Here is a 259,108-nt window from a genome sequence, read left to right on the forward strand (position 1 = left end):
GTATAGTATATCTTTACAATGAATTAATGTTATTTTTGCTCAGTTTAAGGCTGGATTATTCTATATTTTGTCTTATTTTACACATTTTTCATAATTTTTGACTGAACTTGCGGTCATGTGCAATTGCAAAACTAGTAAACAAAAAAATTGACATTTAATAATATATTTCGTAAAATATTAATAATATTCAATGCGAGTAAAATTATCTGTCAGCACAAGAAATTTTACATTTTTTAAAAATTGCTTATTAGTTTTCTTAATAGTTATTCCCTGGGTTTTGGCAGTGTACTGATGCTTGGAATCCAGGAAGATGCTTGAATATCTCATCTCATTAGCCGTACCGCTTATCCTCATTAGGGTCGCGGGGGGGCTGGAGCCCATCCCAGGCATCTTCGGGCAGTGGGCAGGGGACACCTTGAACTGGTTGCCAGCCAATCGCAGGGCACACGGGGACAGACTGCTTGAATATGAATGTTGTTATCAAGGATTAAAAAAAAGTGCTAGAATTTTGGTAGAAGTGGTTGTAAATGCTTGAAATTGTTTCCATGTTACTCGACAAGTCTGCTTAAAAATGACACAGACACTCTTCTCTGGTGGCTTGGCTTTGCCATTGCATTTTTTTCCTTGTGATAAACTGCAGCTTGCATTAATTTGTACGGCATTGTTCTATGTAGTGGGCAGCACGGCGGGGCAGTGGTTAGCGCGTGTGCGGCTCAGTTCTGAGGTCGTGAGATCAAACCCCCTGTGTGCAGTTTGTATGTTCTCGCCGTGCTTGCGTGGGTTTCCTCCGGGCACTCCGGTTTCCTCCCACATTCCAAAAACATGCTTGTCAGGTTAGATAGATAGATAGATAGATAGATGGAGTGAATGAGTGAATAAGTTGTCTGTCCCTGCCCTGTGATTGGCTGGCAACCAGTTCAGGGTGTCCCCTGCCCACTGCCCGAAGATAGCTGGGATGGGCTCCAACACCCCCGCGACCCTACTGAGGATAAGCGGTGCAGATAATGGATGGATGGATGGATGTTCTATGAAGCGTCATCGCCCCCTCCGGGCAGGGTTGGGCAGGGTTACTTTAACTTGATTACTTTCAATTACTTTTGGATTACTCCAATACCAAATATGCTAATGAAAGACACTAAATATGAATAAATTGATGACTCACAACACGTGGTAAGCATTCTCTCCTGGCTTTGATCTCTCTGATCTCCGGCAAAACTAACATAAAATGCGACAGAAACAAAATGAAAATAAATCCAAACAGCTTGCCAACATCATTTTTGCCGTTCCATGTATTCCGTTACTCCCCAAGCCTGCACAAAATGTAGTCATTTTATTCATATTTAGTTTCTTTTGTCTTTTATTAGCATATTTAGTATTGGAGTAATCCAAAAGTAATTGAAAGTAATCAAGTTAAAGTAACCCTACCCTACCCTGCCTACGGGACAGGTATATGGTTCACCTAAACAGGGCACTTTATAACTGTATTAGTGCAAGGAGTATGTAATAATTATAAATGTTTATTGTGTGCCATTCAAAATGATAATGCTAGCATTTTTTAAGGTAAATTGTAATGGGAAGAACTTCCAGCAACTGAAACTTTGATGGGGTGAGATTTGTCTCAAATTTGAATATATTTGCGATTTACCTAAAAAACATATGTCTAGATAAATGCATATATCCATCCATCCATTATCTTCACCACTTATCCTCAGTAGGGTCGCGGGGGTGCTGGAGCCCATCCCAGCACACAGAGACCATTAATTGGCCCATTCACTCCAAGGGACACCTTGATCCCATATGTACATCGCAGATATATTTGTGGCTCTGCAAAATACAAGATTCAAACATGTTTTTTTTTTATGGGTACTTCAGAAAATGGTAAATTGACTTCCTGAGAAAGTGCTTGAATTTGGCCATGAAAAGGGTATACGAATCCTGTACAAAGCCAATCAACGAGATTAAAACCTTTTCTTGTACATTTACAAAATTCATTTTGGGGAGATAAAGGTTTTATCAGGTAGATATTTTTCTAACCCCCCCAAAAAAAACAGAAAGAATTGGTAGCACTTTTAATGCAAAGAGTGAATGTGAGTATGTGTGTGTAAATATATACATATTTTAGATCTTAAATTACTCACAAAATAAAAAACACATGAATTTTTTTTTTAATAATATCATTTTCTTGATGTACATTTTCTTGTCTTTGTGTTCGGGCATCTTTCTGGTTATTCGTATTTTAACGCTCTTCTTCCATTTCGAGGCTGCAAAACAAAGACAGTGGGAAAAAAATTTTTTTTCAGAATTATTTGTATTTTTTATCAAGTATGTCATCATACCCGGTATAGGAAGTAGCCTCTGCTTTGGATCCCACCGGGTCCTTCCACTTCAGCCTGTGGTGACACAACAGCAAGTCAACTTTTGTGAGTACTTCTCATGTTCTTGCTTTTTTCTTTAGCATCACTGCAAACCTTCGACCCGTAGCAAATAAATTAGGTACCGATACAGTATTTTATCACTCTAACCTACAAATTCTTAACTAATCACGTGATTTCTAAACCGAATGATGGGGAAAAAAATGCACTTTGGAAGGAACGTCAGCCGATAAACATTTGGGATCTTCCTCATTAGCTCAGGAGGTAAAGTGCTCATCTTGGGATCAATAGATTGCAGGTTCGATTCCCGGCTCTTCTGTGTTATATGTTGAAGTGTCCTTGAAAATGGCAAGTGAAGAAAAATGTACAGTTCCCCGCTATTCGAATGTTGGGGAGACTAGGAACAAAACTGCCACCAAATCAGCTCGCTTTTTATGATTGGTACTTTTTTGTAGCTATTTTTATACATATTACAATATTTTTAACATTTTCGTTTGGTGTGCCGGACAGGGTTGCTTTAACTGGATTACTTTCAATTACTTTTGGATTACTCCAATACCAAATGTGCTAATAAAAGACAAAATAAACTAAATATGAATAAAATGACTCAATTTTGTGCAGGCTTGGGGAGTAACGGAATACATGGAACGGCAAAAATAATGTTGGCAAGCTGTTTGGATTTATTTTCATTTTGCTTCTGTCGCATTTTATGTTAGTTTTGCCGGAGATCAAAGAGATCAAAGCCAGGACAGAAAGCTTACCACGTGTTGTGAGTCATAATTTTATTCATATTCAGTTTCTTTTGTCTTTTATTAGCATTTTTGGTATTGGAGTAATCCAAAAGTAATTGAAAGTAATCCAGTTAAAGTAACCCTACCCAACCCTGGTGCCGGATGAGAAAGCCTGATGGACATGAGTCCTACAGGCAGTGGTTCTCCCACCCCTAATATATAGCGTTTCTCAATGTCTATAAGCTTCAATCTAAGCTAACTTAATGAAAGCATGACACAGACACGTATTTGAAGACACCTCAGAAAGGTGTTTTAAACTTCACACACACACAAAAAAGTGTAATATTTCTGCATTATTCAGAGATTCTTACTTGCAGTGAGAGTCCTCTCTGTCGCAGGATGTGCTGGCGGGACATAGAGTGCATTATGGGCTGTATGGGTATCGTGAGAAAAAAACAATTTTAAGATTTTTATTTTTTGTGATATAAATGCTAGGAATCACTTAATAGTGTCAGTTTTTTGGCTTCTAGCGCAATCCCACTTCTCACACAAATTCATACCTGTCAAGCTCCACGGCTCCATGCCCTTACACACTGTCCCTTACAAAATACAAAAACATCTTACACCATTTGTTTTCAAAACTTGTTAATTTATGTAGTTTAACATGTTATATTATACATGTGTTTCGTTATATCATATATACTGTTAATTAACATTTTGTTGTGAGATACTGAGTTGCTTGACATGTATGAGGTTTATTATTAAAAAAGGTTCAAAAATTAAGTAGCTTGGATGTTCACTGAAGAAGGAAAAAATACATGCAAATATAATTAAGTACAACAATACATTTTCTTATTCAAATTAGGAATTCATTTTCTGCATTAAATTATTGTTGGTAATATAGTGATTAAAGGGATCACCACAAACCTGTCTCTTTTCATTTTTTCATTTTATACTTCCGTTTTTTCTTAACTTCTTTACACAACATTAATCATTCGTAATATAATGCATCAAAGCAAATGATGCGTGAGTTTAATGAATTTAGCCGAAAAAGCCGGTTCTCTAAAAAGAGATGGACTACCTTTCACTACATAACTACCACATTAAATCCGAGGCGGCAGATGCATGCGCACAGTAGCATCAAACCGCTCACTTTGTTTGCAACGGAAAAAAACCATACCGAGATAGAAGCTTCCGCGGCGAACTTGTTTGACTTGATTGATTTGCCGTTTCGTGATAGTCGGTGTATACCGTATTGTACCCATAATTGACAAATTTGCGCTTTTCCGTACAGATTTTCTCGTACGTCGTACACGTCTTTAAATGCATATTAAACATACTTCGCACGGCAAAACCGTACAGGTTGACAGGTATGATAGTGTCAGTTTTGTGGCTTCTGGCACCATCCCACTTCTCACGCTAATTACAATGCCAACAAAACAATCTTAACTAAGGAAAATTTCCCTACCTTGGACTTCTGGACCATCATCAAGAAGCAAATTTCCCCCAGAATATCCGATGCCTAAAAAAATGTTGTTTATTTGCCGTGAGTGTGTTAAAAACATTAGGCTATATTCTCTTCGTATATGCAAACGTATTGTGGCGTACATACTTGTCCTTATTTCAGCTTTGGCTCCTCTGCCCATTCTCAAAAAAGTTTTTTTTTATTTTATTTTTTTTATATTTTAGACTCGACTGAGGTCATTAAAGAGACACTGTGTATAATTGACCGATAGATGTCCCTGTATCGTGCAACCGAAAACTAGTGCTACAATTCAAAAGGAAGAATACAAACTACAGACCAAAAAACATGGGGTTTTTTCCCATTTTTTTGCCAATCAGATAACTTTATATTGTTTTTCATATTGGACACCTGCAAAGGAGAATTACATAGGATAACAGTTCAGTATTTTGACTGTTATGCGCACTGCCGTTTGTTGTTTTTACTATTATGAACTGTTTCCATTATTGTCACTACCGGCCAATCGTGTTCTTTGATGTTACACTCTTTGGGGTGGGTCTACATTTGTAATTTATGAAAAAGAAAGGACTTCGTGGAAAGCCGTTAGAACAGGGGTGTCAAACTCATTTTAACTCGGTGGCCACACGATATAACAAACATTCTTTCGAGGGCCTAGTAGATTAGGGGAAAGAAAACAAAAAGAGAGAGAGAGAAGGTGAGAAAAGTAGAAAGGTTCGGACAAAGAAAGAGATAAAGGGAGAGAGAGAGAGAGATAGTCAGAGAGGGGGGGTAAGAGAGAGAAAGAAAGAAACCCAGAGAGAAATAGAAACAGAGAAAGAGTAAAGTAGCAAGCAAGAGAGAGAGAGGAGAGAAAAGGAAGAGAGTAAAACAGGGTAAAAAGACACAGAGAGAAAGAGACAAAGAGGAACCAAGAGAGAGAAAAAAGAGAGAGAGAGAGATAGAAGGGGAGGAAGAGGGAGAGAGTGAGAAAAAATGGAAGAAAGAGAAAGGGAGAGAGAGAGAGATAGAGAGAGAAAGAGAAAGAGCATGAGAGAGCGAGAGAGAAAGAAATCCAAGTACAGCGTTTGTGAGAGGCACCTGGCTTTGGCAACATCAAGTGGACATATTTCAACTTGCAGCTTGTTTTTCTCTTGCGTTTCTCTGAGCGTTGTCTTGTGGGCCAGATTCAATCTCTTCACGGGCCTGATCCGGCCTGCGGACCGCCTGTTTGACACCCCTGCTTTAGAACATGTTGGACTGTTGTGGTCTGGGCTTTCCATTCTGTTCTCCTTGCAAGTTCAAAATGCATTGATATATTCTCTCCTTATTTTGAGGTCCTTCTAAACTTTAAACTTAACACCAGCTTTTCACAAGGATTTTGGTTTTGGGGGTACTCGTTGCAGCACCATGGCAGACAATGATGTCAGCTCCCTCAAGGTGAGGCTCATGTTGTGTAAAAATAATTGTCTTTAAAAAATCATGTTTATATAATATTTAATGTATCAATAGGTTTTGTCATGTCCAGCATGGTCGCCGTGGCGACCGGCTGGCCCCGCCCCCTTGGCACCGGCTGTAGCAGATTTTCTCATTTGCGTGTGTGCTTCTTAAGGGCGGGTTTTGGAGATTGCCGGTTGCGGGTTCATTGCATTACTTTGCATTATTCTGTTCTGTATGACTTGAGGAAACCTGTACTTCCTGTACCCGTTCTGAGTAAAAGCCTGTTTTGTGAGTATTCCTAGTCTGAGTTCCTGTTTGCCTGTAAGCCTGTTTTTTTTTGTCCCTGAGTGTTGGACGACTTTTATTTCCCTAATAAAAGTAACTGATCGTTAACGCGAATGAGTTCACCCTTCCTGCCTCCTGCCTCCGATCTGGTGACAGGTTTTTTAAATTTGATTTAACTTGAGCTAGGAGGTTTTGAATAATATGCAATGCCCCTTTAATGATTTAAAGGGGTCTATGGGAAAAAAAAATTCATGATGGAGATTTTATGTTCCACTTTAAAGCGAGTATGTTTACAATTTAAATGGCCGTGATTAATGTTAGCCATCCCCACAGCACTGCCGTTTGCAAATCATCTGGCTGGCATGTTTGTGAAATGATCAGCAATAAATTCAACATGCCAACTTTACTTCAGAGAATTTGAATGAATGCACCAGGCATTAAAAAAGAGCCCAGTCTTGTTCAAAGGTATGTGTGTAATAAATCAGCACCTGAAAGTCTGCTGAGAAGGAGGAGGAACAGGCTGCACTAATCTGTGGAGGTTAAAAAGATAAAATATTACCAGGATAACAACGAGAACCAACCATGATTGTTGTTTTACTCACCTGGCTAAGGAGCTGCCTCTGGTCGACTGTGGCTTGCTGAGGTTCTGCCGGCGCACCTTTCAGCATGAGCAAAGCGGAGGGAATTAGCACGATGGAAACAAAAATCTTGAAGCTAAACAGGCTCCCATTAAGGGATATCGGAAAACTTCCCCGGTATGGTTCGTAGATTGTCATCAGTATGATTGCAGGCGTCAGCCATTAGCTGTGTAAAAGCTTTTCTTTGGAACGCATGCACTTAATTGTGCTGACATCGGATGAGTGTACCCTCCGTGGACAGAAACTGTCCATAGGTTAGAAGAAAAAACATTTCGGTGAATTAAATGATAGGTTGGTGGTTTTGCTTGTAACATTTCTCACTGTGTGAATATAACTTGTTTTTATATTCCTAAATATAAAAACAATCTTTCACACACACACACACACACACATGAGGTAACGTTTCAATAATCAGTCTAATTGCATCTTTTGTACGTTTATCAGTCTTGTACTCTTTTATTTTGAAGTCGTATTTCAGGGTTATTTTTCTGTTTCCTGTGTGAATAAAGTTAACTGCACACACGGGAGCGGACAGTGCTGCCGGGGCACTCGCCCGGGGTGGGCCACAGGAAAGTGCACTCCCGCTTGGGAAATGTATTTACCTTAATGCTTGTTTTTATTTGAGTAATTCTGCCAACATAGAGTTTATATAAGTTTTAACTTTATCATTAATCCTGATCCCATGGGCCACAGCTGGGGAAGACTGAAGTCTGATGTGGATAGAATAAATGGACAACAGTAACAAACTGATTTGTTTTCAGAGGGATGGAAAGTCAGATTCTGGGATGGATGGGTGGATAAAATGGACAATCGTAGTGGATAATAATTTTTTGAGATGAATGAATGAATGAAATATTGGTTGGATGCGTGAATGCATGAAATTGACATTGGTAGTGGATAGTCACTTTTTGGGATGGATGGGGTTCATGGATGCATGATAGACAGGGTTGGGTAGGGTTACTTTAACCACTAAATATAATAAAATGACTAAATTTTGTGCAGGCTTGGGGAGTAACAGAATACATGGAACGGCAAAAATGATGTTGGCAAGCTGTTTGGATTTATTTTCATTTTGTTTCTGTCGCATTTTATGTTAGTTTTGCCGGAGATCAAAGAGATCAAAGCCAGGAGAGAAAGCTTACTACGTGTTGTGAGTCATAATTTCATTCATATTTAGTTTCTTTTGTCTTTTATTAGCATATTTGTTATTGAAGTAATCCAAAAGTAATTGAAAGTAATCCAGTTAAAGTAACCCTACCCAACCCTGAAAATATCATCCACTGGATGATTGGATGGGTGGATGAACTATGGTTGTGGATAGTATTTTTGGGAGGGATAGAAAGTTATATTTTGGGATGGATGGATAAAATTGGACAATGGGAGTGGATAATCATACTTTGGGATAATAGATGTATGGAAGATTGGATGAAATGATGGATGAATGGATGGATGGATGCATAAAATGCACAATTTTTGTGGTCATTTTTCAGGATGGATGGATGTTAAATTGGTGATGGCCACAAATGACTCTACATTAACAATAAAAACAAATACGACGACAATGGTAATGGATAAATAATGTCGATCTATCTATGGATGGATAAATCAGACATTGGTAGTCGATAATCACTTTTCTGGATGGGTGGGTGGATGAAAGTGTAAAATAGGCAATGGTAGTGTACTGGATGTATTGATTGATGGATGGATGGATGATTGGATGGTTATATAAAATGGACAATGATCATGGATAGTCATTTCTTCAGGATGGGTGGATGATGGATTGCTGTCCGATGGATGAATGAGAAAAAATGATTGTACAGTAAGAAAAAAAATGAATACAATGGTCATAGACAAATCATCTTTTCGCTTGGATGGATGAACGGATGAACAATGGTAGTGGATAGTCATATTTTCGGAGAGAGGGGTTTGATGATGACCAAGGTGGTTAAATGATCTATGAAGAAGAATGCAATGAATAGATAAATGATGTCATCCATTTGATGAGTGGATGGATGGAAAGATGGATGGAAGGATGAACAATGGTAGTGGATAGTATTTTTGGAGGGATAGGAAGACATTTTGGGGGATGGATAGAGGGATGATTGGATGGAATAATGGTTTCATAAAATGGACACTGATAGCGTATAGTTGTTTTTCATGATGGAATGATGGTAAATTAGTGATGGATGGATGGCTGAATGGCCAAAATTGACTACAATAACAATACAAATTAATACAATGATAATATAAATTTGATGTTGATGGATGGATGAATGGACGGGCGGGCGGAATGATGGATAGATGGATGGATAAAACAGACATTGGTAGTTGATCATCACTTTTTTGGCTGGATGGATGCATGGATGGGTAAAATGGGCAATGGTTGTGGACCGGATGGATGGACTGATGACTGGATGGATGAGTTGATGGATGGATGGACGGCTGGATAAAACAGACAATGATCATGTATAGTCATTTTTTAGGATTGGTGGATTATTGATTGGTGTCGAATGGATGAATGATGAAAAAATAATACTATGGTAATAGACAAAAAATTATATTGGATGGATGGAAGGATAGTGGTGGATAATCATATTTTGTGAGAGAGTGGTTTATGGATGGATGGATGATCAACTGGTGATGGACGGCTAAATAGCTCAAATTGTCTGTACAAGAGCAATGATAACCCAGGTGGTTAAAGGATCTGCAAACGGGGAACACGAACACAATGAAAATGGGAATAGATAAATGATGCCATCAATTGGATGAATGAATAATTGTAGTGGATAGTCATATTTTGGAAGAGAGGGAGGGATTGATGGATAAAATGGATGTAATGGACAATGAGAGTGAGTAGTCATGTTTCAGATTGGATGGAGGATTTGGTGACGGACAAAATTGACTAAACAATAACAATGAAAATGAATACAATGTCAATAGTATTAGATAAGTAATCAAACCTATTGGATGGACGGATGGATGAAAAAATATGATTGGAGGTATGTATGAATAATTTTACATTTTGGATGAATGTAGAGCTGGATGATCAATTAACAGACAAATAGGAATAGATGGATGTATGGTGAACTGATTTCATAAACAAATACTAATAAGCAGAAGGAAACCTAGTCACAATAAACATTAAAAGTGGGTGCATGAATAATGTGATTATGTTATTAAAACATCAATAGAGCAAATAGAGAATTTGTAAATGTAATTGGAGCTTAACGTTTGGAATTTATATCCCATCAAATCAAATGAGACTGATTCTACTAAAACAACAAATTAAATGTACCATGAACTTTCTGTATGGCACTAGATCAATTAAAAAAATTGAGTAGCCCAAAAACTATGAAAGTCTCTATCCTTACAATGCACGAGTGGAGCGTTGGCGAGGATGAGGAGGACAACGATGCTGACAGCGATGCTGGCGGCGGCGTCCGCGGCTTTTCCCCCTCTCAGCTGCGTCCGGCGGGTTTTTTTCTCTTCCCTTTGCATGTTCTTTCCTTTGCACTCGCAAGTGACGTTGGAAAGGGGGGCCAGGAGTTTATGAAGGTGGGCGCCACCATGCACGTCATTTGTATGGAGAGGAAGCTGCCATTGGACAACGCAACATTAAGTACGTCGGGGGAATCTCTGAATGAGGTTCTCAAAGTTTTCAAGGGGCTTGACTTGGATTTGTTTGGATTTGGTGTTTTTATGTTCTGTAGCACCAATGCTGTTCAACAGAGGGAAGAAAAGCTCCTAGACCAGGTTTGAGGAGTGGTAAACATTAAAAGAGGAAACATGAAAGTCAAAACTCAAATAAAAGCTGGCAATTTAATGAACAATGGACAAAACATACATTATGGTAAAAGAACACACTTATTTGTTTTAAGGCAGGGATTGGAAACCTATGACTCTTTTCACGAATGCATATGGCTCAGAGATAAAATAGAACTTGAGCAATAATTTAACGGACCCAATCTTGTCCGTAAATCGCTAAATAATCCTGTGTATCGAAGCTCACTAAGGATTCTGTGTTCATTGTTTAGACCAGGGGTGTCAAACTCAATTTAACCCGGGGGCCACACGAGAGAACAAACATTCTCTCGGGGGCCGGAATAGTAGATTAGAGAGAACGAAAAAGGAGAAAAAGAAATAAGAGAAAGAGAGGGAGAGAATAGTAGAAAGGGTGGGACAAAGAAGGAGAGAAAGGGAGAAAGAGAGAGAAAAGAGAGACCGAGCGTGAGAAACAAAATAGATAAAAAGAGAAATAGTGAGAGAGGGGTAAGAAAGAGAGAGAGAGAACAAAATCTAAAGAGAAATAGAAAGAGACAAGGAGAGAAAAGAGAAGGAGAGAAAGAGAGAAGAGGAAAGCAAGAGAGAGATAGATAGAGAGAAAAGGAAGTTAGAGTGAAATAAGGTAAAAATACAGAGACAAAGAGGAACAAAGAAAGAGAAAAAGAGAGACGGGGCTAGTGAAAGAGAGAGAGATAAAGAGTGGAAGGAAGATTGAGAGAGAGAGAGAAAGAGAGATACAAGTACAGCGTTTGTGAGAGGCACCTGGCTTTGGCAACATTAAGTGGATATATTTCAACCTGCAGCTAATTTTTCTCTTGCACTTCTCCGAGCGTTGACTCGCGGGCCTGATCCGGCCCGCGGGCCGCCCGTTTGACACCCCTGGTTTAGACACTTTATAATGAAAAGCTACACAACCAACTTTAAATAACTAGAAGCTCTAGCAAAGCACCTAAGGCAATTCGATTGGGTAAGTGGTAGGAATAGGTGGAGCTATGCACAGGACACCATTGCTATCTGTTTCATGTAGGGGAGCGAACCCCTACCCCCCCAAAAAAACCCTGGAGAGGAATGGGTGCCACCAGGCTATACTTGCCCAAGATACACTACAGGAAGTAGTGCAGCCGATGACACTGAGGGTTAAGAGTTACGTGAACCATTCTTCAGAATAGTTTCCATTAATGAGTGTTTCAATAGCTGTGTTTGGGGCATTATCAGTTGAAGCTGCTTCGTGATGGTCTCGAGATTTATCTTCTCTTCAGAATGAAGACACGTACAAGTCTTGAGAACATTTTCTATCTGATATACAGTGGAACCTCGCTAGTTCGCGGTTCCACTTTTGCGGGTCTAAAAAATATACCTTACCTTCTCAATAAAAGCATTAATTGACTTGATGCGATTGAGCGCGAGCTTATGTCAACTGAGGACACAGTGTGGACACTCTTATTGTGAAGGGGAGGGGGAGGCCCTGACACAATGCTTAGTCATGGTGAGTTACCACTTCGCTACCCCCCCTCCTTCAACTCCTCCCACCTCACCCCCTTCTTATGTGGCGCTCAGTTTATCATTTAGGAACTCGGCGACGCGACGTAAGTATATTCTCTTCTGTCACATTTCATCTCAAGTTTGACTTTATTATACCAAAAGCGAGCGGTTGTTTGTACTACCTAAACACGGCTAATTGTGTGTGCTTTCGTGTATTTGTTGTAAAAGCCGTTCGATGCCGCTAGCTAAAGTATGTTGTTATTGTCAGAAGGTAGCTCTTTCACTTTCATTAAAATGAACACAGAGCGTTTTTTTAACTGTTGTTTCCCAAAATGCTTCACAAACACTCATCAAATATCACATTTTCACTGTTTTTATTTTCAATATGTAACCGGTAGTGTGAACAAGCGAAATAAACTGCGATGGCTGCATGTGGTTGAGAGCGGTCAATACAATCATACTGAATGGTTCATAGTGGTTTCGCCGCCGTCCTATTCCGTGTACCGTAAATTCCGGACTATAAGCCGCTACTTTTTTCCCAAATGTTCAGCCCTGCGGCTTATTCAGTGAAGCAGCCTATTTATGAAATTTTTCTAATGGCCACCAGTGGCACTCGAGTACGAAAGGTAAGATTTAGACCGGTAGTTTGCGTGCGAATTGTACGTATGACAAAGATTCTTTCCTATAGTAAGAAAGACGCGAGTTAGGAGTAGCGTGGTGGTACCTTTCACAGGCACGGTTTGGGATGAAAGTTATGTTATTATTATTAAAACTTTGAAAACTGTCTCGGTGTACCGTCTTTCTTTGTAAATATTTGTAATGTATAATATGTCTTTGCAACTGTATATTTCTGTAATGTATTTATTTTAGAGACTTATTGTGATCAAAAAGAAGAGGCGGAGCAAACGCGGGCTGACGGGAAATGGGGTGAAGCTGAGTTAAATCTGTTTGTTTTTGCAGCGGACAATAGTGGATACTTATTTTTCCCACCCTTAACTTTGGAAATATCCATTTTTTTCATTGGATTAATTTTAACGGGACCCAGACTTTAAAGGTCTGCATTAAATTGTAAGTACCGGTATCATTTTCTGTTCATGTCGCTGACTGCGATAATTGCATTGTGTACCGTATCTGCAGTCACAATCGCGGCAGCTATAGTTAGATTCGAGGCAAACTTGTGTCTGTGCCACATGGTTTAACGTGGGCTCATGCGGCCTATATACAGTTGCGGCTTGTATAAAGACAAAATCTGTAAAATCCGGAAAATATGGTGCGGCTTGTATAATCAGGTGCGCTCAATAGTCCGGAATGTACGGTAAATTATGTAAGACATGGCTACACTTGTGGGTCATGTTTTGGTTAATTCAGTTCCAGTGTGAAGAGTATTGGATGAGTCACCCAATTACTCCTTGCCATCATGCCAGCGATCACTTCGGTTTAATGGCGTGTATTGTATATTGTATACCTGTATATATTTTTTTAAGCATTTTAGACTTCGCTGATTTTCAGTTTTCGCGGGTGGTCTCGGTCCCCATTAACCGTGATAACCGAGGGATTACTGTACTGTGATAACATGCTGGGTTATATTCCAGGGCGGCTTTGCGATTTCCGGCACACATCAAATCCCCAAACTTGCGATTAATCGGCGGAGCAATTGCGAGGAGCCGTTGCCGTCCCCACCCATGCCCGTACTCCCACGCCGCATCGTCCCTCTTCCTGCCGACGAGCGATCTCAGGGCCAATTTGATTCAGTGCAAACTAAGAGCGGCGCTCCCTGGTGCGGTTCCATCTTTTTCCATGGTGTTGTGGAAATGTCAAGACCTTTGGAATTAATTTGTTTTAATTATGACTGGGACTCCCCAAGAAAGGTTTGTTTGCATTGAAGTTCTCCGAGGACGACAGCAATGGCACAACACAAACAGTCACATATGGCGGCCACCTATTTCGGAACCGCATACATTTAACTGTTGTCGGAATACATTCGAAAATTCCCAAAAGTTTCTGGCTTTCATTTCACAGCATTTTTGCATTAATACAATCCAATTCTTTTTTATTTTCTGTTGAAAAATATAATAGAAGCTACATGATTTATATAGCAGATATTTTACCTCATTTTTTTGACCAATATGAAAGGAATAACACACAAAAAGTATGTTTTGACATTCATATCATAGATATTATTCTTATTTTAAAAAAGTAAGACTATATCCATATTTAAAAAAAAAAAACTAAAATACAGAAATACTTTAAAACTATGAAACCTTAGTCTGATATGTGATGAAGAAACTATATGAGACATATTTGTGACGGTTGCCCATTGCCCTCACTTGGGCCCACCAGTTTGGCTCCAGCTGCGGCTCGTTGATTGGCTTCCCTCCTATTTAAACTCAGTGCTCTTATTCGCTCCTTGTTAGCCCATCAACGAACCTCTGCACTTGCAAGACGTGTATTTTGACTCCGTCCGGTATCCTGTTCGTGTATCCCGTATCCGGTATCGATCCCGCCTGTCTCTTCCTGCCTGGTATCTTGCTTCAGTCTCCAGTATCCGGTATCGATCCCATCTGTCTCCTCCTGTCCGGTATCTTGCTCCATTCTCCAGTAATGGGTATTGATCGCGTCTGTCATATCCTGTCGAGTATCTTGCTCCAGTCTCCAGTATCCGGTATCAATCCTGTCTGTCTCGTCCTGTCCGGTACCTTTTTCCAGTATCCCATATTGATCCCGTCTGTCCCGTCCTATCCGGTATCTTACCCCAGTATCTGGTATCGATTCTGTCTGTCCTGCCCTGTCCGGTATCTTTCTCGTGTATCGATCCCGTCTGTCCCATCCTGTACTGTATCTTGCTCCAGTATCCGGTATTGATCCCCTCTGTCCCGCCCTGTCCGGTATCTGCTAGTGTATCCTGTATTGATCCCGTCTGTCCTGTCCTGTTCTCTTCCGCTCAGCAATAACGGAATCGCTGGCGTTTGTGTTCCAGCGCATGACTGCCCCGTTCCCGTAAAATAAAGCTTGTGTGAAAACGTTACGCGTCTGGGTCCACCGTCTGCTCGAGTTCTGACAATCTTTGAATTTTTTCATGAAAGAATATGTATGGATGACACAAATAAATTGTGAACAACTGTTAAAAGGACAGTGACTATTATTTAGCATCTCCTTCTATTAAAAAGGAAAGACTTTAATCATTAAAAAAACAGTACTGATTTTAAAAATATATACATGAAAACGATATCAACGTGCATTTTATTTTAACTATTCACAAGCCAAACATTTGTTTGATTAACATCAGCCTCACCTAGAGGGAGCTGACTTTGTCCGCCATCCTGCTGCTACTCGTGCCCAAAAAAAAAAAAAAAACTCGTCAGTGTTGGCAAAAAAGAAATATAGTACTGTTTGAGCACGCCAAATTTTGTGTTGTCTGTCATGTCCTGCACGGTTGTCATGGCGCCCAGCTGGCCCCGCCACTTGACACCGGCTGACCTGCATTTCCTGATTGCTCCTATGGGTACTTAAACGCGCCTTTTGGAACTGCCCTTTGCCAGATCGTTGTTCACCCTTGTTGAAAACCTGTTCATGCCTGTTTGATACCTGTTTATTCTTGTTATGCTTGTTGGTCTTTGTTGCACTTTGGTGTAACATTCTGAGAGATTCCTGCAAGTTGTGTTTAATCCCGTTAAATGCCTAGTATGTAGTTTTGCCTGCATTTGAGCCTGCTTTGTTTTGTTTTTGGTCCGTTTGTGTGTTGGACAACTTTTCTTTCTCAATTAAAGTGACAGATCGTCTACGCAAATGAGTTCCAACTTCCTGCTTCCCGACCCATTTCGTGACAGTGTCACCTTATCCCGAGGTCTACTGTATACGTTTTTTAGGCAGGAAATTGGTCCATTTGAGCTGGTTGCCGAATGGCAGCTAGCACCCCGATGAAAAACGTGCTTCTCAGGCAGTGAAATAATATCGCAAACACGGAGCATGTAAAATGAATCTAAGTGAGTTATGTGGCCAATTAGTATATTTGATCACGACAGAGATTCCAATGTCACGGTGGAGGGCCAATCTGAACGTAATTGCAATAACGTTAGACACACATGCATAATTTGAGTCCCGTCTCAGCAGAAAATCATAGATGATTAAAATGAAATGAAGCAGGGAAGTCGGGATGTGGCGACTTCCACTTACAGTCTGCAGCGGAAACAACATGTAGGGTTTTGTTTGGGAGCGCACAACAGCTTGATTTTTGAAATGTGGATTTTAATAATACAATGTTTGAAGGGACAGTATTTTTCTTACCTTTATTATTATCTTTATTACACTGTATTATGTCATGCAACTGAAAAGCACAAAGAAGAATACGAACTATGGAGACTTAAAGTGACCAAAGAGCACCAATTATTCTTCTAATTTTTTTGCCAAGAATTTGAGGTTTTTGAGTACCCTACCTGCAAGATGGCGGATGAAAGTTCTCTTTAAGTGAGGCTCACGTAATGTAAACTAAATACAAATGTCTTGACCTACAAGTATTTTACCACTAGGAGGTGCAAATTAATACACAATGTCACTTTAAGGTGGGAAATAGATCTTTCTACCCACTTTTTACAGCATTTTCCCCACTTTAGATACAGACAGACAGACAGACAGACAGACAGACAGACAGACAGACAGACAGACAGACAGACAGACAGATAGATAGATAGATAGATAGATAGATAGATAGATACTTTATTCATCCCCGTAGGGAAATTCACACTTCCAGCAGTATCCTTGTGTTGAAAATAAAATCATAATAAAATAAAAGGAATAGAACATTAACAACACATTTGTGCGTGCCCAAAAGCTCCCTCACACAATACCTTCCCCTACTTTTATCAGTTGAGAATATCATGTGCTTCGTAAAAAAATTGTGAGTTAATGCGATAAATCGCTGTAGTTTTTTGTGCATTTTTCATTGACTATGGGTTCCAAGGTTATGATACTGAAAGGAGAAGCAAAGCCATGATAACCATGGAAAGGAAGCTTGCAATTATCAAGAAATACGAAGGAGGCACATAAATGGCTACGCTCGCTTAATTTAAATTTGACTTTGAAAATGTTTAGCATAACTTTTGTTTTTATAGATACAGGAGATGATAATAGATCTCCGTAGAGATTTATTGTTCTATATACCAGCTCAGTAGCCTAGATGGTAAGGCGCCCGCTTTGAGACTGGGAGGTCGGTGGTTCGCGCCCCGGCCGAGTCATTCCTAAGACTTAAAAAGTGGTCGGCGGCGCCCTCTGTTGGCTGCGGCTGCATCGGCTCGCTACAACGGGTCAGGTGCAATCGACATTTCGTTCTGTGTACATTGTTACACAGAATGACAATACAAGGAAATTATTATTATTATTATTATTATATTCTTTATCAATTATCCATTGGCCAAATCATAACACACTACAACGCCAAGAGGCCGAGACACTTGCTCCCAGCCAAGAGGCTGAGTCAAGGTCCTACCCACAGGGCCAAGCAGTGATCATCCTACCCTCATGGAGTAAACAGTTCAAAAGCTACAATTGACGAAGTACCCAGTCCAAAAACAACAGCCAGCAGATTGAACGCAAAATGATACCGGTACTTAAGATATGACGCAGACCTGCAGAGTCCGGGTCCTGTTGAAAATAATCCAAGGAAAAAAAATGTATATTTCCAAAGGTAAGGGTGGGAAAAATATATATCCACTATTGTCCGCTGCGTCCACAAACACGTCTCACCTTTACTCCACTTCCCATCAGCCCCCGTTGTATTCGCCCCTTCTTTTTGATTCGCCCGTGGAAAACATATCAGAATAAGTCTCTAAAATAAATACATTACAAAAATATACAGTTGCAAATACATATTATACATGGTTACACATATTTACAAAGAAAGAGGGTAGACCGAGAGAGTTTTCAAAGCTTTAATAATAATATTATAACTTTCATCCCAAACAGTGTCTGTGAAGGGTAGCAAAACGCTACTAGAAAAACGCTCGCAACACAAGTAAACGGGTCTGTTAAAAAAAATACGGTATTTGTAAAAATCATGGTAAACCGTGCTCATCTTCCTCCTTATAACTGATGTCAAAAGTCTCTTCCCCAGTATGGGAAAGAGACTTTGTCATATAGACGTCGTCCTACGTTCCGTAATTCAAAAACACGCTAGCAACACACTAGCATATTTTCCACCGGTCTAAATCTTACCTTTTGTACTCGAGCGCCGCTGGCGGCTGTTAGAAAAAAGAAATTATTTGGCCGCATCACTGAATAAGCCGCAGAGTTGAACGTTTGGGGAAAAAGTAGCGGCTTATAGTCCGGAATTTACGGTACTCTATTCTTTTACATCTATTATATTATCATTTTTGAAATTCCGCGTGTCAAATGATTTCCTGTATATATCATGTTTATGGTTTATACTAGCTGAATACAAATAAAAGCAAAGCAAAACAAAGCATGATTGTTTTATAAGATCAGCTGTGTAACAATAAAAACCACTTAACTACACTGAAATAACAACACACATTAAGAAGAGGACACAAAAAATTGCATGTAAAAGCATTAGGTTTTATTTGGATAATAGCAGTATACAGTAAAAAAGAAAAAAAAAAATCTCTCATCACTGCGTCATATTTTCTCTTGTGCTAACTGATTTTCCCTCTCGAACATCCACGACAACAATCTAGCTCGTATTGCGTTCTGGTACGCAGCCGAGGCGGAGGCGCTCTTTGCGAGGTCACACGCTTGCAAATTACATGATTGCTTTAAAACCAAACTACGCGCATGATCGAAACCCGTGACCCCCCCAGCCCCCAACCTCTCCAAACCCCAATAAGCAAAGAGCGTAATAGGCTCTTTCATGCTACTCTGACGCGCAATTTGGCTGAGCTGCTGAGCGGTTGCCTGGCCTTACCTCCGGGTTACCAAAGAAGGCCTTTGCCTCTGATGACTTCCCAGCAATCTTGGGTCAGCTTTTTGCTTTTGGCGTACTTTAATTTACCACGTAAATTGTGAACCACTCTGCTTGGGTAAATATCTAAACCAATGCACAGAGTGTAGAATAACACAACATTGTCCGTGTTTGTGTTTTTGGGTAGGACCTGCATACCTGTCAACCTGTACGTTTTTGCCGTACAAAGTACGTTTATTATGCATTTTAAGACGTGTACGGCGTGCAAGAAAATCTGTACGGAAAAACTCAAATTTGGCAATTATGGTTACCATCCGGTATACACCGACTATCAAGAAACGGCAAATCAATCAAGTCAAACGAGTTTGAGTTGTGTAGTGAAAGGAAGTCCATCTCTTTTTAGAGAAGCTGCTTTTTCGGCTCAACTCATTAAAGAGAGCCGGCTCTCAAACGGCTCACTTGCTTTGATGCATTATATTACGAATTATTATGTTGTATAAAGAAGTGTAAAAAAAAAGGAACTATAAAAGGAGAAAATGAAAAAAGAAAGGCTTGTGGTTATCCCTTTAATCAGTATATTACCAACAATAATTTAATCCAGAAAATGAATTAATAATTTGAATTAAAAAATGTATTATTCTACTTAATTATATTTGCATGTATTTTTTCCTTCGACAGTTAACGTCCAAACTACTTCATTTTTGAACTTTTTTTATTATAAACATCATTCATGTCGAGCAACTCAGTATCTCACAACAAAATTTAATTAAAAATATATGTGATATAATGAAACACATGTACAATATAACATGTTAAACTACATAAATAAACACGTTTGAAAAAATATATGGTTTAAGATTATTTTGTATTTTGTAAGGGAAATTACGACAGTTTGTAAGGGCATGAAGCCCTGGAGGTTGACATGTATGGACCTGAAAGGTTTCGCCTGAACCTCAGCCCAGTTCTTCTACCTTTGATGCTTCCTATAATAGAAATAAGAACCAGGAGACTGCAAATTCTCCTTTAACTTTTTACTAGATGCCAGAAAGATCGAATACACAGTTGTGGAGCCTCCTTCAGCATGACGTGAAAGAAGTCTTTCTAGTCAAAGGTAGGGCCTAGCCTTAAACTGTCTTGCCCGCCCACCCATGCATGGGGGTGGCGACATGGCTTTCAATACGGCCCAAACCCGATCTTTCTTGCTAATTTAATTTTTTGATTGTCCACTTGTTATGTGTTCTGTGTTTTTTTTTCTTCATGGAGTATCTGCACAACATGCACATTACTGTGACGACCTCGGAAGGGTGATTTTTGCCGACTCTGACAAGCCATTCCTTATCGGAAACGGGAAATATCTACGGGGTTTACGGGGTAGTCAGGGTTCGGAAGACCTAGACAACTCTGTAAGATGGAGCACACGCGCTAACCACTGCGCCGCCGTGCTGCCCACAGTCACATCTATTGATCAAATATTCCACACCATCCCTTTAAAAAAAATACACAAACTGGTAGAGGGTGACACGGCGGTTGAGTGGTTAGCACGTCCGCGGCACAGTCCTAAAGCCATGGGATCAAATCCAGCTACCAGCCTTCCTGTGCAGTGTTTGCATGTTCTCCTGGTGCTTGTGTAGGTTTCATCCGGCACTCTGGTTTCCTTCCACATTATAAAAACATGCATATGAGGTTAATTGGTCCGTCCAAATTGTCCCTATGTGGAAATGAGCCAGTGAGTTGTCTCTCCCTGTGTGCCCTTGCTGGCTACCAATTCAGGGTGTCCCCTGCCCACTGCCCAAAGACAGCTGTGATGGGTTCCGGCACCCCTGTGACCCTACTGAGAATAAGCGGTGAAGATAATGGACAAACTGGTAGACAGATAAACACAACTAACACACAAAACTACACAAACACATAAACAGACAGACGGATGGACAGGCGGACAGACAGAAAAAAAAACTTGAATGAGTCCAACATAAATGTGTGTGTGTGGGGGGGGGGTGTGTGTATGTGATAAATCAATGCACATTGTGCCAATGATCGCCTATTTTTTGTGAATTGCAAATTGATAGAATGTGATCAAACTTTACCTCACTCTCTGCCGTTCTTAATATGACGTAATGCGCGCAAGGGCTCTCCTTCTCACAACCCCTTAACATTTTGAGGGATGTTTCCCCTTTTTATAAGCATTGTTAGATTGACTGAAGTAAATTGACTCAATCCCTCTCTACCTGGGTGACACGTTGACGGCAATGTTCCCTGTAATTTTCCTTACGGGTCTGAGCGTTCACACAAAGTCGGTGAGCAACGCTTGACACAACAGTGAGCAACCATAATCCCAAGTGTGGCAAGATAATTAATTATCAAACATGTCCAAAACTTGACATCAAGTTACATTTTGCTGAGTTTCCGGCAATGCAAAATTATTTTTCTCTTTTGAATGAATTGACTCATGTACTATTGCAAAGGTTGTAGGACCTACAAATGTCGTTTGTTCTTACAATTCTTTCACAAGATTTCCATTTCTTTTTATTTCCTGATATATTTTGTCGCATAATATTAACATTTTTGGGGGCTTATTTAGTTGGTTGTAAGATACAGAACTGTACTTAATCACATTTTTAGTGGAAGTACAATGTTGGCAACAAGATTCACTTGATGTAATTGGAAATTATTTGAATGCAACACAAATGTTTTCTTCTTTTTTCTGTGTTTTTTTTCTACTTTTTTTAAATTCCTTTAAAAAATATTGTTCTCCATTTACTTTTTTCCTACATTTCTTTCTTTTCTTTTTTTTCTGGCTTTTTTTTTCAATTTTTCCTTCTTTTTTTCTCTTCATTTTGTTTCTTTTTTTCTCAGCTATTCACTACATTTTCATTTTGGTATTTTTTCTTTTTTGTTCTATTCCCCCCTTCCTTTAAGTCATTTTGTGCATAATTTTACATAATATTTGGTCATGTTGATTTTAAAGAAGCAAAAACAACCCGAAGAGTCGTTTAGAACCCGAAAGAGCCGGTTCCTTTTAGTGAGCCGAGCTGAAGAAGCCGGTTCTCGACAAACTCTACTAACTTTACTTTTCAACTTCGTTCGACATTGACTTCAAAATACTGCATTTAGGACACAACGTCAGGGGAACCCGTGTATTTTTACCTTCATGCACTGTAACTTTGACTTAAGTCGCTTCTTAATTGATAATTTTGAGCCCTCATTTTTGTGCGCTGGCTAGATTTTCTTGTGCGCTGAGAATGTGCGAGCAGTGCGCAATTGCGCACGCGTGCAGCTTAGAGGGAACACTGGTTGACGGTCACCTGCTGAAACGCGTGTGGCATCACTACGCTTTGATTTTTTTCATCAAATAAGGCACGGATTGGAACAACCTATCGAGAAAATTGTTGCGCGGGAGTGTGTCATCTACTGAGCGTCTACTCGTGTTTCGAGCGTGACGTCACTAGATTGTTTAGAAACAATCTCCAGTTTCAATGATTTGTCCCTTGATAGTCTAACACAGATGATCAGTAGGGCCAAACAAACTTTATGCCTGCTTGATCTGTTTCCAGCTTCACTGGTGAAGGATCTGTTTGGGATCTTAGGACCATCAGTTTTAAATATTATTAATATATCGCTATCCTCAAGTATTGTTCCTGTAGCTTTCAAGTCTGCCGTCATTAAACCCACGCTTAAGCGACCTAACCTTGACCCAGAAAGCCTAGGTAATTATAGGCCAGTGTCAAATCTGCCATTTTTTGCAAAATTACTTGAAAAGGTCGTTGCACAGCAGCATGTCAACGATTGCAGCTGGCAGAGATGGGAAGCTGCGTCGTGGCCGTCATAGACCTACTGGACTAGTTCACAGGTTAAGGGCATCGTTGCTGTCATGCACTTTCCGGACAAATTTTCAACATGTTACCTGGTGTTTACTATGTTTATGTACTGTAATGCTAAATCTATTTTACCCTGGTCATCCTGGAAGGGGGATTACCACTTGTGAGGCCCCTTCTCAAGGTTTCTTTTTTCCTCACGCTGAGGTTTTGAGTTGTTCCTTGCCCGCATGTTGGTTTAAGATCAGGTAATTGTGTAATTGTAATCCTGTGCAGTCCTTTGAGACATTTTTGTGATTAAGGGCTATATAAATAAATGTGACTTGACTTGACTTGACTAGATGTGTCACTGAATCCAGCGAGACTTTGAGACTTCAACACTTTTGCAGCGAGCATTCGACCCTTGTCTCAAGTGTCTGCTTGGAGCGTAACATCACTAGTTTGGACACTTTGTCACTTTGTGAACCCATCTTTGTTTGTCACGTTCTACCGAGTAGATAATAATAGATACGCACAAATACACGAGTCAAGTCAAGTCAAGTCAAGTCAAGTCAAGTCAAATTTATTTATACAGCCCTTAATCACAAAAATGTCTCAAAGGACTGCACAGGATTACAGTTACAAAATTACACAATTACCTGATCTTAAACCAGCATGCGGGCAAGGAAAAACTCAAAAACCTCAGTGTGAGGAGAAAAGAGAAACCTTGAGAAAGGACCTCACATGTGGTAATCCCCCTTCCAGGATTGACCAGGGTGAATTACAATTAGCATTACTGTACACATAATAGTAAACATAAGGTAAGATGTTGAAAATGTCCGGAAAGTCAAGTCAAGTCAAGTCATTTTTATTTGTATAGCCCTAAATCACGAAGAGTCTCAAAGGGCTTCACAGATTGTTACACTATATTACACAAACTATTTTCAACCGACAAGAGGAGTAGGTTATTCGTATGCAATGGAGTAGAAGTGAGTTTTAAGTTTAGATTTAAACATTTCCACTGAGGTTGCAGATCGAATCTCAGGGGGAAGAGCATTCCACAGCACCGGTGCCCGGATGGAGAACGCTCTCGAACCAGCAGAAGACTTCTTTGCTCTCGTGATCATCAGAAGACCAGCACTCTCAGATCGTAGGCTTCGGCCCGGGACATAGTGGCAGATCAGATCTGAAAGATAAGAGGGAGCAAGTCCATGTATGATTTTGTACAATACTAAGAGAACTTTGAAGTCACATCTTTGGCTAACTGGGAGCCAATGCAGGTTAGCCAAAATCGGTGTTATGTGATCGTACTTTTTTGTCCTGGTTAAGAGCCTCGCTGCGGCATTTTGTACTAGCTGAAGAGACTTGATTCTGGACTTCGGGAGACCGGAGAGTAGTGCATTGCAGTAATCGAGACGGGAGGTAACAAATGCATGAATTAATGTTTCCGCATCAGACTGAGACAGTATTGAACGGATTTTAGCAATGTTGCGAAGATGGAAGAAGGCAGTTCTAGTAATTTGTTTTACATGCATCTCAAAGGATAGTTCAGGGTCAAATATGACACCTAAATTTTTAACTGAGTCACTCTGTGTGATGTGACATTTGTCAATGTTCACAGCAGTTTTTGAGAATAAGTCCCGGCATTTAGAAGGACCAATGACTAACATTTCAGTCTTTTCAGAGTTAAGACGCAAGAAGTTGAGTGACATCCACTCTTTTATCTCAGTGAGACAGGCCTCCAAATTTCCACAGTTTAGTGTGGAAGATTCCTCCAACGGAAGATATAGTTGAGTGTCGTCTGCATAGCAATGGAAGCTGATATTGTACTTGCGAATAATATCACCTAACGGAAGCATGTAAATGTTGAAAAGTAGGGGGCCGAGCACTGAACCCTGCGGAACACCGCAGGTAACATTAAAGGGCTCAGATGTCGTTTCACCATATTTAACACAGTGTGTCCTATCTGAGAGGTAGGATTTGAACCACGAGAGGACAGCTCCTGAGAGACCAATCCATTTTTCCAACCGTTCTAGTAGGATATTGTGGCGCACTGTGTCAAAAGCAGCACTAAGATCCAGCAGCAGCAAAAGTGATGAAGCGCCAGAATCCATTGACATTAGGAGATCATTTGTTACCTTGATCAGAGCTGTCTCAGTAGAGTGGTTAGCCCTGAATCCTGATTGCATGGATTCAAAAAGGTTATTCTCCGATATGAAAGCATTCAGCTGCTGTGCCACTACTCTTTCGAGTACTTTAGAGAGGAAAGGTAGGTTTGACACAGGTCTGTAATTACTTAATATTTCTGGATCAAGGTTGGGTCGTTTCAGTGTGGGTTTAATAACGGCGGACTTAAAAGCTGCTGGAACTACACCTGAGGAGAGTGATGTATTTATAATATTTAGAACTGAAGGCCCAAGGACGCTAAAAAGACTTTTAATAAGTGAACCTGGGAGCGGGTCGAACTGGCAAGTTGTCGGTTTGGCCGCATTCACCACTTGTTTGAGATCATCAAGTGACAGTTCACTAAAACCGGCCATTTTCCCAGGGCAGCCACCCTGTCGTGCATCTGTAAATTTCAGTCCTTTAATACGTGTGGTACTAACAATATCTTTTGCAATTTCTTCCTGTATGCATTGAATCTTCTTAGTGAAGAAGACCATTAAGTCCTGAGCAGAGTGTGTCGAACTGTCTGCGATAGGCTGTTGCCTTGTAAGCGATGCTACAGTGTCAAAAAGGGCTTTGGGGTTGTTCTTTTGAGACACAATCACCTTCGAAAGGTAGGCCGATTTTGCAGAGGCAAGGGCCGCTTTATACTTTAACAAGCTGTCACACCAGGTTTGATGGAAAACCTCAAGCTTGGTAGCGCGCCATTTTCTCTCCCATTTCCTGCATTCTTTTTTAAGGGTTCTAGTTTCCTCAGTAAACCAAGGTGTGCGTCTTTTAGGACGTGATTTTAGTTTTATGGGCGCTATTGAATCCAGCACACTAGTCAGGGTGGTATTGAACTCATTCATGAGTGAGTCAATCGAGCCATTGTATTTAGGAAAGGACGCAACTGCTCCAGGAAGGAGTTCAAAGAGCTCAGAAACTGTGCCAGTGCTTATATTGCGTCCGCTAGATCCCTCAGCTTTATTAACTTTACATTTAGTTAGCACCTCAAATGTCACTAAATAATGATCAGAGATAACAGTAGTACACGGTAGCACCATAATGTTTGAGGTTAAAACTCCTCGAGTCAGAATCAAGTCTAGCGTGTTCCCATTTTTATGGGTTGGCAAGTCAACCAGTTGAGTAAAACCAAATGCATCAATTAGAGAACTAAACGCAATAGTAAGTGAACTGTGTGGGGAGTTCATATGAATGTTAAAGTCTCCCATAATTATTATTTTGTCTGCATAGGTTACTAGTTCAGACAAAAGTTCAGCAAATTCGTCTAAGAAAGTTGTGTATGGCCCAGGTGCACGATAGATAGTTATTACATCAATTGACAATTGAGGGGACCGCATCACAAGAGCCTCAAACGTTTTGTAATTATTAGAGGTACGTGTATTAAATTTGAGCGATTTTTCAGAGATTAGCGCAACACCACCACCTCTTTTCAGCGTGCGTGCTATATGACTACTCTCGTAGTCTGGGGGAGAGGCATAATTTAGCGCTAAGTGCTCATCCGGGCGTAACCACGTTTCACAAAGACCCATACAGTTAAGTTTATAATCACGAATAATGTTATCAACAAGTAAAGCTTTTGGAGCAAGCGATCTAATATTTAACAGACCAAATTTCAGCTTTGCTGAATCATTTGACTTAGCTGAACTCTTTGTAGTCTTTGTCGAGATCTTCAAAAGCTCCCGGCGTTGTGGCCGCTCGTGAGCGCTGAGTTCAAAGCGTCGGTTGTCCGGCGAGGAATGAATGGTGGAATTAGTTACATCCTCGCGTCCATCTTGCTGCTTGGACTTCACACGCTTCACACATCTACCTGCACGGCAACCACGTTTCTGTTTTCTTTCTTTACGGGGCCGCCGCCGCCGTTTTTTAAGAGGAATAGCTGTCCACAAGGATGCCGGGTCTCTTTGAAGTTCGCTCGGTATATCATGGGCGGTATAAAAAGTGCCCGAATAATCGAAATTTAGACGCCCACCCAACCGAATAAGTTCGTCCCTACTGTAAGTGTTTTTGGCCACACATGTGTCCAAAAGTGAAAGCAAAAAAGACAAGAGAACGGCAATAAATAGAAGATTAGCTGGAGAGCTCGCCGCAAGCATGTATCCATGCGCAGTCGCCATCTTGAAATCTGAGTGCATGACATCAACGACGCCCCCAGCCTGCAAACCAGTCCAGAAAGTCTATGACGGCCACGACGCTGCCTCCCGTCTCTGCCAGCTGGTAAATGCAGGGGTTGACATGCTTCAGGTCAGACGCTGGTCCACTGACCCATCCCAAATCATCCTTCTCCTTCGTATCAGCCAGGCAGGCGTCGGAAAAAGACAGGACAAAACAGAATATGAGGTGGGCATCAATCATACGCTTTGGAATAGAAGTGTGTCTTAAGCCTCGATTTAAAAACTTCCGTTGAGGTTGCAGATCTTATCTCCAGAGGCAGGGCGTTCCATATCACCGGGGCCCGGATGGAGAACGCTCTCGAGCCCGCAGACTTCTTGGCTCTCGGAGTCACAAGTAGACCGGCATTTTCCGAGCGCAGACTCCGTGCAGGAACATAGGGGGAAATCAAATCGGAGAGATAAGAGGGTGCAATACACCTTTACATTATTAGCACTATTGTGCGAGGAGCCCTGAAATCGCAGACGTGAATCTGAGACCGGACACTTTAGCCCTGCCTGAGAGTGGGGGTACATCTGCATGTAATATAATCCGTGGTACATACCTGTCAACCTGTACAAAGTGCGTTTTTTTTGCATTTTAAGACGAGTACCATGTACAAGGAAATCTGTACGGAAAAACCCAAATTTGTCAATGATGGGTACCATTCGGTATACACCGACTATCAAGTCAAAGGAGTTCGCCGCGGAAGCCTCTGTCTCGGTATCGTTTTTTTCGTTGCAAACGAAGCGAACGGTTTGATGCTACTGTGCGCATGCGTCTGTCGCCTGGTGATTTCCCATCATGCATCATTCCGAAAAAAATAAATATGGTGTACGATTATTTTGTATTTTGTATGGGAAAATACAACAGTTTGTACGGGCATGTAGCTGTGGACGTTGACAGGTATGGTGGTAAAGAAAGCCGTGGGCTTTTTACTTTCTTCCCGTTGCTCTGTTTTACCCCCTTCATGGTTTGGGTCCTGTATCTGTTCTGGTTCTGACACTCCTGGCTCAGGGGCTTAAGCCCTCCTTGTCTGTGCCCTGTGTTCCACTCGTGTGATGTTCTCTAAATAAATCTTCATTCCAATTTAACAATAAAAAGTCTTTATTGCCTCAGTTAACATGTTTGAAACAGTTCCTGCCCACTCGAAAAAACACACTTCATTACCTCCTTTCATGATTAAATACAATCCCTCTTTTCGAGCACCCCTGCCTCCAGTTCCTGCTTCCCTCACATGGGTCCATCAGCCTCCAAAAACTTAACACCACCTCTGGAAACATCACAAACTGCCCATCATCCCAGCGTTTATTTTGATAACCCAACTTCTTGCTACCCTAAAATATACAAACAAGTAGCATGAGAAAAAGTCGGTTTACAACAGTAAAAAAAAAAAAGAACAAAGTTATACCTGTTTTCATCCATTCGAGGCGGCGGCCATCCTTCTACTTTTTATATACACTAACGTCATCTTCACTCGACGCAGGAGTCAAAGGGCTAAAGACGGATTAAAACAAACGTATTTATGCTTTGGGGAGATTCATTTTCTCTGCCCTCAATGGAATAGGGAGCTCTCCAAAGTATGCAAAAAAAGCCTAATGATTCATTATTTATGTGCATATCTGTGTGGTTGACGATGCAATCGGCAGGCCCCTAAAAGGCCTGATCCAAATGCCATGCTGATAGAAATTCCAAACCAGCCGTGATAAGAAAAGCTACCTGCCGCTCATCGGCGCCGTGAATGTCAAATGTAGGTCGCAGACGTGGCAGGAGTAGTCTCCTTTTTTGCCTGGGATTGAGCCTTCAATCTTTTAGTGGGGCTCCCCAGTCCTGTTAAAGAGGAGCCCCCATTCTTCGCTCCGGAAGAGCACACACTACGCAACACTAATCTTGCGCAATAACGCCAATTCAGAACTTTTATTTTATTGTGTGTGGCCCACATCAACACTGGCCTTTTGACATCGAGTGAAGGCAAGTGTCAGAAGTGCATATTGGGCTGAATGAGTCACGATTGCGTAAAAACAATTAGCTCGTAGAGCAAACAGAGGAAACAAAAATGGCCACTTGCTGAATTATTTTGGTGTCATGATGACCTGAACACATCATCCCTATCTCTCAGATGAAAGTAACTATGAAGCGGATTCTTGCCCCACAGGAGCCCCCGGCAGTGAGATTTTTATTGTCTTGAATGGTAAATAAATTATAATATGAATAATGTATCCTACAATAAAACAGTTCTACATTTTAAGCATAAAAAGGCAGTATAGATTCCCAACTTTTGAGTCATCACCAAAGGTCCTCTTAAATAAAATGTCCACACAAAGAAAGCATCGACAGATGGTTTTATACATGCTTAATTTTGTATTCTATGTTTGCATAAGTGCCAACGTTTTGCCATCAAAAAGTAATAAATGTTATCGCACACTCTATTTTTATGTGACAAAGACAATCCGTCTCCAGAGTAGGCTATAAAAAAACAAAACGCTTATTTAAAACCAGAAGTGATCTGCATTTGAAATGATCTGCATTTATATAGCGTTTTTCAAGTCAATGACTTCCCAAAGCGCTTTACAGTGTGCTCCACATTTCCCAATAGCGGTCTTGTAGCCATGTAAGGCCATAACCTGCTTATTGGGGGTATTAGGGGTTCAGTGTCTTACCCAAGGACACTTCGACATGTAAGACGGACGAGCCGGGATTCAAGCTGGGATCCCTTGATCCCAAGACGAGCGCTCTACCTCTTGAGCTACTGCCGCCCCTCACAAGTCACAACTTTTACCAAAACAGAAATCTAATGTGATCGGTGGAGCAGTTTAGTCACGCACAAAGACCTAGTCTTTCTTTAAAATAAAGCAGTTCATGATGATTGACTTTGAAAAAGCGGTCGATTTTTCTTGAAAAAAAAATCTGTGGTAAGGGAAGAAACACATAAAACGATAGTGTTGGTAGGTGTGTGTTCATTGTAAATCACATTTTACTTCTTTTGCGTGTTTGTTTGATCCTGGTAGAGAGTGGTAGTTTGTTTAAATTAAAAGCTGAGTGATGAGTAGTTATATTAAAGAACATTCCGGGCACAAATGAGCTACAGGCAATATAAGTAAAAATCCCCTTTTGAAAAGACTGAGGTGGTTTACCATAGTTCTAATACTAAAAGCACGGACCAAAAACTGATTGTAAATCTATTACAAGGTAAAATGTTAAACATAAATGGTTCTCACAGTTGAATAGAGCACTGTTCTACTGACGAGAGCCTCACCATCATAGGGAAAATATTGCTCAAGCCGCTCAGCCTTTGACTGAAGAAATCAATTGTATTTTGTTTAACAGGGATGAGTTGGACTTTGCTTTGTGTCAATTGTCCACGCTGGCATTCTTGAGCTGATTGCATCTCCTCATGAGCTGAAATCGATGTATCCTGCCTTTGATTGTGTAATCCACTCAAAGACCTGAGGTGATACACCTCAACAACGATGCATAAGGCTACTTCTGACTACAAAACAAAGCACAAGCGAAATAAGATGCTTACAACTAAATGAACTATAAAATAGTACAATCGAGACTAAATAAGGACAGTGGCATATTTCAATAGAACAAAATGTTTGAATTGATAGTGAAGGATATTATACATTTTAAAGGATTTTATAATACAAGTTACATTTATCGAGTGCAATGAAGATTTTCACGGAGTGGGCTTCAGGTCGCGCCGTTCCAAGTGCTGAGTGTTTTGGCTGGGGAATTATGATAACAGGGCGCTGACGAAGGACGTCAGGCATTGTTTTGATAAACGCTTGGTGTTGTTTTGAGTTTCTTCAGACATTGAGGAGCCGTGGAGCCCACGTGGGGGGCTTTTTCCTGACGCGCTCATGGGAGAAGCCGACACGCCAGCTTGGGAGAAAGGCAGAGGAAGAACTTCAGAAGATGGAGAAAAGAAGATCGATCGAGGGAGAAGAACGAGAAAGGAGGCTCGACGAAGAGCGACACTAATTCGGCTAATTCGATGGAGTTCACTTAAAAAGTTAAAAACTTTAAGAAATTAAATCTCCCCCCGTGTAGAAATGCAGCTCTTTTGTCCATCTTTTCACAAAAATAAACGAGCATGCATTGTTAGGTGAATAAAAAAGGTTATGTTTGGTTAATGGAGTCAGATAACTAATTTGAACAATTTGGTGAACGACACATTTTTAATATATTAAATTCTAACAATAGTTTCTTACCCAAAAGCAGAGACAAAATGGCGACTGGTATTGGTCTCTCATACAAATATGATTCATTTGAATAATATCCACTCTGTAGTAATTTGATTTAGATTAGATTAGATTTCATTCATTGGTTCCTTTAGGAAAATTCATTTCCACTGACTGTCCCGGGAGAAAACAACAGACTTTACATTACACCAAAAAAAAACCCTGGCAGAATGGCAAAAATGCATGACGCTGGGACAAAAAAGGCAGACTGATTCAATGGGTCAGTGATCCTGTAGTTTAAAAAGGTAATGGCAGAGGGGATTAGGCTTTTCCAGAGGCAGGCTTTCTTACATTTTATTGTTCTGTATCTGCGCCCTGACAGTTGCAGGATGAAGTATTGTTGTAGTGGGAGAGTGATATCCCGGACTTTTGTTAGCCAGTTGGATGAGGGACCTGCTATTTAAGGCTGAGACGTTGGGAGTGGTAGTCCGATAATTTAGCTGCTGTGTATGTGATACCTGTAAGTTTGGTCTGGTTCATTATAGACAGCATCGTGAAATAAACATGTGGAGCAGGAAAATGGGTTGAACAATGCTATGGTACAGTAATAACCAGGGTTGGGTAGGGTTACTTTAACTTGATTACTTTCAATTACTTTTGGATTACTCAAATACCAAATATGCTAATAAAAGACAAAAGGAACTAAATATTAATAAAATTACTAAATTTTGTACAGGCTTGGGGAGTAACGGAATACATGGAACGGCAAAAATGATGTCGGCAAGCTGTTTGGATTTATTTTCATTTTGTTTCTGTCGCATTTGATGTTAGTTTTGCCGGAGATCAAAGAGATCAAAGCCAGGAGAGAAAGCTTACCACGTGTTGTGAGTCATAATTTCATTCATATTTAGTTTATTTTGTCTTTTATTAGCATATTTGGTATTGGAGTAATCCAAAAATAATTGAGAGTAATCAAGTTAAAGTAACCCTACCCAACCCTGGTAATAACATCTCATATGAGGCTTGTCTTACCTCATGCCTTGTCAAAAATCTAGTGATACTGTTTATTAGTATTGGTGTTGGGACTTCTCAAATGTTGAGTAATAAGTACCAGTGTTCAATACCACTTTTTTTCAGATTTATACTGATACTGACACCTAACTCTTGACGAATACCAATACTGAAAACACCAGTGCAAAAATAAATTAATAAAACCAGAGGGAAATAGTTTTAAACCCTACCAATTTTCTTTCTTTAAAATCACATTGTGTTCCTCTAATTTCGCTCTATGTTTCTGTTGGGGACTATCACGGGCTTGGAACCAATACCGAAAATGATACCTGGTACCCTATATCATTTTAATGTGGTCTCCCTCTTTTTTGATAATGGTATTGCTGTTAAAACAGTGAATCTCAATATCAATCATGAATATTGATGCCAACTTTCTTTGTATTTTTATTTAAGAATGACTGTCAGAGGTTTTTATTTGTTCATCATTTTACTGCAAGCTATCCTGGGCATTATGTCAACACAACTCCACAACTAAGACAGATTTTCATCTGTATGCCTGTGCAAACTATTGAGTGTATTTTATCACAAAATGTCATCTTATCGCAGTACACGCCACCCATGGGCATACAAATGGTGACAAAGACGTGAGGTTAGACAGGTCACTTTTGCAGTGCGGAGAGCATAGAATTGTCTTTTCACAATCAAAACAAGGTAGGAAATTATACCACCAGGTAATCTGAGTAAACATTATTTCATCTTTGTCTCATTAGCATGAGAGATAGTGCCAATCTCCTCTGTGCATCAATTACTTTTTTCTGAATAATTATCAAATACTATTGAATTCAACCAATGCTATCAGCTTGAAGCAATTATAAAAAGTCAGAGCTTCTAAGTTGCATCACTGACCTGGATAGATATGTTTTAAAGCCACGGTATGTAATATTTGACCACTAGATGGCACTGTATTGTTTAATGTGAGGGAAACCAGTGCCACAGAGCACAGTGTAGCAGTAAGTTGCCGGACGAACATGCTGCGACCTTAAGTAGAGATTCCACTATGTAAAAGCAATACAATTTTCTCGACCTATGATTTTATTCTCAATAAAAATAAAAATGGGTATGATAGTTAAGGTAATTTTGCCTAATATTCAAAACATTAGGCAGCACGGCGGCGCAGTGGTTAGCGCGTGTGCGGCACAGTTCTAAGGTCTTGGGAGACTCCTGTGTGGGTTCAAATCCAGCTACCGGACTTCCTGTGCGGAGTTTGTATGTTCTCCCCGTGCTTGCGTGGGTTTCCTCTGGGCACTCCGGTTTCCTCCCACATTTCAAAGACATGTATTTTCAGGTGAATTGTCTGGTCCAAATTGTTCCTAGGCGTGAATGAGCGAGCGAGTTGTCTGTCCCTGTGTGCCCTGCGATTGGCTGGCAACCAGTTCAGGGTGTCCCCTGCCCACTGCCCGATGATTGCTGTGATGGGCTCCAGCACCCCCGCGACCCTACTGAGGATAAGCGGTGCAGCTGATTAGATGTGATGTGATGAGATGAGATGAGATGAGATGAGAGTTAAGGTAATTTTGCCTTATATTCAAATAAGTGTTTTTTTTTTGCTAAATGAACGTATTTTGTACAACTAGGACACTAAAAATTACACATTGTCCCTTCAAATATGAGTTATGTAAAAAAAATAAGACAGTGCTCTCTGACTAATTTTTGTTTTCTTTTGTTTATTTTACATAAATCAAATATAAAAAGTACAGTACTATTTTTTATTTGTAAGTGACAGTAAAGGCATAAAATAAAAAACAATCTTAAATCGTTTAATAAATCGAGCGCATGCGTAGCAGTTGAACAGAATAATCACGTGACGCAATACGGAAGTGAAGTGGGCTAGGGTGGAGTTTACAGCGGACGCCGTTGGTGGAGAAAATTCCAACAAGGTAATTTGATGTCCCTTATTTACATTTTCCCTATTCCCATTTAATGTGATATTCTAGATGGCATCATAAATATTAAACAAGTGTTCGCTGGTTACTTTCTATTGTATGTGAATTTCAAACGTAAGGGTGGATGTTGTTAGCGTGTTTACCTAGCTTTAGCTGGAGTCAGGAAGGATGTTGTCATTATTAGCATAACCTCACTGCTGACAATCACTTAACGAAATAGACAACCTGATTGTTCTATACACTTAGTGTTTGAATAAATACAATATTAGATAGTTTGAGCGATTTCTGTAGACGTGTGCTGTTGTTATAGTGTGTTTTGTTTACAATGCTTCTACTCAGGCACAATGTTTTGCGTGTATTCTATGATGTTTTCTAATCCGGTGCAACTTTTTAAAATGCATGTAAGACCATGTAGCACCGTGATGAATTTAGTTTTTATGTTGTTTTAAAACTGTTTGCAAAGATCGTTTTTTACTCATCCTTTCAAATTCCCCTTCTGGCTTGTAACTTGTATTCATTCATAACACAGCATCCACCATGACCGCCATCAAGCACGCTCTCCAAAGAGACATCTTCACGCCTAATGACGAGCGTCTTCTGGGTATCGTCAATGTCTGCAAGGCGGGAAAGAAGAAGAAAAACTGCTTTTTGTGCGCCACAGGTATATGACACATTGTTTCTAGTTTCATCTTTTTTTCGCACTCCAATTCACTCAATAAATAGGAAAAATGACCAAAGTTGGTTACGATCTATTGTTATTGTGTTTTCAGTTACCACAGAGAGGCCTGTGCAGGTCAAAGTGGTCAAGGTGAAGAAATCCGACAAAGGAGACTTCTACAAACGCCAGCTAACTTGGGAACTCCGGGATCTGACTGAAGTGGATGCCAAAGATGCGAGCAAGGTCTGATAATGTTGCTTCAAATGAAAAATATACTTTAAGGAGTATTTCTTAAAACTCTCTTTTTTGAAAAAAAAAATCTTTATCTGCAGGAAAACCCAGAGTTTGACCTGCACTTTGAAAAGGTCTACCGCTGGGTTGCCAGCAGCACTGCGGAGAAAAACTCGTTCATTTCGTGCATTTGGAAGCTTAACCAGCGCTACCTGAGGAAGAAGGTGGAGTTTGTCAATGTCAGTTCTCAGCTACTAGAAGGTGCGCTATCTTGTGTCTTTACCTCTATTTTACTCTCACATGTGCTTACTGTTTGAATTTTGACTTGTCTCTTTTGTGCTGCTGTTTTTTAAGCATGTTTGTTGAGTAACTTCTCAACCCTTCTTCTCTGTGTTTTCTGCTTTTGGTGTGGCTTTCTGTTTTAAAATTCTTCTTTCTCTCTTACACTTTTTCTGGCCAGAACTTCCTAAAGCGGAAGGTTGGTAGGACTTTACTTCCCACACCACACAATCGCTTCTCTACTCCTCTAATTCCTTTCCATGACTCCTAATGCTGTCACCAACCGCCATTATTAAAATGCAATTAATTTCCATGACCGTGCTACCAATTTAAAGTGATTGTGTGTTTACTTGTCACTTGTAAATTTCACATATTTTATATGTATGTGTTTGTTTATGATTTATTTTGGTTTATTGTTTTCTTCTACCAATCAAAATCTTAGTGGACGATTACGAATGGAAAGAGGTCTCCTTTTAATTGTGGCGAGACTTGTTCTAAAAAACTTCTCAATCTTTGGATATTTATTTTAACCATCTACGGTGGTTAAAATATAACTTTTTATAGAGACAAAACGGCTTTATACTGACCAGCAACTAACAGGTGGTGAATGCCTGTTTTTATAATGTCACCATTGTGATACTGAAACTTTCACGAGTCTTCTCCCTGTCACTGAATGTTTTCACCTCTCACCACATTTATAATCAGAGCCTCATATTTGCTAATGTCTGCCTCTTCATGTTTTTTCCCTGTATTATAATAGAGTCTGTTCCCAGTGGCGAGAGCCAGAGTGTCGCCGGTGGCGACGAGGATGCTCTCGATGAGTACCAGGAGCTAAGTACTCGTGAGGAGCAGGACATTGAGGGCATGATGGAGGGTTGTGAGTATGCCATCTCCAACGCTGAAGCCTTTGCTGAGAAACTTTCCAGGGAGCTACAGGTGTTGGATGGGGTGAGTTCCACAATAAAGTCAAATGTTTCCTAAATTAGACTGTCATTGCCAAGTTTTTAAATGAACGTGGAAAACTGTCCTCAAAACTCAATTCTTCCGAAAAAAGACCCTTTGAGCTTTGAAAAAACATTTTGACTCCTGTGCCGTATTCATGCCTACTTTCAAGGACAACATCCAGTCCATCATGGCGTCAGAGAAGCAGGTTAACATCCTGATGCAGCTACTGGACAAGGCGTTGGGCGAGGTGGACACCATCGAATGCAAGTTGAGCAGCTACGAGGAGATGCTGCAGAGCGTCAAAGACCAAATGGACCAGATCTCGCAGAGCAACCGCCTCATCCAAATAAGCAACACCAACAACGGGAAGCTGCTAGACGAGATCCAATTCCTAGTGGTGAGGCAAAATCAAACTGATAGGGAATAAAATATTACAATTTCATTCAGCAAACATTAGGATTTCTCTTTTAAATTTAGGTCACAGCTTATTTGTTTTTGGGAAAAAAGAAAATGCATCGATTGTTAGACTTTATAGAATTGTCTTTGCCCATTAAGCACAACATGGACCTGTCTAAAGGCCACATCAGAGCCCTGCAAGACGGCGACCTGACCTCCCCCAAAGGCATTGAAGCGTGCATTAATGCCGCCGAAGCTCTTTTGCAGTGCATGAATGTTGCCCTCCTACCAGGTATTTATTTTTGCACTTCATCGCAAAATTGTGTTTTATGCTGAGTTAAATCCATTTTATGCCTGCATAGGCCACGACAAGCTGATGGCTGTGAAGCAACAACAGAATCTTTTCACTGATCTAAGGGACACTTTTGCTCGCCGCCTTACCAATCATCTCAACAATGTATTTGTGCATCAGGTAATGCCTTTTATTGATGTTTAGGGCTCAAAAGCAATTCTTGATTTCAAACAATTTCCTTAGTTAAAAAAATGTTTTTAGCGAAAGGAAGAGAGGTGTACTGGGAATTCATGGATTATATAGAAAGCATGACAGGATAAATTGGGAGGCATTGCGGCAAGTGTTGAGGATGTATAGCAACGCTTGAATGAGGGTAGAGAGCTTGTGTGAAAGTTGGGATTGGAGTGAACGAGTGGTCTCCGTCAGGAATGGGTTTAAGGCAAGGGTGTGTCACGTCACCTTGGTTGTTCAAATTGTATATGGGTGGAGTGGTGCCTGAGGTGCATGGTAGAGCAGGTATAGTATGTTAGGGTGGGTTGCAGAGGTGGGTAGTAGCGAACCTCACATTAACAGTAAAGTACATTTACTCTGTTACTTACTTGAGTGCATTTTGGAAATTCTGTACTTTTAGGAGTATTTTTACATCCCTATACTTTTACCTTTACTTGAAACAAATCGAAAATGTCGCTAAGCAATACCGACTATAAAAAGACAGAAGAGGAATATCACCCCTGGCCTTACAGCAAAAGCATGTTCCCCTTAAAAAGGGTGCCAAACTCCAGCTACAATATGCAATGTCTCCTTTGTTTGCCTAAACAAACAGAGATTTCTGCATTTAAGAATTCAACATCAAACATGAGAAAACATGTAGCGGTAAGTTTGCTCAATTGTAATTGTAACTTTACTTTGGTATTTATGACTTTCTTGTTTTCTTCTTGTTTTATTGTTGTTTGATATTCTGTGTACAGCGAACTTGGGTGTCCTGAAAGGTCATTTGAAGTAAAATGTATCATTTATTATCCTCAACCATCCAGCATCTTTGATTCAACCTTTCCGTTTTAGAAAATACTTTTACATAAATTACGTATATAGGAAGGCTTTTTTTTAGTGTGTTGTATGCGCAGGTCATATAAATTTAGCCTCACATATATATATATATATATATATATATATATATATATATATATATAATGTGTGTGGGTGCTACATGTGCTTAATTTATTTATTTGATTTATACTATTTTTATTGTTTATTAAAGCACTTGAATTTACGTTGATTGTTTTAGACTATTTTTTAATTAAATGTATGTTGGGGTTTATTAGATGACCCGTGATAATTTAATGATCTGATTGGTTGCTTTAAATAAATCAATAAATACTATGTTGCTACGGTTACTCAGTACATGAGTAATTTTTTTCACCAAGTACTTTTTTACTTTTACTCAAGTAAGTATTTGGATGAATACATTTACTTCTACTTGAGTAATATAATTCTGAAAGAACAGTACTTTTACTTGAGTAAAATGTTTGGCTACTCTACTCACCTCTGCATGTAAGCCAGTTGTTGTTTGCGGATGACACTGCTCGGTGCCTGACTCTGCAGCAGGACTGAGTGCTTTGTTTGTAAATGCAGACAAGAAGAAGGTAATGAGGTGATCGAGAGGTGGTGAGGTAGGTGGATTAGAGATTTTGTTGAATGGTGTTAAGTTGCAGGAGGTAGTATTTGGGTTGATTTGTGGCAGCAGTTGGAGGTTTGGTGGAGGATGTGAAGAAGAAGGTGGGTGAAGGGTGCAAGGCAATGGGTGTGCTAAACGGATTGTTAAAATGTAGAGATCTGCAAATTGATGCAAAGCGAAGATTGTATGAAGGTGTGGTGGTACCATCATCGGTGTTTGCGTAATAGGTTAAAGGTCTTTAAAATGAGATGTTTGCGTAGTGTGGAGTGACACTCCTGGATAAGTTAAGGAATGATGAAGGAAGGAGAAGAACTGGTATGGTGATAGACCTTGCTGAGAGGGTTGATGAAATTGTTCTGAGATGGTTTGGACATATGGAAAGAATGGATGAAGGCCGTTTGACTAAAAGAGGATGAAGTGCAGAAGTGGGGGAAAATATATTGAGAGAAAGGCCCAAATATGGTTGGTAGGATGGGATGAAATATGCTCTGAATGTGAAGTCTGTTAATCTAGTGGATGCAAGATTGTGTCCTTGGGATTGATGTGAATGGCGAAGGATAGTCAAGAATGACAATCACGGATATTATGCGGAGGGGGTAAACTAGTGTATGCTGCCAGGCCTCTCTGTTGATAAAGACTTTTGTGTTACAGCAACTTACCCTTTGCTGTGCTGTGGGCATAATGTTAATTGTCAGGTTGGGAAGAGCTAAGGGGAATAAAGGTTTGGTGAATGTATGTTCTTGACTCCGGGACCTCCTGTTTGGCTCTTCTTTCTAGAGTTCCTGGATCTGCTAATTTCCTTCCTGCATCCCCACTTCCTCCCCCTTTTTATTCTTTGTGTCCCCTTTTAAGTCACCCTACACTGCTCTTTCTGTTTCTGTCAGTTCAACCACTTCAGTCACTTCAAAATGACCATCCCTCACTTCTATAGGTCTTCATGTTTGTCACTTCCAGTGAGTAGCTTCAACCCACAACACCTTCAACTACCCCCCTATGAGCTGTGCATGAAATGTCTGTCTAACAACCTAACCGGCCCCTTGACCATAGAGTGAAGAGGTCCCCTTTGAGTGTATTGCTGCTAACAGGATGTTATTTTTGTCACTGATGGACTCACATTCTTTACAAGTGTGCCTGTGTTGCAATACAACCAATACACATAACACTGGAAAATTGCAAATATTACGAGTAATGTTTTTGATGGAAATAAACACAAAGTATGTTTGAGCGGTTTCATGGGTCAATAGGTCATAAGTTGGTCATGCTCCAGTTGTTCCCTTTTTTTGCGATCTAGGGCCACGACCAGAGTTCCACTCTATCCCAGCACACTGTGGAGCTGACCTTGCCTAAGCACAGCCTTCTCCACCGGGACCTTCTGCGCTACGCCAAGCTCATGGAGTGGCTGAAGATCACCCATCGGGAGAAGTACGAGGGCCTATCAAGGGTCAGTGTCCTTACTGTGAAGTGACAGCTCACCTCTCATTCTTCTGAGAGCCTCTCTTAGGCTTTTTGTTGCCGTCATTACGCTGTGTTGTTTGTACACAACATAAATATGGTCATTTGTTTTCCAAGTAAAAGATGCAGTTATTTTTTCCTGCAGACTTACGTGGACTACATGAGTCGACTTTATGAACGTGAAATCAAAGACTTTTTTGAGATTGCCAAGATCAAGATGGCAGGGACGAGCAAGGAGGCAAAGGCCAAGTTTGGTAAGGTGAAGCACTTTTCAAACTATGAGTAATTTTAATAGAAATGAGAGGTTTTCTGTAGCATCAACCAAAAGTATTGTTAAAAAAGGCAAGACACATCTTTTTGTTAATCCATACAGTGTTATTTAGTCTTATAGACTCCTGAGGCACTAAACCTAAACGCTTACCAATGTTGTCAAAAAACTGTTTTTCATTTTTGGCAGGAACAATACATTGCTACCTACTTAACATTTTAGACAGTTCTGCTCTCTGCATTCTTTGTTATCTTTCCTGTTAAGACCAGCCCAGGGATGTGTTGCCTGTCCACTGCAGTGCGTCTCAGCATACGTCAACTGGCTTGTTTTAACACCTGTGCTGCATGTACTAAAGCCTAACCTCTCTGTCTTCAATGCCTGCCCTTTTCTAACTGGCTGCAGCTACGCTTCCGCGGAAGGAGACCGCACTCAAAGCGGAGACTGAAAGTAAGTCGATATAATGAGAGAGCTTCACTATCCTGCTTTTTTACTACAGTGGCCCTTTTACATATGAGATAATTTAGTTACAAGAGATACGAGATGCCTTTCGGCCCAGATCTTACCTGACATACCAGTGAAAATCCAAGTTACGACAACTTCCCCAATAATACCTTTAGAGGGCAGTGGGCTCAAAACCCCACACTGTCTGCATCAGCTTGTCCCAGTTAGCATGTGCATTTCCTGCCATACAAACATGATCCTGTGCCTTGTGTTGTTTTTATTGCATTGCACCTCTTTTTTGTGGCATTTAAACTTGCTATAACTTGAATTTTAAGTGTACAGTGAATGCTTGCATATCATCAACCCTCGTGTACCTTCACTCTTCCTGACCTCTCTCCCTCACTCCTCTACCACCACACACACATCTATGTTGGCAACTGCAGACTCTCCATGGTTAAGTCATAAGAAACTCATTTATTTCGTTAATATCATCCCTTTTCTTATCACTGGTATTTTTTGTTCAATTACTGTTTGAATTTGTTTTTAGTGATCAGGTAGATGTGTCCATGTTTAGCATTAACTTGGGAACGGATTAATTGTTTTTTGGTTATTTCTCTTGCGAAAAATGTGTTCTAAATTCAAGAAATTCTAGATACAAGCTTGATCTGGGAACGGATTAATCTCATATGTAGAGTGGCTACTGCCCTTTGCTTTCTCATATAACTGAACTGAAAAACAGCTCAATCCTTGTGTTTGCATTACACCTACGTATCCTCATTTCTTTCATCCATTTACCTATTTGAACAAATTGAATTTAGGCCTTCACGGGAGCTCCGGCAAGCTGACAGGCTCCACGTCCAGCCTCAACAAATTGAGCGTGCAGGGCTCCAACAGCCGACGCTCACAGTCGTCCTCACTGCTTGACATGGGCAACATGTCAGCCTCTGACTTGGACGTGGCCGACCGCACAAAGTTTGACAAGGTAGAGAAGGTCGCACGAGGTTATTGGAAGTTAGAGCAATTGAACTGCGGACTGTCGGTTTGCAGATATTTGAGCAGGTTCTCAGCGAGCTGGAGCCTCTGTGCCTCGCGGAGCAGGACTTTATCAGCAAGTTTTTCAAGCTGCAACATCACCCGACTGTCTTGCCTCCTCTTGCACAGGTGAATTTCTGTTCCGATTAGCCCCTTGCAGCAAATGGTATTCACCACATAACAATTAGAATATTTCTAATATGGCGGGTTTCATTATTTGAGCATTTTAAAGATTTTGCATGGATTTACTATGTCAACAATAAAAAATGCTGTTCAATAATATACTGCAATGCGAAACTCAAAATGTATTGCAGAACTAAACTTTATTGCTTTTTTCTGTTTGTTGTTTTCCTCAGATGAGAATAATTTAGACTTTCAATAAACCAGGTTATCATTTTCAAAGCACTAGATGGCATCTCTTAATGATGCACTTGCTTTCTTTCTTTGCTCCCAAAAGCATAGGTTTGCGAGACAATAATAGACACTGGCATGTTTTCATCCTTCATAAACGTTTGACAAGAGTTGTGAGGTTTTATTTTCTCTGCTCAGCCTGAAGTCGAGGATTCGGATGGCAGCGCACCATCAAGGATACCTCCCCAGGCGGAACACAGACATTCCTTGTCATCAGAGTGAGTACTTGCATAAAATTTAATGGCGTCTGCTATCCAAACATATTGGCTCATTTTTTCTTTCCATTTTATTCACCTTACACAGCAAAGACATGGTGCGGCTGATGATGAACAAAGTCTTCCAGAGCATCGAGACAGAACTGAACAGCCTCATCGCTCTGGGCGACAAGATTGACAGCTTCCACTCGCTGTACATGCTGGTGAAAATGAGCCACCACGTGTGGACGGCAGAAAACGTGGACCCTGCATCCTTTCTCAGCACCACGCTTGGAAATGTTTTGGTCACTGTCAAGAGAAACTTTGACAAATGCATTGTGAGTTGTGTGTACAATTCTTATCAAGCACACCTCAATCTTTGTTTTATTTTGTTTTGTTTTTTTAAAAACAAAATTCCAAGTAGCATTCTTTAAAGTTAAGAAATCGACTCAAATTTTTTTAGGTAAGCAGACTCTTGAATAAAAGAGAAAAAACATCAATGATCTTTGAACTTGCATGAGAGAACGAGCACAAGAAAACCTACGACATGCAAAAGTTCCAATACGTTCTAAGGTCAGAAAAAGCAGATCCACCCTGAAGGGTGTGGTGATCAGAAACACGACTGGATACTAGTGACAATGATGTTAACAGTGCATCACGATCAACTTTAGCTTCCTATGCAATTTCATTTGCATAGTAATATTAATAACAGAACTACATTAGAGATAAGCAGAGTAAACTTAACAATTAATTAAAATATTTTTAATAGTGAATAATTTTATTTTTACACACATATATATATATATATATATATATATATATGATTTCCCTGTTATTGATAGCTATGAACATCAGATTTTTTTATAGTGCCGGTAGGAAAAGTGTTAGTCGTTCACCATAGACTGATCATGAAACCTGGAAATTTGAACAAGGAGTGTGTATGCTAAAATCTGATGTATCCAGCTATGCTTTCCTCTTCACAGTCTGGCCAGATCAGACAGATGGAAGAAGTAAAAATTTCCAAGAAGAGCAAAGTCGGCATCCTGCCTTTTGTCTCTGGCTTCGAAGAGTTTGCAGAGTTGGCCGAGACAATCTTCCGAAACGCAGAACGTCGTGGCGATCTTGACAAAGCTTACGTCAAGCTCATAAGGGCGGTCTTCATGAACGGCAAGTGCCAACTCTTGTGTGTATCCATGCAGAAGGCAAGATCTGACGATGGTCTTATTTTAGTTGAAAAAGTGGCCAGCGAGAGCCAGAAGACGCCACGAGATGTGGTGATGATGGAGAACTTCCACCACATCTTCTCCACGCTGTCCCGGCTGAAAATTTCCTGCCTGGATGCAGAAAGACGTGAGGCCAAGCACAAGTACACTGATCACCTGCAGTCCTACGTCATTAACTCCCTAGGCCAGCCTCTGGAAAAGCTCAACGTAAGTCTGATGACCTCTGATTCACACAGCAAGATTGCCCTCATCATCGCTCTTTTGCAGCATTTCTTCGAAGGCGTGGAAGCCAGAGTGGCTCAAGGAATCCGCGAGGAAGAGGTAAGCTATCAGTTGGCCTTCAACAAGCAGGAACTTCGCAAGGTCATCAAAGAATACCCAGGTAAAGAGGTCAAAAAGGGATTGGACAACCTCTACAAGAAGGTGGACAAGCACTTGTGTGAAGAGGAAAGCTTGCTACAGGTGAGATGTGATTATTTGACTATAATTCTGATCTGTGAGTCCCTCTCGTATGCGTTCCTTGTAGGTGGTGTGGCACTCTATGCAGGATGAATTCATCCGGCAGTACAAACACTTTGAAGACCTGATCGGAAGATGTTACCCTGGCTCTGGAATCACCATGGAGTTCACCATTAAGGACATGCTGGAGTACTTCTCTAGCATAGCGCAATCCCATTAGGCCGACGAAATCCAGCAGCTCACTACTGACACTCTGGACAAAACGTGCAAAAATCTATATTGTCATCCTTCCATCTATTTTTGATGTCTCTGGAAGGGTTGTAACTGCTTCGAATGATTCTCCACAGGACAGATTTAAGGACACTTTAGAATCATCACGAAATCTAACATTTGTCAGAGTACCCAGCGCAACCAATGCAAATGTCCAAACTGAGGGAGTTGGAGTTGGGATTACTTCCATCTACTTCAGAACTGTCACATTAATTTACTGCACTTGTTTGCCTTTTTTTGCTTTGTTTTTTAAATAAATGATAAGTGTTAAATTATTATGATTTGTTGCCTTTTTATTTTTGCAAACCCAACTTAAGCCACTTATTTACATTTAATTTCAAATAAAAATAACTCTTACTTTGCTAGTATTTGATGCTGAATTTATCCAGCCATCATGTTTTGCTTATCCAGGGCAGTAGCCTCAGCAGTGAGGCCCAGACCGCCCTATCCCAAGCCACTCTATCCAAGTTATCCGAACGGATCTCGCAGCGTTCCAAGGCCAGCTTAGAGACGTAGTATGTCCAGCGTGTGCGGGGCCTCCCGAGAGAGGCGTCCGGGAGAGATCCATATCAGATGCCCGATCCACCTCAACTGGCTCCATTCAATGCAGAAGAGCACCGACTCGACACGGAGTCCCTTCCGGATGGCCGAGCTTTTCACTTTATCCCTCATGGAGAGCCCAGCTACCTTTAGCCGCTTGTATCAGGGATCTTGTCCTTTCAGTCATGACCAGAAGTTCATGACCATAGGTGAGGGTAAGAACGTAGATCGACCGGTAAATTTCAGCTCGGCTCCTTCACCAGTACAGACTGATACAGGGTCCGCATGACAGTAGACGCTGCACCGAATCCAGAATGAATGATTCCACAAATAAATTTGATTTAATTCATTTAATCGCAGCATAGTGGTTCAAATCTGGACCCCCAAAGCTTCTTGTAATATTTGAATGTTGTGTAACTTCAAAATATTCTACTTGCTGACACTGTTTTAGCTGCAAACATCAATTTTTTCCAATTGTTTTTATTTTGTTGGTTTGGGTGTGCATTTGGACTGTATTTGATACAGTACTTTTTTTACTTTCACCATTTTCATCCTAAAACTTAAGAAAACCTTGACCATGTGCATAAAATCTCTGCCCCGCTACCACCCCACCCCTACCTCTTTCTCTCCATCTGAATGCGCTCCGTGACCAGAACACTGATGATAAAAAAAAATAGCAGTAGATGGGCACCGTGAATTTTTGGTTTTTAATAGTAAGAAGAATAAATGCTCTTTGAACACAATTGGGCATTGTTAACACACAGGTGTACTTAATAGAGAAAATATTTGAATAAACTTTGTAAGGACACCTCAAAAGGGCACTGATCAAAAGCACCAAACAAATAAACAGATAAGACACAGCAGACGCTGCACTTCCTGAGAGTGCTCAGGAAGGAGCAACTCAACATCAACCTGCTGGACCAGCAGTGCTGGTGACTTTTTATCGGTCAGCTATTGAGCCTGCTGACCAATGCTGTGTCTGCGGACAGGAAGTGACTGCATTGGGTGACCACACAGCAAAGAGGATCATCGGCTGCCCCTACCACTCCTGTCCACCATCCATAACTCCCGGGGCCTGGGAAGGGCAAAACACATCATCAGAGACTACACACATCCTGGCTTCCATTTGTTTAACCTGCTACCCTCTGGTAGGCACTACAGGGCCATACTAGCCAAAACAAATAGACTCAGAGACAGCTTCTTGCCAAAAGCTGTCACCATTCTAACTCCAGTTTGCACTTAAAAACTGAACTGAAATCAATCATCATTTTGCACTGCCATATAACAGCATGTTTCCACCTGCCATTACCTCTTCAGACACTTTATATATAGCTGACAGTAGCTCAATGCTGGTTTAGTTGCTCACATTTTTTTTACCTTTTTTATTCTTTTTTATTGTACACATTTTCTTATTCCTATTTATGTGTGCACTTGTGAAGTTCAAATTTTGTTATACTTGTATAATGACAATTCCATACCTGTCAACCTGTATGTTTTTGCCGTACAAAGTATGTTTATTATGCATTTTAAGACGTGTACGACGTCCAAGAAAATCTGTACGGAAAAAACGCAAATTTGTCAATTATGGGTACCATCCAGTATACACCGACTATCACGAAACGGCAAATCAATCAAGTCAAACGAGTTCCCCACGGTAGCCTCTATCTCGGTATCGTTTTTTTTTCTGTTGCAAACGAAGCGAGCGGTTTGATGCTACTGTGCTCATGCGTCTGCAGCCTTGGATTTCATGTGGTAGTTATGTAGTGAAAGGAAGTCCGTCTCTTTTTAGAAAACCAGCTTTTTCGGCTCAACTCATTGAAGAGAGCCGGCTCTCAAACGGCTCACTTGCTTTGATGCATTGTATTACAAATTATTATGTTGTATGAAGAAGTTTAAAAAAAAAAGTATAAAAGGAGAAAATGAAAAAAAGACAGGTTTGTGGTTATCCCTTTAATAATTTAATCCAGAAAATGAATTAATAACTTGAGTAAAAAATGTATTATTCTACTTAATAATATTTGCATGCATTTTTTTCCTTCTACAGTTAACGTCCAAACTACTTAATTTTTTAACTTTTTTTTTTATAATAAACCTCATTCATCTCGAGCAACTCAGTATCTCACAACATAATAATAATTAACAATATACATGATATAACGAAAAACACATGTACAATATAACATGTTAAACTACATAAATAAAAACGCATGGAGCCGTGGAGGTTGACAGGTATGGTATTCAAACTACGCACCCCACCTCTAATATCCATTTATTTATATTGTTTAAAATACTACACCAATAAAATTTAACTTCAAATACTGCAGCACAAAATTAGGTACTGTATGAAAACATGAAAATCAAATAAACCGAGAAGAAAAACAATTTCTAACTTTTTCGACACCGCTCCTCCAAGATTGACTGCACGGGCGACGCCGGGTATTGTTACACGCACACCCTTTATTTTCTTCCATCCATGGTGACGAACGCAAACTTGAGGTCATCGGCGCTCTTTTCAAAATTTTGCGACAGACTATTTTATTTTTAATTTTTATCAAAGCTACTGCAAAATCAATTAGGAATGTATATTTATCTCGTATAATGGCTTCGTTGTTACGAAAGCGCTAGTTTTTGTGATGCTAATCTGCTGCATCTCTCCAACTAAAGTTCTTCCTCCAGACTAAGGAGATTTTTTTTGCACAACTTGACTATTCCTTTAGTTTATTGTTTTGATTATGAATTAATGATCCTTATATAATGAACGAGAAAGTGGAAATCGGAACCCAAAACATCAACAACTTTTGGCTAATAATGCTAGCTAGCTAATATGTTGTTTACAAACAGGCTCATTTTCTGTATTTTGTATTAGGGAACAGTTTAACACTATCTGTCCGATTAGTGAGACATTTTTTTTAAATAGTAACGCTTTATTGAAAGTCATGGAAAGCGTCGCAGAAAGGAAATACTTCAATTTAAGAAGACGTCTGGACCAGCTGGGCTACAAACATCCCCTGGGGATTGAAAACCTGCCACTCGTCGAGAGGCTTTTCAGGTAAAATGCCGTCAAAACTGGCTTGATTCAAAATGTCCTTATTCAAGATCCGTTCCAAGTTAATTGTTAAACGAGATGTGAGTTTTAAGTAATACACAGGTAATAATATAAACTCCATGAAATAATTAGTAATACACAGTGTATCTACACTAGTATACATATATACCACAGCCATATCCCCCTAGTGGGAGGTGGCTAGAGTCATTTCTGACTCTTTTTGGGAGATTGATTCAGAGGAGGGGATTCCCAGCCCCCTCGCTCAGTATCTACACTATAGTTGTGTGAAAAAAAATATGTGAAGTTGTGAATCTTTTTGTATTTCTAACATTTCTGCATAAAATCCCATCAATTGTGAGATGATGTTTGACTATGTCGGTTCAAGGTTTACGGATCCATGGGTCCGTCAGGGTACCAATGAGGTCGCAACTCTGGACATCCTTCTCCACTGTTGGCAGTCTCTGGCCTGTTCATGGGTCATGGCGAAATTCGCACCACCCCATTCTGTAATGTTGTTGGCCTAGTTATTTTTCGGTCTTCCTCTCCTCCTGCCCCCTTGGACTGTGCTCTGGAGAATTATCTTGGCCAGTCCTGATCTTGTGACGCGACCATACCACTAACGTATGTCTGCACATAGTCTGCAACAGTTCTTTGAAGGGTCCAATGTGTCCTCTGATGGTCTTGCGAACAGTTCAGTTTGTCACATAAGCTGATGTCTCGAAGTTTCTTGGAGCATCACATCTCCATGGCCTGGATTTTCTCTTCCACTTTTGCTGTGAGAGTCCGTGTCTCACAAGCGTCGAGAAAGAGGAATGAAAATAATCAGCGCTTGCATAAGTCTGATTTTTAAATTCACTGCTATGTTCTTGTCCCTCCAGATGGATTTAAGTCTGGCAAGCGCGGCTGTGGTTTAAATGATCCTGGCCACTATTTTGGTTCAGACCCCTCTTCTGATATGACAGCTCCACAATATTTAAATTTTGTGACAAGTTCTAGCTCTCTGTGGTTGATGGTGATGTTTGTGGTGATACTATGGGGATCTTTGGTCATTATTTTTTTTTCTGTGCTGATTTCCATCCCATATTGTTTTAATGCTTTGTCCAAGTGATTGACCAGATCTCTGAGTCCCTGTTAGTCTCCTGTCAATCAGGCAATATCACAAATTTGATGTGTGCTTTAACCAAAACCATCCCAACATTTAGGTTATAAGAGTAATTTTTACCCTGCATGTTCTTTATTATATACAGGTTATGAGACAAGAGGTCGGTCAAAATAAGAGCTGGAGATAAGTGGTTCCTTCAAAGGTTTTATTTACAAAGTATTCTGGGCTTAAATCATGTACACTAAATGGCTGTAGGAACTGACAAATGCAGAGGCTGAGGTTATTTATCATCCTTTTTATACAAAAGGGGACTCTATAAACTGATTGTAAATCTATTACAGTTAAACATGAAAAGGATCCTACGGTTGAATAGAGCACTACTAATTAACTCCTCTAAAGGAAACACATATTTGCTTTATGTTTAGTCTTATCATTGTTTTTTAAACTATAACACCTGTTCCCTAGTTCGCAAATAAAAAAATGCCCTTTTTAATATTGAACATAATTTTAAGTACATTCTCGAAAAACTTTGCAAATGGCTATTAGAATAATGTTCTCAAAACTGAATACAAGCAAGACTTTGCACACAGTGCATAGTAAATTTTTATATGTAGATGATTAAAAATATTTTCTAATATAAAAATGTAAGCAAAAAAGGGGAAAAAAGCAAAATAACTGATCTTATTACAGTGATCTGGTCCACACAACCGAGAGCCTGCGCAATGCAAAACTCTCTGCAAAGTCTGAAAAACAAAGCCAAAACTGCGACATGCTCCTGGAACCTTACAGAGCAGATAATGCCAGGCTGGTTAGAGAGAACAACCAGCTTCACGTGGATCTTCTAAAGGCAAAGGAGGAGATGGAGCACATAACCAGAGGTAAGATGACATGGGTTGGTGTGGGTATTGTTTTTCCACAGATTTTGGTATGGGTATGTAAAAAGACATTACAAAAGATGTTAAATACAGTTAATCATCCCTTTTTACTCTTTATGTACTTAATTCTTCTCAACATGGGTATTGATAATCATTAGCAAACCAAAAAGTGAAATTACTTATGACAACTTTACCATTATTCCTGCTCGACTGCCTTGTTTTCAGAGTTAAAAAACCACATAAGAAAACTGGACCATGACATGTGTGACCTCAAGTTCTTGAACAATCAGTGCACGCACAAGATCCGCTGCCTGGAGAAGGACGGAAAAGCCAAATCTGATCGAATATTGCAGCTGCAGGAGAAGAATCTGCAGGCTGTTGTGCAGACGCCAGGTAATCGCTGTAACTGGGGCTGTGACCAATTTGTTTATACATTTATTTGTTATTCCATACATCCACCAATCTATTTATTTATTTTAATAACTTTATGCTGTGAATGAAAAGTTGTCATGTAATTTCACCAGGCGGGAAAAAGCGCAACATTGCTTTCCGTCGCCAGAGAATGCAGACGGATGAGTTCATCCCTCCACCCGTGACATCCGGTTATCCTGTGGCGCAGCCCGACGACCCGTATATCGCAGATCTCCTTCAACTGGCTGATAAGAAGTAGCTATTTTAGTTGTAATCAATTGTACACACATTGCTGGGTGTCCGGCTTATGTAATATTCCCAATAAGTATAAAATATCTTACTGTCTTCCAAAATTTGGTTTTTAGGATTGTTGAGCTGCATGACGAAGTCACAAAAGTCAAATCAGAGCTTGATGAATCCCATGAATGTATCAAACTTTTAAATATTCAAGTAGGTGAACAATTTTTCATTGATATTTTTTAAAGGAATTCATTTAAAATTTTTTAATTTTTCTTATTTTTTTAGGTCATAGAAAGGGACCAAGAAATTGATCGTTTGAACCACGTGCTTCATGGAGGCCGACCTCACGACGTGATCTCTTTGGAGGCTCAGAACGTCAGCAACGAGAAAATGATCGCCCACCTCAACCTTCAGGTGAGCCCGTCGATAAATCCAAAAATATCGTCCGCTTCTTCAAGGAGTTCAAAAGTCACCTTTTTGTTGAGCAGGTTGAGTTGCTGCAAGAAAGCAACAAGACTTTAGAGCAGAAGGTGGACGGACTTCAGCACAAGTCCTCCAGCAAAGTCGCTGACCTCTCCTTAAAGAACTTTGAATTGTGTCAGGAGTTGACGCACATCGATGTCCTGGCCAAGCGCATGGAAATGGATAAGGAGCAAGCGCTGGAAATGGCTGACGTGGAGCTGCGGAATAATAAAGTGAACCTGCAAAATTAAAATCTTAAAAGCCAAAAACAATCGATTTTAAGCTTTCTTGCTGCTGCATCAATGCTTTAAAAGAAGGCCAGCCAAATACAAATATGATACTCAGTGCCACACTCTTTGAGGCACATCACAGTAAAAAGTGTGTACGATATTTAGGTTTAATTATACTTTTTCTGATGTGGGTTGATGATCTTGGCATGTTCAAGGGGAAAATTTATTTGACAGGAATAAATGGTTGCATTGTAACACCTAATGCAATACCAAGCTAATTATAAAATTAATTATTTTGATCATTTGATTTTAGCTTTTGAGGTCATTTTTTCAATCATTGCTCTTTAAGCATCCCAAAACAAATAGTTTCAAATTTATGCGCTCTTTTACAAAAGTAGATTAAATTTCTATGCGTCAACAGGATATTTTTTAATTTCTGCTTTTATTAAGGAAAACAACATTTATTTTTGGTCAGAATTTAGATTTAATTGCCAAATCCAGTTGCTGAATTTTCAGAAGAAGGGTGTTAATACATTTTCTCCATTTAATTTGAAACAATGGCCCTTTTTGGAGTGTTTTTTAATTATCTATTGATGAATTGGCAATCGGCAATCATTTGGAAAAAAAACGCTTTCTCATACTTACCCAAATTAAATGCTACAAGATAAATAGAATTGGCTGTACTTGGTTGTTGCGCGAAATCGAAGGCATGCTGTGTATTTTTATTTTATGTTTCCAGTATGAATTGGCCAAAAGCAAAATGACAATGTTTTGATGCTTTTCTTTACACAGGGAGTCATTCAAAAACAAAAAGAAGTAATTGACAATTTAGAAGAGAAGCTTAAACAAAATAGAGAGGTGAGTATTAGGCTCACTTATTGCAAAATAGAAATTTTTACGCACCTTGTTTAAATACTTACTAGAAGATTTTTGTTTTTCTTTCAGGTCCTTTCCGAGTGTGACCTTGTTAAAGTCTCCCTTGAAGAGAAACTGCTGGAGAATCAAAGACAAAATGATGCGTTACAAAGAAGCCTGGAATTCCTGGAGGCTGAGAAAATCAGGCTAGAAGACAAAGTGGAGAAGATGTTGTCAGCTGGTAAGTTAACAGAAGAATTTGCCTCTCTTATTTAGCTGCACATACAAATTTGGATTGTTTTTGTTTACCCTTTCAAGTGTGACTAAACAAACCAATCGTGAAACAATGATCAACATTCGCTATTTTGTTTTCTCCTGTCACATTCTAGACAAAGAGATGGTTCTTGAGCTGGAGGCATTGCGAGTCAAACACGGTATTTGCGGAAGGGAACGCTCGCCCTCGCGCTTAGATGCCTTCGTCAAGAGTCTGGAAGAGGAGCGCGACCACTACCGGAAGGAAGCCGAACGCTGCAGACTAACACGAGGATCCGGTAGCCCCGTTCGTAGTCCTGTTCGGAGCAGGAGTCCAACGGGAAAGTCATTCAAGGTAAAAGTTGTCTGTTAGTGATTTAGAACAGTTTGACCTGAAAGCTTGATAGGTGTATTGAGAATATTTTCCAAATACCTCTAAATGATAACATTAAATTGATGATTATTTACAAAAAGCGTACAATTGTTAAGAAGTCTGTGATGTAGAAAAAACCGTCCCACGGGTAGATAATTTTGCGAACGTTATGCATGTTTTTTGTAGATTTTGAATAAGTACAAATATTTTTTTTAGATTTATATACATATTAGCAACCTTTTTTCAAGTTGTTTTCTTGTTAAACAATTAATATGATACTTTAAATTAGCAAAAGTATCTGCCAGTAAAGTATATTTATTTATTTTCAAAGTATGGTGAAGCTTCATCTTTTAAATTAGTTGGCAAAATTATTTATCCATTCTTACGCCCTCATGAACAATGATCACCGCAAATAATGGTTTCTACTGGGTAAACTTGATGAGAGCAACATTATCTTGTGAACTTGGGCTATACTGTAATCTGTCTTGACAATTTAAACATGCAAAATAACTGAAGGCGAGAATTTGATTATTTACCTGTTAAATATTCCCCGTGCAATGCATCTTGAATTTTTAGGTGAAAAAAATGTGCTTAGTTTTATTTTATATTTTGTTCTTCTTTGTCTTAAATTTATAATTGTTTGAGTGCATTTTCTTCTTTTTGAGGGATTTTGTATATGAGTATATCAGTACCTAAATGTTTACATGAATGTGAACAACTCCTCCTAATGACCTAATGACTTGAGAAACACAGATTCGGAAATAGCCCACTGTATTGCCTGTAGCCAGTTTAATGGACAAGGTGATTGTGTTAGTTAGATCCTAATCTTGTTGATATTGTCCAATTTTGTTGTCACAATATGTTCAACCCATTTTGTAACAATGATAATTAAGGTTTATTTTATTCAATTGTTTAGAGAGCTGCTGCTGAATCAGGCTTGGTCAATCAGTGGAAGGAGCGAGATACACTCAAGACTGCTATGCAGGAGGTAGAAGAGCGCATGGAGGAAATCCAGACCAACGTGAAAGTGCTCACTGCTGAGAGAGACCACTTCAAGAATATGTTTTACCAGGTAGAGACTCCCTCGTTAAATATTTGCATGCACACTTGAGTTGAGCCTCTAAAGCAGGGGTCGGGAACCTATGGCTCGCGAGCCATATATGGCTCTTTCTATAAGTACCTGTGGCTCGGAGACAAATTTGATTGCATGCAAATTTTCTCCATCTCGTCCAAAACGTAGGCTACTAATCCTGTTCAGATACACACAAAGCCAAACCAAAGCTGACATCGAGACAGTGCTTGGCAGAATATATAGGGCACGTTTTCACTACAATTTACAGTCAAGGTGTCACACGAAAAAAAAAAAAAAAAAAAAAAAAAAAACTCGTTCTGGCTGTACATCGCTAAAGAATCCGTTATATAAAACCTCACTATATGATCTCTCTTTAGTGTTCAGATACCTTATGATGAATCCACAGAACACACTGTAAATACGCCAAAACACCGGAAGAGAACTTAAAGTTTTTTGATTGGGTGAGTGGGAGGGATGGGTGGAGCTATGCAAAAAGTGCAAGCACTCCCTCCCATCTCTCGCCCTACGCATAAGCACATCAGGCTCCCTGTTTGCAGAATGTTGTGACGTTTTTACAAAATAACAGCTTACATCTGGTTTTGAAACCAATATGTATGAAAAAAAGGGTCAAAATGAGTTTAACCGATCTTGAGTAATTGCAAGAAAGACACAAGTTTAAAATGGTATGTTTGTTGATTTTGGGACACGGGCTCTGGCATTATTCTCTTTTCATAATTTTTATCAAATCATCAAAAATAAATGTGCTGAAGACTAAGCTTTTGTCTGGGGCGCGGGTTTAGCAATTGAGTAAATTTGTCTCATAATATATGGTGTGGCTCTTTCCCAAAATAAAATTAATATATTTTGCTTTTATGGCTCTTTGAGTCAAAAAGGTTCCCGACCCCTGCTCTAAAGGCTTTTTTTTAAGGTTCAAGAACAGCTGCATGACACTCGTCAAAGCTCAAGCACGTCTGATGATGTCTTGAAACTGAAAGAGGAACTCAGGATGGCAGAAAGTAAAATCCTGCAGGTTAAGGCGGAAAGAGACTTACTGATGGAGGAATTTAAGGTTGGAATGTTTATTCTGAGAAATATATTTATCCCACATAACACCACATTCACCTCGATTTTTATTAGACCCCTGCTCCCCTAAACGGATACGGGCAAGACACAAGGGTTCTGGACATGCAAAATGGCGTTCACATGGTAAGCCTGATGATTATTTGACATTTCAAGTCTCAGATTCTAACTTTTAAATTGTTCAGCTGGAACAAGAGAACTTGGAGCTACGGTCACAGCTCTTTGCCCTGAAGGACAGCAAGCGGGACGTGGAGCAAAAGCTGGATGTTCAGTCCAGTGCGCTGCTTCAGAGTACTGAGGAGATGGCTCAGCACAAGAAAACATCGTCAGCTTTAAGGTTTGTACTGAAAATACATAAAGGAAGGGTTTTTTTTTGCGCAAAGGAGGCTTCTGTGTGTCGTTTTGAAATTGATTCAGAAATCCACAATAGTGTCATTTTTGTTAAATACCTCGTGATACTTAACAGATGCTTTTTTTTCAATGTAAGGCTGCAGTTGGAACAAACACAATATTCACTCTCTGACCTCCAACATAAGCTGTCTGTGAAAACTTCTGAATTGCACGCTGCTCAAGAAAAGGTGGAAATTCAAGGGGAGACCATAGGTGCATATTTTTGTTGTTAAGACTTAAATTTTCTTTTACAAATAAGCTAATTTTTAGCTATGCTTCGCAGGGATGTTGCGTCAACAAGTGTCCAAGCACAAACAGGATGTGGAACGTATTCAACTCTCCTTCACTTCTCTGGATAAGGAGAAGGATGGCCTGCAAGATGAGGTGGACGAAAAAGCAGAAAAGCTGGTTGTTCTTCAGGAGGAGCTCCGAAACAAGGTAGCTCTTTTGAATCTATTTGAGTCTGATGTTTATAGGAGCAGCCCAATAGAAGACCCAGTTAGTTCTGCATCTCAAAGTTGATAGCAAATGCAGTGTCTTTTTATTGTTTTAGTCAAAGACACTTGAAGATGTCAGGCTCACAATCACAGCAATGGACAAATCTTTAGCGTGAGTAAGATTTATTTTTTTAAGGTGCCATCACGTACACATTTGACTTAATCTTCTGCATTTTTGTCAGTCAATTGCAAGGGGCGTTAAACAGCCGCGAGAGAGAGCTATCCAGTTTGAGGAAACAGCTGGACGAAGCCCAGACAGAGGTAGCAGCACTAAAGAAAACCAAGGACATCACAGTCAGAGAAAATAGGAGTCTTCAGGACGACCTGGCCACCATGACCAGAGAGAACCAAGCTAGGATCATTTAATTGTGAAGATCTTTCATCATATTTGAAAAGCAAACTTTAAACCCTGGTTTCTACTTCTGCTGTGTTGTCCAGGCGGTCCACACAGAGATGGAAGAGGCCTTACGTGAGCGTGATGAGCTAAAACTGAGAGTTCACTCCTACATAGTCAATGTGGCCAGAGTTGAAAATCTGCTGAAGACAAAGGCAGGATACATTTTCTACTAACACCGTCACGCGTCAGCTGACTAATTTGTTGGCCCTGCAGGATCAGGAGAACATTGACTTGCTGGAGCGTTACCGCACCGCTCATCTAAACATAGAAGAGCGGGAACATCGCCTGCAACAGATTGAAGAGATCAAAAACTCGATCCGCCTGGAGCTCCTCTCGTCTGACGCAGAACGCCGGCAATTGCGCGAAACCGTCAGCCACAAGGAGCTCGAGATCCAGCAGGTAAGGCGAGATCCAGCAGATAAGACCTGAAATCTTTAGTCGCAAAATAATCTATATTTTTTGTTTCATCCTAGCATATGCAAGCCCTGCAGGCATACGAAACCAAAGTGTCCACGCTCGCTCGAACCATGGCCCGACTAGAGGAGCAGCTCCGGAAAGCCCAGGAGGAAAAAGCATCTCTCACTTCTGACCTGGCCTCCATGAGGGAGCTCTGCGTCAAGCTAGACTCAGCCAAAGATCTCACAGCACGACACGTCACCTCCAAGAGCATGGACCTGGAGAGGGTGAGACAAGCTATTAGGAGGCAGCAACATAGATGAATGATGTGCATGCTTATCACACTTTCAAAGACACGATTGCTTTGTCTACTTTTGTCCCATCCAGGTGCAAGGAGAGCTGGAAGACGTGCGCTCAGAAGCAGAGCTGCTGAAAAAGCAGCTGGCCACTGAACGACTAGCGGTGAAAAATCTGGAGAAGCTGTTGTCCAGCAATCGTGACAAAGAGTTTCAGACTCACCTGACTGCCAGCGAGAAGGAGTCTGAGCTCAAGGTCCTGCGTGAGAGGCTTACCCAAGCTGACAAGAAGAAGTAAGTGCTTTACATCTATGACCTACGTGTGTAAAACTTAAAGGAACTTATTATTGGAAAACAAAGCTGCATTTGAAACATTAAGTAAGCAAGTTTTTTAATGACAGCGCTGAGCATGCGAGGGACGTGTCCAACCTTCGTTCTAAAGTCTCTCAGCTCCAGGCAGAGATGGACATCCTCAACAGGCAGCTGACATCCGAACGATTTGAACGGTGAGTTAATGAATTTATTGATATCCATGAATATCCAAAAAGGATTCCACTTTTGATTATTGATTAGTATTTTTCAGTATCTGTAACTTGTAAACCGTCCAAATAGAAGAATTTAATTTTATTGATTTATTTCTGTTGCTATTTTTTTCAACTTGTTAACTAACTTATTATTCAAAATAACCTCCATATTTTGGGGGGAGGGGGGCCATTTCAGTAAGTAATTTGCTGAAACCTTTCATTCAGCCATTGGTCTGCTTGGTACCAAACACAGATGCATGGATTTGAGTTTTTCCAAAGGTTGAAAATGCCTGATTAGGATTCAACATGTTGTTAAAGCCTTTTAAGAATTTAACATAAATATCATAGGTCTAGTCATTAATACTGCTGGCTGAAATCAGGATGGAAGAAGGTGTCAACTAATTATTGCACTGTTTAAAGGTCGGCGTGATGTTTGAGGTCTCCTTAAAACGTTGCAAGTAGAATATTTTCTCTGTTAAATAAGAGTTAATAATGTCAAACTGAGTTCAAAGCGCCAACTGCTTTTATCTTACTTCTACCAACACTGTTCGGAGACGCACAATACAGTAGCTTGGACGAAAGGGGGAGGTCATAACGTAACTTTTTGCTTGTTTTTACAATTTTTAGTTTGTGTTGCATAAATGGTAAAAGAAAGGGCCTGTTTCAAGTAGGGTCAAAACGCCAAACCAAACCTCCAAAAAGATTTTTTAAAAAGTTTATTTTAGAATGTCTAAGATATGCACAAACAAATGATCTAAGGCTGCGAACGTGACTAAGCTAGCAGATGGCGGAAGAGAGTAACACATTTTCAAAAAAAAAACTTTTGATAAATTATTCTGTTTTATTTCTAAATGGGAACAATGTTGAAAATTTTACATACTTAAAGGTTTTGCATAGCACAGTTAAAAACGCAGGTCTTCACAGTGTGGTTGTCTGTGTGCTGCCAGCGAGAGGGCCATGCAGGAAATGCGCCGGCAAGGCTTGTCTATCTCGTCGCTGAGGAGCTCATCGTCTCTTAACGCCTCAACGGGATCGCAGCGCACGTCCACCATCAACAGCTCTACTGATAAGTCTGACAGTTAATGATAAATGTCTTTAGTTTTCTCCGCTTGGTACAGTGGTGCCTCGACTTAATAGTGTTTATTTGTGTTACTAGGTATCAGTGTGTAGGCTGGTACTGTTGTATTCAAAATAAATGAACTATAAGAAACATATGTTTGGGCAAGGAGAGCGACAGTTGTTAATGCAATTTGAGATGTTTTATTTAAAGGTAATAACAGTCATACACAAAATAAGCAATGTACCACATCTGTATCTCAAGATTTATAGTGTTAACTTTCTCTTGAGATGCTCATGAACCACAAAAGTTTGTATATATAGTATTTATGTTCGTATTTGTTTGAACATCTTTCATAAGATAGGAATTGTCTACCAGCATTTGCCAACTAGTATCTATCGAGCCATAGACTTATACTTGAATTGTAACATTGTAATTTGCTTCCTGTACAATGTAACTAGATTTTTTTACATACCATGATATAAGTTGGATACATGTATTCATATTTTCCTTTGTTCAATAAAAATGATATTGTGTTTTTATGGTTTTCTCCAACTGTGACCTATCAACTGAATGTGAGATCCAGTAGTTGTGCCTTTGCTGACGTATGCTCAAAAGAGGAAGGACGTGTAGCAGATTAATTTATCCTTTGTGAATTTTTGCCCTCTTTGGCATTGATTGTGTTGTGTTGATGGTTCTTTTTCACTGCTTGATCACGGAGTTACTTGATGTCAGGATGTTTATGATGAAGTTTTCAGGTGCCACCTGACAAGCGGGGCGGGTAGTCGACGGGTGAAGAGGCCCTTAAGGGCCTGAAGGACGTATTCGAGGAAGAATCTTGAAGGGCATCTCTTTTGAGAGAAATGACAGCTAAGTTTCTAAATAATGAAATGGTAAGAATTAAGGCTCACCGCTCGAGAGCTTTGCTGCTCAAAATATCCATCTGTGTCTGCAGCTGATTCACTTTCTCCCTTAGAATGGTCACTTCCCTCGCGTGCGCGATGCTGCAAAACAAAAACATCAAGTACCATATTATCGTAAGTCAAATTCCTACAATCAAACATACACTGCAAGCCGTACATCTTGGTGTCGGCAACGTTGAGCTTTTGGCGTAAGGCTTTGAGCTCTGCCTCCTTCTCGTTGGCCGCGTTGTGCGCTTGGAACATTTCTTGCCGACTGGCCGACAGCATGGCCTCCATGTTGCGGACCGCCAGCTTCTCGCTGGCCAGGTGCTCTTTGAGGAGGGCTGCTTCCGTTAAAGCGTCCTCCTGTCTTGTTGTAGCCTAGGCAACACGTAGTTGGCGGTGGGAAGGAAGTACAAAAACTGCATTTGAAATTGGAGTTGAAGAATGACATCATATTGAGTTGATTTTGGATCACAGAGGGAAATGAGGCGTTTCTTTAGCTTAACATTTTTGTATGGAGGAAATCGAAACTCGTTTTGCAATCCAGTGTCGTGTCGGAGTGTTAGTTTTAGTCTACTAACGACACACTTTCAAAAGCATGTCATTGTTATTTTCACAGCAAAATCTCCAGTGTTAGATTAACTAGAAATTTATGTACTGTATATTCTGACTCATGACTGTAGATTTGACATTTTTCACTTACGTTATAGCAGACCCCGTGATACGGCACCCCACTATCACTTTATGGTGTGTCGTGAGATGTTTTCGGCCCCGCTTTACGGCATTTACCCCCACTATACCACAAAAACAAATTATTTTGCAGACTTCAAAACATAAAATTCAAACTCTTTACTGTTTGTGCGTATGACTAGTTACGTCTCTAAAACTAACCCTATTGGTCGATAAATGACAGTCTGCTATGGTTTTGCATCACAGCATAATGAAAATGCCAATATGCTTTTGGCACAACTGTTTCTCACAATGCTTTTCTCTCTTCATTCAGTTCAGAACCTCTTTTGCTCCATAAATACTTTTGTTAGTCGACGATAAAATGCTGTATTTTTTCTGTATGGTCAAAAGCTTGCTAAGATATTAAAGGGATAAGCAAAAAAATGATAACCATGGAAATTAAGCTTGTGATTATCAAAAAATACGTGGAATACACACAAATTTCCATATTGCATCGCTGTAACCAATTGACAATTTGAACTATTATTAAATATCAAGTGATTACAGCAAACCATCTTCTGAAATCATTTTTAACGGTCTGTCAATGTCTTCCGCCCCCTCTGCATTCACCCACTACTCCACTCCACCAGCGCAAAGCACGTCACACTACAAAGGTAAATAAAATGTGGTTGTTTTTTTATTTAATCACATGCACGCATATTTTACATAATTACTACGATACACGATGGATTTTTAAATGTTTTGAATTTTGATTTAAAAAGGCATTTTTTAATTACCATACGTTTCTATCCCTCGCTATTACGGCAATTTCAAATTAGGATCCACAACTCAGAATGGATTCGTATTGTATCTTGGGGGTCTACTGGATTAATTTGACTCTTTGCAATAGTATTTCAACTTGTATTGCCTCACCCTTTCCAGTTCCATGCTCTTTTGCAATAGTTGACGAGCTGCAATTTCCTTATCCGAATCCATTTTGACGCAGAGCTCTCTGACTGCTGCCAATTCAGCCAAGAGTGACACCTTCTCCTGCTGGTGTACGCGAAGCTCATCTTCCATTTGAGACAACCCTTGGGCGAGTGTTGTCGCTTGTGACTTGTACATCAACAAGTCTTCCATGTTCTGGGAGAGAAGAAGTTTACTTTTATGTCGTTTGGCTAGCAATCGGTCTAGGACATACACTAATTATTGTTTTTTTTTTCCCCTCATCTCACCTGATGTATGTCTCGCTCCCTGTGCCCGAGAGCTTCGTGCAAGCGTTGGCGTTCTGTCTCAGACGAGATGAGCTCCAGACGGATGGAGCCGAGAAATTCCTCCACCTGTTGCAGATGTTGCTCCCGCTCTTGCACATCTGAGCAAGCTGAGCGTAAGAGCTCTGCCAGCTTTAGGTTTTCCTGATCCTACAAGGGAAGACTTTCCCGTCAGACTTTTTTCATACTGAGCAGACCAGGGAGATAAGTGGCTATAAATTGTATAACGATACTCTTAATTTCGTTTTTTTTTTCTTGCCTTAGTCTTCAAGATGTTTTCAATCCTGGATACCGTATTGATGTAAGTATTGACTCTCTGTTTGAATTCGTCCCGCTCACGTAATGCATCATCCATCTTTCCATGTACAGCCTATACCAGATGAGATTGTTTTAATCGAAAGAGATTTTACACCCAAGTAGCATTTTTGTTTACTGACTTCCTTCTCCTGCGTCAGGGAGGCCAGGTTGTCCTGCATCGTCCTGTATTCCCCGATGATCAATTCGTTGTCTCTTGTGAGTCGCAACAGGGCTTCCTGTTGAATCTCCAGCATCCTTTGAGTGGCAGTTTCTTTCTGCCGTCTTTTCTGTTCCTCTTCGAACTGCCTGGGATTAAAAAACAGGACGTTAAAAGAGCAGTGTCAACTTTGGCGTCCTCTTGGGTATGGAGATACTCACATGATAGAGGTGCAACTCATTATTGTTTACCCGTTTTCCCCTGGAAAAAAAGTGTGCCATTAGAGCACCATGTGTATAGGTAGCACTACAAAAAAGAATGCATCAACATGGAAGCAACCTTTTTGCTGAGCTGCTCCTGGAGAATCGCCAGCCTTTTGGTCTTTGTAGTTACGTCCTCCTCCAGCACATCCTTTTTTATGCACAACGCCGAGTAAGAAACACGGAGGGCCTCGAATTCTTGCTTGTGCCGGCAAACCTGCTGACTCAGCGACTCTGAAAAAACAAATTAGTTGAAGTCAAGCCAAAATGACACAAAAGATTAAATATGAAATACTGTATATCCATACCGATGATGTCCTTCATTTTTTCCATCTGGGAGTGAGCAGCATTCAACTCGTCATTTTTTATTGACAGCATCTGTTGGAGGTCTAAAAGTGCTTCTTGAATCTGCTCTTGTTGACGCCTTGGAGACAAAATAAAGTGCCATCAATGGAAATAATTGAGGTACCGCAAACTATTATTTTGGTAGACATGAGCCATTCCTTTGTTTTAATCTTGATTTCAGTTTCAAGCAAAAATGTGCCCATTTCACAAAACACATGCTCTTAATGAAGCACATGTATTTCCTTGGCTTTTTTTTTCAATAATATTGTTTGTATAATTAAGAACAAATATACGCATTTTGCAAAAGCATACATATTGGTACTTATGAATTTAAATCAAATATAAAAAAAACTGACTTGTGTCAATCAAACAAACTTAAGGCTGTTTGTTGGCTACTTGCCTCTGCCGTGCCGCCTCATCTGCATTCTGAGCCAGCGCAGCAGAACGCGAGGCAAGTTCACGGTCCAGTAAAGCAAAATTTTGTGAACGCAGCTCCAGCTTTTCTTGCTCCAGCTTTCATCCGGCAAAAACAAACCCCAAGTCAACAGATTGACAACAAAAGTGAGAGATCAAACACATTTTTTTTACTTTCAGGGTGGTGAGGGAACACAACAAGTAAGAGAGTCTTGAGAACTTTACGGAAAGAGCGTAAAGACTCGAAACACTTTTGAACTAATGTGAGATATTATGAAGACAGTTATCTCTAACCATCTTCAAATTAATGCTATATCTATTCATTTTCAAAATCTGCATTTCTAATATTTCATTTTTGTCCAAATCTAGAGACATCATCTGATTCAACCTTTTTACAGGTGATTCGATTGTTACGACTCAAATCGGTGGGTATGTTTACATGAAGGCAATAATCCAATTGAAAATTAAAAACAATATTGGATTTCAGGAGCAATCACAATGAATCATTTGCATGCGTAAAGAAAAACTAATAACCTTGTATACATGGCAAAGCGGGAGCAAAATCATTACATTACTAGATGACGTTTCAGCATTTAACTAAGGAGGATTTCATTCATGACACTCACCAAATTCAACTAAGTACCATGCTTGTTTCCTCCTCGCTCCATTGCTGTGTTCCTGATGTTTACAAGAATGTGCTTGCCAAAAGAATAGACCTACACTATGTATTGATGGTTACAAATGTTGCATCTAGTATGTACGAATGTCTACAACTGCAGCATTTTCACTGTAGGGCCAGAAAATAAAACTGAAATGTACTGGAAAAATCAACAAACACACATTAGGCTTTTTTTAACAACTGCACCAGAGTTTGCATGTATCATTTGTCTCTGTAATACGAAGTTCCAAAATGCTTTGGACCGTAAAAGTATTTTGGATGAGGCACGAACAATCGGATTACTCAAATGCGTGCAGATGCACAAGCAATCGGAAAATGAAAGGACTAACCCAACCATTGAAGTCAGAATACTCGCAGTCTGACTAAGATGTTAACATGGATTTACGTACAGTAATCGAAATAGTGGCAGTACTCTATTTCTAATTGGATTATTGCTTTCATGTAAACATATCAAATGTGCCACATAATTAAAGTTGATGGACGTCACACTAGACTTACACTGTGGATGACATTCTGCAGGTCGAGAATCCTGTTCTCCTGTTCACTGTCATACGTCAGTGGGGTATTCAGGCTGTTCTGATAGAGTCGTAACTTTTTAGTGCAAGCTTTGCAAAAAATCATTGAACAGGGTAGATAATGAAAACATAATTCAGTTCTTCTGTTTACCTTCCATTCTTCCCTCATGGAGTCGTTTTCTGCATTCAATCGACGATTTTTTTCTTCAGCCAGTTTAAGCCTGTCTTTCAATATATTTACCTTATCTTTGTGTTCACTCGAGTTGACACTCTCCTGGTTTAGATGTAAGTTTAACAGATTATCTCCATGTATGCACATTTGTTGCTGATGATGCTTGTTAGTCTGCTTCACTTACCCTTAATTCCTCCTTTAAAGAGTCTTTTTCCGTTGTTAGACGGTGATTTTTTTCCTCTGCCAGTCTGAGTTTATCTTTCAAGTCAGAGAGTTCTTCTAATGTATTTGAACCAGTCTTTTGCTAGAATTTGGAAACACATTTATACATATATACATATGTGTGTGTATGTATTCAGACTGAAAGAAAATATAATTTTGTAAACCTTCAGTTCTTCCATCAGTGAATCTTTTTCAGCAGTTATGTCTTGGATTCTTTTTTGAGCAGTTCTGAGCTTCTCTTTCAGGTTGGGTATTTCTTCAGATGTATTGGAACCTGTCTTTTGCTATGAATCCGATAATGAAATGTGTTGATTTCATATCGACATAATTGAAGGGAAGTCTGTTGGTACAAACACTCAGTTCTTCCATCAAGGATTCTTTCTCGGCCGTCATTTTCTTGATTTGTTCTTCCGCCAATCTGAGCTTCTTTTGGTTGGACAATTCTTCAGATGTTTTGGTACTTGTCTTTTGCTGTGAATCAGAAAATGCAGCGCGTTGTGTGTATACATATTCACACGATTGAAAGAAAGTTTGTTACTAACACTCAGTTCTTCCATCAAGGCGTCTTTTTCAGCTGTCAATTTCTTAATTTTTTCTTCCGCCAATCTGAGCTTCTTCTGGTTGGAGATTTCTTCCGATGTACTCGTGCTAGCCTTTTCCTGAAGTTTAGGAAAGGTTGTGCTGATGAATTTAGACCTGATAAGAGCATTTAAAATCTTCTGGTTGCAACCTCAAGTTCGTCCACCAGTAGATCTTTTTCAGCTGTCAGATTCCGGATACTTTCTTGAGCTGATCTGAGCTTCTCCTTCAGGTTGGTGATTTCTTCTGATGACCGACTCCTTTGCTATGGGATAGGATTTTTTCTTTGTACATCTGTTTTTTACATCTATGAACCTTCAACTCCTCATTTAGTGACTTTCTACCAAATGTCACCTGCTAGTTCATCCCCATCCCACCCCCTTCTCTTTTATAGGTTTCTCTTTCGGTTTAAAAGTTTAGCAGCTGTATTATTGCTTGGGTCAATATGTTGCAATTTAACAATATAAATTGTCGTCCTAAATGAATTAAAAATGACCTTTTTTTTCTTCCTTACCTCAGTTTCCTGCTGTTCTTTTTCTTTGGTCAACTGATGGACCTTTGCTTCTGCCAGTCTGAGCTTCTCTGTTAGCTTTGAGATATTATCAGAGCTGTCTGGCCTGTTGTTTTGCTAGGGAGAAGGACAAATACTGTTGTTAATTTAATCTGTGAAATTAGTCAAGTCAAGTCATTTTTATTTGTATAGCCCTTAATCACAAAGAGTTTCAAAGGGCTGCACAGGTTATTGCACAGACTATTATTACAAACTATTATTACACCATCCCCTATTCTGAAACAAATGAAAAAACTGTCTCGACTTTTTCATGAAATCATCCACACTGTGCTTTTTGTACCTTAAATTCCTCAAACTGTAAGTCTTGCTCTTCCCTTGCCCGCTGGAATTCTTTTTCTGCCTGTCTGAGAGCCTCTTTCAGCCTTGACATTTCAGCAGAAGTGCTTGCGGTGAGGCGCTCATTCTGTTGCTGCAAATCCTGGAAAGTGGCGGCCATTTTGGTTTCATTAAGTAATGTAGTTATGGAATACAACACAAGTCTACAAGCATCAACCTTCACTTCTTCCATCAGCGAGTCTTTCTCAGCTGTCAAGTTTTTAATTTTTTCTTCTGCTTCTCTAAACTTTTCTTTTAGTTGGACAACTTTGGTGGAACTTTGGTCGGCGTTCTGTTGCAGCTGCTTTTGTTGAGGATATCATAATAGGAATCATGTGCAATCAACAAAAAAATCACCATGCTCTTGATGCTTACCTTCAATTCCTCTCTCAGTGAATCTTTTTCAGCTTTCACTTGGAGGATTTCTTCTTCCGCCAGACTGAGCTTTTCTTTTAGTTTGACAATTTCTGCTAAGGTTTTTGTGTGCTGCTCGTCGTGCTTCTCCTGAATTTCCTGAAAAAAAAAAAAAAAAAATGTAGTGTGTGTGTGTTTATTTATGTGGATGAACAATAACAAAGTTGTTTTCAAATTGTTACCTTCAATTGTATCTCTGTGTCTTTTTCCATTTTCACTAGCTGGAGTTTCTCTTCTGCTTCTTTGATCTTCTTTTTCAGTTGCAGCATCTCAGTAGATGTTTCTGCATCATGCCTCTCATACTGCAGCTGCTTTTCCTACGAAAAATACGGAATTGAGAGCTAATTTTCAGGTGCAAAGAGTATAAAGAAGTTGTTTTGTCCTGACCTTAAACTCCTTCATCTGTGCGTCTTTTTCAGATTTCACTTGCTGGACTTTGTCTGCTTCCTCCTTGAGCTTCTCTTTCAATTTTAACATCTCGGTAGATGTGTTTGTATCATGCTTCTTGGTGTGGGTCTGCTCTTGCTTTAAAAATGTCAGTGTTGAGCAATTCACTGACAATTATGACAGGGAAAAAAAAGAAAACTTCTGTTACCGACCTTCTGCTTTTCCATCAATGAGTTTTTTTCAGAAGTCAACTTCTGAAGCGTATTTCCTGCCTGCTTGAGCTCCTCTCTGAGTTTTGAAATTTCAGCAGAAGCCTTTGACATTTGGCTTTCATGTTGTTTCTGCATTTGCTATACGTTGGGAATTGTGTACATATTATCAAGAGACACCACAATGCTAACGATACAAAGTAAATTATTTAAAAATACCTACATTGAGTTCCTCCATCATTGGATCTTTGGAACTCAACAAATGTGAGGTTTTCTGCTTTTCCTGGCGCAGCTCGTCTTTCAGGTTTGTGATATCAGCAGATGATGCTTCGTGCTGCTGCTGCTGGATGGAAAATTATGTCATGATTATACAACGGAAGAGTGATATCTGCTACCTACCTTTAGTTGGTCAATTTCATCTTTTTCATCAGTCAGCTGTTGAATTTTGCCTTCTGCCACTTTGAGTCTCTCCTGAAGCTTTGAGATTTCCATGGTGTACTGCTTACACTGTAGCTCCTTTTTCTAAAAATGTAACCATTTCTAAAGACTGGCTAGTAAATGTCCAAATGAATACACGCCTTTCCACGAACCTGTAACTCTTCTTTGAGTGAGTCTTTCTCACCAATCAGCTTAAGGTTTTTTTCTTTTGCCAGTGTAAGATCCTCTTTGATATCCAGGTTTTCAGCAAACGTACTTGAGGGTCCCTGTTTGAACAGCTTTCGTTACAGATTGGGGAGATGTATTTTGTAAGAAGGTTACAGTGGTAGTTCTAGAATCTGGCTTCTTGTTGTACAACGCTGAAATCGATAGTGTGTTATAATTCACCACTAGTTTATTAAAGCTCTTATTCGAGATTAAATCTATGTATTCAAAAAAGACAGATTATCAAGGCCCAAAAATATACCACATTACAAAATTCACCTGCAGTGAGCCGTGGCCTGTAGCTTAAGAGCTAACTCTAGTTGGCTAGAGAAGGAAACTAGGGAAAAGGAAGATAGAAGTGCCAGGTGCCTGGGACAAAAGAATTGGAACCCAGCACATGCAAGCCTCTGCTGTGGATGGTAAGTAGCTGTTAAGTGCTAAAAGCAACACAGGGACAAGCTACCTTAGTAAAATGGTCATTCGGGCTTGGGTATTAGTAAGATGGCAGCCAAGCATGCCTGCTTCTTCAAAGGGCATCCCAAGTTGTGTAACATAGTTAAAAATTATCTTAACCTACCAGTCTTAAAAAATATTGTTTTTCGTCTATTGTTTGAATCGATAGTGTTTTATTTGAATTAATGGAGTATTTTAACTAAGAAATACACATTGTCACTTTCATAAAAATATGAAATACACATCTGAGACATAAGAAAGGTGCAGGAAGATAATACACTACAGCTAATTGTCTCAAACCAGAAGGTATAAGTTCTTGTTCATATGTGCGTGTAGAGAATTATAATGTGTGGAAGTACAGGAGCTACTGGAATAACCTTGGATTTCTCCCCCAGTTTGTTATCTTTTGGCTGTTGGCCTTTTTCTTCGGAAAGGTTGTTCTCTCTCGAAGTATCTTCTGATATGTTCGTTTTTTTCCCCTCTTGTTGTATTTTCTGTAGTTTATAAAGTGATGATAAAGCAGGGCTTAATTTAGTGGTGTTTTTTTTACATTTCCAAGATGCATCAGTCAAATCCATAATATCAATGTGGGGCTCACCTTTAATTCTTCTTTTAGAGAGACGTTTTGTTTTGTCACCTGCTGAAGTTTTTCTTTGACCCTTCGGAGTTCCTCCCTTAGCTTCCGAAGCTCGTCAGGTGAGTTTGCATTTTGGGAGTCAGGCTGCTGTTGTATTTTTAACAAAAAAATAAGCCGCCTGAACACCAAAAGGACTAAAAATCCCTCGAATCATTACAAACTTCACTTACCTGACTGTGACTGGAGACTTGCAGGTTTTTATAGTGTTCAACCTCCTGACGATAGTGATCCCTTTCCTCTTCTAAACTCTTAATGAAGGCGTCCAAACGCGACGGCGAGGGATCGATTCTGCAAATTCCGTATTTGGCCCGCCAACCCTCACACTCCAACACCAAGACTTTTTCTGGTGGGAATTCCTTTTGTAATCACTCAAATAGTTTGTTAGAGAAGCCCATCAAGTACTGCAGCTTACCAACAGACATCAGCTTCTGCACTTTCTCATTTAGTCTACTTTTCTCTCTGGAGAGGAAATCCACCATTGCCTCATTTTTCTCATTTTGTTGTTTTAGCTCCCCCAGCTGAGCTGCCAGTTTGGATTTCTCCTGATTGGAAGATTCCTGAGATTTAGGTCGACACCTAAATAAAAAAACGTTTCGCTGAGGCTTACATTTTGAAGGTCATTTTGATGGTCTTCAGTCCTTGAATCTTGAAGAGCTGAGGTCTGTGATCCAAAATCAGGGGTTAAAAGGTGACATAACAGTATTACTCAGCGTGTACTAGATATGCCGGCCTCACTGTTTGGTTTTTACTCAGCTGATCTTCCAAATCTTTAATAACTCCCTGTTGTTTCCGGATGACAACCTGTTGGAAAAAGAAACAAACTTTCGCTCTTTGATCCCTTCTCAAAATTGAGCTTAGTGATCGTAACCCATTCACACTTTCAGATCCTGGAATTTGATTTCAGCCGTTTGCATCTTTTGCTTCTTGTCCACCTCCATCTTCTTAGCAAGGTTGCGGATATCCGTAATCTCCTGACATAGTTCGTGATTCTTTGAGGTGAGCTCAACCACTTTGCTGCAGGACTTGTCCACAACTCCCTTGAGCTTTTGCTCCAGTGAGATGTTGGTCTCTTGCAGTTCATCGATCTGCATACCATAAACCATATCAATCTAATAACAGTAATCCATATTTTTTTGTGGTTTATGGTCCGAAAATAACCTGTATTAGGTGAAATGCAAAGAAATAACTTTTTCATTAACATACTCAACAGGGGTCATAAACGTAGTGCCCATGGGCATCGGGTGGCCCCCAAGAACACTTAAGTAGTAGCAGACCTCTCACCAGAATCGGGTCATTGCTATGTTCGAGGAAATATTTGGGCCATTTTACAAGGCAGATGTTTAAGTGGTTGACTGAGCTTATTTTTATCCGACATTTAAAATGTAAAACCTGGTAATAACATAAAAATAAAATAAAATAGCGTTAACATACGTATTAGAAATGCATATGAAATAAGGGAGCCCCATCCTGTTATAGAGTAGCAAAAAGGTTGGTGTTCCGCGCTCTACATTGTACCAAAATCAAAGAACAGAACCTTTTTATAGACAGAAGTATTTGTTTAACAGATAAAAGTACTGTATACTATAAATAAAAAGGATTTATATATTGTTTTTATTTTTTTTGTAAATAACTACTCTCTCAGGGCAGCACGGCGGCGCAGTGGTTAGCGCTTGTGCGGCACAGTTCATGTCATGGGAACCTGTCGTGGGTTCAAATCCAGCTCCAGACTTTCTGTGCGGAGTTTGTATGTTCTCCCCGTGCTTGCGTGGGTTTCCTCCGGGCACTCCGGTTTCCTCCCACATTCCAAAGACATGCATTTCAGGTGAATTGGCCGGTCCAAATTGTCCCTAGGTGTGAATGAGCGAATGAGTTGTCTGTCCTTGTGTGCCCTGCGATTGGCTGGCAACCAGTTCAGGGTGTACCCTGCCCACTGCCCGTTGATTGCTGGGATGGGCTCCAGCCCCCCGCGACCCTACTGAGGATAAGCGGTACGGCTAATGAGATGAGATGAGACTACTCTCTCATAGACTGTTAGACCAAACAGAATGTAAATCACATTGCACAATGCAAATCTGTGAAACTGAGACCATAAAAGGTGAACAGCCTTAAAGTATCCTGTTAATTCATCATTTTAAAAGCCAACAATTTGAACAATTGCCATATTGACAAAAAGGAGGTAAGAGTTTCATAGTTAAATTTAAAATACCCAAAACAAGCACTGATTATCAGTCAATAGTACTGAATTTTGGCGGTGGATTAAGAGCTTTCTGAGTTAACATCTTGTGCAAATTTTTTTTAATTCAATAAACTTTGAAAATAAGTGGGTGGGTGAAGTTTATGGTTTGAAATACATTAAAATAATGAAAAGTGAGTTTTTACTTTGTTTCTATGTTGCACAGCCCTCTTGTGTTTTAAAGGGACAGTGTGTATTACTTGACCACTACATGTCACCGTTTTCTGTCATGCAACTGAAAACGAGTGCTAAAGAGCACAAGGAAGAAAACAAACTACAAATACTTAGTGACAAAACAGCACCATTATACCTCTCATTGTTTTACCCATCCTTTCCCTTGTTTTTGGGTACCCGCATCAGCAAGATGGCGAACAGTTATGTCAGCTCGAGTTGAGCCTCATGATATGTAAATAAATGCAAACTACGCAACTTATTAGCATTTTAAACTTGCCTTTTTATATGATAGGTAATGTATTTTGCTCATAATTTAAATAAATATTTACATATTCTAAAGTGCTAAATAATACATACTCCCCCCTACAAAGTAAATGTTCTAAAGTGATACTTGCGCCTTCTGATTGGCTTACCTGGCAAGTCAAGTGTTGTATGTGCCCCTGAGAGTCTTTCAGCTGTGTTTTTGATTTTTTCAATTCCCGCAGGAAGTGATCGGCATCGTCCGTATCAACGAGACCATCTAAGGAAAGACACATATTGGATTTTGTATTTGTTTTCATTCTGTAAAATAGACAATGGAGTCAGTCATTTGTGTTTCATCCATTCCGCATTTGTCATATTAAGTCACTGTAATCTCTTTTAAAGTTGTCTTTAGTTCACTTTACCTTCATCGGGCAAATCTGCGTTTGCATTTTTCTCACGCATTTTCTGAATAACCTTGGCCTTTTTCTTGCAGTCCTTCTCCAGGCTGTGGATCTCTCGCAAATACTGATCGTTGAGAGACTTTAGAAAAGCGATGTCTTCATCCAGCTTCAAGGTGTGAAGATTGAATTCTAGAGCGAGAAACAAGAGGTTTGAACGAGGTTACGGTGACACAGTAATGAGATTCTTACCTTTGGTTGCTAGTGCCCTCTCCCCCCTCAACATCATGATCTCATGTTGGAGCTCCTGGTTTTCCCGGGCAAGGCGGGTATCACAATTATGGCTTTCTTTCACCGACTTTCCTGTTGATTGTTGCGATTCGCGTAGACTTTCGGTGGTGCGCACCAGATCACTGAATCAACAAAAACGTATTAATGATTTGACTTTGAAAATAAATGTTTGGAGAGAAAAGCGCATCCGTCACTGTGTAACCCGGGGGTGACCTACCCATTTAAAGTTGCTGATTGCATTGAGTTAAAAGATTTGACAGAGCCGCCGGGCCAGAAAGACAAAAATGATTGTATCCACACCCAAACAGAGTCTTGATATAATACCAAAGTAGTTTGACAGAAAGAGTGCCGGTTACCTGAAAAGCTGCTCAACAAGCGGTGCAGATTCTTCTCCTAGTTTTTGATCATAGCCCAACCTGTGCAGGCGGCTACACAGCTTGGACCATTTCTTATCTTTGTGGATATCCATGATACTTGTCTGCCCTTAAAGAATCAATAAACATTGAATAAATTAGACGACTATGAAAACGAATAACACAGATACAAAGATTTGATCATGACTTCCACCAGGATTTCCTAACATAATTTCGCAATGTGAATGAAACCTCTTCAAATTTCTGTTTTCAATTAAAGTGGCAGGCAATAATTGAGGTATAATATGAACCAGTGATGGGCCGTCAGGGCCTAAAAGACCTTCTCTGATGGCTAGAAAATATCTGGATCATGGGCAATGTACCCTCTAATTTTTCACGGGTCTGAGCGTTCACACAAAGTCGGTGAGCAACGCTTGAAACATCAGTGAGCAACAGCAATCCCAAGTGTGGCTTCTAAGTCATTATCAAACATGTCCAAAACTTGACATCAAGTTACATTTTGCTGAGTTTCCGGCAATGCAAGAAAAAAAAATCACCTTTGAATGAATTGACTAATGTTTTTTTTTTTAATCATTATTTTTTTTGTTATTGTATGTGTTTGTCTTGCTGTCGGTCACCCCTCTTGAGGGATATGGCCAAGATAGATAGATAGATAGATAGATAGATAGATAGAATTATTGCAAAGGTTGTACGGCCTACAAACGTCATTTGTTTTTACAACAATTCTTTGACAAGATTTTTTTTTTCCTTGTATCTTTTGTCGCATAATACTAACATTTTGGGGGGCTTATTTAGTCGGTTGCACGATACACAACTGTATTTAATCACCTTTTTTAGTGGAAGTATAATTTTGGCAACAAGATTGACTTGGTATAATTGGAAATCAATTGAATGCAACATAAACCTTTTCTTCTCTTTCCCTGTTTTTTTTGTATTTTTTTAATCCCTTTTAAACAAATCTCTTTGTGTTTATTTTAATCCAAGCTGTTACTTTTTTCTTTTTGTTGTCTGTTTCCTTTTTTTCCTTTGTTTATTTATTTTCTTTTTTTCTGGCTTTTTTTCTGAAATTTTCCTTCTTTTTTCTCTTCCTTTTGTTTCTTTTTTTTCTCAGCTTTTCACTACTTACATAATATTTGGTTATAAAGGGATGAAAGAAGCAAAAACAACCTGAAGAGTCATTTAGGACCCGAAAGAGCTGGTTCCTTTTAGTGACCCGAGCCAAAGAAGCCGGTTCTCGAAAAACTCTAAAAACTCACACACGCAGCTCAGAGGGAACATTGCGCTGGCTAGATTTTCTTGTGCGCTGAGAATGTACGGGTAATGCGCGAATGCACACGCGCGCAGCTTAGTGGGAACACTGATCATGGGATGTATTTATATTTTGTCCATGAATACTTATTAAACTATTCCAAATTGTCGGTCAGCTTCCTTGCTTTCCCTCTTGTAGCACGGCTACCAGATGTTTACACTCAAATTTAAGCATTTAACCAATCACATTTCAGCTGTTACTTGTTGCCAGGCTTGGAAATCTGCCCGTAGGCCTTCACAAACAAATCTGAAGGCCCAGTAGCATTAACATAGATGAGGATAATGCATTTGATTTAGCCAATAAGATTTTGAGTTGGCTAAGTGAGTGCCTTACGGAAAACTTCAGGAAATGTCAGTTAGGGGGTGGTAATTCTCCAAAGTTTAAAATATATTGGTCTATTAAATTAATAATAGCATTTGTATTTTTTAAAATTATGTAATTTTTTAATTTATACTGAGCAACTTTATTGTAAAGCAACTCAGAATCTCTGGAGCCACACAACAAAATGTTGGTTAAAAATATATATTTTCATTGCAACAATAAATGAAGTATGAAATACAAGAATACACTTCATTTGTAGGGTAAAACACATTATTCCTGATTAACACAGGAAACATGATATAAAAAAATAGTAAGATATACAAAAAAAAGATAAAATAAAGAATTTTAAACCTGTTTTTAATGATGATGTCTGTGTTTTGTCTGTGCAGCCCTTTGAGACTTCTTGTGAATAAGGGCTATACAAACAAACATGACTTTATACTCAACAAATTCGAAGTCAACAACACAGAATCTCTGAAAATACTAATGCATATTGATCAATCACAAGAGAAAAATAGTGTGCCGAAAGAAACGATCCCTTTACAGGCTTGGAGCCGGCTCCCGCCGTTTACTTCCAAGAGCCTGCTCATTGGGCCCGTTCGTTCATTCATGACACATCACTGAAGGCATATGTGTGTAATGGACAGCCCGCCAAAGATATGATTACAAAAGGAATGGCTTATTACTAGCACGGCGGCGCAGTGGTTAGCACATGTGCGGCGCAGTTGGTGTCTTGGGAACTTCCTGCGTGGGTTCAAATCCAGCTCCAGACTTCCTGTGCGGAGTTTGTATGTTCTCCCCGTGCTTGCGTGGGTTTCCTCCGGGCACTCCAGTTTCCTCCAACATTCCAAAAACATGCATTTCAGGTGAATTGGCCGGTCCAAATTGTCCCTAGGTGTGAATAAGCGAGTGAGTTGTCTGTCCCCGTGTGCCCTGTGATTGGCTGGCAACCAGTTCAGGGTGTCCCCTGCCCACTGCCCGATGATTGCTGGGATGGGCTCCAGCAACCCCGCGACCCTACTGAGGATAAGCGGTGTGGCTAATGAGATGAGATGGCTTATTACTTGAATTTTATTTTGCTAGAATTGGCACACTCAGTGCTTAAGTCAATGAGAAGATTGAAAAGGGAGAATTAACAAACCTGATGATGGTTGTCTGAATCCAAGTCTGTCCGATCAAAAGTGGCTCCGATTTCTTGAAAGCGTCTTCTGTCCAACTTTTATCACATTTTTTCTTATTTGTGCTTTTAAATTAAAAGAACAATTTAAAAAGCTCGACATAGCTTAATGATAAGTTTTGTCATCTTTTTATTAGGGTCAATAAAACATACTCGGAACGTTAGTTAGCCTTACTGTTGAGTATTTCGTGTTAAAATTAAATACACAGCAAAAAAAGCAATGACGTCAGGCCTTTATGACGCGAGACAATACGGATACAAAGACTTGATCATGACTTCCGCCGTGACTTTTGAATATAAATCCGCAATAATGATAAACAAATGGGAATCTCCTTTCCCTCAAAATAGAAACACACCGGAAGTGTCTTCACTAAACATTAACGCTTGCTTGTTATGATTATTTGAAATGTAGCCAACTTAAGATAATGACGCTAATTAGCTTAATTAGTTAGCAGATAACGTCAACTTTTATCATTATCGTCTAGATAACATCCTATAAGATCGTTTTGTTTCAAGAATCTTGTATTTCCATTTAATTATATTTTAACGGGCTGTTTATTGACATCCTTGTCCAGGGGCGCTACTGTTAAAAAAAGTGGCGGGGTCGGGGGGCTGCAAGGCTCTCAACTCGTCCGCTTTGGAGTTGAGTTGGGAATCGTGAACGACGGAAAAAAGGCAGGAATGTGCCTGGCGAGCCTCCAAACGGGACGGGGGAGGCTCAACCGGCCGCCGAGGAGAATCATGTAAGGAGGCAACGCAACCATCTCACCTGAGGTAAAGTCAAAAATGGACTCCTGTGACACCGTTTTTTATTTAGGAGGCGGGTTCAGATCATCATTTAATGGTTACTCTTCAACATTCATTCTATGCATCACTTTCTACATATCTTTCTAACATTAACTGTTTCTCTATCAATCTATCCAGCTGTTAATATCCACCTATTTATGTCTTTCTATCTATCTACCATAAAATGTGGTAACTTAGTCATGGAATTTGAGTTTTATGTTGGAATGGGAAGAAAGCCTTTTTTTGAAGAATGTTTTGGTGAAGAGGTACAGTTGAAATATAAATCAGCTTAATATTAAATCTATTCTATGTATCTACAATCTACCTTGGTCATATCCCTCAAGAGGGGTGACCGACAGCAAGACACACACATACAATAACAAAGAAAATAAAAGGAAAATCTCATCTCATCTCATCAGCCGTACCGCTTATCCTCATTAGGGTCGCGGGGGGGCTGGAGCCCATCCCAGCCATCTCCGGGCAGTGGGCAGGGGACACCCTGAATTGGTTGCCAGCCAATCGCAGGGCACACAGGGACAGACAACTCATTCGCTCATTCACACCTAGGGACAATTTGGACCGGCCAATTCACCTGAAATGCATGTTTTTGGAACGTGGGAGGAAACCGGAGTGCCCGGAGGAAACCCACGCAAGCACGGGGAGAACATACAAACTCCGCACAGGAAGTCTGGAGCTGGATTTGAACCCACGACAGGTTCCCATGACATGAACTGTGCCGCACAAGCGCTTACCACTGCGCCGCCGTGCTGCCCTTAAAAGGAAAATAAATAACCAAAAAAAAAAACAGACAAATTTTTTTGGACCATGGCCAACCCAATTGCCCAAACACCCAAACAAGTTAGGCACCTCGGCACCCAAGTTGGTCATGCTTTCGTCCCTCCAGATGAAACCGGACACCAGAAAGCGGCCATGTCACTCGGGTCAGGGTGACACAACACACTCTTTTGTTCAACAGCAGGGCCCGACAGCTTTCACTGGTTTTCACTGGTTTACCCCTGCCGCATCATACGGGTGCCCAGCCCATCCTTATTAAATATTAAATCTACTTCAATAAAACAACTGTATTATAATGCCTTTATACCAGAAATATGTCTCAATCTTATTTTCGTGATTTGAATATTTCTACTCCCTCTATCACGTTTTTGTTGATTTCAAGGAGGTGTTTGACAGAGTATGGCAAGCCGGTTTATGGGCCACCATGCGGGAGTACAATATGGGCCAGAAACTAGTTCAGACCATTGAACAACTGTATGTAAATGGGAACAGTGCGGTACTTAGCAGTAGTACAATTAGAGTGTAGTTTCATACCACAGTCGGTGCGAGACAAGGCTGCATTCTCTCTCTAACTTTATTCAACATCTTCCTGGAGAGGATCATGTCCAAAGCTCTGGAGAACCATGAAGGTACAGTCACAACATCAGTAACCTCTGTTTTGCTGATGTTATTGTCGGATTGGAAGGAAACAAACAGGAACTCAAGACCTGGTCAATCGCTAGGACAAAGCATCAACCCAGTTTGGGATAGAATTCAGCGTTTGAAAAACAAAAGTAATGACGAACATTCCTCAAGTTATCACAACAAACATCCCCATCAACCACAGAGAGCTAGGTCATATCAGAAGAGGGGTCAGAAACAAAATTATGGCCAGGATAGCTCAAACCACAGCCACACTTGCCTGACTTAAACCCATCTGGAGGTACAAGAACATAGCAGTGAAATTAAAGATCAGACTCATGCAAGCGCTGGTTACTTCCATCTTCCTCTACGCTTGCGAGACATGGACTCTCACAGCAAAACTGCAAAAGAAAATCCAGGTCTTGGAGATGTGATGCGACAAATAACTTCTAGCCATAAGCTACTTATCCCATGTGACAAACAAAACAATGCACAACACCATCAGAGGGCACATTGGACCCTTCAAAGAACTGTTGTCAACTGTGTGCAGACGGAAACTTCAACGGTATGGTCACGTCACAAGATCATCAGGACTGACCAAGATAATTCTCCAGGGCACAGTCCAAGGGGGCAGGAGGAGAAGACCCCAAAAGACCTGGGCGGACAACATTAAGGAATGGACGAGTGCCAACTTTGCCATGACCCAAGAAGAGACCAGGGACTGTCACCAGTGGTGAAGGCTGTCCAGAGTTGTGTCCTCATTGGTGCTCTGACAACAAATGAGATTAAGGCATCTTTTAACTGTGAACCAAACTCCTAACCAGAGCAAAGGATTTTGTCTTTGGCATATTGGGAATAAAAAGTATATCCTGATAATATTGGAGAAAAAAAAATGTGGTAGATTTTATTAAAGCTAAACTTGTATTGTGGCTTCCCCATAACTGTCTTAAATAACATGAACTAATATTATTAGAGGCGGCACAGCAGCTGAGTGGTTAGCCAGTCCACGTACAGCTCTGAGGTCATGGGTTCAAATCTAGCTACCAGCCTTCCTGTGCAGAGTTTGCATGTTCTCCTCGTGCTAGCCTTTTTTTTCTGGGCACAAAGGTTTCCTCCCACATTCCAAAAAAAAACAGAGTCAGGTTTTAATTGGCCGGTCCAAATTGTCCCTACGTGTGCGAGTGAGTTGTCTGTCTCTGTGTGCCCTGCGACTGGCTGGAATCCAGTTAAGGATGTCCCGTGCTCACTGCCTGATGATAGCTGGGATGACCATCATTTTTGTCTGATAATATTGCCCCTTTTCAAAAGTTTTTTTTTTTTCATAATTTTGCATTTATCTATTTGAGTAAATATATAATACTTAAAATATCTTCCTTCATTTACTATGCTTTGTTTCTGTATTTACTAAGAAAGAGTATAAAACAATAGAGCTAAACTAGTTCAAAACATTGTAGAAAACCAGAAAAAAAGTTTCAATTAAAAAAACAAAACAGAAAAACATGTGTGCAAAAGGTTTTGCTAACATAGGTCAACAAAAAAAAAATAATTCTTAAATACGTTTTTATTTCTATGTATTTTTTTATATACAAAACAAAAACACAATAAACTGTACACATAAAACACATCCTCCGTAGGGTTAATAGTAAATCTCTTTTCTCAAAAACAGTGCAGTACTTACATGTTTCTCAAAATAATTACATAAATAATTATGACTTTTAAATATTTAAACATAAATACTGCCTTTTAAATGCATTTAACTCTGATGAAGAACATAACTAGATGCATGAAACCCCCATTACATTTATACGGCATGTGCTGAGCATCTTAGTAATCCTTTCAGATGCCATAGAGAATGCAGACCCATGAAGTCATCCCACTCCCTAGTCAACGTCCACCCAAATCGCCTGATCATGCTTATGGAGATGACCGAAAGCTGCACGCAGAAGCGAGGTTCAATCCTAAAATAATGTTCCTTCCCTCGGATGTGACCCTCGGTTTGAACACTCCTTGGTTTCATTTTTGCAGGTCGCAGGAAGATGTCTCCAAAGTTAAAACTGACCTGGAGAATGCCTACGGATGTATAAAACTCTTACTTACTCAGGTAAGATAGAGGCTATGGGCCATCTGGTTCACATTTTAACAGATTTACCGCCTATTACTTGTCAAAGGTTGCTGAAAGGGACAAGGAGATCAATAATCTGAATAATGCTCTTCACGGACCTCGAGAAGTTGTCTCTTTGGAGGCGCAGAACAACACCAATAAGAAACTGATCGCCTATCTCACCCTTCAGGTAAGATCTGTTATAACATGAGAGGCCTAAAGTCTTCCATGGCACGCCAACATAAACAACCCAAAATGTCATGTCAGTACACGGCGTAATGACGATTTTGCAGATCGAGTATCTACAAGAGAGCAACAAGACTCTGGAGCAGAAGCTGCAGGGGCTGCACCGAAAGACATCAGTCGAAGTGGCCGACCTCTCCATGAAGAACATGCAACTGTCTCATGAGCTGACGCAAAGAGTCAACCTCACGAAGCAGGCCAAGATAGACAAGAAGCGAGTACTGGAAATGGCTTACCGCAAGTTGTCGGCTTCCAAAGTGAGAATTGGATGGAGAAGGAATCCTGTAGATTGCAAATCAATTCACTTTTATGTCTTGTCTGTCTCCACAGGAAGTGATTTTAAGTCAACAAGAAGTCATTAAAGATTTAGAGGAAAGCATTGTAAAAATAAGAGCAGTAAGTTGTTCTAACTTTCAAGAAAACTAAAGTAAGAAAGCCCTTTGAGTAAAGTAGACCCCCTGGACACAGCGCCCCCTCACAAAGCTAGATTTACACCAACCATTGTTTATCTCCAAGTCATCATTGCTTTTGAGAACTATTCTAATTTTTAACAGCCATGTGAGTACTTACACTGTTACAGAAGCAGTTTTTCTTTTCTTTCTTTTATTTGCTTTTCTTTTTTTTCTAGCCATAAGACTTGTCAGTGAAAACAAAGCAAGTGAATATCAGAAATACAGACAGGCCTTATTCCATATTAAAATTTTCACTTTAATGCTGTGAAATTAGATGTTTTTTCGTCACTCTTTACAGCATTCCTCCAGGACACAAAATCACCAACAAATAAGTTCGCCTACCCAACAAATAATTTCACCTACATACGAAGAGTTATGTCTCCAAAATGCTTGTCTGCTATTGGTCGACGTCATATAAAATGAAGGTCTGCTATTGGTTTGCATCACGGTAGCATATAAATATGGTATGCTATTGGCTGAAATATCTCCCACTATGCCTTTCTGTCTCCATTTAGTTCAGACCTTTGTATGTTTTTTAAAGCCCCAAGGCTTGCAGTGATGCTAAAGGAATAAGCAACAACGTAATAACCGTGGAAACAAATCTTGTGATTATCAAGGAATAGAAAGAGGGCACACAAATTGTTACCCTGGCTAAGTTGTATTGCAGTAACCAATTCACGATTGGGACTATTCTTAAAACTAAACAGGAAATTAAAGCCAGGAAATATTTTAATGGGATGACAATCCTCACAACTTGAGGTTTTGAAATCATTTTACATTTTAATCCGCCGTATCCTTCACCACCTCTGTACTCCACTCAACCAACTCACATCACACTAATGGTAAATAAAATTTCATTTTTCCTTTACATAAATATTTATAGTGTAATTTCAGCATGTGTATGTACAATATACATAGTCAGTACTTACTATTAACTATTTTGATATTTTAATGTTTTTATCTGGACTAGTGGTGGTTTGTAGGGAATTAGCTTAGGATTCCATCCCCTGTTACACGGAAATTCCTCTTTGTGATCCTTACCTCAGAACAGATTAATATATCCCGGCTGTGTGCATATTGTGGTTTTAAGTTTAGGAGAAATAATAATTTGTCACCTATCTTAGGAAAACAGCTGTTATTTTTCCTTTTTATTATTGCATATGTTTTGGTTAAAATTCTCAGGAGCTTCCAGAGACGAGTTCAAATAGTTCTGTTGGATTGGATCGGATTGTTGACCTGGAAAATGCGGTCCAGAACGTGAGTCGGATTTTTTTCTTCACACAGTTAAATGGTTCATAAGCTTACACCTTGATTTTTTTGCCAATGAAGCTGGAGCGGGAGAGGCTGGAGCTGCGTTTGCAGATCTCAATGCTAAAAAATAGTAATGTGGAGCGGCGTTGGGACTTTCAGCCGGCTGAGCGACTTCAAGATGAAGACAATAGATCGCCGGCAGCAGTGGCGCCAACAGCGGCAACACCGCAAAGGAAACCAGCTTGCTCTCCAAGGTTTGTTAGTTTAATCCTTTTACGTGTATTAGGCAAGGGGCTTTTTTTTCTTCAATAGATTATTTACTTCAATATTCAATCAAGAGCAGCATTTTTTTCAATTTATATGCAGTTTTAATCTTCACATTGTGCATAAGGTTGCTGTGGCATTGAATTATAGCAAATGTAATTTTTAAGGTCTAAGATTTAGCTGCACAGACCACAGATTATTGCAAACCACAGACTATTATTACACCATGCCCTGATCTAGAACCTACATGAGGGCAAGGAAAAACTCAAAAACCTCAACATGGGCAAAATGAAGAAACCTTGAGAAGGGACCGTGAGGTTATCATCTTCCAGGATGAAGCGGCTGCAATGGATGTTGCAATGATAAATAATACAGAGATATTGTCAACATGAAATACTGGTCATTCATAGGCTATAGAATAGAAGTGTGTTTTAAGCCTAGATTTAAACCGGTCCACTGAGGTTGGAGATCGAATCTCAGGGGGAAGATCATTCCACAGGACCGGGGCCCGAATGGAGATCGCTGTCAAACCTGCGGCTCTCTTCTGGGCTCTTGGGATCACTCGTAGACCAGAGTTTTTAGAGCGATGGCTCCGGACCGAAACATAGTGGGAAATTAAATCTGAAAGATGTGAGGGAGCAAGTCCATGCATGATTTTGTATAATACCAACAGAACTTTAAAATCACATCTTAAGCTAACACGAAGCCAAGGCACGTTAGCTAAAATCGGGGTATTGTGATCAAACTTTCTTGTCTTAGTTAAAAGCCTCGCTGCAGCATTTTGTACCAGCTGAAGGCTCTTGATTTTGGACATCAGGGGACCGGTGAGTAGTGTATTACAGTTATCGAGACGGAAGGGAACAAACGCATGAATTATAATCTCCGCATCGGACTGAGACACCGTAGGGCGAATTTTAGCAATGTTGCGAAGATGGAAAAAACCTGTTCTAATAATATTCTTAACGTGTATTTGAAAGGACAGATTGGGGTCAAATGTGACACCTAAATTTTTGACTGAGTCACCGTAGCTGATATTACCTTTGTCAATGTTCAGAGCAGTTTTTGAGAACAAGTCACGGCATTTAGATGGACCAATAACTAACATTTCGGTCTTTTCAGAGATAAGGCGAAAGAAGTTGTGTTACATCCATTCTTTTATTTCAGTGAGGCAAGCCTCCAAATTTCCACAGTTTAGCGGGGCAGATTCGTCCATCGGAAGATATAGTTATGTCATCTGCGTAGCATTGGAAACTGATCTAATACTTGCAAATAATATCATCTAATGAAAGCATGATAATGCTGAAAAGAAGGGGGTCAACCACTGAACCCTGAGGAACACCACTGGTAACACTAAAGGGCTCAGATGTCAGTTTACCATATTTAACACAGTGCAACCTATCTGAGAAGTAGGATCTGAACCATAAGAGGACGATTCCTGGTTTATTCCTGGACGCTGGCTATTTCAGCTGAAAATGAAAATCTCCATTCTGATCCCTGTGAATTGGAACTCTATTAATTTTCCAAGTATACAGTAAAATAACACAAAATACATAGATGACTAAAATGCAGTGCTGAAACGGCAGCCCCAAATTTGATTTGAGATGCAAAGTTCTCTTTTTATTTCACAACAATTGTCTTCTCTCTATGCGTGGCATTTCAAATTCAAAATATTTTAGGGTAGTTTCCATTTTGACCTCTGTGGAGATGATTTCAGTTTCCCTTTATGGTGATTTTGTGTCTCAGTCAACCACAAGTGGCGCCAAACACCCAGGAGCAGGATGTGGCCAGCCTGCCAAAACCACTCAACCAATCCCAAGAAAGCATTGTTAGAGAGAACATGAAGTTGCATGATGACCTCACCGCTGTGACCAGAGAGAAGCAAGTAATGGTTAAATGTGTGAATGAGTTTATATTTTGTTGTTTGTTTCGCTGTGACAAATTGCATATTTGTATAGGCTATGGACGCTGGGATGGAGTTGATTCTGCGTGAGCGGGATGAACTCAAGATGAGCGTGCACTCTTATGTCAATGCAATGTACAGGGTCGAAGACATGCTAAGAACAAAGGTAAGGAAGTTGACCTTTATTCCTGACGTATTACCAGCACCTGGCTGTAAGCTTCGTGCAGCTACGTCAAAACATAAGATATTTTCAAAAAAGAAGGTACACAGAAAGAGTTTTCAAAGTTTTGATAACAAGCACACATGGGGAAAAGGCAACGAGACACAGCAACACAAAAACAACAGAAAACACATTAGCAACACATGTAACACACTGGTAAAAGCTTTTTTTTGACATTTCTTCAAATTCTTTCCGCTGCTGTTTCCAGCATCTCACTATCGATTCATCAATGCTTGGTTTGCACGCAAAAGCTTTGTTTTTCCTTATCAGCCAGCTGGAATGCTCTTGATATAAAACTGCTTTTTTTGTGTTTTCCATGTTAAGGATCACTTTATGCTAATTTCAGTCATTTTCAAAGCTCGTTATTGCACGTTAAACTTCAGTTTATGGTGTTTAAAGGCGGTTTATACTTCTTTAACACACATCTGCTCTAGGGCCCCATTTAAAAAAATGCACACATTAACCGGATCACTGCATACGCCGCAGGGTTGAAATTATGTGACAAATGTTGCGCCTTATATTCTGGAAATTACGGTAATTCATGACATCCCTCAGAATTTGTATTTTGCAACAATATCCAAAGGACCAGGAGAATTGTGAGCTGGTGAAGCGACTTCAGGTGGTCCAGTCGGAGCTGCAAGAACGCGAGCTGAGGCTTCAGGAGCTCGAGGACCTAGTGGGCACCATCAGTGAGGAGCTGAGCAAAGCCCAGGAAGAGCCAGCCGCTCTCCTGTCTGACCTGGCCCGTGTCCGCGAGCTTTTCGCCAGACTGGACACGGACAAGGAGCTGGCTGAGTGCGAGTTAACCTCCAAATGCATTGAGCTTGAATTGGTGAGCAACTGAACAATTAGGAAAATAATCATAATAATGGGAGCTTTTTTTTTTTAACAATGAATAAACATGATTTTCCTCGGAACTCAAACTCTCTACAGTGGCCCCTCAACATATGATCTACTCTAATTATGAGAATTTCGAGATAGATGGTGTCTTTCCAGCAAACATTGCCAGGCAGTCAAGAGAAAATGCAAATTGTAGCAATTTCCAGGCGATACCACTAGAGGGCCGAGTGCTCGATACCGCCCACAGTCACCGGCAGCATCAGTTTGTCACAGTTAGCTCCTACATTGCCCGCCATCAAGATCTGATCCCGCACGCTTGTGTTGTGTGCTCCCTCACTCCTACCACACTGCTCTCCCTTTACTCCTCTACCACCTCTCATACACTTGCTTTAGCATCCACATAATAAACTCGCATTTTATTTCGTCAAAATGTTATTTATCTTATTGTAATCTATTTATTTGTATTCAGCCAGTATAAACCATAAACCTAATACATACAAGAAATCATTTGACACGCGAACTCTCAATAATTATAATACAATAGATGAAAAAGAGTAGAGTAATAAAAATACTGTAGTGTATAATGCAAAGCAATTATATAGAATAGTTTAAACAGAAAGAATATGTAAATAACAAGGCTAGAGTAGAATAGCTCCGAGGAACGTCGTTGGCATAATAATACTACATAATAACCTAATCAACAACATTGGTACCCATTGGGGTCTAGTTAGGTATTGTTCAGTTAACATACTCCTGTCCCTTACCGGAATTTTTTTCTCCTGCAGGTTAAAAAGCAACTGGAAAGCGAGAAGGGGACCGTTCGTAACCTGGAGACAATCCTGGCTGTCACTCTTCAGAAGGTCAGCAACAGAGATGCCAAGCTGAGGGCGCTTCGGGACCGGGTAGCCCCAGATCCCAATATTACGTAAGGCAAACTCTGTTGCCCTTGCACGTGAGTCTGGTTTACAGAGGAAAGTCTTTAGAGGTGTATTAACTTCCATCCATCCATCCATTATCTGTACCGCTTATCCTCAGTAGGGTCGCGGGGGTGCTGGAGCCCATCCCAGCCATCTTCGGGCAATGGGCAGGGGACACCCTGAACTGGTTGCCAGCCAGTCGCAGGGCACACTAATGTTAAGTTTAAACTTTAAGAGACAATCAAAAAAGAGTGATAATACATCAATGGATACCACTTGCAAGGAGGACCAGGAGAGGTGCTTCAAGAAAAGAGAATTGTGTCTCTTCCTAAATTTTTTTCTCCGAGCCCCCTCTTTTTATTAAATTTTCATGGTTACAATTAAACAGATCAACTCGAAAGGGTGTGGAATTCAAAGAACAGCAACATGAATGGCTGATAGCGACAATAGATAATTAATCATCAAATTAATCAACAATTTATAACTATTTTTTATAATTAAATGATTAATTCATTTGAAAAAAAAAATCCTCACAATTTTAGCTGTTTTGTACTGAAATTGTTTTATTATTGTATGATTTTACTGTTTATTTATATCTAGAAAACCAATAATGTTTGTGTTTAATCAAAATCATAATTTTCAATGATGATGTTAACACATTTCTTTATCAATTTAAAATTATTCGAGACTGGTCAGCCTACTTGGGTGTTACTTTTACAAACTTTGCTTTTATAGGGTCACTTTAGTCACTTTAAAATGCTTTATTTTGGAGGTCTATTAAGATGGATTCCAGGCCATAAAGTAATTTCATCTCGCCATATTGCAGTTCGACTTTAAGGGTACCATTTCCTGTGGTGTATCTTGGGCAAGTACAGCTTGGTGGCACACATCCGTCTCCCAGACCAACATGTGTTTCTACCCGCTCTCGAACCAGGGACCTTTAGTGTGCCAGGCGATTGTGCTAACCACTGCACTACAGACCATGGATAAATGTGTATGTCACAGAATTACTGCGTCACATAACAATGCCTTTGCACGCAAACCAATCAGAAGATGAAAGTTTTCTGAGCGCTATTTGGAGGAACCCAAATTGTTTGTATGTCTAGTGAAAAACAAATAACCACTCATAAATGCTGTTTGCAAACAATCGATCAGGGGAGCAAGCATGAGCGACGTTTATTTATAGACTTTATTTCCACATTTAACTTTAGACATGGAATGAAGGATGATTTCATTCATGTCAATCATCAAAGAAAGAAAGTAGCATCCTTGCCTCAAAAGTGTGCCCCACTGCTCCGTTTACATTCAGTGTTTGTATGTGGCTTGTCAGAAGCATAGATTTAGACTATACATGGATGGGTTCATCTATACACGGATGGGTTCATCTGTGACAGCCACTATACATGGTTAGGTACAACTGGCATTTCAAGTCCCACGGTACTTTGCGGCATAACGATTTTCGTATGGAGGAAAAGGCGCGCATGCAGTAATGCGCACAAGTAAACAGTTTAATTGTATTTTATAATCTTTTGATTCCTGTTTCTGCCAAAATCAAAAGAATACCCTATCACTAATGTTTTGAACTGGTTTTCCTTTATAGCATATGTTAAATGAAATGCAAACGACAATCATTTGTTGCAGCCCGACATTTATTTGAAAATGGCCGCTGACCTTCTGCTATTTCCTAGCGGCGACTGCAACCCTGCAAGAGACGTGACCAATCCTCAAGGAACTCAACGACCAACAGAGACGACCACCCGACCCTACATGAGGCAGAGTGCCGAGCAGTGAGTTAGTCTCAACCTCAGAATTTAGTACCACAAGATATATTCTCACTTGTGCCGGCAGAACTTCATCTGCAAGCTTCTTAGGGAAAGCTGTGTATGTGGCGATTTCAGGGGACATGAGTCAAAACAGAATATATTTTTTATCAGTATAACTTCTTCTGCATACTAGCTGGGGTTATTTTGACAACCATCCTGTAAATATTAATAATTTGTGTACCTTGTCATCTTTTCAGACATGTGAGCTTCAGGAATTAATTTGCAGCCAATGACTAAAATGGCTTCCATGAGTGGTGCTTTTCAGACACTGAGCAGAGCATGCAAGGCCTATCTGGACTTAATGTGGTTCTCTCTTTTTGGACATGGAACTCAGGCAGGAGGATGTACACAGCAATGGTAACTGTTATCTCTCAGGCCATTTAACCCAGGGATCATTCTATAAATGCATGTATTATTTATTTTCAGGTTCTCATCCTATATGAATTCTTGTTTTTGTATGTTTATACGTTGTGCCGGATTGAAACTGTTCAGTTTAGTGATAATAAATTTGAGTGAGTGAAATTGTTTAATCCGGTAACGGGAGTGTTGCTGGTATGTATTACAGACGCATGTCAGGTCAGTGAGTGTAAAGTGAAACCGTTTTTTTTTTCTGGGGTGAAATATATGTTTGATGGCTTGTCACTCCTATTGAATTATGATGGGCATATTTTGAAGAGGTGTGTGCCCCTGTCTTTCGACAAATTTGTGTTCACACCCACAACGGCATAATGTCCCTGTTTTTACTGCAAATACCAAAACCTTGTCTTGTCAGCCGCTGAGCAGATTTACTTTAAATATTGCGCTAAACCTGAACTGGCTGTGATCCAATTGTAGATATTTAACGCTAATCTTGCTCAGTACTGTAAAATGCACATTTTTATAGCTTTTGTAGTATGTTTGCCTCTGATTTTTACCTATAAACCACCAGATTTTTTTCGGTTGCAAGGTCTCTCAATTTGGCGTTTTGTGCGATTTAGTCAGCCAAACAGAATTCCAGAGACGTGTCGGGTAAAAAATAAATGAGAACAGTTTTTATAGAAAAGTAGAAAAATGGTCAAATAGTATTTTGACAAACCCAGACTTGCCAAAAATTCTCCAGTATAAAGACAATAATATAATTCAGTATGATACTCTTTGTTTGGCGCCATCTTTTGGCATACAAAGGCTGGTTTGACATTTTGGGCGGAGTTATCTTTTCTATTTTGGCAGTGTCGGGACAGTTTAGCACGCCGGCCTCACAGTTCTGTGATCCCGGGTTCAATTTCAACTAAAAGCTTTGTATGTTCTCCCTGCGCCTGCGTGGGTTTTCCCCTGGCACTCCGGTTTCCTTCAACATTCCAAAAACATGTGTGCCTGGTTGATTGGTGACTTCAGATTGTACGTATAAATAATGTACTGTCAAACGGTAATAAGCGGGGAATCTGTTTAGCCAATCAGAATGAAAAACACAATGCACGATGCAAATCCTTGATGTAGCAAAACCACATTATAGCAAGTAATGACTGTACTCCATAGGTTGCAGAAATATGGTCTGTAGGCCACAAATTGCTTCGGGCCATAGATTGGACACCCTGAAAACATTGTTTTATTTTTTCAATTATATCTCAAGGCATTATGCAATTCCTTTTGCATAGGCTCAAAAATCAAAACATGGATAGTTTTAGTCACCCAAATGAACTGCACCATTGGTACCCCAACTTTTGAGGATTACGCCATGTTATGGCTTCCTATCTTTTATGTTCACCCTGTCTTTTTTGCACACTTAATCCCCTCCCCGTGTCTGGCAAAAATTAGTCTTTGAAAAATAACCAACCCCCCAAAATACCTTTAATATGGAAATAGTACATTTGCAATTTTGGATGCTCAAGGAAAAAATGAAAAGCTGTACAACACAATTTTTGTTGTGTATACTCCATAGAAATACTGTCTGCGGGCCACAGATAAGGCAAAAATTTGGACATCCCTGATTTAAAGAAATGGGCTGTTTACTTAAAAGGCTTCTGGTTGGTTGGTTAGTTGGATCGGGTCTCTTAACCACTAGGGTCGTAGGGGCATCGTTACCTGTGGTGTGTCTTGGGCAAGTATACACCGATGATGCCCATCCTTCTCCTGGCCAACATATGTTTCCACCAGGTCTTTTTTATGTAAAACAACCTTGTTATTTAATTGTAGCTCAAAGCAATACAGAGAGTCTCAGAAATGAACCTTTACCATTTGTACCTCTTTTTGTGAGGATTTGACAAACATTCCATGTTTTTTTTGGTTTGCTATCTATTGTCTTCACAATTGTCCACCCCTGTACAAATTACTCTTTAAAAAAACACGAATAACCCCGAGAAAATAACTACTTTAATTTAAAACTAGTACATTTGCACCTTTTGGATGCTTCAGAAAAAATGAAAGCTGTGTTGTTTTTATGTCAAAGGCCGCTGAAATATGCTCTTCGAGCCGCATATTTGTTTCGGGCAATGGTTTGGAAATTCCTGATTTACCCCTGACCTGAAAAACTACTTTTTCGGGTATACCTTAAAGTAGGGTTTCGATTTTATTTTATTTATTTTTTGAGGAAGCACATTTTATTTCACTGTGTGACTATGTATGATTTGATAAGATTTATGAAATAAGAATAATGCCAGAGCCTTTGCACCATATCAACAACTACTGTATACCACTTTAAACTTGTCTCCATCCCGCAGTTATGATGGTTGTGGCTCATTTTGACTTTCTTTTTTTTCACAATTAATTATTTCAAAACAAGATGCAAGTAAAGTTATTTTGTAAAAATAACAAAATACTGCAAAAGAGGATACCAATGTATTTACCTTTAGTGCAGAAACTGTGTGCCTAGCTCCTGCGATCCCCGCGACACATTCAATCTAATTGTTCGGTGTGCTCGATTGTTTTGGGGTCTTTATAGTTATTTCTTTGGGTTTTCATTGTAAAGTGTCTCAGCAGATAAAATAGATTGTTTAATGAGCCTGCATTTAAAGGCGTCCTTATTGACGTAAAAACAAAATGGGTTCTCTTGGTGTGACACCTTGACTCTAAACTGTAATTGGGACTGTGCCCTTAATATACTGGACCAAACTTAAGGCATTACAATTCCTTTTCCAAATACCTTGTCACCAAAATAAATTGTACCATAAATCACTACCTCTTCTTTTTTACCTCTGCTTAGGCTTTGACAATCATGTCATGTTTTCCTAGTTTGCTGTCTATTGCGGTCGCAATTGCATACCTGTCAACCTGTACGTTTTTGCCGTACAAAGTACGTTTTATCATGCATTTTAAGACGTGTACGAAGTAAAAGAAAATCTGTACGGAAAAACGCAAATTTGTCAATTATGGGTACCATCCGGTATACACCGACTATCACGAAACGGCAAATCAATCAAGTCAAACGAGTTCTCCGCTATCTCTGTATTGTTTTTTTTTGGTTGCAAACGAAGTGAGCTGTTTGTGCGCATACGTCTGCCGCCTCAGATTTCATGTGGTAGTTATGAAGTGAAAGGAAGTCTGTCTCTTTTTAGAAAACCGGCTTTTTCGGCTCAGCTCCTTAAAGAGAACCGGCTCTCAAATGGCTCACTTGATCTGATGTATTATATTACGAATTATTATGTTGTTTGAAGAAGTTAAGAAAAAAAGGAAGTATAAAAGGAGAAAATGAAAAAAGACAGGTTTGTTGTTATCCCTTTAATCAGTATATTACCAACAATAATTTAATGCAGAAAATGAATTGGAAAATGTATTATTCTACTTAATTATATTTGCATGTATTTTTTTTCTTCTACGGTGAACGTCCAAGCTACTTAATTTTTTAACCTTTTTTATAATAAACTTCATTCATGTCGAGCAACTCAGTATCTCACAACAAAAATTTAATTAACAATATATTTGATATAACGAAACACATGTACAATAAAACATGTTAAACTACATAAATAAACACGTTTGGGAAAAAAATATGGTGTAAGATTATTTTGTATTTTGTAAGGGAAAATACATTATTTTGTCAGGTAGGTTGACAGGTATACAATTGTCGTGTCGTATTATGTCATGTGCAGGGTTGGGTAGGGTTACTTTAACTTGATTACTTTCAATTACTTTTGGATTAGTCCAATACCAAATATGCTAATAAAAGACAAAATAAACTAAATATGAATAAAATTACTTAATTTTGTGCAGGCTTGGGGAGTAACTGAATACATGGAATGGCAAAAATGATGTTGGCAAGCTGTTTGGATTTATTTTCATTTTGTTTCTGTCGCATTTTATGTTAGTTTTGCCAGAGATCAAAGCTAGGAGAGAAAGCTTACCACGTGTTTTGAGTCATAATTGTATATATATTTAGTTTCTTTTGTCTTTTATTAGCATATTTGGTAATGGAGTAATCCAAACGTAATCAAGTTAATGTAACTCTACCCAACCCTGGTAATGTGCAAATTAGTCTTTTAAAAAACAAATCCAGTCGGTTTTTTTTTTAATGCCGGCAGTGCTCATCCGTCGTGTTGGGGAGAGAGTACGCGAAGAGTGAGAAGTCTAAAATGTACTTAGGCAGGAGTTCCCTTAAGAGCTTCTGTGGGAGGCCGCACAAGTAGTAGTGTAGAGTTTCTGCTGTGACGGGTTTGTACCAAGCCTGCCTTGCCGGAAAACTGACGTGTGCCGGCGCCCCCACGCTCCGTAGCACAAACTCGGCATCGTGTTCCAAGTGTTCGTAAGACCCTATGAAGTTGTAACGCATAGCGCACGGTTGGCACAAATTGTACATGGGCATCCAGTGCTCGTTCATGCGCTCGGCATCCTCGTCCAGGAGGTAGCGGATGAATTCGGCAAAGGTGACGTCGTCGCCGGCCACGTGCGAGTTCTTGCCGGCGCGGTTCTTGCGGTATCGCCTGATGATCTCGGCACCGTACTTGCGCTGATACGACTGGATCTCCCCAAACTTGTTCCTGTAGGCGGAGAGCAGGCGTTCGGTGGGCTCGCGCACAAACATAAACTTGAAGTAGTGGCGCAGCCGTAATCGGATGCCTTCCGGTTTGAAAGACGACAAGAAGGTCAGGTCGTTGCGGTGGTCCATCTTGACGTTGACGTCCACGCTCTCTAAGGAGCCGCCCAGAACCTTCAGCACGCGTTTCCAGTTGGAGCAGGCCACTTTGGGCACATAGCAGTACAAGAAGCGGTACTCGTCGTTCACCAGCACGTGCTGAAGCACCGTCTTGCGCTGCTGCGGCGTTAGCGACCACAGGCTGCGCGGCATGTTCTTTTGGTTGCACATGGAGTTCAGGGTTCGGTTTCTGATGTCCTGGAGGACCTAGACGGGACAGAGAAATGAAATGAAATGATCTGCATTTATATAGCGCTTTTCAAGTCAATTACTTCCCAAAGCGCTTTACAGTGTTCTTCACACTAGCGGCCTTGTATTGCATGTAAAACGCTAACCTGCTTTTTGGGGGTATTAGAGGTTCAGTGTCTTACCAAAGGACACTTTAACAAGCCGGGATTCGAACTGGGATCCCTTGATCCCAAGACGAGCGCTTTACCTCCTGAGCTACTGCCGCCCCGAGAGTTTATAGTTTAGTAAACAATCCAAATAAGAATCAATGAATTTTCAGCTCGCAAAGAAGACAGAAGAAGACTGTACAAAAAGCCTTCAAGATGCAAAACTTCCAACCCATTCTAAAGGTCCTGTGATTATAGAATAGAACACGGGTCAAACAGGCGGCCCGCGGGCCAAATTAGGCCCGCGAGACAACACTCAGAGAAGCGCAAGAGAAAAACAAGCTGCAGGTTGAAATGTGTCCACTTGATGTTGCCAAAGCCAGGTGCCTCTCGCAAAGACACTGTATTTGTATTTATTTCTCTCTCTCTCTGTCTCTGTCAATCTCTCTCTCTCTCTTCCACACCTTTTCTGCCACTCTCTGTCTCTTTCACTCTCTGTGTCTCTCTTTTTTTCTTCCTTTGTTGCTCTTTGTATCTTTCGCTCTCTGTGTCTTTTTAACTTCTTTTGCTCTAACTTCATTTTTTCCTTTTCTCTCTTTTCTCTTTCTCTCTTCCTACCCTTTGCGCTTTCTTTTCTCTTTTCTTTCCTTATGTCTTTCTATTCCTCTTTGGATTTCTTTCTTCCTCTCCCTTTCTTTTTGTTCTTTCTATTTAATCTTCCATGTTAACAAATGCAGATTACCCCCAAAGGGTGTGGAAATCAAATAACAGCAAAATGATTGGCTGATAGCAACAGCATTGTATAGTAATAGTCAAAATGATGAAGGACCCTAGCACCTTAAGCAATTTCCTTTCCAGGTGTCGAATTGTAAAAACAGAACTACATTATTTTTGGGGAGCAAGCAGAAAAAAAACCATTAAATTATCTACTTATCACATACATTAGGACTTTTTAATCAGTATTTTCCTGATCCAATCATATTTCAATCAATTAATGTTTCCTCTTTGATTGGCGCGAAACATGTTTACCCACACGTTCACTGGATAAAATAAATTTGATTAAAATAGCAAATGAAATAAAAAGGAAAGAAAATTATTTGCTATTGAGATTAATGCATTGTGTACGAGAAGTACAAGGATTTATCTAATCTGACCCCTACTGTTCATAGGACTATAATAAATCAATTATTCATATAACAAACATGAACATACATCAAATATAATATGCCACTAAAATTAGTAAATATAAACAAACAGCTTAGCATAATATTTCAGTTCATAGAATTTCTTTGTTTATACTGTACATAATAAAAATACACGGAGCTTATTTCAAAACCGGATTAATACATTTTTGTTCAACAGCATTTTTTAAATGAGCTATAATAACATGTTTAGATAGTGGTTTTGTTTCCTCTTGGGGTTTTACTTTTTATTTTCTTAAAGCAAGTGTGGTTTGAAAAAATATATAATACCTGAAGCCCTTTTTTTAAAAACAAAACCAGGTCCAAGAATGAGCTCCTTTCTTAAACAAGGTGCGGTTGAAAACATTCTATGTTGTTCTACGACGGTAAATGGGTTATGTGTTGAAATAAGGTGACGTACTGTATCATTTTCAATCAGTAATGTTTCTTTTTTTTTTAATCCTCTGAAATTTTGTTCCTGTATGAAAAGATAATTATATGGCACTACTATTGTTTATAAGGTAGTTATCAAAAGGTATGTATTTTTATTTGAACAAAAATTGAGCCCACTTACAAAACATGTTTGTAAATTGTTAGTATTTGACATTGTTTTCTACAATTAGCACATTGACTAGTTGTCATGATTGCCGATTGAGCGCAGCTGCGGCAGCTTAATTGGCGCCAACAGCCCGGACAGCTGATTGGCTGTCATTCTTTTTAAACCCCCGGCTTCCTCTTGGAAGCCGTCAGATCGTTATGCGAACTGTTGCCTTCAGCTCAGTAAGCCTTTTCGTCCGACTCCGTTTCTGCCCTGCTTTTTTCTGCCTGATCTTTGTTGCCAACCTGTTTCCGGACCTCACTACGCCCCGTTCTGCCTGCCCGTTACCTGCCTGCCTCCTGCTGCCGACCTCGCTTACGAACTCGACACCAACTTTGATCTCCAGTCCCGGCCAACGACTTGCTATTCCTGCCTGTCTCCGATCCTCCTCGCCAGAGACGGAAGTGCCCCTTCTGCACCGCTCGCTCCTTTTGTCCGTCAGCCATCGAATCGTGGAAGCAAGCCTTACTCTCCCTCTTTTTTCGATAAAAACTGAGAAAACGAGCGCTATTGGGTCCTGTGTCCGTTTCTGATCTGTGACACTAGTTTTTGTCTAATATTAGAAAAATACACAAAATGAGACAATGTATCTGCCATATTGAACAATTAACCTTTAGTCATTTTCTTATTTTACTAGCAAAATATATTTATATAAAAAAAGAAACAAGATCTACCATCCTCAATAATAAATCACCTGACTAGGGAAACAATAAAAAATGTGCAATAAAAGATGATATCAGAATGAGCATAATTTTCTGTAATGGGTTAAGAGTTTATAATCTCAGGTCCAGTACATGAGAATCATTTAGTGTCCTTTAAACAAGGCAGATGTTTTGGGTTCAAGTCTAATAGAGCGAAGTAATAACCTAGTAATAACATACGGTGCATGGTTTTCAATAAATGCAAATCCAATGGGTAGCCCTCCATGCCAATCAGGAACAGAAAATTAGCTCTCATCTTAAAAAAATGTGAGTAGGGTAGGAGCCTGATGGGCGGCATATGACCCGCAGGCTGTAGTTTGCCCACCCCTTACAATGTAAGCTGTTTGTGCGGGCGTTGTTGAGTGATTCTAAATCATTTTAAGTGAAATGATTTTATTTTAACCAGCCAGACTCTGGAATCTCAGTGCCCTCCAAAGCTCTGAACCTAAAAACGCCCTTGTATCAGTCTGCAAAAAAAGTAATAGTAACATACCTGTCAACCTGTACGTTTTTGCCGTACAAAGTACGTTTTATCATGCATTTTAAGACGTGTACGACGTAAAAGAAAATCTGTACGGAAAAACGCAAATTTGTCAATTATGGGTACCATCCGGTATACACCGACTATCACGAAACGGTAAATCAATCAAGTCAAACGAGTTCTCCGCTATCTCTGTATCGTTTTTTTTTTGGGTTGCAAACGAAGTGAGCTGTTTGTGCGCATACGTCTGCCGCCTCAGATTTCATGTGGTAGTTATGAAGTGAAAGGAAGTCTATCTCTTTTTAGAAAACCGGCTTTTTCGGCTCAACTCCTTAAAGAGAACCGGCTCTCAAACTGCTCACTTGCTTTGATGCATTATATTACGAATCATTATTGTTGTATAAAGAAGTTAAGAAAAAAAAGGAAATATAATATCAGAAAATGAAAAAAGACAGGTTTGTGGTGATCCCTTTAATCAGTATATTACCAAAAAATAATTGAATGCAGAAAGTGAATTCATAATTTGAATAAGAAAATTCTACTTAATTATATTTGCATGTATTTTTTCCTTCTACAATGAACGTCCAAGCTACTTAATTTTTAAACTTTTTTTATTATAAACCTCATTCATGTTGAGTAACTCAGTTGCTCACAACAAATTGTATCTTATATATATATTTAGGGCAGCACGGCGGCGCAGTGGTTAGCGCGTGTGCGGCACAGTTCTGAGGTCATGAGATCGAACCTCCTGTGTGGAGTTTGCATGTTCTCCCCGTGCTTGCGTGGGTTTCCTCCCACATTCCCAAAAAACATGCATGTCAGGTTAATTGGCTGGTCCAAAATGTCCCAAGGTGTGAATGAGCGAGCGAATTGTCTGGCGACTGGCTGGCAACCAGTTCAGGGTGTCCCCTGCCCACTGCCTGAGGATGACTGGGATGGGCTCCAGCACCCCTGCGACCCTACTGAGAATAAGCGGTGCAGATAATGAATGGATGGATGGATATATATATATATATATATATATATATATATATATATGTTACAATATGTATGCTATAACTAAACACATGTACAATATAACATGTTAAACTACATAAACACGTTTGAAGAAAAAAAATATGGTGTAAGATTATTTTGTAAGGGAAAATACGACAGTTTGTAAGGGCATAGAGCCATGGAGGTTGACAGTTATGTATTAACAATCTAATAAGAGTGTGTTTCATTAAAAAATCTGATCATTGATCCCTTCGTACTTCAGACTTGGCAAACGGAATCCGCAAATCCAAGTATGTCGCGTTTACCTGCGCCTCCACGTCTTCCGTCGCCCCCTCCAGTCGGCTCGCGGCCGCCAACTTTCTACTCCCCCGGGGCGGAGGTGTTTCTACGCCGTTAAGCATTCCTTTCTCGATCATGAGCAGCAGGCCTCCGGATGCAACGATCACCAGGAACGTCAGCACGGACGGCAGCACCGCGCCGGACTGGCGGCGCGTCGCCGACCCCGAGCTCCGAGAGTCGGGGTCGGCCCTGCCGCCGCTTCTCTTCGCCGCATCTGGCCTTTGAGGCGCCATCGCCGGCTGGGAGGTGTGTAAGGATCCGCCCGATCCTCTACAGATGTTGTGTTTGCAAAGATACCCGCTCTGCAAACACTAAACTCCGGAGTAGTAGATGCGTTATCTACCACGTACTCATAGTAAACTTTTTATCCAAATGACGTACACGCGCAGCGTTTCCGGTCTATCTTTCAAAACAAGAATAGAAGCGCTTTGTGGAAAACTTTATAAGGGAAGGTATGTACTCCAAAAGTGATGAAAGAAACATCCGGTTGGAATTTCACGATAAAACACAGTTGAAGCGTAAGTGATACTGTACTGCAAATGCCACACCTGTCAACCCCCACGGCTCCATTCCCTTACAAACTTTCATATTTTCCCTTACAAAATAAGCTTACACCATATTTTTTTTTCAAACGTGTTTATTTATGTATTTTAACATGTTATATTGTACACGTGTTTCGTTATATCATATATATTGTTAATGAACATTTTGTTGAGAGATACTGAGTTGCTCGACATGAATGAGGTTTATTATAAAAAAAGTTTAAAAATGAAGTAGCTTGGACGTTCACCGTAAAAGGAAAAAAAAGTATAATACATTTTCCAATTCATTTTCTGCATTAAATTATTGTTGGTAATATACTGATTAAAAGGATAACCACAAACCTGTCTTTTTTTCATTTTCTCATCTTATACTTCCCTTTTTTCTTAACTTCTCTATACAACATAATAATTCGTAATATAATGCATCAAAGCAAGTGAGCCGTTTGAGAGCCGGCTCTCTTTAATGAGTTGAGGCGAAAAAAACGGTTCTCTAAAAAGAGACGGACTTCCTTTCACTACACAACTACCACGGAATGATGCATGATGGGAAATCCCCAAGCTGCAGACACATGCGCACAGTAGCATCAAACCGCTCGCTCCATTTGCAACGGAAAAAAAAAAGATACCGAAATAGAGGCTACCGCGGCGAACTCGTTTGACTTGATTGATTTGCCATTTCGTGATAGTCGGTGTGTACCGAATGGTACCCATCATTGAAAAATTTGCATTTTTCCGTACAGATTTTCTTGTACGTCATACACGTCTTAAAATGCATAATAAACATACTTTGTACGGCAAAACGTACAGGTTGACAGGTATGCATCATTTCCTTTTCTCTCATATTTTAAATGTTTTTTGGCCATTTCAAGTTGTGTATGCCATATAAAAGAATCATTTTGTGGGAATTTTTAAAAACTATTTTTTTGTTAGATTTGCAGCTCTAACCCGGATCATCTCTGCCAATAGTAGCAGAAAAACATGGTCATTGTAAATTGTTAATATTGTCGCAGTCTTTCTCGCTGTGAGTAAATAAATGCCACCTTGTGTCTGTATTATTGCTTAATAAGGGGAATTTAAATCATTTATGAGGGGAGCAATTGCCTGAGGTTGTCAGGTATGAAATATGAAGCTTTGTAACTTCATTTACACTCGCTTTGTCGAGCAAAGCTGTTGATCTCAACCATTTTTATACCAATGCACACTTTTTTTATTTGAAAAATCTCTGAGCACATCAGCCGCCAAACTTTTTTTTAATAAATTGCTCGCGCCAGGTTTTCAACAAGGGTAAACAACGATCTGGCCAAGGGCAGTTCCAAAAGGCGCGTTTAAGTACCCATAGGAGTAATGAAGAAATGCCGGTCAGCCGGTGTCAAGGGGTGGGGTCAGCTGGGCGCCATGACAACCATGCAGGACATGACAGTTTCATGTTTTTTTTAACCCTAGAGGAGCTGTACGGAATTGTGAACTTTTTTACTCACCACCGTTTTCCCCTGGCTTGTGTCATCATCGCAGGATCTGTCAAGTTCCTGATGTTGCGTGTGCAAGTACGTGTATTTCCTAACCAGTGGAATAAACTCTTCTTTTTTCATCTTTTTGGGGGTGTGAGTTCTGCTTGGACTCTACCTTTTCTTAATTCCACCATTTTCATGCTACACTAAAACAAAACCTGCAGGGACGAGCAAAACTTCACTCTTTGGCACAACGCTCGTCCCCACCGCCATCCTACTTAAGTGTCAGCCCCGAACAACATTGCCCAAATTAAGATAAAATCAGATAGGCACAGTGATGGATCCCATCCCAGCCATCTCTGGGCAGTGGGCAGGGGACACCCTGAACTGGTTGCCAGCCAATCGCAGAGCACACGGGGACAGACAACTCACTCGCTCATTCACACCTAGGGACAATTTGGACCGGCCAATTCACCTGAAATGCATGTTTATGGAATGTGGGAGGAAACCGGAGTGCCCGGAGAAAACCCACGCAAGCACGGGGAGAACATACAAACTCCGCACAGGAAGTCTGGAGCTGGATTTGAACCCACGCAGGAGGTTCCCATGACATGAACTGTGCCGCACAAGCGCTAACCACTGCGCCGCCGTGCTGCGTAAGAATGTTGTATTTTTCCTAATTGTATTCGTTCTCGTAGTTTTAAAAAGGGTTTGAAAATCAAACATGTTTCAACAAAGGGTGTTTTGATTTCATAATGCCATTTAAGAAGAATGATCACTGTAGCATCCCTACTTGAACAATGGTCAGCCTTTCTTCTAACATGACTGATATATTGCATAATCAAGTCAAGTCACATTTATTTATATAGCCCTTAATGACAAAAATGTCTCAAAGGACTGCATAGGATTACAATTACACAATTGCAAAATTACCTAAACTTAAACCAGCATGCGGGCAAGGAATAACTCAAAACCTCAATGTGAGGAAAAAAGAGAAACCTTGAAAAAGGACCTCACATGTGGTAATCCCCCTTCCAGGATTGACCAGGGTGAAACACAATTAGCATTACTGTACACAGAATAGTAAACGCTAGGTAAGATGTTGAAGATGTCCGGAAAGTGCAGGACAGCAACGACGCCCCCAGCCTGTAAACTCGTCCAGAAAGTCTATGACGGCCATGACGCAGCTTCCCATCTCTGCCAGCTGGTCCATGCAGGCGTTCACATGCTTCAGGTCAAACGCTGGTCCGCTGACTCATCTCAAATCATCCTTCATCTTCGTATCACCACCAGGCAGGCAGTCGGAAAAAGACAGTACAATACAGAATATGAGGTGGGCATCAATCATAAGCTTTGTAATAGAAGTGTGTCTTAAGCCTCGATTTAAACAATTCCGTTGAGGTTGCAGATCTTATCTCCGGAGGCAGGGCATTCCATAACACCGGGGCCCGGATGGAAAACGCTCTCGAACCTGCAGACTTCTTGGCTCTCGGAGTCACAAGTAGACCGGCATTTTACGAGCGCAGACTCCGTGCAGGAACATAGGGGGGAATCAAATGAGAGAGATAAGAGGGTGCAAGCCCATGCAAACATTTATAAGTTAATAAGAGAACCTTAAAGTCACATCTTAAGTGGACTGGGAGCCAGTGCAAGTTGGTCAATACAGGAGTAATATGCTCAAACTTTTTGGTCTTAGTCAAAAGTCTAGCTGCCGCATTCTGAACCAGCTGCAAACTTTTAATGCTGGACATCGGGAGACCAGAAAGCAATACATTACAGTAATCAAGCCGAGAAGTAATAAACGCATGAATTAAAACCTCTGCATCTGATTGGGACAGCATCGAACAAATCTTCGCAATATTACGGAGGTGGTAGAAAGCTATTCTAGTAATATTTTACACGTGTGATTGAAACAACAGATTAGGATAAATAATAGCCTGTTATTTAGCAAAATGTTATTTCAAAAGGCTTTTTTTTATTTAATTGCAGTGCTTTTCTATAGATAGGGGTCATCTGCTAAGAATGAGTAAATAGTTTATATATTTTTATACAGTAATTATGTATTCCGTATGAGAAAAACTAAATAAAAAAAAAAAAAACCTGACTTACGATCACGGTATACCAATTTTCTTTTAAATGTAGGTATTCCGGCTATGTTGAACTGTGATTTCAACCACTCTCTGAAAGCCTCTTAGCGACGATTTCAGTAAAGAACATTCTGATAAATAATCCTTGTTACCCAGCTGAAGCAATTGTAGCGAGTTAAAAAAATAATTATTTTAATTACATATACTGTACAATTTATTCTATAAAACAGCATATAGTGATAAAGTTTAATATTTTCTGTAATGTACTAATACACACAACTGAAGTAATTCAAGCCTTTAATTGTTTTAATATTGATGATTTGGGCAAAAATGGTAAGGAAAAAGGGTAGCACGGCGGTGCAGTGGTTAGAGCGTGTGCGGCACAGTTCTGAGGTCATGAGATCAAACCTCCAGTGTGGAGTTTGCATGTTCTCCCCGTGTTATTCTTCAATATCTATTTACCCAAGATCTAATTTATTGTAGTGTTTATCAACTGTACACCTGTAAACCGAAATAAGGCAAAACAACCATTGAATTATTTTCCACTTCAGGTAATTTAACTTGGGGAAATTGGCAAAAATACAGATGCTAATTTTTATGATTTAAATGTATTTCTAAGTTGTTGTTTTTTTTCCTGTAAAAATGTTTACCTGAATATCGGAATGTCACTGTTAGATTTCATATATATTATAGAAAAGAGCTTAAGCTTCTTTAAGATTCTGTAAAAGATACTCGGGTGTTATTTGAAAAAAAAATTGTATTGACTTTAATTAAATTAGCATTGGGTTGGGGTTCCTCGACGTGCTTTAGTTGATTACTGATAGTCAGCAAATACAAGCGACAGTGAATGCTTTGCGAGTGGCGCCCTCCAGTGCACATGTTTAAAAAAGCAAGCATTTGTGTGACGCAGTGCAGCTCATTTTTCTCTTGAGCTTCTCTTTGTATTGTTTCGTGGGCCACAAAATATGCGGTGGGCCACGTTTGATATATTGATGCTCGTGTTTTGTAAAATAAATGCTGATATTTCAAAGACAGGTATTTTTTTTAAATGTGCACCTTATGATAATAGTATTTTTGCTACCGTATTTTCCGCACTATAAGGCGCACCTAAAAGTCTTAATTTTTTTCAAAAGCTGACCATGCGCCTTATAATACAGTGCACCTTATATATGGATCAATATTAAGTCGCAAAGTCTTGCAAGTAATGCATAGCAGCCGCCGACTAGATTTTCCCCCGGACGCGAAGTTGTCCGGGGTGTATGCTGGGGTTTATATACCGGCGTTTCATTGGCTAACCAATGTGTCAATCATCATTTGTTTTACTACACTCACGGATATAAGAGGACCATGGTTGCACATTATTATTGAACACAACGACTTCGGTGAGCTACTCTGGCTATATATTTTCCCAGTATTTTGTTTCAGAGTGATATCGATGTTTCTGTGATGGGTCTTTTTTTAAATTAAACTCAATTCCAAGTGTTTATTGTCATATGCACAGTAAAGTTGCGAGCGAAAAAGAAAATAGAAACTAAGGAATGGTTGGCATTTCTTGAATCCCAAGACTTTAACCTTCCGAATGATATTTGGAACGATGCATTTGAGTGACATCGTACGGACACCGCATCCGCACGTGTCTACGACACGTATTTGCTTCTTTGCAAGCTTTCGGAATGTTAAGGGGGTAATAAGTTAGACTGAACTATCTGACTGTTTTGTCCACTTTCCCATTGTAGCGCCTTATAATCCGGTGCGCCTTATGTATGGAAGATATAGGACCAAAAACTATTTTTGGGGGGCGCGCCCTATAACCCGGTGCGCCCTATAGTGCAGAAAATACAGTAATTATTTACATTGATATTGTTTTTATTTTATTAAAGACAGGTTCTCTTGCACTGGCAGGTGTTAAATAATATACACTGTCCTTTAAATTATTTCTTCCCTAACAACCTATATTTCCGTGTTTCTACTCACTGAACTACTTCCTCATCCAGTCAAAATTCTATTTTTCTGCTATTCTCAAATCTCATTCGAGCAGTTTTGTTTTCACATGCAGCTCAAATTCAAATGACATTTGATAATATTTTCCCTCGCGATTTCCTTTTGTTCGAAGAGCTCCCCTTTCCTCCTCCCTCATCCTTCTCCTCTTCCTCCTTCGAGCGCGTGCGGCTGTGCGTGCACGTGCGCGTGCTTTTCCTGTCTGTTACGCGCAGCAGCATCATCATCAACCTCGGCGGCAACAAAAGCGTCGAAAGGCAGAAGAGGAAAAGAAGCACCGCGGCATCGCGGTGAGCCTCCTCGCTTTTCTTGTATCTGCATCCCTGCAGCTCCATCCTCCATTCTCCTTCCCTCCATTCATCCTCCCTTGCGGAAACGGGGGCGCGCAACGTGCGTCAAAAGTGTGCAATTTGCACGCGCGAACGCCCTTGGTCGCAGGCATAATTGCCATTTTTGTGCTATCATGTGGGGGTGTGTCAATGCAAAGAATCTGGATTGACGAGAAACAAAAAAGGCATACGTGTTTTCTGTTGTGCAATACACGCAGGGCACGTCGCCAATAATCTGTAGCGTTAATTGATTGTCGCTTTTCCTGATGGCCTGCATGTTTGTTTTGGAGACAATGCATACATTTTGGAGATGTTTGGAAGGCCGATGGTTGCAATACAACCCCCTATATCCCCTCTTTATTTCCTACACTCACCCTGCTGAAAATAGAATCACGCATTTTAAGGGTGTTGTATTATTTATTATGCAGCTTGCTGTCATATAGCGACAGACTGGCATGCTTTTTGCTAATTTTATGGAACATTCGTTTAGAAGCAATAGTTTGTTCGTGCGTTTTTGTGTTGCAACCGTCTGCGCGATGCAGATTGATGGCGTTTTGCAGGTACAGATGCCTGGGCATGGCGGGGTGGGTGGTTAGGGGGGAGGGTAGGCATGCTATCTTGGCATTTTAAACAAACTGAAGCAGCCTGGATTGTAAACCCTTCTCCTTTGGTGTTTGTGTAGAATGCTTCAAAATAAAAAAAGGTATACATTGTTGTTGTTGTGCGGTGTAACAGAGTTGAAATTTGATTGTTTTGAATGTTTTTTGGAATTCTCACAAAATCTGTGTTTTTGTTGTATTACTCCAGTACCTCATTCAATTTTTAAGTCATGGGCGTCTGCGACTGTCTTTTTCGTTTGGCACTTTATGGGCTTCAGCGCTTGCCGTAGCTTCAGCCAATTTGCACCGCGCTGAAGGTAAGATGTGCCCAATATCAGTTGGATAAAAAAATGCATATTTTGCTAGATATAGGAGCTGCTTTCACAAATTATTTTTTGGATATAAAGATATGTAAGTTGTGCTAAATGATGTATATTAAAAAAGCACTAAATAAGAAGTAAAGCGATACAGCTTGAAATGATGATGCAACGTGTTTTGATGCCAACACGCCACGAGGTGCGGCCTGTTGAATGATGACCCGTTTTTTGTATATTTAATGTTTTAGATAATTGCAGTCGTGAACAGATGTCTTGACTTTTGTATTGTTTTGTTTACTGAATGCAGGCAATAAACCGAGTGACTGTGAAACCTTGTGTCGTGCATGAAAGAGGGTCGTTACACCTGCATTGGAACAACGTAAATTAAGTTTAATGTTTGTGATAAGGTTTAGGGGGCCCAATGTATAATATTTGACCACTAGATGGCAGTGGGTTGTCTGGTACAAGCGAGGGCCAGTGATACACGGCACAGCGAGGGGCCATCCTGCAGGACAGACATTCCGTCGATCTAAGTGAGGATTCCACGGCTTAAAAGGAAAACAAATTTCTTGACCTATGATTTTTTACAAAATTTAATATTGGTATAATATTTCATGTATTTTTGCCTAGTATTCAAATCAATGTTTTTATTTTACTGGATGAAAGGTTTTTTTGTACCAAGTCAATTCAAGTCAAATGTATTTATATAGCCCTTAATGACAAAAATGTCTCAAAGGACTGCGCAGGATTACAATGACACAATTACCTGATCTTCAACCAACATGCAGGCAAGGAACAACTCAAAACCTCAGCGTGAGGAAAAAGAGAAACCTTGAGAAGGGACCTCACAAGTGGTATCCCCTTTTCAGGATGACCAGGGTGAATTACATTTAGCATTACAGTACACAAACATCGTAAACGCTAGGTAACATGTTGAAAATTTGTCCGGAAAGTGCATGACAGCAGCCACGCCCCCAGCCTGTAAACTAGTCCAGAAAGTCTATGACGGCCACGACGCAGCTTCCCATCTCTGCCAGCTGGTCCATGCAGGCGTTCACATGCTTCAGGTCAAACGCTGGTCCGCTGACTCATCTCAAATCATCCTTCATCTTTGTATCACCACCAGGCAGGCAGTCGGAAAAAGACAGGACGATACAGAATATGATGTGGGCATCAATCATAAGCTTTGGAATAGAAGTGTGTTCCACTAGGAGGCACTACATATTAAACACTGTCTCTTTAAAGCAGTGCTTCTCAATAGTTTTTTTCATGGGGTCTCTTGAGGGGTTAGGACTATGGTTAAGCGTTAGGGTTTAGGGGTTAAGAGTGAGGATTATAGGTTTAGGATAGGGGATATGAATTAGTGCTAGGGTTTTGCGGAACATAGGACAATACTGATTTAAATAATAATCAAAAGTACATTAACTACGTGCATTTTCAAAATACTCTTAGGTCAAGAGATTACATTTATAAGAACTTGAGCTAACTAACATAATGGTCCGCCATGTTTTTGCTTTCGGTATTCCCAAAAACCTTGCAAAAGTATGTGCTAAAAAGTTAGAAGAATAATGGTGTCATTTGGTCAATTTCTGTCTCCATAGTTTGTATTCTTCTTTGATCTTTTCAGCCCTTTTCTTCGGTTGCACTACACATTACAGCGACATTTAGTGGTCAAATAATACACGCTGTCCCTTTAATAGTGTTGACGACAGAGTCGGGGTTGTGAATGTTGCCCATTTGGAAGTATGCAAGACAAAATGGCCAACTTCCACTTTATTTGTGGGCTATGGGCTTTGGGCCCTACTTTAATTTTTATGTGATTAACCATGACCATTTTGTTTCTTTTAAAAATTATAAACCTGGGATCTGTTGCACATCCAATGGAATCAAGTGAATCATTTTTTCTCTTTAGCTAGGGTGAATTTGTCCTTTTGTTTGAGAACCTTTTTTAAACTGAGAGCAGTGCTCTCGTTTGCCCGCATCCCTGCCTCCTAGACGCATCATTTTTGCTGGGGACGCATTGTGTCAAATCAACGTGCGTCCCCGGGACGCAACTTTTTTGACTCCAAATTTTCATTATTACCCGGTTACTTTTTTTTTTCAACAAAGATTTACCGCACTCAAAACTTTTCGTCAACAGATCCGCCATTGTTGTTTTGGTCTCGCGCCGATCTCGGCAAACGAGATCTCAATGCTTCGAGATGACGTCATTGTTGTGGCGGTTGTCGAGTGAAAGAGAAGTATGCCTCCGTAAAAAACAGTTGGTATTAGGTGCAAATCAACAAAAAATTGGTAATTTCTTCAGTGTCGGTAATAAGTCGAAACATAATACAGAAAGTGGTAACAACGGCAATAATTCCGGCACGAAAAAACGGCGGAGAAATTCTTCAGAAGACCGCCAAGGCAAGGAAAACGTGTGTTTTGAAGGGAACGATTCAACGAAAGATAAACAAAAGAATACTCCTAGCAAGAAAAGGACTTTTCTGCCAAAATGGACTCAATTATATTCCTGGTTACGCTATGAGGAGGATGATAATGGAGGCTACATGTTCTGTGATGCGTGTACCCAGCTGACAAAAAAACTGGATTGCATAAATCATTTCGCAATAAGAACTTTCAGAAAAGCACATTGGATCGCCACAACGACAATGAAAACCACAAATTAGCTATGGAAATTCCGTTGCTGCAATTGGACCTTGAGAAGGCATTACAACTGTGGCGGGACAGCAAACCACAAAGAATATATGAACTGAAAAATCTGTAGTGATTAAAACTGCATGAATATATAGACTAATATTTCAGCAATATTATTTTGTATAATGTACAATATTTTTGTGAACTGAAAAATCTGAAGTGATAACTGCTTTGTATTACCAATTAAGTGTGATGATTGAAACTGAATGAATATATAGATTTATATATTCATTTATATATTTGTCGCCGATTTACAATTTCAACCTCGATAACACGAAATTTTGGGGACCCATAGATCTCTGTTGGGACCCATAGATTTTTGAGCATGCGAGTCCCCGGGACCCATCACTTTTCAGAGGTAAAATGAACAGTGCTTTTTTGTAACTGATTAAGTGAGAAAGGACTATCAGTTTGATAAGCCAAGTCAAGTCAGGTCATTTCTAAAATAGCAACATATCATCTCACTACTATGTTATCATGTTTATTACCAGGAAATAATGATAAGGAAGGAGTTGGGTTAAAAAAGGGTCAGTTCAAAAATAAAACATCCTAGCAAAAAAAAAAAATTTCCTTGGTGATTTTGATGAGCTGTTTTCAAAACCAGTCCGTGGGCTACTCAGGTGTACCTGGAGGGCTACCTGGTGCCCGCGGGTCCCACGTTGGTGACCCCTGCTTTAGACAGCTACTGGAAGTTAGAATCTTCACGGCTCATCGATCTCTTAACCACCTGGATCAAGGGTGGGCAAACTACAGGCTTTTTCATACGGCCTGCCAAAAAAATGTCAAAATATAATGACAATATATGTAATAATAAATGAAGTACTACTAATAAAATAAAGGTTTTTGTGGTTCTAACGTACCCATCATTGTTTTGTGTGTTTATTTAAATAATACTAAGAAAGTAAACAGCAAATGTCATGCTTAAAAACAGGGACCTTACATATTATTTTGCTTTTTCATTCTGAAAAGATAAAAATAGTACAGAAATTTTATAAAATACTACTGCAGTAATATTATGATACAAAAATACTACTAATGAAATATTACACCAGAAAAAAAAACTACACAAATACATCAACAGTAAATACTAAAGGAATACTACAAAAATACTACTATGGAAATACAGTACAGTACTACAAAACCTCTACAAAAATGCGACTAAAATACTACTTTGAATACTTTAAAAATCCTTCTACATAGATAGTACCAAAATACCACTACAGTCATACTATAGTACAAAACATCACTAGAGAAATATCACAACAGAAATATTACAATAATACTAAAACAAAAGTATTACAACAGATATATTGCAAATATACAACTACAGTAATACTACAAAAATTCTACTATGGAAATCCCAGAAAAATAAAACTACAGTAATACAGCAAAAATATTACAGAAATACTACAGACATACAACAAAAATCTACTGTGGAAATACTACAAAAATACTTATGAAATAGTACAAAAATACAACTACAGTATCATTAAAAACAGAAATAAATACAGAAATAAAACTACTGTAATACTACAAAAATACTACAGATATTCAACAAAATTTTCAACGATGGAAATATAACAAACATAGCAAATTACAAATATATGACAGAAATACTAAAAAATTGCTTCTATGAAAATTCAACAAAAATCTGACTACAAATACAGTATCACTGCCAAACTCAATAACAAATGAAGTGCTTAAAACGGAGACCCAATATATTATTTTGCTTTAATTGTGAGCGTTTCAAAACTGATAAGATGTATCTTATTAAAAATAAATATAACGTCTATATTTATTCATAAATGAAAAATGGTCTAGGTCTACAGGATAAGCCCATTGGCCAAATTCTTTGAACCCATTGTGGCCCCCGACTCCAAATACTTGCCCACCCTATCCTGTGGTGTGTCTTGGGCAAGTAAAGCCTGGCAACACCCAGTCCTTTCCTGGCCATTTTTTTGGGTTCGGGTTTGCTCCCCCACACAAAACAGAGACTGGTTTCCATGGTTACCAGTAGCCAAAGTCTCCTGATATGACTCAGATACAGCACTTTCAGCATGTGGTCGCCGCTGTTTTTGGGTGTTAAGGATCATCCCGCTCTTCAGAAATGAGCTAGACCTCGGCATTGATGGCCTGATACCAGATCCTAAATCACGAGTGGATAACTACTTAGTTCCAAAAATGTGATTAATATATCAATCAGGGTTGGGTAGGGTTACTTTAACTTGATTACTTTCAATTACTTTTGGATTACTCCAATACCAAATATGCTAATAAAAGACAAAATGAACAAAATATGAATAAAATGATGACTCACAACACGTGATAAGCTTTCTCTCCTGGCTTTGATCTCAAAACTAACATAAAATGCGACAGAAACAAAATGAAAATAAATCCAAACAGCTTGCCAACATCATTTTTGCCGTTCCATGTATTCTGTTACTCCCCAAGCCTGCACAAAATTTAGTAATCAATCAAGTCAAACGAGTTCGCAGCGGTAGCCTCTATTTCGGTATCGTTTTTTTTTGTTGCAAACAAAGCGAGCGGTTTGATGCTACTGTGCGCATGCGTCTGCCGCCAGGGGATTTCCCATCATGCAGGCCTACAGTACAACGTAGTTTTGAATTTTCTTTGAACACAATCATCAAGTCGCAATGGCCGAACCTGAATTAAAACGCCTTAAGTCATTCTGATTTGAAAACAACAGGCGGGGTAATTTGCAACACATGTGGTCTTAAAAACATCGGATTTCATGTGGTAGTTGTGTAGTAAAAGGAAGTCCGTCTCTTTTGAGAGAACCGGCTCTTTCGGCTCAACTTATTAAAGAGAGTCGGCTCTCAAACGGCTCACTCTCTTTGATGCATTATATTACGAATTATTATGTTGTATGAAGAAGTTAAGAAAAAAAGAAAGTATAAAAGGAGAAAATGAAAAAGACAGGTTTGTGGTTATCCCTTTAATCAGTATTACCAATAACAATGTAATGCAGAGGTCACAAAGTGTGTCGGGAAGCAGGAAGTTGGAACTCATTTGCGTAGACGATCTGTCACTTTAATTGAGAAAGAAAAGTTGTCCAACACACAAACGGACCAAAAACAAGACAAAGCAGGCTCAAATGCAGGCAAAACTACAGACTAGGCATTTAATAGACCTTGCAGCAATCTCTCAGAATGTTACACCGAAGTGCAACAAAGTCCAACAAGCACAACAAGAATAAACAGGTATCAAACAGGCATGAACAGGTTTTCAACAAGGATAAACAATGATCTGGCCATGGGCAGTTCCAAAAGGCGTGTTTAAGTACCCATAGGAGTAATCAGGAAAATGCAGGTCAGCCGGTGTCAAGGGGCGGGGCCAGCTGGGCACCATGACAACTGTGCAGGACATGACAGCAGAAAATGTATTAGTCTACTTAATTATATTTGCATGTATTTTTTCCTTCTACAGTGAACGTCCAAGATTCTTCATTTTTGAACTTTTTTTATAACAAACCTCATTCATGCCGAGCAATTCAGGATCTCACAAAAAAATGTTAATTAACAATATATATGACGAAACAAAAAAACATGTACAATATAACATGTTAAACTACATAAATAAACTAGTTTGAAAAAAAATATGGTGTAAAATTATTTTGTATTTTGTAAGGGAAAATACGACAGTTTGTAAGGGAATGGAGCCCTGGAGCTTGACAGGTATGCATAACATACACTCGTACAGTAACTTCAGGGCAGATGTGGCATCTTTAAAGCTGATGTTTACCGTCATAAAAAAACATATATTTATATATATGTTATTTCCAGATGTGCAAGTCACTAATTGAAGATCAAACGTGCAATCGCAGCCTTCTGTGCGTGCACAACCGGCGGCCTTGAACTCGTTGGGCGTTGAATGACCTTCTGTTCCGGCTGCCGGACAACGTGCTCTTTATGCAGTCGGAACACGCACACGCGCGACGAATACATGTAGATCAGCTGAGTCTTATAAAGTCGTCAACACTGTGTCGTGTAGGGGTGGGTTCACTTTCGCTTTAGGTTAAAAAAATGTGGCCAGGGGCCAATGTTCCCTCTAATTTTCCACGGGTCTGAGCGTTCACACAAAGTCGGTGAGCAACGCTTGAAACAACAGTGAGCAACAGTAATCCCAAGTGTGGCAACTGAGTCGTTATCAAACATGTCCCAAACTTGACATCAAGTTACATTTTGCTGAGTTTCCGGCAATGCAAAAAAAAAATTCACTTTCGAATTAATTGACTCATGTACTATTGCAAAGGTTGTACGGCCTACAAATGTCGTTTGTTCTTACAACAATTCTTTCACAAGATTTTAATTTCTTTTTTTTCCTGGTATCTTTTGTCGCATAATACTAACATTTTGGGGGGCTTATTTAGTCGGTTGTAAGATACACAACTGTATTTAATCAAAATTTTTTAGTGGAAGTACAATGTTGGCAACAAGATTGACTTGGTATAACTGGATATTATTTGAATGCAACACAAACTTTTTCTTCTTTTTCCCTGTTTTTTTTTTTTCATTTTTTTTAATCAGTTTTTTGAAAATCTCATTGTGTTTATCTTTTCCTAGCTGTTAATTTATATTTTTGTTCTCTATTTACTTTTTTCCTTTATTTCTTTATTTTCTTTTTTTCAGGCTTTTTTTTTAAATGTTCCTTCTTTTTTCTCTTCCTTTTGTTTCTTTTTTCCTCAGGTTTTCACTACTTTTTCATTTTGGTATTTTTTTCTTTTTGGTTCTATTCCCCCATTCCTTTAAGTCATTTTGTGCATAATTCTTCATAAGATTTGGTCAAATAGGGATGAAAGAAGCAAAAACAACCTGAAGAGCCGTTTAGGACCCAAAAGAGCCAGTTACTTTTAGTGAGCCGAGCCGAAGAAGCCGGTTCTCAAAAAACTTTAAAAACTCATGCACGCAGCTTAGAGGGAACATTGCGCTGGATAGATTTTCTTGTGTGCTGAGAATGTGTAGGCAGTGCGCGATTGCGCACGCACGCAGCTTAGAGGGAACACTGCCAGGGGCCCGAGCCTGAGGAGAGACCTATTCTATTTTCCCCTATTGCACTTATGAACATACCTGTCAACCTGTACGTTTTTGCCGTACAAAGTACGTTTATTGTGCATTTTAAGACGTGTACGACGTACAAGACAATCTGTACGGAAAAAGACAAATTTGTCAATTATGGGTACCATCCGGTATACACTGACTATGACCAAACGGCAAATCAATCAAGTCAAACGAGTTCGCCGCGGTAGCCTCTATCTCAGTATCGTTTTTTTTTGTTGCAAACGGAGCGAGCGGTTTGATGTAGTGAAAGGAAGTCCGTCTCTTTTTAGAGAACCGGCTTTTTCAGCTCAACTCATTAAAGAGAGCCGGCTCTCAAATGGCTCGCTTGCTTTGATGCATTATATTACGAATTATTATGTTGTATTAAGAAGTTAAGAAAAAAAGGAAGTATAAAAGGAGAAAATGAAAAAGACAGGTTTGTGGTTAAATGTTAGAATTAATAAAAATATTAATCCACTGCTGACCAAAAAAATCAGATCCATCCCAACGAGGCGGAACCTTTTTTCTCACCGACTTCCGGGTAGGCGGTCTCATTTTATTCGGAGGGTCACGCATGCGCTTTAGCAGCGCCCACGTATAAACATACAATGACGTTACACATGAGCTTTCCGTTAGATACAATAACAAAAAAAAAACGTGTGTGAATTTTAATTAAAGTATGTGTGTGTATTTTAATGATTACTCGTATATTCAAAATAAAAAAATTGAAAACAGAAGTAGAAAAAACAGGTTCATTTCATCAGGATTATTTGTAACATAGGTGTCTGAGAAATACACAAATACCTACATCTTATTTACTTTACATTTTCCCTTTAATCAGTATATTACCAACAATAATTTAATGCAGAAAATGAATTCATAATTTGAATATGAAAATGTATTATTCTACTTAATTATATTTGCATGTATTTTTTCCCTCTACAGTGAACATCCAAGCTACTTAATTTTTCAACTTTTTTTATAATAAATCTCATTCATGTCGAGCAACTCAGTATCTCACAACAGAATGTTAATTAGCAATATATATGATAAAACGAAACACAGGTACAATATAACATGTTAAACTACATAAATAAACACGTTTGAAAAAAATTTTGTAAGGGAAAATCCGACAGTTTCTAAGGGCATGGAGCCAGGGAAGTTGACGGGTATAAAAAATGATAACAAGTTTTGTAGTAATTTTATTGTATTTTTGTGGTATTACTGTCGTTGTTGGGGGGGGGCAGTGGCTCAGGAGTTAGAGCGCTCGTCTTTGGATCAAGGGATCGCAGGTTCGATTCCCGGCTCCTCCGTGTTAAGGGTCGAAGTGTCCTTGGGTAAGACACTGAACCCCTAATACCCCCAATAAGCAGGTTAGCGCCTTACATGGCTGCACGGCCGCTATTGGGAAATGTGAAGCACACTGTAAAGCGCTTTGGGAAGTCTTGACTTGAAAAGCGCTATATAAATGCAGATCATTTCATTTCATTTCATTTTACACCATCAAAGGGACAATGGGGACAACTTTTTTTATAGAATAGAATAGAATAGAATATACCTTTATTGTCATTGTTACAACATGGGTTGAATATATTGTGACAACAAAATTGGACATGGCACTCCAGTTCCACATTTTACAGTGAGGATAAAGAAAACAAAGAGATAAAGGAACAAAGAAGATGTTTGTACTGTCCTTGTTGCATAGGCTTTGTTATCCTCATAGTAATAGCAATAGTACTATGTTGGCACGAAGAGGGATGGGCGCCACCAGGCTGTACTTGCCCATAACACACCACAGGAAATGGTGCCCCTACGACCCTAGTGGTTAAAGGATCCAACCAACCAATTAACCAACCAACCAACCAACCAACCAACCAACCAACTGTTCTTACATTGTCTCAATGTTTTTCCCTCTTTTTGTTTGGCGGGCCCGATTAAAAGGCCTGACGGGCTGCATATATACCGCGGGCTGTAGTTTGCTCACCCCTGGTGTAGTGAAACACGGCTACAAAAAAAAACGTCACTGCCTGTGATACCTGACTCCAGGTGATGCCCTACTTGTGCAGTGACAGCAGGCAAGTGGAACGCCCGTCAGGTAGCTTTGCACGCCACACGGTAAGAAATAATTTTGACAAAACAAAACAAAAAACTCTACATTTTGATGGTTAAAATAACTTTGTCAGGTTTCTTTGCAACATTTGTCCATCCTTTGTGTTTTGTGGGTTCAGTGCACGCTCCAACCTTCCACTTAATTGCCGAGTGGAAAATCTCACGTCATGCGATACTCAGAGACACGTGCCCCAAAAATAAATGGTCGTTGTTTACTACTTGCTCCATAAAAAAACGCGGGTGGAGGATTTTTGCGACGATTCGTTGCTCATGTAGAAAAAGATAACGAAAAGGACAGAACCCCCTATTGTTGTTGATTGTCTTGCTTCAGTTCAAATAATCGTCTACTGCTACTTCAATTTTGATTTACGGCGGAACCTCGGTTCTCGATCATAATCCGTTCCAGAACCCTGTTCGAAAACCGATTTGTTCGATCACCGAAATCATTTTTCCCGTTAAAAGTAATGTAAATCGTTTTAATCCGTTCCAACACCATGAATGTTTACCTTGAATGTTTAACGTAAACATAAATCTAACCCAGGCTAATCGTACGTTCGCGTTATCGTAATATTCCGTATGAAATATTACGCTAACATGAACGTGTAAAATAAAAAAATCAGGTCGTTTACAAGTCATTTAGCACCCGGGTCTCCACAACAAGTGGTGAGCGGTTCATTGGAAAGGGGGCTCCGTTCCAACACCCTGAATGTTGGGCTCCGTTCCGACACCCTGAATGTTTACTTTGAAGGTTTAACGTGAACTTAAAGCTAACCCAGGCTAATCGTACATTCGCGTTATGGTAATCTTCCGTACGAAAGATTACGCTAACATGAACGTGTAAAAATTTAAAAAAGGAAAAAAAAAAGAATTATGAATAGGATTTCTTACCTTTGTGGTGGTCAGCAGAAGGCGCTCGCACACCTCCTTCATATTTTGCTATTTTTTCTTTCTTAAATGCAATAGTTGTACGCACTACTTTTCTTTTTTTCACCTGTAGCAACTTTGCTGCTTGCACTGACTTTCTTTGGAGGCATAATAGGGGGTTAAAACACTTCGTACACCTATATTAAAAGCGAAAGCAAAACGAAGCACGTCCGCACGCGGTAACAGTTGGTTACGAATAGAGTGATTTACACCCGTACGCTGCTCTGCATCGCACCCTAGCGTACGCACTCACGCATTACCGGCGTTCGAACTCTGATTTTTTGACCGAACAGCAAAGCAAGAATTTCTCGAAATTTTGGGTCGGACTCCGATTTGTTCGAACTGAGAGGCGTTCGAAAACCGAGGTTCCACTGTATTTTAAATTAAGATAAAAGCTGTTTCCCTGTTCATTTAAACTAAAAAGCCACCTGAGAAGGTAAGTGGGATTCCGGATAAGAAAAGACCAAATCACAACAAGTTCATTACCACAAAATGAGTTAACAAGCCCACATGCCAACATTTCTTGTGTAAATATTGTGTAAATTTTAACTATAACCTTATCCTCCTTGTTTTATAACCTTATCCTCTCTGTTCCTTTATCTTCTTGGCTTTTTTACCTCACTGTGAACGTGTGAGACTGGAGTGTCATGACCAATTTTGTTGTCACAATATGTTAACCCATTTTGTAACAATGACAATAAAGGTATATTCTATTCTATTCTATTCACTAAGAAACTGCTTAGGTCTATGGTTAAGAGTTAGGGTTTAGGAGTTAAGAGTGGTGATTATATGTTTAGGATAGGGAGTATGAATTAGGGTTAGTGTTAAGGTTATGGTTAGTTTTAGGGATTAGGGCATAGGTTTATGGGTTGGCAGAGGGTTAGGGGCTCAGAGTTAGAGTCACACTTATGATTAGGGGGCTAGGGTCAAGGTTTAATGTTAGGGTTTAAGGGTTAGGATTATCGGTTTGGGTTAGGTTAGGGTAGTGTTGGGCAAAAATTATCAAAGTTTACCGTTTACCAAATTGTTCGAATTAGTTATCTGACTCCATTAACCAAACACAACCTACATTCACCCAACAATTTATGCGCGCTCGTTTCTTGACAGAAAAGATGAACAGGAAAGCCGCCATTTCCACACAGTGGCAGATTTAATTTCATTAACAATTTAACTAAGTGTACTCTATCGAAAACGGCCGAATTAGTGTCGTTGGAGTCTCTGGGAAGCCCTCTTCTGAAGTCCTTTAGCTTTCTCTTCTTGGCCCACGTCTCCCCGCAAGATGGTGTGCCGGCTTCTCCCATGGGCGTGCCAAGGAAGCCCAACGTGGGGCTTCTCAAAACAACGCCGAGCGCCCCTATGTCCTCAGGGCCTTGTTCTCAAAACAACACCTGCCGTCCTCCTTCGGAGTCCTGTTATCAAAATTCCCTAGTCACAACATTCTGCATTTGGAACAGCATGACCTGTCAGCCCAGTCAGTGAATATCTTGCATTAAACTCAATAAATGTAATTTGTAGTCAATCGTATAAAACCTTTTATAGTCAAATGTATAAAAACCTTCAGTAGGGTTAGATGTTAGGGTTTGGGTTAGATTTACGATTAGGGTGTTAGGGTGCTGGTTGAGTGTTAAGGTTCAGGGGTAGGATTATGGGCTATGAGGGGTTTAGGTGTAAGGGTCAGGGGAGGGTTTGGTTTCTGGGTTGAGGGCCAATGACGGGTTGGGTTAGGGTTTTGGGTAGGGTTACGATGAGGGGTTAGAGTTAGTACCATTCCTAAACCCGAATTGATCTTTTTTTGACGTTACTTTTTTTACAGTGTCGGCATTTTATGCTGAAACATGTGATGCACTATTGTGATGGAGGGGTTAGGTATTTTGCTATTGTCGATCGCACCCCCATCAAGCTCCCGTTCATGTCACCCTCGTGGTCCCCATGATTCTAACAAAAGCAAACCTGCTGTTTTTGTGTTTCAAAGTTTGCAAACAAGCGTCCATGTTGCCTAAGGTTTTACTGCAGTGGTGTGCGGCGCTGTCGAGCTGCGCAGCCCAAATAGGTAAAAAGCGCCAGGCCTGACCAATCGCTCGCTGATGTGTCCGCCAGCACTTTGCTTTGCCCGGCTTTGGCTGACAACGGCGCTACTTTAACGCATGGCATCGCCAGCTAACGATTCACTACACAAAGGCATTTTTCCGACTTTACATGCATCCAGAAAGAGCTTCTGCTTTGTACTTTTTGTTCGGTTTTAAAAAGGTTGTTATGAATAGGTACAAGGTGTGACTTTCTTCTCCAGAAGAGAAAGGATGAAAAATAAATCAACCTCTTGACATTGTCCATCTGTCCTACCTATTTGAAATTCTTTCATCCTTTATTTTTTTCCTTCTGTGCACAATTGTTTTACCTTTAATGACACCTTTCGTTTTAAACAGTTCAATCCATCCCTCCTACTTTTGCTTCTTCCACTCTAACTTCCCTCCATGTATCCCAGTTTATATTCATCCGACATCAAGATTAACTGCCTTCATCATTCCCTTATCTCCCTATCTTTATTTTTTTCATTTAATCATTGTAATGTTATTATGTTGCTTTTATTTCTGTCTTCTAAAATCAATCAATTTTGTTTTGTTATATTTCATGTTCCATTTTTTTTACTATAATGGATAAACAAATACACTGCAAGAATAAGCGGTGCACATAATGGATGGATGTACAAACGAATACCTTCCTTTTTTACTTTAACTTCTTTATTCCTTCCTTGTATCTTTCGTGCTTTCTTCCCTGCACCATTTTCTTCCTTGAATGAATGGAAATTTTATTTCGAACATTAAAATGAAAACAGGACAAAAACAATGAGTCAACTACAAAATAATGTTATATAACATGTGCGAAAAGGGGTAGTCAGAAGAAGATGCTTGTTTCACTCCTTCCGACTTTCCTTTTTTACTTGTTTCCTTCCTTCCTCTCTTTCTTATTCACTTCCTTTCTTTCTTATCTATTCCCTTCCTTCCTTCCTTCCTTCTTTCCTTTTTTACTTGTTTCCTTCCTTACTTCCTTTCTTATTTACTTCCTTCCTTTCTTATTTACTTACCTCCTTTCTTATTTGCTTCCTTCCTTCCTTCCTTCCTTCCTTCCTTCCTTCCTTCCTTCTTTCCTTTTTTACTTGTTTCCTTCCTTTCTTACTTTTTATTTACTTCCTTCCTTTCTTATTTCCTTCCTTCCTTCCCCCCTTCCTTCCTTCCTTCCTTCCTTCCTTCCTTCCCCCTTCCTTCCTTCCTTCCTTCCTTCCTTCCTTCCTTCCTTCCTTCCTTCCTTCCTTCCTTCTTTCTTTCCTTCCTTCCTTCCTTCCCTTATCTCTTGTCTCAAAAACATTCACAAAGTTTTTTTGTTCTCTCGTCTTTCCTTCTTCCCTCGTTTTCATTTTTCCTTTTCTTCATCTTTTTTCCCTCTTTACTTTCTTCACATCCTTAACAGATACATAAAAATGTTGCAGCAACTTTTGGTGTAGAATCTTGACATATCATACAGTACATTGATTTTTTTTTCAAAAATCTTGGCACCACACCCTTAATCAGAGCTTTGCTCATCTGCAATTGAGTAAATCCCCCCCTTTCTTCAGTCTCACCGCAGCCAAGGTGTGCTGCACTGCAACCATGGCAACAGGCGCCACGGAAATGCTTTTTAGAGAAGGTGCAGGTAAAAAGAACCCAAAACGTTTTAAAGAGACAGTGTTGTTTTTGTTTTCCTTCGCCATGGCGCTGTCTCTTTAAGAGCTGCATGGTGTGCTTTGAAGTGAAGAACGAGCTTGACTTTTCTTTTTTTGCTTGTGGTGCCTTTCAATCTTGTAGAAGACACTTATATAGAAGCAATAGCCTCCTGCTGGCTTCTCAGCGGCCTCCCTCGGGCTCGCCTTGCCTGCACCTGATTGGCCGCATCAGATGTTCTTCCGGCGTGAGGAACCAGCAGGAGGCCTCAAGGGAGAAGCAGGAAAAGCGGCTGGTCCTTTCTTGTTTCACGCATGAGTGTTTGAGCACGCCCAAGGCCCCCGCATTAAGGGCTTTGTTTCCTGGGCCGGAGCGAGAGAGGGAAAAGTATGGAGGGGATGAAGCTTCTGCATCCCATAAATGCATCTTTTCTTATGGTCATAATAAGATTCTGCATAGGCTGAAGATGAGATGGATGTGTATTTTGTCAGGCGTCCTCTGTTATCAGTGTTGCTCCAGTGAGAAAAAGTAAGACCGTTTTTTTTATGGCAACATTGTCTAAGGAGAAGTAGAATTTTTTTTGCAGATAAAGTCAAATCATTGCATTTAAGGATGAGTATTTTTTTCTTTTTCAAATCCCACGTATTATTATTATTATTATTTTTTTTAAATTAAATTTCTGATCTTGTAAATGAAATATCACAATAAGAAAGTCTTACCTTCTATTTTATTTTTGAGCGTGCAGTTCAACTTAAAAGTTTTGGTGAAATGGGTCATCACTGAAAATACTAAATCCGAAAACTTTAAATAAAATTCTAAATAAAAAGTATGATTTTTTTATCGTCATTCTTGAGTAATTTCAGAAACCCCAGCTTAGAAATTTCCCCTTAATAAGGAAGTCCAACAAATACAGTATATTCGTTTGCCACACTTGACAATTTTTTGAATTCTATTTTTTGTTTTTATTTCTTTGCAAAATACAATATTGCAACCTAAACATATTTGGCTCATTCCAGTTCTTAAAATTCCTGAATTTTGCAAATCAAAGTCTCATTTTTATGTTTTAAAGGGACAGTATTTAGCACTTTCTGTAAAAAAAAACAAAAAAATTAATCAATCAAGAAAAAAAAACACATTTATTTCAATTATCCATTATCTGCACCGCTTATCCTCAGTAGGGTCGCGGGGGTGCTGGAGCCCATCCCAGCTATCTTCGGGCAGTGGGCAGGGGACACCCTGAACTGGTTGCTAGCCAGTCACAGGGACCACGGAGGCAGACAACTCGCTCGCTTATTCACACCTAGGAACAATTTGGACCGGCCAATTAACCTGACATGCATGTCTTTTTGGAATGTGGGAGGAAACCGGTGTGCCCGCAAGCACGGGGGAGAACATGCAAACTCCACACAGGAAGGTTTGATCCCATGACCACAGAACTGTGCCACACACGTGCCAACCACCGCTCTGCCTTGCTGCCATTTATATAATTATATGGCAAATAACGTGAACTATCACATAAACGGTGCATTTTTAAATTAATTGTAAGTTAAGAAGTTAGCGTTTATTTAAAAAAACATGCGCCTCACTTAAAGGGGCCTGAGATAATTGTCCTTCCGGTTAGCCAAAATCGTCAAATTTTGCATATAAAATTAAGATTTATTTTTTTTAAGTGGGGTGCATCCTTTGAGGCGTCCTTAAAAAAGTTGAAATTTAATTATTTCCTCGATTAAGTATCTGTTAACAATGCCCAACTGACTTCAAAGAGTCCTTGTGCTTTATTTCCCACTGCGCCTATTTGTTTTTATTTTACTTTTAGCAATGCTGTTCAGGACGGAAAACATTAGGTAGGAAGAATTAGGGGTTGGTAGGATTGCCAGACAGTTACATCAATTTCGCTCCGCGTGTTTTTGTTTCTACTCGTGAATGTAGCATGAAAACGGTGAAAGTAAGAAAAGGCCTGATTCAAACAGAGTCCAAACACCAACCCAAACCTCAAGAAAGATTTATTCGAGTGCATCTTAGCAATGCACATACTTGTACTCAGAGACCGCAATGATGGCACAAGCCAGGAGAAGGCACCAACGAGTAAAAAAGTTCAAAATTCTCTCAGCCCCTTTAAAAAAATACGTATTAAGTGAATGTTATCAATTCAAAAAGAGCCCAAGACAGCTCAGAAAACAAAAGACATTTTCAGAGAGTATTTCCTTTACACTAGATCGCAATTACGGGTCATCCATAAAATGATTATTTTGTGACTTATTAACGTATTTTATGGTTGTGGCAGCAGCAAATGATACAATCAGTTCGTTTTTGGCTTTTGTTTTCCCTGTTTTCCTGCACGGGGTAACCCCCCCAATCCGCCTTTAACTTCCCTACCTGCTTTCTTGCCATGCCACTCATCTATCAATCATTCAAAGCAACAGATCTCCTTAACCGCGCCTCCTCATTATCTTTACCGGATGTAGTAAAATATTGATAAAACTGTACCGTTTTCATGTGGCTCATTTTCTCTTTCTTGCCGGCAGAGAAGCGAAGGCGTCCCGGCAAGTTCCAGCCCTTCAGACGTCTCTTTGGGAAGAAGAAGCAGAAGAGGGAGGCCCAAGGCAGCCTTGATGGGGCGCAGTTGAAGGCCAGTTTCTCCACTGTGGAGGTTTGCAATGGAGTTTTGTCCGAAGATGAGCACGCTAGTCAAAGTCTTAGGTGCGTGTAATGCTGTACTGTTTCACCATTTCCTGAAAATGAAAGTGTTGGGTGGGATATACCAACTAGACAACCATAGGAAATGAAAAGGTTTACGGAAAATCATGCTAACTCAAATTAAACAAACAAAACTGTATCAAAATAATCAAATTATATTTACTGTATTTTCCAAATAATGCAAATCTAAATAATAAAAGATTGCAGGTAATTTGGAAGTGGCCTTAAAAAACAAAAATGCGGTAAATAAAATCAGAAATTCCTGATTGATGAATAAAATGTGTCTACATACTGAAGGATTTTATACATTTGACTATAAGGGATTTTGTACGATCAAAAACAAATTACATTTAAATGCAAAAGATATTCTCTGGCTGAGCTGTGGGGCGAGGTCAATGCAACCTTGGGAAGAATGTTGACAGAAACAACGGGAACTGGGACAAGGGCTGATAAGATAATCAGCACATCCGACGACGCAGAGGGGGCCTGATGACGGGGGACGGCAGGCGATGTTTGGAGAACAAAACCCTGATGACGTGGAAATGCTTGGGGATGTTTTGACCATTTCAGACATCGAGGCGAGGGGTGTTCCTGGCCCGCCCATGGGATGAGCTGGCACACCAGCTGGCGGAGAGACGTGGGTCGAGGGAAGAACATCAGAAGATCGAGTGAGAACGAGAGAGACAGCTCGACGGAGACTCGAGCGACACTAATTCGGCTAATTCGATGGAGTTCACTTAGTTAAATACTTTAAGAAATTAAATCTGCCCCTGTGTGAAAATGTCGGCTATTCTTGTCCATCTTTTCCCGAAAAGAAACGAGCGCGCATTGTTAGGTGGTGTTTGGTTAATGGAGTCAGATAACTAATTTGAACAATTTATTAAACGATACATTTTAATAAAACAATTTCCCCAAATGTAGATTCTATGAAAAATCTTGTTTTTACTGAAATTTTAATTTAATGCGCTTTATGGTCTCGAGCGCCTATATAAAAAAAATTCCCCCACAAGGTAATTTTTGGGGGCGGTGTGCCTTGTAATCAGCTGTGCCTGATAGGGAGGTTGGGGTCATTTATGCGTGTTTGCACGTGTGTGAGTGCATGTTTTGGTGTTCTTCAGTGTAAATCTTTAGAAGACTTTGGTCATTCCTGTGTAAATTCGACTCCTAGGTGACTCAGGTAGTCAAGAAACCAGTAGAGGTGGAAGTAGATGAAGCAAGGTGATACCTGACTCCATCTTTATCATTTCAATATTCGGAAAATAATGGCTATGGTAATGGGTCATGCAAGATATATGTAAAATATATAAATCTATAGAATACGTATTTTTTATATTTTGTATTAGATTTTAAATTAAATTAAAAGGTTTGATAAAAAGAGACGGCTTTATGGGCTGGATTTTGTTCTGCTCTACATTTTAAAATCTGCTCGCCATGTCTCTGTCCACAGGGAACTGAGTCCCATCGGATCCCGAGCCCTGTCCCACGAAAGCATCTTCATCCCTGACGACTTGGCCAAACAGGCCAAACCAGATCTCACCATGTCCCAAGAAAACGTCTCGGACAAAGTCAAAAATCTGCAGGTGAGGCGACCCGGGTGCAGAGTGTTGGGGCACGTGTTCCAATTTGCTTGACTCAGCGCTCAAAACGTAATGCTGTTAATCGGACAGAAGCAGATTGCGCAGACGATCAAGTTCGGCCAGAGGCCGTCTTCTCTGAGGAGGAGCGAAGGGGACGAAGGGAGTTCAGATGAGGAGGAGGTCCCGCAGAGTCCGCTGAGAGTGACGGCCCAGGTTGAAACTGAACCTCCAAAAGCTGAACACACGGTAAGGGCCCCTAATACATTTGCCGTTTATACTCGCATACAGGAGGACCCCCTAAAACTGCTTTAAAATAGCCACATGCTGCAAGGAATACGTAGACAAAATATGAATGAAATATGTACCTATACAGCGATAATTATTTAAATTATTATGATCAAAAAAGGCAATAAAACACATTAAATCACGATAAATTGAGCTGCAGTCCTCCTCATACACAATAGTGATGGTGCTGATGGACTGAAAAGGAGGAAGTATTTGCATACCTGTCAACCTGTACGGTTTTGCTGTACAAAGTACGTTTTTTATGCATTTTAAGACGAGTATGATGTACAAGGAAATCTGTAAGGAAAAACGCAAAATTGTCAATCGCATGCGTCTGCCGCCTGGGGATTTCCCATTCATGCATCATTCCGAAAAAAAAATAAAATGTTGTACGATTATTTTGTATTTTGTACGGGAAAATCCGACAGTTTGTACGGGCATGGAGCCATGGAGGTAGACAGGTATGTATTCGGGCGAATAGGGTACATGAAGAAACCACATGACCATGGGCTCTTAGGTGGCCAGGGTTGGGTAGGGTTACTTTAACTGGATTACTTTCAATTACTTTTGGATTACTCCAATACCAAATATGCTAATAAAAGACAAAATAAACTATCTATCTATCTACCTTGGTCATGTCCCTAAAGAGGGGTGACCGACAGCAAGACACACACATACAATAACAAAGAAAATAAAAGGGAAATAAATAGCAAAAAAAACAAAAAAAAACACACAAAAATTTTTGGACCATGGCAAACCAATTGCCCAAACACCCAAACAAGTTAGGCACCTCGGCACCTAAGTTGGTCATGCTTCCGTCCCTCCAGATGAAATGGGACACCAGAAAGCGGCCATGTCATTCGGGTCAGAGTGACACAACACACTCTTTCGTTCAACAGCAGGGCCCAACAGCTTTCACTGGTTTACCCCTGCTGCATCATACGGGTGCCCAGCCCATCCTTAAGAACGCGCCCACAATCCCACTATCCTTTCACAACACCTCTCCACTCCTTTCTATCACCAACATGAGCTCTAGCTTAAATTATATTTAAACCTAAACTAAATATGAATAAAATTATGACTCACAACTCGTGGTAAGCTTTCTCTCCTGGTTTTGATCTCTTTGATCTCCGGCAAAACTAACATAAAATGCGACAAAAACAAAATGAAAATAAATCCAAACAGCTTGCCAACATCATTTTTTGCCTTTCCATGTATTCCAAGCCTGCACAAAATTTAGTAATTGTCTTCATATTTAGTTTTTTTGTCTTTTATTAGCATATTTGGTATTGGAGTAATCCAAAAGTAATTGAAAGTAATCCAGTTAAAGTAACCCTACCCAACCCTGTAGGTGGCTTAGGTAGTGCTGCCTTTTTTACACACATTGTGTTCATTTTGTTTCATTTGCATATAAGGTGACCCTGATTTCAGAATGATATTATGTAGTTCTAGGTTTGGTATATATGTGAGATCCAAAAATCCACAATGGGTAATTGATTGACCTGCCTGCTACTTATAGTAGCTCAACTTCATATAAATTCTTGGGTTGCTTATACAAAATTGGGATGTGTTTTGGAGTTTTCAACAGTTTTTGTTTATACAGATTACATGCTTTGGGTATTTTTCAAGAAAAATATGTTTTTAGAAATGGATTACCCAGTTCATGTTAAAAAAAATCATACATTTTCCTTTGTTTTGAACAATAACAATATATGCGGTTTCAGATAAAATGACCCAATTGTTTTTATTTAAAAAAATAAACCACCTTCTGTTTTTTTTTTTAATAACTCAAATTTTGTTTGGGTTTTGTGCAATATTCAATTTTTTTTAAACAAGACAACTGAATTTTCAGGTCCGTGTGTGTAAAACAACCACAGAAGCAGGTTTACAACAAAACCAAGTAGTGATCAGTTCACACTTAACCCAAATTTTGCAAAATACAATGTTCCAACTTAAACATATTTGGCGCATTCCAGTTCTTAAAAATCCTAAATTTTGCATATCAAATCAATGTCTCATTTTTATGTTTTTAAAGGGACAGTTTGTATTATATAGCACTTTCTGTAAAAAAAACAAAAAATGTAATAAATTAAGAAAAAAACTACATTTATTTCAATGATCCATTATCTGCACTGCTTATCCTCAGTAGGGTCGCGGGGGTGCTGGAGCCCATCCCAGCTATCTTTGGGCAGTGGGCAGGGGACAGCCTGATTATTTAAATTATTATGATCAAAAAAGGCAATAAAACACATTAAATCAGGATAAATTTTGGTCCCAACTATTTTGAGAGTTTTTATGATAATTCAGTTCCAAACTCACTTGAGTCACAAAATTGTAATTACATTTTTGTATTTTTTATTTGTCCAGGTACAAGCAGGCCCGCAATCCAAGTCGCACAGCACCCCTGTGAAGTCCCCAAGGTCCAAAAGAGTTCTCCCACCTGGCGGTACCATCGAATCGGTCAACCTGGACGCTGTTCCACAATCAACGTCTCTCCTGGACAACACCGCAGCTAAGCATAAACTGTCCGTCAAACCCAAGAATCAAAGGATTTCACGCAAGCATCGGAGGTTTCCGCAGGTGAGTTGTACAGTTCTGGGCCCTCAGATTCCGTACTCTGAGCCCCTTAAAGATGAGTAGCCCTGAATACTGCAGCAAACTAACCCCACGTATACCACGGTAGGACCTCCAGGAAGTGTCGATTCCTGGTACGATGCAGGAGGACCCGGAAGTGGCTGGCATCTCTGCAGACAGCCAACTCGGGTCATCGTCAGAAGAGACCCCGGAAGTATTCAAGATGAAGCGAGCAGAAGAGGAACGATTGGAAGCCAAGAGGAAGAGGGAGTTGGAGGAAGACGAGAAAAGGCAGCGGGTGGAGCAAGCGAGGATCGAGGAGGAAGAGCTGTGCCGAAAGCAGCGACAAGAGAAGGAAGAAGAGAGGAGGCTTCATGAGGAAGAGGACAGAAGAATTCGGTGCGAAGAAGAGAGAAGGCATCGAGAGGAGGACCAGCGCAAAGAGGAAGAGCTGAGTATGCAGAGAAGAAAGAGGGAAGAGGATGAGGCGGCAAAGAGGCAGCAGGAGCTGGACTTGCAGCAACTGCGTTTAGAGGAAGAGGAGAACAAGAAGAGGAAGGAGGCCGGAAAGGAAAGATTGCGTGAGAACAAAGAAAAACACAGATTGGAATCGGAGAAACGTCTAAAAAATATGGCAGAAGATGAGGAGAACAGGTGCTCAGATCCTCAGGAGAAGAAAAGGATAGCTGAAGAGCTCCGCTGGAGGGAGATGGACGAGCGCCAGCGGCCCTTCTCCTTCCAGGTTTCCTCTGGAGAAAAAGAAATCCTTTTCCCCAAGGTTAACTTGTCGCCTGTTACTGCTGCCATTAGAGCCACAGTCAATCCACAAGAAGCCAGGAAGTCCACCTCTGATGTACCGGACTCACCCAGCCGGCAAGGATCTCCGTATGTCCCCCACACCGCCATCCTGGTGACTGGGGCGCAGCTGTGTGGCACCGCAGTAAATCTCGACCAGATCCGAGACGCCGCGTGCAAGTCCCTCCTCGGAATAAGCGAGGATCGGAAGGCCCAGGGAGCACCACCTCCTGAGAACAAAACCTCCCCAGATCGCAAGTCGTCCAAGACGAAATCCCTCACCGAGTCCACTGAGTTAGACCCAGATAGTGCAGCCGTCCTTGCCGAGTGGGCCAATATCAGGTCCAAAATTTTCAAAGGTGTGGAAGAAGGATCCGAGTACTCAGACCCTCCCAGGAGCCAAACTCAAGCCAGCCCTGAAGAACAGCTCGAGTTTACTCACACGAATCTTAGGAAAACCATGTCCGCTAGCACTAAATTCTCCATTGCGCCTGCCAAGAAAAAATTCGGAGACTCGAAAAGGAATTCAGAGTGCTCAATTTCCAGCATATCGGATGATAAAACGGGAGAAGAGGCCGCATCATCAAACGTGTCTGCTTCCGCCTCACCAGCTGCGAGCCGCAAAGCTCAGAACAGGACGAATAAAAATGTGCGCATCGCAGAAAGATTGGCAGACGAGTGCGTTTTTGCCAAGGACCTCCCATCTTTCCTTGTCCCCAATCCAGGCGAGCCAGGGTGGAAGTCTCGAGACCGTAGCGTGTCGGCAGATCCTGAGAGCACTGCAGGGTCTGAAGATAAGCCTTCGCCTTTCGGCATCAAGCTGAGGAGGACCAATTACTCGCTCCGGTTCCACAGTGAACAGTCTGCGGAGAAGCGGAAGAAGCGTTACAGCGCCGGTGACAGCTTTGACGGTGTCCCCTCTCCCCTAACACCCATTGACCTCGACTCTGATGCTTCCCCGGTTTTCTCCGACCGATCCAGTCCGACATCGCCTCAGAGAGAGAGCAAGTACTCCCTCCCTTCAGCCCCCCTTATGATCCCTCGGGTAGGCCCGGCCAAATCTCCTAGCCCTGATCAGGCCCCCTCCAGGCAGTCGCTCTACCGCAGACCCCTTACTTCGCCCAAACCTTCTGAAGGAGTTCCCACCCCTCCACCATCTCTGGCCAGCCGAAATCACCCCACGGCGGTTTCTCAGTTGCACTGCAGCAGCCAAAGCCAAGGGGACGAGGAACCCAAAGAGAAGAAGTCTTTCTTCCCGTCCATCAACATACCTTGGAGGGAGAAAGCGGACAGAAAGACTGAGCTCATCAAAAGAGGTCAGAGTCAGCTTGTGTGCAAAAGTCGTGGATTATAGAAACAATCCCAAAGAAAAGTTACCAAATAAGACCTAAACAAAAACCCCTGCCTGATCCTTTTGTCATCCCTTGCAGAGAAACCGTCTCTCCAGAGCAGGCACTCACTGGACAGCGCCAGGGTCCAGGAGAAAGAGGCGGGCCCCCTTTGGATCACGCTGGCGCTGCAGAAGCAGAAAGGCTTCCGGGAACAGCAGCAGAACCGGGAGGAGCGCCGCAGCCAACGGGAAGCCAAGCTGGCCGAGAAGCAAGCCCGGGAGCGGGACAGTGTGAGTTGAGTCCAAGTGCTGAGGGACAACAAATGTTTTTTTTAAAATTTGCCTTAAGTCAGATTTTGCGTACCAGGAACTCACGCATCTAAAAGCATCCATCACATGAATACTACATAGACCCAACTTTGCATACATGATACTATTTCAGATTCACATATACTTTATTGTCATTCTTGTACACGTGTATACAAAACGAAATGTCGATACATCTGACCCGCACAGTTTCCTTGAATGTACAGATATAGAAAACATTTTGTATTGAGTTGGAGTATTGAAATACTGATAAAATACTAAATAATTTAGCTATGAGTATTATACAGTAGTGCAAAGAGTGCAAGAGGAGCAGCTAACCAAAATGGGCAGTCAGGTAAACAAGTCACTATACAATAACAATAACACTGGAGTACGATAGTGCAGAGGAGAACAGATGTGCAAAGGAGTGGCTAGGTATAAGAGAATTGCCAGTAGTGCAGAGAACTGCCAGTAGTATATTTACAGTGTGTTCGAAAATCTCGGTACCTCAGATAAAAACATTAAAATAACAAAATAGTATATAGCAAGTACTAATTATATGTAATATACAAGCATAGGATTAAAAAAATAAATAAATAAAAATGCAAAAATATTAATTTTATTTACCTTTAGGGGCAAAAGATGTCGACGGTAGATTAAACATGAAACAGATTTTGAACCTTCCACTTGCAAGTACTGTCAAGATTTCCTTGCCTCTATCTCCTTTTTTTAGAAATAGTCCCGACTCTCTAGTTATGGCAAAGCAATTTAGCGGAGGTACCAACTTGTGTGCCCTCTCTTTCTCCCTCTAGCATCATTGCAAAACTCGGGACTCATAATGAATAAATACAGTACAAAAAAATACTATAGTATGTCACAAAAGTGGGCAGCACGGTGACGCGGTGGTTAGCGTGTGTGCGGCACAGTTCTGAGTTGTTGCCCGGAGTTTAGCTATTGATGACTATATTTTGAAGTATTTTTCAGGGAAAAAAAAACTACACCGCTATATACTGGTAGGCTTAACACAGACTTCTTTTCATTGTGTCAAAGCGATGTTTTATCAGTGTTATTCTGTTGATAAGAATTTATTATGAGCACTTACCATGGAGGAAGTTGGCGGTTACTAACCGAGGTATTTGCATTGTGGTGAAGGATTGAGGGAGCGCAAGAAAGCCGGATAAGGTCTGTATGATGCAAAATGGATGTGCTAACTAGGATGAGTTGATGCTCACGGTGACCAGTCTCAAGCACTCAGTCCTCTAGTGGTACTGTCTGGAAATCTTCGTAACTCAGATTTTCTACCATATGTCGGGCAATATTTTTCCTCAAAATACAGTTTGTATGTCGAGTTTCTTGTAACTAGAGTAGCTCGCATGTAGAGGGGCCACTGTATGCATTTCCTTGATTGACCGCTGAATGTTCTGTCCTTCTCTGACTGCACCTCTGTTGGTCTGCAGTTGGGCTTAGCAATGACCATTAGCCCGACAGAGTGCCGAGGAGGAAGCGGGAGCGTCAGTCCGGGTTCCAAACCGCAGACACCGGACGAACCCAAAAGGCCTGACAGCCTTCTGGGACGCTTCGAGAAGCGAGAACAGCTGAAAAAAGCCAACACTCTGCCCAGCTCTGTCACTGGTAAGCACTGTAGAAAATTGTTATAAGCCTACTTGGGGTTACAAAATTTCATATACAGTGGAACCTCGGTTCTCGACCATAATCCGCTCCAGAACCCTGTTCGAGAACCGATTTGTTCAATCACCGAAATCGATTTTCTGATTAAAAATAATGTAAATCGTTTTAATCCGTTCCAACACCCTGAATGTTTACCATGAATGTTTAACGTAAACATGAAGCTAACCCAGGCTAATCGTACGTTCGCCTGCTAACATGAACGTACGTTCGCCTGTTAACACGAACGTGTAAAAATAAAATAATCAGGTCGTTTACAAGTCATTTAGCACCACAAGTGGCTAGCGCTTCATTGGAAAGGGGGCTCCTTTCCAACACCCTGAATTTTGGGCTCAGTTCCAACACCCTGAATGTTTACTTCGAATCATAAAGCTAACCCAGGCTAATCGTACGAAAGATTACGCTAACACGAACGGGTAAAAAAAAAAAAGATAAAGAAGTTAATTATGAATAGGATTTCTTACCTTTGTGGTGGTCAGCAGAAGGCGCATGCTGTATTCCCTTAGCAAGATCGGAAACTCGCACACCTCTTTCATATTTAGCCATTATGCCTTTCTTAAAGGCAATAGTTGTACGAACAACTTTTCTTTTTTCACCTGTCCTGCTTGCACCGACCTTCTTCTGAGGCATAGTTAGGGGCTAAAACACTCCGTTCACCGATATTAAAAGCGAAAGCAAAAAGAAGCAAGTGCGCACGTGGTTGGTCACAAGGGGTGGGGGCAATCTACACGATCTACACCCGTACGCCGCTCAGCATCGCACTCTAGCGTACGCACTCACGCATTAGCGGCGTTCGAACGCCGAATTTTTGACCGAACAGCGAAGCAAGAATTTCTCGAAGTTTGGGGTCGAACACCGATTTGTTCGAACTGAGAGGCGTTCGAAAACCGAGGTTCCACTGTATTACTTTTTAATTCTGGCTTGCATATCCGAATGTTCCTTTTTTTGTGGCTAGTGGAAATTGCCGACTCCACACCGTCGCCCCCTGCAGTCAAGGAGGTATCCAAGCGCTTCCCTGCCGTGGATTCGTCGCAAGTGTGCACTGAGCCCGCCTGGCTGGCACTGGCTAAGCGAAAGGCCAAAGCTTGGAGTGACTGTCCTCAGATCATCAAGTAACAATCTTGCCATCTTCCACCTCACAAATCATCCCACTCACTTCATCAGCGGTCCCCTACTACCCGGCCGTGGACCCGAACCAAAATTGGCACCTCGCAAAAAATATTCACAAATGATTGTAAGAAAAAAAAGAGTTAACACAGAAGCTTACATCAAAGAGTGTAAAAGAAATGTAAACAAAAGTGAAGGAGCCAAGGGTGAAAGAAAATGACATTAATGGTAATGCTAACGCTATATCAACACATTGCCTGGTTTAATTCCTTAGCATCCTGATTGTTTTTATTCATTCATTTTTCTACCTTAAAAGATCAAATCATGATTAAAATATTTTAAACTCAGTGACATGTGATGAGGTTTAAGTCTGGTGAGGCAGTCTGATTTACAAAAAAATGAACCTACTTCTTATTCATCGTTTGATTGGCAAAGCAAGAAAGCAATATATAAACTGTAACAGAAAAAACTAGTTTACTATAATGTCTTACCTTAACTTATAAATTAAGTCTATGTCTTTGAAGAGCTTGTAAGACTCCATTTAGTATTGAAAAGAAGCATCCATCGATAGGCAATCCTCCAATATGAAAAAATGTCAGGAAACGGACCGGGAAGCAGGAAGTCGGAACTCATATGCGTAGACGATCTGTCACTTTAATTAGGAAAGAAAAGTCCAACACACAAACGGACCAAAAACAAAACAAAACAGGTTCAAAGGCAATCAAAGTTACAAACTAGGCATTACTCAGATCAAACAGGCATGAACAGGTCTTCAACAAGGTAAAGCAATGGTCTGGCCACGGGCAGTTCCAAAAGGAGCGTTCAAGTACTCCAAAAGCAATCAGTCCAATGCGTCTCAGCCGGTGTCAAGGGGCGGGGCCAGCTGGGCGCCATGACAACCGTGCAGGACATGACAAAAAAAAAGTCCATGGAATGAAAAAGCTGAATAGTGGATGACTTTATTTGCTGCTGGCTTGCTAATACTATCACTAATTCTACTGTTTGGGGCTGAATTGTGCGCCAAATCAGAATCAATGGTCACAGTAGCGCTCTCTGCCTTGAGGCAAGAGAATTGCGTGCCTCATCCTGCATCTGTTCAGCACCTTAATACGTTACATACTAATAGTATAAATATTATTGAAAAAGGAAAATCAAAAATTGTGAATTTAAATTGGAAATGACTTTAACGCCTAATAATCTTTTCACTTTTTAGTTTCCATGATAACAGGTGAGGCATAGCCTCAGCTGCCTCCCCTGACTGCACGTCATTGTTTAAAGGTCTTATTATTATCCTTATCCCTTTGAGTTAGTTTTTTTAATGTTTATGTTAAATACAGCACAAATATTTTAGCCAATAATAACATTTCATTCTTTATCAAACACAAAGCAAACTTTAACATTAATATTTAAAAATGTGTATTTCTACAACAACCATATTGGAACAAGTCAAGGAATTTAAATAAAACATACAAATACAACAATGTCAACAAGAAAACTATACCTTCCGTAAAGCAATGTTTTAAAAATAAAGCCATTAAGTGTAAATAGTATAAACATGTCATGAAAGGGAACGGGACTGTCTTGAAACGGGTCGGGAAGCAGGAAGTAGGAACTCATTTGCGTAGACGAAGTTTTCAACAAGGGTAAACAACGATCTGGCAAAGGGCAGTTCCAAAAAGCAGATTTAAGTACCCATAGGAGTAATCAGGAAATGCAGGTCAGCCGGTGTCAAGGGCAGGGCCAGCTGGGCACTATGACAACCGTGCAGGACATGACAAAACAATATAATTCTGTGCATAGGATGCAGCACTTTGAGGAAATTGGTGGAGGAGAGAAGTATCGGTACCAGGACACTAGTTCAATCTAAGGACAATAGCATCAATCCGTTTCAAGTACTTTCTCAGTATTGATAATATCGATATTTGGATTGATCTGCCCACCCTTCATGTAGATATTAACAATATGCTTAAAATTCTTACCCTTGGACCCCCATCCCTCTTTTACTTTGCATTTTTATGGCATTGGTTTTTTACTCCTTTTAATTATTTATTATGTATTCACTGTATAGTCGGAATGTCATCATTTGCCAAAACAATAATGTGCTATTTGTTTTTTGTTAATCGAAATAAAATCAAGATAATGATGGTATTTTTTTTCTAATCATAGCAATTTTGTTGACAGGGTGTGTGATACAAAAGTGCAAGTTAAGGTACTTTTAAAATTATTCTTCTTTACTATTAACTGCTTTGAATGGATTATTTAACATAATTTGTTTTCTTCTAAATGTTGTCTCTGGTCCACGATTTAAAAAATAAAATAAAAGTTGGGGACCGCTGCACTCTCGCACCCACAAACCAGTTCTGCATGGAGACCGCACACCGACTCTCATCCCACTTGGCTGCACTCAAATCTACAATTATTCAAATACGCCGAGCTTGCAAGCATGCGGCTTACCCACAATTCCACCTTTTTATTCCCACTGTAGCCAATCACTGGGACTGTAAATACTCAAGCGGCCTCCCAAGACAAGGTGTCTCCCGTCAAGAGTCACTTAAAGGTCTCTTAAAGGGCTATGAGTGTTTTTTTTCCCAACTGTGAAGCTCAGCTTCCGCTCACTTCCTGCTTGCTTAACAACAGAGGTGTCCAAACTTTTCAGAAAGCGGGCCAAAATTGGTAAGCTGGAAATGTGTGAGGGCCGAATAGTCAGGCTGGTATTCTTTGAAGTCTTTAAGAAATTCACAGCACGTCGTGACCTCGTAGCTCACCTTGTAGCATTTTCATTTGCTTTGCAGGGTCTCGTGAAAAAGCGCTGCTGTGCCGTTAAATCAGCTTCCTTTTGCTTCACCTTTTACAGCATTCATTTCCAGTTAGCTTTTCGTCGTCACCATAATTCATTTGGCTGTGCCTCTTGATATTATACTCTTTGAAACCAGCTACAATCTCTCGGCAAATTAGGTAGACGCATTTGTTCTGGATTTCAGTCAAGAAATACTTGAATTTGCCCTCGTCCTGGAAGCGGCGGCCCTCACAGTCAACTTTTCTTTTTCTATTTATAGTCGCCTTGTCGGAAATGGGGTAGGCTAAAATTCTCAGAGAAAGCCAGGGGCAAAGGGGTACTGCTATCATCTGGTTTATTTTTTTTTCTACACATTTATTTTATACTACAGTCAACCTTACTGGCGGGCCCCATATTAAATTTAGGACAGAGCTCGCGGGCCAGAAAAAATTTGATCACGGGCCGTAACAGGCCCCTGGGCCGGACTTTGGACATGCCTGCTGTACAAAGTAGATTGGGGGTGGGCCAACTATGATTCATTCGACTTATTATGTGAGGGTTATTTATTAAGTAACGAAGTAACGACTTCAATGTTGCCTAATGTAGCGGAGTATAAGTACCGTTTTTTTCTTCACAAATTTACTCAAGTAAACGTATAGGTATGTAAAAATACTCATAGAAGTATAAAAATTCCCAAAACTTACTCAAGTAAATGTAACGGAGTAAATGTACTTCGTTACTACCCACCTCTGGTACTCATAGCAGTAAGATGGCAGCCTCCTGAAGGTGAGGCCTATGTAAAATTGTTGACAATTTCTTGACCTACAGATATTTTAAAAATTGACTTTTATTTTTGCTTATTATTTACATCAATATAGTTTTTTTTTACTACCTGGAGGCTTTTAAAAATACACTCTCCCCTTAACAATAACATATTTTACTTTATTTTGTTGCATATAAAAAAAGAGTTTATCTTTTGAGCATATAAATGGCTAATTGATTCAAAGCAGAATATTAAAATTTATTTCATAAGCTAATAATAGTTATCCAGAACAAATAAATGAAATAGTAAAAACATATTTTAAGATTTTTTTCTCCTTTTTAAAAATAATTGAACTGCACAATCTTTATTTCATTAAAAAAATTCTTTGGATTTTTTAAAATATAATCGTTATTTAAAATAAATTCAAAGTAATACCATCAGAAAATGGCAGTTTACACATTTAAATTAAATTACATAATGTAAAATGTTTTTAAGTTTTTTGGGGGGGATTAAGTGCAATTTATTTTATACCATTTCAATATTAGATCTTTAAGGGATTTCAAAAATTGAAAAAGAAAAATTTCAGTAGTTTATTATTTATTGTTTCAGAGTGGCAGACCCTAGTGCAGCAGAATGACAAGTGTTTATTTGGAACAAAAAGGAATTTTAAAAGATGCTTCGCACATGGGAAGTGAAAAAACAAGTAACAAAAACATAGTCCGGAAAACACGAATAGCCAATTTCAGGATGTCCAGAATAGATCAATGAAGGGAACACTTCGGACGGACATCAAAAACATCAGAGGCAAACCACAATTCGACAGCTTTTGCTTTTGGCAGAGTCCTTACGTACTGGTTTTTTGATTAGTCAGGTTAAGGTACAGGTGGGGGGTATTCAGGTACCTGTTGCAGCCCTCTGGAGGATGATTGTGGATCATAACACCAATTCGATTATATTTAATAGGAGTAATGAATTATCATATTATAGACAATAAAAACATCAGTATTACAAAAATATTTAATTAGCTGGGGAAAAAAATCAGTTGAATGTGGCTTGAGTGCAAAAGTTTGCCCACCCCTGATGTAGATTCTTTTTGTAGGCCATCACCATCTTCATCATCCTTCCACCTTTCCGCCAACTCGGTTCTTCCTGGCTTGATCATTTGCAACGGCAACATATTATGTACTGTATGTAAGTCGGAGCCTTCTGTTTCTAACCTTGCTGGTGTACGCAGTGTTATGTGTAACAAAATGAAAACACACAAAAAAAGTTTGGTATCATTTGCACTTTTTTGGGGGGAGGTCCCACAAAAACTTAAAAAGGGAATTCTTTCAATGAAAAAAAGAATGAAGAATTTAAATAAATATGTCTGAACTCACTTGCTCTTTGTTTTCTTGACGACTGAATGATACTGTCACATGCAGTGTTAAATTAAAAGAAAAAAAAAGTTTCCGGTTACGAAGGGTCTGAAACTGATCACATTTGCCTAAAGGCGTTTCAGAATACGAAGAAAAAAATACAATTTAGTACGAGTAGCCATTCGCTGCTAACATATTTCTACCTGGCAACCCCATGTGTAAGCGTGAATCCTGGCATGCTCTTCGTGTCCCCTGCCTGCCTTTGTAAACAGTCTACTGTATGGTACCGCTACAAAGAGCTAGCATTCGCAATGGACCTCATGAAAGACATTCAAAAAAGTGGACAAGGAGAGAAGAACAGGAAGAGAAATCAAAACGAAGCAAGAAATAATAGAAAGGTATGAAAAAGGGAAGGGTTTGTGTCAACAAGGAGGACACGGCCATCATTTTAACAGTCCGTATCAAAGACATTTTGGCAAAATACCACGAAGTGAAAAGAAATCACCCAGACCCAAACCTTTGACAAGTCTGGCTATCGCTCATTATCATGACGTCTGCCTTGCACATTTCCGAAGGATAATCTAAAGCCAGTCTATGCAGACGTCATTGGATCAGTTTTTCCAGAAAGGCGAGACAAAAACAGCTGCTGAGGACAAGTAAACAAAAAAAGCCAGTTAATAGGTAAATCAATATTCTTTTTCTTTTCTTCATTCTTTGTTTATTTACTTTACGTGCCTCTCGTTTCATGTGTATTGTGCAGTAATCTAATTTTGGTATTTAATTTGTTTCAATTTCTGATGCCCTTTTATGATTTAATATAAAAAAAAAAAACTTTTGCGGGGTTTGGAACAGATTAGCACATTCACATTCAAAAGACGCCTCTATTTACAAATGTTTCAGGTTAGAAAGCTACTCCCGGAACCAATTAAATTCGTAAGTAGAGGTACAACTGGTTTTCAAGACTTTTCCATATTTTAATAAAAAAAAAAGTTAAAATATTATGAAAAAATGTTATTGTAATATTATGTTAAAAATATAAATATTGTATTTGACCATATTTTTATTTTTTGGTCAGAGTAAACCAAAAAATGAATTGTAGAAAAACACATGAAGACTTTAGTAATATGCAGTGGTTAGCGCTTGTGCGGCACAGTTCATGTCATGGGAACCTGTCGTGGGTTCAAATCCAGCTCCCGGCCTTACTGTGCGGAGTTTGTATGTTCTCCCCGTGCTTGCGTGGATTTCCTCCGAGCACTCCGGTTTCCTCCCACGTTCCAAAAACATGCATTTAAGGTGAATTGGCCGGTCCAAATTGTCCCTAGGTGTGAATGAGCGAATGATTTGTCTGTCCCTGTGTGCCCTGCGATTGGTTGGCAACCAGTTCAGGGTGTCCCCTGCCCACTGCCTGGAGATGGCTGGGATGGGCTCCAGCCCCCCCGCGACCCTAATGAGGATAAGCGGTACGGCTAATGAGATGAGATATATATATATATTTTTTTTTTTTATTTCATTAACAATAGTTTATCTTTGAATCAAAAAAAAATTAAAGCATTTTATTTTTTAAAACACATTGTTAATTTGTGTTTCTATTTAAATACAAGATAATGCATACGCCTTAATGAGAAAATTAAATGGTCCATGTGAATTATTTGACAAATGTTGTAATATTCTGTTGTGCAACCAAAAAAATTACTGAGGCTCAAAGTGATCATTAAGGACGATTTATCTTCTATTTTTTTGCCCATCTTTTCACTATAGTTTTGTTTTTGGTAGTAGCAGAATCAGTAAAATGGATTACAATGTCATCTATCTCTAGGTAAGGCTGATGTTTCGTAAAATAAATAAAAACTTCTTGACCGACGAGAATTCATAAAACAAGGCACATCCATACGGTAGTTCAAATTTCCCTCTGTCCTGGAAGCGGCGGCCCTTGCAGTCAACTTTCCTTTTTTTTTTTTACAGTCGGAAATGTGGTGGGCTAAATTTTATACATAAAGCCAAGGACAAGGTGGCCAAAGGGCTACTGCTATCATCTGGTGAAATAGTGATTTTTTTTCTGTACAAATGTATTTTATACTGCGGTCAACATTATTGGCTACATATTATACATTTTATGACAGAGGCCACAGGCCAGTAAAAATGTGATCACGGGCCATAACTGGCCCCCGGGCTGAACTTCGGACATGCCTGCTTGAACATATTTTAAATGTTATAATTCCCTGATGACAGGTGAGGCACAGCCTCCCCTGCCTCCACTTCATTGATCACCAGATATTTGCAAACAATACACATAATCGTCCCGACACCCGACGACCAGGAAGCGTCGGTCCACCACCGGCGAGGAAAAAATCTCCCCGGGAAGAGTCCTCGAACACAACACGCTTCCGTCCCGAACGTCCACGACATAAACGGTCCCATCAGTGGAGGCGGCTGCTACCAAGCGGCCCTCAAAGACGCAAGGACTGGCGAAAACTTTTCCTGCTGTCGATAATGTCCACAAGAGGGAGCCATCCGTGGCGTTCAAGCAATGCAGCCGGCCGTCGTGAGAGCCGCAAAGAAGAGTCTGGAGGTCCGAGGTAACACATGGCGACGAAAAGACGGCGCCGTACGTCCGGTGTTGCCACAGCTGAAAATGGGGGAAAAACAAAAACAACAAAAAATGGCAATCGGCAATAGCTTAAAGGGGCACAGTGTATTATCTGACCATTAGATGTCACTGTTTTTTGTAGTGCAAGCCAGAACAAGTTTTGAAAAGCACAAGTAACAATATAAGGTTTTGGGCTACATGCAAGATGGCGGACAATTATGTCAGCTCCCTCTAGTTGAGGCTCACGTTATGTAAATAAAAGATAATTTCTCAACCTATGGGTATTTAAAAATAGTATCGGTGTGCCCTGCGATTGGCTGGCAACCAGTTCAGGGTGTCCTCTGCCCAGTGCCCGAGGACAGCTGGGATGGGCTCCAGCACCCCCGCGACCCTACTGAGGAAGCGGTGAAGATAATGGATGGATGGATATATGAAAAGCAGAACAGCATTAAATGGGCGGTGTGTAATATTTGACCACTAGATGTCGCTGCATCAGGGTTCCTACAACTTAAGGCAAGTTAAATTGAAGACTTTTTAAGACTTACTTAATGCCCTCTGAAATCAAATTTAAGACCAAGTCTACAAAAAAAATGTTTACAGTATTTCATGGATCCTCAGTTAAAACTGGCAGATAACTAATTACGAAAAACTCTTCTCCTACATTCATGGAGCATTTTTATCATGACGCCTGAAAAATCACTTTTTGGTCCGGTGACAAACTTATTTTGAAAAAAATAACCGTTCCATATTCATGACCAATTTTAAGTGTGGCATCATGAAAACACATGCTCGGAAAACAATAACTGACACACTGGATGTGGACGATTGATAAATATTCCAATTTTTTGTGTTTACATTATTTAGACTTTTGACATTTAAATGCCAATTAGGGCCTTATTTTTAGAATAATGAATTCAACGGCTTTTAAGAATTTTCAAGGATCTGCGGGAATGCTGTGTATGGTAAGTGCAACTGAAAACGAGTGCTATAAAGCAAAAGGAAGAATACAAACCACGGCCACTTCAAGTGACCAAACTGCAGCAGTTTTCTTACTCCTCATTATTTTGCCCAGCCTTTTTGAAGTTTTTGGGTACCCGTAGCAGCAAGATGGCAGACAATCATTTCAGCTCTCAATAGGTGTGCCTCATATTGGTTTTTTTTTGGTTTTGTTTGTTCTTTAATGAATAGTTGTTCTACCACTATGATGAGCTACATAATTCAGAATTTTGAGTTGTTCCTTGCCCGCATGCTGGTTTAAGATCAGGTCATTATGTAATTTTGTAATTGTAATCCTGTGCAGTCCTTTGAGACATTTTTGTGATTACGGGCTGTATAAATAAATGTGACTTGACTTGAATGTCATTTTAAGATGAAAATTGAATTTCGCCCAAATTTCAAACATGCTCAAAATTAGCATGCTAACCACAATCTCACTCAACGTTTTGTTTTCTCACCAACGTGCCGTCGTGGCCGAAGCAGAGAACGTTCCCGTCCACAGAGCCGATGGCCACGCGGCCTTCGGCTCCGCCGCACTTTGGCGAAGAAAAAAAGGGGGCATCCCTGCTGTGTGACCAAAGGACGTCGCCGCTTTCCTGATGCCCAAATAAATCGAACTGATTACTTTTCTTGATTTAATGATACTACGTGCATACCAAACGTCTTACTGGGTGTAGGCACAAGAGCTTGCCACCTAGCGTGGCAACATAGAAATGGCGGTGGGCGGAATCCAAATAAGGTGAAGAGAAGACAGCCCCGCCCCCGCAGTCTCGCCTCCATACGCAACGCTGACTCTGAAAAAAGAATAAAGTAAAAAATAAACAAAGGCAAAGGGAAAGATGAGGTAATGTGTTTATCGAACCTACAAAAACAGAGACATGGAAAACAACCCATCCATCCATCCATTATCTGTACCGCTTATCCTCAGTCGGGTCGCAGGGGTGCTGTAGCCCATCCCAGCTGTCTTCGGGCAGTGGGCAGTGGACACCCTGAACTGGTTGCCAGCCAGTCGCAGGGCACAGAGGGACAGACAATTCACTCGCTCATTCACACCTAGGGACAATTTGGACCGGCCAATTAACCTGACATGCATGTTTTTTTGGGGAATCTGGGAGGAAACGGGAGTGCCTGGAGGAAACCCACGCAAGCACGGGGAGAACATGCAAACTCCGCACAGGAAGGTTGGTAGCTGGATTTTAACCCATGACCTCAGAACTGTGCCGCACACGCGCTAACCACCGCGCCGCTGTAAAACAACCCTTACCCTAATAATATTAGTATTTTTTTTTTGCTTTTTTTTGTTTTATTCAAACATTTTTAACACACTGCAAAAGAATTGTTCTGAGCAGAAGTGAAGAGCATTTTTATAAAATAGTAACTAATTTCTCTAGTCACATGGTGAAAATTAATTCTTACATTGGGAAAAAAATGTTGCTTGTTTTTCTCACACACACACAAAATAAATAAATAAAGAAATATGGAGTCATAATGAGCCAATTATGGTAATCAAGGTTTGATTTTCTCATTTCACTTTAAAAAATGTTTTAAAAATGGTAAATGAATATATTATTTCAAGTATTTTTGTATTATGGTTTAAAAAATTACAATTAAGTAAATAAAAACATTACACTGTACTCAGCAGTGTTTTGCCAGTTTCACGATAAAAACAAGTGAAAATACATGTTCAAACATAGTATTACTGGACTGTCTCAGAAAATTAGAATATTGTGATAAAGTTCTTTATTTTCTGTAATGCAATTAAAAAAACAAAAATGTCATACATTCTGGATTCATTACACATCAACTGAACTATTTCAAGCCTTTTATTATTTGAATATTGCTGATTTTGGCTTACAGCTGAAAAAAACCTCAAAAATCCTATCTCAAAATATTAGAATATCATGAAAAAGTATACAAGTAGGCTATTCAACTAATCACCTGAATCATCTAATTAACTCGAAACACCTTGCGAGGGTTTCCTGAGCCTTAAAAACACTCAGCTTGGTTCAGTAAACTAAATCACAAGTATGGGGAAGACTGCTGATCTGTCTGCTGTCCAGAGGACCATCATTGATACCCTCCATCAGGAGGGTAAGACACAAAAATAAATTTCTCAAAGAGCAGGCTGTTCACAGAGTGCAGTTTCAAAGCATATCCACAAAAAGTCTGTTGGAAGGGAAAAATGTGGCCGGAAACGCTGCACAACCAAGAGAGATGACCGCAGCCTTAACAAAATTGTGAAGAAGAGCCGCTTCCAGAATTTGGGGGAGCTTCAAAGACAGTGGGCTGAAGCTGGAGTCCAGGTATCAAAAGCCACAGTTCACAGACGTGTCCGGGAAATGGGCTACACTAGCCGTATTCCCATGGTCAAGCCACTTCTGAACTCAAAACAACGGAAGAAGCGTCTGACTTGGGCTATGGAGAAGAAGCACTGGACAGTTGCAGAGTGGTCCAAAGTCCTCCTTTCAGACGAAAGCAAGTTTTGCATTTCATTTGGAAGTTAAGGCGCCAGAGTCTGGAGAAAGGCTGGAGAGGAGCAAAATCCAAGTTGCTTGAAATCCAGTGTAAAGTTCCCACAGTCAGCAATGGTTTGGGGAGCCATGTCAGCTGCTGGTGTTGGTCCACTGTGTTTCATCAAGTCCAGAGTAAATGCAACTGTGTACCAAGAGATTTTAGAGCACTACATGCTTCCATCTGCTGAAAAGCTCTATGGAGATGAGGATTTCATTTTCCAGCATGATCTGGCACCTGCCCACAGTGCCAAAACCACCAGTAACTGGTGCACTGACCATGGCATCACTGTCCTTGATTGGCCTGCTAATTCCCCTGACCTGAACCCCATTGAGAATTTATGGGGTATAGTTAAGAAGAAGATGAAAGACACCAGACCTACAAATGCAAATGAGCTGAAGCATCCTGGGCATCAATAACACCTCAGCAATGCCACAGGCTGATTGCCTCCATGCCACGCCGGATTGATGCAGTAATCCGTGCAAAAGGATTCCCAACCAAGTACTGAGTGCATCAATGGACATTTTCAAATGTTTGATTTAGTTTTGCTGTTATAAAATTATTTTTTTACTTGGTCTGAGGAAGTATTCTAATATTTTGAGATAGGATTTTTGAGTTTTTTTCAGCTGTAAGCCAAAATCAGCAATATTCAAATAATAAAAGGCTTGAAATAGTTCAGTTGATGTGTAATTAATCCAGAATGTATGACATTTTTGTTTTTTTAATTGCATTACAGAAAATAAAGAACTTTATCACAATATTCTAATTTTCTGAGACAGTCCAGTATACTTTGTTCCTTATTGTACTAGAATGACACATTAAAATAAAAGATAACAAAGAGAATAACTTTAACAAAAGCATTTAAAAAAAAAGGATTAAAACAAGAAAATAATACATGGTGTGATACGCTTATCATAGCTTCAAAGTTATTTTTAAAGCAAAATTTAAAAAAAATTTATACTAAAATACTATGCTTCTAAAATACATTTAAAATTTGTTTTTAACTGTAAGATTGGAAAAATAATGCCTACAAATACTTAATTATTTTTTTTCTTATTTTTAAATTGAAATATGTTATTGGAAAAACATTGGCAAATAACACCTATTAAATACTATAATAGTAGATTTCTAAAATACACACACAAGCACAAATACAATTTTAAAATATAGTAATATTTGAAAAAAATAACACCTAAATCAGCTTTATAATATTATAGTTTTAGATATTTTTTTCTCCTGAAATAAGAAAACAATAGTTAAAACATACACACAAACACTCACACACACTATTGATTATCAGTATTGGACTGGAGAAGCAGGATGTTATTTAAAATCAGTGAAAAAAATAAAAAGTGTGAATCTTTGCTGCAGCTGCACCATTCGATTCTAACTCACTTCTATGTGAAGAGCGTACACAAAACCGTCGTGCGATCCAACCAACACGGTGCCCGTGAGGGGGTCGGCGGCGGCTCGGCTCTTGACGGCATCGCCCGTTTGGAAAACCCAAAACGTTTCCCCAGAATCGGCGCTCATCACGTAAACGCCGCCGTCATAGCAACCTGAGAATAGAACAGAATAAAATGGCTTTTGTTGTCATTATAAAATCGTATAGGGCTGCAACTAACAACTATTTTACTAGCCGAGTAGTCACAGGCGATTGAAATGATGAGTTGAATGATCAGATAATTATGCCATTTTTCTTAAGTTTAGCATTTAGTGGATTTTATTATACTTAAAACCATAATAAACATATGAAGGTCCTATCTAAAACCAATAAGGCACAGTGCTCGGTCATGAGAGACGTAAATTCATAAATAAACCTCTGTCCATTTTTTTAGACAGGCATATAGATCATTGATAAATAATAAACCAAGATCAGGCTCATTAGCAGCAGTAAAACAGGAAGGGAACAAATATGTCCATTTTGTGAAGTACATTCAGTGGTCGACTGCAAAGTCGGTAACATAAGTACTAAACAAATCTCAATAAGATCTGCACGCAATAATAAAGGCAGGGGTCGGCAAACTTTTTGAGTCGCAAGTCGCGTTGGTTTGAAAAAATTTGCTCAGGGACTGGGCCGGGAAAAAAAATAGTTGATAGATGTATTTGTATTTTTCGTATATGCCAATATAGTGTCAGATCTGATACCTAGGAAATACATGAGGAAAATTGATAACATAAGCCAATCTATTTTTTTTTCGTTTGTATTTACCCTGCACAATTTGTGTTAATTTGTCTATTTGCTTATAAAGTGATAGCAAAGTACCATTTCCCTTTTAAAGCGCTAAATGTGATCATAAACCGAAAACAGGCTCATTAACAGCTGTAGAATGGTAAAGAAAACAAATATGTGCAAACAGTGGTCAAGCGCAAAGTCTGTGACAAAAGTACTAAAATTCAATGTCTGACCATTTCCTGTTTCATGCTGACTATTTTTGCACTATGATGACTTTGCACCAAATGCAATATTGCACAACCGTTACGATACCAACGTTATCACGACAACCCTGTATGTAACATCCCACATGCCGACATTTCTTGTGTAAATACCATGTAAATTATAACTATAGCCTTATCCCCCTTGTCTTATAACATTATCTTCTCTGTTCCTTCTTCTTGCTCATACCTCACTATGAATGTGTAAAACTGGAGTGTCATGCCCAATTTCGTTGTCACAATATGTTAGCCCATTTGTAACAATGACAATAAAGGTATATTCTATTCTATTCTATTCTAAAAGACTCAATAATTTGAAATCAAACGGTTTTAACTTAACTCAATTTTATTCATAAAGGCCCTTTAAATCAGCCACAGCTGAAGACAAAGTGCTGTAAACAACTAAAATATAGTCAACATAAAAACTTAAATTGACTGTAAAATAACGGAAAAAACAACAACAAAACAAGAACAAAGTTTTTGGACTGCATGAATCTAATTTAAAATATGTTTGTCAGGCGCAGTCTGGTATAACACTCAAGCTCTCTTTAAAAGCCAAAAATAAGTGCATGAAATAAACCATGCATGTCATCAATCGCTCCCAAGTTTTGATACGTGTAGTTGATGTTGAGTCAAGTCAAGTCAAGTCATGTTTATTTGTATAGCCCTTAATCACGAGGAGTCTCAAATGGCTGCACAGACCAGAGATTATTGCAAACCACAGACTATTATTACACCATCCCCTGATCCAAAACCTACATGAGGGCAAGGAAAAACTCAAAAAACCTCAACATGAGGAAAATGAAGAAACCTTGAGAAGGGACCGCACGTGTGGTAAACACCCTTCCAGGATGACCAGGCTGGAATGGATGTTGCAATAACAAATAATACACAGATATTGTAAACGTAAAATATAGGTTATTCATATGCTGTATTATAGAAGTGTGTTTTAAAATAAGATTTAAACAGTTCCACTGAGGTTGCAGATTGAATCTCAGGGGGAAGAGCATTCCACAGCACTAGGGCCCGTATGGAGAACGCTCTCGAACCTGCTGTCTCTTCTTGGTTCTTGGGATCACTAGTAGACCGGCATTTTCAGAGCGAAGGCTCCGGACCGGAACATAGGGCGAGATTAAATCTGAAAGATATCTTGATGCCACCAATTCTGTATGTTTATGTGAGCACTCTAGATTGGACAGCAATTGTGCATGCGCAACTCTCAAGAGAGATCATATTCGAGTAGAGAGGCCTCACTCTGTTGGAAAAATATGTCTGGCGACAATAGTCGAGAATGTAATCAATTGTTAACTATTTCTATTATCATTTTTACTGACAAGGCCATACAATAGTACGACGAAATTGGCGGGCTTCCCCTTTCAGTGCGAAAGATCACAAACACGTCGCCGTGGAAACAATAGCGCAGAAGCGAAGGAACCGAGACTAACCTACGATCACGTAGCGCCCACACGGGGACACGGCGGCCGACGCTTCGATGCGGCCCCCCAGTACTCGCTCCCACAACAGCTGCCCGCTGTCCAGGTCCAGCGCCTGCATCCGGTGCGAATGCGAGCCCACAAACACGCTCGTACCAGTGCCATCCTGGCGTGCCAGAAGCACCGGCGAGGCGTCCACGCATCTGCCAGTGTCTGAAGACCAACGTTGGCTGAGGACCATCTTGCCGGTCGTAACATCGCCGTCCAGTTTCAAGACTTTAGAGGGCCGTCTCTCTCCCCCCTCTTTTGGTATCACTCCCTCTGTGACCCAATCTCTTTTTCCCGGCGCCATGAGGATCCGCAAGATGTCGGCAAAGGTTCCATCTAGGACCACCTCCAAGAGCCTGGGCGAGCCCACTCCGGTGGCAGCCAGGACGTCCTCGCACAGGCGGAGCGCCTTTAGGGAGTCTCCTCCCTCAAACAGGAACCGGGCATCCTCCTCCACATTGGTGTCCTCTTCAAGACCAAGGGCAGCCTGTCGACGGGGAATCGTTTTGAGAAGGATAAGCAATGAACAATATTGTTTTTCCCAACTAATTTTCACAACAGTTGAGGTCCAGTTACAGACCCACATTTTGGATGGATGAATATTACAATTATTCCCATGATCACTTGAAGAAAGAGAAGATACTGTATAATGGCATGATTTTTTTACATGGATGAAATCGGGCAATTAAAAAATGATGACATGGCGGTTAAGGAAAAATGGGAACAAGTAGCTAATGTAGTGATAAAAGACGACGAATGGGAAAAAACTTTGAAAGAGGGACACAAAATAACCAGCAGCCCGACATGGAGGGAGTTTGAATGGAAAGTAAAAATGTGATTCTTCTATACACCCTCTATCACTTCAAATTATAAAAATACCTCAAACCTATGTTGGCGTAACTGTGGGAGGGTCAGAGATTTTACGCAAATTTTCTGGAATTGCCCTGTAATATTAAATTTCTGGAGAAATATTTAGACAGAAATAAAATTAATTATTGGTTGGGAGTTGCAGTTGGACCCAGTGATCTATGTACCGTATTTTCCGCACTATAAGGCGCACCTAAAAGTCTTTATTTTTTTCAAAAGCTGACCATGCGCCTTATAATACAGTGCGCCTTATATATGGATCAATATTAAGTCGCCGACTAGATTTTCCCCCGAAGGCGAAGTAGTCCGCGGTGTATGCTGGGATTTATATACCGGCGTTTCATTTCCTAACCAATGTGTCAATCATCATTTGAATCAGGCACTATTGGCTAAAGTTAGTCGGAGGTAAAGGGGGCGGATCCTTTTTATCATTTACAGGCTCGCATAGGCTAAAGGGGCGAAACAAAGCCTGCAATTGGCCGAAAAAGATGAATGTGAATCACACGTTGGGTTGCACTACGGCCTAGAGAAAACATTTTTTACTATTCTGTATTTGTAAATATTTTACTCTCCTGGATTTACTACACTCACGGTTGTAAGAAGACCATGGTAACGTATCATTATTGAACGTGATGGCTGCAAGAGAACTTAGGTGAGCTATGCGGCTTTAAATTTTCCCAGTATCTTGTTTTAGAACGAACTTGATGTTTCTGTGATGAGTCTATTTTTAAACTAAATTCAATTCAAAGTGTTTATTGTCATATGCACAGTAAAGAACTCTGTTTCCCTGCACAATAAAATTCTTACTTTGCTGTCCACACAGTTGCCAGCAAAAAATAAAATGGAAACTAAGAAATGTTTGTTTGGTCACATCGTACGGACACCGCATTCGCACGTGTCTACGACACGTATTTGCTTCTTTGCAAGCTTTTGGAATGTTAAGGGGGTAATAAGTTTGACAGAACTATCTGACTGTTTTGTCGACGTTCCCATTGTAGCGCCTTATAATCCGGTGCGCCTTATGTATGGAAAATATAGGACCCAAAACTATTTTTTGAGGGTGCGCCCTATAACCCGGTGCGCCTTATAGTGCGGAAAATACGGTATTAGGAATTTTGCCAGAAGAATTATTGACTGGTCAACATAAATATATACTAAAGTTTATGCTTCTGGTAGCAAAGAAAATGATCACAGTGTCCTGGCTGAAACCACAACCTCCTGACATAAAACAATGGAGAGACAAATTAAAGCAAATGTACACTATGGAAAAAAAATAATTCAACTGAAACTAGATAAATTCGAGAAAAGATGAAAGCTTATCACACAATTTTTACTTGATGTCTAATCACCTCACTTTTTATTTTATTTATTTTTTTTAACATTTTTTGTTGTTGTTTCTTTTGTTATTTATGGGTATGTCAATTGTATATATTTGTTTGTTTGTGTTGCTGTATGATGGAGGAATCAAACCTCTGTCAAAGTGTGTGTGAGAAATAAAAAGTTATATAATAAAAGTTAACCACCTTCAGGAATCACGACCACATCACAAAACTAGACTGTCCATAGTATTGCAAAGTTACAGTGCCAATTTTTGATTTGTAAGCACCATATAAAATATTGAATCAATGTGGTTACTTTAAAAAAAAAAGAAAAAAAAGAAATTGGGCAATTTCCTGCGGCACACTAGACAAGCTGTCATGGTACACTAGTGTGCCCTGTCACACTGGTTGAAAAACACTGCTTTAAGTAGCCACTAAACTATATTCGGTACAGTAGAACCTCGGTTTTTGAATGCCACTCAGTTCGAGCAAATCGGAGTCCGACCAAAAATTTTGAGAAATTCTTGCTTCGCTGTTCGGTCAAAAAAATCGGAGTTCGAACGCCGGTAATGCGTGAGTGCGTATGCTGGGATGCGATGCTGAGCGGCCTACGGGTATAGATCGCTCTTTTCGTGACCAACTGTTATCGCGTGCGGATGTGCTTCGTTTTGCTTTCGCTTTTAATATAGGTGTACGAAGTGTTTTAGCCCCTAATTATGCCTCCGAAGAAAGTCAGTGCAAGCGGCAAAGTTGCTACAGGTGAAAAAAGAAAAGTAGTGCGTACAACTATTGCATTTAAGAAAGAAATAATAGCAAAATATGAAGGAGGTGTGCGAGTGTCTGATCCTCTCCCCACCGTCTACCTGCACCTTCTGCTGACCACCACAAAGGTAAGAAATCCTATGCATAATTCTTTTCTTTATCCTTTTTTACTTTTATACGTTCATGTTAGCGTAATCTTTCGTACGGATTAAAACGATTTACATTATTTGTAATGGGAAAAATGATTTCGGTGATCGAACAAATCGGTTTTCGAACAGGGTTCTGGAACGGATTATGGTCGAGAACCGAGGCTCCACTGTATTTGTTTTCGTAGAAATTTATCCTACCTGCCATAAGGTTTGCAATGTTCTCTTGAGTTCTGAGTCATCTCTCCGTGACCAATGGATGTCCATACGTTGTCTCTGGTAAATTTGGACTAATGCCCGTGTGTCCACTTTTCCTGCACTCAAGCACCCATTAGCAATCCTACCACTCTGAATACCTTCCCGTTTGATCCTCGCTTACCGTGAGGTGTCAGTGGTAAGGCCGGGACACGAAGTAAAGTGTCCGGAACAGCGTAGGAGGGAAGTTCTGGCCTGAGCTTCTTCAGAAGATACCGGCTCAGGTCAGAGGCGGACTCGGCGTCCTCTACGCCAACAACAAATGCAAGCAGGCGGCCGCCCTCGTGCAGACACACTGCGCAGGAATCGACCTCGGGAAGGTTCGAGAGCAGCTGCGAGACGAAGAAAGGGTTAAAAATCAGGATTAACAGCAAAAACATTTTCTAGCTCATTAAAAAAAATGGAAAAACATTGAAGTCCTGCCACAAAAACAAAAAAATGTATTTCCTATTTAATTGATTTGAAAAGTCAACATGTTTTACAAAGTACAATATTTTTTTTATCATTTATTATTTTATCATTATAAAATAACATTTCATAAGTACCAGCTAATTATTTATCAGACAAAATGACCTCACTGAAAATGTATTTATGATTGTATGCACACAAAATAACAATAAATAATTTACATAACTATTAAAGTTAAATGTTTAAATAAAAAATGTTGGATATCTTAGGAAAAAATGGTTTATCGAAATAAAATATGGAGAAAAAAATAAATAAATATATATATATATATATTATATATATATATATATATATATATATATATATATAGTGGCCCATCTACGTATGAGTTTAATTTGTTCCTGGATCAAGCTCGAATCTAGAATTTCTCGTATCTCAACCCAATTTTCTTCATATGATGTAGCTGAAAAATAATTAATATGTTCCCAGCCTCACTAAATAGCTATAACACACATCTTCCTGATTATTAAAACACATTCAAATAGTAATTGAACATAATAATACAGTAACATGCCTTTCAACCTGTACGTTTTTGCTGTACAAAGTACGTTTATTATGCATTTTAAGACATGTACGACGTACAAAAAATCTGTACGGAAAAACGCAAATTTGTCAATTATGGGTACCATCCGGTATACACCGACTATCACGTAACGGCAAATCAATCAAGTCAAACGAGGTTGCCGCTGTAGCCTCTATCTCGGTATCGTTTTTTTCGTTGCAAACGAAGCGAGCGGTTTGATGCTACTGTGTGCATGCATCTGCCGCCTCGGATTTCATGTGGTCTCTTTTCAGAGAACCGGCTTTTTCGGCTCAACTCATTAAAGAGAGCCGGCTCTCAGACGGCTCACTTGCTTTGATGCATTATATTACAAATCATTATTGTTGTATAAAGAAGTTAAGAAAAAAAAGAAGTATAAAAGGAGACAATGAAAAAAAGACAGATTTGAGGTTATCACTTAAATCAGTATATTACCAACAAAATGAATTAATAATTTGAATAAGAAAATATAATACTTGATTATATTTGCATGTATTTTTTCCTTCTACAGTGAACATCCAAGCTACTTCATTTTTTTTATTATAAACCTCATTCATGTCGAGCAACTCAGTATCTCACAACAAAATGTGAATTAACAATGTATATGACATAACAAAACACATGTACAACATAACATGTTAAACGACATAAATAAACACGTTTGAAAAAAAATACGGTGTAAGATTATTTTGTATTTTGTAAGGGAAAATACAACTGTTTGTAAGGGCATGGAGCCGTGGAGGTTGACAGGTATGACCTACCAGTCCGTGGTTGCCAACGGATGTTTATGCATGGTAGCGGAGGAGTGAGGGAGTGAGATACGGGAGGAATGAGGGAGCACCAGAGAGGATGAATGGGATAAATAACCTCAAGTGTGCAAGATCGAATTTGTGTGGAAAGGCACATTTTTACTGGGACGAGCTGATGCTGGCGGTTAGCGGTCTCTACTGGTAGCGTCTAAGAGTTCTCTTGGATTTTCTCTTGTATGTCATGCAAGGTATTAGCCAGAACGAATCTTATGTCGAATTTCTTGCAACTAAAGTAGCTCGTATGTGGAGAGGCCACTGCACATGAATATTTTCCTCTTAGTACAACATACCGGTCAACCTCCAGGGCTCCATCCCCTTACAAACTGTTGTATTTTCCCTTAAAAAATACAAAAAAATCTTACACCATATTTTTTTTTAAAACCTGTTTATTTATGTAGTTTAACATGTTATATTGTACATGTGTTTCGTTATATCATTCTGTAGTTATTCTTAATAATAAAAAAATAAATAAAATGAGGAACAATTTTTATCACCGTAACTAAAATATCCATTAATATAACTTTAAATTTAAATTTGTAAATAAAGATATTTTTTGGAGGAAAAAATTAGTTGGCATTTCTATTTTGTAAACCAAACCACAATATCAACCATTGATGCTTGTATTTTAAATTGCAAACAGACTATTTAACAGGGACAGAAAAGTATTAAAAGCCTTGTGAAGTGATTGGCAACTGTTGGAGGTATGTTGTGCTCTGCGATGAAATGGCAAAACATCACTTATGCAGCTGTTGAGGAGTCTTCTGGTGTAGTGCCTAATTTCAACCCCCCTGCAAAATCCTCCGCCCCTCGCGTGAACGTGCACATGTCTTAAAATGCATAATAAATGTACTTTGTACGGCAAAAACGTACAGGTTGACAGGTATGTGCAAGGTATTAGCCATAAACGAATCTTATCTCGAATTTCTTGCAACTAAAGTAGCTCGTATGTGGAGAGGCCACTGCACATGAATATTTTCCTCTTAGAACATTATTTGTAGCAATGTGAAGGGTCTCTTACCAAAAAGAAGCATTTACCTGCTGCAAGCGGTCGAGGTTGACGCGTTTGCCATGACGCTTGACATTTCTGTCCTTGCGGCCTTGATAGTACATGTGCCCTCCTCTCACGTCCACCCAGTCTCCCGTCGCTCGCATGGTCCCAGGCGTCGTAGAATCCTCGTTGTCCAGGAGGCAAACTCTCTCGTCGCCACCTGCCTCGGCCAATTCAGATGCCGTGAGGGCAAACTAGTTTTAACTCCCCTTAGCCACCGTATTTATTCCTGTATAATACCCTCTTGTGTATCATTACGCATTCGTAATTTGAATGAATGAATGAAAACTTTATTCGAACATTAAAATAAAAATAAAAACAGAACAAAAACAATAACTCAACAACAAAATAATATCACATAATACGTCAAAAAGGGGTAGTCAGAAGCAAATGCTCAGGGTTGGGTAGGGTTACTTTAACTTGATTACTTTCAATTACTTTTGGATTACTCGAATACCAAATATGCTAATAAAAGACAAAAGAAACTAAATATGAATAAAATTACTAAATTTTGTGCAGGCTTGGGGAGTAATGGGATACATGGAACGGCAAAAATGATGTTGGCAAGCTGTTTGGATTTATTTTCATTTTGTTTCTGTCACATTTTATGTTAGTTTTGCCGGAGATCAAAGCCAGGAGAGAAAGCTTACCACGTGATGTGAGTCATCATTTTATTCATATTTAGTTTCTTTTGTCTTTTATTAGCATATTTGGTGTTCGAGTAATCCAAAAGTAATTGAAAGTAATCAAGTTAAAGTAACCCTACCCAACCCTGCAAATGCTTATATTCCATAGCCCTTCATCTTCCCTATTAAATACACCAATGATATAACAACAATTGTAATAATATTAATAATAAGAGTTATGATATAACAATAGCAACAATAACACAAAGTTAACCATAGTTCTAGACGCACTATTCCCAATCTCTCATATCACTCATACCCCGATTTTCTTCATCTCTGTATTCCGCCAGGAATGTTTTTTTTTTATTTAAATTTGAACAAGTGAATAGTTGGACATTGTTTGATCTCGTCTTGTAAATTGTTCCAAAGTTTGATTCCACACACAGACACTCACATACTTTTCCTGGTGGTTATCACCTTTACGATTAAGAATTCACTACAGCCCCTTAACTTGTAATTTCCTTCTTTCCGAATGAATAAATTATGGATGTTTTCTAGCACTATGTTTTTGTTGACCTTAAATAGCAGTTGTGCAGTGAAAAATTTTACTAAATCATCTAATTTTAATAATTTGGACGGCAGGAATAAAATATTAGTATGATCTCGATATCCTACCCTGTGTAAGGTTCTGATTGCACGTTTTTGGAGGATAAAAAGGGGCTGAAGAATCGGTATAAAATTTGTTTCACTTTTTCTCAGCTCAAACTAAGCATTGTAAATCACAAACGATGTGTCAAGACCGATCCCCAAGGGATTACAACCCAGATCACGGTGGTGCGAGCGTAGATTCTTAACCACTAGACCACCGGGGTTATATGTGACACAGTAAATGTGAGATCGGGCCTAAAATTCCAGTGGATATTAAAGCCCGAGTCCGACCAATTGACTTGATTTGAGGGACTGAGGCCGAAGCAAAAACCGAATCTTGATTTTATAATTGAGGATTCGGGAGTAGACGAGGAGATTTATGGCTGATTCGCCCCCACACCGCGCGAACGCTTCTCTTGGTCTAACTCTCTTAGCAGAGCCAAGTCCGCAGCGATGCGATGCAAAGAGAAAGAAACAAAAAACAACGATGGGTGGATAATTTTAAAAAAAAAAAGAGAGTGAGAAAAGCCAGGCCCGGTCCAAACATAAAAATTGTCATTTTAGGTCCACCCCGCCTCAAATTTTGGCTCTGGCTTGGTTTTATGAAATGATCTGCATTTATATAGCGCTTTTCAAGTCAATGACTTCCCAAAGCGCTTTACAGTGTGCTTCACATTTCCCAATAGCAGCCTTGTATTGCAGCCATGTAAGACGCTAACCTGCTTATTAGGGGTTCAGTGTCTTACCCAAGGACACTTCGACATGTAACACGGACAAGCCGGGATTCGAACTGGGATCCCTTGATCCCAAGACGAGCGCTCTACCTCCTGAGCTACTGGGTCAATGTGTTTGGTCATGTTTTATTATTTTTATTATCTAACATCATAGGCGCCGCCGCGAGCGTCAGCCTTTCCAGCAGCTCCGTGTTATTTTGCTCATTTTGTGATTTATTGTTTTAAGCGTCTGCTTCTATCTTCTGTGTTTTTCGTCCCGTTTGACAACTATACTTTGGATTACTTTCTATCCTATCCTTATGGGTTTAACGCACAAAAATGCGTTTATTCGAGGAATCAACTCCTTGCCCTGAAGAATTCTCGTGCCGGCGTGATGAGGGGGCCCTATCGTGGATTGCAGAGCCGGAGCTAAGGCTAAGCAGCTAGCGGCGTTATAAGTCTTCGGTACCGTCCGTAATCATGGTAAATGTGAACTCTCTACCAAATAAGACCGACAATCTGGCTGTGCTGGTGAAAAACATCAAAGCGCACAAGGAGTGCATTTTGCTGTGTTTTACGGAAACGTGGCTCACGTCCAGCATCCCGCACGCTAACGTGAGGCTACCCGGAGCTACCCAACTTCAGCGCTGTTAGGGACAGAGACACAAAAGCCTGCGGGAAGCGGAGAGGAGGTGGACTCGCTATCTACGTGAACACAAGGTGGTGTAACCCTGGGCACAAAAATTTCCATCTGCTGCAGGGACGTCGAACTTTTGGCCTAGCATGTGACGTAATCTACTCAGCTGTTGCTAAACTACAACACAACACCCCGAGGCCATCCTGTTAATCTGTATCTATCTATATCTATCTATTAGTGGTCGACTAAGTCCATTTCACCCTACTTCTAAATTTTAACCTGGTAATGACATAGAAACAAAATACTGATAACATGATACGTTGTTATTTTTGCAATGCATATCAAATTTGGTGACCTTTGCATAATTAGTAACAAAAAGTAGCTCTGTGCATGAAAAGGTTTGAAGGCACCTGGTCTTGTGGTTAAGATCTGTCGCTCTCACCGCAACAATCTGGGTTTGAATCCCGAATGTTGTGCAAATGTGGTTAGTGAGATTTTTTGACGGATCAGTAATTGCTCATATATAGTAATTTGCTTCTGTAAAACCTCTTATATAACACACTCAGACTTTAAGTTCTAGTTCTGTCTTGTGTACAAAAACGTGTGTGTTATGCACAAATAAATACAGTACTTTCAAGTTTGGTTGTTGACGCTTACCTATGAACACTTCCCCTTCGCCTTCCGTTACTACACGGCCATCTTGGTCCCTCACCTCCACCTTGGTGCCCGCCAGAGGACTCCCAAGGGGCACTGCAGAGGAGGTGGAACCATTGAGCCTCTGCAGCATCGGGATCTCATAGCAGGTGGCCCAGCAGGACACTTCGGTGATGCCATAAAGGTTGAAAACCGCTGTGGTGTTTTCCTGGTGGCACCATGCACTTAGCGTTGACACAGAAGGACACGCCTCACCACCCAGGGCCAAAACACGCAGCGGAGAGTTGTGCGACAGCACTTCCTGTCGGAGGAGGCGTGGCCCGAAACGAGACAGCAGTGTGGGTGTTACCTGCAGAGGAAAAGTGGGCCGTTATATATATTTTTTTAACAGCTATTTTGAGAAAGAACACGTAGGAATACAAGAAGTAATTAAGAAACAAGCAAGCCTGAGGTGATACAGAATTAAAGTAACAAAAGTAGGAAAAAAGGAATGGACAGTGTTTTAATAAAAAATAATATTAAATTGGACGGGGCAGCACGGCGGCGCAGTGGTTAGCGCGTGTGCGGCACAGTTCTGAGGTCGTGGGAACCTCCTGCGTGGGTTCAAATCCAGGTCCCGGCCTTACTGTGCGGAGTTTGTATGTTCTCCCCGTGCTTGCGTGGGTTTCCTCCGGGCACTCCGGTTTCCTCCCACATTCCAAAAACATGCATTTCAGGTGAATTGGCCGGTCCAAATTGTCCCTAGGTGTGACTGAGCGAGTGAGTTGTCTGTCCCCGTGTGCCCTGCGATTGGCTGGCAACCAGTTCAGGGTGTCCCCTGCCTTCTGCCCGATGATTGCTGGGATGGGCTCCAGCACCCCCGCGACCCTACTGAGGATAAGTGGTGCAGCTGATGAGATGAGATGAGATGAGATTAAATTGGACAGCAGGAACTAAAACTAAATGAAAAGGAGATGGAAGTCAGGAAATAGAAAACTGAAGAAATAAGGAAAATACTGAAAGTAAGGTATAGATTTAATCCATAGAACAAGGTAAATATTATGAAGGAGGTGAATAAAGAAAAAACTCGGAAGAGTAAATTGGAAGGGAAGGGAAAAAGAGGGCTATACAGATGAATGGAAAAAAACTCAAATGTGTAGTGGAAGGAAGTAATGAGAGAGCTGAGGAGGCAAATTAGAGAATCAAAGAAGAAACTAAGGAAAAGAGAAGAAAGTAAGAAGCAATGAGAGAACAAGGGAAGGAAGGAAATAGGAAGGGAGGTAGCAGGGAGGTAGGACGAGAGGAAGAGGGAGGAAAGAAGGGAGGAAAGGAGGAAGGGGGAAAGGAAGCGGGGAAGAAAGGAGATAGGCAATGAGAGGACCAAGAAAGGAGACAAGGAAGAAGTAAAGAAGTAAGAAGAGAGGGAACAGGGAGGTAGGAAGAAAACAAGGAAGGGAGGAAGGAATAAAGGAAGGACGGAAGAAGACAAAAGAAGGAAGGAAGCAATGAGAGAACCAAGGAAGGAAGGAATGAAAAAGGGAAGCAAGCAATGAGAGAACAAAGAAAGGAAGAAACATAGGAAAAAACAAAAGATGGGAGCAAGAAATGAGAGAACCAAGGAAGCAAGGGACAAGGGAAGAAGAAAAGCAAGGAATTTAAAAAAAACAAGGAAGGAACCAAGAAATGAAGCAAGGGAAGAAGACAGGAAAGAAGGAAGGAACAAAGAAGAAAAGCAATGCGTTAGGGAAATTAAAAATTCAAACAGTACTAAAGGCATGGTTGGGAACTACCTGCATGACGGTCGTCTTGTGACGGTGAAATAGGATCTGGCACAACCGCTCAGGAATTTTCTTGATTACGTTTGGAACGACAAGGAGGCGAGCTCCGGACGACAGCGCCAAGAAGATGTCCACCACAGACGGGTCAAAAGTCAGCGGCGATGCCAAGAAAACCGAGTCGCTTGAACTCACCTCGAACAAACGCCTGCCCACAAACACGCATATTCAATAACACTTCAAAATGATTAATCAAACTCGAAAGGGGCTTCAGGCTAACTTGATTAACACTTTGATAGCACTTGATGTAATATGTTAATGTATTTCAGGGTTGACAATAATACAGCCCGCGGGCCGGATCAGGCCCATCAACAGAAGGAATCTGGCCCGCGACATAAAAGTGTTCACACCATCAATTCCTAGGCTTCGCACTATGTTACTTTTTGTCCATTCCCCTACTTTTTCATACTTTCAGGGCCCTTTGTATATTTTTATACTTTTTCATACTATTTAGTAGGTTTCATATTTTATACTTCTTCCTTACTTATTAGTACTTCTCAGTACTTTTTCATACTTTTCACGATTTCTGTATTTTTCCAAGCTTTTCAATATTTTTTAATACATTTTTAAACTTTTCAGTATTATCTTTGCTGTCCTTTTTACTTTTCATTCTTTTCTCTTTAATTTCATACTTTTTCATACTAATTTTGTAATTTTTTTCATACTTTTCAATTTTTTTTATACATTCCAATACATTTAGAGCTTTTTTTACATTTATCATTTTTTTCATGTCAGTTTTTTTAACCACTTTTAAGACTTTCTATATTTTCATACTTTTCAGCACTTTTTCATACGATTTCGTAGTATTTCATGCTTCTCAGTGCTTTGCGATACATTTCATATTTGAAGAATTCTTTCATACTTTTCAGCACTTATTTACATTTAATTTTAAGAACATTTTAGTACTTTTTGATACTTTAAAGCACAATTTACAATGTTTCCACATTTCTTAGTACAGTGAATAACCCTTTTCACTAGTTTTTGTGCTTTCTCTATTGTTTTAATTATTTTTAGTACCTTTTCATACTTTTCAGAACTTCAGTATTCTTTTAAGTTTTCCATAATTTTTCATACATTTCAGATCTTTTTAATACTTTTAGTGCTTTTTAAAAAAGTGTAATACTTTAGGAACTTTTTAATACTTTTCAGTGCATTTGTCACTAATTTACATTTCATTTTTAGTAAATGTCCGGCATAATTTGTACTTTTTTTTGTACTGCTTTGTATTTCCCAGTGCTTTTTTTTTTTTTTTACACTTTTTACTTGTTTTGTACGTTTTAAATGCTTTTCAATCTTTTTGTACCATTTTATACTTTTCAGTTCTTCAGTATTTTTTTTTTTTTTACTTCTTTATACTTTTCAAAACTTTCTCATTTTTTATCCCCAAGTGTTTTTTTTAACATGTAGCCCCTGAGCAAAAAAGAGGACTATGATTTAATTTTCCTGACCTGAGGTGCAGAATATTTGGAAGTATGCAGCAGTGCGGAACTCGCACGATCTTGTGCTGGCCGGTGGTTCCTGATGTGTGAAGAACGTAGGCCAAACCCCTGACTGGTTCTAGGGGGGTTTCTGTTTTTGGGTTTTCCTGCTTATCGTCGGTCTTCAGCTGCACACTGACAAGAGTTAGTTTGAACTTTGGCAACACTACCCGTACTTCCACGTTCACATGCTTGCTTAGGGTTGCTTGGAATCGCTTCATGGGAAAGAACAGAGAAGAACTTTCAGAACCATCCCTCCAACATCTTCATACAAAAAAACGTGGTGAACCTCCAGGAGGTCGCTCTTCACAGCACAGAACCTGAGGCGACACTTTCTCATGACCCGGAAGGAGACAAGTGCTGGAGCTCCTGGATCAAACGGTACATAGGCAGCAGGTGTCTGCAGGATCCTGCTCCAATTAAAGACAATAAAAAATAGAAGATAATTTAAAATAGCATTGCACCACTGACAAGCACACCGCAATGTAAAAGTTATTATCACAACTGAGGGATAATAGGGGAATATCAAGTTATGAACATTTTAGATATAAATAAGATTTCAATCCATTCAAATCTGATTTAGAGTCATTGGTGAATGATTTGGAAAGCAAATTGTCGCTACAACAAATTAAATTTGGAAATGTCAAAAAATTAACCCCCACATACCTCCAACTCTTATTCGGGGAATTTCAGTACTGGCTAGCAAATGCAATAATAACTGGATAAGATAGATAGATAGATAGATACTTTGTTCATCCCCGAAGGGAAATTCACATTTCCACCAGCATCCCTGAGCTGAGAACAATCGAGAACAATCGAAAATAACACGGGAGCTGCTGGAGTGGCTGCCATTCGTGACGGCGCCGGAAGAAAAGATTCAATTTGAATCATTTACAAACAAACAAACAATTGAATCATGTACAAACAAACAAACAAAATATTAGGCAATACTCAACAAAAGTCATAACTCCTAAAAAACTAAATAAAAATGGAATTTATTTCAAATATATGATAAATAGGTTGAGAACTATGTACAGTATTCTAAAATAACCTAGAACCTATAAAGTTAAGGAAAGACACCTTAAGATTATGGATATTTATCTTTAAAGAAGTATTAATATCCGCTTTCAAATTGAAGACAACATCTGCTCATTCTGCAACAATTATGATGTCGAAAACACAGACCCTACGTTCTTCTCATGTCCAATTAAGTGTGTTTATTTGTTTTGGGGTTTTTATTTGGGAAAAGTACATGAAAATAACATCCACCCCCCCCAAAAAACCAACAACAAAAAAAACAAAGAAAAACAATACAATATTTGCACAACAAAAAAATGAAAATTACAATAATATATTGCATAAACATGTGCCCAAAGGGAGTAGGCTGAAGCCGAGGATTTTAGGTGCCCAACCCTATTCTGTATTTTTTCCCTTGCAGGAAAAATATACTCGAAAATAAAACAAGAAAACAGTACCTTGCACCACAAAAGGAAATTGGATTACATTTGGACCTAACCTACACAACTAAAATGATAACAGATCAATAAATCTCATTTCATGATCAATGGCCAAGTTTTTAGCCATAAAAAAACACGGATTAAAAATGTAACCCAACTTTAAAATGTTGTCAATTAAATAGTCAAGTCAAGTCAAGTCATTTTTATTTGTATAGCCCTAAATCACGAAGAGTCTCAAAGGGCTTCACAGATTGTTACACTATATTACACAAACTATTTTCAACCGACAAGAGGAGTAGGTTATTCGTATGCAATGGAGTAGAAGTGAGTTTTAAGTTTAGATTTAAACATTTCCACTGAGGTTGCAGATCGAATCTCAGGGGGAAGAGCATTCCACAGCACCGGTGCCCGGATGGAGAACGCTCTCGAACCAGCAGAAGACTTCTTTGCTCTCGGGATCATCAGAAGACCAGCACTCTCAGATCGTAGGCTTCGGCCCGGGACATAGTGGCAGATCAGATCTGAAAGATAAGAGGGAGCAAGTCCATGTATGATTTTGTACAATACTAAGAGAACTTTGAAGTCACATCTTTGGCTAACTGGGAGCCAATGCAGGTTAGCCAAAATCGGTGTTATGTGATCGTACTTTTTTGTCCTGGTTAAGAGCCTCGCTGCGGCATTTTGTACTAGCTGAAGAGACTTGATTCTGGACTTCGGGAGACCGGAGAGTAGTGCATTGCAGTAATCGAGACGGGAGGTAACAAATGCATGAATTATTGTTTCCGCATCAGACTGAGACAGTATTGAACGGATTTTAGCAATGTTGCGAAGATGGAAGAAGGCAGTTCTAGTAATTTGTTTTACATGCATCTCAAAGGATAGTTCAGGGTCAAATATGACACCTAAATTTTTAACTGAGTCACTCTGTGTGATGTGACATTTGTCAATGTTCACAGCAGTTTTTGAGAATAAGTCCCGGCATTTAGAAGGACCAATGACTAACATTTCAGTCTTTTCAGAGTTAAGACGCAAGAAGTTGAGTGACATCCACTCTTTTATCTCAGTGAGACAGGCCTCCAAATTTCCACAGTTTAGTGTGGAAGATTCCTCCAACGGAAGATATAGTTGAGTGTCGTCTGCATAGCAATGGAAGCTGATATTGTACTTGCGAATAATATCACCTAACGGAAGCATGTAAATGTTGAAAAGTAGGGGGCCGAGCACTGAACCCTGCGGAACACCGCAGGTAACATTAAAGGGCTCAGATGTCGTTTCACCATATTTAACACAGTGTGTCCTATCTGAGAGGTAGGATTTGAACCACGAGAGGACAGCTCCTGAGAGACCAATCCATTTTTCCAACCGTTCTAGTAGGATATTGTGGCGCACTGTGTCAAAAGCAGCACTAAGATCCAGCAGCAGCAAAAGTGATGAAGCGCCAGAATCCATTGACATTAGGAGATCATTTGTTACCTTGATCAGAGCTGTCTCAGTAGAGTGGTTAGCCCTGAATCCTGATTGCATGGATTCAAAAAGGTTATTCTCCGATATGAAAGCATTCAGCTGCTGTGCCACTACTCTTTCGAGTACTTTAGAGAGGAAAGGTAGGTTTGACACAGGTCTGTAATTACTTAATATTTCTGGATCAAGGTTGGGTCGTTTCAGTGTGGGTTTAATAACGGCGGACTTAAAAGCTGCTGGAACTACACCTGAGGAGAGTGATGTATTTATAATATTTAGAACTGAAGGCCCAAGGACGCTAAAAAGACTTTTAATAAGTGAACCTGGGAGCGGGTCGAACTGGCAAGTTGTCGGTTTGGCCGCATTCACCACTTGTTTGAGATCATCAAGTGACAGTTCACTAAAACCGGCCATTTTCCCAGGGCAGCCACCCTGTCGTGCATCTGTAAATTTCAGTCCTTTAATACGTGTGGTACTAACAATATCTTTTGCAATTTCTTCCTGTATGCATTGAATCTTCTTAGTGAAGAAGACCATTAAGTCCTGAGCAGAGTGTGTCGAACTGTCTGCGATAGGCTGTTGCCTTGTAAGCGATGCTACAGTGTCAAAAAGGGCTTTGGGGTTGTTCTTTTGAGACGCAATCACCTTCGAAAGGTAGGCCGATTTTGCAGAGGCAAGGGCCGCTTTATACTTTAACAAGCTGTCACACCAGGTTTGATGGAAAACCTCAAGCTTGGTAGCGCGCCATTTTCTCTCCCATTTCCTGCATTCTTTTTTAAGGGTTCTAGTTTCATCAGTAAACCAAGGTGTGCGTCTTTTAGGACGTGATTTTAGTTTTATGGGCGCTATTGAATCCAGCACACTAGTCAGGGTGGTATTGAACTCATTCATGAGTGAGTCAATCGAGCCATTGTATTTAGGAAAGGACGCAACTGCTCCAGGAAGGAGTTCAAAGAGCTCAGAAACTGTGCCAGTGCTTATATTGCGTCCGCTAGATCCCTCAGCTTTATTAAGTCTGCATTTAGTTAGCACCTCAAATGTCACTAAATAATGATCAGAGATAACAGTAGTACACGGTAGCACCATAATGTTTGAGGTTAAAACTCCTCGAGTCAGAATCAAGTCTAGCGTGTTCCCATTTTTATGGGTTGGCAAGTCAACCAGTTGAGTAAAACCAAATGCATCAATTAGAGAACTAAACGCAATAGTAAGTGAACTGTGTGGGGAGTTCATATGAATGTTAAAGTCTCCCATAATTATAATTTTGTCTGCATAGGTTACTAGTTCAGACAAAAGTTCAGCAAATTCGTCTAAGAAAGTTGTGTATGGCCCAGGTGCACGATAGATAGTTATTACATCAATTGACAATTGAGGGGACCGCATCACAAGAGCCTCAAACGTTTTGTAATTATTAGAGGTACGTGTATTAAATTTGAGCGATTTTTCAGAGATTAGCGCAACACCACCACCCCTTTTCAGTGTGCGTGCTATATGACTACTCTCGTAGTCTGGGGGAGAGGCATAATTTAGCGCTAAGTGCTCATCCGGGCGTAACCACGTTTCACAAAGACCCATACAGTTAAGTTTATAATCACGAATAATGTTATCAACAAGTAAAGCTTTTGGAGCAAGCGATCTAATATTTAACAGACCAAATTTCAGCTTTGCTGAATCATTTGACTTAGCTGAACTCTTTGTAGTCTTTGTCGAGATCTTCAAAAGCTCCCGGCGTTGTGGCCGCTCGTGAGCGCTGAGTTCAAAGCGTCGGTTGTCCGGCGAGGAATGAATGGTGGAATTAGTTACATCCTCGCGTCCATCTTGCTGCTTGGACTTCACACGCTTCACACATCTACCTGCACGGCAACCACGTTTCTGTTTTCTTTCTTTACGGGGCCGCCGCCGCCGTTTTTTAAGAGGAATAGCTGTCCACAAGGATGCCGGGTCTCTTTGAAGTTCGCTCGGTATATCATGGGCGGTATAAAAAGTGCCCGAATAATCGAAATTTAGACGCCCACCCAACCGAATAAGTTCGTCCCTACTGTAAGTGTTTTTGGCCACACATGTGTCCAAAAGTGAAAGCAAAAAAGAGCAAGGTCAGCTGCTCTGTTTAGTCTCAGCCAGTAGTCATAGGGGTCTTCCTGGTCTTTGGGCAAAGTTGAATAAAAGTCAGCTAGAGGGACAGCAGAGTACTTGGTACAGCTAAAGTGTTTCCTGAGAAGACTATAAATCATGTCAGGGCGGGTATAGACGTCTATATTACTGTTTCTAATGCCAAACCTAACTACATCTTTAGCTTTTCCTCTTAAATGTATAAGGATTTCCTCTGCTTGCTCCTCAAGTCTCACATTACTCCTTTTAATAAATGTCCTCATTAGATCTTCCCACTCATGTATTGTTATTGAGTCTGAGCCATCCCCAATAAATGACGGCGGTTCCTTAACCTTTCTCTGTGTAACCACCTGACTCAATCTGTTTGCTACATCTTTTTGGGGATATTTTTGTATATGTGATAAGCAATAAAATGGACAAATGATGTATTTAGTACTTAAGGCTCTCGATTGTGTTGAGTTAAACATGTCCTGATTATTAATTTTAAATGTATTTTTTCTATGGAATTCTGCAGCGTTTATTTTTCCCTTAAAGATAGTTAATTTCATATTGTCTCATGTCTCAAAGGAATTTTGTCTGTAATAAATATAGGTGTCATATTGATCCTAATCTGTCGTTTCAGTTACATGTGAAAAATATAACAAGAATAGCTTTTGCCCCCTTTGCAAGATTGCGAAAATTCACTCGATGTTGTCAAAATCAGAATCTGCGATTATGATGTATGCGTTTGTTAATTTCTCGTCTCAATTACTATAATGTGTTGCTCTCTAGTCTCCCGATGTTTCGCATCAAATGTTTGCAGCTGGTTCAAAATTCAGCAGGGAGACTTTTTATTAGGACAACATAGTCGAAACATATCACACCAATTTTAGCTGACTTGCACTGGCTCCCGGTCCATTTAAGATGTGTATTTAAGTTTCCGTTACTAAAAAATAAAAGTTTGCAGGGACTTGCCCCCTCGTATCTTCATGATTTACTAGTGCACTATATTCATGCTCAAAGCATCCGAATAGAAAACTCTGCTCTATTTGTGAATCCAAGAGCCAAGAAGAAATCCGAGAGCTCACTAGCGTTCTCCTTTCGGACCCCGGTGCTGTGGAATGCTCTGGCCCCTGAGATAAAATCTGCAACCTCAGTGGTGTGTTTAAATCTAGACTTGAGACGGACATATATTCTATAGCTTATGATTTATGACGACCTAACACAGTACTTTTGTTTCGCGTCCTTTTCTGCTGCCTGACTGGTGGCAGAGTGAGGGAGGACAAACCTGGAAAAATCAGTGGACCAGTCTTCTGCATTGACCAGCTGTCTGAGATGGGAAGCTGCATTGTCACTGTCTTGGATTTTACCTATATTTATTGTTGATGTTGACTATGTTTTGTGTATGTCCAAGCCTGATCGCCCTAGAAATGGGACTACCTCTTGTGTGGCCCCTTCTCAGGGTTTCTTATTTTCCTCATGCTGAGGTTTTTGAGTTTCCTTGCCCACATACAAGTTTTAAAACAGAGCATTTTGTAATTGTGACCTGTGCAGTCATTTGAACGTGTTTGAGATTGAGGGCTGTTCCATGCCAATGTTCTTTAACAAGGATGCAATGTATTATAAACTAGCTGAAGAAACTCACGCAAGGATCCACACAGGTAAAAAGAGATCATCGCTACAATACAGTCCAATGACGCCACCGTTGGGGTCGCAGTTCTGGTGCAGAAAATCGCAAAGTTCGCAGGAAAGCTGGCTCAGGTCCTTGTAAGAAAGCGTCAGTGGACCATCGGAAGAGGGGCCGCCGTCAAATTCCACCGCTACCCGCTGGGAGTGAGCCTCGGCGGCCGTGGCTACCAGCCCATGCAGGGTTCTGATAGACTCCATACTTCACAAAAATCACTTATTGCTTTACCTTTAAAGTTAACAGCGAACAAGTACTCATCATATTTTTTCCGCCACGACCATAACATTGTCGCGAATGGATGACGTGTCACGTCAACACGCTACGTTCACAAAACATCGGAATAGTACCATACCATATCGCCTCTCTCAAGTGAGATGACTTTTGTTGAAATGAGCAGTCAATATACAATGTGAACTGATATGCTTTTTAAAAATTTTAATTTTCTTAAAAATCAACACGGAGAAGGAAGTGTAGCTATCACGCATATATTTAAATCACGTTTTAATAGCTGTCACAAAAAGAAGTCCAGTTTCGTGGAGATTTGAACGCATCGTAACACCCTCATCCAATCACAGTCCACGGGCCGTTAACGACCAACTTTTGAATGTGCAGGGCGTTCGCCATTTCTTCTGTTTTTGTTTTAAGTGAAAAACAAAAACAATACAATTAAACAAAAAATGTTGAAATTCAATTTTACCATGGACGAAGAGTTGAAGAAGCAGCTGGCCTTGAACTCCCAAGAATACCACCAATCGCTGCGTCGAATCATACACAAGGTGCGTGTTTCCAAAAAGATGAGACGCCGTTTTAACTAACTTGACAGGACGCGTAGCATTTCTTTTTCTAAAACAAACTTTTCATTTCTCTTCCATGAAAAAAAGTTCTCCAACCTGCAAAGTAGAGATGAGGCGATAGAAGTGGACCTCGACACTACCAGTACAAAAAGTATACCAAATGGTTATCCTTACGGGACACTAGTTTTAAGGTCATTCTTGCACGTTTTAATTGCGTTTTGTCTTCTTTTCCAAGCACTGAAGCATTATATGGAGCTGTCTCAAAAGCAGGTAAAGGCAAAGGAAAACTAAACGTATTTATCGTGTTGCTGTTTTTGGTGCATCTTAATTCAATGCCTGGCGTTTTTCTCATTGGAAAGGCGGTGGTAGCCATTTTTTCCCATTTTGACTACTTCTTACAGACCTACAGGAAAAATAGTTCTGTAGGTACTGAAGGATTTTATACATTTGACTATAAAGGATTTTGTACGATCAAATACAAATGACATTTAAATGCAAAAGATATTCACTGGCTGAGCTGTGGGGCGAGGTCAATGCAACCTAGCGGAGAATGATGTTTACAGGAACAGCGGGTAACTAGGACACAGGGATGATACGATATTTAGGACTTCTTGACGTAGCCATTTCAGACATCGAGGCAGGGTGTTTGAAGCCACGTGGGGGCTTTCCTGGCACGCCCATGGGAGGAGCCGACACACCAGCTTGCGGCAAAAATGTGGGCTGGGAGAAGGAAGCAGAAGATCAAGAGAGGAGGCTTGACAGGCTCAAGCGACACTAATTCGGCCATATAATCGATGGAGTTCACTTAAATTGTTAAAGAAATTAAAAACGAGCGTGCATTGTTTAGGTGAATCTGGGTTGTGTTTGGTTAATGGAGTCAGATAATTAATTCGAACAATTTGGTAAATGGTACATTTTAATATTTAATTCCTAACATTATAGCCATAGCGCATATCAAAAGAAAGCTACAATCCTCATCTTTTAAAAAAAGTATGCTTCTATCTTTTACCAATGTTTTGTAAACATTAGCAGAACATCGCAAAATTTCTTAAATACTCCTTTCCAAGAAAAGCTGTGAATTTTCACTTTGCTGTATCCCAAGGGTCTAATGTATAGGTTTTTTTTTACCTCTAAAAGCTGGACCGAACTGAACAAAAGAAGAGTAGTAATGAGACCTGTGTTTCCTGTAAAATGCTCCCTGACTGTGATGGTAAGACTACACAATCCGAGGTCACTATCTACCTGATGGAAGTTTGATCTTTTCTTTCTGTTTGAAATAACACTGCAGGCTTGTCAAATGCGCATTACCACCATAGCTACCTCAATGTCAAGCAAGGCAATTTCTCAGAGGATGACGTTCTCCCTGAAGACTTGGACGAGGAGTTGCAGTTGAGCTTTAGAAGTCATGGCAGTAGTCTGTCCGACCTCTATCCCAGCTTGATTGATCGAATTGGGCAGGCTCAGCACCGCCGGCTTGTTTCTAAGATGGGGTACTATGTGCTCCAAAAGTACCGGAAGTGGCGACAGCTTCAGGGCAGAGGCAAACATGTGAAGCCAGCAGCTACAAGACACAGCCAACAGATGGCCAGAAGATCTGTCAAGGATTCCAGATCAGTTCGTAAAGGCCTTGTGTACTCTGCTTCAGGGTCGCAAAACATTGCGGTCGACAAACTGTCTTATATTTCAGAGTCTCCAAAATCAAGAAAGATTGATAGGAATAAGACCATTACCGTTGAAAACTTGGCCCTGGATCCCTCCACTGCCTCCTTCCGGGGTTCGGCGGCCCTTTCCCCAAGCCCAAGGAGACTTTCGGTCACTAGCACTGAAAGGCTACCGTCTGGATGTGTTTTCAGCCCTTCACAGTCTTGCCATTCCTTCTCTCAGTCATCCTTAGACATGTCAATAAGATCTAAAACTTTTAAGAATGAGCAGACACCCGTATGTGACCTCAGTACTTCACGGTCTCTTTCCTCAAACCAGTCCCTGAGGTCCAAAAGGCTTTATAAAGCGTTAGCCAGAGAGCAGTCAGCCTTGCATAAACTTAGTTTTTCGCCATCCTCGGACCAATCTTTGATATCAAAGAGTCTTTTAAATGTTGCCGCCAGAAAGGAGTCGCCATCATCGGCTCTCAGTCCATCAAGGCTTTTTGGTTCCTCTTTGGACCAGTCCACAACATCCCAAATGGACTCTAATGGTACCGGTGAAGCCCTTCAGTCTTTGGTTGTCTTCGGTCCTTCAGGCTCCTGTGGTCTGTCACCAGACCAGTCCTTGAGGACCAAAAGGCTCTTAAATGCTGCCGCTAGAGAGCAGTCGCCACAATCTTTTGGTTCTTCTTCCAACCAGTGTCTGAGGTCCAAAATGGATTCTAGTGTTGAAGGGGAAGCCCTACCTTCTTTGGCCATCCCCAGTCATTCTTGCTCAACTGGTAATTTTTCAGGCCAGTCTTTGAAGACCAAACGTCTTTTAAATGCCGCTATTGGAGAGCATTCACCATCGTGGGCCCTCAGCCCTTCACGATCTTCTGCTTCTTTCACCCAGTCCCCAGGGTCTAAAATGGACTCTAGTCTTGCAGGCAAAGGCCGTCCTTCTTTGTGCATCCACAGTCCTCCTGGCTCCCCTGGTACTTTGTCAGACCAGTCTTTGAAGACCAAAAGGCTTTTGAATGCTGCTACCAGAGAACATTCACCATCGTGGGCTCTCAGTTCTTCACTGTCTTCTGGTTCCACTTGTGACCAGTCCCCAAACTCTAAGAAGATCTCTAATGTTGAGGACAAAGACCACCCGTTGAATGCTACTAGTGGAGAGCAGCTCTCTTCGTGGGTTCTCAGTCCTTCACAGCCCTGTGGCCCCATCCTGGACCATTCCCCGGGGTGGAAAATGCTTTGTAGTCCACCTGCTAGAGGGCAATTTCTATCTGTCCCTAGTCCTTCACAGTATTCTGGCCCTCCTTTAGACCAGTCGCTACAGTCCAAAAGGCAGACTTTGTCCAGAGAACAGTTGGCTTTGTCTGTCCGTTGTCATTCGTGGTCTTGTGGTCCCTCCTCTGATCAGTCACTGAGGTCTAAAAGGTTGGCCAGAGCTGCTCAACAACATAAGCAGCAGTCCCCTTGGGCCTCAATTCCTCTACGGTTTTCTGGTCTCGACTTGATTTCGTCTCGAAGTGCTAAGTGTCTTTTCCCTCCTGCTGGTGGGGAAAGTACAGAATTGGTAGAGCATCCTGATGTTTACGGCTTATCAGTCAGGCATAGTCCTTTAAAATTGAACCGGGAGGGAATCGCTCAGACCTCCTCTAGGTCGCCAGCTGGACTACGCCGAAAACCTCTCACACCCCTGTCCCACTTAGATGCGGAATTCACCGAGCAGTACCACAAGTTTGTGTGCATGAGGAAAGACTTGAACGCACAACCGTGTCGGTTATGCCTCGGTAGTGCCAAGGCATACCGCCGGCTGCACCCCTCCCAAACGCTGGCGGCGCTGGCCTTGTCACCACATGGCTTCAAGCTGAAGAAGCGCCAGCGTGAGTTGGAACAGGAGAACATGGACTGTTTGGAATCCGACAGCTGGGGCGATAACTTCCCAACGTCGAAGCGACACAGAAACCAGAACCCGATAAACCACTGCTGTCCATCGGAGGGCACCCTTCAATGTAGAAGTCAACTGGTGGAGGAGGAGTCTGTTTGGATGCATGGTTTCCCACAGGAATTCAGACTCGGTAAAAATAATAAGTTTTATTTTTCAGGAATCAGCCATGTATTTTTTCATGTGAATTTACCCAGTAGAACAGAGAAATGCAGAAAGATAAGGGAATGGTAAGAAGTAAATAATAATAATAACCAGAGCGATTAATGTTCTCTTTAAGCTTCCATTGTTCTGAGTAATCCCAAAAAGTATGTGCGCATTGCTTAGAATAACGGTGAAAAACAATCCTGCGGGTGGCAAACAAACTATTATCAAACATTTCCAAAACCGGAGATCAGAAAGGGTTACAATCTGCTGAGTTAATGTTGGTGAATTATATTTTTCTACATTTATCAATTGGCTTATGTACTATTGGAAAGGTTGGACGGCCCACATGAGATTTCCATTTTTTTAGTCTTTTGTAGATCTATTTAGCTAGTTCCACAAACCAGAACTGTATTTAATCAGACTTTTTAGTGTTAGTAGTGTTGGCAAAAAGATTGACTTAATATTTTTGAAAATGATTTAAATGTTACACCAGATATTTCAGCAACCTATAACCTAAGAAAAAGAGAATATTTTTCATATAAATGTGAACAGTCAGACTCCTGTGACGTTTGACAACACAACAGAAGCAAAAAATGTCAGGTTGTTTAATAACCATGGTCAAGCAGAAAGAAACACGTGAGCACACTTCGTAAAGGCAGAAGGTTACTGAAAGTTACGTGCAAGTTACATCCATTTACAGTTTAAAAAGCGGGGACAATCTCCTCAATTACCCCCACCTTCCTCTCCTGCTCCAGCTCATATGCATACTTAATTCTGTTTACTCAATCTCGGGTTGATATTGATTTTAAAATACCAAGTTTAAAACAGAGGGAACCTGCGTTGTTTTTACTCGCCTGACGAATTCTGGCCTAATTTTCGAGGGAATTGATTTTGAAATTTCGAGCCCTGGTTTTTATGTGCTTGATAAGTTATTGCGTTGAGAAGGTCTGGGCAGTGAGCAGTTTAGAGGGAACATTGAGAGCCATTAGCAGCTGATCTTGAAAGATGCCTTCTCTCATTTAGCCCTTTGAGTTGCTGTGGTAACGTCTAGGGCACGGTTAGAACATATTCAATCTATTTTTATTTATAGTCCAATATTGATTCATAAATCAGAATTGATGTGATATGGATGTCATAATAAAATGTACAGTATTAAAAATGTAATGACCACTTTATTATCTTATGTTCTTTCATTTAAATATAGTTAAAGGGACAATCTAATATTTATTGCCTCTGGTGGTACAAAGAAACTTTTCAGTGGAAAAAAAATTCATTTGAATACTAGGCAAAATTACATTATCGTCCCAATGTTATTAAAAAAAAATCATAAGGCTATATTTATTTCGTTTACACAGTAAAATCCCTACTTAGGTCGCCACCATGTTTGCCCGGCATCCAGCCGCCATGCTGTGCACTGGCCCTCGCTCGCACCAGACAACACAGTGCCATCTTGTGGTCAGATATTACACAATGGGGTTTTAAAACATCGCAGTAGGATTGTGCACCATGCAACTCGATTGTATCTATCGCTACAGACATTACTTATAATTCTTTACAAATATTCATAAGTGCTACCGAACACTACTAAGCTATAGACTAGCTATGTAGGTCTATAGCAAATTACTAAATACAAGCTTTTATAAAAACTACAGGGAAACCAAACAATCTTCACTTTTTTATTGACAATGTTGATTGTTCCTTGATTATTTATGGTGCATTAAGGCCATCTGCTGGACACCTTCAGTAATTGGTTAAATCGCAAATAAAACCTTTCAATGCAACGGGAATCGAACCCGGGTAGTGGCAGTGAGCACGCTGGAACCTAACCACTGGAATAGCGATCGGGAACTTTTTGACCCGAAGAGCCAAAAATTCAATAAAATCGCCAAACCCTATCTCCGGACAAAATAATTATTCAGTAAATTATATTTCACTGTGTATTGTTTGATGATTTGATAAAATCTATTTAATAATAATGCCAGAGCCTGTGTCTCAGCTCAATATAAAGAACCCCTTTCCACTTAAAACTTCAACATGCTACTATGAAAACATTTTCTAAATCTAAACATTATCTTTATTCTTTCTGAAAAATAACTTCCAATGCTTTAAATGTTATTGTAAAATAAATTTAACATGTTGATTAAGTAAGCCCTTAAACTGTTTTTTTTTTCTGTCCATGACATAGTAATATTAAAGTAAAATAAATCAAATTAGGAGAATGAAAAACGATTAAAAAATGAATTTAGTCAGGAAATAAACGCCCAGCAGTATTTGTAGCACCACCAGAAGGGCTAAATAAATCATTAATTATAGCAAGAAAATTTCGTCATGTTATTTTTCAATGATCGCATGTGAAAGCATCGCCAAATTGCTTTAAATGTCTTCTTTTTGTTCATTATTCATGTCTTGTCAAGTCCAGGAGAGGAAGAACCGTCATTGAATTACTTCGGTGATTGAAGTGTGCTCAGCAGCATAATGTTGTGGTACGTTTTGTTTTTTTAATGTAATTTCTGGAGGTATTTCCGAAACTTAACCGTTTTCCCCTTTTCCTTCACAGCCCTGTGTCCCTAACTTGGACAAGTCCCCAAGATGGAAGTGAGCAGAAATGTGTTACCATTTCATAAATATATTGTAACTAGTGTTGCTTTTTATATTGAGATGTTTTTTTTAGGTGTAAATGTTAGTCGTGTCAATTTGAATAAAACAAAATTGGGTATCACTTCTTGGAGAATTCAATGTTTATTTCGATCCATGTATTAAGCGCAAGAAAAACAGCCTGGTGTGTTAATGTCGCAGATTTGGGACCACCAGAAATCTCAAGAAAAAAAACAATTCTTTGGTTGCTGCTTTGTACATTTTCTTAACATAAGGAACAAATACGCCGATACAAAAGTGGGAAAACTATATTTACAAAATTCAACAAAGCTATCAAACCACTACAGGTCATTAGAAACACTCAGGCACTGTAACAAAAGCCGAGATGGCAAGACCGGCGTTCACCACTCCAGCTCTACCGGGTACTTCCCGGTCAGACATGCGGTGCAGTGGCCCACCCTGCGCCCGGACTTTATGGGCGAGGAATCGATCACTTCGCCGCTTTGCACGGAGGCGATTCCTTTCTGGACCGCCGTCACCAATCCCTCCACGGTCAGGTATTGCACGCTGTCGGCACCTAAGCATGGCAAAAGTCACCATTATGAGTTCTAAGAGGGCTGACGGGTGCTTACCGATGTATCCGGCGATGTCCTGGAACTCGGGCTTGTTGGCGATCAGTTCTTCCTTGGTGGGGATGTTGATGCCCATGTAACAGGGGAACTTGATTGGAGGAGATGCCACTCTGATGTGGACCTGGTACAGAGGCGTGTGGTGTGGGTCAAGCTACCATGATTAGCTAGTTAGTACACTTGATTCATTAAAACGACTTGTCAATCTACCACTCAACGTTTTCTCCTTGTAGTGTGATGACTTGCTGTGATGTTTTTTTTTAATTCCGAAGAATATATTTAGTAATATATTGAAACACGGGACAACAAGGAATTTATAACGTTTTTTATATGGTCTAAAAAGTATAAAAACGGATTTCTTTACCTTTTGCCCTAAAACACAAGGTGAACTTAACAATTACTAGAAGTTGGACCAGGGTTTTGATACTCATCTTATTCAATTTGACTTTGATTAAGTAGAATTCTGATATTTTTAATTTCTATTCCTATTGAAGGAAAAACATGTTTCTTTACCATCAAATATAAGACTATAACATATTCAGTTTCCACCCACATTCCAAAAACATGCATGTTAGGTTATTTGGCCAGTCCAATTTGTCCCTAGGTGTGAATGAGCGAGTGACTTGTCTGTCTCTGTGTCCTGCGACTGGCTGGCAACCAGTTCAGGGTGTCCCCTGCCCACTGCACGAAGACAGCTGGAATGGGCTCCGGCAACTCCTGCAACTCTACTGTGTATAAGCGGTGCAGATAATGGATGGATGGATATTTGGAGGAAGTTACCTGTATATCTACTTTAATCAATGACTACTACTGTTATATTTGAATTAAAAAAAAATCAAACAATTGTAATTGTATTAACGGTGATACATAGGAATTCCTGTGAAAGGTACATATATACACAACGATAAAAATATTAACAGTAGGTTTTGTCATACTTCAAGAAATTTAGTAAAAGGTTCATAAATTACTGTCGATTTAAGTGAACAAATATTGATCCAATTATTTTCTAAAACTCTGCTATATTTTATCTTATTTTCTATTCGGAGGACACCAGACACAATTTATGTTCAGACGTTATTATATAATTAGTTTTATCTGGTTATATCAGTATCAGAAATATTTTATTAACACTCCACTTATTGAAACATGAATATTTTGTTTGTTTGTTTGTACATGATTCAATTGTTTGTTTGTAAATGATTCAAATTGAATCTTTTCTTCCGGCGCCGTCACGAATGGCAGCCACTCCAGCAGCTCCGTGTTATTTTCGATCGTTCTCGATTGTTCTCAGCTCAGGGATGCTGCTGGAAATGTGAATTTCCCTTCGGGGATGAACAAAGTATCTATCTATCTATCTATCTATCTATTGTTTCACACCATCTAGAATTTGTATTGACAAAAATTAATCTGAAGAGTTCAAGGACATTGCAATATTTGATCTCAATATGTCACTTTATTGTGTGGTGCAACCAAAAACAAGTGCTATAAAGTACAAGGATGAAACCAAACTTCAGAGACTTAAATTGACCATCTCTCATCTTTTTGCCCAGTATTTTTTCAAGGTTTTTGACTTTCAGAGGCAACTGTCATAGCAAGAAAGCGGCCAATCATGCAAGCTCCCTCTGGGTGAGCCTCAGGTTATTTAAAATATATACAATTTTTTCAAACTACGAGTTTAAAAAAAAAATGCTTGTTTATATGATATGATGTATTTTTGCTTATTAGTCACATCAATGATTTTTTCCAATGAATTAAGTCTTGTAAACAATTTGGGGGAGCTAAACAGCACATAATGTCCCATTACCAGTTTAAAATTTAGTTTGCTAGCAATGAAAAAAAACAAACCTCGGTGGCGCCAGCTTCCTTCAGCAGTTTAATAATAGGAGAGATGGTGTTGCCCCTGACAATGGAGTCGTCTATCAACACCACCCGCTTTCCTGCAAAGTTGTCCGTCAGGGCGCCAAACTTCTTGGCCACGCCCAACTGCCTGAGGCGGGTGTTGGGCTGAATGAAAGTTCTACCCACGTAGCGATTCTTGCACAGGACTTCGATGTAGGGCAGGCCAGACTGTGAGAAAAACTAAGTTTAGATCGCTGGGGGGACAAGGTTAACCGGGGATCGGGTTTCCGGAGGACCTGCTGAGCGTAACCCAATGCGGCAGGCGTGGCCGACTCTGGCACGGTGCTGACCACGTCAGCGTCGGTTGGGGCTTCGATGGCAAGCTGGCGACCGCAGCGCTGTCTGACGGTGTAGACCATCTGTCCTGTTGCGTAAACAAACTCATTATCCAAGTCAGTTGTGCACTGCAACAATTAGTCAGCATATTCAATAAAAATCAATAATGGAATTGGTCAACAATGGAGTTCATTTTAAACTACAGTCGCCAGGAATATTTTTTCCCAAAAGAGTGATGCAATTCCACATGATTATAACCTGATGAGAGCCGTTCATGCGCAATAGCGTCTTTGTCTCAAGCAGTAACATGAAGAAATAACGTCGACAACAAGTACAGGCACCAAAACCTGTAAAGTTTGGAAGCATTTTTAGCCTGGATTCCCCGAATAAAAAGATACATAACGTATTTTCACGCATGAAGAACGCAGCTAACTGCGAGAACTAATGTGATTTGCAGCTGCGATTGGCTGCCAACCAGTTCAGGGTGTCCCCTGCCCACTGCCCGGAGATGGCTGGGATGGGGTCCAGCCCCCCCGCGACCCTAATAAGGATAAGCGGTGCAGATAATAAGATGAGATGTTTTTTTTTTGAAGGGGAGTTGCCACTTCGCAGATTTTCACTTTTAGCGGGTGGTTTTGGTCCCCATTAACCGGGTCTAAATTGTGAATATGCTTATTTGCTGTAAAGATTGTCGAGAAAAATTGTTCAAACCTCACATTGTTTATTTGCTGTAAACCAGCTCAGTAGCCTAGATGGTAAGGCGCCCGCTTTGAGACTGGGAGGTCGGTGGTTCGCGCCCCGGCCGAGTCATTCCTAAGACTTAAAAAGTGGTCGGCGGCGCCCTCTGTTGGCTGCGGCTGCATCGGCTCGCTACAACGGGTCAGGTGTAATCGACATTTCGTTCTGTGTACATTGTTACACAGAATGACAATACAAGGAAATTATTATTATTATTATTATTAATAGTGTCAATAACATTGTTCAAACCAAAAAAAAAAAAAAAAAAAATAAGCATTACTTGTAATAATACAATAAATAATTACTCAATTTTAATTTAAACTCTGAGCCATATGTACTCATATAAAGAGCCATAGGTTTCTGACCCCTGCATTAGACCACCAGTGGTACAGATGACATACGAAAAAGGCAATACGTTTTATCTCATTATCACACAATTTCACTTTCGGTGCAAGAAACGAATGCTAGAGTGAAAAAAAAAATCGTCCATAAAGATATAAATGCAAAAAAGCACGACGAGGGAAACAACTCTTTGTTTTATCAGAGAATGAATCGGACTTTGCATTTATTCATACCTTTCAGGAAGACTTCCAGGTAGAAATATTGTGATAAAGAGAATATATAGCCAATGCCTTTCTATGTGTCATCTATATCAATGGATGTTAGGTTTCTGTGTTCTCACCGCCGTGACCTGGGTTCGATTTCCGTTGCACACAATGTTTTGCGTTTTTGTACAGCGATGATTTTCGAATGATCAAACGTTGGACAAATGAGATAGTATATTGTTGTCGTAATGCACACGAATAAATACTGGATATGTATTTCCAATTTTATCCACCAGTATATAAAGGCGGACCAGGTTTATAAGGCGCACTTTGAAATTTCTGTCCAAATTGGGGGTTTTGGGTGTGCCTTAAATGTATTCTTGCAAAACAGACCTTGCGTATCATGGCAGACTCTCATTGATGAATGAACATTTAAAAAGAATAGTGAGACAATTGGACAAAACTGAGTGCAACTTGCCTTGGTAACATTTAAGGAACATTCATGCCAATACAGTTTTTATTACCTGCGTAATACATTTGTTAGTACATAGTGTATATTTCGCTATAAAAGAAAGCTTGAGCGTTATGCCAGACAAATGTATTTGAAATTAAATCTATAAACTCCAAAAAACCAACAGCAGATGTGACAACTGTTTGATTTCAAAATGTTGAGATTTGTCAAGTACTTTTGTTACAGACTTTGCAGTTGACCACTGAATGTACTTAACAAAATGCACATATTGGTTTTATTTTATGAGCCTGTTCTTGGTTAATAGGTACAGCATTTTTTTCTTATTATTAATCAACTATATTTGCTTGTCCCGAATAAAATGGACATAGGTTTATTTATGGATTTATGTTTCTACTGACCGAGCACTGTGCTTTATGGCTTTTGGGAAGAGCATTCTTATTGAAATTTGTATGAATCCGCAAAATGTTGAAAAAAGATTTTCGTTTATTAGCATTTTCCACATAATGCTAAATTTAAGAAATTATCCGATTATTCATCTAAAGGTTTCAATAGTAGTCAGTGACTTGTCGACTATTACAATGGTAGTTAGTTGCAGCCCTAGACGCTATAAGTCACCTAAAACACAAACCTTCAAAGATGGAGTCCGGTCTTGCAAAGTAAACATATTCAAATATGCAGAAGGCAGGGATGTCCCCCTCGCGTCGCGGCACCACGCTCAAAGACTTGACTCCGTGTCGGGATATCTGCACAATCTCTCCCGGCAGGACCTCCCTGTAATACCTGAGCATCCAGATGGGGAGTGAGCTGTCAGGAAAGGAAATATTTCAAAATGTATAATTGGTAATGACGCAAAACTTACTTGGCGCCAATGGACTGGAAGCTGCAAGACTCTGAGGACACCACCCAGCCCTCGGTGTCTGCCTCCCCGCCGCCTGGCAAACAAAATAACCGATTAAGAGATTAAAAAAAAAATAAAAATAAAATAATCTATGTGTCAGTTCAGATTCAGAGAGATTCAGATCTACTTTATTGTCATTCTAGTACACGTGTATACAGAACGAAATGTCGATGCATCTGTGTTAGGATTGTATAATTATATTTATCCTACAGTTGATATTTAAAATGTTATATGTGTTCTCAGCCATTTTGAAGAGTTCTCAGCCTGTAAATTACTTTCCAAGGCCATGAGTTGTGTTTTGATATACAGACTGTGTTTTGTTCTCACATACCAACGGATGTAGCCTGACCTGGAATGACCTCTTCATGCCATAACTCAAGATTGTTTTTCACCAAAGAGCCGTGAGAAGAAGGAAAGGGAGTCTCTCCCAAAACAAAAGGAAACCTTCCATCATCGGCCGGAAACCAGGCTTTCCAAAGAAGACTGATTAACTCTACGTAGCAAAAGTTAGAATACAGTCTCCTTTGTTAGATAGAATCCCCGCCCCTCAGTAAAGAGGCATGTATTACAGGGCAAAAAACATAATAAAAAGAAGGAGATTCGGAGATTTCTTCAGAGCCCAGCTAGCGAGCAAGCGAGGAGATTCGTAACAGCTCGATCTCCGGGGCTCTCAAAATGATGATTAATAAAGTAACTAATTCTAAATAACCGATTCTCTATGTCTTCTTTTATTACAGAGCGTTTTATTAAAAATGTTGGGGACATGAACCTAACAATCTGACCCCCACAGTTTCCTTGAATGTACAGATATAAATAAAGTTGTATTGTGATTGGCTACGTATAGTATTTTACCATAGTGCCGATAGTGCAAGAAGAGTAGCTAACCAGATGTGCAAAATGGGCAGTCAGGTTAACAAGTCAGGTACACAGTAACATTAACACTGTAACAATAACGCTGTAATTACCATAGTGCAGAGAGCAATGTGCAATGAGTGGCAAGCTATAAAAAACTGCCAGTAGTGCAAAAAGTCAGATTAGCAGCCGTTTAGATTTAAGTTAACTATATGTTAGATTGACCATTTAACAGTCTAATGGCCAGGGGGACTAGACTATTGCGGAGCCTGGTGGTCCTGCACCGCACACTGCAGAACCTCTTCCCAGAGGCTAGCAGAGTGAACAGTCCATGATGGGGATGAGAGGGGTCCCCGGTAATGTTCTTAGCATGGGATAGGCAGCGCTTCTGGCCAATGTCCTGAATGGAGGGAAGTGTAGTCCCGATTATTTTCTCTGCTGTCCTCGTTACCCTCCTCACACTACCCCAGTCGGTAGCGCTGCAGCCTCCACACCACACAGAGATACAGCTGGTCAGGATACTCTCTATGGTGCCCCTGTAGAATGTGATGAGGGAGGGTGGGGGCAGGTGGGCTCTCCTCATCCTCCGCAGGAAGTACAGGCGCTGCTGTGCCCTCTTAACCAGTGATGCAGTGTTCACGGACCAGGTGAGTTTGTTTGTAATGTGCACCCCTAGGAACTTGATACTGCTGACAACTTCCACAGCCTTGTTGTTGATGCAAAGTGGGGCATGGTTGGGCTGGTTTTTCCTAAAGTCGACAATGATCTCTTTAGTTTTGTCAACATTCAGGACCAGGCTGTTGTCCCTGCACCAGCCCACCAACTGCTCCACCTCCTCTCTGTAGGCTAGGTCGTTGTCATCCCTGATGAGGCCCACGACTGTTGTGTCGTCAGCATACTTCACGATGTGGTTTGTGGCGGACCTAGGGACGCAGTCGTGTGTCATCAAGGTGAACAGCAAGGGGCTTAGGACGCAGCCTTGGGGGGAGCCCGTGCTGAGGTAGATGAGTTGCAGGGGTTTATGGGAAATTGTGTATTATTTAGCGCCACCTCGTGATAAAAAATGTCATGAACAATAACAAAACAGAGCTCAAGGTTAAAGAACCTTGAGAACACTTGAATGACACTTAAATAAGCTGCTACTTAAGATTTGACAGCTGTTATTGATGCACTTGTAAAGGTATAAGTACAGGAACCAGCAGCACCAAGTAGACTTGCAGGAGTGTAATGAAATGATAGGGGAAAAGGTGTGAATGTACATTTGTTTGCATTGACATTAAAAAAAGAACATGTATCTAGTCTCATGTAAGAGACAATATTGTGCAGTATTTTCTCAGATTCAGTAAACCCAGCCAGGTAGTTGTATCTGAAGCTATTGTTCATTCATTGCTAAAACTCTTTATTTTTTTCTATTATTTTTTTTTTAATGTATTTCAAAGCAGTATGACAATTGATAGCTCTCATTTGGTTTAGTGTGGCGAGTTGGTTCATATGTAAAGATGCCTTTATTTAACAAAATCATTGTTGACACATTCAATGCCAAACATGAAAATGTTTTTTTTCATTTGTGAATAAATGTGTTCTGCTTCGAAAAGCTGCCTATTAATTTGTGATTATAATTATTAAGATAGACTACAAATTTAGGATGGATGATAAAGCATAGTACTGAAAAACAAAGCTAGATATTTGGCATTGACATTTTTTCTACTGAACCGGCCCATCTGAGGACAAAATCTCCCAAACTCAGTTTGACATGCATGCACGACCGCTACTATACAGTGATATCTAACATTCACTGTCCAGTAAAACATGTAATGAATTTAAGATACTACCTGATTTGTGCAGTTTGGAGATGGGAACCAAACGCCCAATGCAGAGGGGCCTATTGCCGTACGGGTCCCGCACGGCGTAAATGACGTCTTTGAACATCACCAAGAGGGAATACGATGTTGGCGTCTCAGTCATCAGGTTCTTGATTCTGCAAAGGAATTGGACAGCAGTGTTAGTGCTGCTAGAATAAGACAAAAAAAAGTGTGGGGCCAACCTGGCGACCCAATTGGGCCCGTCCAGCTCCTCTAAGGGCGGCGTGAAGGCCAGGAGCTGTGTGATGAGTTCGCTGTCCGAGCTGGTGGAAAGGCCTACGCCGTGACGCATCACCTGCATGGTCACAAGAACAACTTAAGGAGATATGATATGCTTGTTTATTTCTTATGTTTCAATCTCCTTAACCTTGTTTTAACTGTTAGGTCGCGACAGATAACTTAAATCAGCTGTGAAATACAGTAATCCTTCACTGTATCATGGTTTAGTTTTCACGATTCCCTAACTTTGTGGATTTTCACTGTGCTTTGTGTTCTGCAGCAGACGACATACAGCAAATGCAATCACGGGAGCTAGTTGCAGAAGGCTGTGCGTGTGTTGGGTGGGCATCTGAGTGCGCTACTGTGATCAGCTGGTGTATTCTGTTAGTTAAGCTGGGGGGTTCCAGTGTTCTCGTTTGCCCGCGTCCCTGCATCCTAGATGCATCATTTTTGCTGGGGACGCATTGTGTCAAATTTTTGAAACCAAATTCTCATTATTACCAGATTACCTTTTTTTTTTTTAAACATAGATTTACCGCACTTCAAACTTTTCGTCAGGCAGATCCGCCATTGTTTTGGTTTCGCGCCGATCTCGGCAAACGAGATCTCGGCAAACGAGATCTCGGCAAACGAGAGGACGTCATTGTTTTGGTGGTTGTCGAGTGAAAGAGAAGTATGCCTCAGAAAAAACAGTTGGTATTAGGTGCAAATCAACAAAAAAATTGGTAATTTCTTCAGTGTCGGTCATAAGTCGAAACATAGCACAGAATGTGGTAACAACGGCAATAATTCCAGCACGAAAAAACGGCGGAAAAATTCTTCAGAAGACCGCGAAGGCAAGGAAAACACGTGTTTTGAAGCGAACGATTCGACGAAAGATAAACAAAAGAATACTCCTAGCAAGAAAAGGACATTTCTGCCAAAATGTACTCAATTATATTCCTGGTTACGCTATGAGGAGGATGATAATGGAGGCTACATGTTCTGTGATGCGTGCACCCAGCGTGACAAAAAAACTGGATTGCATAAATCATTTCACAATACAAACTTTCAGAAAAGCACATTGGATCGGCACAACGACAATGAAAACAACAAATTAGCTATGGAAATTCCGTTGCTGCAATTGGACCTTGAGAAGGCATTACAACTGTGGCGGGACAGCAAACCACGAAGAATATATGAACTGAAAAATCTGAAGTGATTAAAACTGCATGAATGTATAGACTAATATTTCAGCAATATTATTTTGTATAATGTACAATATTTTTGTGAACTGAAAAATCTGAAGTGATAACTGCTTTGTATTACCAATTAAGTGTGATGATTAAAACTAAATGAATATCTAGATTTACATATTTATTTATATATTTGTCGACGATTTACAATTTCAACCGCGATGACACTAAATTTTGGGAACCCATAGATCTCTGTTGAGACCCATTGATTTTTGAGCATGCGAGTCCCCGCTTTTCCATCGCTTTTCAGAGGTAAAATGAACACTGGGGTTCACATGTCCACGCGTCCACCAAAAGAAAGTGTGATGCAGAGACAGCAAGTATTTTTGCGGCTTGTTACATTAAAAATAAGTTAATCAATTAATCGGGTTCTGACTCAGAAGAGCACTAAGAAATGCCTATCGCCAGCGGCTGCCTTGGGATTGTTATCAGGCCCAGCAAATGACACAGGCGTTGTCGGGAGAGGAAGCAAAAACGGGGCTGCAGGGCCAGTTTACTTCTGCAGCTGCATAACAAACCACATAAACCACACCTGCCGGGGCTGTATCTCACCAACAAAATATCCATTACCCATGAATCGTATGACCTGGAGCTACAACTCCTGGGAACCGGCTACATTTAGGACAGTTGTATTTTAATCACCACTGAGACCTGGCCCAATTTGCGGATCCCCAATGCTAGCGTGCAGCAAGCTGAACGCTCTCTACATCACTTTCTTACACTGAATGGAGATGCCCTCTAATTTTGCGGTACTATTCTATAATGACAACTAAGCCCATTCGGGGCGGCAGTAGCTCAGGAGGTAGAGCGCTAGTCTTGGGATCAAGGGATCCCAGTTCGAATCCCGGTCGTCCGTGTTACATGTCGAAGTGTCCTTGGGTAAGACACTGAACCCCTAATACCCCCAATAAGCAGGTTAGCGCCTTACATGGCTGCAAGGCCGCTATTGGGAAATGTGGAGCACATTGTAAAGCGCTTTGGGAAGTCATTGACTTGAAAAGCGCTATATAAATGCAGATCATTTCATTTCATATTCAAATGCAATTCTGTGTTGTGCTTTGATTTGTCAATCCATTGTTATTTTGTTAGACTCGTATATAATATATGTTACTAGCATTTGATAAAGAAATATTTCTACTTTGCAGGTTTTGACTATCGCAGGAACTTTTTTGGAACATACTTTCTGTGTTAACAGTACACTAAAAACAAGATTTAATTATCCATTTCTTTTTCTTATCTCATCATTAGCTTGTTGAGCTTTTTTATCCATGAATATATTGTCTTTTTTACATTTGGTGTGGGTCACTAGGGGCTTTTTTTTTACCAATACAACACTCAAATTTTATTTTAAAAAAACCCCATAAAAATCATAAAAACGAACCATAAATGTGGTTAATGTTACCTGACTTTTACAAGACGTCTGAAAATTATTTTTCACATTTCTTTCATTGCACAAAAATATTCGTGGTACAGTTAGTATTAACCTATACATATTTACTTCAATAAAAATAGCTAAAAAAACAAAACAAAAACGTTTTCAGCAATAAAACTTTAGTACAAATATAAAATAAAAAGCATAGCAGGTCTAAACAACAATAAAAAATATATATATATACATTTGAAGCCCAACCCAAAAAAAAGCAAAGAAGGACCATGATCAGGCCCTAGGGTAGCTGATTCCATTTCTGTATTTAACACATTTACAGGGCGCACCACAAGATTGGATGTGGGTGCCCTCTGCTGCGGCCATCATACAACAACACACAAGTGTGCATATTTAAAAGTACAGTGGTAACAAAACTGAGTTGGGTTTGTGGTTTATTTAAGTATTGATTCGAAAGTAAAACACGTATAAAAACTTGGAGTTTGTTTTTCAGCTCCTCCCACTTGCGAACCATTGATTCGGTAATCTTCAATTCTCTAGCGGCTGCTCAGTTTCTATTTTCTTCCGCGTAGCGTAGAAATCTACACACCATAGTGTGCGAAAAAAATTAAATCATTCAATGGAGGGAAAGTAAGGTTTTGGATTTCATTAATAATAATATAATTCTACAAAGCAAGTGAGCCGTTTGAGAGCCGGCTCTTTAATGAGTTGAGCCAAAAAAGCCGGTTCTCTAAAAAGAGACGGACTTTCACTACACAACACGAACTCGAGATCGGCGTGCAGACGAAAACTCGAACCGCGAGACCAAAACAACAATGGCGGATCTGCCTGACGAAAAGTTTGGAGTGCGCTATATCTTTGTTAAAAAATGATAATGACAATTTTGTGTCAAAAAAGTTGCGTCCCGGGGACACACGTTGTTTTGACACGATGCGTCCCCAGCAAAAATAATGCGTCTAGGACGCAGGGACGCGGGCAAACGAGAACACTGCACTGGTAATGTTATTGTCACAGAGATATTTTTTTGCATTTGTTTGTAAAGGTCCGGAATAAAACAAGTATTGAAGGGCACCAACCTTTTTCCGCAGGGCGTGCGCATTGACCAGCTCGCCATTGTGCGCCACGGCGATCTTGCCGTGCAGCGTGTCCACTACGAAGGGTTGGCAGTTCTGCAGCTCCGACATGCCGGTGGTGGAGTAACGCGTGTGGCAGATGCCCAGGTTCCCGTGGCGCAGTTTAAGGAGCGCCTCCTGGGAGAAAGCGGTGTTCACCAAGCCCATGCCCTGGAAACAAATGGCATGCCCAAAATGACATATCGGAACGTAGCTTGTTAGGATGTTTATGCTTCACCTTTAGGGTCGTGTATGTGGGTGGGCTTGCGCCATCGCTTGTAACAGCGCCAGCGCTTTCCTGACCTCTGAGAAGGTAAAAACAAGATGTGACATAAATTTAAGTTTCGTTTGCAACACTAAAACTCTTTTTTAACGTAGCGTACGTGCATTTTTTTTTAACTCATTCAGTGACAGACATTTAAATGGAAAGAGCAGGTGCCAATGTATGCCATTTTGACTCATTTTTGAAGGCCTACAGAGATTTCTGTAGCTATATATGTATAAGACAAATCAAAAGAAAGCTTGAATCCTTATCGTTCATTAGATATGAATTAATAGATTTTTATGGGTAACAATAAAAAAGGTGATTACCAAATAAAATGTAAATAAAAATTAGCAATATGACTATTAATTGATTTAAGAAAATTAACTGCAATGAATGGCATTTATTTTGATTATGTCACGCTCTGCAAAATTATGAACAACAAATGCATAAAATTATAAGTCAACGATAAATAAAATGGATTATTACAAATTATTATGTGAGTTGCTTAACAGCATTAGAAAAATATCAACCTAAACCCAGATAACTCAAGGATGTGATCTACCACTTTACAGCACAGCGAAACATAACATGTATAATTAACTGTGAGTTAAGTGGTAAAAATTATAAATCTTAAACAGTTTAATTGCTTGAGAAAATGGACAACTTATAGTATCTGACGAGCACTGTTAACTGTTAAAAAAAAAAGAAATCAATCACAAGTTAAATATTTACCCCGATTTTAGCTAACCTGCATTGGCTCCATATTAGCTTAAGATGTGATTTTAAGGTTCTGTTGGTAGTATACAAAATCATGCAAGGACTTGCTCCCTCTCCCTCATATCTTTCAGATTTAATTTCCCGCCATGTTCCGGTCCGTAGCCTTTGCTCTGAAAATGTCGGTCTACTAGTGATCCCAAGAACCAAGAAAAGAGCCGCAGGTTCCAGATCGTTCTCCATTCGGGCCCCGGTGCTGTGGAATGCCTTTCACCCTGAGATTTGATCTGCAACCTCGGTGGAAATGTTTAAATCTAAGCTTAAAACACATTTCTATTCAATAGCGTATGAATAACCTATATTTTATGTTGACAATATCTGTATATTATTTGCCCTCATGTAGGTTTTAGATCAGGGGATGGTGTCATAATAGTCGTTTGCAATAGTCATTGATCTGTGCAGCCCTTTGAGACTCTTTGTGATTAAGGGCAACACAAATAAACATGACTTGACTTGCAAAAATTACACAAATGGTCGACTATTTTTTTTTCTCAACACTATTGTCAAATAGATTAGGACTAGTTTGGCCTTAGAAGTGGTCAAAGTATGTGTACAAATGGGTGGGTGTGAGGTAAGGGGTGCGGCGGAAAGGAGGAGTGTTTGATAAAGAGCTCAAGACAGGACTCTCTTAAAGCCACAGTGTTCATTTTTCAACTTAAGACTCCAGTGTTGCGTTTTCCATTTCACTCAGTTTCATTTATTCATTTCCTTTTTTTCCCTCATTCCAAAAATAGATGAGATTCTAATCAAATCTCAATCAGATCCAATTTCGACCTGTGATCATTTTCTGGATTGACCGGCTGGTGGAGATCAGTAGCTTAGTAATTGCAGTCTTTCAGTTTCTTCTTTTAATTATTGTTAATGTTTATGTTGTCCATGTTTGGTTTTTCGGTGCCCATTCAACATCATAGCAGCTTTGTTGTCCTGGAAGGGGGATTAACTCATGGGTGGTCCCTTCCCAAAGTTTCTCATTTTTCCTCTTGCTGTTTTTTTTTCATTGCCCTCATGAGATCCGCAGGTTCGAGAGCGTTCTCCATCCGGGCCTCGGTGCTGTGGAATGCTTTGGCCCCTGAGATTTGATCTGCAACCTCAGTGGAAATGTTTAAATCCAAGCTTAAAACACACTCCCACTCGATAGCATATGAATAACCTATATTTTATGCTGATAATATGTGTATTATTTGCCCTATGTAGGTTTTAGATGGGGGGATGTTGTCATAATAGTCTGTAGTTTGAAATAGTCTTTGATCTGTGCAGCCCTTTGAGACTCTTTGTGATTAATGGCTATACAAAAAAACATGACTTGACATGTAGGTTTGAGACCAGGGGATGTTTGTTACTCCTATAATTGAGGGCCAGTGGCGCCCTTCGAGACTCTCTGTGATTAAGAGCTATAAATGTGACTTACACACACATTTTGAACGTGTAATCGTGCCCGTGGTAGCATGATTAAACATGTATCGACAAGTGAAGAATGTGCCGAACCTGCAGGCAACACATGCAGGATTCACGGACAAGAAGGGGAATCTTAGAAAAGGATCGGGAGGAGGGCTGCAGAGCCCTACAAAGACTCGAGCTTTGTTTACCAAGCTGCTTCTCAGATGACACTCTGCCCCGCCTCCTCAGCACATAGCTTAAGCCAGTAGCGAGGCCGCTTTGTTGCGAGGGAGGCGTTGCTTTTGGGCTTAACCGCCTGGTTGCCTAGGGAACTGTGCAGCAGAGCCAGATGGGTCGAGAGGGGGAGGGACGATGAGTTTCCTCGACGAGCTGGCTCTGCAGAGTCACATTGGAGCTTGTCTCGGAGGCTTGAGCATCGAACGTGGCTGGGAAGACGCCTGGAACCTGGGTTAAGGAGCCTACGGGCCTAAAATACCACAGGAGGCCCCAGATTGAATAAAGCCACGATGGAGGAGGCGGGGACACAACACAGAGGCGGCTGCACTTCCTCCTCAGCTCCAGAAGGTAACACAATAGAGAAGGAGGGAGGAGGGGCTTCATGATTATGTGACTTAAGAAAGGGCAGCAAGCAGAATTTTTAGTATTAGTGCTATGTTAAAATTAATTCATCAATAAACTTAGATATAGTGAAACATGAAAATCATTGTCGCCAGCCTTGGTTTGCCAAAAGAGTAAGGCCTCTCCCGATGAATATATCTGCTGAGGGTCCCGCATGCCGTGTTTCTGTCTAGAGCGGTATAATAAGCATACAGAAGTGGCAGCGTCAACATCTAGTACACGTACAAAAACGTTGAAAATTCCTGAGAATTTTAGTCTGAATATGGCCAATAAAAAGTCCACTTAAAAAGTTTGCAAAGAAGACCTTGCGTATCATGGCAGTACCTCTGTGATGGATGAACATTTAAAGAAAAAGCATGTCAGACAATGGAGTGAAATGGAGTCTCCCTAATCTTGGTAAGATTCAAGTAACATTAAAGCAAACACTGTTTCGATGTCATGTACATTTTATACGCGTGTATTTCGCTATATAAGAGCACTTAAAAGTTATGCCAGACTGTGCTTGACAAAAATATTTGAAATTAAATGCATGCAGTTACTGTTTGCTTTCAAACTGAATGCACCACACAACATGCGTATGATATTAATTTTATTCTCAGTTCTTCTGCTGTACATTCTTGGTTTGCAAAGATAAAAAACATACCTGATTGTTTGTATGTCTTTACACTGTGCCTAGTTGGTCTTAAAAACGTCATTTATTTATTCTGCATGCTCAAAAATGTTTCCATTTCACACATACTTGTGTTTATCCTTTACCACATAATTTTATCAAATTCATGTCCAATTTGAGAAAAGAAATTCAGAATTATTCCACAAATTGTTTCAATAGTCGGTGACTAGTTGGGACTTAAAATAGTTGTTGGTTGCAGTCCTAGGAGATGGTCCTGTTCAAAATGGCCATCTTTACAATTTAAAACTTAATTGCAATCAAACTTAAATTGATATGCTGATCTGTTGCTCCTACTGATGGAAAATAATTTTACAATTTCTGATCATAGAAAGACAGCAAGACACTGGTTTCTGAGCATTTATCATTTTTGAGGGACATTAGATAGCCCATTTTACAGAATGATACCCAAATAAGATGTGTTGGTTGAGGGTCAAGTCAAGTCATGTTTATTTGTATAGCCCTTAATCACAAAGAGTCTCAAAAGGGGTGCATAGATCAAAGACTATTCCAAACTACAGACTATTATGACACCATCCCTTGTTCTAAAACCTACATGAGGGCAAATAGTACACTGATATTGTCAACATAAAATATAGGTTATTCATCAGATTCAGATCTACTTTATTGTCATTCTAGTACACGTGTATACAGAACGAAATGTCGATACATCTGACCCGCACAGTTTCCTTGAATGTACAGATATAAATAAAAGTTGTATTGTATTATGGCTACGTATAGTATTTTACCATAGTGCCGATAGTGCAAGAGGAGTAGCTAACCAGATGTGCAAAATGGGCAGTCAATGTTACTGTTTACCTGACTTGTTAACCTAACACTGTAACAATAACGCTGTAAGTACAATAGTGCAGAGAGCAAATGTGCAAGGAGTGGCAAGACATGCCGAAAAAAATGCTCGTATCTACCATTTTGCGTTGAATGGTTGTAAGTAGGGGAGCGTTTCTATACATATTAAGGTAAAAAAATGTATTGAAAAAAAAAAGAAGAAGACTTTTTGACTATTAAACAATTAAATCAATCATTTTAATTAGTGTTTGTATGTTATACTTGTCCCTTTCCCTTTGCACGAGTTTCTCCGGGTTACAGTAACAGTACTGGAAATGAGTTCAATTGTTTTTTGGCTTTTTTTATGCGAAGTGGATGAACACTACAATAGATAATTCTTAGTGAAGGAAAAAAATATGGAGGGGAAAAAAAGTATATAACTTATCATAATTTAATTGTGAGCCCCCGAAAGGACCCTCAGCCTTCCAGCACACGTTTTATGCCATTAATTTACTAGTCCGGCCGCCGTGAAAATGTTTTTCGAAAGAGACAATGTTGACTAATTGAAAACATTGTAGACAAAATAACCCACAGGTGGTTAGCAGAATAAAAGACCTCTGATAGTGTTTAAATCTATAACAGCTTTTCCTGTATTACTGTATTTATTTCCTGTAAACAGGCATCAAGGTGGGGCCGCTTGGAGTGGAGGAAGGCCGCCATTGGACAGACGACGAAGTGCGAGCGCTGCTGTGCGTTTGGGCTGAGCCCCGTGTCCGCGAAAGCCTCAAGACCACGCTCCACAACAAATATCTTTTCCAGGAGATTTCAGGCGAGATGCAACGCAGCTTCGGCGTGGTGCGCAACTGGCAGCAGTGCCGCACCAAATACAAGAACCTCAAGTACGACTACAAGATGGCTAAGAGCAACCATGCATCCCGCGGGGGCCGCAGCAGCCCCGGCAAATACATGAAATTCTTCCACGAGGTGGAGGCTATCTTGATGGACCGAGACTTGGACGATGGGTATGAAACGAGGGGGAGACTGTTCGGCGGGGAGCAGCTGTCGCAAAGCGAGATGGTCATACAGATTGACAACTGTACGTATGCCGTGTTTTCATAGCCCTTTTCATTTTTTGTAAAATAAATTATAACACAAAAAAATAAAGCATAGTATGGTGTGGACCGTTTTTACGGTTTTGAAGAGAAAACTCTTTGAAGATACCGAAAAAACTGGACTATGAATTACACCTAAAAACAAAATTTCTGCTGGAAATTTGAAGGCGCAGGAGGTGAAATAATCAGATGTACCTACTAGACTGGATATACGTTAAATAAAATTGGTAATGCATAATGACAATGGATATATTCTACAAAATATAACCCCATGGAAGTTATTAAACCAGAATTTCCGTTTAAGGAACTCTCGCTCTTACTGTAATTTTAATTTCATGCGTTGTATATGTTAAAGTAATTCACAAATGACCATTTTTGAAGGAGCGCAAAATAAGCGCCTTAAGGTCCGGGAAAAAAAACAAACAGTAATTGCCTTCAATTTAGATACAAATCCTTTTCTGGCTTTAGTGAGCAAGAGATACAACTATGTGCTAACAGAAACTTCTCAATGCTCTTTTGATTAATATTAATTAATAAATGCCATCATATTTTGTCTTTGGGGCAAACTAGTAAGTATCAACTGGTCTGTTAAAAAATTAAGTAGACGTGGGATACATTCACTTAAAAATAATTCAAACTGAACATTGATCACTGCAAAGAGTCTGGTAAGAAAATTCAGGGGAAATTAAGTAGACATAAGTCTCCTTTCAGGTAAAAAAAATGTTTTCAATGTCAAATAATTTTGCTCATTTAAAATATTTTCTTTCAAGTTTTACAATTTATCTTTCAAGAAACTATTCTTAGCTCATTTAAATGATTTTCCTGAATTAACTAGAAAACCAGTTAAACTTTAGTAAAACGATAAAATGCTTAAAATGAGCTAAAATAAATCTTAAATCATTAAATAGTATTTTTAACATTTTAGATGAGTTAAAAATATTAAAAAATTCAAAAATATAATTGCCAATGCAAATGTGTTCATTTTTAAGTATATTTTGGTTTCTTATTTAAATATATTAATATTTTTAAGTGAAATTAAATATTTGACAAAAAAGCTTACATATTTTGAAGAAAATATAATATCTGCTAGTGAAAATAATATAACTTTCCATTGTAAACATGTATTCATGTAGAGTTAACAAGGTATACAGTTCATTTAGTTGGTCATGATGGTTTAAGATAAGGCGATGGTGTAATTGTAATCCTGTGCAGTCCTTTGAGGCATCTTGTGATTAAGGGCTATACAAATAAATGTGACTTGACTTGCAATACATTTACCATAACTGCAAAACTAGATAGATAGATAGATAGATACTTTGTTCATCCCCGAAGGGAAATTCACATTTCAGTTAAATAGTATAGTAAAATAAGAAAATACTTGAAATGAGATTCAAATAAAACTGAATAAATAAGTTAAAATATTCTAATACCCTATGTAAGAATATTATAATATTAAAAATGTATGTATAGTTAATTCACACGGCAAGAAAACGCTTGTTTAATTGGCAAATAACTATTTTAAAAGTACAGGTATACTCCTTTTTAATTATAAAGACATTTTTAACATTTCTCAAATGAAATGACTTATAATTTTTTAAATACATTTAAAAAAAAAACATACAATTATCTGCCAGGAAAAACAATAATTATTAAACAATATATTTTTGCTCTGTGAGCGCTTATCGTCTGAAGTTCACATGGTAATAATGTAAACTAGAAAAAAAAATCCAACACATTTAAATAGACTATCAGTTCAATGTGGATGTATAGATAGGGAGCAAAAAGGGATTATAAAGCTGTATTGTAACCCCGAGATGTTTTCTTGTGGTGTATGAACCTAAATCAGCCTCAATCAATAACAATAACAGAAAAACTGTGTTTAAGAGGTTTAAAAAAGTTTATATCTGTGTTGTAGTAAAGTACAACCTCGTCTGGTTCAATAACCACCCCACCCTCCCAGAGCAACCAAAATACTGTAATACACCTTCTACTAATTTAATTGTAATGAAAACTGCTTTACAAATAAATTTGATGTTTTTAAAATAAATAGTCACCAGCAGGGGGCTCTATAAGCTAAATCTGAAGCGTGCAAAATGGTATTCACGTGCTGCACTCACGCGTGATGGCGCCTCAATCAAGTTGGACGTACTGTACTGCCATAAGAGATTTTACAGCTACAATGACTTAAAACATAAAATAGAAAAAAATATTACTTCAAAGGTTTTTTTTTTTTTTTTAGAAAGATGTTACTTTTTTGTGCCGGCAGTTGACAATGACATGGACTCCCAACCCTTATTACCATCCCTGGACTCTCCATCCGAGGACCCGTCCGGCACAGACCAGATCCACGTGGTCACGGTGCCGGACTCGGGTCGGAACTGGAGCGACCAGGAGGTCCGTGCGCTGATCCGGGTGTGGTCGGACGAGCACGTGCGGCGCGAGCTGGAGAGCTCCACCCGCAAGCGTGACGTCTTCACGCAGATCTCCAACCGGCTGATGCAGCAGGGCATCGATCGTGACTGGAAGCAATGCCACACCAAGTACAAAAACCTCAAGTACCTCTACCGCTCGCTCCAAAAGGGCAAGGTGGACGAAAGTGAGCCCAAGCGCCTCATGAGGTACTACGGCGAAGTCGATGCCATCATGAAACGCAGAGTGAGGGGCACACGCGGCGACTCGCGATGGCCCCCAATGCTCGAGATGGCCGAAGAAAGAATGCACAGTCCCGACTGGGTTTACCCAATGGGGGCGCAGGAAAAACAAGAGATGAAAACAGGAAGTAGTCATCACTTGTGGCACCCACAGGAAGTTTTCTTCGGTAAAGCCTTACATATTAGTCACTCCTCAGTTATTTTTTTCTATAATTCTGAAAATGTAGCCTCTCCCTATCTGTATTTCGTCAATTATTTTATGCAGTGGCCCCTCTACATCAGAGATTAATTTGTTCCCAGATCGAAATCGCATCAAGCATTTTTCACATCTCAAACGAGTTTTCCCCATAAGAAATACCTGAAAACCAATTAATCCGATTCCTGGCCTCCCAAAATCATCCTAGTTAACCCTAAATAGCTATAAAACACATCTTGCTGATTACTAAGACACATTCAATTAGTAATTGAACATTAAAAAAAGTTACAAGATAGATAAAATTATATTAACAAAATAAGTTGCAGGTTACATATTAGTTCTTAAAATGGAGTAAGTCAGCGATTGCTAAAGGAGCATGTATGAGTTGTGGTGGCGAAGTCAGAGAGGTGCCGGAGGAGTTAGGGAGAGAGGCGATAATAAAGGGAGAGAGCATGATAAGCAAACACAAAGCGTGGGATCAGGTTTGCATGGCGGGAAACGCATACGCAAACTAAGACGAGCGGATTCTGGCGATGAGCTTTCTCAAACAATTGGCCCTCTAGTGGCAGCATCTGGGATTTCTCTTAACTTGGATTTTCACTTGTATGTCAGGCAAGATTTTTTGCTCGAAAGAGAACTTGTATCTCAGATTTCTCAAGACTAGTGTAGTTCGATAAGTACCCACTGTACTTATTTCAAAAAATCCTATTCCATTTGAACTGTCAATAAAATATGGAATCTGGCACAATGTTGAGTGTAGTTCAGGGTAAGACATTAATTTTGTAAATTAGCCTTTTTAAAAATGAAGAATTTAAAAATTAGCTAAATCCAGGGATCAGAATGGAGATTTTCATTTTCAGCTGAAATAGCCAGCGTCCAGGAATAAACCAGGGCGGACAACGTAGTGCTTAGAAAACTGGCCTAAGTTATAATACTAATGCAATGAAAAAGAATAGTGCATTTTAACAATAGTGCAATGAAAATAAGTGCAATAACATTTAACAGCAACAAAATTGGGTATTTACTAGGGCTGCTACAAATAATCGATAAAATTGATTAAAATCTAATGATAAAAGCGTTGGCAACTAATTAGATCATTTATTCGTGGTATCACGTGATTTATGAGCCACTAAGTACGACGTTAAATCAGCGCAAATAAGAGTACACACAATTTTGATGCCACTCAAACTTTGGTCCAGCTGAGCACCCCAAGACCGGTTTTACAGAAAAAGTTATTTTACATTATTTTAAAATATTCATTTTTTTATTGAACATTGTAAGCATTCCAAACAAAATTAGCATGGAAGTTTCAAATTTTTAGTCTTTTACTGTTTCATCATGAAACAAAATTAACAATTTAAGGGAACAGATAGTACTGCAGAAGTAGAGAAAACTAATAAAAATAGATAAATAAAAATGAGGTATTAATTAAAATAATAATGATGACATGTTTATCTGTACACAAGGAGCAGATTCTTAAGAATATCATATATCATTTTCCTATTGGGAATGTTAAATCGTAGTCTAAGATTTAACCAAATAAACAAATTTGAACAACATTTTGAAATGTGGGTTTACATTTTTTTGACATATTTTTTTGTTGCTACATGTAAAATGAAATGTATTGCCCTTCTTTTTTCGTTTTGTGTGATAAGTCTAAATATAATGTAATTTTTGGATAAGGTAGAAGGAAAAGAGTATCTTACATACTTGCAGATATATAGCATATGTTTTTATGTATTTTTTGCTTATTGTCAAATTTATTGACAAACACTTGTTTTATAGAATATTCTGATGTTTGTGCACTAAATATAATGTGATCTTTGGATAAGGTGGAAGGAAAAGAGTATCTTACATACTTGCAGATATATAGCATATGTTTTTATGTATTTTTGCTTATTCTCAAGTTTATTGACACTTTTGTTTTGTTTTATAGAATATTCTGATGTTTGTGCACTATTCTTTTCGTTCCAATCTTCAATATTTGAACAAAGAGAAGAAAATTAAAAATGTTGGATTCATCGAAAAAATAATCGATCGATTCATTGATTATGAAAATAACCGTTAGTTGCGGCCCCTATGTTTTCTGTGTTGTTTGCAGGGTCGGGTCAAAGCAGACTGACTCCGGGCGACAATCCGTCCACCAGTCAAGGGAGGAAGAGGAAGGCGGACGATGAAGGTTTGAAACGAGTCTGACAAATATGAAATTGCTTCACATGACAGCCACAAGTCTTTGTAATTCTCGACTCGCCGACTGCACAGTCCCATGATTGGCCCCCTTAATCAAATTTGAAGGCATAGTGCTACGTTTGTCACTCTGGACAAAAAGGCCAAATTCCTGACGCAAGCACACAAACCTTTTTGCACTCATAGACTAATAACAATAAATCATGCTTTATTTCCCTTCCCACAGAAACTCTCCTAACACCAGCGAAAAAATTGGCGGACCGCGTCAACATTAAAGAAGAGCAGACTCACGTTCCGATAATCGAAGTGCTTTCGGTGTGCTCCATGGCTTACCAGCAGACGACGGTAACTATTCAAAGGATGATAATGTCACCTTTGCTTGTTTCGTACTGCTCATGGAAATACAGTTCCACTAAATCATTCTCGGGTAAAATGAAGATCACGGTACTGAGGTACTTTGGTGGAATTGAATTGCGTTGGTAGGAGAAGGAAGTGAAGAAAACATTTTTAATACGCGGACGTTGAAAAGCATCCACAAAAGTTGAGTTCTCTTTAGCAGCTAGCTACTTGTTAGCTGATTGACGCATTTACAGTTGTCATAGTCAATTTTTAAGAGACAGTGAGTAATAAGTGCCATCTTGTAGACTTAATGCAGTGGAAAATGTTTTTAGCATTGGCTACAGTGAGAGCGCACTTAGAAAGGTTATGCTTACAATTAAAACACACACATTATAGTATATATAAAATATACTACATATAATATTATTCTTTCTATTTTACTATGTTTCACCCTAGTTTTGTAGTACTTAAAGTAGTGACATTGTGTAGGATTTAGTGCCTCCTAATGGTAAAAAAAAAATATTGAATACATGAACTATCATAATAATGCATTTTTCCAAATTCCTTTAGGTCAAAATGTTTTTATTTGTTTTACGAATAATGAGCATCACTTAGAGGGACTTGACATGATTGGCCGTCATCTTGCTGACAAGGGTACCCCCAGAGGCCAAAAGCATAGCAAAAAAAGAGTCAGAATGGTGTGGTTTGGTCACTTTCAGTCTCTGTAGTTTGTATTCCTTCTTGTGCTTTGTAGTACTCGTTTTGGCTCTACACGATACAGTGGATCTAGTTGTCAAATATTACAGGGTCCCTTTTAAAAAATGAGCAAAACGCAACTAGCAAGACAATTTTGCTCTGTTTATTTTGTTATTTTAAGACAATTATTTCTGACAAAATCATAAAAAAAATGACAAATTATAGTTTACAAAGGCAGAATGATCTGTCATTAAAGCCAAATTGTATCCGACATGGCGGGCGCACAGGAGCTTGCTTGAGCAGCTAACAAGAAAAAGTTCCAAAAGAGCACGGCTAGAGCCCATCAAAAACTTGACAAAAAATATCACAACATTTTAGCGGACAGGTGTTCTTGAGCGTAAAAACAAAAATATTATTCTTTACCGCATACCATTGAAAAAGATAATTACGTTACAGTAGCAGATACAGTGATCCATGATGGTTTATTTTGCTTTTCTGCCCAAGTGAAGGTCAAATCAATACAGATTGCTTGCTTTTGTTTTGTTCTGAATGTGACGCATGAGTGCATATTTTGGATTGGGATGCAAGGTCGACCTTATATCAAAATAGAGATAAATCTGAAACGTTCTTTTGTTATTTTGCATCATCTTAAAGTTGTTCCCCCTCAGACAAAAAAAAACCCCTGAAAATATATATATATACCTGACTGCTATCCCAAATCACTTTCACATTAAAAAATGTATATATATTCCATATGCTGCTTTTAGAAAAACAATATTAAGTTTGAGGGCTAAACAATTGGGTAGAAAAAAATGGCACCGGGCCAGAGAAGAAAAGGCTACTTGATGTTTTTATTTTTTTATATATGTTGATAAGGGGTCTTAAATCTAGACATGGCACTCAAGGATAAGCATGTAATGTAAGATTACAAGAATAAAAGATTAAATACTATCAGGTTAAATGGACCAAAAAGTATTGCTTAGATAACTGGCCCACGTTATAGTATTATGCCATTTAAAATTATAGTCCATGGCAATACGTTAGAAAAAGATTAGATAAGCTGAAACATTTTTTTCTCGTTTCCATTTCCAGTTACCTGCCTAAGTTATGTTTAATTGTTTATAAAGGGACCATTTCATCCAATTGGTTTCAAAACACTCCAAATATACTGCATCGGCTCGCTACAGTTTAACTGTACGGGTCAGGTGTATCGACATTTCGTTCTGTGTGCATTGTTACAAAGAATGACAATACAAGTAAAATTATTATTATTATTATTATTATATCTATTCACGGAAAAAAAACATTAAAAGTAATCAAACTAATAACTCCCTTTTTGAAACACTAAATGTAATTTGCCTTGTAAAACTAATTGCAATATTTTTATTCCATGAAATTTGGATTTTTATGATAAATAAAATTGATTTTAAAAAGTGCACAAAAATGTTGGCGGGCCTGATCCGGTTTGCCATACTCTGCTATGCAGTATTCCCATTTTATTTAATTGGAAAAATGTGAATGTGTTCTTGACTCTAGCCACCTCCCACTAGGGCACAGGTGTCAAACAGGCGGCCCCGCAGGCCAGATTAGGCCCGCTAAGGGATTGAATCCGGCCCGCGAGACAACACTAAAAGAAGCGCAAGAGAAAAACAAGCTGCAGGTTGAAATATGTCAACTTGATGTTGCCAAAGCCAGGTGCCTCTCACAAAGACACAGTACTTGTATTTATTTCTCTCTCTCTCGCTCTTTCTCTCTTTCCACCCCTTTTCTGCCGCTATCTGTCTTTCACTCTCTGTGTCTCTCTTCTTCTCTTCCTTTGTTGCTCTTTGTCTCTTTCTTTCTGTGTGTCTTTTTAACTTCCTTTTTCCCTTTTCTCTCTTCCTACCCTTTGCGCTCTCTTTTCTCTCCTTCAGTCTTTCTATTTCTCTTTGGATTTCTTTACTCCTCTCCCTTTTCCTCCTCTCTCACAACTTTTTATCTCTTGTTTCTCACCCTGTCTCCCTCTCTCTTTTTCTTTCATTGTCCTGCCCTCTCTCCTTTTCCCTCCCTCTTTCTCTTATTTCTTTATCTCTCTTTTTCCTTCTCTTTAATCCACAAGTCCGGCCCCCGACAGAATGTTTGTTCTATCGTGTGGCCCCCGAGTTAAAATGAGTTTGACACCCCTGGTTTAGCGGGCAGAGATAAATCAGTCAGCGGACCTGATCCGGTTTACCAAACTTTGCTATACAGTTTTCTTGTTTTATATAATTGGAAAAATGTGAATGTGTTCTTGACTCTAGCCACCTCCCGCTAGGGTGATATGGCTCTGGTGTAATATATATATATATATATATATATATATATATATAAAATTGTACTCGTATGACTTTAATGCTTTGGAAAAACAAAAACCCTGTGTAAACAGTTACTCAGTTCATATACAGTATCGTATATTAAACAAATATTGAGAGAATTATATTTACTTTTGGAAGTAAAAGTTGAAACTAAGACTAATCCTACATGCCAGATAACTGACTCCTGTTTCGAACTCGAACTTTAATGAGTTAGAATGTGAGGAATGTTAAACCGTTGCTGACTTACGACGTCTGAGGTGAATCCTTCAAGGCATCCCCCCCACAAACGCGTCTCACTTCCACGCGAACTGGCTCGAAGTGACTTTTCAACTTGACGTTTGCAAACGACTAGAAATGAACACCGATGCTTTTTTTTGTTATTTTTCATAACTAAAAAAGTACGTACACGCACCCTGAACAACTTCCTAGCGTCGCCAAGACATTTCCGTTGACGTTACCTGTGCTGCAAGGCCACCAGGCCCAGGGTGAGCACCTGGGCCACCTCCAGTTGCGTGGGCCACTCTCCGGCCGCCACGCAGCCGAAAACGCCGCACTCTTCGCCGATACCGGACTCCTCGAACTCCATCTCGCTGCTTCGTCCGGTGGCGGTGCTGCTGCTGTTACTGGTGGTCCTGTGAAACCGCGAGGGAAATGTGCGCATGCGCAGAAGGCTTCTTCTCCCGCTGCCAAGACACGTGCGGACCACAGGAGCGCGTTTCCTACACGACGCAGTCGATAAAAACTTCAGTAACGTGTCACCCAATCGGTTTAGTGTGATAATTTCACGTTAGAGTCACATGAGTAAAAACAAAAATCACAAATTGGAGGTTATGTAACACGGGCCGCTTAAAACTTCAAACATACAGCAAGCATTTTGATGTGCAATTAACTTTGACAGTAAATCACCTCGTTCACTTCAGTCGAAAAGGCCGGTTGGTAGATGTATAAGACTATAACACAGCAACAGTGGGGGAAAAAAGTTAAATGTTTCCTCAGAATAATCCTAAAATTTGGTCCGGAGTTTTGAGCAAGAGCTATTAAAAAGGGCGTCACTCCAGCCATGTTGGACCAGTCCGCCTTCGTGATTGGTCCAAAGTAGTGCGTGAAGCGCTGCAATTGGCTGTCAGAGGACGTAAGAAACGGCCTACTTCCGTCTTGTGCTCTGCACGCCTGCGGCTCTCATCCTCACTTGACAAGTTTTTTGCGTTGTTCACTCCTTTTTTTGTGTATTTTCCGTGCAGTTTGACGGCGCGTCGGAGGAAAACATGGCACCAACACAAGGTAAAGTACTAAAACGATTTTTCTGTAAAAAAAAAAAATCCTCACAGTTTTGCATTCTTGATTTCGTGTGTGTTTCGTTTTATAAGAACTGAGCATCGGAGAGAAACTGAACGAGGGGAAAACCAAGCAGATCTTTGCGATCGTGGATCAGCCTGGTCTGGTTCTGGTGCAGTCCAAAGACCAGATCACCGCCGGGAACGCAGTGAGGAAAGACCAAATGGAGGGCAAAGCGGCCATCGCTAATAAAACCACCAGCTACGTCTTTGAATTGCTGCAGCAAGCTGGTAAAAAGGAGGGCAAAAAAAAAAAAGTTGCCACAAAAATGCCATGCATTCGCACGCAGCTGCTATGAATAAACGAGTCTATAAATTACTGTTGTGCAATACAACTGTGAAACTATTCTTAACTTGCAAAAAAAGTTAACTTTTTAGTATTTTATATTTATTACCAGACGAATGACATTTTTTTAAGCATAGTATTTAGATACGATTCAAACCTAGCTATCATTTTTTTCTCTGGCCTTTTTGGGGTACAGCATTAAACATCAAATCATTAACCAAAACAACAATTTCCACAAAATCAGCTATGCAATAATCATAAGCACAAAAAGGCTGAAGCAGAATGTTAGCGATGGGATGTTTTTTTTGTTGTTGTTAATGCAATTATTTTGGTCATATTTTTCAAGAAATTAGCACCTTATCAATATCTATAATCATGTTCTTTATAAGCACACTGTACCCGATACATTAACTGAAATGCAAATATAAATCTTCTACATAATAACAAACTTTCTGGCATCTACTCTTTTACTTATTTATTTGTATTTATTATTCGGAATGTGTCACTTTTTGGAAGTCTTCGGGGTAACTATGTAATGGAATATTATGAATATACCCCACAAAACTATTGTCATTTTAAGTTCTTTATATCCTTGCTATCATGGGGGGGGAAAACTCTGAAAATTCACTTTCGATTGTCCATTATCCAAATCTCCCCCGAAGGGTTTATTTAAGGGTTACAATAAATTAAGATGTTTTCTTAATCAGTCAATATTGAAATTGTTGCTCTCATGAACCAAAAATAATAATTTGGTGAGAATATTAGTGATTTTTCATCCTATTGGGGGAAAAAAAGGAATTTATATGACAGACTATATGTATTACTCCAAATATGGAATGCATTTTTTTTCTACTTAAGTTTGTTTGCTTGAAATATATATAAATAATCTTGCGATAGGCAAAACTGACACTGGGTGCTGGTACTGGCCTTACTTCCAAATGATATTTTCTTGATGAACCTTTGATATGAGCCACTGGTACTTACAGGGACACTGTGTAATATTTGACCACGAGTTTTTGCTTTATTGTCTACTGCAACCAAAAAGTGATTAAAAAAGTACAGGGAACAATACAAACTACTTACTCTTTCTTAATTTTTGCCCAGCCTTTTGTGAGGTTTTTGGGTACCCGTAGCAGCAAGATTGTGGACAATTATGTCAGCTCCCTCGAAATGAGGCTTATGGTATGTAAAATGGAAGCAGATTTATTGAGTTTTTTTAATGGACTTTTATATAATAGCTTGTCTTTTTTGCTTATTTTAAATCAATATTATTTACATTTTTAATGAAGTATGTTTTACTACTAGGAGGTGCCAAATAATACACACTGTCTTTTTAAGGCAAAAAAATGGCTGACATTGAGTAATTTTTCATCAGCTGTAGTTGGATTGAATTTTAATGTGTTTTAAAGGATTGAAAGTGCTTGAAAATACTTAAAAATTGACCCGTTTCTCCAGTCTGCTTAAAAATGACGCAGGCACTGCTCTCTGGTGTCTTCGCTTTACCATTGCATTTTTCTTCTCTGTGATTAACTGCAGTTGGTATTAGTTTGTACGGTGTTGTCCTCCAAAGCGTTATTAGAGAATTGGCTACGAATGGCTTTTCAAAAGTGCTTGAATTTGGCCTTGAAAAGGGTGTACGCACCCTTGGTATAGTTTGAGTGTCACAATCAAAACTTGATGTGATATCACTTCCTTTTGCCTCCTCAGGTGTCAGGAAAGTGTTGGCGTTGTTACAAACTCAGTCCGAGGTTAAAATCAAAGGTTTTCGAGTCTGGGGAATAAATCATTCTTTATATATATAAAAAAAAAAATCTTCAATGAACATGGAGTATTGCACCGTCGTGGTACCAATGTCATGTGCCGTCACATCAATTGAAACCTTGCGTGACTCTGCTTGGATTATTTAATTTGAACCCGCCTGTCCCCCGCGTGAGCATGAAAGCGGCACATGAGTGACTTGTGACTTTTCCTAACCCCCCCTTTGCAGGCATCAAGACTGCTTTTGTGCGTCAACACTCTGACACGGCCTTCGTGGCGGCGCATTGCGAGATGATCCCCATCGAATGGGTTTGTCGCCGGGTGGCCACCGGCTCCTTCCTTAAGAGGAACCCGGGCGTAAAAGAGGGCTACCGTTTCTCCCCGCTCAAGATGGAGACCTTTTTCAAAGTGAGTCCTTTGAAACATTCCTTGGTGTACTTTTGTCAAAGTGCGTTGAGGTTTGAGAATGATGGTGCACATTGCACCACAACAGTCAATGCAATACAATCATCTACATTTATCCAATGGAACAGTCAACTATTCTATGTGTAAAGCATTAATTTGTAAATAAGCTTAAAAGTCTTAATTCATTTTATTAAAGAGAGTTTACAAAAGTTGAAAAAATATTAACTCAAAAATATGGATATAATAGGTTTGAAGTATTTTAATGCAAATCAATATCTAAACATTTGTTATTTGTGTGGCAAATAAATAAAAAAATACAGTAAGGATATATCCAAAAATAATTAAATGTAATTGAAAAAAACAGGTGAGCTCCAAAGGTGGTCTCCTAATCTACATTCATTCAATGGAAAAGCCGACTATTGTAAATCATTGATCCACAAATAAAAACAAAACCATCTCAAAAGTCCAATTTATTTAAACAAAACCGTTACACAAAAGGTGAGAAATGTTTACTCCAACAAAAAAAAGTTAATATAATTAAAATGAGAAATTAATTTGAGGTATTTTGATGCAAAATATTATTTAAAGAATTAACAATACAAAATTATCCCTGAATCATGTTTGTTTGAAAACTGAACTGTATCCAAAAGAAAAACTGATATATTATTGCAGAAACGGTGAGTTCCAATACATGTACATTAATTCTAAAATTCGTGCAAAGGTACTCGACACAAAGAACCAAACAGTTGAGAGAAAAAAATGGAAACATTAAAAAAAAAGAAGAAAAATCAATGACGATATATTTTTTTAACTTTATAATTTTCATTACAATTTTTTTGTGCAAAACAAATGAGTCGCTATTAAAAACTAAAATATATTTCAAACCAGTATTTGGCATTTTTCAGGAAAAATATAAACATAGAACTTAGGCGGCACAGCGGCTGAGTAGTTGGCGCGTCCGCAGCACAGTTCTAAGGTCTGGTATCAAATCCAGCTTCTAGCCTTCCTATGAGTAGTTTGCATGTTCTCCCAGTGCTCTCGTGGGTTTCTTCCGGGCACTCCGGTTTCCTCCCACATTCCAAAAACATGCATGTCAGATTAATTGGCCGGTCCAAATTGTCCCTAGGTGAGACTGAGCGAGCGAATTGTCTGTCCCTGTGTGCCCTGTGACTGGCTGGTAAGCGGTCCAGGGTGTCCCGAGCCCACTGTCCGAAGATGGCTGGGATGGGCTCCAGCACCCCCGCGACCCTACTGAGGCTAAGTGATGCCGATAAAGGCTGGATGGATAGAACCTAATTCCTTTGCCAACCATGCTGAAAACGATTTTCAAATTTAAGATTTTATCTAAAAAGTACAAAGTTGTCAATGTTTTATTTTTTCTAGTGCTAACCATAAATTTCCAAAAAATAGGTGCTAAGCGTCGACTTGTTTTTCCTTTTCATGAAAGCAGCACTTCACCATTACGCTTATGTCGTGGCACAGGCATTCAAAGAAATCTCACAATTTCGATAAAGTAGTAAAGATTGTATTTATTGCATTCATTTTTATCATTTAATTTTTACAGTTTTTAATTTTGTAGTCTATGATGAGTCAAATCGTAACTAATTACTTGAGTGAAACACTGCAACACTTGTTTTGAGCATTCGTGTCTCCAATTAAAATTATTTTTGGCCCATTTCCAGGACGATGCCAACAACGACCCCCAGTGGTCGGAGGAGCAGCTACTGGAGGCCAAACTGTGCCTGGCCGGCCTGGACATCGGCCGTTGCGAGGTGGACATCATGAGCCGCAGCACCGTTGCCATTTTTGAGATTCTCGAGAAGGCCTGGGCCACGCAGAACTGCACACTGGTCGACATGAAGGTGCGTGCATTGAAAAAAATACAATACAGAGATCCTTAGGTTTTTGGGGTTAAGAGGGGCCAGAATCCTTCTTCGAAAAGTGAAAATCTGCAATGTAGCCTCTATAAACGCACCCAAGGGTCAAACTTACCTTGAGATGATGATGACATGACCAACTGAGAGTAGACTGTAACAAAATAACAGCTATACCTCTAGATGTACAAATAAAAACACAGAATTCTGAATTCCAGTTAAATGAATGGGCTTTGTGATTATATAAAAATGCAACAAAATTGGAGGGCTTCACGTTTTAGTGAAGGAAAGCGATTTTGGAGAGCGGCTGGCTAACTGCTCGTTAGCATCCAGGCTCCTTGGATTGTGCAAAGTCTCGATCAAAATACAATTGTCCCAAATGTAGCAGTTTCCCACCAATTATTATAGCTCCAGTTCATCCCCTTCATAGTTAATGGATCTGGCGTTGGTGAGATCAACAGACTCTGGTAGTTGTAGCAGTTGGCCGGAGCTGCCGCTTCTCTCCTGACGCAGCCACAATAATTTCTTCACTGCGCAGTTTGTTTTTGTTTTGGGGAACTCGTGTGGGGGATGGCGGGCTGCGTGTGAACACAATTATTTGTGCTGTTTCACTGACTGCAGCCCAGTACAGTCGCGCCCACCGATTACACACGCAGTCAATCTGCCCCGTGCAGCTCATACTGTGTGCTCTGTCTGAACAAAATGAATGGAACGTTGATCGATGACAAATAAATTCAAAATCTGGTAAGGATTTTGATCTGTGTTTTGTTTTTGTTTTGTTTGTTTGGATGGAGTTTTTTTTGTGTAATTAGTAGTAATGGCAAAATGAAGCCCCATAAAGGAAAGACGCCTTCAAAGGAAATGCTCCACACTCACATAGGGGCTCCAAGATGATCCATTACCTCAACTTCGTCATCATGTGGACAGAAACATGTATAACATGCTTGTGTAAAATATCTGAATACAAAAACTATATTTGAAGATTGTATTATGAGAGTAAAGAGTAAGTGTGTGTCATGAATTATTCTGTGTTACCAGACTTCCTGTGCGGAATTTGTATGTTCTCCCCGTGCTTGCGTGGGTTTCCTCCAGGCACTCTGGTTTCCTCCCACATTCCAAAAACATACATTTCAGGTGAATTGGCCGGTTCAAATTGTCCCTAGGTGTGAATGAGCGAGTGAGTTGTCTGTCCCCGTGTGCCCTGCGATTGGCTGGCAACCAGTTCAGGGTGTCCCCTGCCCACTGCCCGGAGATGGCTGGGATGGGCTCCAGCCCCCTCGCGACCCTAATGAGGATAAGCGGTACGGCTAATGAGATGAGATGACTTTGTACTTAAGCAACAAATTGAAAAAGGAGATTAAATAAAGTGCTTATTTTTTTAGAAACCAAAACAATTTCAAAGGTTTTGGACCCAGGTGATGAATTTTTTTTTAAGAGAATTTTATCTCCTTTTGAAAAGTCCTTTCACATGGTACATATAAGGAAGGGGTCCATAGATGTGTAACAAGTGCATATTTCTGTGATTCCCGGTGCTGCAGGGGACTTCCAACTCAGGGGGTGTTTCTTTTGCCGCTTTTATTTCAAAGCTAGCGAATCATTTCCCGAATCAGTCACGTGGTGGACCCGCTGTGCAGGCCTTCAAACGTCATCGCTTACGTCATCAACACACACCTTGAATCGCGGTTCATGAACCACTCATCTTAAATACAGGCTTCAGGGATTCAAGCCAAGGTGCACATCACTTAGTATTTAGAGCACATATAACAAGATCATGGCCTAAGGGACAAATCTGTCCCGCGACAGCTTTACAATGTCTGAGTGTATACAAATTAAAGGTTTGAAAGAGCGCTTTGACCAAAAACTACATTTCCCGTTATGCCCATTGACTACCATACCCACAAAGTGATTGCCCCGCGTCACTACACGGCAGTGTTTCAATATTAATGCCAATGAGGGGACTTGAGAAATAATGTATCGCAAAAATATCCAAGAACCTTTTTTATGTCGTTTCTAACATGCATGTGTAGAAAAAACATTTGAACGCAACTGTAAGATTATAAATCATTCAATTGCATTCATACATTCTATTAGGCCCGTGAAGGACAACTATTACGTTAACGTAGCCTTCATTGAAAATGAATTGGAGATTACACGTTTCCTCTATTTTGGGGGTGTAAAAGTGTAGGTTTTTTTTCTTTTTATTTTGCAGAAGAGGGATTTTCTTCTATAACGATGAGTCAGATTAGTCATTACTAGTATTTTTTTATAATTGATACTTATCATACCCACAAATACGATAGCCGTTTCCATACTCGTGGCTAATATCAGCTTTCTCCTACTGGCTAACTTTAAAATCATTAACTTGAATTTAGAAGAAACGGCACATTATTCCATCGTAGTTAATTTCATGTAATTTTAAGGACTATTCCAGAGTAATAATTGTATAATACATTTTATTTCAGAGAGCCTTTCAGTCGCTCTACACAGAATATAAAACTAGAATGAAATAAGCAATAAATACTAAAATAAAAAGTGAGTACAGTTAAAAAATGGGTTGGGGGAGTATGGCATGTAAGGCAGTTTATTATGGGAAGGAAAGTCTGAAGAGATGAGTTTTGAGTCCGGATTTGAAGATCGACAGAGTAGCGGAATTTCCGAGGTCAGGTGGTAATGAGTTCCAAAACTAAGGGGCAAAGCAGCGGCTGAAAAATCTGCTCCCCATGAAATGTTATGGTACTCATGGCATCAGTATTTGGTATTGGTATCTGTGACAAATAAAGTTCATCAGTTAAAAAAAGTAGTATCAAGCATATCCATATTTAAAATGCTTTAGTTGTATTAAACAACACTGTATTTCACTGTTTCAAAATTGAGTATCTTTGTGTATTTTTTTTTTTTCTTGTGCGCATGTAGGTGGTAGTCATGAACATGTGATTTTTGGTGTATAAGTGTGACATTTTTGTGTTTGCTAGCGTCAGGTATATCGGTGTGGTTATTTGCGTGTGATTTTTTTTGTAGTAAAATGAAACCGTTAAAAATAGTAGCGTAGTAATAGATTTAATAGTAAAATATAACATATAACAGTCGATTTATTTTATCACCTTTTTTTTTGTCTTCCTCACAAAAATACAGTTTGACACTGCTGTTTGAGCGAAGAATTTTAATAACAGCAATGATTTCCTAAGGCTCGTCATTTGTCTCCCAGATCGAGTTCGGCGTGAACGTGCAAACTGGGGAGATCGTCCTGGCAGACGTGATCGACAACGACTCGTGGCGGCTGTGGCCCGCCGGAGACAGAAGCCAGCAGAAAGATAAGCAGGCGAGTCTTTAATTCCATCATTGACAACATCACGGCAAACTGATTGTCTGACGTGTGACCCAAGGACTTTTCTCTCGGCCCCTCCAGGTTTACCGAGACCTCAAAGAGGTGACCCCCGAGGCCATGCAAATGGTGAAGAGAAATTTTGAGTGGGTCTCCGAAAGGGTCAAGGTGCGACAAAGCTTTTGATGGAATCAATTGTGCCTAGTTGCTTTCCGATTGTATTTTGAACTGTGTCAAAGGAAAGCTAACGTAAACAAATCTTGTATTCTTTAGTTGGTGTTGGCCAGACCTTTTGGTTGCTGAGTTGTGCATGTTTTTAGTGTTTGGTGACCTTAAGGATTTTGAAAAAAGTTAAATTGTTGGCCTGGAGAGTGATGGCGCCACCAGGATCAACTTGCACAAGACACACCATAGGAAATTGGCCAAGTTGTATAGTGGTCTAAGACACATTAATATTCTCAGAAAATGGCGATATTTAACTCAAATGTACTTGATTGCAAAAGAGGTAAAGAAATTATGGATGATTATGATTAAAAAAACTGAAAGTATCCCTAAATAAATGTTAAATATTTTTAACTGAAGGATGAAATTGAAATTTTCAAATTAAAATGAAAACATTTTAAAAGCAAAATCTCCTACTGCATTGTAAACAAGTTCTGATGTTTTGAGTGACGGCAAAGAGCCGAATTTTTTAACTGTTAGTCAAAGAGCCACACACACGTATACAATTTAAAACGTATTACTTCCCATAACACACTACTCTCCTTACAATACAGTATTGTTCTTGTGTTAATTTCAAGGAAAGTCTTCACCCTCAATACACACAAAAAACTAAACATGAAGCAAGGTAAACAGCCACAGTATACAGAAAATATGATGAGGCAAAGAGCCGCATTCTTATTTTCGGAGGAAAATAATAATAAGCAAAAAAAAAAAGTAGTGTGGTTTGGTCACTTCTATCCTCCGTAAATTGTATTCCTGCTTGTGCTTAATTAGTTGTCAGTTGCACTACACAATATAGCGACACCTAGCAGTGTTTATTTTACCTGTGAAAAGTGATGGGTCCCGGGGACTCGCATGCTCAAAAATCTATGGGTCCCCAAAATTTAGTGTTATCGAGGTTGAAATTGTTAATCTGTGACAAATAATATAATAAAATCTATATATTCATTCAGTTTTAATCATCAAATTATTAATTCGCTTTCTGAATCAAATTATTGTTGGTAATATACTGATTAAAGGGATAACCACAAACCTGTCTATTTTTCATTTTCTCATTTTATACTTCCTTTTTTTCTTAACTTCTTTATACAACATAATAATTCGTAATATAATGCATCAAAGCAAGTGAGACGTTTGAGAGACGGCTCTCTTGAATGAGTGGAGCCGAAAAAGCCGGTTCTCTAAAAAGAGACTGACTTTTCACTACATAACTCGAGATCGGCGTGTAGACGAAAACTCGAACCGCGAGACCAAAACAACATCTGCCGGATCTGCCTGACGAAAAGTTTGGAGTGCAGTAAATCTTTGTTTAAAAAAAAAAAAAAAAAAAAATCTAATCGGGTAATAATGACAATTTTGTGTCAAAAAATTTGCGTCGCGGGCACGCATGTTGATTTGAGACTTTGCGTCCCCAGCAAAAAATGATGCGTCTAGGACGCGGGCAAACAAGAACACTGACCTAGTGGTCAAATAATACCTTCCCCAAGGAACTGACCATTATTAATTAATTATCCATATTATGGTGTCTTAACCTGCATTCAAGCTTTTGAGTCACAATGGCGCCACTCACTGCTGTGACATGCACACGACTACCATCAAAATGTATTGTTTTTTTTTTTTAAGTATCTACTGTACTTCGAAAGGTAGTTTTGTGTGATTTTTAAGTCTGTGATCCTGACCGCCTTACATTTTGCCTCCGCAGCTTCTGCTGGAGTCTCAAGCCAACGGACGTGTGGTGGTCCTGATGGGGTCTACCTCCGACATGGCCCATTGCGAGAAGATCAAGAAGGCGTGCAGCTCGTACGGGATCCCGTGCGTGATGCGTGTCACCTCAGCGCACAAAGGCCCGGATGAGACGCTACGCATCAAAGCTGAATATGAAGGTTAGAATTGAACAAAAGAATTGTCTTTACTGTCATTGACAATGCAATTTTGGATACACACGTAATAATGTCTTATTCCGTTAGCTTACCTGACTCCTCAGCCTCCACTAGAATTTTAATTAGGACTACATTCAATGTTCCCTCTAATTTTCCACGCGTCTGAGCGTTCACACAGTCTGTGAGCAAGGCTTGAAACAACAGTGAGCAACCACAATCCAAAGTGTGGCAAGATAATTAATTATCAAACATGTCCCAAACTTGACATCAAGTTACATTTTGCTGAGTTTCCGGCAATGCAAAATTATTTTTCTCTTTTGAATGAATTGACTCATGTACTATTGCAAAGGTTGTACGGCCTACAAACGTCGTTTGTTCTTACAATTCTTTCACAAGATATCCATTTCTTTTTATTTCCTAAAATATTTTGCCGCATAATATTAACATTTTTGGGGGCTTATTTAGTCAGTTGTAAGATGCAGAACTGTACTTAATCACATTTTTAGTGGAAGTACAAAGTTGGCAACAAGATTTACTTCATATAATTGGAAATTATTTGAATGCAACACAAATTTTTTCTTTTTTCCATGTTTTTTTCTTTTTTTTAAATTCCTTTAAAAAAATCTCATTGTGTTTATTTTTTCTGAGCTCTTACTTTTTTCTTTTTGTTCTCTATTTACTTTTTTCCTACATTTCTTTTTTTTTCTGGCTTTTTTCTAAATTTTTCCTTTTTTTCTTTGTTTTTTTTCTCAGCTTTTCACTACATTTTCATTTTGGTATTTTTTTCTTTTTTGTTCTATTCCCCCCTTCCTTTAAGTAATTTTGTGCATAATTTTACACAATATTTGGTCATGTTGGGATAAAAGAAGCAAAAACAACCTAAAGAGCCGGTTCCTTTTAGTGAGCCAAGCCGAAGAACCCGGTTCTCGACAAACTACTGACTTTACTTTTCAACTTTGTTCGACATTGACTTCAAAATACCGCATTTAGGACACAACGTCAGGGGAACCCGTGTATTTTTACCTTCATGCACTGTAACTTTGACTTAAGTCGCTTCTTAATTAGTAATTTTGAGCCCTCATTTTTTGTGCGCTGGCTAGATTTTCTTGTGCGCTGAAAATGTGCGAGCAGTGCGCAATTGCGCACGCGCGCAGCTTTGAGGGAACACTGACTACATTAATTCATAATATTGAGTTTATGCTTGTTCAGGTGATGGCGTCCCCACAGTCTTTGTGGCGGTGGCTGGGCGTAGTAACGGCCTGGGCCCCGTGATGTCTGGTAACACGGCTTACCCCGTGATCAACTGCCCGCCTGTCACACCCGACTGGGGCTCCCAGGACGTGTGGTCCTCCCTCCGTTTGCCTAGCGGTGAGTAAAGCTTAAAATTCAATTTAAAGCATGTTAAAGTGTTAAGATAGCAGGCAGCACAACGGATGATTCATAATTTAGAAGTCCCTGGTTCAATTCCTGCTTGCCTGTGTGGAGTTTGCATGTTCTCACTGTACCTCTATCTATTTTTCTGGGTACTTGAATTTTCTCCCACATACCGAAAACATGCATGTCAGGGCAATTGGCGAGTCAAAATTGTGTGGCCTTCTATTGGCTGTGAACCGGTCCGGGGTGTCCCACTGCCCAAAATCCTCTGGGATGGGTTTCAGCACTGTGACCCTAGTGAGGATGTTGATGGAAAATGATTGAATTGCTGAGATAATAGTTTCTTTTTGACTGCAGGTTTGGGCTGCTCCACCATCCTCTCCCCCGATGCGGCCGCACAGTTTGCGGCTCAGATCTTCGGTCTGAGCAATCACCTGGTGTGGTCCAAGCTCAGGGCCTCCATGCTCAATACCTGGGTGGGCCTCAAGATAGCTGACAAGAAGCTCCAGGCCTGCAGCCTCTAAGCCCTCCAAGTTGTGGCCATCATCCTTCAGCAAGCTGAATTAATTTCTTCTGACTAATCACCACCAGCGTTGATCTGCACTGCAGTCATTCCAATAAAAAAAATATATTAAACTTTGTATTGAAATGTCTGTTCTTCTGTCACAGAACAAAAATGATGCTCACATAACACCATTTGGTTATATGAGATCGTTTCCAGGAACTACAAAGACTGGATTCATGTGAAATTTTACCATTGTTAAAAACTATAATTTATATTACATCAGGATTTAGTGTATGGAACGAGTCAATAGAAATGGAATGTTTAGGTTTGTTTTGAGAACTAAATTTCTAATAGCTATATGTTTGGACCTCTTTCAGTTTTCAGTGCTTATTTGCTCTGTAGTTTGTATTCTATATCTGGCTGTTCTAAACGTGGTAAATTAGTTACTGGTGTTTCGGAAAAAGAGTTAGCCAGAAAATTTACCTTTTTGAATTACATCCATTATCTACCACTTATCAGGGATCAGGATGTGGGGGCAGCAGCTTGAGCCTGGAAGCCCAGACCTCCATCCCCAGCCACTTGGTCAAGCTTGTCCAACCGGATCATGAGGCGTTCCCCAGCCAGCCTAAAGCAATCTATTTCGGGGAGGCTGTTTGCTGTCGTCTGAAGATGTCTCAGTCCAGACTCCCCTGTTTTGATGTTTGATGCTGACAGGCTGCTCTTTTTCTGTCTTCCTCACCAGCATCGCTGGACTGTACCCTGGAGAACAACACTGATTAGTCCAAATGATCTTGTGATGTGGCCATACACCTGCAGTTCTCGTCTGCAGTCGACAAGAGTTCTTGTTAGGGTCCAATGTGCGGTCTGATTATATTGAGCACTGTTTGGCTATGTAGCTGATGCCTAGAAGTTTCCTGTCGTATTGCAGCTCCATGGACTGGATTTTCCTTTCCAGCTTTCTGTGAGAGTCCATGTTTTGCAAGCGTAGAGAAAGATGGAAGTAACCAACGCTTAGAAGAGTCTGATTTTTTATTTCACTGCAATGTTTTTGTCTTTCCCGATAGTTTAAGTCTTACAAGTGCAGCTTTGGTTTGAGCTAACCTGGTCATGATTTCTGTTTCTGACCCCTCTTCTGATATGACATCTCCAAGGTATTTCAGTTTAGTGACAGGTTCAAGCTCCTGGTTGTCGATAGTGATGTTTGTGGTGATACCTTTGGGGTTGTTGGTTATACTTGAGTTTTCTGCACTGATTTCCATCCATTACTGGGTTGAAGCTTCGTCCAGGTGACTGACCACATATCCCAGTTCCTGTTCTCCTGCCAGTCTGGCAATATCAGCAAAACAGAGTGACGTTATGTTCTCCAATGCTGACTATACCTTCATGTTGTTTCAGGGCTTTGGTCATGATCCTCTCCAGGAAGATGTTGAATAAAGTCTGAGAGAGAATACCATTGGTAAGAACATCACTGTTGGCAATGGCATACAGCTGTTGAATGGTCTGAACTAGTTTCTGCCCCATGTTGTACTTGCACACTGTGGCCCACAAGGCGGCTCGTCATACTCAGTCAAATGCCCTCTTGAAATCCACGAGGTCGAGTTTTACTGTATATTAATACTCTTTGTTTTTGCTTAGAGCTTAGGAACATTTTGTTAAAAACAATTCTTATTATATTTTCATAAACTTGTGTTGCCTTGGGGTGCCTTCGGTCCCCCGAAGTCCAAAATCAAGAGCCTTCAGCTAGACTTTTAACTAAGACAAGAAAGTTTAATCACATTACCCCGATTTTAGCTAACCTGCATTGACTCCCTGTTAGCTTAAAATGTGGATTTAAGGTTCTCTTGGTATTATACAAAATCATGCATGGACTTGCTCCCTCATATCTTTCAGATTTAATTTCCCCCTGTGTTCCGGTCCGAAGCCTTCGCTCTGAAAACGCTGGTCTACTAGTGATCCCAAGAGCAAAGAAGAGATCCGCAAGTTCGAGAGCGTTCTCCATCCGGGCCCCGATGCTTTGGAATGCTCTTTCCTTTGAGATTCGATCTGCAACCTCAGTGGAAATGTTTAAATCTAAGCTTAAAACACACTTCTACTCTATTGCTTATGAATAACCTATATTTTATGTTGATAATATGTGTATTATTTGCCCTCATGTAGGTTTTAGATAAGGGGATGGTGTCATAATAGTCTGTAGTTTAAAATAGTCTTTGATCTGTGCAGCCATTTGAGACTCTGTAAGGCCTATACAAATAAACATGACTTAACTGTTAACACACTTAGTAACTTATGCGGACTATGTTGTAATTATTGGTGATTTTAATGTTCACGTAAACTCCCCATTAAATTCACTTGCGATTGCTTTTGCGCTGATTGATACATATTGTTTTAATCAAATAGTTGATGGGAGTACTCTAGATCATGCTCTGACCCGGGGTGTAGTAGCCTCAAATGTTACAGTCTTACCGTATCCTAATGCCATCTCCGATCAATATCTTGTTAAGTGTGAGGTGCTGTTTGATGTTTACCTTGATAAGGAAAATTTAGGCTTTAGTTGTCGCAATATCTGCCCTGCAACGGCATTAGCTTTAAAAGAACTATTACCTACGGTAACTGCACTCTTCTCTTTGTACATTGGGTCTCTTGACTCACAAACGTCTTTAAGACTGCTTTGGTTAATGTTCTTGATTCTACCTAAGAAGCATACACCTTGGTCTACTGAAGAAACCAGGTCCCTCAAACAAGGTTGCAGGAAACTTGAACGAAAATAGCGCCCTACAAAGCTGGAGATCTTCCGACTGCCCAGCTTCTCCAAAACTTTGAAACTAAAACGCCCTGCTTTATATTCCATCCATCCATCCATTATCTGCATCCCTTATCCTCAAGAGGGTCGTGAGGGTGCTGGAGCCCATCCCAGCCATCCAGTGGGCAGGGGACACCCTGAACTGGTTGCCAGCCAGTCGCAGGGCACACAAGGACAGACGATTTGATCGCTCATGCACACCTCGAGACAATTTGGACAGGCCAATTAACCTAACATGCATGTTTTCGTAATGTGGGAGAACACGCAAGCATGGGGAGAACATGCAAACTCCACACAGGAGGTTCGATCCCAGGACCTCAGAACTGTGCCGCACACACGCTAACCACTGCGCAGCCATGCTGCCCCTGCTTTATATTGTGTCTGGAAAAAGCTAGTCTTATGAGTCTAGTGAGCTGGAGTTGTAGTGCACCATCTGAACCACAAGAGTGAACCCGTTGTCCACAGCACCAAACGCTCGTTTTAGTCCCTTCCGAGTAGTTTGCAGCCAAGGGAATGAGTCAGCGCAAAAACCATGACGCTTTAGTAAAATATAATACCTTCACATATTTTTGCATCCTAATCTATAACAGCTCCACATCACTTTACTGAGATCAAACGTTCAGTGGCCTATCCTGACGCACGTGTGGGTGGTGGAGGTGTTGGGGAAGCGCCAAGGAGAAAAAAGATGAGGATGAAGAATTTTTTTTTTTTTTTCATTTGTTATTTTCATATATATATATATATATATATATATATATATATATATATAAAAGCGCATAGAAAAAGAGCAGAGGAGGCAAAGAGCCGCGTGACATCACCGCCGCCAAGTGTGTTATGATGGCCGCGCGTCTCCTTGACGACTGTTACCTAGCAACACCGCCTCCGCGTGCAACGACGCGCGCTTTGGCCTCGTTCTCAATTTGATTCCTTCGCTTACTATTCAGTGGTTTCCCCCGCCGTCACCAAGGACACCAAAAGGAGAGTAAATGAATCATCAGCGTGCTATCCCTCCTCTCGGATGACTTTTTTGTTTCACAGTCAACAGTATTGCTGCACTGCCTCCCCTTGTTGTCATTGAGATGAATGAGGTAAACTATTAGACAAAAAAAGAGAGATTTTTATTTTGCGATTAGGTGTCACCACAGCAGCTTATTTACAGAAAAAAACTACAAAATGGGTAAACAGGACACATTCCATGAAGCGCACAGCTCAATTCTTCTCAACAGTCTTTTATCTTCCTTTTTCAAGTAAACAAGCTCTTTCAAAAGGAGCTTAAGCAATACATATTGCCTTAAGTTAGTTACAGTATCATAGATCATACAGCTTCTCAAACGGTTACAGTAGCTCTTGCCAATATCCAAATCGTTTTCCTATTTACTGAACACAAATAATGTGTGCATTTTAAATGTGTGTTTTATTATAACCCCAACTGATATATAACCGCAAAAGCAAGGTACAAATTCTTAATGTTTTTTGGTTATATCGTACACTCCCAGCTATAAAAAAGTCGACACGCTATATAAAGTTTTTATGATACGTAAAACACAATTAGAATGCGCTAAAATATTTTGCGCATTTGTTTTTAAACTCACAAGCAGTACTTTTTTTTTTATAAAATGGTGTTGACACTTAGACAAATAGTACTTTTTTTTTAATTTAGTCAACAAAAAAGCTATTTTTTTCAGATTGATAAAGATATTCAACTCAGTACCGGTATCAGTTTCCTATTCCATTTTGCAGCCCCAAAAATGACTCATACATAATGTAAGATAATAATAATACAGTGCATGTTAATAATTACGATAATATATTTTGGGGAATTTGTCCTTTGTAACTATAAAATGACTTAAAGATTAGCTAATACTGGTATCAACTTCCTGGGTGAGCCCTGTATTAGGCTGGTATCAGCATCAATACCTGGTATCGGTACTCACCCATCCGTTGTTATTATTGCTATTCTGTTTTACTTTTTTTTAAACTTTATCTGACTTACTGAAAAACATGTTTTTTGGGTGTATTTAAAAATAAACTACAATAGGGTGTGCACACTGTGCATTTTTTTTTATTTGCAGCTTAAACGGACATTGTGCAATATTTGACCTCTAGATGTTGATTTATTGTGTAGTGCAGGGGTCAGGAACCTTTTTGACCCAAAGAGCCATAAAAGAAAAAATGTTTTAAAAAGAAACTGAGAGAGCCACATCATATATTTTCAGACAAAAGTCAATGAGTGACGGGGTACGTCATTTTCAAAGTTATTTTGATTTTACGTTGCTTTTGAACATGGGTGCCAAGAACAACGGCAATGGGGGGAAGGATAAGAGGAAAACAGTGACGGTCGCACTTAAGAAAAATAGTGCAAAAGAGGAAAAAGCATTTGACAATGGTCAGGTTTCTTATTAAAGGAGAAGGGGGAGGCTAAGCAGTAACCTTCCCACACCCATTCCTGTATGCCATCATACCATTGTTCAAAGTTATGTAACCGATACAAAATAGTTTATATTTCTTCTTTTTTACGTTTATTACTTATTATGTACACGCTTAAATGTTGCTAAGATACACCTTTTCCTAATATTTTAGGTATTTTTTACGGGTGGAACGGATTAAAATAATTAGCATTGTTTCCTATGGGAATTTTTTTTTCGGTACTCAACCAAATCGTTACTCAACCAACAACCAGGAACGCATTATGGTTGAGGACCGAGGTAAAAACTGTATTTTAAGAAATGCAGGTTCATCATATAAATGTATTTTTGCTTTTCATTGAAATCAATAGTTTTTTTAAATGAGTGAAGTTCTTTTTTTTCTTCACCAATAGGACACGCTGAAAAAAAAACAGTCCGTTAAATAAACAATTGATTAGAGAAGTAAAACAAGGTGCTCCTCATAAACTCGAGATGAAGTTTAAAAGTGAATTAAATTAGTAATTTTCAAAACAAGTAGATAACATAGTCAAAATATATTTCATCTTGTTCAATTATATTTCTCGTTACCAAGAAAAAGTAATTATTCACAGCCTATATCATTAATTACATAGAGAATATACACTCACCGGCCTCTTTATTAGGTACACCATGCCAGAAACGGGTTGCACCCCTTTCTGCCTTCAGAACTGCCTCAATTCTTCGTGGCATAGATTCAACAAGGTGCTGGAAGCATTCCTAAGCGAGTTTGGTCCATATTAACATGATGGCATTACACAGTTGGCACAGATTTGTCGCACACACATCCATGATGCGAATTTTGAGTTCCACCTCATCCCAAAGATGCTCTATTGGATTGAGATCTGGAGACTGTCGAGTACCAGGATATCAAAGCAATTTCCTTAGATGGTTCCAGCTTTATGAAATGCCCCTTTATCCTGCTGAAAGTAGCCATCAGAGGTTGGGTACATTGTGGTCATAAAGGGATGGACATGATCAGCAACAATACTCAGGTAGGCTGTGGCATTCCATCAATGCTCAATTGGTACCAAGCGGCCCAAAGAGTGCCAAGAAAATATTCCCCACACCATTATACCACCACCACCAGCCTGAACCTTTGATACATGGCAGGATGGATCCACGCATTCATGTTGTTGACGCCAAATTCTGACCCTACCAATGTCGCAGCTGAAATTGAGACTCATCAGACCAGGCAACATTTTTCCAATCTATGTCCAATTTCGATGAGCTTGTACAAATTGTAGCCTTAGTTTCCTGTTCTTAGCTGAAAGGAGTGGCACCCGGCGTCAATTTCTGCTGCTGTAGCCCATCTGCCTCAAAGTTTGACGTTCTGTGCATTCAGAGATGCTCTTCTGCCTACCTTGGTTGTAACAGGTAGTTATTTGAGGCATTGTTGCCTTTCTATCAGCTCCAACCAGTCTAGCCATTCTCCTCTGACCTCTAGCATCCACAAGACATTTAACCACAGAACTGCTGCTCACTGGATATTGTTTTCTCTTTCAGAGCATTCTCTGTAAACCCTAGAGATGGTTGTGCATGAACATCCCAGTAGATCAACATTTACTGAGATACTCAGACCAGCATTTCTGGCACCAACAACCATGCCACAATCGAAGTCACTCAAATCACCTTTCTTTCCCATACTGATGCTCGCTTTAAACTGTTGGGGATGGTCTTGACCAGTGTTCCCTCTAAGCTGCGCGCGTGCGCAATTGCGCACTGCTCTCACATTCTTGGCGCACAAGAACATCTAGCCATCGCATAAAATTGAGGGCTCAAAATTACTTATTAAGAAGCGACTTAAGTCAAAGTAACAGTGCATGAAGGTAAAAATACACGGGTTCCCCTGACATTGTGTCCTAAATGCGGTAGTTTGAAGTCGAACGAAGTTGAGTAAAGTTAGTATAGTATGTCGAGAACCGGCTTCTTCGGCTTGGCTCACTAAAAAGGTCCTAAACGGCTCTTCAGGTTGTTTTTGCTTCTTTAATCCCAACATGACCAAATATTAAGTAAAATTATGCACAAAATGACTTAAAGGAAGGGGGGAATAGAACCAAAAAGAAAAAAAATACCAAAATGAAAAAGTAGTGAAAAGCTGAGAAAAAAGAAAAAAAAGAGAAAAAAAGAAGGAAAAATTTAGAAAAAAGCCAGAAAAAAAGAAAAGAAATGTAGGAAAAAAGCAAATAGAGAACAACAAGAAAAAAGTAACAGCTCAGAAAAAATAAACACAATGAGATTTTTTTTAAAGGAATTTAAAAAAAAAAGTAGAAAAAAACACCAAAAAAAATAATAAAAAGTTTGTGTTGCATTCAAATAATTTCCAATTATATCAAGTGAATCGTGTTGCCAACATTGTACTTCCACTAAAAAATGTGATTAAGTACAGTTCTGTATCTTACAACCGACTAAATAAGCCCCCAAAAATGTTAATATTATGCGACAAAATATATCAGGAAATAAAAAGAAATGGATATCTTGTGAAAGAATTGTAAGAACAAACAGGCCGTTGTAGGCCGTACAACCTTTGCAATAGTACATGAGTCAATTCATTTAAAAGAGAAAAATAATTTTGCATTGCCAGAAACTCAGCAAAATGTTAATTATCTTGCCACACTTGGGATTATGGTTGCTCACTGTTGTTTCAAGCGCTGCTCACTGACTTTGTATGAACGCTCAGACCCGTGGAAAATTAGAGGGAACATTGGTCTTGACCATGTCTAAATGCTTAAATGCACTGAGTTGTCGCCATGTGGCTGTGAACGAGTAGTTGGACAGGTGTACCTAATAAAGTGGCCGGTAAGTGAACATTACATTAGAGAATATATTTTTGGGTTCGTGAGAAAAAAAACAACAGCGACTAGATGACGGAGGTGCTGTATCTGAGTCAGATCAGGAGGCTTCTCCTGCTACTGGAAACCGTGGATGCCAGTACTTTTTCATGTGAGGGAGCAAACCCCCACCCCAAAAAAGGGCCTGGAGAGGGAAGGGTGCCTCCAGGCTGTACTTGCCCAAGACACGCCACATGAAGTGGTAGCCCGACGACCCGTGTGGTTAAGGGATTTGTGAACGTGAATTCACAAAAACTTGTCATTTGAACAGAGGTGTGCAGACTTATGACATCAACTTCAAGCGGTTTCACTGTGATAACCTGCCCTGAGCAATCACAGAGCCCCCAGATCATGGCAGGAGCGCGATTTCTGCCGCAAGAATCGTCCGGCGTCACCTCGTTCACGTTGGTAGCGGGGAACCAAACTGGACAGGAAACGCTTGGCGCGGGTGGTGATGCTCTCCCGCGGTCCCCCGAGACTCATGTCCTCCGGGCCGGCTCCTGGGGGCCACAGTGGCTGGCCCCGCGCCAGACGCACAACGCTCTCAAGGAGCTCCGGGGTCCCGTGATCCAGGGAGGCTGAAATCTCCAGGTAGTGGCAGTTGAAGAGGGTGGCGCTTGAAGCTGCCTCTGAGGGGGATGCACAAATTCAGTCATTTTTAAAGGGACGGTGTGTAATATTTAGTGCCTCCCAGTGGTATAAAAACACTTCAATTCAGTAAAAAAAAAACCTTGATTTGATTGCTAGGCAAAAAAATGCATGAACTATTATGCCAGCGTTAATTTTTAGAAAAAACAAATCACGGGTTGAAAATGTGCATTTCTATTATACAGTGGAATCCCTACCTAGAGTTAGCCGCCATGCTTGCCTGGGATCTTGCTTCTACGCTGTGCTCTGTGGCACTGGGTTTCGCTTGCATTGGACAACAGTGTCATATAGCGCTCGAATATTCATACCTGTCAACCTGTTCGTTTTTGCCGTACAAAGTACGTTTATTATGTATTTAAAGACGTGTACGACGTACAAGGAAAACTGTATGGAAAAACGCAAATTTGTCAAATATGGGTACCATCCGGTATACACCGACGATCACGAAACGGCAAATCAATCTAGTCAAACGAGTTCACCGCGGTAGCCTCTATCTCGGTATCGTTTTTTTGTTGCAAATGAAGAGAGCGGTTTGATGCTACTGTGCGCATGCGTCTGCCGCCTGGGGATTTCCCATCATGCATCATTCCGGGGTAGTTGTGCAGTGAAAGGAAGTCCGTCTTTTTTTAGAGAATCGGCTTTTTCGGCTCAACTCATTAAAGAGAGCCGGCTCTCAAACGGCTCACTTGCTTTGATGCATTATATTACAAATTATTATGTTGTAAAGTATAAAATGAGAAAATGAATAAAAACAGGTTTGTGGTTATCCCTTCAATCAGTATATTACCAACAATAATTTAATGCAGAAAATGAATTAATAATTTGAATAAGAAAATTCTACTTAATTATATTTGCATGAATTTTTTCCTTCTACTGTGAACGTCCAAGCTCAGGTTAGTTTTTCCTCAACATATGTAAACCATTATGTTTTATTTAAGGAAATTAAGTATTGATTAAGGTTCAAACAATTGTTTGCCCTTTATGCTATTGTCTCGTTCATTGTTGCTCATTTGGGGTTTTTCAAACAAATAAATATGATATAATTTAAGATTATTTAGTGTTACACCTTCTTAAAAACTGCTTTTCGTGTAATTAAAATCACACTTGACCTTTTTAACTTTTTTTTTTCATTTATTTTATCTCAGAATAAGATAAAACAAAAAACGAACAACTGCACACTTTTTTTAGTGGTTGATTGGATTCCAAACATTTGTTACAGTACAGGTAAATCATTATCACATTGTGTTTAGAAAGACAGTGTGTATTATTTAGCGCCCCCTAGAGGAAAATAAATATTTTGATTTGAATGATAAGCAAAAATACATAAAATATTATAAACATGCATTTTTTTCAAATACTCGTAGGGCTATAAATCTTAATTTTATATAAGATGAGGCTCACCGAGAGAGATCTGATATGATTGTCTGCCATCTTGCTGCTACAGGTAACCCCCAAAATACAAATACCTCACAAAAGGCTGTGCAAAAAACGACAATTTTTTTTTTTTATTGTTTGGTCACTTTGAGTCTCTGTATTTTGTATTCTTCCTTATGCCTTTCAGCACTCTTTTTCTTTGCACTACATGATACAGCAATACCTGGTGGTTAAATATTGCACAGTTTCCCTTTAAGTTGTACAACAATAATAAAAAAAAGAAGATGTTAAACGATTCCATTTGTGGGCACACCCTCTTCCCAAAATCTTTTATGCCATTACAAACATTTTAAAAACAAAAATTTCATATTTTTCCCAGGGAAGCAGATATGAGCAAGAACAGTAAAAAAACAAAAAAACAAAAAAAACATTCATTATAATTTGAAATCAGCTGACTAATTGCTTTGACCGCTAAATATCACAATTGACCCAAAAACATTTCCAATACAAATAATATATGTTAAACATGACAATGTAATGGTTAGTTTGTATATAGAATAGAATAGAATAGAATAGAATAGAATAGAATAGAATAGAATAGAATAGAATAGAATAGAATAGAATAGAATAGAATAGAATAGAAGAATATTCCATAATCACAGATTGAAGGTTGTGAAGAATGGCCCAAGGTTGCATGTCCCATCGAGCATCAATGGCAATAAATACTACTCTACTCTACTCTACTCTACTCTACTCTACTCTACTCTACTCTACTCTACTCTACTCTACTCTACTCTACTCTACTCTACTCTACTCGATTATCACAGGCTGCTTTAAGGTTGTGAGGAATGGCCCAATGAGCATATATGACAAGAAAGACCTATTCCATTCTATTCTATTCTATTCTATTCTATTCTATTCTATTCTATTCTATTCTATTCTATTCTATTCTATTCTATTCTATTCTATTCTATTCTACAGTAATCCCTCTGTTATTGCGGTTGATGGGGACCAAAACCAACCGCGAAAAGTGAAAATCCGCGAAGTAGCGACGCCCCTTCCAAAATGCTTAAAAAAAAATATGTATAGTATTTAATTTTCTTAAAATTATTTTATTTTATTATTATTATTTTTAGACCTGCGAAGCTCTGAACCCGCGAACGTGGAACCACGAAGTAGCGACGCCCCTTCAAAAATGCTTAAAAAATATATTTTATTTTATTATTATTCTTTTTTAAAATTATTTTATTTTATTATTATTATTTTTTAGACCTGCGAAGCTCTGAACCCGCAAACGTGGAACCACGAAGTAGCGACGCCCCTTCAAAAATGCTTAAAAAAAATAAAATAATAATCATCATTTTTTTAAAAATTATTTTATTTTATTATAATTATTTTTTAGACCCGCGAAGCTCTGAACCCGCGAACGTTGAACCGCGAAGTAGCGAGGTCCCACTGTATTCTATTCTATTCTATTCTATTCTATTCTATTCTATTCTATTCTCATCTCATCTCATTGGCCGTACCGCTTATCCTCATTAGGGTCGCGGGGGGGCTGGAGCCCATCTCCGGGCAATGGGCAGGGGACACCCTCAACTGGTTGCCAGCCAATCGCAGGGCACACAGGGACAGACAACTCATTCGCTCATTCACACCTAGGTACAATTTGGACCGGCCAATTCACCTGAAATGCATGATTTTGGAATGTGGGAGGAAACCGGAGTGCCCGGAGGAAACCCACGCAAGCACGGGGAGAACATACAAACTCTGCACAGGAAGTCTGGAGCTGGATTTGAACCCACGACAGGTTCCCATGACATGAACTGTGCCGCACAAGCGCTAACCACTGCGTCGCCGTGCTGCCCCTCTATTCTATTCTATTCTATTCTATCATAACAGACTGCTGCACAGGAACTCCTTTTATTTTTAGTCACATTTGTTAGTCTTGCCCAAAAGTGAGACAGCCCACTTCGCCTCCCCTTTCCACCATCCACATTACCAGCAGCAATACTTTTACACCGGGCGATGCACTGACCTTGAGAAGTGACCTCGCGGGAACGGACCAGGTCGCTTTTATTACCGACCAGGATGATGGGCGTCTGCGGCTGCATCTCTCGCAGGAGGAGGCGCAGTTGTGCCGTGCGGTGGAAACTGCGCCGGTCGGTGACCGAGAAGACAAGAACGCACACTTCGCAGCGCAGAGCCGACAGGTCCTGACAACAAACACACAAACGGGGCAAGATGGATGCATCCCATTATAGAAACACACAACATCATGATTGGTGTTGGTTGTGCAGTCCTCCCACGGGAATTCGACACCTTTATGCAATCATTGGCACATCTGTGGGCAGCCCACAAACACACACTCGCACACACCTGAGTCGTGTCAGGGGGAAAGGAGATTCTGCAAAACAAACATAATGAGCCTGCCGGCTTGTCACGATGCGCTCATTGTTTTGATCCCTGCAGAAGTATAGAGGACAGACCTTGCCATATGTAGAAATGAATCTATATATAAATGAGTACCGAATTTTCCGCACGATAAGGCGCACCTAAAAGCCTTTATTTTTTTCAAAAGCTGACCATGCGCCTTATAATACAGTGCGCCTTATATATGGATCAATATTAAGTCGCAAAGTCTTGCAACGAAGGCAACCAGCCGCTGACTAGATTTTCCCTCGAAGGCAAAGTAGTCCGCGATGTATGCTGGGATTTATATACCGGCGTTTCATTTCCTAACCAATGTGTCAATCATCATTTGAATCAGTCACTATTGGCTAAAGTTATTCGGAGGAAAAGGGGGCGGATCCTTTTTATCATTTACAGGCTCGCATAGGCTAAAGGCGCGAAACAAAGCCTGCAATTAGCCGAAAAAGATGAATGTGAATCACACGTTGGGTTGCACTACGGCGTAGAGAAAACATTCTTTACTATTCTGTATTTGTAAATATTTTACTCTCCTGGATTTACTACACTCACGGTTGTAAGAAGACCATGGTTACGTATCATTATTGAACGTGATGGCTGCAAGAGAACTTAGGTGAGCTATGCGGCTTTAAATTTTCCCGGTATCTTGTTTTAGAACGATCTTGATGTTTCTGTGATGAGTCTATTTTTAAACTCAATTCAATTCAAAGTGTTTATTGTCATATGCACAATAAAGAACCCCGTTTCCCTGCACAATAAAATTCTTACTTTGCTGTCCACACAGTTGCCAGCAAAAAATAAAATGGAAACTAAGAAATGTTTGGCATTTCTTGAATCCCAAGACTTTAACCTTCCGAATGATATTTGGAACGATGCATTTGAGCGATTGGTGACATCATACAGACACTGTTTCCGTACATGTCTGAGACACGTATTTGCTTCTTTGCAAGTGTTCGGAATGTTAAGGGGGTAATAAGTTTGACTGAACTATCTGACTGTTTTGTCGACGTTCCCATTGTAGCGCCTTATAATCCGGTGCGCCTTATGTTCGGAAAATATAGGAGCAAAAATTATTTTTTGGTGGTGCGCCCTATAACCCGGTGAGCCTTAAAGTGCGGAAAATACGGTACCTACTGAAGGATTTTATACATTTTACTATGGGGGATTTTATACGATTGAATACAGGTTACATTTATTGAGTGCAATGATGATTTTCACCGGGTAGGCTGAAATTCAATGACAGGTCACGCTGATCCAAATTCAGAATGTTTTGGCTGGGGAATTTTGATAACAGAACTCTGACGCATTACGGCATGCATTGTTTGGAGAAGTTGTTTTGATAAGCGCTTTGCTGTTATTTATTCAGACCTCGGGACGCTCTTCTCCGAGGTCGTGGGACCACGTGGGGGAAACCCAAGCAAGCATGGGGAGAACATGCAAAACTCCACACTGGAAGCTGTGGTAGCTGGATTTGAAGCCATGACCTCAGAACTGTACCTAGGACGAGCTAGCCACTTAGGTCCCCTGCCTCCCCTAAACTAATATAACCATTTAAAATATTTTTAATTTCATATTTCCAAGATGACAAGTGAGGCTGTGCCTCACCTGCCTCCCATGACTGGACGTCACTGATAAGTATGTATGAGAACAAAGAGTGTGTTTGTCTTACATGTCTCCAGTTGTCATAGACAAGGATGGTGCTCTCCTCATCATCAACGGTGACGGTGGTCACGTGTCCGTCCCCTGAAGACCGCCAGAGTGCAGGTTAACCCCTGAGGAGCACAAAAGCACTCCCCCGCCCAACCAGCTTTAAAAAAACAAACCGTCAGAATCCACAGACGCCGTCCAGTCGGTGTCCCCCGCCAAGGCCCAGGCCAGGGACGACTTTCCAACGCCGTTCTGCCCGAGCAAGGCTATCCTCAGGGGCCCGTCCGGCCTGATGTCGGCCGGGGCGGGGCTGTGGCTGACTGGCGGGGAGATGCCGGTGGCGCAGGCTGCTTCCGACGACCAGTCGCCCTCTTCATGCACGGCTTCCTCCCGCCTCAGCTGGTGCTTGATGGGTAGAGGCGTGCTCCCCCGACGCACAGTTGGCGTGCTGGACAAGGTCATGGCATCGTGCTGAAACGTATTTTACAAGTTTGGCAAGGAATTGTTTTGGTAACCCGAGTGGCTGTTCAAAGCTCAATCCTCCTTACGGACTAAAGGATTTTATACATTTGACTATAAGTGTCAGACAGGACAAAAGGAAGACTGAGATCACTTGCGCTCGTTTCTTGGTTTTATTGAAAGGAAGGAAATGACAAGGTGGGATTCTTCGATCCGTTGGATGGCGGATTGACGGAACTTGACAGGCGGGTGAAGGCTTGGCGGGAATGGTCGCGGACAGGCGTAATCGTAGTGTTGTTGGCCGGGCTGGAGAAGAAGGGCGTCGTAGTATTCGGAAAAGAGTTCAGGAGTCAGACGGGCAAGGCAGGTCGTAGGCAATAACAGAAACGGGTCGGCAACGGAGATCAATCAGAAGAAAACAGGGAGCAGGCAAAGAGTCAGAGGTACGGGCTTACTGAGCTGAAGGCAACAGGTAGCGTGAGTACAATCAGACAAAGTGTTACCGGAAGCTGGGGATTTAAATGTACAGGGTGCACCAATCAGCTGTCCTGGCTGTTGGCGACAAATCCTGAACACTGGTGTTCCCGATCCGGGTGATTGTGACAATAAGGGATTTTATACGATTGAATACAAGTTACATTTATTGAGTGCAATGAAGATTTTCACTCAGTGGGCTTCAGGTCACGCTGTTCCAAATGCAGAATGTTTTGGCTGGGGAATTTTGATAACAGGTCTCTGACGGGGGACGGCAGGCGATGTTTGGAGAACAAGGCCCTGATGACGTAAAAACGCTCTGTGTTGTTTTGTTTGATTCCAGACATCGCGACGCTCTTACAATATCAACAACAAATTCTTTCACATGCGCAAAATCCTATCAAATTTAAACTTTGCGGTTTTAGTGTGTATAACGAGTTACGTCTCGTAGAAACCTACCTGCCTCAGTTGTATAAAATGCTGGTCAACTATTAGTTTGAGTCACAGCATCCCGAAAAGAAAAATATGCTATTGGCTGAACTACCTCCCACAATGCCTTTCTCAGGTGCCTTATAAAGACACACTTCTATTCTATAGCATATGAATGACCCATATTTCATGTTGACAGTATCTGTGTATTATTTGTTATTGCAACATCGGTTGCAGCCTGGTCATCCTAGAAGGGGGATTACTTCATGTGAGGTCCCTTCTCAAGGTTTCTTCATTTTCCTCATGTTAAAGTTTTTGAGTTTTTCCTTGCCCTCATATAGGTTCTAGATGATGGGATGGTGTAATGATAGTCTGTAGTTTGCAATAATCGGTGGTCTGTGTAGCCCTTTGAGACTCCTTGTGATTAAGGGCTATACAAATAAACATGACTTGACTTGATTGTGGTCGCAGGGGCACCGTTTCCTGTGGTGTATCTTGGGCAAGTACAACCTGGTGGCACCCATCCCTCTCCAGGCCAACATATGCTTCCACCTGGTCTTGACATGGAGACCTTTCGTTTTTTAGGCAAATCTGCTAACCACTGCGCTAAGAATACAACCCTCAAGAAAGTAATCATCTGAAAATGTATACATCAATAATCAGGCTCATTTTAAAATGGTTCTAAAGATGTCTTTTTGAAAAGCAGAAACAGTGACAATCTTTAAAAACTAGGTTAGTGGCAAAAATGGGAATTACATGCTACATAAACACATCTCCAGGTTTCTCATGGGTTTGAAGTCCATCCATTTCCATACGGTGCCTTTTAAAAAATATTGTAAAGACCATCTCGTTGTCATTTAAAAACATTACTTAGTATTTTGAGGTTTCATTTGTTTGGTTGAATAATCCACACTCGTTCACTATAGTGGTCTTTTTAAACCTTTGTGCCGTGAGACCTTGTCTAGTGTGCCGCAGGAAATTGACCAATTTTATCTTGGCAAAAAGTACGCCATTGTTCAGTATCGTTGCTTTCTTCTAGTGTTCAGCTGAGTAAACGTAACAATTTTCCATATCAGTAAGTGGTAGCATATTACTACTTTATTTCTGTTTATACACTACATCTGCTATTGAGATAGTACAGCTAAATATGTTTAATAACCTCTATTTGGTCTGAGGTAGCTGTTTAAGATTGCACAGATGAAATAAGAATTAATGAGATGAATTAAAGTAAATATCTTGTGCATATTTTTGCTGATTTCAATTATGAAAAAAACAAAACAAAGAAAACATGACCAAACACAGCAGGTAATTTATGTTCGTTTCATGTATTCATACCTGTCAACCTGTACGTTTTTGCCGTATAAAGTACGTTTTTTATGCATTTTAAGACGTGTAAGACGTACAAGGAAATCTGTACGGAAAAACAAATTTGTCAATTATGGGTACCATCCGGTATACACCGACTATCACGAAAATGGCAAATCAATTAAGTCAAACGAGTTCGCCGCGGAAGCCTCTCTCTCGGTATGTTTTTTTTTCGTTGCAAACAACAAACAAAGCGAGCGGTTTGATGTAGTGAAAGGACGTCCGTCTCTTTTTAGAGAACCGGCTTTTTTGCCTCAACTCATTAAAGAGAGCCGGCTCTCAAACAGCTCACTTGCTTTGATGCATTATAAATGATTATGTTGTATGAAGAAGTTAAGAAAAAAAGGAAATATAAAATGAGAAAATGAAAAAAGACAGGTTTGTGGTTATCCTTTTAATCAGTATATTACCAACAATAATTTAATGCAGAAAATGAATTCATAATTTGAATAAGAAAATTATAAATTATATTTGCATGTTTTTTTTCCTTCTACAGTGAACCTCCAAGCTACTTAATTTTTCAACTTTTTTTATAATAAACCTCATTCATGTCGAGCAACTCAGTATCTCACGACAAAATGTTAATTAACAATATATATGATATAACGAGACACATGTACAATATAACATGTTAAACTACATAAATAAACACGTTTGAAAAAAAAAATGGTGTAAGATTATTTTGTAAGGGAAAATACGACATTTTGTAAGGGCATGGAGCCGTGGAGGTTGACAGGTATGTGTATTAGTTTTGCTTTTTTTAAGAAAACCCAAACAAAAATGTATTAAAAAACGATATTGTGCATCGAGATTTTGTATGAACAAAGTGTCTCCTGGCACAAAAAAAGGTTGGTAAACAGTACATTGTTCTACAAATATTTTTTAGCAGTGTATTTATAGGAAAGGGTTTTTTTCTTTCCTGGCAATTAAATACCTTATAACTTGTAATGGTGGTCAAGGTTAAATAAACTAACGAGAGAGCGAAATAATAGGAAGTCACACAATATTTAATTCTATACAAAACGACCTTTTTAGTAACAAACTAGGTCGATGTACCTTGAGGGGGTCCTCCTCGGTCTTGAGTACGTCTTGGGGCGCATCTGTCGGCATCTGCAAGCTGAGACACGACGCTGGATGAGGACGAGGGCAAGGATGGGGACACTCGGAGTAAAAAAAGACACGTTCCGAAGGAAGTCCCCTCCCGGATCTCCCCTAACCGCCTCTCCTTCCCTCGCCCACTAATTTCTTTCTTGCCCACTCACTCACTCGCTCGCTCGCTCACTCACTCACTCACTCACTCACTCACTCACTCACTCACTCACTCACTCACTCACTCACTCACTCACTCACTCACTCACTCACTCACTCACTCACTCACTCACGGAACACCTGAACAATGCTTACCTGGCACGACACGCAGATCTCCGCAAAGAGAAAAGCGCTCTCTCTCTCACTCTCTCTCTCTTTCTCTCTCTCTCTCTCTCTCTCTCTCTCTCTCTCTCTCTCTCTCTCTCTCTCTCTCTCTCTCTCTCTCTCTCTCTCTCTCTGTCTTTCTCTTTCTTTCTTTCTCTCTGTCTCTCTCTTTTATCATCTCTCTCTCTCTCTCTCTCTCTCTCTCTCTATCGTTCTTTCTTTCTCTCTCTCACTCTCTTTCTTTCTTTCTTTCTCTTTCTCTCACTCTCTCTCTTTCTTTCTCTCTCTCTCTCTCACTCTCTCTTTTTCTCTCTTTCTCTCTCTCTCTCTCTCTCTCTCTCTCTCTCTGTCTTTCTCTCTCTCTCTCTTTCTCTCTCTGTCTTTCTCTCTCTCTCTCTCTCTCTCTCTCTCTCTCTCTCTCTCTCTTTCTTTATCTCTCTCTCTCTTTTTCTCTCTCTCTCACTCTCTCTCTTTCTCTCTCTCTCTCTCTCTCTCTTACTCTCTCTCTCTCTCCCTTTCTCTCTCTCTCTCTCACTCATTTTCTCTATCCCCCTCTCTCTCTCTTCCCCCCTCTCACTGGTTGACCTTTAGTGTCAATACCTGCAGGTAACCGCTAGAGAGCAGCAAAGCTCAATGTCTTCACGATTAATATGTTCAGGGTTGGGTAGGGTTACTTTTTCTGGATTACTTTCAATTACTTTTGGATTACTCCAATTCCAAATATGCCGATAAAAGACACAAGAAACTAAATATGAATATAATTACTAAATCTTGTGCAGGCTTGGGGAGTAACGGAATACATGGAACGGCAAAAATGATGTTGGCAAGCTGTTTGGATTTATTTTCCTTTTTTTTTCTGTCGCATTTTATGTTAGCTTTGCCGGAGATCAAAGAGATCAAAGCCCGGAGAGAAAGCTTACCACGTGTTGTGAGTCATAATTGTATTCATATTTAGTTTATTTTGTCTTTTATTAGCATATTTGGTATTGGAGTAATCCAAAAGTAATTGAAAGTAATCCAGTTAAAGTAACCCTACCCAACCCTGCGTGCAGGTAACCGCTAGAGAGCAGCAAAGCTCAATGTCTTCACGATTAATATGTTTAATATTTTCCCTAGGTGTTTCTCAACCTATTTGGAGCGAAGGCACACGTTTTGAATTAAACAATGTCAAACCATACCGGTTGTCGAACATATCCCCCCCCAAAAAAATAATTCCTGGCAGGGGCGTTACCGGTGGGGTGGTTAGGGGTGATCAGTGCACACTCATGCACATGCTCTGCCAACCCAAAGATATCTGGATCTAGTGTTGAAGGCATTATGAAAAGAAAGACGAACAAAATAAGTAGAAAAAGAAGAAAACAAATAATAAAGCAAGGAAATGAAGTAAAAGGCTGTGGGGAAAAGAGACAAAAAAATATAAGGAAAAAAGAAAATGGAGTACAAAAGAATTAAATAATAAGAAAAGATTAAAAAAAGTAAGAAAATACAAAAGGCAAGAAAAAATTGTGAAACACGTGCCTGATAAACAGCAATGTTGCAAAGATGGAAAAAAGCTGTTCTAGTAATATTCTTAACGCGTGTTTGGAAGGACAGATTGGGGTCAAATGTGACACCTACATTTCTGACTGAGTCTCCCAGGGTGATATTACATCTGTCAATATCTTTATCTATCTAACCCATCCGAATTTCATTTATCTGGACTATTATATAAATCCCGATTTGCATGCATGTTTGTGTATGGGCGTACATGGCTTATAGGCTCTGAAACGGCTGGACCGATTATTGTGACTATTTACACAGTAGTACTTTACGCCTCTGGGAGTGTCTTTAGCTAGGTATTGTGTCAATTTCCCCAAATAAATCCCAACAAAATTGATAAAAATCAGTTTTCGTGTACAAGCAGCTCTGGTGCTGCATGCGCTCATCTCTTTGTTCCTTCCTAGTGGCTGTCTTGAGCCTTTTAACAAACCACAACCCCAACAACCTCGCTCAGGTAAAATGTCCGGCAACGCAAAGCCCAGCAATGCCGAGACTGGCAACACAAAGCTCATCAATGCTGGCCATTATGCTTGTCTAATCTAAACTACATTATTACTTGCAAATTGTCTTTGTGTGTGTGTGAGTGTTTGTGACCAGTAGGCTTCGAAACGGCTGAAGCATTTTTCGTAAAGATTTAAACTGTTGGACTTTAAGCCCCTGTGAGTGTTTTCAGCTAGTTATGGTGTCAAGGAAACCTCCCTAAATAAAACTTACAGGACAAAGTACATGTAAAAATCGATAAAAATCTGTATTCTTGTCCTCTGGCAGCCAAACTGGGTACAACAGCTCCCGACCACTGACCATTCCAAGCTGCTGAGGCTTCAAAACGGTTGAAGCGTTTTTCGTAGAAATTTAAACAGTTCGCCTTTAAGCCCCTGTGGTTGTCCTTAGCTAGGTTTTGTGTCAAGGCCCCCCTCCCCAATAAAAACAAAAATTACAGGACAAAATACATCTCAAAATCAATAAACATCTTCATTTGTGTGGTCTGCTTTCGTGGGGTCTTTAAACACCATCTGGCATTCAAACTCAGTACAGCAGCTCTCGACCACTGAACATTCCAAGCAGCCAATTCCAATCTTTCATTTCACTTTTGCCTGTTGCCACACCGGGTTAAGGATTTTATCCATTTTTTAACTTCAGATGATAGTTTGTCATCAGTGGGTCGCAGTAACTCAGGGGTTAAACATTCGTCTTGGGATGTGTCGAGGTTTTCTTGGGCTGCACGCTGAATCCCCTGAAGCCCCCGAAAAGCAAGTAGTTGCCTTGCATGGCTGATACTGCTATCGGTGTGAGTGTGTGTGAATGGGTAAGTGTGAAGCACATTGTAAAGCGCTTTATAGTATAAAAAAAGCACAAGAATAGAATAGAATAGAATATACCAAGCAGAGCAGAGGCCATCATGTGGCCGATATTAGGGAAACAAATATATGGCTTTAAAATACTTTTACCTTCCTTCAGCAGGTTGAAAGGTTTAACTTTGATGAAAATTTAAACCATTTTCCTCTGCCTTTGTGGGTTTAGTGTTTTGTTACCATGATGGCTTTTAGAAATATTCGATAATAAAAAAGATTTGTGTGTACCTAATGTTAATTCGTCAAGCTATATTGAATATACAACCAAGACCGCAACATTATTAACACACAGGCAGAAAAGGGGCGGGGCAACTGTTTAGCCAATCAGAATGTAGAACACAATGCTTGAAATTCGTGAAGTAGCAAAACTGCAAAAAGTAAACCACAATACAGCAGGGAATTACTGTACTGTAAGTATTTTGTCGTTACCATGGCTCAGAATGTGATACCGGCGCAGAGTGGTAAGCGCATGTGCGGCACAGTTGTGAGGTCATGGGATCAAACCTTCCTGGGTGGAGTTTGCATGTTCTCCCCGTGCTTGTGTGGATTTTCTCCGGGCATCCCGGTTTCCTCCCACATTCCAAAAAACATGCATGTCAGGTTAATCGGCCGGTCCAAATTGTCTCTAAGTGTGAATGAGCAAGTGAGTTGTCTCTGTTTGCCCTGTGACTGGCCGGAAACCAGTTCAGGGTGTCCCTTGCCCACTGCCTGAAGATAGCTGGGATGGGCTCCATCCCCCCCGCAACCCTACTGAGGATAAGCGGTGCAGATAATGAATGAATGAATGAATGAATGAATATGTATATATGTATACTTTAATGAAAATAAAGAAATTAATTAAAAGTTTCTTTATTTGCACTAACTGTTTCTGTTTTGAGCAATATTTGCTTCGAACGGCCGTCATGCATACATGAAAAAAGAAGAGTTTGACAACTACTATAATACACTTAGTATATTTTGCAGTGCTATTCGTTTCATAAGGAGGATAAGGAATCCATGCACCCAAAAACCCTATCTAACGCATAAAAAAAACAATGTCAATGTCAATGATTCAATCACATTTTTTAGAGACAAACCAAAATGTCATCTTACTTGAAATTGTCAAGAAGAGAAAGTGTAGGTTGTGCCTTAATGCTATGGATAGACATTACCACTGATATGATAACTAAATGGATTGGGCCATACTTAAAGATAATCCTTTATCTGGAAACGTTCCCTGTAAAGCAACAAGTGGACGTATGAGTCTCACGCACGCACACATGCATGCACACACCACAAAGCCACAATAGAGTCCGGCAGCGGGCTGCCAGGACTCTATTATAGGCCTAATCCTTTGCCTATTCTGTGGGCCAAAGAGAGAGAGCCAGAGAGAGACACACAGAGAGAAGGGAGGCGGCGTTGAAGATGAGGTCATTCTGAACAGCCCGCACCCAGGGGTCACCGCCCCTCCACCATAGAGGGTGATGGATAAAAGGATGGAGAGAGGGATAGAAAGAATAGGCTGAGAGAGAGCTGAATGAAAAGCTACAAAACCTCGGCGTAGTTGCCTTGGGGGCACGGGAGCCGGCACTCTGCCACGTGCCTCATCTCCACTTCAGTGAGGAATTTGTGTTTAATACTGTTGTCATTTTAAGATAAAATTGCATAATTTATTTGAGGTTCGCTGTTCAAATTGTCAGAATGATGCCGTCAATAAATAGACAAACTATGCATTGAGGAAGTTTGTTCTTTTTCAAAGGGACAGTATGTATCCTTTTGCACCTTAATGTGATTAAAAAAAAAGTTTATTATGAGAAAAAAAACCCACTGTATTTACAGTTAGGCGCGAAAATATTTGGACAGTGACACAATTTTCACAAGTTGGACTCTACATGCAACCACATTGGACCTGAAATGAAATAGGTTGACCAGAATTGAAGTTCAGACTTTAATGTTTAATTCAAGTTTCAATGTCTGACTGAAATTAAAGATGAGTGAGAAAAAAAGAGAACAAAGTTTTCGACAGAAGCATCACTCAGGCGGCGGGACGTAGACGCGGGATACAAACTCTTCTCAGCGAGATGCAGGGGAATGCAGAGCAGGTGTCCGGTCACAGGACAGTTTTAGAGACGCTATGATATGACCAATATACGAGGGATATGACCAAGGTAGATAGATGATATGAATTGGCCAACCGATATTGGTTATCTCAAATTAAGGGGTTCTGGCCAGTTGGCGTGAATCTTGGCTGTCAAATCGTTCGTCAGTGGTGCAGGCAGCATTCGTTGTTGTTTTAAATCTGTTTTTCTTGAACTGAAGGACCAATTGGCTTGAATCTTGGCTGCCTAAAACTCGGTGGAGCGGGAGGCACCCGATGTATTTTTTATATTCGACTTTTTTTTTTTCTTGCGAAGGAGTGAAGCGAACCATTGATAACTGAAGCGCAAAGTAGCGAGGGGTCTCTTCATATCCCTGTTGGCTTCAGAATTTATCCGGCAACATTTATCTGTTGTAATGTCATCAATAAACGCAAGTGACCCAGCTCCCTTGGAAGCCTTGCATGCCGTCACACTGCTTCCACAACGTTTCTCATATTATGCGATGTGCTTTGGATCATGTGCTACTGTATTTTTTCCAAACCTTCTTCTTCCCATAATTTTGGTAAAGGTTTATCTTTGTCTCCATAGAATACTTTTCCAGAACTGGGCTAGTTTGTCGAGTTGCTTTTTTGGCAAAGTCAAGAATAGAATAGAATAGAATTTACTTTTATTGTCATTCTTTGTAACAATGCACACAGAACGAAATGTCGATACACCTGACCCGTACAGTTAAACTGTAGCGAGCCGATGCTATCGCTAGCCAGTCTATTTTTGGGACTGATGAATGGCTAGCACTTAGTGGTGAACCATCTGTATTTACTTTCACTTTTACAAATCTTCTCTGTGGGGTTCTGAGCCACACCAGATCAAGTTCCTGATCCGGTCAATCTACGACGTCCTACCAAGCCCATCCAGCTTCCACCGCTGGGGCCTGGCTGAGAACCCACCGTGCCCACTCTGCTTTTAAACCCCCACCTTCCTGTCAACATTCGTCAGATCGTCTGCGAACCTTAGCTACACGCAAGGCCAGCTCTTTTGACTCCTGACTTTATTCTGCCCTGTTTTCCGTCTGATTCCTGTTGCCAACCTCTTTTCTGAACCCGTTTACGTTTCTGCTCCTCCGTCCTGGCCATTGACCTGTTTTTTCTCGCTCTCGACATTGCCTTCGATCGACACGGAAGTGCCACTTCCGCGTTCCCAGCGATCTGCTACCTGTGACCGACGATTACCGGATCGTGGGTGCAAGCCTTTTCCTCCTTCTAAATAAAGCTGAGTAAAACGAACGCAATTGGGTCTCGTCTCCGTTCCTGGTCCGTGACAGGACTATTCTGGGGACTAAAAGTAAACTGTCTATGAATGAATTTTTCAAATGCATATTTTACTGAATACGGTCGTTTTACAAACATAAAATTTGAATCTTTTAATGTTAAAACTTGTAAAAAGAGCAAACACTGAGGCATTCTTTATGAGGCTGTGTAAGTATTGATATATGGAGATGGTTGTAAGCAGGGTTGGGTAGGGTTACTTTAACTGGATTACTTTCAATTACTTTTGGATTACTCCAATACCAAATATGCTAATAAAAGACAAAAGAAACTAAATATGAATAAAATGACTAAATTTTGTGCAGGCTTGGGGAGTAACGCAATACATGGAACGGCAAAAATGATGTTGGCAAGCTGTTTGGATTTATTTTCATTTTGTTTCTGTCGCATTTTATGTTAGTTTTGCCGGAGATCAAAGCCAGGAGAGAAAGCTTACCATGTGTTGTGAGTCATAATTTTATTTATATTTAGTTTCTTTTGTCTTTTATTAGCATATTTTGTATTGGAGTAATCCAAAAGTATTTGAAAGTAATCAAGTTAAAGTAACCCTACCAAACCCTGGTTGTAAGTGCTTCCAATAAAACATATAAAATAAAATCACCCAAAAAAACTAATAAAAAATGAATAAAATATAATAAATATGGAAAATTAACCTAAAATGAAGCTTTTTTTAAGGTATATTTTTCATCTTTCCACAAAACACCAGTGAGTAAAAACATGTGGTAAAACAGATTAAAAATGTAGAAAATAAAATAAACATGGAAACTTAACCTAAAATAAAGCTTTTTTTAAAGTATATTTTTCATCTTTCCACAAAACACCAGTGAGTAAAAACGTGTGGTAAAATATGTCAAGTTTATTTGCTGCCAAACCACACTAGAGTAGGAGTGAGAACGCTTGACATTTGTGTCCTCATTTCTGTTTTTTCCAGTTATTGATGTGTCAAACCAAGAATAAGAAAGTCAAATACACACTAACCACTACAAAGGAGTGATTCAAATCTGCGCAAAAAGAAACAATCAATAAATACTGAATAAATAAGAGAATAAATAAAACGGCACCTTATTGATTCTACCCTCCGAAACACAATAAATAATGCTAATGCAGCCACCCTGACAATAATTGTACCTTTATCGTTACACTGCATTGTTATCCCTGCATTGCTACACAATATGAGTATAAATGTCCTAGGTGGGGATTTGGAGGACTTCTTTCGACCAATATTGTGCCAAATATTACCAGCTTGATGATTTTTCAAAGCTAGCTATGTTTTTTTATTCTATTTTTAAAGGGACAGTGTGTATTATTTAGTGCCACCTAGTGGTATAGAACGTAATTAATTAAAATGAAAAACACGATTGATTTAAATAATAATAGAAGAAACGACATGAACTATAATGTAAACGTGCATTTTTTCAAATATCCGTAAGTCGAGAAATTTGTATTTATTTTATATGGCATGAGCCTCCCTATTTTTCTGCCATCTTTTTATTGGGGTACCGGTAAAAAACACAAATGTTGCAAAAGGCAAAAACAAATTCAAGGAAAAAAAGCCAGGTTTGATCACTTTGATTCTTGTCACGTCAGGCGCGGTTGCCATGGTGCCCAGTTGGTCCCAGCTGGGTGGAGCTGGATTCTGGCGCGGTTGTTGCGGCGCCCAATTGGCCCCGCCCATGGCCACCGGCTGAGGCGCATTGACTGATTGCTTTTTGGAGTACTTAAACTTTGTTAAAACTGAGATTTTTGTGAACCTTCTGTGAGATTTCTGCAAGTTCTGTTTGGCTCTGAGAAATGCTTAGTCTATAGGTTTGCCTGGGTTTGATCCTGTTTTGTTTTTGGTCTGATTCGTTTGTTTATTTTTGACAACTTTTCTTTTGTTTGGATTTCTAATCCACTCCGCGACCATCGATCCCCAGATCGAGTGTGCGCACCCTCCTCATCCTCCCCCAATAAATTGTGAGTGCGTCTACGCGAATGGGTCCTTATTTCCTGTTTCTCGCTCCGCTCCGTGACAATTCTCTATAGTTTGTGTTCCTGCTTGTAGTTTTGAGCACTCGTTTTCAGTTGCACGACAGAATACAGCAAGATCTATTGGTCAAATAATACACACTGTCCCTTAAAAGCACAACATTAATGACAGACACATTTATGCTTTTTTTTCTATTATATTAGTAGATTGTCGAACCATCTGAGTAGCTCACGGGCTGGTTCTCAAAATGTACAATACGTCGATGTGATTTTTTTTTTAGGAAATTTGATTTCTAACTGGCATTATATTTAGCTATTGACGATTTTAACCTCTAATAATTACACCTTGGTAATAACACAGTAATTACATTGTAATAACATCTTAGTTTTACAAATGTATTTCAAACTGGTAGCCGTTCGTGCCAATCAGTAATAAAAAAGTAGCTCTCAGCTTCACAAAGGTTGAAGACCCCTAAGTTAAACCAATTTTTTTAAACAAGATCGGCTTTGTGATTTAAAAAAAACTGTTGTTCTTGTTTGTGTAATTCTATCAAATTTAATCAACTTGATGATTTCTTGAAAGCTAGCTAGTGTTTTTTTAAAAGGACAGTGCGTATATTTCGACCACTAACTGTCGATGGATTGCTCAGTGCAACCGAAAAATAGTGCTAAAAGAAGAACACAAACTACAGAGACTCAAAGTGACCAAACTACAACAAATTTCTTCAAATTTTTTTGCCTTTCGTAAGTTTTTTGTTCGTGACAAAGATGGCAGCTCTGGCTAGGTGAGGCCCATGTTGTATTAAATACCGGTAAATGCAAATATTTCGATTCTGGAGTAGTTTAAAAAGGCATGTTTACATGATAGTGCCTGCATATTTGCTTAAGTGTATCGTGGGCTATTGGCCTGTGCAAAACAATGCTAAGAAGAAAACAAACCAGAGGATCTATTACATGATAGATCAAACTCTTATCTTTTCAATCAATAGGCGTTATTCCAATAGTTTTTGAGATGGACCACATCTCGTTTCATTGTGATTTTGTTGGTTTTATTTCCTTTTCAGACCATAATAATAATAATAATAATAATAATAATAATAATAAAGTAAGTGATACAGGGAAAGGAAAAGTGTCCAAGAAATAAATAACTGACAAATAGGAAAACATTGTACGAGTGTCTGCCATGTAAGAACTTGAAGGTAAAGCAAATAATGAATATTTTTAGCTTCTTTATTATCTACACAATTAAGTAGTTATCATGTTTAGATACATGTTTTAAAAGTGATTTGGGTACAATTTTTTTTTAGTGGGTGGCTATTTTAAAGCAATTTCAGCTTGTATGTAATGCAGGCTTATATGTGAGTATATACAAGACTTATGGTTCTTTTGTTTTTTGAAAAAAAGATGAATATGTCCTACTATCTCTGCTCCAAACTGCACAATGATTTTATTCAATACATTTGAGAAGTGGAATTTCTATCTTGATTTGGGTCACCAATTGACTTAGGGCCAGAATGGTGAGTCCTCAACTCAGACCACTTAAGAACCACTGCTGTAGAAATCCCTAAATAATACACACTGTCCCTTTAAAGCTGGTTCCTGCAAAAAATTGAACGGGAAGGTCCGTGAATACCCCAAAACTGACTTTTTTTTTTTTTTAGCTGGTGTGTATGCACAAAACCCCTCGAAAAAAAGGTGCTTATTGTTCCGTAGAAAGATTCCCGTGGTACATTCTTCAATCTGAGATAAAACAAAACGCTTTGGTAGGCAACTGTGAAATATTAACTGCATTGCTTCATTCAAACTCGGTTAGCCGGCACCACTGCACTACGCACGTCTCTTAAGCAGCCTCTTGTACAATTTTCTCAAAACATCATACACTGTACTTATAAAAATAATTAACAATGTCTTCAAAGCCTCTAAATGGAGACTATTGCAGGCTTTGGGATCTTTGCATGCATGAAATGCTCAGCGGTGTTAATAGAAGTCTTTTTTTCAATGTACTATTTGGAAAAAAAGTATAGGAAGGTCTGGATTAATGATTAAAGCTAGAAATTGTACTGCTGAATATTAAGAAACATTATTTAAAATGCACAAGTTTTATGTGCATAAACCTCTCATAATAAATCATTTGATTTGGTAAATTTTCAATGGTTGGTTTAATTTACAGATTATTCAAATTGCATGATCATAAAAAGTAACCATCTTGAAAAATTAAGAAAATATATTTATATTTTTTTACTGAATACAAACTTTTATGAAAATTGTATTTTTGTGAATAGAGGTAAAATATGGCAAAGTCAAAATAATCCAATAAATAAATAATTAGGGATAATTATTTTGAAAAGAAAGTAACATTATGTGGATTTTTTTCTTCTAATTTTAAGGGAAAACAATTCCACTAATGCGTGAATGACTCAAATATATCACGTGAATTTATTTGGAAAATACAGTCAGATTTTTGGTATTTTTGTTGTCATTTTGGGAATAAACCGATTTGAACTAATGTTTGAATAAATCTACAATTCCACATTAATTTATTTTGAAAATAAAGTCATATCCTGTGTTTTTTTGGTTGTAATTTTAGGAAAAAAACTATTTGAACGACTGATGCATAACCGACGCAAAAATGTCACATATATTTGGTGTTGTTTTTAAAAGGTTAAATTCCCACTACTGTATTACATTTAAAAATGTGATTTATTTTATCTATGCAGATAGATGATTGCGGGTGATATTTCTAAAGAATATTTTTTTTGTCTGTGTATTTTCGATTTGTTTTCCTAAGACAGTTCAACTGTATGGTCCAACTTCCAACTCCAAATGAGTGGTCCCGATACCTTTGACCAGATAGCGTTACATGTCCCTGTCTGTTGTCCCCGAAGCAAGTGAGTCCAAGCAGCAAACCCAAACCATCAACTTGAACAAACGTTTGCTCCACGTTGGCTCATGACCTGGCTCATCTCTGTGCTCAAAGGAAGAAATTGTGCGTTGGCGAAGGAGGGCTGTTGCCGTTTTCCCCGCGTCCCTTCGTGGCTTCGGCGTGGTTTGCCCCGAGGAGCTTCTCGTAGCGAGCTTTGTATGCGTCTCGTTCCCGTAGCACCCGGCTCAGATCGCACTGGAGTTGCTCCAGCTTAAAAAGCAAAACAAAACAGATAAATCAAACAGGTTGTATTGCAGTTGGTGACAGGAACTTTGAAATATTGTACTTGCTGACTCCATCAGTCAAGCTGCTTCTGTGGTGCGTGCATGTACGTGTCTATCTTAGAAGTGCTCGAATCAATTCTTCTTTTTTCATCTTTTTGGGGGGTTTGGTGGGTATTTGGACTGTTTTTGAAAGAGTCCTTATCTTACTTTCACTATTAACATCATGGAATTGTCATGATTGCCGATTCAGAGCACCTGCGACTGATTAATTGGTGCCAACAGCCCGGACAGCTGATTGGCTGATGTACTCCTTTGAAACCCCCCAAGAGATCGCTGTCAGATCGTTATGCGAACCGTTGCTCCCAGCTCGGCAAGCTCTTACGTCAGACTCTGTTCCAGCCCTGTTTTTCTCTGCCTGATCCTCGTTGCCAGCCTGTTTCCGGACCTGACTCTGCAACATTCTGCCTGCCCGTTATCCGATCCGTTTTGCCCCGCTACCTGCCTGCCTCCTGTTGCCGACCTCGTTTTCGAACTTGACACCGCCTTTGCTCTCCAGTCCGCCTGTCTCCGATCCTCCTCGCTAAACACGGAAAGGCCACTTCCGCATCTCCTGCTCCCCTTGTCCGTCAACCATCGGATCGTGGAAGCAAGCCCTGCTCTCCCTCTTTACTAAGAAAAATTGAGAAAACGAGCGCTATTGGGTTCTGTGTCTATTTCTGGTCTGTGACAGGAATAAAAGAAAACTGTGGCCCAATCCAAAGCCCCCCGACCTCCTTTCCTTCAGTCCAACGCGCGCCATGGGTGAAACCCAGATGATATTAGTAAGATAAAAGCAGATAGGCACTGTGAAAAAACTCCATTAGGCATTGTCAATACATACTTCAAAGACAATATTTAATTTCAAACTTTTTTAAAGGTGGGGAGCATAGTTTAAAAGGTCCTTAAAAAGTTGAAAGTTAAATATTTTCTCTATTAAGTATGTGTTAACAATACCGAATTGAGTTCAAAGAGGCCTTATGCTTTATTTTCGATGCTCCTATCTGCTTTAACTTAAAGTTAATTAGAGGAATAGTAAAAGTAAAAGTTAACTGTGAATTATGAAAAGATTTAAAGCTTAATCTGTCACGGGGCGTGGTGGCGTGGAAGGTGACCGGACCAGAACGGAGGCAGGAGGCATGAAGGGAGAACTCAAATGCGTTGACGATCCATAGGTTTTATTTAATAAAATAAAAGTCGCCCAATACTCCGAGGCAAAACAGAACAATACAGAGTTCCTCCGGCACGAACTCAACAGGACAAGGCATAACAGACTAAAACAGGACAAGGCATAACAGACCGGGATTGTGAATAATGAGTAATGAACCAGCACCCGCCAAACCCAAAATCCAGCCTTAAATAGCAGAACAGCAATCAGCTGATCTGCTTCAGCTTGAGTTCGGGGGCGTGGCATACTGGTCGTCATGGCGACCGTGACATAATCAAAGAGTTAAGTTGAGTTAAATTTCTGTTTACCTCATAGTTAAAGCTTGATTCACATTTCTATCTTAAGTTGAAACAGGTTTGAGGTTTACTTTACAGGTAAAGCTAACTCCAAGTTATTAGGAGAAGTTTTAAATGTTAACTCTGAGTGAATGAATAAAATGACTAAATTTTGTATAGGCTTGGGGAGTAACGGAATACATGGAACGGCAAAAATGATGTTGGCAAGCTGTTTGGATTTATTTTCATTTTGTTTCTGTCGCATTTTATGTTCGTTTTGCCGGAGATCAAAGAGATCAAAGCCAGGAGAGAAAGCTTACCACGTGTTGTGAGTCATAATTTAATTCATATTTAGTTTCTTTTGTCTTTTATTAGCATATTTGGTATTGGAGTAATCCAAAAGTAATTGAAAGTAATCCAGTTAAAGTAACCCGATAACCCGGAGAAGCGCCATGATGTACCTGTTGCGTGAGCACGTGTTTCTCGGACTCGAGGGCGTGGCGGTGCTGCAAGCGCTTGTAGCGGCAGGATTGTGCGTATCCTCGGTTCTTGAGCGTGCGGCGCTTCTGCTTGAGGCGCACCACTTCGTCCTTGCTGACGCCGCGAAGGTGCCGGTTCAGCTCGCGCACCGACAGGCTCACCAACTGTTCGTCCGAAAAGCGATCGTTCCCGCCGCACTTCAAAATAAACAATTGGGAAAAGAAAACGTGATTTGGTGCCCGATGCATACCTGTCAACCTCCATGGGTCCATGCCCTTACAAACTGTCATATTTTTCCTTACAAAATAATTAAAAAAAAATCTTACACCATTTTTTTTTCGAACGTGTTTATTTATGTAGTTTAACATGTTATATTGTACATGTGTTTTGTTATATCATATATATTGTTAATTAACATCCTGTTGTGAGATACTGAGTTGCTCGACATGAATGAGGTTTATTATAAAAAAAAGTAGCTTGGACGTTAACTGTAGAAGGAAAAAATACATGCAAATATAATTAAGTAGAATTATTAATTCACTTTCTGCATTCAAATATTGTTGGTAATATACCGATTAAAGGGATCAGCACAAACCTGTCTTTTTTTATTTTCTCCTTTTATACTTCCTTTTTTTCTTAACTTCTTTATACAACATAATCATTCGTAATATAATGCATCAAAGCAAGTGAGCCGTTTGAGAGCCGGCTCTCTTTAATGAGTTGAGCCGAAAAAGCCGGTTCTCTAAAAAGAGACGGACTTTCTTTCACTGCACAACTACCACATGAAATCCAAGTCGGCAGACGCATGCGCACAGTAGCATCAAACCGCTCACTTTGTTTGCAATGTAAAAAAACGATACCGAGATAGAGGCAACCGCGGCAAACTCATTTGACTTGATTGATTTGCCGTTTCGTGATCGTCGGTGTATACCAGATGGTACCCATCATTGACAAATTTGCGTTTTTCCATACGGATTTTCTCGTATGTCGTACACCTTTTAAAATGCATAATAAATGTACTCTGTACGGCAAAACCGTACAGGTTGACAGGTATGCCGATGTATACATACATTTATTTTTGTTTGTTCGGAGATGGAGGGGTCATTTTTTCCACCGGTACATCTCATAATCTGGCATGTAATCTGATTTAAGTGTGCCTGACAGTGATCGGGATTAGGGCAGGCAATAATAGCAGATATTAATATGAGACTGAACTGTGCTCCACATCAAGCTCAAAGACATCCACCAAGACAGACGACAGAAATGATGGTCTTTGAATAGCAACATTTTGTTTGAAATTAAGACCTCAAGAGTGGAGGATTGATCCTGTCATTTGTAGAAAAAATACCTACAGATATATATTTGTTTTTTCATTCATTTTGTCCTGTATTCCGTCGTGTATTTTGTTGTGGATTGCCGTTTATTTTGTCATGTGCTTTCTTAAGTGTTTTTTTTCAATTATGTTGTCGTGTGTTTTGACGTGTTCATTTCATTTATCATTTCTTTTGTTGTGTATTTCGTGATGTATTCTGTCGTGTATTTGTTCATATATTTGTCATTAATTTTGTCATAAATTTGTCGCATAATTTGTCATGTGTTTTGTCATACATTTGATTGTGTTTATCTTACCAAAACCAATGAATGTTAAAATGAAGGGGTGTGACAAACTGGCTGAGCTTTTCACATATTATTGTTGAAGGCATTGCAGTTGATCAGTGAACTCATCAATCAACCAATAAGCAGCTAGTTTGAGCCGCCCCCTCAATTGAATAACATTTTGTTGTGACAAAATACACGACGGAATACACTATAAAATAAATACCGAAATAAAGAAATGACAAGATGCATAAATATGTGAATAAATTGCATTTATGATATGGCATATATTTGTAAGTATTCATTAATACATGTATTTCTGGATATGGCAGGATTAATTCTCCATATACACTTTTAAACTTCTGGCAAAAAAAAAAGACATACCCCTGCGGGAAATTGACCACAATCCAATCGTTTTTAAAAGACAGTTTTGTCTGACTCACCTGTCCGACTTGCGGGTGATGATGATGGTGATGACCAGCGTGCATGGGGTGGTGAAGGTGGTGCTGATGATGGTGGTGATGCTGGTGGGGGACGAGGCGGCCCTGGGGGCTGAGAGCTTGCGGGTAGGGACCCGGCCCCACCGACGCCGTGGCATTAGGGAGCGAGGGATTGGGCAGGAAGACAAGCGGCCGATGGCACATGTCGCCGCCCTTGTGGCAGGATGTGTCGGCGCCGCTGTCACTGCTCGAATCGCCTATGTTGCTGCTGGAGCTCTGCGAAAGGCCTGGAAACTGAAGGAAGACCAGGATTTGGATTGCTAACTCAATACAGAAAGATCAATAAAATTCATGACCTTTTTATTTTGCTACAATTTTGTATTACTTTTTTCTGATCGTTACTGCCGTTATCTACTGCTGTTCTTGGTGGAAAACACTAGGTAAGAGTAATAGGGTGTAGGGGGCTGTGCTGGAGAGTGACGTCATGCTCATCCCCATGTTTTTTTTTTTTTGGGTTTGTATTTGTTAGCGTAGCATAAAAGTGCTGAAAGCGAATAGAGGCCTGCTTCAAATAGAGTCCAAATGCCAACCCAGACCTCAAGAAAGATTAAAAAAATGTTTTTCGAGCCCACGCGTCATGAACAAGCCGATAGAGGCTACAATGATGACACAAGCCAGGAGATGGCAGCAGCAAGTAAAACATTTCATACAGCCTCTTTAATTTTATTCATCCAATAAGTGCCCACAATTTCAAAGTCCATCCACCAACTATTTCGTCCTCCAATACATTTTTATATGTAGGTCGGCCCATTTATTTATTTTTTCCATCCATCCATCCATCCATGTCAGAAAATGATGACTTTTCCTGTCCAAATCTTGTTACCTGGGAGCTGACGGCTGCAGCAGCCGAGTTCAACAAAGCCTCGACGGCGTCCTCGCAGCCTAGGAGGCTGTTGACAGGTGCCCTCTCTCTGTCACCCAGCGCGCCCAAAAGAGAGGCTGGCCCCGGGACGTCACCACCAAACTGCTGCTGCAGGGCGGCGAACCAAATCAGGTCCTCCAGCGAGGCCGGACCGGGGCCTTGGGAGTGATCGGCATGGCCCGGGATGCCATCGCCGTTCCCCTGAGATCCTCCAGAGCTGTGGCTGGAAGTGAAGCCGGAGAGTGGGAAGGAGATGGAGGACGATGAGGATGACAGCGAAGATGCGCCCGAAGGCGGAAGGTGGGCATCGCTTAAGGTTGGTGAGGGCGGCAGAGAGTCGTAAGGGCTGGAGCTCAGGCTGGAGTCCGGCGGTGGGTGGCCGGCGTACGGCGAGCCATCTGATTTCGGGTAACCGCATTGAGCGGAGAGCGGTGGCGTATCGGGTTTCACCTCGAACTTAAGGAGGTCAAAATCGTTGAGGTACTCCATTGCCAGCGGACTCGGGGGGAGGGAGTTCATGGGCAGGGAGGGTGAGGACATTGTGTTTGCTGTTTGTCACGGAGGCTGGGAAATCCACCGTAGAGCCTCAGGCGGCTCATAGATGGCAGCGAGAAAAACAACAATTGAGGATCTTCCTCTTTTTCCAAACCCTTTTGGCTGTGTCTCTCTCTGGTCCTTCAAGGCAGAAAATGACAAGTTAGAAAAGGTCTGTTTTAAGTAGAAGATCTTAATTCACTCATACAGTTGTTTCATCTATACATCAATCATTTACAATACACTCAATCCACCAACCAACAAACCAGCCAACCATCAAGCGACTAAGCAACCAACTCAGCAAACAACCAACTCAGCCAACAACCAACTGAGCAACCAACCAACCAACCAACCAACCAACCAACCAACCAACCAACCAACCAACCAACCAACCAACCAACCAACCAACCAACCAACCAACCAAAAATGAAAAATTTGTTTGAAAAAAAAGCTCTTGAAAATGGGAATAGTTTATTTAAAAATCCCCACAAATTTAAGCATAGAAAATGAGGTTATTGGGTTCCAAAGCCCAAAACTTTTTATGAAAACCTGCATAAAAGTTCAGTCATTTTGTGTAAAGGGTTTACTATAATTGTATTAAACAAACACAGAAAAGAGCCCTTTTCGCCCCTTACTTTTCGAACAAAGCCAAAAAATGGGTGATTCCTCTCAAAGTATCCCAGCATTTTAGACAATTGTCGCAGTATTGGATTGGTAAATTTTTTATTTGGGGATATTTTTTAGATTGTATTAAAATGTTTTTGCTCTCAGAATCAGATTAATCCAGTTTCACATGTTTTTTCCACAATATCAAAACAATACTGTCTTGCTACTGTAAATAAACACACCAACATGGCTCAAAGAACTGCATGTTTGGGTCGGTACCTGAAAAAATAGAGGGGGAAAAAAAAAAAAAACAGGAAAGGAAAAAACAACAACCTGACCGAACAGTTCCTAAACCACATAAATAATAGAGTTTGAGCGAGTGAGTTGTCTGTCCCTGTGTGCCCTGCGATTGGCTGGCAGCCAGTTCAGGGTGTCCCCTGCCCACTGCCCGATGGTTGCTGGGTTGGGCTCCGGCACCCCCCCGACCCTGCTGAGGATAAGCGGTGTAGCTAATGAGATGAGATGAGTTGAGACAATAATTAATAAAACAAACCTTTCTGGTCAGGAATGCTAGGTTTTAACTTGAAATTCAGATTTAGTTTGTTAGTAGTAAGATTTGTGTCAGCCACCGAAAAAAGTCTCTAAATGATGACTACTCGAATTATAATACAATTCACTTCTGAAAATTTAAAACAACAATACCAAGTTGATATTTTACAATGTAGTGACTATTGATTAGATGCATTAATGGATGTGTCATGTAGTACAATAACTCAGCGGGCTTAATCATTTTTGACACAAAGATTCACAAGTCCCACAAGCTAAATCCAATTAACGTCACACGCTTAATCCACGATGGACACTTTCAACAGGGACACCAGCACGCTGCTACCTAGCCAACTAACCCTAACTTTAACCCCTAAAACCCTAACCCGAATAACCCTTTTAATCAAATATATATATATATATACATTTTCTTATTTTATGATTATGAGCGTTTGTTTCAATAAGTAAAAATAAAGAACTAAGTTAACACAGGCAGAACATGCAGCTCATTTTAACTATTATTTTTTTATCTTATTCTAAGAATTATATCCAGTAGGCATAAAAGAAAGGACTAAATCAAGAACTGAATATTACAGGAAATTAATACTTAAAATAACAAAAAATATGTAAATATGCCATTTCACTTTTTAAAAAATCTTATTCAATGATAAAAACTAAAAATTTTAGTTAAGGAAGAAAAAAATAATAGCCAAAATTAAGCTTAGTGCAAATTAAAGACGCTCTGGAGCAATCTGTAGGCCCCAAAATATGGTAATAACTGTACCTTATATTTACACTGATGGAATTTCGATTTTATGCTAATCACATAAAATTTTGAGGGATATAATCAAACTTATAGCAGCTACATGGACAAAAAAATGTAAAAAATAAAACATACATTATAAAGTATATACTTTTTCAGCAATCCACATATTATTATAACTTGCTACATTTTAAGGAAACAAAGATTTGTTTAAATAATAATTATGCCACATTAAGGAACATACCGTTTTTTAAAAATCCTAGTTTCAATCGTACTATTGATAATTATAGATGAAAATTGACTTTAGTGTATTTTGAACTTAACTCTTAAATAAATGAATCACAAAATATATAAATGAAACAGATGACACTTCTTATATATCGTTTAAACCAACCAATTTTTATTTATGATGTGCCACGAAAATAACACAGCAGGAACGTTATTCTAATCGGAAAAATGTGGAAGAATGTAGGAATAAGTTGTTAAAGGTTTATTCCATTTTCCCCTTCACGCTTCTGAGTGGAGCCATACTACTCGCTTGCTAATTACACGACTTCAACATGTAATGACCAGGGTTACTTTAACTTGATTACCTTCGATTACTTTTGGATGACTCCAATACCAAATATGCTTATAAAAGACAAAAGAAACTAAATATGAATAAAATTACTAAATTTTCTGCAGGCTTGGAGAGTAACGGAATACATGGAGCGGCAAAAATGATGTTGGCAAGCTGTTTGGATTTATTTTCATTTTGTTTCTGTCGCATTTTATGTTAGTTTTGCCGGAGATCAAAGAGATCAAAGCCAGGAGAGAAAGCTTACCATGTGTTGTGAGTCATAATTTTATTCATATTTAGTTTCTTTTGTCTTTTATTAGCATAGTTGGTATTGGACTATGATGACTATTTTTTGCACCAAATGCATATGTTGACTATTTTTTTGCACTATGATGACTATTCTTGCACTAAATGTATAATTGCACAAACCCTTACGATACCAAACTGTATTACGATACCAAACTGTATGTAACATCCTACATGCCGACATTTCTTGTGTAAATATTGTGTAAATTATAACTATAACCTTATCCTCCTTGTTTTATAACCTTATCTTCTCTGTTCCTTTATCTTCATGGCTTTTTTACCTCACTGTGTTGGTGTGAAACTGGAGTGTCATGCCCAATTTCGTTGTCACAATATGTTAACCCATTTTGTAACAATGACAATAAAGGTATATTCTATTCTCTAATTCTCTAAAATGGGACATATTTTATCACTTTGCTTTAATATTGAACTGTCTACAACCAGGGTTGGGTAGGGTTACTTTATCTGGATTACTTTCAATTACTTTTGGATTACTCCAATACCAAATATGCTAATAAAAGACAAAAGAAACTAAATATGAATAAAATTACTAAATTTTGTGCAGGGTTGGAGAGTAACGGAATACATGGAACGGCAAAAATGATGTTGGCAAGCTGTTTGGATTTATTTTCATTTTGTTCCGGTCACATTTTATGTTAGTTTTGCCGAAGATCAAAGAGATCAAAGCCAGGAGAGAAAGCTCACCATGTGTTGTGAGTCATAATTGTATTCATATTTAGTTGATTTTGCCTTTTTAGAGTATTTGGTATTGGACTAATCCAAAAGTAATTGAAAGTAATCCAGTTAAAGTAACCCTACCCAACCCTGTACATGACCGCCAACAAAACGAATGCCAAAAACAAAAAACAAAAACCAAAAAAATCCACCTTTTACTTGCGCCCGTGTGGCGTACCTCATTAGTTGGGACCCCCACAGTGGCAAATGAGCCACGCCGGCCTTCCGGGGCTTCCGTCATCACACACGCTTACTGTCAACTCACACACTGATGCCCAACAAAAAGTATGAAATGAAACTTACCGTCAGTCATAGAGATAAAGGATGAGCTGCGGTGGACATGACGGCACACAAAATACGCACAAACAAACCCACAAAAAGAATGGACGCACCGACTGCGTGACTGACAAATGAGCACCGAGTGTACAGGAGTGTGTCGGTGTGTGCGAGTGTCACTCAGTGCCACTGCCCCCTTCCTTTCTTTCCCCGCTGATGCAAATCCCCGTTTGCAACAATCTGACATCCCCTCGCACCCTACGCCACGCACCCCTCACATGCTTCACTGGCATGTGCCCCCCTTCATACCAGAGTCCCCCCTCTTGCACTGTTTTTCTCACTCCCCGTGTCGGCCTGTCTCTCTTTTGTCCAACTTTTGGGTATGTGACTATCAGTCAGACAGGGTTACTTTAACTTGATTACAGTGGAACCTCGGTTCTCGACCAATCCGTTCCAGAACCCTGTTCGAAAACCGATTTGGTCGATCACCGAAAATCGTTTTTCCCGTTAAAAGTAATGTAAAATCGTTTTAATCCGTTCCAACACCCTAAATGTTTACCACGAACGTTAACATGAAGCTAACCCGGGCTAAACGTACGTTCGCGTTAGCGTAATCTTTCGTACGGACGTGTAAAAATAAAAAAATCAGGTCGTTTACACGTCATTTAGCACCCGGGTCTCCACAACAAGTGGTGAGCGGTTAAAGGATAAAGAAAAGATTTATGAATAGGATTTCTTACCTTTGTGGTGGTCTGCAGAAACCATGCTCTATTCCCTCGAAAGAAGGGAAACTCGCACATCTTCTTCATATTTTGCTATTATTTCTTTCTTAAATGCAATAGTTGTACGCACTACTCTTCTCTTTTCACCTGTAGCAACTTTGCTGCTTGCACCGACCTTCTTCCAAGGCATAATTAGGGGTTAAAACACTCCGTTCACCAATATTAAAAACGAAAGCAAAAAGGAGTGTGCGGTCACGTGACAACAGTTCTTCGCGAGGGGTGGGGGCAATCTACATCCGTACGCCGCTCAGCATCGCCCCTAGCGTACCGACATTCAAACTCCGATTTTTTGAACGAAAAGCAAAGCAAGAATTTCTCGAAATTTTTGGTCGAGAACCGATTTGTTCGAACTGAGAGGCGTTCGAAAACCGAGGTTCCACTGTACTTTCAATTACTTTTGGATGACTCCAATTCCAAATATGCTAATAAAAGACAATCTAAAAAATCTCCCAAAATAAAAAAAATACCAATGGAGTACTGCGACAATTATCTACATTGCTGGGATACTTTGTGAGAAATCACCATTTTTATGGCTTTGATTGAAAAGTAAGGGGCTAAAAGGGCTCTTTTCTGGGGTTGTTTAATACAATTTTGATAAACCCTTTACACAAAATGACTGAACTTTTGTGCAGGTTTTCATAAAAAACACCAAGTTTTGGGCTTTGGAACGCAATAACCTCATTTTTTATGCTTAAATTTGAAGGGATTTTTTAATAAACTATTCCAATTTTCAAGAGCTTTTATGACTCACAACACATGGTAAGCTTTCTCTCCTGGCTTTGATCTCTTTGATCTCCGGCAAAACTAACATAAAATGCGACAGAAACAAAATGAAAATAAATCCAAACAGCTTGTCAACGTCATTTTTGCCATTCCATGTATTCCGTTACTCCCCAAGCCTGCACAAAATTCATAATTTTACGGAATCCTTTATACGAAAGCTCATTAAACAAAATATGTTGACTCTTAAGACACTTTATGATGAAAACCCACAGAACAAATCGTAAACACCGGAAAATTCCAGCACTCCCTTCTCTCTCCCGCCCAGCGTCGTCCGCATCAAAAGTTAAAACGTTTGTATCCTTCCTTGTTTTTCAGTATTTTTTGACATTTTTACAAAATAACTTGTACCTTGTTTTGAAATCATTATTTAGGATTTCAATGACAGTCAAAATGAGCCTCAACATTTTTAAGTAGGTGCAGGAGGGAGACAAATTTTCAGAGGTATGAAATAGAATAATGCCAGAGCTGAGGCAGGGGGGGATACATTTTAAATAGTATAATAATATGGCCCATAGGCTCTGGCGTTACTATTATTTCATACATTTTATCAAATCAACAAACGTCACACAGTGAAATAAAATGCACTAAAGAATTAACTTGGAGAGCGTGCTGGTTTGGCAGTTTTGTTGAATTTTGTCTTGAAATGGTGTGACTGTCTCAAAAAAAATCAAAATATTTTGCTTTCATGACCTCTTTGTCAGACCATACACACACAATTTACATTTAGGAAAATACACAGCCTTCTGCACGTAGTTAAGGTCAGGGATGGGCAAACTACGGCCTGCGGACAATACGCGGCCTGTCAAGCTTTTTAATTAGCAAGGCAAATTTGAAAAAATAGAATGATCATAGGTAATAAATTGTAAAAAAAAAGTACTGTACACTAAAGACGGCATCTGATTAAAGGCTGCATGTGCAAATTTAAGGAAAAAACTCAACTATTTTTTGTACAAGCCGCACAAGACTGTAAGCCGCAGGCTTAAACAGCCGTACAACTGAACTCATTCCCATCCATTTCTTACAGCTGGGGAAATGTCCAATACAGAAAAGTAACAAATTGTGCCGCGATTACGACACTCGTTTGCAGACCGTGTTCGCAGCAGTCAATCTTGATGAAATTGGCATTACCTTATACGCGTGCAAAAAAGTGCTAAAAAACTCAATGTAGTATACAGACTAAAATAGAGAAGCTTGTACAATCAGCCTGTACACATGCAGAACCATGCGACTGATTTTAAGCTCTCCCATCCTTTGCGCACATGACAAAGTAATAGGGAAGAGACTAAGTATTGCTACTAAAAAATCGGACCGCAAATGCCACTGCATCGACATGGGCAGAGCCGGGCCCAAGGTATAAGCGAGCTAAGCGGCTGCTCAGAACCCCGTGCCCCCAAAAGCAGGTAACTTTTTGGTGCCAACATTGTCTCCATTGTCACTTTGTGTGTCCACAACAAAAACACTTCTACAGAAATATAACAACAATAAAAGTAATAACCAAAAATCTAAATAACAGGGATCTTTTATTATTTGGCTTTCACTCTGAAAAGAAAAAAACATATAGAAATACTAAAAAAACAACTACAGTAGTACTATAATACAAAATACTACTACAGAAATACTACCCCAGAAATACTACAAAAAACAACAGCAATATTAAAAAAATTCCAAAGAGATCTGAAAAAAATACTAATATGGAATACTACAAAAATACCACTTCAATACTGCTTTGGAAACTCATTAGAAAATTCTCCTACAGAAATAAAAAAATACCACTAGATAATACTGTCGATACAACACTACTAGAAAAATTTTACTACAGAAATACTACTACAGAAGTATAAAAACAGAATTACTGCAAAAATACATATACAGCAACACTACAAAAATTCTACTATGGAAATATGACAGAATAAACACAAAAATGAAACTACAGTAATACTGTAATATAAAAATACTAAGGAAATGCTACAGATAAACTACAAAAAATTAAACCGTGGAAATACTACAAAATACAACATAAATAATACAAAAGAATACTAAAAAAAATAATACTGCAGTAATATTACAAAATCACTAAAATCATATAAGAACTACTGTAATCCTACAAAGATACCACATATATACAACAACAAAAAAATCTCTATTAAAACACAACAAAAATACTACAGAAACACTAAGAAACCCCTACTATGGAAATACTACAAAAGACTACTTCTGACCTACTTCAAAAATACTACAAAAAAACCACTACAAAAATAAAGCTGCAGTCATACTAAAAACAAACTACAAAACTTCAACAAAAATATGACCCAAGGGGAAAAAAAATACAACTAGACCTATTATATTATATTGCTTTAATTGTGATCAAAACCAATTTGATGAGACTAATCTTTTCAAAATAAATTTATCATGTAAATGTCTGCATGTATATCTATTCATAAATGGGCCCTCGGTTAAATTTTTTAACCAAATGCGGCCCCCGACTCCAAATCGTTGCCAATGGAATGAGTTATAATAGTATGTATAAAATGATCAAGTAACACAGGAAAAAACTATATTACAAATGTAGCATTTATCAAATTGTTCGAATTAGTTATCTGACTCCATTAAACAAACACAAACTTTACTCTCCTAACAATGCACGCTCGTTTCTTAATTTAAGGGAAAATATTGACAACAGACAGGCATTTCCACACGGGGGCAGATTTATTTTCGCAAAGTATTTTCGTGAATTCCATCGAATTTAGCTGAATTATTGTCAAATTAGTCTAATTAGTCTTCGTCGAGCCTCCCATCTTTCGTCTCTCATCTCACTTCTTCCGTCTTCCGTCTTTTTCACACGTCGGGGCGTCGGCCACCCCCCATGGGCGTGCTGACTCCTCCCCTGGGCGTGCCGACTCCTCCCCTGGCAGACTCCTCACGTGGCCTCTACCTAGTCGCCACCTCCTCGCCGAAAGGCGCCGCCATGTCTAAAGGACTCACAGCAAGAAAGCTTATCAGAACACTTGTCTCCTTTTCCCGCATCAGCCCTTGTCCTCATTCTTGTTGTTTTTCTGTAAACATCATTCTTGTCTAGGCCACACTGACCCCAAGCCTTCCTTGTGAAAAATCCCCACTGCATTCAACACATGTAATTTGTATTATATTAAATCCCTTATAGTCGAATAAATACAATCAAAGATCCTTCAAGAGTCAGGAGTCACAAAAGTTTGCCTAGCGTGTAGCGTAGGTTCACAAACGATCCGACGAGTCTTGTCAGGAAACCAATCAGCGTCTCGGGTGCCCCGCATCAGTAATCATGACATTCTGACACCCCTGCGACCATCCACCCCGCAAAAAAGAAAAAGCGCAGTGTTTAAAGTTTAGAAAAAAAGTAGCGACTTCTAGTCTGGAATTCACAGTACTACTAAATTAAATTTGTTGATTTGGCGCCACTCTTGTTTCCAGTGTCCCTAACATTTAAATAACTGGCTATATTTTTCTCCGCTTGTTATTTTGCTCATGGACACTTAATGTAAAGATGTACGGTATTAATTTAATTTAGCAAGATATTTATCAAACTGTGTGAAAAAAAGAATCTTCTGAGCAAGCCGTATTTATTTTGGAATCATTCAATGCGTATTACCAAATTTAGTGCTTTAAAATGGGACATATTTTATCACTTTGCTTTAATATTGAACTGTCTGCAACCAACGTGAATAAAAATACAACATGCCCTGGTACTGTGAATATTGCCACTGCTATTCTAAAAAGAGTTTTATTTTTGTCTTAATGAAATGAGCAAAAATGCATATATTTGAAAGGCCAAAACATAGATATACTGTATGTTGTTGTTTTTTTAAATCAGGGGGATGTTCTAATTGTGGCCTGTGCAGCCCTTTCTGTGATTACGGACTATACAAGTAACTGTGACTTGACTTGACATGGCAGCTGTGTAATGAGCAGGGTTGGGTAGTGTTACTTTAACTGGATTACTTTCAATTACTTTTGGATTACTCCAATACCAAATATGCTAATAAAAGACAAAAGAAACTAAATATGAGCATATTTGGTATTGGAGTAATCCAAAAGTAATTGAAAGTAATCCAGTTAAAGTAACCCTACCCAACCCTGGTAATGAGAGGGATCGGATAGGCCTATATGATCTTATTCCCTTATATCTTGCCGAGGTATCGGATTCAAGACTGTATCGGGAGATTCAAAAAGTAAAATATATTTTTCCTCACAGTCCTTTTGCAAAAATCTCCTAACTCAACCCGGCCATACAACCCCAAAAACTGCCCACCCCAGGTTAAGGTGCACTGACTAACAAAAAGCACACGCCCACATAAACAAAATATTCATAGTATGCTGAGTGATGCTCTTCTAACACACTTGGCACTCACTGTTTATTTGGACAATTGGTAAATCGACTCATCAGCACTACTAGGTGGACTGTAGCCGCCACTGCACGTTTTGCTCTTAGCTCCCTGTTTACCGAAACTATTTAATATACATTTTAAATCGCCTTACACATTGGGTAAGGGCAAGGAGAAAACACAAAGACAGATCTATTTGATTGCCTATGCAAAGTTTTGATCTGATACCTCGGCAATTAATGAGGAAGACAGATATTGAAATCTTCTTGTATGAAGTTGTTAGTAAGTGTGCATTTACATCCATCCATTATTTTCATTGCTTATCCCCAGTAGGGTCGCGAGGGTGCTGGAGCCCATCCCAGCTGTCTTTGGACAATGGGCAGGGGACACCCTGAAGTGGTTTCCAGCCAATCACAGGGCAGACAGAAACTCACTTGCTCATTAATACCTAGGGACAATTTGGACGGGCCAATTAACATGACATACATGTTTTTTGGAATGTGGGAGGAAACCCACGCAAGCACGGGGAGAACATGCAAACTTTACACAGGAAGGCTGGAAGCTGGATTGGATCCCATGGCCTCAAATCAGTGCCGTGGATGCGCTAACCACTCACCTGCTGTGCCACCCGTGTATGTACATGTTAGAGACGCTCCCCTATTTACGACCATTCAACTTACGTAAAACGTTACATACAAACATTTTTTTTCGGGATGGCGAAAAATATCCAAACAGTGCAGTAAGTTAGATTTTGTATTGTGTGCACCCTTTTCCGAGTTCAGGACATTACTGTAGTGCTTCACCAGGAAGAAAAAAAATACGCTTCCTCTTCCTAGTTCGTGTGTAAACATTCTATACTGTCTATGTCTATACTATCACAAGCGCGCCAAGAACTGAGATTTGTATTGTTTAATTACTCATGCATCCATTCAATATGGTTGGTGAAAGTGTAAAGGAGAGGTCAGCTGTTTCTTTTGGAATAAAAGTGGAACAAGAAAGCTTGATGCGGTTAAGAAAATGGTCGGAATGCTTACCCTGGAGGAGGACCTCTTGAAGCGCATCTTCCAAAAGTAAGTAAAACTGAACTTTATTTTTATAGCGCATATTATTTTATGAAATCTTTATTTTTTAGTACAAAACAATACAGGTAACTTATATAAATCTTAAACATACAAAATATAGCTCTGAGGCAATTTACGAACACATTCAACTTACAAACGATTGTCCGGAACCTATCTCGTTCGCAAGTAGGGCAGCCTCTGTATAATTGATGTTATGTTTATTAATAGACAAATTTATCAAATTGGTTTTGAAACGCTTGTTTAAGAAAAGTAATGTATGATTATTTCGTCAGCGCTTAATTGCGTAATCTGCCTTAAATAACTCATAATGCAGAAGTGTTTTTTTTGCATGACATTTGATTTTTTTGTTTTTGTTTAGCTGTCCAGATTAAAAGCCTGGCAAGCATTATGTCATGAACTGGAACAGGATGAGAACCCAAATGCGTGATGTTTCTCACACAAGCCTATTATTTTACTGGAAATGGGGAGTCATGCACGTTAGGCAGCAGTCTGGGGTGGAATGACGGAATGATATCAAAACAGGATATTGAAATCAAACAGGAAAAACTAGACGGGAACGAAAACTGGATAGAATAATAAACAGGACAAAAATAGACGGGAATGATACGGGACAGGAAACGCAAGCAGGAACCCGGACAGAGTCAAAACCCACATCTTGCGGGGCAGAGGTTCATTGACGGACTGACCAAGGGTGAGTGAGAGGACTGAGCTTAAATAGAAGGGAAGCCAATCTGTCAACGAGCCGCAGCTGGCGCCACATGGGCCGGGCCAATTGGGCGCCGTGGCAACCCAGACACCTTGCGTGGCCCGCGGGCCATAGTTTGCCCATCCATGATCTAACAGATTGTTTATCGCCATTGATCCCTGACATTTAAACCTGAACCCTCCAAAGGGTGGCAAGAACATCAAAGTAAAGAAAATTAAATTAAATTGTGACAAGAAAAAAAAACAATAAATACAGTTAATTGTTGATTGCCAATACCAATATAAATCTTGCTGATGATTAAGTTATTACACAATTAATGAATTGCTTCTCAAATATAAATTATTTAAAAAACACACCTAAAAGGGTAACGAAATATTTTAACTTGTTTGCAAACATAAATTTCCAGTTGATTTTAAATTTTGAATTT

General features: G+C 39.8%; 13 protein-coding genes across 22 annotated transcripts; 6 read left to right on the forward strand and 7 right to left on the reverse strand.

Moving 5' to 3' along the window:
• Nucleotides 1-2,117: 2,117 nt before the first annotated feature.
• nmu (neuromedin U) lies at nucleotides 2,118-10,427 on the reverse strand. Of its 2 annotated transcripts, none has more exons than XM_088350327.1 (7): nucleotides 10,297-10,427; nucleotides 6,890-6,945; nucleotides 6,776-6,817; nucleotides 4,572-4,625; nucleotides 3,475-3,507; nucleotides 2,337-2,390; nucleotides 2,118-2,261 (listed from the first exon to the last, which is right to left on the reverse strand). In XM_088350327.1, the coding sequence occupies exons 1-7, from the start codon at nucleotides 10,421-10,423 to the stop codon at nucleotides 2,226-2,228; spliced, it is 402 nt and encodes a 133-aa protein (XP_088206453.1). In that variant the 5' UTR covers nucleotides 10,424-10,427; the 3' UTR covers nucleotides 2,118-2,225. The 2 variants fall into 2 exon arrangements, with proteins under 2 accessions (XP_088206453.1, XP_088206452.1); XM_088350326.1 differs by having other exon boundaries at nucleotides 3,475-3,534.
• A 23,840-nt stretch (nucleotides 10,428-34,267) lies between these two features.
• exoc1 (exocyst complex component 1) lies at nucleotides 34,268-44,851 on the forward strand. 3 transcript variants are annotated; one of them, XM_088350084.1, is made up of 20 exons: nucleotides 34,268-34,343; nucleotides 34,879-35,010; nucleotides 35,120-35,250; nucleotides 35,340-35,499; nucleotides 35,699-35,716; nucleotides 36,278-36,465; nucleotides 36,632-36,859; nucleotides 37,018-37,150; nucleotides 37,221-37,330; nucleotides 40,117-40,266; nucleotides 40,423-40,531; nucleotides 40,948-40,992; nucleotides 41,805-41,968; nucleotides 42,034-42,147; nucleotides 42,568-42,647; nucleotides 42,733-42,961; nucleotides 43,607-43,790; nucleotides 43,854-44,053; nucleotides 44,114-44,308; nucleotides 44,373-44,851. In XM_088350084.1, the coding sequence occupies exons 2-20, from the start codon at nucleotides 34,887-34,889 to the stop codon at nucleotides 44,523-44,525; spliced, it is 2,715 nt and encodes a 904-aa protein (XP_088206210.1). In that variant the 5' UTR covers nucleotides 34,268-34,343; nucleotides 34,879-34,886; the 3' UTR covers nucleotides 44,526-44,851. The 3 variants fall into 3 exon arrangements, with proteins under 3 accessions (XP_088206210.1, XP_088206212.1, XP_088206211.1); XM_088350086.1 differs by lacking the exon at nucleotides 40,948-40,992; XM_088350085.1 differs by lacking the exon at nucleotides 35,699-35,716.
• Nucleotides 44,852-47,581: 2,730 nt separating this feature from the next.
• cep135 (centrosomal protein 135) lies at nucleotides 47,582-59,231 on the forward strand. The gene is made up of 24 exons (XM_088349982.1): nucleotides 47,582-48,164; nucleotides 49,954-50,141; nucleotides 50,364-50,531; nucleotides 50,663-50,804; nucleotides 50,915-50,999; nucleotides 51,075-51,203; nucleotides 51,278-51,484; nucleotides 52,274-52,339; nucleotides 52,427-52,577; nucleotides 52,726-52,943; nucleotides 53,878-54,033; nucleotides 54,962-55,102; nucleotides 55,171-55,239; nucleotides 55,299-55,450; nucleotides 55,601-55,716; nucleotides 55,787-55,941; nucleotides 56,057-56,112; nucleotides 56,183-56,351; nucleotides 56,439-56,549; nucleotides 56,611-56,796; nucleotides 56,871-57,080; nucleotides 57,181-57,383; nucleotides 57,491-57,595; nucleotides 58,561-59,231. Exons 1-24 carry the CDS (start codon nucleotides 48,052-48,054, stop codon nucleotides 58,694-58,696), a joined length of 3,432 nt encoding a protein of 1,143 aa, XP_088206108.1. The 5' UTR covers nucleotides 47,582-48,051; the 3' UTR covers nucleotides 58,697-59,231.
• LOC148355550 (uncharacterized) lies at nucleotides 58,432-75,284 on the reverse strand. The gene is made up of 39 exons (XM_088349990.1): nucleotides 75,268-75,284; nucleotides 72,479-72,605; nucleotides 72,084-72,244; nucleotides 71,856-72,023; nucleotides 71,604-71,710; nucleotides 69,662-69,868; nucleotides 69,519-69,584; nucleotides 69,391-69,444; nucleotides 69,196-69,325; nucleotides 68,954-69,126; nucleotides 68,745-68,870; nucleotides 68,524-68,640; nucleotides 67,642-67,755; nucleotides 67,451-67,573; nucleotides 67,275-67,391; nucleotides 67,055-67,192; nucleotides 66,843-66,980; nucleotides 66,638-66,772; nucleotides 66,417-66,554; nucleotides 66,220-66,342; nucleotides 66,007-66,144; nucleotides 65,670-65,783; nucleotides 65,307-65,420; nucleotides 65,119-65,235; nucleotides 64,931-65,047; nucleotides 64,741-64,860; nucleotides 64,539-64,658; nucleotides 64,334-64,456; nucleotides 64,166-64,243; nucleotides 62,962-63,087; nucleotides 62,538-62,661; nucleotides 62,309-62,463; nucleotides 61,953-62,114; nucleotides 61,775-61,885; nucleotides 61,480-61,665; nucleotides 61,178-61,387; nucleotides 59,751-59,953; nucleotides 59,582-59,674; nucleotides 58,432-59,521 (listed from the first exon to the last, which is right to left on the reverse strand). Exons 2-39 carry the CDS (start codon nucleotides 72,589-72,591, stop codon nucleotides 59,425-59,427), a joined length of 4,956 nt encoding a protein of 1,651 aa, XP_088206116.1. The 5' UTR covers nucleotides 72,592-72,605; nucleotides 75,268-75,284; the 3' UTR covers nucleotides 58,432-59,424.
• A 266-nt stretch (nucleotides 75,285-75,550) lies between these two features.
• On the forward strand, nucleotides 75,551-90,499 carry LOC148355551 (uncharacterized). 4 transcript variants are annotated; one of them, XM_088349986.1, is made up of 15 exons: nucleotides 75,551-76,077; nucleotides 79,346-79,455; nucleotides 79,531-79,606; nucleotides 79,674-79,796; nucleotides 79,900-80,106; nucleotides 80,180-80,245; nucleotides 81,093-81,143; nucleotides 81,484-81,558; nucleotides 81,631-81,806; nucleotides 83,560-83,698; nucleotides 83,772-83,882; nucleotides 84,520-84,768; nucleotides 85,562-85,701; nucleotides 87,382-87,480; nucleotides 87,714-90,499. In XM_088349986.1, the coding sequence occupies exons 2-15, from the start codon at nucleotides 79,358-79,360 to the stop codon at nucleotides 87,733-87,735; spliced, it is 1,632 nt and encodes a 543-aa protein (XP_088206112.1). In that variant the 5' UTR covers nucleotides 75,551-76,077; nucleotides 79,346-79,357; the 3' UTR covers nucleotides 87,736-90,499. The 4 variants fall into 4 exon arrangements, with proteins under 4 accessions (XP_088206112.1, XP_088206113.1, XP_088206111.1 ...); XM_088349987.1 differs by lacking the exon at nucleotides 81,093-81,143; XM_088349985.1 differs by lacking the exon at nucleotides 81,093-81,143 and having other exon boundaries at nucleotides 79,346-79,606.
• On the reverse strand, nucleotides 86,741-97,607 carry chst14 (carbohydrate (N-acetylgalactosamine 4-0) sulfotransferase 14). The gene is made up of 2 exons (XM_088349989.1): nucleotides 97,218-97,607; nucleotides 86,741-92,827 (listed from the first exon to the last, which is right to left on the reverse strand). The coding sequence occupies exons 1-2, from the start codon at nucleotides 97,482-97,484 to the stop codon at nucleotides 91,997-91,999; spliced, it is 1,098 nt and encodes a 365-aa protein (XP_088206115.1). The 5' UTR covers nucleotides 97,485-97,607; the 3' UTR covers nucleotides 86,741-91,996.
• A 5,882-nt stretch (nucleotides 97,608-103,489) lies between these two features.
• cracd (capping protein inhibiting regulator of actin dynamics) lies at nucleotides 103,490-131,675 on the forward strand. 2 transcript variants are annotated; one of them, XM_088349984.1, is made up of 10 exons: nucleotides 103,490-103,616; nucleotides 117,328-117,405; nucleotides 121,576-121,750; nucleotides 123,195-123,327; nucleotides 123,415-123,570; nucleotides 125,977-126,189; nucleotides 126,293-128,294; nucleotides 128,409-128,599; nucleotides 130,072-130,246; nucleotides 131,256-131,675. In XM_088349984.1, the coding sequence occupies exons 2-10, from the start codon at nucleotides 117,345-117,347 to the stop codon at nucleotides 131,414-131,416; spliced, it is 3,267 nt and encodes a 1,088-aa protein (XP_088206110.1). In that variant the 5' UTR covers nucleotides 103,490-103,616; nucleotides 117,328-117,344; the 3' UTR covers nucleotides 131,417-131,675. The 2 variants fall into 2 exon arrangements, with proteins under 2 accessions (XP_088206110.1, XP_088206109.1); XM_088349983.1 differs by lacking the exon at nucleotides 117,328-117,405 and having other exon boundaries at nucleotides 103,493-103,616.
• A 6,139-nt stretch (nucleotides 131,676-137,814) lies between these two features.
• Nucleotides 137,815-166,097, reverse strand: aasdh (aminoadipate-semialdehyde dehydrogenase). Its single transcript, XM_088349223.1, has 13 exons — nucleotides 165,752-166,097; nucleotides 159,390-159,510; nucleotides 159,071-159,315; nucleotides 157,578-157,770; nucleotides 155,812-156,157; nucleotides 152,518-152,690; nucleotides 149,789-149,996; nucleotides 149,611-149,723; nucleotides 146,280-146,802; nucleotides 143,794-143,957; nucleotides 140,556-140,681; nucleotides 140,346-140,483; nucleotides 137,815-138,930 (listed from the first exon to the last, which is right to left on the reverse strand). The coding sequence occupies exons 1-13, from the start codon at nucleotides 165,991-165,993 to the stop codon at nucleotides 138,562-138,564; spliced, it is 2,961 nt and encodes a 986-aa protein (XP_088205349.1). The 5' UTR covers nucleotides 165,994-166,097; the 3' UTR covers nucleotides 137,815-138,561.
• Nucleotides 166,098-166,342: 245 nt separating this feature from the next.
• On the forward strand, nucleotides 166,343-173,032 carry hjurp (Holliday junction recognition protein). Of its 2 annotated transcripts, none has more exons than XM_088348802.1 (7): nucleotides 166,343-166,569; nucleotides 166,675-166,738; nucleotides 166,823-166,857; nucleotides 167,725-167,797; nucleotides 167,876-170,299; nucleotides 172,728-172,796; nucleotides 172,871-173,032. In XM_088348802.1, exons 1-6 carry the CDS (start codon nucleotides 166,471-166,473, stop codon nucleotides 172,751-172,753), a joined length of 2,721 nt encoding a protein of 906 aa, XP_088204928.1. In that variant the 5' UTR covers nucleotides 166,343-166,470; the 3' UTR covers nucleotides 172,754-172,796; nucleotides 172,871-173,032. The 2 variants fall into 2 exon arrangements, with proteins under 2 accessions (XP_088204928.1, XP_088204927.1); XM_088348801.1 differs by having other exon boundaries at nucleotides 166,344-166,569; nucleotides 172,733-172,796.
• On the reverse strand, nucleotides 173,028-200,124 carry ppat (phosphoribosyl pyrophosphate amidotransferase). The gene is made up of 12 exons (XM_088348805.1): nucleotides 199,957-200,124; nucleotides 199,510-199,768; nucleotides 185,268-185,334; nucleotides 184,994-185,200; nucleotides 181,262-181,374; nucleotides 181,050-181,195; nucleotides 178,327-178,399; nucleotides 178,096-178,247; nucleotides 175,673-175,800; nucleotides 175,383-175,604; nucleotides 173,541-173,661; nucleotides 173,028-173,485 (listed from the first exon to the last, which is right to left on the reverse strand). The coding sequence occupies exons 1-12, from the start codon at nucleotides 200,111-200,113 to the stop codon at nucleotides 173,310-173,312; spliced, it is 1,821 nt and encodes a 606-aa protein (XP_088204931.1). The 5' UTR covers nucleotides 200,114-200,124; the 3' UTR covers nucleotides 173,028-173,309.
• Nucleotides 187,794-212,155, forward strand: paics (phosphoribosylaminoimidazole carboxylase, phosphoribosylaminoimidazole succinocarboxamide synthetase). 2 transcript variants are annotated; one of them, XM_088348803.1, is made up of 14 exons: nucleotides 187,794-188,030; nucleotides 190,217-190,633; nucleotides 192,916-193,467; nucleotides 195,598-195,675; nucleotides 195,910-196,028; nucleotides 200,293-200,332; nucleotides 200,419-200,616; nucleotides 202,659-202,837; nucleotides 204,517-204,696; nucleotides 207,914-208,027; nucleotides 208,115-208,198; nucleotides 209,955-210,135; nucleotides 211,342-211,500; nucleotides 211,864-212,155. In XM_088348803.1, exons 1-14 carry the CDS (start codon nucleotides 187,973-187,975, stop codon nucleotides 212,028-212,030), a joined length of 2,526 nt encoding a protein of 841 aa, XP_088204929.1. In that variant the 5' UTR covers nucleotides 187,794-187,972; the 3' UTR covers nucleotides 212,031-212,155. The 2 variants fall into 2 exon arrangements, with proteins under 2 accessions (XP_088204929.1, XP_088204930.1); XM_088348804.1 differs by lacking the exon at nucleotides 192,916-193,467 and having other exon boundaries at nucleotides 187,801-188,030.
• A 3,752-nt stretch (nucleotides 212,156-215,907) lies between these two features.
• Nucleotides 215,908-230,068, reverse strand: LOC148355558 (GTP-binding protein REM 2-like). Its single transcript, XM_088350255.1, has 5 exons — nucleotides 229,963-230,068; nucleotides 226,356-226,650; nucleotides 226,202-226,275; nucleotides 224,141-224,318; nucleotides 215,908-220,712 (listed from the first exon to the last, which is right to left on the reverse strand). Exons 1-5 carry the CDS (start codon nucleotides 230,014-230,016, stop codon nucleotides 220,417-220,419), a joined length of 897 nt encoding a protein of 298 aa, XP_088206381.1. The 5' UTR covers nucleotides 230,017-230,068; the 3' UTR covers nucleotides 215,908-220,416.
• A 7,373-nt stretch (nucleotides 230,069-237,441) lies between these two features.
• On the reverse strand, nucleotides 237,442-251,134 carry nrl (neural retina leucine zipper). Its single transcript, XM_088350300.1, has 5 exons — nucleotides 250,998-251,134; nucleotides 246,607-247,320; nucleotides 245,727-246,017; nucleotides 243,669-243,884; nucleotides 237,442-241,714 (listed from the first exon to the last, which is right to left on the reverse strand). Exons 2-5 carry the CDS (start codon nucleotides 247,183-247,185, stop codon nucleotides 241,553-241,555), a joined length of 1,248 nt encoding a protein of 415 aa, XP_088206426.1. The 5' UTR covers nucleotides 247,186-247,320; nucleotides 250,998-251,134; the 3' UTR covers nucleotides 237,442-241,552.
• Nucleotides 251,135-259,108: the final 7,974 nt, after the last annotated feature.

The sequence above is a fragment of the Urocampus carinirostris genome, chromosome 12, assembly GCF_059441175.1.
Source record: "Urocampus carinirostris isolate Australia breed hairy pipefish chromosome 12, RoL_Ucar_1.0, whole genome shotgun sequence".
Lineage (NCBI taxonomy): Eukaryota > Metazoa > Chordata > Actinopteri > Syngnathiformes > Syngnathidae > Urocampus > Urocampus carinirostris.

Coding starts and splice junctions, on each gene's coding strand:
- nmu (XM_088350326.1), bottom strand. CDS start 10,423: ATGCAAAGGGAAGAGAAAAAAACCCGCCGGACGCAGCTGAGAGGGGGA. Junction 4,626..6,775: donor CCTTCTCAGCAGACTTTCAG/GTGCTGATTTAT, acceptor ACATTTTTTTAG/GCATCGGATATTCTGGGGGA. Junction 3,535..4,571: donor TGATGGTCCAGAAGTCCAAG/GTAGGGAAATTT, acceptor ATACCCATACAG/CCCATAATGCACTCTATGTC.
- exoc1 (XM_088350084.1), top strand. CDS start 34,887: ATGACCGCCATCAAGCACGCTCTCCAAAGAGACATCTTCACGCCTAAT. Junction 42,962..43,606: donor GAAACTTTGACAAATGCATT/GTGAGTTGTGTG, acceptor TCCTCTTCACAG/TCTGGCCAGATCAGACAGAT. Junction 44,309..44,372: donor AAGAGGAAAGCTTGCTACAG/GTGAGATGTGAT, acceptor CGTTCCTTGTAG/GTGGTGTGGCACTCTATGCA.
- cep135 (XM_088349982.1), top strand. CDS start 48,052: ATGGAAAGCGTCGCAGAAAGGAAATACTTCAATTTAAGAAGACGTCTG. Junction 51,000..51,074: donor TCAAACTTTTAAATATTCAA/GTAGGTGAACAA, acceptor TTATTTTTTTAG/GTCATAGAAAGGGACCAAGA. Junction 55,717..55,786: donor AATTCAAGGGGAGACCATAG/GTGCATATTTTT, acceptor TATGCTTCGCAG/GGATGTTGCGTCAACAAGTG.
- LOC148355550 (XM_088349990.1), bottom strand. CDS start 72,591: ATGGATATCCACAAAGATAAGAAATGGTCCAAGCTGTGTAGCCGCCTG. Junction 66,555..66,637: donor ACACAGAGATACAATTGAAG/GTAACAATTTGA, acceptor TTTTTTTTTCAG/GAAATTCAGGAGAAGCACGA. Junction 64,457..64,538: donor CTTTAAAGGAGGAATTAAGG/GTAAGTGAAGCA, acceptor CATCTAAACCAG/GAGAGTGTCAACTCGAGTGA.
- LOC148355551 (XM_088349985.1), top strand. CDS start 79,358: ATGCAGACCCATGAAGTCATCCCACTCCCTAGTCAACGTCCACCCAAA. Junction 79,797..79,899: donor TCGCCTATCTCACCCTTCAG/GTAAGATCTGTT, acceptor ACGATTTTGCAG/ATCGAGTATCTACAAGAGAG. Junction 83,699..83,771: donor CTGTGACCAGAGAGAAGCAA/GTAATGGTTAAA, acceptor ATATTTGTATAG/GCTATGGACGCTGGGATGGA.
- chst14 (XM_088349989.1), bottom strand. CDS start 97,484: ATGGCGCCTCAAAGGCCAGATGCGGCGAAGAGAAGCGGCGGCAGGGCC. Junction 92,828..97,217: donor CGGAAGACGTGGAGGCGCAG/GTAAACGCGACA, acceptor TGTCCCGTCTAG/GTCCTCCAGGACATCAGAAA.
- cracd (XM_088349984.1), top strand. CDS start 117,345: ATGTTGCCTAAGGTTTTACTGCAGTGGTGTGCGGCGCTGTCGAGCTGC. Junction 128,295..128,408: donor GACTGAGCTCATCAAAAGAG/GTCAGAGTCAGC, acceptor CATCCCTTGCAG/AGAAACCGTCTCTCCAGAGC. Junction 130,247..131,255: donor TCTGCCCAGCTCTGTCACTG/GTAAGCACTGTA, acceptor TTTTGTGGCTAG/TGGAAATTGCCGACTCCACA.
- aasdh (XM_088349223.1), bottom strand. CDS start 165,993: ATGGAGTCTATCAGAACCCTGCATGGGCTGGTAGCCACGGCCGCCGAG. Junction 157,771..159,070: donor CCAAATATTCTGCACCTCAG/GTCAGGAAAATT, acceptor GTTTGTGGGCAG/GCGTTTGTTCGAGGTGAGTT. Junction 156,158..157,577: donor ACAAGACGACCGTCATGCAG/GTAGTTCCCAAC, acceptor TTTCCTCTGCAG/GTAACACCCACACTGCTGTC.
- hjurp (XM_088348801.1), top strand. CDS start 166,471: ATGTTGAAATTCAATTTTACCATGGACGAAGAGTTGAAGAAGCAGCTG. Junction 166,858..167,724: donor TGGAGCTGTCTCAAAAGCAG/GTAAAGGCAAAG, acceptor TACCTCTAAAAG/CTGGACCGAACTGAACAAAA. Junction 170,300..172,732: donor CCCACAGGAATTCAGACTCG/GTAAAAATAATA, acceptor TGTCAAGTCCAG/GAGAGGAAGAACCGTCATTG.
- paics (XM_088348803.1), top strand. CDS start 187,973: ATGGAGGAGGCGGGGACACAACACAGAGGCGGCTGCACTTCCTCCTCA. Junction 200,617..202,658: donor TGAATTGCTGCAGCAAGCTG/GTAAAAAGGAGG, acceptor CCCCCTTTGCAG/GCATCAAGACTGCTTTTGTG. Junction 210,136..211,341: donor CATCAAAGCTGAATATGAAG/GTTAGAATTGAA, acceptor ATGCTTGTTCAG/GTGATGGCGTCCCCACAGTC.
- ppat (XM_088348805.1), bottom strand. CDS start 200,113: ATGGCTGGAGTGACGCCCTTTTTAATAGCTCTTGCTCAAAACTCCGGA. Junction 199,769..199,956: donor TTCGACTGAAGTGAACGAGG/TGATTTACTGTC, acceptor CGTCGTGTAGGA/AACGCGCTCCTGTGGTCCGC. Junction 181,375..184,993: donor CGCACGCCCTGCGGAAAAAG/GTTGGTGCCCTT, acceptor GTGACCATGCAG/GTGATGCGTCACGGCGTAGG.
- LOC148355558 (XM_088350255.1), bottom strand. CDS start 230,016: ATGCCGACAGATGCGCCCCAAGACGTACTCAAGACCGAGGAGGACCCC. Junction 226,651..229,962: donor CCGAGGAGGACCCCCTCAAG/GTACATCGACCT, acceptor AATACGTTTCAG/CACGATGCCATGACCTTGTC. Junction 220,713..224,140: donor CCGCGAGGTCACTTCTCAAG/GTCAGTGCATCG, acceptor CATCCCCCTCAG/AGGCAGCTTCAAGCGCCACC.
- nrl (XM_088350300.1), bottom strand. CDS start 247,185: ATGTCCTCACCCTCCCTGCCCATGAACTCCCTCCCCCCGAGTCCGCTG. Junction 243,885..245,726: donor ATCACCCGCAAGTCGGACAG/GTGAGTCAGACA, acceptor TTTATTTTGAAG/TGCGGCGGGAACGATCGCTT. Junction 241,715..243,668: donor AACACGTGCTCACGCAACAG/GTACATCATGGC, acceptor TTGCTTTTTAAG/CTGGAGCAACTCCAGTGCGA.